The sequence below is a fragment of the Metopolophium dirhodum genome, chromosome 3 (assembly GCF_019925205.1).
Source record: "Metopolophium dirhodum isolate CAU chromosome 3, ASM1992520v1, whole genome shotgun sequence".
Taxonomy (NCBI): domain Eukaryota; kingdom Metazoa; phylum Arthropoda; class Insecta; order Hemiptera; family Aphididae; genus Metopolophium; species Metopolophium dirhodum.
In genome coordinates, this window is record NC_083562.1 from 27,026,553 (window position 1) to 27,295,931 (window position 269,379).

The window sequence follows — 269,379 nt, forward strand, 5'->3', positions numbered from 1 at the left end:
TAGTACTATGTACAAAATAATAATAATAATAATAATAATAATAATAATAATTTTAGAATTTCAAGTACTATATTTTAATTCACGTGTAATCTTTCTGACGAAAGCCAATCAAGTACACCGGCGCTCTGGGGGGTAAAAATAATAAAATAGGGATACAGTGGATATATATTATATTATACAAAATATTTTCAAAATCGTTTCGCATTATTAACACTATAAGTATATTATAACTTTCTAAAACTTATTAAATATTTTCCAAAACCAAAGTAATCAACGATACATTTATAATATTATGTATAACATGTATATTTTTTATAATATTATCGTGGACGTATAGATCATAATATTATATTATTAATATAGGTACTGGCCTTTTGATGAAGGTATTATATTTTATACATAGTATGCATCTGCATTATATAACACGTATATTCTTAGGAAATTCTAAAAAAAAAATATATATATATATATTATTATAAGCTACATTATACATTAAATGTTTACCTTTGAAAACCCCCCCTCCGCTTCCCCTGATTCACGTACATACCCATTCTGATACCGTACGTTGAATCCCCGGAGAAAAATGTGATTGATGTGTCCAACTCGACGTTCCTGAATTATTTACAATATATCCGGTTTAATACCATACTGGACCACGACATCACGTGTACACATTATCCTACCAACCTGTACCTTTATACTGGTATTGTATAAGAATATTTTCTCAAAACCACAATGCACCAAGGTATATATAACAAATTTGTATATGCAAACGGGAATACCGACGTACCACATAGGCTGGACGATTGCATACTCCGGGGAGGTGTTTTGTATTTCTGGAAAAGGGAACTGTGGCATTGCAACGGAGATGTGTGAGTTCGAGACACCGGAAGAGTGAATAAAATTCAGAAAATCCGTTTCAGCATTCAAGAAGGTTAACTCCGACCACTTTAGTGTGTATGTATTGTGTATCTGAGAAGGTCGAACAATATCTATTCTATACAAAGATAGAGATATCAATAATCCGTAGTTTTTGTGTTTTCAAAATAAATCATAACATACATTTGAAGTACTTAGAACATTACATTTTTAGTTGGAAGTTAAGTTTTTTGATTTACCTTACAAACACACAAAAGTAAGTTCAGACGTGTAGGGAGCAAAGATTCGGTGTAGGATTCTCCGTCACTTTATCGCACCCTTGTCTAAGCTTAGAACTTAAATAATGATTCGATCATTTTATATTTTGTATCAGAATATGAAATTAAAAAGGAGGATAAACACCACAATGATAAAAAAGTTATAGATTTTGCCAATTAATAATTAGAGTTGTTTTATTATTATTATATGAGTAGGTACTTCAAATGATATCAAAACAAAAAAAAAACACTATTATTATCTGAGAAAATAAGCCTTACGTAAAACCAACCCACCTGTATAATAATATAATATATATCTATAGGGGAGTTTGGTCATAATCGTTGACATATATAATACATAAACGATTACCGTCTCAAAATTCGACTCGCAACCAGATACACGTAGCTACACATGCCGTTATAAAAAAAGAAAACCTACATTTATTCCAAAAAATTGAGAGGCTGTTTATTTTTTGGTTCGATGAGAAATATAATTATACGTGAGTATATTATATATTATATATATTTAGACGGTGCGTATGGCCGGCGACCGTTTACAAACAATATTCTACGTAAATATTAAAATAATTTAATAATTATACATAATAATAAAACATTAATATCATACCGCAAATCATTATTGTAATAACAGAAAAAAAATTGTACGTCTATATTGTAAATATAATATTTTATATTATACTAATAGTAAGAAAGAAATAATACAATAATTACGAATAATGAGATACTGATAAAATTGCGTAAGGGTTAAAAGTTGTTGTATATGTGTGTTGTTATACGTATATATACATATATATATATATATATGTAAATTCATAATATATAATAAATAATTGTTGACGTTAGAATTTGTATTATCATTCATTTCTATCATCTGCACCTGTTCCACGAGAGTTCTGGCCAATCACCAATGTATAATAAATAATAATAATAATAATAATTTAAAAAAAAAAAAGTTGTATAATATAATATTATTTGGTGACTAGAGCTGAGTAATTAATAATATCTTTTTTCGTGGACATCAGCGGCTTACGCGTGTTACACGCATGAAGGGATTAATAATGATTGAGAAAAAGAGAGAATGAATAAAATAATAATAATAATAAAAAAAAATGTAATCGTTGTTATATAGCCCGTCGTCTTATCGGTCAGCGTGTGATCGTATCGCGTCCATTAGTGGTTGTTAGGTGACCACATATCAGTCGGATCGATGATCCGTAAAAGCGCCTCTTCTCGGGGTGCTGATACCCGCGTTTCATAAATAATATAATATACAAATATATATGTATATATATATATATATACACACACATACACACACGCACACACATATATATACGTATATCATGTATACAATTTTAACGTGTACATACATATAAATATGTTTTATAAATTAAAATATTATTTCATACATTTTTGGATTTTTTTTTTAATTATAGTTTTTTTTTTTTTTTTATTAATATATTATTTTTTTTATTCATATCTTTGTCGTCGTATTCGTCGTCTTCCTCGTGTCTTGGTCACCGTACATATTTCTAAACAAAAAAATCACCGAAACTTCAGTATAACTATAGTTCAATGTTTTCTATCTTAACAATTATTTATCTATGACCATCGTGGCCCATGCAATGGAGCAGAAGAGCACAGTGAAAGATACCATGAACAAGTGTATACCAGCCTAAGTGCAGATAAATGTTCGAAACAGGATCATAGTGAACGGACTTGTCGAATCCAACGCCCGGATCGTGATTTAAGTAACATTGTGTGTTGCTTGATGATGTATAATCAGCATGCTCGGTTTAATATAATAAATTAGCGATTTAAATTAACGTCATAGTAGGAGAGTAATAATTTAAATATATTTTTGACGAAATATTTATTAATAATTTCTATAGCCGACAAATTGCACGATTACACGTGACACGAGCGTTCAGTAACATTGATTCTCTTGCGAAGAGTTCGGTGGTCACTTATTTGTTCGTTATAGCATTCTAGTATAATACTATTGTCTTGAACAGTACTTGCACACAATATGGGGCGTATCACGAGGGGATTTTAATGTGATTTCGTAATGAAAATATTTTCTAACATCTATCCATCGTCAAAACGATTATAATATAAAAATATATTGTATACTCACGTCTAAAAGACCATTTCGGATAGTGTGATGCGGCAAGTAGAGAGTGCAACGCCACTGTCACTGGACCCAGATTGTACGCTGCCGGTGTCGCTCACCCATCCGGTCACGTCCACTTCGTCTGTTAAACAAAATATACATTAAAAAATCATAATATTATTATCCATTCCTATTTGTATATAATATTAAATATGGTAAGTGGTATTAAAACGTTTACGGAAGGTGAAGGTGGTGTATGGTGGATGTTAAACATTATTTTGTGTAAAGCCATAATATTACTCTATATATTGTTGCATTCTGGTTAGTTTTTACTGGCTGGTCAGCGATATGACCACAATAAGACCAAATTCATTGGTCAGAATGTAATAGTCAATGTAATAGTTAGGTATGTACCCGTATTAAAATATTATATAATCGAACAATAGTAGGTAGGTACATAGGCCCGAAATCCATTAAAATTTCAAGAAGGGCTAACATTACATTAACATCAGTGTGATGTTTCGATCCTATAAAACTAAAAAAGAAGGAGTCTTGACGGAATTTATTTATTTTTGGTGGGGGGGGGGGGGGGTAAGCCCCCTCAAGCATCTCCCCCCGATTTCCGCCAATGGGTAGGCAATAGTTTATGTTGTACGAAATAAAAAATGTGCCGATAACATATGAGTCGGCATTTGGTTTCGTAGGAATATAAATTACCTATATTGTATAATATTGGTAAATAACTCTCTTGGAATAAAAAAATATACATATTTACATCATAACCATAGCTAGGAACCAAAACATCAATTTTGGAACGTAATATTTTGTTTGTAATGTACTTGGTTCACTTTAACGCATATTATACTTTACAATACCTACACGATTTCCCTACCATACCATATAATACTCTTAAAATGTCAAACTGGTATCTTGTTATATAAGTATAGTAATTTAATTTATGCTAAATAAAATGTTCAATAACAGATTAATAACAAAAAAAATTGTTTTTTAAACTTTAAGGTATTAAACGAAAAATAGCTGGAAAACATAATATGGTTGGCATTTTAGAACAACAGATAGGGCTATTGTGTCAAATTCTACAATTAAAATATAATAAAATTTTAGTGTTGATATCATTTACATACTCTATACGACCAGAAAAAAAAATTGCTAACTGTGAATCAGATATAGGTTAGCTAGGTACTCATAGGAGGGACCTAAGACAGTCGGATAACCTTCATTGTTCTGAATAAGTTCAGACGATGACAGTTTCACTTGTTACCTAGACGTGAGGCCTCATTTGCGGGTGGTAATTTTAGTGGATATCCATTACTAAATAATACGACATAGGGTATTAGAAACAAACTGTTCGTGACAACGGTGTATGGCATCACTGCTGAAACATCGAAAGAGGAGTTCAGTTCTGGCCGATTTATTGGTTAAAAGGATCTACTACCGATCGAGAATACGGGTGTAAGGCAGGGTGGAGAGACGTTGATTTATTACTGATGCAATGGGTGTCGTCGTAGTCGTCTTCGAGAGAATAAATCTCTCTCGTTGGTATTAATTGAATTCGTTCGGGTCACCCGGTGGTCGCAGCCACCATCCGACGCTCAATCCTTTCTACTTGCCGCCACATTCACGTTCTCATTTGTACGCTTATCTGCAGTCTAGGGCAAGTCTTTTAGTCCGTCTCACTCCTCACACCTTCTCTATCAATTTTCCTCTGTATCTGTTTCGATACAGCCGTATTATCCAATGTTTATGCGCACGCGTGTGTGTGTGTATGTAATTATATACAGAGTACACTACAAATACTATGATGTTATGGAGGGGGGGAGTGGTTGGAGGTGATAGTGGTGGTGAATTATTAAGACGAGTGGAGGATCGGCAACGTTGCCGATCTGTCGTAAATCATATACCAACAGTGCTGGTTAGGGAGCGAGAAAAAATATAATAATAATAATAATAATGACGATGACGACTGCAGCAGTAGCAATGTATGTAATATACATCACACATGTATACGTATAATAAAAGCGGCAACGCCACACAACGCACACACACAGAAATGTTTATACAAAGTCGCGTGCTGGGAAATTCATTTCGGGGTGGGTTCCGTAAATAATGCGCATAGTTTTTAAACGCTATAAATTACACGGGAACCAAACCACTAACGCCGCTGCTACGTGTCGTCGTCGTCGTCGTCGTCGTCGTAGTCGTTGTTATAAGGCCCGTTTTGATTTCCGGCGTGCAAAAACCCCTCCCCCCGCCGTGGTCGCTTCACCAGCACCGGTTTTGATTTATCCCGGTGTTTATTTTTTCCCTTCTTCCACTACCGCTAACACCACCATCCGTCGGTGGATTCTCGGTGTTTGCCCACACACGCCACCGCTCTCCACGGCACAATAACCGACCCCGCACCGCGTTTCGTGGTTGTTTTCCGGTGGGAGGTGCGACGCGCCAAAACGTATTTCTTCGGATTTTACGATTTATGTCGAAACGCGTATAATACAATATTACAATACATAATATCCTATATATTATACACACGACGCTTTCTAAATATTAATGCCGTGCATGTATATACTGTTATTTTTGGCGTCGTAGTTTTTCCTAACGAACTGTGCCTTGCCGTGCAATAACGGGTAGAAACCACACGTCACCGTACATGATTTTGTCTCTCGATTATTATGAAAAATAATAACAGTAACGATATTATAATACATATGAATAAACATATTATTATATAATATATAAATATTAGTTTGTTCGTTGTTTTTCCTCGCCTGTGTTAAAAATAAATTAATACTATTCTAACAATTTTACAAAACATACATAATCGTGATTCTGGTATCGTGACGACGTGATCAATAAATATCCTGGTATATAACGCGTGCATCAGTCTCTAAACTTCCTGTCGACTATAAATAAATGGCACACGAAAGATTTAAGTTGAAAAACCTTGATAGGTAACACACTGTGCGCACTATAATTCGAACGTCAATTACTACATTATAGCAAAACACAATTGTATTTGCGGTGTGCTAGACTTAATCAGCACACAGTTTGTTCAGAATAAATTGCACTTTGTTACTATTTGTTTTGTATAAAAACCATAATTATTTTGTCATCCATGTTATACTTGGACAAATTTCACAAAAAAATAAATATATTTGTGATATTTAATTATACACAATATGTAGGATATATTAGATTGAGTTAATAAATTTAAAATTATAAAAAATAAATAAATATTATTGGAATGTCATTTCTATCTTTTAATCAAGGTCATGATTCTTTTTATCTTTAGACTTCACGACGGTCCACTATGTAATTTCAGGTAATGTTCAGCCGTTCAGGACAACAATAAGACATGTTATATAATAAAATATGTAGCAGGACGATCACCACCTGGTGCGACTATTAAACCATGTTCATTGTGCATATATGCACACAAACACGCCTATACATAATGTTCATTATATATATGTATTATATATGTATATTGTGTATGGACATAGGATTAGGGTCACCGGAGTACTAAAACTTTTCTTATTTCCTCATCAGGGTGGTGTTGGAAGCGAGGGTGTGAGTGGGGAGGGGTATTTTATGGTGTGGTGGTGTCGACGGTGCGTGGGGATATTTTACGAAGCGGTGGTGTGCGTGGTTATACCGTCCAAATTACTCGGGAACGATTCAAACCGACGACGTCAGACGTATTTCCGTCCGCAGACCCATTCGACCGGTTAATGGAACGGAAAATTGAGCACGCGGAAAAAAAACGTATATATATATTTATACCTATTGACGAAATTCGCGTCGAAAACGAGATGCCACCGCGGCCACCACCTATCCTTTACCTGCCGTGCGTTTTCTCGTCTTGTTTTTCTTTCGTCGAATTTTCTTTATCTGCGTCCAGAGGGCTCAAAACTAATAACGCGGTAAACCGCGAGGGTCTTCTCTCTATCACTCTCTCTCTCTCTCCCTCTCTCTCCTTCACTATTTTCAACCACCTCTCTAATACGTCATTATATCCGTCCGAACCACTCGCACCGCCATCACGGAAGTCGTAAAATACGTTGAAAACGTTTTCTAGAAAATATCTCACCTAAATATAATATATTATATAGGGTGATTTTTTTCACCGTGATTAATGTGATATCCTTATCCAGTCATTATGCGATTTTATGGCATTGCATTCTACATTTTTTTTATCATAGTTTATATATAAATACATTTTGTGATGAAATACAAAAATAATAAAATGAGACCTGACTTATGATAAAAATAATCACCCAGTTCGAACGGGATCATCGACGACAGTAGGTAGTTACAATATAACTTTGCACGGTAGTCTGTTTATTATACATTATGATAATAATATTAGTATATTTTATAATATTGTTTATAACCATGCAACCGACGGTAACGAGCGTGAACGCATGAGAGATTTTTTTTATACATTTCTCCGTATTTTGACTGAGTTGTTATTTCATATAGGATAATTTGTATTACACATATCATATATTATTATATTATTATGTTGGTGGAAAATGATCAAACAAAATATGTATTGTTACCACTAATATAATATAATCTATACTAAAATTATAAAAAAGAAAAATTTGTTTGTTTGTAGGTTTGTTTGTTCGGGCTAATCTCTAGAACTACTTAACCAATTTTAAAAATTGTTTACCATCAGAAAGCTACACTATCCCAATAATCTATACTTTATAGCAGAAAAAAAAATAAAAATGTGCCATGAAAATTAACAGGGCGATTATTATGGCATGATCGACTTTATTATAGATTCAAATCAAATAATATGTTATATTTTCGATACAATATTTTTTGTGTTATATTATAATATTGAAAATAATAATTTTAGAAATATTTAAAAATTAAATGTAATTTTATTTGCCGTTATAGTGTGCCATTAAATAACATCAAATGTGCCGTAGGTATGCTCTATAAGCTAAATTTTATTGAAAGTGGCCCTTAGTTTTTTTATTGAAATAATTGCAAAATGATTATAAAAATTATTAGAATTTTTTATAGAACACGAACAAATAATATATTTTTGTTTATTATAGAGTTGCTATTGGTTACAAAAAATAAAATAGTTGTTATGATTGAATATAATAATTTTAGGCCTGTATTTTATATACATATATAGTAAAAACCATCGAAATGACTGTGTAAACAATTTTAAACGGAGATTAAGGATTATCCTTTATGGAATAAATTAACGGAAAAAGGTTTATTTCAATATATTATAATGGTTGGATATAATTTAAAACAATGTACTACAAAAACATCAGTCATTAATAGATTTTTAAAAAAAATCATGGGCACGATATACCTAAGTTTTTGTATTAAAGCCATAATAACGTTATTGAAAATTTATTCTAAAAAAAAGAAAATTATTACACGATCTTTAAGTTTGCACAATAGGCGTAATATTTACAACCCAGTCCTAAGTAAAAAAATGTGCAACGTTATAGTTAAAGTTAAATATTTATTTTTCAGTTCTTAACATCACTACACCGAATATATTGAACAAAGTTTGGATCATATAGAGTTGGCATTTTTAACGGGCAACGAAGTGCACGGGGTCAGCTAAAATATATAATTATACATGCAATATAATATGTAGCTTGTATGCAAATGTAATGAGAATAACCTTGTAATACAGTGAAAATTCAGTTTTTTTTTGTAAGAAACGTCTTATTTTTAAAAGGGTTTTTTAATTTATAGCATAAGTAGGAAAACGTCAGAAAATTGAAATTCAAAAAGTATATGAAGCAGAACAGTTAATATGCATACAATTAGACGAATAAGGTCTGCTATACAGTATCGGATTATACCTACCACATATAATATTATTATTATTGTATTACCATAAAATATGATTTCCAACTGGTCCCTTACTTCAGCCGTTGTGAAATTGTGAAATTAATTTTCGTCTCTATAATATTATAATATGTTGTTCAAGTCTCTTATGAAGAATGGCTTATAATTACGCGAATTGTCTTTTTTTCTGTGAAAACCTTTAAGCTGAATTTAATGACGTACTCTTCCCGCCATCGTACACAATGGTGACGTGGATGACAAGCGGACGGTGGAAGGAGGGATGGATGGAGCTGCGGAAGAGAAAAAATTGGCGGTCTCATCAATCCTCCGGCCTTTTAATTTCGTTTCTGTCAGCCAGGGTCGGCAAAGGAAGAAAAACCGTCCGAGAACATTATTTGCCGAGTTTATTAATGAAATTAACGAGAGCAAAAGCGCAGAGACGTGACCCTGTGGCCTTTGAACGCCCCGGGTCTAAGATATTCACTCGAAAAACAATTTATTGCGGAGAAATTAGTTAATTTAAACGAGTTGAATATGCGTCTGCCACCGCCACCACCACCCGACTGATGCAGGCGTCACCCTGCAGAACAACAGAGTGGAAGGACGGATAAAAAGCCGGTCCTAACTAATGAGGAGTGCCGACTAACGAGCTACGAAGTGTCTTCTTCTTTTTCTACGTCTGTACGTTTTAACTCGAGTTCTTTTTTTTTTTGTTCATTTGTTCGCAATGAAAGTTCTTATTTGATATTCGTATTTTGACGAGCAAACATATAATAATGTTTTCACTCGTCCAAACGAGTTGTTCGATTTTTAAGAGTTAAGTTGTTGAACTGGTAATTACTGACAACATTTTCTGGAAAAGGTTTTGGAAAGAGATGATATATGACTATACGAGCGAGTCTTATGAAACAAAATTATCGAAATTGAATGAGCTGTAAGTCCTAATATCGGGTAACTCAGAATCTCCTTGAAAAAGTGACAAGATCTAGTACCATAACGTTATTATAAATAAAATATTACATCACAGATCGACTATAGTAACGGTTTAAAATATAATTTTACTTCACATGCACGAATCAATGATAAATTCTTCTCTTTTATAACAAGCACGTCATTGCACATCGTAATCGACGTAGCCTCTGAATGTCAAATAACATTTTTGGTAGATGCGTATTATTGCATTATACCTACATATATACCGAGATATAATTCGATTAAAACACGTTCCGTCGCCTAACAATTGCGCGTTGGAGGGTTTCATGCGATTAATTTTGGGAGCAAATGTTTAATACGGTTACAACAATCATATTATTGTTAGCATAGCGTTCGCCTAGGTTGGAGAAATCGTTGAAATCAGTCTTCACCGTGAAACTCGTATCGTATCAATACATAATATAATATGCAATGGATACGAACTCGTATATTGATGAGACGACTATCATAAATTAATTCAGTTTGCATAAAAATTCACTCGTATCACAATTGGGTTTATACGTCAAATAATTTAATATTTAATCTCATGCGATGCTATATTATGTATATTTTTTATACGCTGCCAGTGATTGATCATAATTTGAATTGATAAACACAATGATTGTTGTTCGATCAGCTTAAAAAAAACCGTTTAAAAACATGTCAACTCATACTCATTTTGGTCCACTGATCGAGAATATAAAACACTAAATGCGACTGACAGCTACTTATAATAATTTAATTATATACTCGGAAATTATTTCGGAGCCGTCATTTGAGGCCACCTATGGTTTATATGAGTATATTGTGTAGCACGGTATAGGTAAGCGAAGCACGTGGCGATTGACTTAGAGTATTTCGAATAATGGCTCTGACGCGACGGTGGTCTAGCATGCACGCAGTGCGTGGAAAGGAAAATTATATATATATATATGAGACCCTCACAGAACTATCATAGTGCTGACCCCTAATGTTTATTTTTAATTGAAAATCGTTATCTCAAACGTGTGAAATATATATTTAAGACGTGTATGTATTCCTGTGTGGTGTATAGCATTATGTGAAGTGCGTGACACACCGTGGTTGTATATACGCGGGATGATATCGATTTGATGTGCTACCACTAAACGATTTCGTGGTTTCTTCTGAGGAATTTTAATTACTATATTTAATAGGCATTTTCTATTTCCTATATCCTAAAGTAGAGTATTGTCTTCCTAAAAATCATACGGTTAAAATTGATTACGGACTATTAGGTTCATTATGTTCTATTATACCATACGTTGAATAATATATTACATTTATTTGTATAGTTCAACAATGCAAAATGTGTACAAAAATAAAAAATAAATATGCTATTTAGGATTTTGAAATAAAAGTATTACCAAAAAATATAAACGGTTTTATTTTTTTTTTACAAAAAACTGTGTTATCCTACTCTAATACCATTATTTATTATTTAAACTTTAGATAATGTAAGTAATATAATGTGTATTAAAAAATCCACAGCATTAAAATTGGCCGTGAAAATCACCTGATATATACTCGAGTATGTATACAGGATTGTTTTCAAGTATTGCAGGGTGCTATGTAAGGCGTCCATGAGGTCATTACGGACTGATTATGAATTCTGCGAGTATTAGAGAGATCGGTGGAAAAAACTTTTGAATAACGTTTATAAGAACGACACTTAAGGTTTGATATTAGTGCACAGGGTCGTCCATCGGGTGATGCGAAAAGGGTAATGCATAATTATGGGTTGAGTAGTATCGATATTATAAACACTTGGCACTAATTTGGGGACTAGTTTGCCTTTCTCTCAGTAGGTTTCCCCTCAAATACTCTTATCGGTTGTAAAACAAAGTTGAGTGTGAGGTGATGGTCATTAAAACGGAAATCAATCCGTACGGCCACTCCTATTATCTCCTCCCAAAATATGAATATCATTAACCACCATCATCGTTATTGTTTGTATTATTTTATATATTATATTAAAATATATAGAGACGTACCCGATTCAGATATAGATGGTGACGAAGACGTGCTGCATGCGGACGAGGTTGTCGATGCACCAGACGCGGTAGTGTAGCTACTGGACTCGGAAACAGAACGGCGTTTGTTCACATTTAATGTGGTGGTCAACTGGTCCAGTCTCCGCCGCAGGTATCTATGCTCTCGGCTCAGGGTGTCCTTGTGCATCATGTGTTTTTTCTCCTGCGATTCCAAATTCTGTAACACACGCAAGAAAACATGTCAATGAATACCCATATTATTATGGACGCAGAACTCGTACATCATAGGTATATCGAGTTTTAAATTAATTACTAAATAACGATGTTAAGTTTAGGCAACTAAATACTATTGGATTCGTCTAACGAGTTTGTTTTTCATATAGTATAGTGATGGTTGTAGTATTATATAACGTACAAGGACAGATTTTTACGGGTGAAGAAAAGTCGCTAAACACTGTTATAGAGAAATGTCTGGAAGGGGTGGGGGTCGTAAAGACAGGTTACGATTTCCGACGACAAACGTAGTAGTCGTTTTTTCCTCCTCACCCCCAGTTACGCGGCTACGATACTCGTTTATAATTCATCAGTGTCTCAGTGCAAAACAATCGTGGGTGGTGCATACAAAGTAGTCTTTTAAGACTCGGGTATAAGTCGTCTAATAGTCGTTGCTTATTTTTTTTTTACTCGCCTGTAGTTTTTATTATGCGCACGATGTTTTAGCATACACGTGCGTATTTATATATATATATATATATATTATTATAAACGTAAAATGTTTGTATTCTATTTGGTATCGCAGCCGTTCGTGCGCATATATTTATGCGCACGTGTGTGTGTGTACTGCTGCAGAGAGAAAGTTTGAAGCGAATTTCAATTGAAAGGCGAGCGTTTTTAGAGTGAGGAAAGAAGCTCTGTAGCTCAAGCTGAGAAAAGTTGTATACACACATTATCTTGTAGTTTATTACAGATCACATCCAAAACTGAATGAATTCCACGGTAGCCGTTTCGCCAAGTGAGAAATTAAACGATTAAAATAAATGACTACTGGAAATGCGTCCGTCGAATAGACGCGTCGTGATAGATACCAAGCAAACGAAATTAATAATCTGACAACTGCAGCCTGTATAGTAGGTAGTAGTATCGTAGTTACCATTCGTTGATTCAAGTTTAATTCCCCGCTATCGCCATCGCCTGGTCATGTCCGAAAACTATACACCGTAATAAATTATGGTTATAATAATAAGCATAGAAGAGTATTCCTTGGGAATTAGATTTTAAAAGTCTATATTGTAGTGTCATGCAGTCTGTTGAATGCAGCCTCAGGGCATCTACTTAGGATACCTCAGCCGATCTACTGTGTACGGCCAAAATAAACATTTAAACATTTTGGGATAAGGTGTCCTAACATGTGCATATAAATATTTCTTTCAAAAAATTAGTGGTACGTCGTTAAAACATTTAAACTAAAACATTTACTGTTTAATATAATTAACTATACAGCTAGTTTAGAATTGCTGAACTCACAAATACTTCGTATTTACACGAAATACACGTTTGTGCAATCAAAAAACATTCCTAGAAGCCGTTCAATTAGTAACGTGGTTGAAGTGTTTACCATTGATGCCATAATTGAACAATATACGATTCGCGCACGATCGCAATAATTATAATGTGCTCATTTCTCACAGGGACACAGAGACTGTCGATGAGTGAAGTGTAAACATATTAATCCAACATGTAAATACCAAATAGTAAATAACGTCAATCATGGACTAACGAATAAGAACGTTTTACGACGCCTTTTGGTTATAAAGGTTACAAGAGAGATATAATAATTGGTGATATCTATATGTATGTGGTGAGATAGTAGATAAGATGGAGTGAGAGAGGCAGATAGATAGAGAGTGACAGTGAACAAGGGATAGGGAATATAATGCTTTGTCGTTGCCGAGAGCGCTATCATTTACAACACGGCGCTTTGAATAGGCAATATAGCACCATATCTGCGTGCGAATCCTACTATAGTATATTATTATTATGCTGAAATTATATTATTATATTATTATAATAACATCATTGTACATTACGTAATAAACTAAAACTATAATATTATTATCGACGTAAAATAATATTTATTATTATTACGGCGACAACGTGACTGCGTTAATTTTATTTGTTTTAAAATGACATCTATAGACGTCGCATAATAATAACAATTGAGGGCATCTGACGTAGACACGCGTGCAAGTGACATTTTTAATTTTTAATTAATTCATCATCACGCGAGAACAATACTAATATCATACATAGCTTATGTATGGTTACAATTTAATGGATTGGTGCGCTGTTTCTGTATAATATGTATCTTATATAATATATATAAATATATAATTGGATATGTCCCTGACTGGCTGACTGATCAACGTAGAGCTTAAACATAATAGTTAGAGAATTCAACTTTTCATGTTAACTTTATACCACCGTGCAGGAGTGCAATAAGAAAGGATTTTTCGAAAATTTGCATTATAAAAAAGATTACACAAGGATTCACTATGGGAATTGAACATTTTTTATGTCGAGTATAAATTGTTGCTATTGGTTACAGATTATAATAGTGATACCATACAAATCAGTATAAATTTGTAGTTTTTCGTTAATACATTTTGGCCATTGGTTACTCAGACAGATGAGTTAAAGCATGTTAAAAAATATAACCATAAATCCAATCCCAAACTTGTTGTTGCCCACCTAGGCAAAATGATTTAACAAAGGAAGGGTACACCGAAGCCGATTTTCCCATTACTGAGGTACACTAAAACCTATAGATATACCTTAATAGTGCTGTATTTTAAATTTGTTCATTTTTTCCCGGGTAAAGTCGGGTTATACATCTATAGTAATATATAGACATATTATATAGTATTATTATTTGCGACGAATACATCACTAATACCCCGAGTAGCACGGACAAGAAGCGGCGTGAATTTCCGTTAAAAACGTCGGAGGAAAAAAGTTATTGCTTAATAAAATACGTGCAGCGGCGGTGAAAGTACTGGAGCGAGCGGACGAGCGTGTGTGCTAGATGAAAATAACGATCCTGTGGTTGTAGAAAATGTCGCTTTTGTCGACTTCAAAGGACTCTGTGTGCTTCTATATATTTATATAATACGTATAATCTATATAATGGTTTCCGGGCCATGGTCGGGATGAGGTGGGGCAGGCAGTATCGATTGTTAGAATAGAGGACGGAAGAAAACGTACAGAGAAGGAGAAAAAAATTATCCCCTTACGGTGGTTTAACCCCGCAAAGTGTTTCGACGTGTCCAGGGAAACACAGAGAAAGAGACTTTATATTATATATAGTGATAGAGCTAGTGAGTGAAAGAGCGCGCGGGACCATATTATACTTTACACCCTGAAGCCATATACCCAGGACGATAAACCGTGTACGGGACTGCTCTCGTCGGGACACTCCTAAAATTGATAGCTCTCACAATCACAGTGTGGATTTATATCTATACATAGAAATATAAATGTGTAGCTCTGGTGCGCGCGTGTGTGCGTGTTAATTCGCTCCGTTCATATTGTATACGTAAGCGGATCCGGATTTTCACCAGAGAATTCAATCGTGCGAGCAAAAACGTTTCTCTATCTCGTCACCGAGAATATCATCTTTCTATACCGATAGTTAAGGTGGGGGGAGGGTAGGGTTCTTCCGAATTCACTTTACCTACCGTAGTTATACGCGGGAAGCTATCCATGTAGTAACTCAGCGAGTATATAATATAACGCCTTTTCGGAATCGCCACCCGTCAACGAAATAATTGTAAGTATATTATATTTTAGCATTCCGTTAGTGGATGAATCGAGTGACTATAGTAATGCGTGTTTATGAGGCTTTTAACAAAATTTGTTATTGCAACCATGACCATAACAAACTTTTAAAAACATGCAATATGTTGACACATTTGATAAAAATATGAAAAAAAAATGAAGTAATAAATAAATGTCAAATCTTGACAAAGGTATTACTGCTTATACTATTACAAGCTCTAACTGCCATGGCTATACCCAAGAATACATATTTTTATTTATAACATCGTTATTCGTTTCAGCCTATTGCACGCTGTTGCTAGAGTACTACAAATTATAGTAACCGTTTAAGAACGTAAAACCAAGCTCAGCAAACAAAAATTTGACTGGATTGACTGGCATATATATGGCGCTATATTGACAATCCGTGGACTAATTTCTGTGACTCATCTGAGTTGAGATCACTAGCACTCATACAATTAATGTCCATTTAAACGGTACACAATAATAACCTGACGAACTACGGCTAAAAATTAAAATAATAATATTAAACAATCTTCTTCCTTTTGTGTCTCATCATTGTTGAAGAGCAATAGCCAACGACAATAACGAAACATGACGGTTCAAATTAATTATTAACCTTGACGTAGCAGTTTATAATATATATAATTATTGAGAAAACTGAATTCAAAAGTTTCTAATAATTAAAAAAAAAAAAAGATTGAGCGAGAAGAAAAAATGATTGCAAATTGACGCTAATATTCAACTGCCACCAGCCGGCGTCAGATTTTTCATTAAAAAACTCTTAAAAACTCGATAATGACCGTTTTTCATTTTCCAGCCGACTTCCATTCCCCGCCGATTTTCCCCTTTGATGATTTATTTTTCGAGCTTCAGTCGTTTGTTAGTCGCCACGCGCGCGTTTTTCGCCGCCGCCACTGGCAGTAATTAATCGGTCGAGGCAATTGCAACGATTTGTTGTTTATGGTATGAATACAAATGTCTCACGACCACCGAGTTTTGTTTTTTCCGCTCCGGAAAAAGGCTGAGACCCGGAACGTTACCGGCTCTGCGGGAAATGACAAAACTAAGTTTTGCTATTTTCACATTAAAAAACCATAATAATAATAATAAAACGATTACACGATTCGTATATATTTTGCTCCCCATTGGTAAATAAATTTAAACCTAGCTACGTGGTCGTAATTTACGTACGGTAATCGAGTTTGAAAATAAATCACATAAAATATTTTTCCGGCATGGTTAAACGCGATTCTGATGGTCTACCTAATTTTAATGACTTAAAAGTAAAATGAAATTCGTTTCATTTATATTTTGTAATATAAAATAATTCACAAAATCACTGGTTTTTGACGCTCGATATTTTTTTTAGCAAAATTTAGTCAAGAATATAATTCTCATTATACAATACACTCGCTAATAACGTTATCGTATTGTCCTCATAACTGCAGGAATAATCTTATATTAAAACAATTACGCCAAATCCGTACGAACAATGCGTATTTTAGCGAGAAGCGAGAAGTATCTCTTCACACCTCGTTAAAACTCAAATCAGACCCGTCAGATAACGCGAACGAGACGATAATAATAATAATAATAATATGGTAGCTATATACCCACCTATTATTATTATTATTGTGTATACGGCAAACAATAGATGCTCGTGCTTGTTACTGCTACATCTTTCTCTAAGTCCATCACTGAAACCCCACATAGAATTTTGATTAGAGAACAACATATATGCACCTATATATATATATATATATATATATATATATATATATATTGTTCCCAAACAAACATCTTTACACATAGACACAGCGAAAGGCGTGCGGCCACCGAAATCAACTGTGATGGTGAAGGTAAATAATGATAATATTATATCAAGCGGCTCCCGTGAAAACAAGAGTAAACATACCCAAAGTCCATTGTCGTATACTATTGTATTGAATATATTATACTATAGTAGGTATAAACACAAAACGGCGAGACTTGAAAGATTAATTGTAACCGAGACTTACATACTTATGTATATTATATTATTGTGATAAAAAACTCAATTTATTGTTATTCGTATTTTTAAAAAAAACTCGCAATCTACAGAGGGCTTATAAAAGATTGTTCTTTAGTTTCTAATAGAATACTTAGAACATACATGGTGTTTTCGATAAATATTCTAATTCTTAGTAAGAAATTGTATGCTCATATTGTATTCAGTTTATTATAGGCCTAATGATACTTTTTATATTTTGGTAGGTAATATTCTATTTCAAAAACACTTAAAAATACTATTTTTAAATGTAGGTATCCATTGCATAATTTATAGCGATATCACTACGTTTACATCTATGAAGGTTTTTAATTTTATAGGTACGATAAAGTAGAACATTTTCAGTAAAAAATATATATTTTCGCTCCAATAGTAAAGTTTTTATGTATGAACTATGAAGTCGTATTTCATTTGACCGCTAATGTAGATCAAATAAAAAATAAAATAGACTAGGTAAGAATAAAACGAATTGGTCTTTTGTAAAAAAAAAAAATAATAATATCTTACTGTATATTATAAAGCATAAAGCGGTATATGATGAGTGACCGGAATCACGGTTACACGCGGTATCCGCAGGTACTACGCACGTTTATTACCGGTATAAGGTATAATAAATATACATAAATAATAATAATTGTTTAGCCAATAGGGACTCGTCTTATGCAGGAAACTGGCCTTCGAGTAGTGTACGTGCTCCGGTTACGCAGACGTCCGACCTGGAGTGTGGCCGCGGGCAATGACGACGTTGTGGATTTCGGTTGGCCAGTGTGTCTAAGGGGCGGATGAAACACGCGGCGATATATACCCTCATAATTAACTCCCCGAGGTACGGCCGCCGCCGGGTTAATTGAACAAAAAGCCGGTCGTAGTCATCGCTGCCGCCGACACCGTCGTCGTCGTCACACCCGGTGGGCTCGAGTCGTAAAAAAGAAAGCTTTTTCGCTTTCCGACTTGGTCGGTTTTATTATTAAAAAAAAAAAGAAGAAAACTGTAAAACAAAGGCGTGAATTACGTGACCAAAGTGCCGTGCTACAGTATAGTGTTTTTTATTTTCTCTCATAAAATGTCGAACAATTATTATTCGTTCGTGTATAGGATAGCTTTAAACTCGTGAAAGGGATTTTTCGATTTACTAAGACGATAGTCAATAAACAATGGCAATAATGCAATAATAATATAATAGAAACTATAGTTATATGTCTATTAAGTTCTCAGTTGATAATTTCTAGTTATATTCCTTATATTTTTAAAAACTCGACTACAACAAACTTTGCTCTATTAATGAAAGATTAAAAAAAAATAATAATAAATAAATAAAACCGTTCACTTTCGCTCCAAAACTAACGACAAACTAACAAGGCAGAGATTTTCACGAGTTAAGCCGATTAATGTTGTTTCTAAGTAGGTTATTTCAGTCTGTTAAACACGATATTCTCCCAGGTGAACATTTTTCATGTGGTGGTCCAAAGCGATAGGGAAATAATGTCGAGAAAAGTTTACGTAATATATTTATAAATATATATATATATATATTATACATACATAATATTATATAATACCAATGCTTTAGTTTACACAAAATATTGTTTAGATTTACGGAAAAAAACTACTTAATAGATAAAGAAAACCATTTGAACTTGTATAGGTAATTATCATATATTAAAATCATTATTATAAAAATATATTTATGTATATTTATCATAATAAAAGTTTTTCAAATTTAATATTATATAATATATAAATTATATGTTTTATTTTTTTATTTTTTAAATGTGTATTTTATTATATTAAAGTAAAAATGACCGACTGACTGATCTATCAACGCACAGCCCAAACCACAGGAAAGATCTGACTGAAATTTGGCATGCAGATAGCTATTATAAGGTAGGCATACGCTAGGAAAGGATATTTGGAAATTCAACCACTTAAGGGGAAAATAAGGGGATGTAGGAATACAATAGTAGCGCCATCTATATCGCTAATTCAAATTTAAATTTAAATATACAACATTGGCACAAAAATACAAAACGTATGAACTTGACATTTGGAATATTACAGGTTTCTCTAATAATCTAGAAGTGCAATAAGAAAGGATTTTCCTATATTCGCATTTTTAAGAGGTGATCAATCATGAATCTTAGGATTCACGGTTGAAATTAAAACTTTTCTTTAATAGGTTTGCAGATTAAAATAGTAATAGTGGAAATTAGTATTATTACTATTTTTCTTTATATATAAATGGTTGCCAATTTCTATTGGTTAATCGTGCAGATCAGGTATAACTATGCGTCAAATTGTCACGCTTATGATGGCTTTGAATAAAGAAACTATATATTAAGACCAAATGTATGTGTATGCTTGTATACTCAAAAATTACTGAATTTAATTTGACAAAAATCTCAGAGATTGTTTTTAGAGATGTCAAAAAAGTTTAGAGACAAAACTAGGTATACTGACGCTAATTTGAAATGAGATAACCTAAAACTGTGATACACCTATTTTCCAATAGAAAAACTGCACACGAGTGAACCCGGATTATACTCAATATAAAATCGTGAAAATACATAATATATATAAAATTAACGCATGTATACTATTTAGTCATACACAAAAATTGTTATTATATAATAATACAACAGTAAACCTTAACACCATAAAAAAAATGTATTATAAGATAGGTATGTTACATTTAAAATATACACACACAAAATTACAAACTAATTTGTTATTATAATAAATGAATAACTAATATTTTCGCTTAGTCAAAAAACACTTACCCCTAAATAAAATATTGACTAAGACTAATCTGTATAAACTCAGAACATAGATATCTATATCTACGTACCTACGCAGCAATATTAATGACACTGCCACTTTCAATGATTTCATCATAATTTCTAACCCCCGTGGTCCATACAAAACCAGATTCTATAATTCGTATATAAAATGTCTAGTTGAGCAAGCTCTGCAGTGGCTGGATGTATATGTTAGGTTTTGGTGACGTGGAGATAAATATCTGTTAAGACGGCTGGCCAAGTATGAACGACTGGAACGCATTTGTATGGCGAAAACATTACACGGGACAGCCCAGCCTTGAGGGTCTAATCGTCAACACACACGCGTACACACACACACATACACACACCAGTGATATCTTTGGCCCACCAAAGAAAGAACAGCGATTTCCGTTATCTAACTATATATATATATAATATATAGGTTCTTTCTCGAGGGTCGACATTGATAAGTTATTCGGAAGCACAGCCCTACCAACACCCGTCTTCACGGAGAGAGAATAGGACATTTGTATAACAACCAGATTGAGAACGGTTCGGGTCGGTGGTGAGATTGATTGGGGGTGGGTGGGGGAGGGAAAAGCAGCCTTGTCCAGCAGCAGCACAGCTCAAACTAAAATGAACAAACAAGTTCCATTGAAGAATGAAAAGAGAAACGGAGAGAGACGGTGAGAGAGAGAGAGTAACATCGGGATAAATAAAAAGAGCCTCTGCTAGGTTATTTATTCGATATCTTTTTTCCTCTTACTGTACGTAGGTTTTACTTTTTTACCATAAGAAAAATAAAACTGGCGCACGCAAAATTACGTACAATAAGACGGAGTCCGCCATTTGTTATTATTCCACTCCCTCGGCGTGTCCCGACACGGTTTTCCCCCCACGACCCCTCCAACTATAACTCCCATGCACATTCACCCGCGCCACTTTTTCGCGCTTATTACGCGAGGCCGCGAGGCTTTAAGCGATACCATTTTTCTTTCTCTCTGTTTTGGCGTGTTCCTTCACACACACACACACACACACACACACACACACACACACACACATATTCATATATACATACACCACTGATACATACCTATATATACATAAACTGACTTTTTCCTTAAGGTCTTTTTTCCTTTTCACATTTATCGAGGGACATTTTTTATTCAATGCCTCTATTGCATATATGTGGTGGCGCTCGTGCGCAGTGTATATATACATGCTGCAGCCATATATCCTGTATATCGTGCACTGCGATTCGGTTGCAATTTAATAAATGGAATATTAATATAATATTGCGTACGGCGCACGCGGAGACGAATTTATTATACGTTTCCTCGTTTGATAACGGGGACAGTAAATAAATAAAAAAATAATAATAAATAGAAGAGGTAAACAATTTCCGCCTCCGTTTATACTACACGCATTCACCAGACTATACCACAGCAGACATCCACTCGGGTGTACGTACATGAGTTTCACTAGCGATGTTATGCACGTAGTATATATATTATATACTGCATTTGTGTCTCGATCCATAAAATATGTATCATATATATAAAAACAATTTCACAACAATTATTAAACCATTTTTTCTCCGTTTTCTTCACAGAATACCTTTGACTATAGTGCTTATACATTAAACTATAATGAATAATAAATATTAAGTACGTAAATACTCATCATCGTCGTTTCATAATAAATCATAACTAATATCAATATAGGTAATAAAATGTTCTGTTTTCTCGTATAAATTTTAACGTGTATTCTAACGAAGCCTCATATTTGTATAAAGTTGTAATAATGTTGTTAATTAAATTAATTTTGTTTTAAATATTTGTTGGTATCTTATATCGGTGCTGTACGCGGAGCTCAAAGATTTATAATAATACCATTCAATTTGTGAATTTTGTGCACCGGCGGCGGTGGTAGTGCGGTACATGTGCGTACGTAGACATTCACCAGTAGCACAGTTTCGGTATATTTACTCATATTATATTAATTATAAAATAAAATATAATTTGGTAAAACGTATTTACATAAAACAGTAATTCGTCTCGATTTGCGCGAGGGATTTTCTTTTCCTCAACGAATTTACGATGAGGAATAAAATCAAAGGACTGTCTTATTTAAAGTATCTATCAGTTGTATCTTTATTATATGGTCTTTTGAAAGATTTTTCAATTTATAGCGCTATTAACTGCATCTGCAAAAGCCATGGCCAATAATAAAAATTATATGATTCAAAAAAATATTTTCAAATACAGTCGACTACCATCTTAGTAGTTAGATAAATATCTGTATTGATGTCATGTTATGAACACTATAATATAATATAATTCTTTTTAGTTTTATCGGCCACGAAACCATGGAAATACAAGACGACTATGAATTTATACAAAATATATTTTATTACCTTGTACCTATATTATGTTATAGTACACGTACATTCAAAAATATTTGCGTACATCCTTATAAAGGATTAATTATTATATGACCTCTGTGGTGATCTTAAAATTAAATAAGTTAATGTTATGCGCGAGCACACCAAATTTTTCTGGCATACAAATTTGATACACACAAGTGAAAGTGTAATATAAATAAAGCTAAGCCTTTAAGAGGCTGTCTCTTTTATATAATATTGTCAACACTCGACATTAAATGTATAGATGGAACATTATGAGTTGTATATTTGTAAGTACTACAGCTATAGGGTTGTAAGGTTGTAGTAAATATAATGTATTCATTTATATTCTGAAAAATTATAAAATAATAGAATAGTGGAAAAAATACGTCTTAATAAACTGAATAATAATATACATATATATGTATATATAGTCTACGAGTAATATCATCGCTATATTTTAGCATTTTTTCGAGACTTATTATATATATATATATTATATTATCGACGTTTTAGGAAAAAATATTGTTAAACAAAATAAAATTTAGCTATATTTTTGCATTTTATTTTATCGTCAAGGAATAATGTCGCCTCACTATATAATAAAATACTGATGACGATAAATATAATAGTACCAGAGACATTGCAGCATTTTTATATAAATTACAGAAAAATAGGAGGGCAAAAAATATAAATGACAGAATTTTGTTAAATACATTTTTAGTTCGCACAAATGGAATGCATCCACCACCTAAAAATGCCTTTGGAACTTACCCAAAGGCTTAATATACTTCGATAAATTATACTTAAGTTGAGTCATAAGCGCATTTTGGTAGATTTATCGCCAAGTGCTCTTATACCTCTCATTTTACGTTTTATCATCATACACTGAGTGTTTTTCACACACTTGACGAATATACCTATATATATATATATATATAATAGTAATACAATTATTTCTATACACTGAATAGCTAAAAGTACCCGCAAAATATGTAAATTAATGTATCTAGCTATTGTTTATAAAAACAGTTTAAAGTAAATCAATGCCTATTAAATGCATGTATGCTGTTTACACAATATTAAAAATACGTATGCATAGTTGATTAAGTTATACATATAATATAATTATAATCATTTTGACGAATAGAAAATCTAAAAATATTTTTAACATGGTACTTTTAGATTAAGTTAGTTCTATATTATTCTAATTGTTCTATAAACATAGAACAATGTACATTTACAATAAATATTAAATCGAATTATAAACTACATTATGTACATAATATACAATGTAAAATCATGAATCAAATGAAAATAGTTTATAGAAGGGCATTGTTATTGTTTAATTGTATTGGTATACTTTATAGGTACTATCTATATCAATAACTTGGTGACATAGTTTTTTAGGAATTTGGAATACTTCTTAAAGTGCCGAACTCGAGCTAATGTAAATTACATTGTCGAATGTTTTATCAATTTTATTTATAACGATTTCGATTTACTATTTAGCATGAATTAAATTCGATTTTTTTTTATTTAGGTACTTAAGTAACCTTAAATTTATGGAATTAATTAATGCATACACAATACATACACACACACACACACACACACACACACACACTCATACACTCATACCTAAATTGCACAAAGAGGTTCGATATAGGCTGCTATTTTATCATTCGATTATATGTGAAGAAAGAGGGAGAATAAATGCTGCGACCAAAATTAAATTAAAAGACTAGAAAAAGAAGAAATAAGGACCACGAGCAGAAAAAAATAAAAGATCCAAATTTCAATATAAATGCAAATTACTTTAAATGTCGCCGTTTTAACCCACAACACTCACTGTCACGCCTGCCGACTTCAAACCACATGAGAGTTGCTTGGAAAAACTTATAGTGAGTTTCTGTGGAGTTTTTGGATTGATCAAACGAGGAATTAGCGATGATGACGGGCCTCATACGACACAATACATAATTTAATAACCATTGGACTACTTCTGTGAAGTTTTTGCCAAAAAGCAATTATAACTTTGCCCCGAAAAATAAATTGGCTCCCCTTCCACTCATTTCTCAACACTTTTTGTGCGACATGACGTTGTAGTTTTAGCACTAAACAGTTTATGTAGACAGAAAGTCTATAAAGCCAAAGGAAAATCATTGAGACCTTATGGGATTTCTCTCAATTACACCGTTCAATAAAACCAATTAAAATATTAAATGAAACAGTGAAAACTAAAAGTTGAGGGTTAGTTTTAAATTGTAATCATTTTTGTAAAGGTCTGTATTAAAACAACAGTTTAGTACGTTTAAGTATGTAGGTATAACGTTTCAAATTTTAAGTAATAGAATAATGGACAATAAAGTTTTTGAAAATAAAACAAATCTTAAAATTGTTAACCTCGCGTTTAAAATTAGTCTAATGTGATTCGTAAGATATTATCATCTTTTATTCAATCTTCTTTAAAATAAAAAATACATTTAATGTAATTTCTTATAAATAGTCGTCTTCAAATTTAAATACCAGTGAAAAATTAAATAACGTAATGACGTTTAAAAATAAATGACAAAAGTTTTAAAATGTTTATTCAAGAACGAGCAAAAAAAACTTTTAAACGCCAATTGTTCGTCTCTTCAGAATAATATTTGAACATAATTTTGTTTTACGCAGACGAGCACCAAACTATTAAGAACGATATAAGCTCAACATTTGAATTTAAACACGCAGAGCATTTGAAATATTCAATGTATAATATTATACATTGACTACATATACATAAGTATTGTTATAGACTATAGTATAGTGTATTCTTAGATAAGACACAATAGATGCAATGAAAAATAAAAAAACTTCAGTGAATTTCGTTTAAAAAATCGTCGCGTCGTGCTAACATAATTTTTTTTACTCAGTAGCTTCTCGGCTATATGGGGTAACGAAAAAAATAAAATATAATATAAGCGAGCGGCGTGGCAGTGGTAGTTTGGGTAAAAACCAATTTACCCTTTCTGTATATTATTAGAGTACGTATGTATATATACACGCTGAAACGATATAATAATAATGGTACACCTAATGCATTTCCAAGTGGCAAACGTCGAATTGTTTTCGGTTTTGCGTCCAAATATGTATATATCTATAGGTGGGTGGATCTTTTCTCGGTTCCAAATGATATTCGCATCACGCTCGGTGCAGTAAGCTGCAGTCGTAGGGAGATCGAAATGTCACAGAAGAGAACGGCACAAGGTAGGGTCGTCGGAGAAGCAGGTCACGACGAAAATTGCCAGGCGAAATTTTCAACCCCGTGGATGTATATAAACACCCAATCAATGGGACTGCGCAGAGGAGAAAGCGCGAATCGAATAAAAATGTCTATAGAAAGAAACGGTGGGATCGAAAAATTTGTTTGGTGAGGAAACCCGCGCGCCATCTTATATGTATATAACATTACTACAGCGATAGAATCGGTGCGAGGAGGTTGTGTTTTGAAAGCGGCGGCCCGTGATAATACGTGACACGAGCGACGGAGAAACCGTCCTTTTGATTGGTTTTGACGTCGTCAGCCTGGCGTACTTCTTGAAAAACAAGAAGCGCATCTATCTTTCTGCCATCGTCCCCGCGATTATATAATATCCATTTATACAGAGTATTTTTTTAAACGTTATAGTCACCTATTTTCTTGTTCAATTTTGGATTTTTAAAATTGAGCTCTTATTATACTTATATAACTTCCCGTTGTTGGAGAAAAATGTTATTACAAGCATTTAAAGTTTATATAAACATATCGGTATCACAGAGTCACCACAATACTAAAATACCCAATACCTCTAAAATTTAAGTGCTTTTAAATAAAAAAATTATATTTATAAATACAAAGTTTTAGAAAAATATTCTGAATTATTCATTTTGAAATATAAAACAGATATTATATGTATCTTATGTCATCGTCATATAAAAAGAGTAAAAAAATAAATTTTTCAATGATGTGTTGTTATTATAAGTATAATATAAAGGTAATTTATACAAAAGCAATTTATTTTATTTGAAAACAAAATAACTGACTGAATAAACGAGTGTATTACGTTTGATAAAAAAAATCAGCCTGTACCTACTACCTATACTACAGCTGTGAGTAAATTTATTTATTGTATATCTAAATGTTACTTTAGAAAGCTGAAGAGGCGAACACTGCATATATCTAGTTCAGAAAAACATATTAGCTGGGTAAACGTTATATTTAGAAGAAAAAACCTGCCGAGAGAGCCGTCGTTGATTTAATAAGAAAAAAAAATTTTGTGTGACCCATGCCACTACCCTAACATTCCGTATATTTTATTTGTTTAATTGTTTATTATTATTATTATTATTATTTTACTAAAGTTTTTGATAAACAAAACTGATTCTTCCCCACTTTATGAGTACTTACATGATAAATTATAAGAACAAGACAATATGTCCGGAAGGTTACTACTTGTTATGAATATTAAAAAAATAAATATGATTTTTACATTTTACACAATATTTGTGTTCCTTTTACGTTATATTATGAATTAATCAAATTATTTCGTACGATATGTTTCGAACGTTTGTTTGTGTTTTGTGTTATTTATTATGTGCGGATTTGGATAAAATAATTAAATTTATCATATTTTGTTCATGTTATTTTCTTCCGAGTCGGTATTCATTTGTATTGTGCTAATGTACTCATAACTCATATCTTTTTCTTGGGTGTTCATAAGAAATAATAAGGTCGGTTAAGGATCAGATAAAGATTATAACACGCAGAGTATACTATTTAAAATACAAATTAATAGCATTCATGGTTTGAAGTATTTTGTTTTAATTGAATTTAGGTGTATAGAGCAAAAAGTAATTGTGTTTATTTACAAATTAATAATCGACAAACATTCTTCATTAGTCGGAAGAATTAAAATCGATTTATATTACCTCAATCAGTATTTTGTCCATACTGTTTGTTGGTTTAAAGATTATAATATACTTATTGATGATTGTATATAGAATGAACAAAGATCGTATACATTAAAAACATTATGAACGAATTAATTGTGTCGATGATATAATACTAGTTGAATCGATGTTGGTGATGTAGGTATAATATTAGTAAAACTGTATTTTGGATTAATATCCTGCTGTCAAAGGCGCAAATAGGTGGGTGGCTATGGGGGCTTAGACCCCCCCCCCTAGAATCTCTATAGTCCCCCCGAAAATAATGATTTCACTACTATAATTTAAAAGCATCATAAGAGTATCAAGTATAGACCTGAGCCCCCCAAATTTCAAACACTATCTATGCCTATGCCTGCCGTACAGGGCCCGACCGTAAAAATATTTCGCAGCAAAAATTTGAAGATTTCGCAGATGGTGAAGTGCATTATCAACACAATTTGATTTTTATAGAAACATTAACTACATGCTGTGGAATTAACACAATGGAAATCGTGTCGTCGACAAAGTCCGTTTGGATGTACGTGTTCTATGGTGCACGGGCACACGACCAGTCGCGATTGGTGTAATAACTAATAATGAAATGATACATAAACATATTAAGTATAATGTATATAGTTGTATACGAAATAATAAACACAATTCACGGGAGGGTATATCGATCGAGTTTTATAGTTTTTCAAAACTAATCGTATAATAAAAATAAAAACTACTATTTAGCAGTTTATACGCACAAAAGGTTTTTATTATTATTTTTTTATTCATTTCGTGTCATTGCAGCTTTTCCCCTCGAAATAATTAATATTAGATTATTGCGTAAAGGTTCGTAATACCACGGACCTAATGTGTTCATAAATCTACTCTGTATATAATTAAAAAATAGCTATACCGTAATTCCTGCAGTATATATACACGTGGTGTGGGTACGCACATTAAATGTAAATAATGTAATTGAACACCGCCGTCTTCGATCGTTATTGTACAACTACTATATTATTGCCACATAGTACAATCCTGTATATTATTGCAACGGTTTGATATTTCACGATAAAATTACCAAAACAAACAAATAATTTACATCGATATGGTTAGACTTACAATAATGAACCAATTTTCAAGAACAAAAAAACAGACTATCTTAAAAGCAATTAACAGTATAACGTTAAATATATGTACATTTAATTTTAAATTATTATACTATGAACAGATTATTTATACACATCAATAATAATATATGTTTCAATTGTCTATTTTCCTATGACCTATGTCGACTTAGAATATCTGTTGAATAGCTATTTTTGTTCCTAAAAATTGACTTATTAATGTAACACACTGGCACTAACGCTTATGTACCATGTTCTGTTATGGCATTATTTTAAAATAATATTGTACACGCTATACGCAGTAGCTATAATAATAATTTTAACGAATGAAACACGTTTGAAACAATATATTTTTATTCGCAGCCGTAATTAAATACAATATGCATAACAGTGCGCGTGGTTTATTATATAATAACGCACACTCGAGTTGACGTTTCGCCGCGCGGAATGATGTGAAGTCACGGGACTATAATAATAATAATAATAATAATAATAATAATAATAATAATAATATAATATATAGAACAAAAACAAAGTATTCCCGAACCTCGGTTAGTAAAACCACATTTTTTTTTTTTAATGCTCGCTCGACTGTAATTGGGTTCGCTCGAGGCGGAAACCTCGCGGGAAATCGCGTTAAAAAAAAAAAAACCAAAACAAAACAAAGAGAGAGTAAGTCAGGAAGAGGGTGGAAGAAAAAAAAACACGAGGAATAACGACTCGACCGTTTGTTTCAGTCGCATTTGTCTTGTCATCCGCAAATTGCAAATGTGCGAAGAACTTCGGACGCACACCGTGCTTCGGGGACCGCCCGGAGGACCCAGCTATATACAGATAAATAGGACGGGGACAATGTTCGGTATACATGAGCTGTATATGTATACAAATATATGCACCAACGGATAAGACCTTTACTATCCAACTCCTATCGCGACGGGTATATACGTCGTTATAATAATTTGGTCGTTCCTTTTTCTCGCTTTATTTACTGCGTGTATATATACACAATATAATATATTATGCGCTGCTGCACGCCGTCTTAATGCGTGGCGGGTCGTACCGAATTCGATTTCTAGTATAAGTTGTGTGCTGTATATAATAATATGTACCATAATCGGTAATATTGTAATCGTATAGACATTGTGTGTGTGTGTGTGTGTGTGTGTGTGTCTGTCTACAAAACATAAATATAAAACTGTACATTAAACAGAGCGCACCGCGAAAAATTCTACATAAGACCAGCATATTCACGCATCGCTTATCATTGTTTAAAAAGTAAATGGCAACAAATTCAAAAGAGATGCGAAAAACACCGAAAAATAAAAGAAAAAAGCTATGCCAAGGGGAAAATTATAACTTTTTAAAAGTTCATTTGTCATTTTTAGCATTGAAGCAGAAAAGAAATATTGAATACCGGGTAGTATAGTAGATGGTCGCACCATCACTGGTGAAGGGCTAGGGGAATAGGGAGGAACCTTTTTCTCTTTACATTCTTCAAGAATTTATTTTGCATTAAAAAAACTCACCCACTTGGCACAGGCAAAAAAGGCTTTTCGGATTATATTCAGTTGTTATTGTTGTTTCGTGCTATATCTATGTTTATTAAAAAAATCTCTTTTCGATGTAGGTTCCGTGTTTTTTCTGCTCTCTTTTCGTTCAAACTTTATTAATGAACTTTATATACGTCAGAAGTGTAGGGGGTCGAACTTTATGAATTTTCCTTTGGAAGTAATATTAACGACCAAAGATGAAGGGAGATTGGGTGAGCGAAATAAAGAGAGAAGGAAAAAAATCTCTGCAAGCAACGGTTGGACGAACTTTCTGATTTGCAAAACAACAGCCGTCGGGTGCCATTTATTACTTGTCTATTCTCGAGACCAAAATCCCAGGGTTAAAAACCATAAATCACCCGGCAATATGGTCGGACGGACGGAGGCGAGCAGTCGATCGTTTTGTCAAGTTTTTCCTTACAAATGACTAAAAATGATTTAACCTCGCTGGAATGTAATACACACGCCCACGCCCACACACACACATCCAAGCACAGTGAGAGGAGACGTAACAAGGTCATTAAAAACACGACGAGGAGGGGAGGAGAGGGGAGAGAACTTTTCAAACGAGACTACTATAATGTATATTGAAAAACAAGTGGGGCAACGCGAATACACAACGTATTGATTTTATATAGATTAAAAAACAAAAAAAAAAACTAAATAAAAACTTTTATTACACCAACGTAGTTGCGTCGGTTATGAAACTCAGACAGAGTACGGACCATTTAAGCATATATGCGCGTATACTTAATCAGTTATTTGTCAGGACTGCGACGATCAAAAGTCACACACACACAAATATATTATATACTTTTAATCACTCAACATAAATACTATAATATTCATACGATGCGTAGGTGTATTCGTTGTTTGCTAAAAAGTTTTTTCCGTCTTCGTGTGATGCAGCGTGAGTAAACATATTTCCTACCATGCGTATCGTATAGCTTTGTAATATCTATACCCATTGGCCATTAACCGTCGAACCTCCATATCTCCGACAACCACCAACATCTCTGGGCCATAGTCCTCTATAACTGCTAGTCACGTAGAGGCAGCGAGAAAGTTTCGTATGCACTAACAATAACAATACGTGATACGACGAGAGTTTGGACTTTGGAAATGCAATAATACTTGAGAAGAAATAATGACGCTGCCTCCATAACTTAAAAATTATTATTTATACCTATATTATGTATGTGGTATACAAATATTCTAGTCCGGCAAACATTCAGCCTGTAATTTCATATTGGTAAATATGACTAAATATCTTGTTTTTGTAATAATTATATATTATAATTATTATGTGTACCTACTTAATGATTAAAATAAAACCTTAAAACTCGGGCTCTGTAAAAGTATTTAACATGGCATTAACATAACAATAATAAATAGTTCATATTGATATTGAACATTATGAAGAACATGTTTACAGTAAACTTGGTTTTAGTAGGTAACAAACATTTTTTAAAATATTCTAAAATTGTATGATGCGTATTTGAATACAAACAATTAATGCATTCAATGAACTCCAACTGTTTTCAGGCACATAAAAATAAAAATAAAAAAATATATTTTTATTATAGGTGCCTAAAGGCTAAAACATATAATACCTTTTCGTCTACAATATTTAAGTCCATATAAACCTTTAACTAATAGTATTGAATTTCAAAACTTCAAATATGATATTATGATGCATTGAAACACATTGTGTGATCGTCACTTATTTTAGGTCAACAAGTTTGAAATGAAGGTAAACAACAGCTGTTACTTTCAATTGTGCTATATACTATTATATACGTTCTATTTAGTCCGTGTAAAAAACGCGTCGGTAAATGCTGATAACTAGTGCCTTTAGATAATTGCGATGTCTTCACTAATAGCCTTCAAGAGTTAAATCGTAAATAATTAACTGTAAAATGTAAAACTGTTGTTATGTAGATTAATAATTTATTTTCCATTTTTTTTTCTTAATGATTTTGGCATACTATAATACAACTTTTAAAAATTCCAAAAATCAGAATTTTAATAAATCAATTATCAATTGAAAAAATGGGGGTGAGCAATAGGCAATGTGCATGCTTATAGTGAACCACCCCATACATATTAAAATAAAACGCTATATTCCATACAACATTATCAAACACCAATATAAATACTTCATCATAGCTATACACTGTGATCATAATATATTATATATAATATATAAGGCATCAGTTATAATACCATCTAGAATTTATATGCGCGAGTAAATCGTTGAAAATGGGAGTTTTCAGGGGTGGTTGTGCGTATATATATAATAAATATTAAAAAAACACGGGTGTGCGATTTTTTTTGTCCGATGTCTACTTTCTACGGCAACTTATATATATATATATATACAGTTTATACGCGCATCCGTGAATCCAGATATAATATGCATATTTATATTATGACGTCTCTCATCTTTGACGTACGAGAATTTGAGGTAAGGTTTCTTTTCGTTAACTTTTCGAGCGAAATATTCATTTTTTTTCGAAATGTATTATCCGTCAAATGGAGGGAAAAATCCTAACCAGAAATCTTTTGGTATTTATACGCCATTGCACACTCGAAACCACAATGCGTTTATCGTTGATCGGGGAGTGCACATACCTTATTTTATTATAAAAGAAGAAGACCATGGCTCGCAGATTATATGTGAATTAGTACGTTTGAAAAACGTAAGACTTGTTTTCATTCTGAAACTTTTAGGAGAAAAATAATATCTTAGTAGGTAGGTGGAATTTTATTTTGAATATTGATTTTAATAATGCAAAGAAAAGAAAGGCGGGCAAGTGGGCATAAGAAATCAATGATTTGAAATTGGTTAACTTATATGATGAATTTACATTATATTATATTATTGCTAAATATTTACGACTTGATGTAGTACGAGTTGTGGCATAAGACATGTTTGTCAGTTGTATAATATTTTTGAATACCAATACTAGATGTCAGAATGTCTTGTACTCTTATTACTATACAGATTGTCTGTTCTCTCCAATACATGACTTTATCATACTGCTTTATCAGGTTCAAGTCTAAATTTTTAAACATACATAACTTTTTGAATAATTAATGGAAATCAATAATACAAACTTAAAAATATGGGAAAGTGGATACCGCTCTGGTATATATGAGGTGTTGTGTGGGTTACTGTAATGGAAGAATTCAATTCGAATTCGATAATATAAAATCAAGTACTTATCTACAGTTATTTATTTTTTAGTTACTATTCTTATTATTCTTAAAAGTTACACAAAAAAAAAAACAAAATCGATTTTGCGTAAAAATTCTCTTTTATTATTAATATTTTTTTTTGGCGACCCCTACAAGTTGAAAAATATAAGGAATTTTTACTTTTGACCCCTTGAAATACCAACCAAAATTATTTTCCTACCAGAAAATATGAATTTTTACTGCTCCAAAAGGTGATAACAGAAAAAAACAATCGAAAGCTTATTGCTCCCAATCCAAAATACTGAATACAGGTACAATAATTTTGAACAATATGCTCAAACTCGTTTTACGCTGTGATTTGTTACGTAAAATATCGTCTAGGCTGATATTAATTTTCTCATTAAATTGTGAATTGGTGACATGTTTTTTTCTATGTATAATTTCCAGTATTTGTTCGTGCATAACTTTTGTAAAATAAAACGTAAATCATATTTTTATTATATGTAATTTTTATTATTTTATATTTTTAAGTTTTAAACTGAATAATTGTATTTACTAACTCCCCCAGAATATAAAATAAAAATCGGAATGGAACTAAAAGGATTAAACAAATAATTTTTTTGTCGCAAATATTGTGCGTGAAATTGTATAAGTACCTAAGTACTACAAACCAAAGACCGACAAAAACGTAAAAATTGACTGAGAAAAATAGTTTTTTAGGCATGAAAAAGTATTGTTTGTGTGTACTTTATTTGATGTGCCTACCTATACCGAATTATAAAATTATACACACACGGTATACGAATTATATGAAAATATGTTTTTTTCCGTATTCGTTACGACTATTAAACTTGAACCGCATCAAACCTATATAAAATGGTATACCTAATATATTATTCTTCTATAATATATTACAGCGGGTGAGCTCGTTCGCGTATATCATTAATTATATTATAATATGTATAAATACTGGCTAAGAACTCTCTACGGCAGTACGACGACACGGCTAAATTACGTGTGCTTCGCATATTATAATTGTTTCACAGAGACAAACGCGTCTATATTATCACAATCTACCGTCACCGCTTAGTCAGGATGATTGTGGGGTGGTTTTGTAGGGAGAAGGGGGGGGGGGGGGTGACCGCAAGAGAACTTTGTCGGAGCGTACGTATTTATACACACACATTACACATACTGTATACGAGCTCGCAAGTTCGGAGTTAAATCATATATATGCATGAGGCCACCTCTGGTAATGAGTGTATACGATATTTAATATTTATATGCGCACGGTAGGCAAATGTGAAAGGATAATTGATCACTTAGAAATATATATATATTATATTATGTGGGACGTATACTACAGAGCATGCTAATTTGACTCGCGGAGATAGGAAACATACACGCGGCTGTGCGTTATATACGTAATGTGTGCCTAAATATATGCATACGAGTAAACGGGCGCGCATGACGTCAACGAATATTATTGCAAACCGTCAAAGGGCCAAGTCAAAACCGTCAGTTGGGAATTAAAACTTTGAGTTTTATTCAAAAACGAAACACGTTTTAGTCGAAAAATTATATCGCATTAATTATTATACAGTCATAATATATAATTATAACATAATTAATGCACTTGGGACCATGCAGATTATATAATATACTCTTCTGTTTCAAGTTAAATTATAGTGAAACCATACATGTATTTAATATACAAAGTAGTAATTTAATTAATTATTAAAATTAATAACCAGACAAATGGTGATTGGTGATGACATTAAATTAAATGTATATTTTATATTTTTACTATAAATTATAGGTATTATTTTATAAATATTATGGACTATAGAGCATTAAAGTATTGAAATAATACGTTTAAATGGTGTACAGATGACAAAAATCTAAAAGTAAACTTTTTAATCATATTTATTTGTATGTTCACTGTTCAGTACACTCTTCGTATAATATTTGTACTAAATATACTCTTCTAATATAATGTCATTTGAAAACAAAAGCTCGTACGTATTAGGATAAACATATATAAAATTAATTCTGACAGGAGTTTTTCTGTATTCCCCCATCTCCAATCACTCCAGAATGGAATAAAAATAAAACTAAATAATAATAGTAATAATAAAATAAAGAAAAAGAAAACTCTTTCCAATATACAAACTATCAATTTGCTTATACGAACAAAAAACGAAGCAAGTCCGAAAAAATCCACTTTTCCCTTACACGCTCTGTTTGATATTTAAATAAGGCCTTCCTCTTCAACCCTCGGTTTCTGGTGATTTCACCACGTCTCATAAAGCCACAGTTTTATTACGTCTTTGGGTAGTCGTTACGTGTGTCTATAGTAACACAAAAGAAGCGGCTTCCATTCGCTGCTTTCCCCTCCCTAACACATCCTTCCAAAAAAAGGATGGTACAGTTTTTTTATTTTATTTAATATTATTGTTATATTCTTTAGCCGACCAATTTTCGACTTCAAACTACTACCGGAACGGCGGTATTAGGATCGGCAACGACAAAAGAAGAATCCCAAATTTATTATTATTATTATTATTTTACTTCTCTCTTTCGTTTCCTCCTATTTATTTTCCTTTCTCTCATTCTCTCTCTCTCTCTCTCTCTCTCTCTTTCTCTTTTATCCAGCCACCAGTCCAAATTAATAATAGAAAATCCCGGGTAGACTGCGGCGCCTGCAATCCCGAACAATCGGAGTATGATATAAATTTATAGCCGCAATCTACTCCACTCCGCCGCACGCTCAGTCCTGATCACTGTATAACTTCCTTCAGTTTGACTGACGCAATAACGAAAGCAATTCGAATGAGTAGACAGAAACGATGGGCTGTAGATCAGCTAATTTTGTAGGTACGTTAAAACTCAATAGACACGAATACATTTCCGGAAACTAGATTTGACCACCCTCCGATTAATTTACAATATAAAATACTCATATTATATCTAATTGCGATGTTCTAATTAAAACCAATAAAATATAATATGAAATATTAATCTGTTGAATTAAACATATGATATCCCTAAATGAGATGATCAAATTAATTTGCAATTAAATATCAGATAATTCTGATTTGTGTATCGTGTATGAAATGTGAATATAATTTTTGAATTGTCGACGTCAAGCGGATTTACATATTACTCATATAAAAACTACACACAAAAAAAATTTATTATTTTGATTAATGACCAAATTCTTTTTTTTTTTATCGGGTAACGGACCGTTCGCCACGCACGTCATATGACGTGACACTATCAAGTATATGCGCACACATCGACATCATAATAATACAATATTATAAACATTATGATAATTAGTATGCAAATGCTTATACGTGGGGTAAAAGCACGTTCGGTTTTCGCGAGTTTCTACCTCTCCGGTGCTCAATAAGGACATTATGACACAGGTATATTATACAGTGATTTTTTTTTTACCTTAGCCAACCACTATACCATCAAAGTTTAATTTTTTTAAACATGTAAGGACACAATTTAATAAATTTTTCACGATAAAAAATATGATCCATGTACGTAATATATGCACAATATATTCGAGCTGTGCACGTCGCGCTTCGACTGTTTGGTTTGCTATATAGTGCCTATACAACCCCACTATATAACCTCCACGACCCCGATGATTGATGCCGCGCGAATGTCTCTTGTTCAGACAAAACGTGTATATTATATAAATATAACGGCGGCGCCTAACCCTTAGATGCCACCACTCCCATCCCTATTGACACAACTCTGCCGAGTAGCAAACAATTATTAATCCTCTGGATGCATATGAAGTACACGCGCGTGCCAACAGTGTATATGTGTCTGTATATAGGTATAATTATAATACACCAGCTACTATATATGTATAGTGTATACGGTGTCTTATATATATCTTTTTTTCGTACTTTTTATAACCCGGAGCGAACGTCTCGATTTCCTGTCGGTGACGTAATTAAAAAAATTCGCGGTCTCTATATTATTATTGTATATTTGTAAATCACTATACCTATATATTATAACATGTGTATAGCTCCGACGACGACCTTTCGCACAAATATAAAACGACAAGCTATTTCGATTTAAAATGTTCGTGCGTGATTATTTGTGTGCGAGTTATGGCGTGAGCGCTTTCTCAAAATAACACCTAACCTGCATTAGGTACCTTTATACCTATACGGACTGCCATATACTCGCGTGTTGTATTCATAATAATACAAGCCACGCTCTAATTATACGTATATTATATCTGGTGATGAATAATTCACGAGCAATATTCGGGTTGATGACAAATTGTCGTTCAATTAATTTGGATGGAAAAACCCGAGTATACAGTCAGCACTGTAATAGGGAAAAAGCAAAAAAAAAAAAAACAACTCCCAAATAAAAAAATAAATAGATTAATATTTTGTGATAGTGTATAATATATAATATTAATGCAAGTGTTCAAATAAGTAAGTAGAATGGTAATTTATATAGATACTCACAGGTAGTAGTTAGGTATACATTAAATTATATCGTAATAAATGCGTTTGAAATGGGTTAGACACGTAAAAAAAATATTTAAAACAAACCTTAATCGACCAATTTCACAAACCACCCACGGTATAATAGAATTTACGTGTGCTGCACGAATTTATTTATATTTATTAGGGTTGTCAGTTTTCACGAGCCCGAGTCATTATCACGAATATAATGGTTTTTAAAATCACAAATAATATAATATCATACCTGTAATATAACATAATATTTATATTTTATGTAAATTAATGGAAATTTGTTAAAAGGGACTTAATAGTCACACATTTTAGCCAAACAGTTTTACTGTGAATTATTTATCCTAATATGTAAACATGCCGTTTAATGATGAAAAGGTCCCATTACCTTTGTTTGAAAAAAAATATTTTTAAATATTCATAATACATTAACAGGTACCCGGTCAATAGATAACTAATTTTTAACCTAGTACCTAAGCAAATTATGACGTTATATTATTATCAAATATTAACGATTTGCCAAGTGCCACTCTAGTGGGTGGCTTTTTATCAAGTACTCATGTATTATAGCCTTTATCAAATATGCTTATTGTGCATCAACTGAACAGATTGTAGATATTATTGTGTAAAAAAAAAAAAATATTATCGATATAATTTTGTACCTCTAAGTAAATCACAAAATATCCAATATTTTATTTTATGCACAAAGCTTGTTATTTTTATTGGATATAAGAAAAGAAAATATATAATTTATAAGTGTGTGTACTCTATATTATTTTTAAATATCAAAATTGGTAAAAATATAATAATATCAAAAGGGAATTGTCACTGATAATTTTTGGCAATTTATTGAATTTTTTATTCTTTAATCGGAATTCCTACGATTAGTCTAATTAATTGGAAAATACTTTTTTGTTTTTACTGAAAAGTTGTAAAAAAATCTACATAGATCAATTTCATATATATTATACCTAGTCTTATACTCGGAAAACAATATAGGCAAATCGATACTGATATTAAATTCAACGCGATTTCTGTGCACAGAATAATTTATTGACCTAAGGAGAATGTGTAGTGATAAAATTGAATATTCAAATGTATCGGACTAAAATAATATCCCGAAGCTACTTAATATGTTCATATAATTATATACACATAATATGTGTATATGTGAGCGATCCCATTATGTTTGGTATTTCGCAAAGAGAAAACAAAAGTATAATTTTTATTTTATTTTCAGAGGTAAAGTATAAGAAGACAATTCAAAAATGTTTCTATAACGTTTACTTCTATACGTCTATTATTATATAGACATTATTATATATTTATTAAATGGGTATCAACGATATTGTTTCCCAATGAGTTATGTCAGGTTTTTTTTAGCAATCATAATAATGGACAATACCCTCAAAAATGACAAAAAAAATACACAAAAAAGAATAAATGTAATAATAATAATAGTAAAATGTCAATTTATATTTTATATATTTATAAAACGTTTTCCAAGAATTTATTTTAGTGGAACTACTTTTGGGAGAAAAAGAATGAAAAAAATGACACTTTAGATTCGACATAACATCAAAACTGTCACCTTTAAAAGCACATCCGGATAGTCGGGTTAAAGGTGCTACATGCGAGACAGTAAAAGCTTTTCTCTTATCACCTAGAAATAGCATTCAATTTATGCCCTTAGACTTAGGGTCACAAAATAATTATTCGACACGTAGTTATTTGTTCAACGTTGCATACAATTAGACGGTTTGAATGAATAATAATAATAATAATAAAAAAACACACAGGGTTACCATGACGTCACGTCGATAACTTCGAGGGGAATAAGTGACATTTTATTCGTTGTAATAATTATTATTTAGGGACGTGGCCATGTGGGCTACATACAGTGTGCAGTACAAAAAAAAACACTATTATTAGTCTTAAATTATTCACGAAACCCTCTCCTGCAATGTTATATATAAAAAAGCTCGTATAATAATTACGTTGTGAAATCACTATAATAATAAGGAAATTGAAAATCTGGGATTAATATGTAACAATTTCGATTTATATTTTTCTGTTATTAAAAAAAAAATAAATCACCATGTAGTTGATTTTTTATTCAGGTTTAATTATTCTAAATTCACACGGGACGCATATTGTACTATAGTTTACTTATAGTCTTAGACGTGGAGCTAACATAGTGTTATCTTTCGACTTTCGAGTGATATGAGGTAGAACATACAGGTTTCGGGTTTGTAATTTTTTATCGACTAAATAAGTAACGATGCAGTATTAAAGGACCAACAATAAAATGTCAGCGATAATATCAAATATTTGTAAGTCTTGTCACGATTATATTTAGATAGAATTTATTTTGGTTTCAGCTTTCATTATAATTTACTACGGTTGTGGGCTGTGAAAACAATTTGAATACCTTCAATAAGTGTCATCAAGCTCATTGGTTCTTCGTCCTAGCTCCTAAACTATAAAGACCGCCAACTTTTTAGCCATACGAAATAATGAACTTTAAATTTGTGGTAGAGGGGGAGCCTAATGGGGTGAAACAAAATTGGATGTAATGATTTTGCAGAAGGTAATAAAAAAATATATATCGGTTTTTTTCGGAGTCCAATTAAGAGGCTTTGATTGGCCGGCTGAAGACCTAGGTCGTGATATGGTATGACCATATGTAGTAACTATATAATAGGTATATATTATATACCTTCAAGAATATAATATGAATCAAATAAGGGGAAAAAAGCACAAACATGAACGTCCCTATTTTTATTCAATTAGGTTTCGAATATTGTACAACAAAAAAATTAACTCCAACTTGATTTAATTTAAAGCATCTGGAGAACAACACTGTACTGGGATAAAAATATAAAATAATTTTGAATTGTTTTTTTTATCTGCTTCACAAGTGACAGCACAATTATTATACAGTAGTATAACAAAACATTTCTTGTAGGGTCCAATGTGCAGGGTGATTCACCAAGCATGTTCAGTGTTCACCTCCTTTTTTATTCAATAATGCAGTTATGCAAAGTATAATTTTCAGAGCTTTTAAATCTTTGAGTTTCTCTGTAATGCTTAAAGAGTGTGTGTATCTAATACTGGTGTATGATATTGATAATGGGTTCGGAAGACGTGGAAATGGTATTGATTTCAATTTTGAATATTGACCACGTGCTTGCATAATACATACATATGCATTTAACATAGATAGGTACTATTATATTTTTAATTATTTTATATTATCTATTAACAGTTCTCATTTTTAACTAACGGGAAAGCGTTTGGTGTGTGTGTGTACATATAATATTCACGTATTACCACAGAACAATATAGAAGCGACACTCGATCAGCTGGTCGGGTTTGTGTATCCCTAAGGTATGAAGTATCGGACTCAAAAAATTTTACTGTATCCGTAATCTGATAAGATGTTGGTATCCCTACCTTATTCGTTACGATATTATAAAAATGGAAACAATCCATTGACCACGGACGACGAACGTTTTAATTTATTCAATGTTTTTTATGCACGGTATTGTCAGTTTCAGTATAATGCTATACATTTTGCTATGAAATATGAATTGAATATTATAATATTGTTAATTGACATTTAATATTTTTTTTTTCAAATAATTTATAATGTTGATATGAAATATTTAATTGATAACGTATACCACGCCTCCCGGAGACCGTATTCAATGCCGCAGTCACCAGATTTAGCCATAACACATAGTGTCTAAGCTCTGGTATTACGTACGTAATATATAATATTATATAATATGTGTAAAAGTTGGTCACAAAATATAAACAAAAAACAGCACCCTGTTTCATTAAAACTGTCGCTCCTATAAACACACACACAAACACTGCTACCCTCAAAACGCTCCCTCAAAAAACCCAATAGCCTAGATTAAATCCATAGTTATTACGCTTAATCCCTTATATATAAGTACACACGCACACACACGCGCGCGCGTGGTATAGATATTCATCGTATCCCTTCATTCCACCGACTCTTGTTTGCCCCTAGCCATTTCATTACCCCCAACCCCTCGTCTATGGGCACTGCAATCTGCGCAGAGTACAGATTAACCCTTTATCATGACATCGAGAAATACGATAATTATTGGCCGCCGTTGATTATACGCGCGAGCCCATTTGATGTGGTCACCCGACAGTTTTCTCAAAGGCACTTAATAATCCTTTGAGCGATCCCTGCAGCTATATATAGTTCACGAGCATATTATATCTACGTGATACCTATTAATGGCAAAAGGGTTTATAATTTCTCACCGAAAACTACGTCCCTAGATGGTGACCCCGGGACTGGTAATTATATAAATGCATTACCTTTATGAATCGCTTGGCTTTAGTCAGCAAGCCCAGAGTAGTGTGCCGGGACGATTCGTGACCCAGCGGGACCATTTCTTTCAGTTTTTCTAAACAGTTTCTGAGATGAGCTCGCCTGAAACAGAAAATAAATGGTTAGTTAAATTATAACGTTATATCAAATGCTCAATAGTTATTAAATAGTCCATACTTCATTTTTTTTTTACCAAAAAAAGCATTAAATTTCACAACTAGTGTTTGTAAAAAGACGTTATTTTACCCTTGTATATCTCCTATGTCTTGTTAGTCATTACTATATTAAATTAATTCAGACTCGTCCAGTTTATAATTTATATTAAAGCACGAGGAAACATAGTTTCAAAAGAGTTCCCATAACGTCACAGCGTGTGTGAGTTTGACGTGGTGTCATAAAGCCATACAATTCGTATAGCATAAAAAAATTACCTATTAAGTAATTATAATCGTATTAATGCGCTCACCTACTTTACATATTAAATTTTTCACTTTATTAAAAATTACGATCAGTAATAATTCTAAATAATATCTATATATTAAGCCATCTCGACGTTTTATGTGCATAGTATATTATATATTATACACACATTATTACTGTGTCACAATAAGGTTAAGATATTTACATACAATAATAACTTTAAATAAAACGAAAAAAAAAAATTTCTATTTGTAATAATGTTTTACCTCAAATAGTATCGTAAAAAAATGTATTATGGCTTGGTGTTTTTTTCAACTTAACACAATTTGTTTTTCTAAAACATTTATTTTAATTATTTTGAGTACATGCATAGAATGCGAGAGGAAGTGTAAAATAAAAATGTACTGTACCAACTATAAAGTGAATAATCCAAATATAATTTATGTACCTATGTATTATATGATGTATTATGCATTGTATAAAATATACATATGTTACACTGACTGATCTTCCCAAGTAATAATGTTGGTGGAAAATAGACCCAGGGAAAAAAATTAAAAGCCCTTAATATTAAAATACAATCAATGGGGGAAAAAAGGCTTGTTGGACAATTTTGTTTTAATAACTTTTCTTTTGTCATTGTATTTGAATAATATTACCCAAGCTCCTGCATAATCAACAGACGAGCCATTGTTATTTTTTCGATTTTTTTTTTTGTTTTGTTTTTTTGTTCTTGGTTTAATGGAAATCGTTTGTGTTATAGGAATTGATCAACATAATTAGTTTTATATTTATATTAAATCAACCGAAATTATATTCAACGAAAAACACTGGTTGTATAATAATTTTTAATCCAAAGGATATATTTTTTCATTTATTGTTAGTATATTATGTACCTATGTACGAATATATATGTTATCAAAAAGTTAGTGCATACAATCCAATACGTATATAATATTATATATATATTTAATATATATTATATGTTGTCTTCAGACACGAATGGGCGCCAGAAAACTTACGATTGTTTTCGATCACAAGGTAATCTCGGCAGACAGTAATCTAGAAAAATGACTTTAGAATGGTATTTATAACGATAGACCTTTGGCCCCTGCCTTAAAATTTCGTTTTAAGTTTTTGCTACTAAACAAAATACTATAACTTCAGTAGTGTGTATATTTAAACTTTTATAAATAATTACCCGTCTAAGACGAAATATAGAGAATTTGGTTCGCGGAGTCCAATTTACTTAACTGGTTTTAACAATTATTTAACTTTTCATATAAAAATAAATATATTAGAAACATTATATATTTTCATTAGATATAAAATGCCTTACATAAAAGCATTCCTTAAGTTCTGGTTTTATTGCGTAACTATACAACAAATGTATTTCCAAAGTTAAGGTTTCTGTCCTCTTTTTATTTTTATTGGCTATCGTTATTAGCGTTTGGTAAATGTCGCCTTTTAGTTTTTACATCAGAGTATAATACAATATAATATTGTTATTTCAAATATTTAACAATTTGTATTATATGACATTACTAAATACTAAATAACAATTGCATAACTCGTGTAATAAAATCTGCGTATATTGAAAACTGCACTATACAAGGCAATATAATATATTATATGGTTTTATTGACTTGTTGTTTCTGACATCATTGGAGAAAGTTTAGGCACCTGCGAGATAATGAAATACGCTGTAAGTTTAAAATAAATGTTACAAGTAATGATACAAGTAAAATAATATAATATTCAGTTTAAAACTTCAGTTTTTTAACGTTATAATAAGTATACACTGCTGTAATTCTCATATGTTAGACGTTTCAAAAACGGCCAAAATGGCTCAAACCATACAACGTACTTACTATATTATATTACATATTATGTTCAAAGTTCAAGTTGAAATGTATATTTTTCGTATGGCGAAAGAAATGATTAAAATTATACTGACTATCTACGTGATTTTATGCTATGCACCTAAAATAATAGCTCCTGCCGCGTCGACACTATAAAATCGCTTTCATCGTCGACGTAGAAAATTATGCATCTATTGTCTCTTATATTGTTCGTATATAGGTGGGTTTTTATTTTATTTTTTAACTAGCTCGTCCCGGATTCCGCGGGTTATAAAGGTTATTTTTTACGTCCACGCAGCATCCGGTATTTAATTAAATATATAAAACCTGATTGGTTCTGCGGGGTTGCGCGATTTTACGAACGAAAAAATACGACCCTCGCCACCCACAGCAGACCGGAAATCGATATTTTCCGGAATTTCAACCTTGCGTATACACTGTATACGCGCTCAGGGTACATATTACAGAAAGTGGCAGAAGTGTCATCGGAAATCAAAGAATCTCTGAACGAAGAGTAGGTGCAATAATTATTAACTATCGCATAATACTCGCGCGGAACGGTGTGGCAGGAATGACAGGCACCACGGAGAGTATAATTATAAAAATTTATAATACGGCTAAACCATATGCAAGAACTTTTCGGTTTCAATGACGGCCGTCAATGATATAGACAACAATAATATTATTATAAGTAATGCGATAGAAAACGATTGTTCATATAATATATCTGTTTTATTACCTATATTATAGTATACGATATATTCACGCGGTATACCTGCAATGCACATAATATAATAATATAAGGCGCAGCCCGCGGTGGTCAAGGCAATATTCGTAAGATCAAAAATAATAACAGTATTCGAACCAGAGCGAATGAGTTCCAGCAATATGGTAATATTGCGACAGCGGTGTGTGTGTTGCATTATATACATAATATGGATTTGAAAGGTATAAGATAGTAAAAAGGTGCATAGATATTAGATATAGCAAATGGATAATTTGTTTTAAGTCGTTTAACTATCGGAAGTAGAAATAGTATGAATACGTGATATGGATTTGTGGCGGAACCGTCGTCTTTTATTTAAATCACATTACTTTAAGGTGTTTCGATATTTGCCGCCGACGAGTACAAACAACACAAAACCAATACGAGATGCCTAGATCGTCGATATTTCTACGATTTTCTGTGTGATAAATTATTCAACAATAATCACGAGCGGTAAATCGATTAGATCATTAAAATAATAAATTACAAATCGAAACGGCAAAAATGACCTACAGTTTCTGCATAGTACCTATATAATATATCTATTATATACGCATGTACATAAATAACTAATAAGGATAACATACTTACACGACGATTTTATCAAGTTACGTGAAATCCAAGGAAAACTACTGTAAACGCTATCTTATAAACGTAATATATGTATATTGTATATTATATTATACAGGATTTAGTAGAAAGGATTAACAAATACAATTAACAATAACTACTATAATGTAAGAACTTTTATTTTATTTAAAAAAAAAACATTCTCTTAATACAATATTATTAATTATTATCATAATTATTTAACAAATAAAAGTTAAAAAATATTGACTAAAACAAAATTTACTAGTTTTTTGACATAGTTACAATGTTTATAAATTATAAATAATTTCAGTTACATTCTGTATATACGAGAACTGCACGTGTATGGTGTATCCGATACTTCGTTATGAGTCTATAATACGACATACCTAATGATTTCATATTTATATTTAACTGAGGTGTAGTCAGTATGACAGTGGTTGGCCTTACTTTCGCTTTAAAATTAAAACAATCGCAACTTTCAGTGATCGCACACGCGCGGCCAATTCGCAAATTTATGTAGGTACAGAAAGGACGGACGCTCAAATGGTATACCATACCATATACATTATGCAAATTCTATATATATATATAGTAGGTACATAATATAAATGCGTTATTCACGTGACTCGGTGGTGTATAGGTATATTTGAATAAAAATTATAACAAAAAATGTAGCATAATTGCATAACATTTACGAATATTATGCATTTACTTATAATTATTGTTTAACGGACAAAGATCAGTTTATACAATTCGCCATACCTATTATATTATATTTTTTACGAGTCGATGTGAATACCTAAATTATGCGTACGCCGTACAGGCATCAAGTTTAAGACTTTCACATGTAAATAATAGCAAATTATCAAAATGTGTGATAAATATTTATTAGTACCAATAATCCAGCCTAGTTTATGTATGAAGAATATTCATGAACAATAATAAAACAATAAATAAAAATATTATATTTGTGTGTTTTTGTAACTTGAAACGTGTAATAATATCGATTAATACAATATTCACTTAAATTATTATGTTATAGAGATGAATATGCTGAGGATATGAGGTGCACGATAATAGTTGTTTACTTAATTGAAAATTAAAACGATTTACTATATTAGGTATGGTTGAAATAAGTTTCTATCATTTTTAATTTAAAAAAAATTTTATTTAATTTTCAGAATGATAGTTCTAAAAATACGTAAGCTATTTATATGTTTGACAGTGTGAATATCAATACTACGTTTTAGCTTTTGCATCTATAGCCTATGATAAATTCATAAATTTTAAGTTCATGTGGATGGTACGTGTTTAATATTATGTCATAAAATCGAATTATTCTCAAAAACGGCAAAACAAATCAAATATTTACCAACGCTACGTACCTATATCATAATCAATACAGGACCAATTAAGTGGAAAAAACACGATAAATGCATTATATTCGCATCACGGACGGTTATAATAATAATATGCGATATTTCGAATACAATACACATCTGGTGGGAACGTGTATAAGCTATTCTATACGCACCCGATAACTGTTTAGGTCTCCCGGTTCCGGGGCCAATTTCTCCACCCACTTTTTATGGGTCTCCGGGTCATCTCCTGGGTCTGTAAATGTATAAACCAACCTCGCGGACCGCGCTATATTATTATACTGAGTCGCTCATTATACGCGCAATACGTTTTAGGAATCAAATCGTCCCGACCTGCAGCCGATTTCGCATGCAAATGTATTCAGACAGCTGTTATGCCTCCCTTCTTTGTGCCCACCAAACCGTGTTACCTTTAAGCACAGACATAACCGATAGATTTACTAGATTATGTCCCGGGCGTAATCTTCTCCCTTCGCACGCATTTAAATTAGGTCTTAATAAAGCGTGTGCATTACCTGATTTCGGTGGCGAAATCCGCGACATAATACGACTCATCTATACCCATCTGCAGTGCCTTCTTTAATCAATAATAATATAATACATTTTTCCTGACCTTTGCTCCTCTTTCGACAAGTACTACCGGCACCGCATTGATAACGAATTGCTGATCTATACAATTTATAAAAACACCTATTTGTACTGTCGGCATACATACAAATGTATAACATGCTAGTCTATAAATTCAATTTTACGTAGATATATTTTGTTTATATACTTACATAACGTATGACTATTGACTATTTAATATATTGCTATATTTTACATTTTTATATAAATTATAGAGATGCAACTACAATGATTCCATGTTTAAATAATTTCTCTAGTGAAAAAATCATAATTTTTTAGGGAAAACATTACATTTTATTTGTTAAAATATATTGTTATTTTAGGAATTAATTATTTATTGATTAAGAAGAAAAGAATAATTTGTATTTTTTGAGTTAATAGTAAAGTGTAAATATATAAGTGATTGACAGATTGGTTTTACAAGATGTTGTTCTTTTGACAAGCTCTCACAGCTGAATAAGTAATTTTCGTACTAGAGTCGGTAGGTTGCAAGGAAATTAAAAATATGCTTAAACTTGAATTCGAATTTAGAAAACACTTAAAATAATCGAAAGGTAACAAGTTCGAGCGAGATATGCGCCAACGATTATTTGAGTGTAGATGTTTAATCTTGGACTCAAATGTATTATTATGCATTCAACAAATATTTCACATTCGCTATTTTACTAAAATTCACGACGCGTAAAATCAGCTTAACCAAGAACTAAATTTAGTCTCTTGGGTGTGCCGATCAATGTGTCAAAATGAAGTACACATTGCGTTAAATGTTGATGGCGATTTGTTTCCAAGAGTGTTTCTAATTATTAATATGATAGGACTAAGGTGCCGACAGGCCAAAACACAATTTGCTTAAAATATAATAAATTAATGACCGTAAACTAAGCGATTTATTCCAATTCACTAACAAGCCAGAATCTATATAATATATGGCTTTCGACGGATAGACAGTATATTATATACTATATACTATATTATATTAGGGTACAAATTTATTATATTATTTTTTAGATATTTACCAGGATAAATGTTCGACGTATCCAGAAATTCAAAATATGATTATCAAATAATATATAATAGTTTAGTATTTGTTTACAAAACAAAATTAAACAAATTAAGAACTTTACGAATATTTACGGAAATTATCAACTATCGCGTAAATCCATTATAATAATCGGATAAACTAAAAGCCTGTCCACCATGGCATACAAAAGGAACAGTAATAATAACGTAATAATATTATATTGCTAACTCAAAAGTACCGGTATATTACCGTTGGTACCAAGCATAATTTATACCATACTCCAAATTGAAAGCTCAACCGTCAATTATGAATGTCATTTTGTATGCCTTGAATAAATCAACAAAAATAAACTGAGGCCCAATAAGCAAATAGTATTCAGAAAGTGACACAAACAACGAAAACTGAATGCTACTGTAGCTAAATATAAAGTTACCAAGAATATCATAACATAGTATGCCTTTGAGTGAAATTTCTCCACAATAAAACGATAAAAATATCATACTCTAAAAATGTATTAACTGATGTAGTATATCTAATTCATACTAACACATGCCCGTTGAGCTACGGAATCAATCTTATATGTACTCCCCATACCCATTTTCACACGTTGCACTGAAGGGAATACAACAATGAACAAGATAGCTTCAACATTACTAACCACATAAACGGTGATACAATTAAACCAGATTACTTATCAATATGCCTGATGCACACCACATAAAAGTTATCAAAAAATCGAAAGTTACGGGATATGTGAAGGACCAAACTGAAACCTTCAAGTAAAAGTAATCAAGTATGAAACCTCTCATTATATATTGTAACGCCGTCATTATAACCGAATTTGTATGGGCCACATAGAGCTATCAAACAATCAAATGTTTTTAACAACGCTTTCAAAGCACAGCTAATGATTAACTTGGGACTTTAAAAGTCATTATGCTTAATATATTAATGCCTCATATATTATAAAATAATTAATCTCAATAAGAGGATCTCACAAGAAAATAAATAAACGAAAGTGTATACTAAGGAAAATTAATTAAAAACAACAATTAAACAAAAATGAATAAATTCTAGAAAAATATAGTATAAGTTGAACTCTAGGTATCTATCTATATATAATTGAACGTGTCCCGACGACTGGCTGATCAACGAAAAGCTTAAATTATGATATCTATATAGACTAGACATTTTAATTTTACTTTTGTACCTCCATGTAGGGGTGCACTGAGAAAGAATTTTCCAAAAATCACATTATAAAGAGGTGCTTACACAAGTATTATAAGATTCGTGATGGAAATCACATTTTTTTTTTGTCTTCAAATAGTTGCAATTGGTTACTTAGGCAGATGAGGTAAATAGCATGCATAGAATTGTCACGTTTATGGCCTCAAAAAAAGAAACTATATTTTAAAACAAATGTCAGGATTTATATTTTATTTATAAAATTATTCTTATATTTGTTTGTTGCCTATATAGACTCAATAACTACTCAACCGATTTTGATAAAACTTTCGGAGATTATTTTTAGAGATATCAGAAAAGTTAAGAGAGTAGTTTGAACCACGTTCGGAAACATACTAAGAACTGAGTTATACAAAAACTGAGATATACTGATATAACACTTAGTTTATATTTGATCAATTTTTCCCGGGTGAAGTCGGGTTATGCAGGCAGTTTATAGTACTATGCTGTATACAATATACATACAAACAATAATATTGGAACCTATATAATATTACATTTGTATATTAATATCGATAATGGAACACTTAATATATTTTACGAAAAAACGCGTGAATTGCTATTAAAATATATCGTGCACTATAGTCTATAATATACTCTAATTATTTTTACATTGGTGTTCGAACTTAAAAATAGATGAAAAAAGGCAAAATAATATTGCATAGAATTTCCGACACGTATAGCTTGTCACCACCACTGAAACATACCTCATAGGTGTATTTCTTTTATATATTATTTGACTAAAATAAGAATAATTGTTTCATTGAATTTATCATCGTCGGGTCCTTCTTCACCCAGTATTATAGATTTTATTCCACTCTGTACTCACTGACAGGAAACCCGTGCTTTGACAACGGTTGACAGTTCTTCTGACGACCGTGAAAACTCTGCCCCTCCCCGCTCCTTTATAACATTTATAGTATTATTATTATTATTTCACCCTCGTCGTTTTGGAATAATGAAATCCTGGAGGATAGATGATGGGCTGAGAGAGAAGAGAAAAGACAAAACAGAAAAATATACATGCACGACAAATTTAATTTGATTTTAGTTTTAAAGGACGTATATAGCTACAGAACGGTGGATGGGTAGATAGCATCGGCCAAAATGTTTGTTCTGTCAATCATCTGAAACAATAAATGACGCTGCCTATAGCGGACCATAATTTTTCTAGCCATCGCATATACCTGGTGAACAATTTATAAAAACATAGGTAATAATAGAAAATGTATTCACTATAATAGGTAGTTGCGAATACAATTAATAACAATCGGCGAATTAGATAAACCTTGATATAGTTCATTACCCACCTATTAATTCGTTATTGTACAGTTGTTAATTGGACACCAATTAAAGGTTTAGGTCAGCTCATTTCGTTTATTCTTCACATAGGTACAGACTATAGAGTAAGTACAAGTACTTTGAACAACGACACGCGTATGACTATACAAGTCCATGGCCAACTATACATATTTCCGAATACTAAATAGAAACATTGTTGGTATAGAAACAATATTAACGCGTAGGTATATTATAATATTATTATATAGGATGGTTAACCGTGTTTATCGTTTTCTTGTGATAGCAAAATAATGCTAGAATGGGAAAACATGGTACACCACCCTGTTTACATGTTCTTGTAAAATGCACCTTTATTGCATGGAATTGCAAGACGATATTGTTATGATATAATAATAGGGAAAATAATACAAATCGCATTGTATTTGCTTGTCATGTAGCTTAATTAAAATGTAATTGTTATCAACCCTAAAACCTTCATCATAACTTTCTATGCGATGGTGTATCATTATTAGACACTAGTTATTAGTTATTATAGTTATGACTACTAAATAGTTTGTCGTGTGAACCATGGAGTGTGATAAATTTCCGTTATGTAGGCGAAAATTATTGTGTTTTGTATTAATACTACGGTACACTTGTCTCATTTGATATCAACGTTTAAGTTCCGTCGATTATCATGGCGATAATGTTTCAGACTGGCGACATTAATAGTAACAATAACTACAGTAATAATATTGATCGTATAAAAGATGAATAATGAATATTATTGTTATGATATCTACGTGAAACAACTATGAAATATTTAAGTGTATACTGTATAGGTACCAACGAAAGTTGGCGATATTGTAACATATAGGAATTAATAATAAAACCTATTTATATCATAGGGTTGGACATAGGTAAATAGCCTAATCCACTATCTTAATAAGTTGGACTACTCTGACTCTGAAGTAAATTATCAAACTAATATCGGTTAATACAATATAACGGTCAAAATGGCATAATCCACTATCGCAGAGTTGGGCAACTCAGTACACTGGTCCTGAAATAAATTATTTAAATGAAAAGATGTAACTGATAATAAACTAGATTGCTAACTGCTATATGTTTACTATTGGAATTAATGAAGCCGTCATCGTAGTTTTCCATTTGAGCTATTTGTGGAAATTAAAGTTTTATTAATTACAAATCTTTATGTAAATAAATATACCTATGTACTATAAAATATAATTGTATATGAATATACTTAAGTAATATAATATTATATTTTAGATAATAGGAAATGACACAGAAAGTTCTACAATAAAATCCATAGTTTCTAAAAAAAATAGCTGATATAGTCTTCTCTTACTATCACATTATCTATAGTTTATCACCATCTATAGTTGTTTTTAAATTTAAGGGCCCAGAAAAAAAGTTCTGCCATTTAGAGGACAATTTTTTAAAGGTTTAGGCTAGTTTGACTTTTCTAAAATGTTTACAATTATTATAAAATGCAATTAAATTTGTTATGTGCCTAGCAGTTTTAGCGCTATGCGCACATCATATAAAGTTCACCTGCTCTCTCGTGACGAATCATTTATCGCGTGCACGAGTAGTTACCACTTATAAGCATCGCGCGACCTCGTGGTAAATATCGGTACATAGTGCGATGCTAGTGACCTGAACGAGACCACTCTACGATGAGTGCGAGTCCGCCGACCGACGATCCCTTCAAGCTATCATACGCTTGTTAAATATTATATTGTATAATACGTAAAGGTACGTGTCACGGTTGACTTAAAGTTACGGTACATAATATGCATAAATATCATACAGGTCAGGGTCAGTCCGCTTTTATGGTTTGCAGAAGCAAGTCCTGAAATTGAGATGGGACAATCATTTCAAACTTAACTTAATCGACCACAGACGAACAATTTCATACGACCTTTTCGATTTCTTATTCAATCAAAGTATAACTTGAATGACATATTATGCCTTACAGTAACTGTACACTTGAATGCATTCGATATGAATAATTAATTAAATTCATTTTTAAAAGTCGTTTATTACGTGCTATATCTGAATTGTGTATGGACTTTCGGCGATTTGAAAACTGGTTTACAATTAAAATGTGGATGGATAGAGCCGGTAAAAAAAATTGACGTCGGTTACATCTTGTTCTTATCAAAAACCGTTTGGCAGGGTGCCAACTGTTATAACATGGGATTTATCGGATCACGAAGGTTTGAATTCTTGGTGGGGTGCGCAGAGGTCTGGCTGATAAGCTGCGTCCTACGGGTCTACTCGTCCACCGTCTCTGTATAACGTATAGTGTACGAAAGTATAATATTATATTATTATCAAAGTGCAGTCGCTGCGATGCCAAGAAACAGTGCGACGAGTACGATCTTTCAAATTAAAAGGTCTCGAGACAACGGAGGGTGATCCAACCTCTAAATAGCGGCCGCTATCATATTATTATGGATTATAATAGGTACACCTGGTTTCCTCCATGTATGTAATTTTTTTCAGAACGATTAAAATATATTACGCGTTAATAAATGTTTCTCGAGACAAAAGTGACAATATTATATAATATTATCATGTATTATAACGTAAATAACAAACGGTATTAAAAATATAACAATCATGCACGGTTTAAGTATGGACATTTTTATTTTATGTATGTGAGATACAATTTTGTTTAATGTCCGTAAATATGTAAACGATTCAAAACAAAATAATATAGTTTAATAGTTTTTTTTAGCGTTTCCATAAAATCTACTTTTAGGAATAAATAGCATAGTACTATTGTTTATACTGCGCGAATAAAAACAAACATTTTTTTTTTAATAAAAATAAACTAAATAATTACGTAATGTTTACTCACTGTCTTGATAAAATCTTTGAAATAATTATGTATACATTAAAAACTGCAGTTAATATACTACAGTCAATCAGCAAAAGTGAAGTACGAATTGTAGTTTATTTAGATTTTATCGCAATGAATATTTTCAATGGCAATTCTTGACAAGTTAAATAATTATTATATCGTATTCATTTTCTCCGTAAGCTCTAATTGCTTCCACCAGGCCGGGGAAATGCGAAACAAAAATCAACATCAATTAACAAACCCCCTTAGCACGATCCATCGTAACACTGCGGAAACCCATCGAAGAAAATAAAAATTAATAACCTCTTGGGAGGGTCGCGTGTTATACGGTAATTAATGATATTTTATGCACACATAATGTATAAAGTCCTCTATAATTATCGAAACCGGAAAAATGAAATAACGGTAAACAAACGCGCGCGCCAATCAGTTCGACGCATACGATCCCTATATTGGCCTATTCTTTCGCTTGCTGTCGAGTGGGAAGTTTCACAGAAATGCAATGAACACCGAAGTCCATCCTCCACCCACCCTATCACACAACATATTGCAATGTAACCTAGATGCTTTGGGGCGATACGTTGTATTTTGAGTTGGCTATAAATTATCTCAGGGTGAAGTTGCAAGAGACCATGGTTCATATCGTGTTGCCTATTATATGTCGTAGTATGATATTAAAATTATCTCCATAGTCATCGTACCCAACCACGTAATCACCAAAAGCCTTATGACTGTGAAGATTATTTTACGATGCCCACAGTGTCTACAAAAATTAAATATACAAATTATATATTATTATATAATATGGTCGCAACTATGCAAATATTGAATTTCTTCAAAATACAAATCGACTGAAAAAAATAATATATTTTTAATTGTAACCCTTTGCAGAACACCTCTACTATACACACTACAAATTCATTGTTTTCTTTCCCTTAAGTCCTAGGGCTACCTTTTAATTAGGAATAAAGCCTTAGACGGCGACAAGAAAAAGAATCGAGATTTTTTTATTTAAAAACGGTACTGTACTGTTTAAATACAAAAATATAGTTGAATCATAATGAAATTAAATATGTTCGATCACAAAGATACAAAAATATAAAATACTAAGATCATCTGATTTCAGGTATGCGCTGCAACGCATACCTGAAATTAACAACGATATTAATTATAATTATTAAAAATCAGACACTGAACATTTGGTCAACTTCAAAATCACTTCTACAGTAACGAATTCATAAAATCGTGATACAAAATTCAAATACAAATTCTGGATGATTGCAAGTATCTGAAAATTTCTATAATTATTTTTAGAATCGGCCACGGCATCAAAAACAAAAAAAAAAATTGAAACAAAAGAAATATTTTTATGCAGGGAATTGAAAAATTAAATAAATGTACACAATTAATATAGTGGTTTTAATATACCTACCAAAATTCTAAAATTCCGTGAGTGGATCGGCACGGGAGCGTCCGCTCACTTACACGCTGGCTATAAATCACTCGATTTTTCCCTTTTCTTTTCCTCCTATTTAACTTCTTCTCACTCGGGTACCTACAGTGATTTACCGTCTCGACCTTAAGGCTTCGACCCCACGGTTTCAAACGACCCAAAATGCCTTATTTCACTAAATCGCGGGCGCGACACACGCGTATATTAAACGCCGTTCGAGGAGGCGAGACGAGGAGTCGCGGATTTATCGTTATTGCTGTAAGTTCCAAATTTTCCGGGTCCTGGTTGTTCCTAGACGAGTTTTTCTTTAAGCACGACAATACAATACACATTCATGTATACTTTTATTAGTTTTATTGTATTATAATCTCGATTAAAATGGCTGATTTATATATCGGACCGGACACACGGTGAATACGTTTCCGTTTAAGACCGGGTGAGGCGTTGCATTTAAACGGAACATACGATTAGGTATTTTCACAAGTCTCAGTGGAATGCTGAGTGGTATGAGGATCGACATGAATTTTTCGCCGGCCATATATTCTCAACTTTTAATATGGGTTTTTTTTTGGTACACATTGTGTAAACGATGGCGATCGTACAAAATTAAAAAGCATAATATGTTACACGTGCCTTATAACACAAACTAGGAGACGTGTATATTCATTATAATTTATATGTTATACCATACATAGGTATTTTAGTATTTATATATTTCTATCTACAGAAATCTATCAAAATGTGTGCATAAACATATGAAACATCTGCTGTTGCACTGCGTTGCAGACGCTGCAAACTTCATCAAAAATGGGAATGTGAATAACCGTTCAATTCAAATTATTTTCCGAACAGGTTCAAATAGAAAATAAGGCAAGTTATTTTGTTTAAACTAGATTGTGTACGTCAATAGTTTAACAGTTCGACGCAAAATACGAGTGTAATGTTGATTTCTAAATTATGTGCTGTAACGTGAATCGTTTCAATAAATGTTACGATTCGTATAATATAATATTTTAAATTTTACCGTTGATATCACGAAATAGCCTTTTAACTGGATTAAAATTAATGGAAAACATGAAACGCTCCGATTTCAATTTGATTTAATTTTAACCCTTTATGATGCGTGAGTTTCTGGATTGTTAAACCATCCGTGCAGTGAAATATTCGTGGTATCCTTCTAATCGACCTGGGCCATACATTATTAGTATGGTAGATTTATATTCCCAGTACAAAGGCGTACGACCCGTAGGCCTAACTGATTGTATAAAGGTATACATGTATAATACATTTATATTATAATATGATATACAAGTAAAACTATAGAACCAAAAGCTGCTTCTGAAAAATATAATTATCTTTAAAGTGTTGCAAAAAAATCGAAAAAAATCGTGTTCACCCGCACGCTTACAAACTGGGCAAACTTCATGTGTTTATATGCAAATAAACAAAATAATATTATTATTATACACATAGAACTTGATTAAAATCAAAATAACTAATTGCTGTTTTATATGTATACCGAATCAAATGCACCCGGTTAGTTAAAGACATTGTATAATTAAACTTCAAGATGTATAATATAATTGAATATTATATATTATGTACTTATAGGTACCTACCTATATCGAATGAGCATCATACGACGTAAGGGAATAGTCGTGAGCGAAGGTATTCGGAGACGGCAAAGGTATATATTATAAATGTAGTGGTAGTAATAAGGGGCGATGGGGGATTAGAAGGTAGGTAGTGTTGTTTAATGAAAGCGGTTATACAAACATGTAGAACCACGCATCATTGAAGTATAAATGGATTTTCCACGTAAGTTTAATACACGAATTTACATTGATGACAAAGTCCATAGGTGGGTTGTGGAGGTCGTGGATGTTTGTCCGAATCGAATGAAATACGTTCGGCTTCACTGTTACCGTGTAAAAATATACACAAATACTTTTTGTAATTAATCGTATCTGAAATTTAATTTGTAGCCATTTTGCCCATTTGGGATTCACTTTCACTTCATGTATATACTACCATATAGGTATATTCTAACTGCATTCGTATATTAGCGACTTCAACAACGTAGAAAACATTCATTACTTACTATGAGTGCAAAGTCACGAGTTTTGTTTGATAAAAAATCCCTAGAGTTAGTCGTGAAATAACATCACAGCTGTAATAATTTGTTTAGTCTAACATAAAGCATTTCAAATATTATCATTTTAGTTTATGATAGACCAGTTTGACGGAGCTATATTGTTGATATATAGAATTCAAAATGTGTTTTATGCACCACTTCTATATAGCGACGCTCTCGCATCATAGATTTAAAATTGAATACAAATTGTATTTTATATAATATAAGCATGCATTTATTGAATTCTAACAGCTTTTGGTAAAACGCTGAAAACCCAAAAATAAATCGAAATCGTACTTCATTTATAATATTATGTTTATTCGGAATTGACGCTTTTGAGAGGTGACGACGGGACTACGGGATTCATACAAAAAATAAAACTCGACAGTATTATTCTATGATAATAATATTATTATAGTTCTATACAAGTCTGCGTTTATACACATTTAATATATACAACACGATCGGGATCTGAGTCGTCTACTCGACGACGGCTTATCGATATATATATAATATATAAATACATATTATTTAGTATCTTTGGAATCCTTGGGGCGAGTGAGAGGGAGTGGGTGGCATTTGGTACAGGAAGGGCGTAAAAATTCACGAGTCGCGCGGAACTAAAAGGAAATAAAAGTACCACCCGTCATCGCCTTTGTGTCTCTGCGGCGAATTTCGCGCGGTGGAGAATATATATATATAACTCATAAATTTTTATAGCCACGATTTCCGGGCCAAAATATATCTGCCCGATCGAGTAACGATAACGCGCGCGCAGCAGCAGCCGACTCTTCTCCGTTTAATTTTACGACTCGCCCAATGCACACACACACACACAATCGCACACAAACATATATAATATACATATACTCTACCCCACTATACGTATATAAGCTGCAAGCGACTGGCGACACTGACGACGACGACGTATCCATTATTATCAACAGTCCCTTATATACCCTGGCCATATAGTATATAATATATATATATATATATATATATATAATATATCTTATCCTCGCCCCCGTGACACACAACTTTGTATATATTCACTAGAAACGAGGTTTTATCAGCCGGATAATGCGACGCCAGATGAGCTGTTCACCGTCTCCGACTGCCATCGCAGCCCATCACCGTACGCTGCAGACTGCTGCAAAAAAGCCTTTTATTTTTATTATTTTCTTTTCCCCGGCAGCGGGTGAACGATAATGACAACGAGCACGCGGCGCCGCGGTGTGGTGGTTTTCACGGCGACGACACCAGACCATTTATTCGCAATCAGAGAAATAAGGGAAAAAAATGAAATACCTACAATTTTCTTAACCCACCAACAACGGACGTTATAGTTTGGATATTTTATTTTCGGTGAGACCAACAGTTTATGTTGCATCGTTATCGTAAATTTGACGATTTTCTATCGAAATAAATCTTTGTAATATACTAAGCGCATTCATAACCAAGTAAGTTTCTATACATAGGCGTAATTGCAGATAAAACGTGAAAAAAAATTGCAAGAATTCATCTCAGTTTTCACACAAGAAATAGAACGGATTCGATGAGTGAAATCAGAAACTAAATACATTTTACTGATTCTATATAGACTAGCAAAGTGTGAGCACGACCATAATAATATGTGCACACCGCACAATGCACATCAATATTCTCGTCTCTATCGTGGTGAAGGACCTAAGTGCGTTTGAAATAAAATTGATACTACGTGAATTCGCAGACAGGTCAATTAAACTCAAGACCCAGCCGAGTCCGCTGTAGTATATAATACTATAGATATAGGTGCTGTTGTGTACGATCATAAGAGTAAATGTTCACGTACAATAGACCACAGAGATGACAAATCGACGTGCGTATGACGCGTTTTCCGAGTATTTTTTCTCCTATAAATAAATAATACCATTGAGTATATATTTGTACAATATATTCTCAGTGATAATAATATATATTTTACTCAAAACCGCATCGTTTGACACTGTGGTCGGATATCTGACGACAGACACACACAGTGATCGAAAAACATATATTCTTGCTAACAATGCCCGTATATATATATTACATACTATATACGCACATCGCATATAAGGGACAAAAAATAAATATAAAAATTGTTTCATATAATATACACATATATTTATACACTTTTGTGCGCCATTTATTTCGCTGTTGGTGACCATAAACCGTGAACGGTGCGTGTCGGTAGCGAATAGCAATAATTCATTTCGAGCTGGTTAAAAAGATATATTTATGATTTGTTATTTTGTTTTTTTTTTTTACCGCTAGCGTTGGATATACACAGGGGCGGCTTAGCTGAACAGCAAAAATGAATAAACGCGTTTTTCGACAGTATCGCTGCAGCAAGCAATGTAGAATTTATACACACACACACATAATATTATACTCTAATATATATAAAAAAATAACATTAAATATAAAATATAAAATATGAAAAATCGTAGAAAATCGTTGGGAATCGGATTTTGTGTTCGAATCTGGCGTTAGATATACGTCATCAATTTTTCGACACGTTTGTATCGTTATAAATGTTATTATATAACATAGAATATGTACCCTATTAAATATATATATATATATATGTCATACAGATAATAACAGGCGTAATATTGTTCTACATACAGCCAGAAACAATAATACATCATTATTTCAAGTCAATGGAAACACGCGCGTATGTGTATATCAATAATAATGTTTCCATTAGGAAAACACTCGTTGAATTCACATTGTGGTTTAAAATCGTTATTATTATTATATTTTAACAAAACATATTAATAATATTATACTTCTCGATTAATCAATCGCACGAGGTTCGCTGCAACATATATAATGCAAGCCTGTACACTGTACAGTAAACACACATCGACGATTTTCTACGGTAGGTACATAATAATAATGTATACAACTTCAGCAGTGTTATGTGGAAAATATGTAACAATTATGTAATAGTGATTAATAAATTTGCATCAACAATAGAAACACTGCGTGGGCGGTAACCGAAATGTTTGATATAGGTAGGTTTTTGTTTCTTGGAGACACGACGTGGTAACCGTGTGGGTACTTATTTACGTCTTGCATAAATAGGTTATTATAAAATATACGCTGACTTAACCGCTTCATCCGTACCGTATTTGGTATGTATTACTATTTACTGCATCGGCACATGGACTGTGATTTCAGCTATAGTACTACAAAGAAAAATTATAATCTCATCATGTCTTATTAATTAGAATGAAATAATATTACAATATCATCGAATGTTTCGTATTTTCAGGTGGGTCATATTATTATTATTATTATTGTGCTGCCGAATCAATATCCTAATTTTTAAGCTAATGACCTAATGCAGACGACACTACTATAGGCACGTGGAAATTCTGGCAATTCCCAAAAATTATCTGTTCACAGATTTCCCACCTCTCGGTATATCCGTACATCTCCTACGACTGCCGCTCGAACCGCATCGAACCGTGAAATCGGTAAATGACAACATAACTGTGTACTGCACAATTTATTTAGGAAACAAAATCATAAATCTCGACGACGACATACCACCGTGGATGGCGCGCTGGCTATTTATAGTCGGATGTAATAAATAATAATACAAATTTCATAAGCTTCATGTAATTATATATTTATATTGATATGTTTAAGCAATTCGATAGGTAGTGAGATTTTAGAAAAAAAAATAAATCGTATGCATACACACAAGTTTATTGGCATGCTACAATAATAAAAATAGGGAGAAACATGAAACTTTTCATTTGGGTTTATATAAAAACATATTATAATACATTATGACAGCAGGAAATAAGGAGATGAAAATATCACGACGAACTTGATGGAATTTAATACAATAAAATAATGATATATACTTAGGTGTATCTGTTACACGGAAAATTATAGAAACAGGCATAGAAGTGTGGAGTCGATGATACTGAGCGTTGACCTAATTATAGTATTGTATTATAAATTAATAATTATTCGACGACGAAGCGCGTTCATTTTAGAAACTCTCGGAGACCACTGTACGACAATAGGTACTCTATATTTTAATATATAATATTATTATTATTAGCTGTAGCTATAACTAATTCATAAAACACTTCAATAATTTACTCGTGTACCAAATTCCGGATTCACGTGATATCTCCACCGCCTATCATATACACGGTGGGACGTTTAAAAATATAACTTAGAGTTTGACCCTATTTGTACGATGACTATATTATTTTGAATTGACACTTTACAGAACGCGTGAAATATTTATTATTCGATGATATTTTTGTATCATAATGTTGTGTGTGGAATATACGTACAAATCCACAATACACGTGAAATATACGTACAAAAGTTCTTGCAGGACAATCGAGGACTCTTTTGGCAAGATGAATCCAAAGTGCTTTCAAGACATATTATGTGAGTGAACTACAACATGGGTGTAAGGGTGTACGCTGCAGTGTGCAATGCGCGTGAAAATCTCCTATATATAAGCTCACTCTAAGCCTTATTGCTATCAGGACTAAAATTAAAACTAACATGAAAATTAATATTATGATTTACTTATGATATTAATGAACAGTGGCGTATTTAGTATTTTTTGTAGGGGGTGGACGACAAGAATTTTAGCTTACAGATTACAATATAATAATTATAATGCGTAATAGGTACTCGTATATTATCTATCAATGTATCCGTTATTGCCATCATACTGTCTACTAGCATTGCAGCGCTGCAATGCTAGTTTACACATGAAATACAACCAATAAGTAATAACTATATTGATCTGTAACAAATCTGAATAAAGCATATAAAGGTTTTCGCCGATGTTAAACATTCACGGTGTGGGCACCCTCAAGAACAAATAATGCCAAAAAAAACTAAATACTTTTGATAGTAATTATAAACTAATATTTTGGTAGGAAAATGCCTAATTCAAATATTGTAAACATAAAATCATCTTAAAAAGTTAGTTAGTTAGTAATATAACAATCATAATAATAGTAGTAATAATACTGAATTAAACACTGAATAACTAACAGGATATTATATCAATATAGTCTATATTATGGGATATGGCCAACTCACGAAATCAGATATGTAAAGGGGCCTTATAACGGTTGACTGTAAATGTTAAAGGTGGTAAAGGTTGAGTACCTTTGGCGAGGAGATGATGGGTGGGCACTAACACTGGGCAGATATGAACAGTGAAATTGTAACAAAGCGGTGACCATACGCAATAGTACATAAAATGCATATAATTATGATGTGAAACATCATGTCTGTGTCTTATACATGATGCTAAATCAAAAAGACGGTGAACTGGTACATAAATTCAGTAAAAAATACAACGTTTGACTATCAAATGCGAGTTTAAAGAGAGAAAATTATATATATGTACATATATTATGTTGGTGCCACGATGATTGTGCATCGAGTGCAACATTTATGACGACAACTTCTGGATACGACTACATTCTCTATAGCAAGTTAATTACATGAACTATTACATATTTGGTAATAATAAAATGTGGATATATTCAAAGTTAGTGTATTGATTACGGAAAGTATGCGTATCAACTGTATTATACGTTATAACAATATATCATATGTATTTTATATTATTGCTGTATACGAGCTAAACTGTTTAACTTGTCATCGAAGAATAACATTTCTCACAAAAGGCTAATAATTTTTTGTTTTTACATTAATTATTTTTTCGCTTTACCGCCGCCGTATAAATATACATAGAGACATAAAAGTACTGAATTCCAATATATATATATATTAACACATTATACACCTTTACACGCGTGCGTGTGCATATTACCGGCCCCACCGTGATAATAATTATTAAATGCGCACACGGTGTAATTAGAGTGAAAATACGACGGACGAGGACTGCGCGGCATGGATGACGTGGTGAAGGGTGTTGGCGACGGTGGAAAAACACAAAATAATTTAATACGCGGCGGTGGCGGCGGCGGCTCTTTCGCTCGCGAGGCGTTCTCGTGAAAGGGCGGAATTTACGGCCGGAGGTCACGATATAGACGCTGCAGCGCGCTAGAGGGTTTTTCCATTTCCCAGAACCTCTGTGGCAGCGTCGGCCCTGTGGCCCGTAATCGTTTTAATTACATTTTTAATCAACTCTCGTTTCCTTCTAAAACTCCGGTGGTGGCGGAGGTGGTACGTGTATATATATATATATATATATATATATTATACATTATTATACCAAAGTGTACCACATTACAGGTATACCTATACGGTAGTGGTGTACTGCACACCTCGTCTTAAATATAACCTCCCCGGCTATAAAAGCGAAGTAATAATGACACGTCCACCCCCCTGTCCCGGTTCTCTTGTAAGTGTATTATATTTATATGTATTATAAAATATAATAATCGCCGACGGCGAAAAATAAAACGCACATTTCCACAAAACTTATAGACGGCCCCCGTTTTACTTTGATTAAGCACTATTACATTATACAAGTAAATTGTACTCGCCATATCGAATGGTACAGTTATAAATTATTATTACTATCACGTAGAATATTATACTATCGGCAGAGGTGTTAACGACAAATTTAGAAATTTGAATACACTCAAAAGGAATATAATATGTGCAAAGTATTTTCCATGCACCTTTTAGGTATCACAAGTGTATAATAATTTCACAGTTGAACAATTTTCAACACGACCAAAACGTTATAAAATCGATCGACCTTCTCTCTTTCAATACATATACATACATATATACACACATACATTCATACATACATACACACATACATTCATACATACATACATACATACATACATACATACATACATACATACATACATACATACATACATACATACATATATATATATACTATATAAATGTATCGGATTTGTTTTTCGTGTTTTCGTTTTCACCCAGCGCTTGAATAGGATAAAAAAAAATCGAATAAAAATACCCCTTATCGATTTGTAGGGAAATGTCGTGTGAAATAGGTCACATGTTTTAAAAAAAATTAATAAGAGTATTATAGGTATAGTAGATTATAATAATTAAATAATAGTCGGTTTTGGTTAATGTATCTTATAAAGCACTCATCATAATATTATAATGTACTAATCTATTACACATCTACAATTCGTTTATAATAATCATAATGTGTGGGCTAATTTTAGTTTGTTTAAAGCCATGTTTATTAGTTATTATTTGTTATATAACGTTATTTTTATTATTGCTGATGGAATTGCAATAAAATAAATAAATACATCGAACCACGATCATAATCATTTATTAATTTAATTAATTTATAATTTATAATAAATTATGTGTACCACCAGTATGTGGAACTGCATTCCGCAGGAGCATATTTTTTTTATGTCTATTTATTTTGTTATTTTTTTGTTAAACATTAAAATTGAAAAAAAAAATGTGACAGTGACAATAAAAGTGATATCTGTATAATGTATAGTATATAATAATATGTTCTATAATATATCTATAGATATGTGCTCATCGGTATGAGGGTTTGGAATCATTTATATTTAAATATTTTGTTTTCGTGAGACAATCGGAGAAAGAACGTACTTATAGAAGATTAAATAAAGCGAAGAACTTTTTATTTTACAAACGTCGACAGTGTAAAAAAGAAGATGAAAAAAAAAGTTATTATCAAATCTTTTACATCGGCAGGCAGACTACGCGCGGTGTCATTATGGACTCGACCGTGGTAGGAGGAGAGGGAGAGGGAGAGAGAGAGAGAGAAAAAAAGAGAGAGAGAAACGGACAATAGCTCTGCTAGAGAGCCTGCTGCTGAGACAATGGAAATACTGAAGAATTAAAATCCGTCCCCTACGCGTCTCATTTTCTCGTAACTACGTCATATCACAACCGGAGAGGTGGTTATTGTTATTATTTTTTTTCCACTCATCACTGACAATACTATATACCTAACGACGACGCCGACATTTGCGTATTTCTACAATGCCGCTTCCTCGTTATGTCGTAAGTAAATTGTATAAAGAAATAATGTTGCGGCTCTTTTTTGTTTGGCATGCGTACGGGCGCGGGTGCCACGTCACTATATTTTTGTGTCGACGTTACGAGGGAGAGGTTTTTGTGCGAGATTCCACCTCAGTTACATTTTATACACCAGGGGTGGCCAAAAATAATAACAGTTTTGCTAGCTGCGCCAAAGAAGTGCCCAAAAAATGTAAGTATGTCACATTACAATGATTTCGTTATTATATAGACATTATACAGCCGATTAATCGTATCGATAACAACTGGCAAGACATCTACAATCGATCTTTTTTTATTTTTATTAAAAATAAAGGCTTCAACATTTTAAGATTATTAGCCTACAATTGTAACAAATGTGAATAGAAATAAAGTAAAGTATTTACAGATATTTACAATTTGTGGTTTAAATGTATGTAATGAAAAAAATTAATCGATCTTCTACATTCACTTTTACATACATTTAAAAATACCTTTTGTTGAACCATTTTCACGCGTGATATGTAGAAATACGTAAAATATACTTATTAACATTTTATTGTATGATTCGAATATATATGTAGGCACACTGCTATATCATACGTTATGTAAGCTAATTAAAACTAAATTATCTCAATTTACTCACTGGTTTGAATTAGTATTAAGAAACTAAATTTTCACATACAAGATGGTAATTCAAAATATTTGAACACTTTTTATAATTCACGCGTATTACGTAAAAATGTAAAATATAATATTGTTGTGAGTGCGTTCGTGTATCTTCAATGAGTCACACGAGCCACACGTTGATCACCCCTATATTCGTGATACAGACGTAGACTAAAGTAAGGAAGGGCAAACCGAGACGATGATAAAATGTTGTATAATATATAATACGGAGACGAAAACAAAAGGACACATATCAGTTGACGGTGCCGAGGCGAGTGTTTTCGAGGGTGAAGGACGCCAGAGTATATTGTACGTCTGTGTATAATATTATATAACTATGTATTTATCGATTCGTATACAAAATATATAGATCAGGGTTGCCAAACGAAAGATCATAAGTTACAACGCAAATTAATATTATTATTGATTGGCTGGCATCTGGTTATTATAAAAAATATTATATGGACTGGTTCGGTAAAATCTTGTATATTGTGTATTTCCATTGTCTAAAATTACTCAAATTAACGGCATTACGTTATAATGGTCGTCTTGGAAATAATGGTCTTTGTCAAGGTTTGTTTCCATACCAACTTATACAATTATAAATTATAGTATTGCACTAACTTTTTATAAAATTATGAATACCTATATAATTGTATTCCTACTAAAATTTATCATTAAAATATTTTCTTTGCAGAAGCCAGAATATTTTGAAATGTTCATATAACATGTATTATAGTATTTTTTTTTCTTGGTTAATTCAACTTAATATGTAAATATATATGAAAAAAAATAAATAAAACCAGCGGGCAAGTGGGTAACGCTCTGTACATTATATGTGTCTATAGAAGTCACTGTAGATGTGTTAAATTTGAATTTAATAATATAAAATCATTGTACACAAAAAACGATTCTGAGCGAGTCTGTCAGCCTATAATATTATGATATTATTGTAATTAAAGTATTGTGGATTGTCTTCAGAAAGAGGAAGATAACATTTTCTTCTGCTTTTTTTTTGGTGCCATGGTTACTTAATTCGTAATGCTCTCTTATCTTAAAATGTTTTCAAAACCATTATGGACCTCTTTACTTGTATGTCTATTGTTGATACCCGCCAAAAATATTTGGAAGTATACCTAACTGTGGCGCACGATTTGTATCGTTGACTTCAGGCATTGCACGCGCACTACTTTTTTTCACAGCGTCACAAGTATAACAATTTTTAGTGATATAGATACCGAAAAATTTCTCTTATTTTTAATAACTAACAAAATAGTTATATTTTACTAAAATAAATAAGATTCATTCTAGATTTAAATATGATTAATCATCCAAACAAAATACTGAATATAACGACTTTAGTGCCATATTGTAATAACTAATGTATTTGAAAATGTTAATAACGTTTTTGTATCAACATTGGAAGATTAGAAAGTTTCGCTTGAGATTTTCCTTTCTGACCAAAGCCTAAAGATAATATTTTTAAACGAAAAATGCATGTTATACATACACGTAGCAGTAACGTCCTACATTGGTTACATTTGCATAAAAATAACCTTTTCGTAACCAACTTTTTTTTTATCGTCATGTATAGTGATAGCGACAGGGCACTACTTCAAAAATATATTAACTTCCGACCGCTGGTCGACACTTGTAATTTATTTAATTGTACTATATATATATACTATACCAAGTGCTATTCGTACTACTTGGATTCCGCGACCCCTATACTTTTGTCCGTTAATACTAATAAACAATATATAAGTAAGATAAATACTCTTATATTTCATAGATACATCTGACACGCGAACCGTCCATAGTCACGACTGCAGCAACACACCAATGTTAGTCATCCTCGATGGATATGTACTGAACATAAGCGTTGAAGGGACGGAAAACATTTTCGGACGAGTATATAACTACTAATAAATCTATGAATTATGGATAAAAGCGGTCGCAATTCTCTGCAGGAGCGGTTATATTATATATTTCATACTTATGTATGTGTGTTTTGAAAGTGCTACAGAAACCACAATTTTCGAGTTCTGCGTAAGCATCAGTCGTTAGACTATCAAAACTTTTGCATGTAGAACACAATACCTGCTGCCCAGGATACGGTAAATGGCTTTGTGAGAGAAATGATCGGGCCATTATGTGAGAATGTCCGAACTAACATAAGATCATAAAATATTACTTGTATATGAGATATACACCAGATACGGTGCATTTTTATACGCGTATACAGTGTAATACTCGTATTTTTTTGGTTAATATGATAATTATAGTTATTTTGAATGATATATTTATGATTTAAATTACATATTATATATGACTGTGCAAATGTGTAAACTAACACAAATTCGTAGTTAATTAATTTATGTTACCTATTTAATAATAATATTTTTGATCATATCCAAGCACCTGTTGAAAACCTAGTTTGGGAGAGATAAAAGTGTCACTTTGAGATTTTACAATTAAACTACTTAACGTCCTAATCAAACTCGTATTTTCTGCAGTTGTCAGCGAACCAGACACGTAACAATAATAATATTATGATACTATACTGTTTCATTAAGCACGGCAATCAATAAACTAATAAAATGATACGGAAAGCACTCTTTTGTTTTTATTGTTGTGCGTATATTGTGTTTTTAATTTTAACAAAAACAGACGATACTTACCTACGATGAGTAACGGGTAAAAGGCAAAATATGTTCTGTTTGTTTCTGCAAGTCAGAGGGATTTTTTGTATGAACTCTGTGCATACTATTCGAGAAATTATTTTTCAAACCATCCAATTTGTTAATTATTATTACGTGTTATTGTTGTTGTTGTTTTAATTATTATTTTATTTATTTAATACAATATATACGGCATGCTCTTATTGCTTGACTGTTATATTATGTATATATTCGTTGAAACAACAACAACGCCGTGCACAAAAGCATAACAAATTAATTAAAATATTCTGTAACTCGGGGTATATAGGCGTGTTAAAATAAAGTCATCAGTCACGTCCGTCCTTTAAGAGGGGTGTTCGATGTGGACCGTTTTGACAAATTTTTAAGAAAAATTAATAAATATTTTAATAATTCAAATATAATGTTTATAATTTAAACACGTTTTCAAAGTGATTTACAAGTGTCAAGGCAATTATAATAATATGATCATTACGTCATTGTGAAATAATAATATAGAAAAACAGCTCCAACTAGTTATACAGACCGTAAAGTTGTAATCAAGAACCAAATTCGTACACATTGCAATTTGGAAATATAATTGGTTTTCATTGTTTTATACCATCGTAAGCATTTTTTTTGGGGGGGGAGGGTGGGACTTATTCCGGGCTTTTTAGGTCCATCGCAACTTTCACTACACCTCTCCATACCTCCCTGTTATTAGCCAGTTGTTCTCCATCTCTTATTCCCAGGACCTTGGGATCTTCCCTAACTCGGTCAATCCACCGCTCTCTTGGTCGTCCTCTAGACCGTTTTTTGTCTTGTATCCATCTTGTGATTTCATGGACTGTCTGACGCTCTCCATACGTGCCCAGCCCACCTTATCCGTCTGTTTTTAAGAATTCCCACTATGTTTGATTATTTGCTCCATTAATATTGCTTTCAGCTCTGCATTTGTTCTTCGTTCATACGTATTCTCTTCCCCGTTTCTTTTGGATCCATAGATTCTACGTATAATGTATCTTTTCGAATACCAACAGTCTTTTTTCGCCTGATTTTGTTGATGCCCACGCTTCGCACAACCATACAGAACTATAGGTCTAATAAGCATTTTATAAAGTATTAGGGCCGTATTCATAGTCAATGCTTAAGAAGACGTATTGATTAAGCTAATTTTGATAGTTAAAATAAAAAAAATTGTGATAATAACTAAAAGCAATGCTTAGATAGGTGGTCTCGACCAACCTTAATTTAAGTAATACTTTTTCTTTTCTTAAGCCCAATTCTCCTTTATGAATCTTATTTGTCATAAGTATAGCTTAGGCAATACTTTTTCCTAAGCATCGACTATAATATGAATACGCGGTCCTTAGTTTCGTATTTTTGGACGGTAGCCTTGACTATAAATGTCAATATTTTTGTCCAAGCACAAAATAGCACTTGTTTCATGCCGTTATTCTCCTGTTAATTTCTTCGAGGCTATTTACTTGTTGGTTAATATCTACACCATCTTTGTTTGATCTTAAGCATTTAAACAAAATAATAATATTATAAAATATATTATATCTTAAATCTATTAAAAAATTACTTAAAAACTAAAATTGCATTTGTTTTTATTTTGTAACGTTTAAAGAATTTAAAAATTGTAAGGAATTTGCACACGCGCAGATATTACTAACTGGTGCTTCTTGTAAAAGTTTTTATTTTTTTAATAAGTCACTACACAAAAAAACCTAATTATATACATAAACAAAAAATATTTTTGAAGGCGATTTGATGAACTTTTGGAAATGTTGTTTTAGTGTACAAAAATACTGAAAGATTAATATTGATAATTGTGGGAATTTAAGATCATAAAACATATTTTGTTATGATAAGAGAAAAATAAAGAAGAATCTTGACTGAAAAACATAATAAATTGCTGTGGCAGTCGTACCTAATATTTAAAAACGAGAAATAAATTATGTAAATGGCTCCGATGAGTACAGATTGTTGAAAAAGATAAAAATGAAATAACATTTTAATACACTATTAATAAACAACAATTATTAAAAACAGTAAATTCTTAAAACATCACCATTAATGATGAAAAAATACAAAATAATACAAAATATGATGAATATTTTACCAAAAATATCTGAAAAACTAGAAAAAATGAAGTCCAATTAAAAAAGGTTACATTTTTTCTATCACAGAATACATTTTTAAGTTACCTCTCTGCGATGTTATTCGGTATTTTCCTCAAAGTGTGCAAATACTATAGTGAGTACCAATATATGATATTCATACATAGTAGAATTATAATTTTTTTTTTTTTGACAAATTCATGACAATTTTTTTGTTTGCATAACATATTGTACACGCGTTAACCCGCAATATATGACTCAAATTTTCTTGTAAAACATACAATACGTACCTAGGTACTAATTTTTTTTTTTTTTTTATTAAAAAAGAAGAATGTATACAATCTGTAATACATTTACACAACAAGTAATATGGAGGGTGGTACAAGTATACAGGACTGGACGGCGTGACAGAAGGGGGGTTTCATAATTCTAAGCGGTTTTTTTTTAAATGTCAAAGAGGTCCCTGGGCCAATTCCGTTTAAGACGGCGGGTATTCGATTGTTATGAAAAATATTTTGCTTAAGAAAATGAAATTAAAAATACTGTCGTTCATATTATAATATTAAAAACTTATAAAATGATAAAATCAAATATGTTGTTTCACAAATTGACATTAAGTTACAGGAAGTAAAAACAATATTATCAAAAAAGTCAGGACTTTTTGAAATAAGAAGGATATGAATCACGTTGTACCTATATTCTAGAAAATGGCGCTGACAAAATTATTCGTTACAAAGTTGTCATTATGGGTATATTTTAAATATTATTTTTCACCACCCTTCGTCGGCTTTTTGAATAAACTATGACCGATGAAGTATACCAGGAAAATATAACGAATTTTGGGTTGTCCGTCCAGCCTTACGACCAGCTTGGTAAAATATATATATGCATAATAATTACCTACTATAGTTGCGTACAATCAAATATACACGTTAACTGCATAATAGTATAATCATTATAACATAATATACGGATGCTAATGACGGTCTACAGATATCCATCTGCAGGTTTAACGCGTGTGCAACGGTATACAATTAAAACACGGTATCCTACCTAATTTGCCGTAAATCGCGTGTACAGTCGATTTGCATATAAAATAAATAATAATAATAAAATAGTGAAAAAACCCAACAACAACGATGGATTACACAATTATTCATTGTCACCGCGTATTAACGGCGGTCAATCTATTATTTGCGCGCGCACCGGAAGAACACCGAGGCCGGTTTCGAACGCTCCACGAAACTCGCCGTTCCGCAACGAATACGTCGCCGTCGATTTGGGTAGGTAATTTGAAAGACAACAACGGACATAATAAAATAAAATGAAAAAAAAAAAACAAATGCATTAATATTATTATTATATCTACCTATACGGTTCGACGAATAATAAAGCGAGAGACAAGAATAGATATAGGTAAACGGAATTTTTTCTAATTAATCTCATTCTTATATTATTATTAAGTCATCGTCGTTTGTTGGTATTCCGCGTTCGTTATCCCGTTTTTCCTGCCTCCACATAATTGCACGTCGGGATTTCGGGTCCGAGAATCGTAATTAACGGTCTTGTAAATATTTAACTCTTATTAAATATGTATAAAGGTTTTTATTCCTTTTTTTTCTATTCCACTGTCCTTCTTATTTTACTTTCCAACCCTATCCACCCGCCTTTCAGTGCGATGTTTATGTTATCCCCGAACGTTCATCGCCACCGCCGCCGACGTTTGCTTTGGGCGCACGAAGTCGGATGTGGTAAAACAAACTTCATTGTTTACACGGTATCCGTTTTACCGTATTGTTGGTTTAGGATGAATTATTTATATTTGAACTCCTCTAGTAAAGAAAAAAAGAAAAAAACCTGAAAGACGATGGACTCTCGGTATATAGTACACACAGTATTTTTACATTAAAGGGGGAAAATAACACCTTTCCGGTAAATATCTAGCTAGAACGTCCGCTTGTGTTTGTGCGATAAAAGATATTCTCGAGCAAAACGTAGGTATTCCTACCAAAAAATATACTTTATTTTTTTACATTTAAAAATGTTGTTTACTGCAACCTAATGTTCAGCTGGTCAGAGGATAAACATAATATTATACATGGATATTTTATAATGGATTCAAAAGTCTGAGAATATTTATAATCAAAATACGCTCATCGTCCACATTTCATGTCGTTCGGAGATGTTTAAAGACTATATTATTGGTAATATGTGGATGTACAAAAAAGTGCTTGATCTCTGATTTATTTATTGACGGTTCGTGATTGTACGAAAGTTCTTAATAAAACATAATCTAAAATTACATTCACCGCCGTCTTAACATTTTATCGTTTTTCCGCACAATAATATGTACGAGCCCTATATCTAATTTGTTACCAATGGTAATTTTTGAAAATATAATCGTAATATTTATCGGTTATCTAGAACACGCGTAATAGTGGTAATAAATTTATGTTTGAAAACTGCTGAAAAATAAAACACAAATGACAAATGAAGTTGAGGAATTCGGTTTATAACTATGCGTGTTAAGTACTTTATTTGTTCCACGTTAATGGAACACACGCACATCACACATATACATGTACCTACGCAATTCCAAGTGAATAATAATTTTACATAACTATACATGGAGGGCCTGTTTAAAAACAAACTATAGTGCTTAAATTTAGCCACGCTTAAAACCATATTACAACTATTTGCGTTAACCGCGTCTAACGAAACGTATAAATAATAATACATGCAAATTAAATATACCTACAAGAATAATATTAGAGTTCATCGGGCTCTAAACATTATAATTTGTAATTAGCAGAGCATGACTATATGGTAATTATTTACACCTATTCCGTTGTGCAGCATAATAAATATATTTTGATTGTGAAATGAAATTAAAAAATACCATCCAATAATAATTTTAATGAATTCATACTGAGCCTATTTTTTTTGTTTTTTATCGGAACAATGTTATAACGAACATTCACGGTCGGAACTGTTTCCACATTATACGAGATATATTGTGTAAAAGATTTTTGAGATTATCGTTTCATCCGGCATTTGTAAACGACTACCACCTACACTATATTATATACCCAGCACGTATCCGTTTCTTTATCGTCCGTAAGACAACGGGAAATCGTTCCGAAAACTAAAATACGTGTTGGATCGTACATAAAGCTAATAGTGTACGTATTGAATATTGATAACAATATACACAATATGTACAATATAATATGTATATGTTATTAAAATAAAATCGAAATCGTTATCTATGAACTTGGCACACGTATAATCTCACCCTTAAAACAATAATTTATATTGTCATTTGAAGTAGCGTATATGGTAATTATAACATTTAAGGTACAAAGAGAGAGAGTTAAAACTTTTGTCGTGGCGAATAAAGGGTTTATAAATGTTACAAAAACCCAAGATTAGTTATGATAACGTCATGAGTATAAATATTGAAATAGGGTAAAGAAATGCATGTTCCGGATACATACCTTTATAGATATGTAATTTTGAGATATTTCTTTCGAGCGTTTGTAACGATTAAACCTACCTATTTCCTAGTATTAGGTTCTTGTCAACCTCGGTAACATTTGACGCTATTTAGCAGCTCACAGGCAAATAGAAAACTACATAGTGTATGTTTGTTACAAACGCTGAAATAAATATAAAGAAATTTCATATTATATGAGGAACATACCTTTCTTTACCTTCCTTATAACTATTATTTGTTAATAATTAGTTTACCTCAAGCAAAACTTCCAATATATATTATATTATTATTTTTAAAAAAAAAATGGTTACCTTAGCTTTTTTTTTTTAACAATTTTCGTAAAAGCTGATTGGAAATTCGTAAAACAACAAAGCTTTTCTACGATGGCTTCAGTCAAGCGCTTTTCAACTTTTGAGCTTTTCGACTTCTAGAAAAATGTTAACGTAGCACGCACATCTTTATATAAAACCAATAGTTAAGTATATAAGTGGAAGTTAAGTTGTAAGGTGGAGGGGGTGATGTTCACCCTTAATAAATACGCCACTGGTCATTGGAAATCATTATTTCGCATTTTTCCAGTGCATATATAATAGTATGGTCACGGCATTACTGTGAACACTAAAATGGGTTTCTATAAAATATTCATGGGACTAGTAAAGCGGTTAATTTTTTATCCATCGCTACTATATACTATTACGTGCGCGCCGCTTTTTCCTGCTGTATTATTTCACCCTTCGGACTGGTGTTGAGTTGTAGGGTGGAAAGGGGAGGGGGCGTGTCCGAGAGCCTCTATATAGATCCTGGCGCGTCGGATCCACGGCAATCAATCATCGCTGGCGCAGCTTCTGCCGTACTACACAGGATGGAAGAGCTTCTAAGAATTAGAACACCAGTAAACTTCCGACGTGTGTAAACTTTGCCCTTGACTCCAAGACGGTAATTCAACGCACGCGCGCCCACGCATGTACATGTCCGCACGCGTTCAGACCGTTTGAAATACGATTAAGACAATAATCGATTGGACTACAACTATACGTCTACACTCTATACATACAAAGTATAAACGAATGCAAAAAAAACTGTTTATAAGTTTTTTGTAACCAAAAATATTATTTTCGCTTACAAGTAGTTGAAAATATATCGAGCATCACAACCTCAATATATATGACATTTACTATTAAAGTTACGATGGAATGCCAAAAACTATATGTATGTTATATAAGAATGATTTCTTTCATACGAATTTCCGATCAACCCGTAGCCGAATGTACCTTACCTATACTAAAAAATACGTATTGAAGGTGTAAATGTGTTATTATAACTTATTGTTGATGTAATAATGCTATTAACTTTATTACATATTAAAACCATCATCGGCATGAAATTTCTATATTATAATTATTGAAGAAGAATATATTTTAAGAAGAAAAATCTACATTTGAATTTCGTCAATTTCCAAAGGAGATGTTAATTTTAAACTATTTTATGAGGGAGTTAACGACCAAACCTCCACCGCGCATCACCACTATATATGTATTATAATGCGTACAGTCTCGTACGTAATATTGTAAAGGCTGCGTTGTTTCAAATACGATTTGACGATGACGACTAACGCATAGTATAACGTGCAAACCATGCAAATAGAATTATAGACCTATTCATTAAACACACAGCGCAAATTATTTCCTCTGGAAATAAAAAAATATTCAACTCGAGTAGTATGAATAAAAGAGCGCACTGGAAAAAAAATATAATGTTTTATTTTATATTTAAATTTGACTTTGAATGTATTTTAGTACCAAACGAATTATTTACACGAGCTACGCTATTTGATATCATTAGTAACAAGAAAGTAATTTTTCATCATAATGGTACCTGTATTATATCGAATCCCTTCCGTCAAAATGAATTCAGAAAAATGGTACCTAACGAATAAAAAACCGAACACCGTACCTCATTTTCCAAAATCTTCAATACATGACAGGACAGGATGCTTGCATTATTATAGTGATTACATAATTAGCTACGGTTATGACCCCCATCTAATATTTTTCTATTAGAAAAGTAAGGATTATATTCCCTCCCATATTATTTAAAATAATAGGTAACACAACAGTTATCATTTTAACTCTGGGACGAGTGCGCGTCAACATCGTTTAATGAATACGGAAGCGCATTATCATAATATAATGCATAGTATTGTGTGATCAATGATCTATATTTATTTATTTATAACTATTACATAGACACAACCCTACAATAATACAATTTAAGTCACAACAAATTGAGGAAAAAAGTTATGGAAACGAAACAGTTAACAGCCGATGTAAAATTGCATGCATATAATATTATATTGCAGTGCGGATATAATATTATTGCATAATTTACTAGTTTGGTGAAACGATTGGGAAAGGTCATGGGTGCCATAGGACGAGAAGTCGAGTCGGGATACACACAATCGACGATGATCGCTCTAAACGCTATGGTTATAACTTAATATAATATTATGAGCGGGCAGGCGACGGTGTCGATCGAGCGAAACAAAACTGCGCTGCACTAAGACTAACCTAACCGGCGGTATCGAAGAGAATTACGCTCGATCGGGCGGCGGTCGGGTCATGTATGAGTGGGGGTGTAGGAACCGAAGGACTAGGACCGGAACGATTTAATTCCGATTGTGCAGCGCGTCGTGAAAGAGATATGCGACCGGCGGCGGCCTGGTTCTTTTGTACAGCGGCCAATTTCGGGGGAATTAATCTCGGCGGTGGCCACAAGCCCCCTGGCTGTTCGTATCGTTGTCGTGGCCACCGCCGACGACGCTGTCCGCGCGCACGCAAGCACGTACGAGCGAATAAACCCTTTGCGCCCCGCGGGTACTGCGCGCGGCCGAACACACAATGAGATCTCGTCGTTACTTCCCTGCCGCCGCCGCGATGTATAGGGGCGGGTAAATAATGGCCGGTCTGCTAATAAATCGCAATTCTCATCCCCTCCTCTTCGACCACAAGCACGCGCGCGTCGTTGCACGGCCCGAATCGAATAGTACTCCGACTTGTAAACAATCTTCTTCCGGGGAAAGTATAGAGGCCTGTGTATGAGAGTCAGAGAGAGAGAAAGAGAGACTGACAGAAAGAGACGGACTCTGCACTGACAGAGATCCACAATACTACAATAGTCCATACAGCTAAACGTTGGTTTATACGCAGACCTTATACGCGTTTTGAAATCACACGGGGACCTGTTGTAGACGTCAAGTGATGTATAGTCGCTAAACCATGAATAAACGAAGTGCATCCAAACATCGAAATGCATACCAAACACAAAAAAAAAAAACTAAAATAAGTGTCTAAATTACATGTCACAGACATTGTGTACTTGATAGTGCTATTATATTATATCATAATTATATAAAACAAGTAGGTACTAAAAAAAAAAAACAAACTTACAAATTGACTTTTTCAAATTAAGAAATTTTTTTGTATTTAAATACACTTGATGATGATACTGAGTGTATAATGATCATTATTTTTCCCGAAAACCGACTACAAACATTTATCGATGACCGTGTGTAATAATGGATATTTAAGTATATAGGATATATGAATATAATAGTATATAAATTATAGATATGCTTAGTATTCACCACTTCCCCATAAACGCAATGACAAAGCCTGATAAGAAAGTACGGTATTGAATAAAATAAATACTTTGTGTTTTTGGTCACTGGTTGTGGAATAGTTTGAAAATGTTTCCAGAAGCTGAGATATAGAGTTGTAGAGAATAAAAACAAGCAGCCTAAGGGCTTTTATGTGCCTACCATCCGGGGTTGTAAAAAAAAACAACATATAACTATATAAATAAAATAAACGTTTTATTTGTTTAAAAGTTTTTTTTTTAATGTTTTAAACATGTTTAAAGCTTGATTTGAACAGTTTCAAAAACAAATTAAAATAATTGTTTTAATTGTTAACAATCCTTTATTTTAACTGTTATAAATGTAAGAAATTTAATGTAATAAAAATGTATAATGATATATTATAATGTATTTGTTTTTGCAATACCAGAACTATTTATATATAGTTCTAACTTGTAACAGCTAATACAATAAATTATTAAAATTAAAAAATTGCGAGTGATTCAATGTTTAACAATTTTATAGAGTATAATATGGATATATTTTGATTTTGGAAAAAAGTGTGGTTGATTCTACAATATTATTGGTATTGTTATTTATGTAAGACTTGATAAAGTATTAATGCAATGTAATATATATATAATTCTATACGCACCACATTTTTAGTATTGTATCTACAAATGTATATTTTAAGTCTAAATAAATTGTTTTAAACATCGATTAAAATTTCTAAGTTTTATATGTTTATCTGTTTATGTATAAAATGTTTTAAACAAAACCACTTGTACAAAACGTTTAAACACACGTTTGAAACAGTTTATTTAAAACACTTTCCAACCCTGTCACAATCACTTACTTCCTTCGAGCTAGGACATGGATCAGCATTATGTAAAACTCGCATTCAGTAGAACAATACAATTTACTTTAATGCGTCCGGTCTGAATACATAAAATATATCAATCATACGCACTCTATACTAGTGGCGATGCAACATTTTCGTAATGAAAACAGTTAAAATCAAGGTATCATTGATACGTTGTGTTTTGAATAACGTAGTCGAAAACAAAGGAGCGACATAATAATATTATGTCCATCGATCGTTCGAATACTCCATTAGGCCATAACACAGTATACCCCATTTATGAGTATTTCTAATTTTTCCATTTTGGACAGAGAATGATCGACCGGTTAGATTACATAATCAATAAGATTCCTGTCCTCATGCTAGTCGATAGTATGTTATTATTATAATTGTCAGTTTAGTTGTGATTACCAGGACTCAGACTCAGACCTATACTCTTAGAAATAAAATCACTGCCCGATTGTCCGTCGTTGCTATTCTCAAAACAATGTTTGTAACATTAACGGCATACTAGATTGTCGTATATACATAGACCTATTAACTAGATACTAGAATATAGATATAGACTACTATGCGTACATGTCTAATGTGACCATATCAGGCCATGTCATATCAATATAAATTAACCAATTCGTAACCATTCGTAACCACAAATTTGGAATTCGTAACCTAAACCCCGCACCAGAAAATCATTTTTCTCAAATGGATTCTGGTGTGCTGCAAACCGATTCTTGTAAAGTATTGTAACTCGTTACAGTGGTGTGTTTAGGTTTTATCATGAGGGGGGGCGATATGATTTTATCCAATAGCCCCGCTTTTAAATTTAGTGGCCTTAAGTTAGGACTCCAAAAATTTTTGCATATTCTATACATCCTATGGGGGGATAGATCCCCTTGACCCCCCCCCCCCCCGTAAATACGCCACTGATACAGTACTCTATTCTTATAAGTTATAGGCATGTATGTATGACAGCATTGAAATTGGACACCAGTATTGTAGTTATACTGTTGTAGTAATTGGTACCGGTATTAAACGGTATTCCAAAATACTATAAAATACCAAAATAGCAGTATTCTATACTAACGAAATGTAGGTATTCCAAAAAAAGGTGTGATTATCGGATAATATTACGTTTACCTGAAAACGGAACTCAATGATATAGTATGCCGTAATACGATAGTGGCACACCGATAATATTATAAGACTACGTAATACAGAATAGGTAATCAATATAGCCAAAGGTACATATTAAAAATTATTATTATATTTTCTTAATTTTATATTATTTTATATTCATCTTAATTAATGTTTTTCTATATTTTATCATCAAAATCAAAAACAATAAAAATACAATATGAATTATAAAAAAATATATTTTGGTATCAATATCTTATTAAAAATGTATGATATTATATTGTACTTCGGAATTTCGGTATAATACGGCATACCACCCAAGTGGTATTTGAGCAATCGCAGGTAGGTCTACTCTACCGGTACACCGTCAATGATATTTAAAAAAAAAAAAACCAGCAACGTAGGTGTATAATATGCTTTACGCAGTACGCGTTATAACAGTTTAACGACAAGTAGAAGATAATTAAATGTCGCTACCTATTATTATTTTATTTCGTACAAGCGTGAAGTTGGCCTTGACGGAAGTGCACAATATGGGGACTAGGCAATCGATAAGACCATGTACCTACCACCTATACCTACGTGTACACGCGTATAATATTTCCCGTGCGACTACGTTTCTTATGCAGCAACTATAAGGCAACTATGGGGTGCATAATGCGCAGTGCACGCAACGCGGTAAATCGGTAATTTAATTATATGACTGCGTCGTCGTGTGCATAATATATTATCATCAGGCGTGTATATAATATACATTGTAGGTTAAAGATTAAGTTACAATGTGTACGGTTACCGTGGAGATAATAATATATATTATAATGCACAAAACACTCGCGTTGTAGTTTCTTTAATAATTGAAAGAACGACTTATAGAGAATTAGACGGACGGGATTAGACATTATAGGATTATGACGGGTCTAAAGGCTGTATATCATATTATAATGTTTGTGTCACCTATATAATAATATTATGTTTACTATATATTGTATCTTATGTAACTGTGACATGTTATTATTGAGTATAGCTGGTGGGTACTGGCGAACTGCACCGGACGCTATACGCAATATGAGTAGGTACTACCTATTACTAACCTACTCGTATTATAGAATATGCATGCATGCGAATTCGCGTTCTTCAAATCATCCCGGTCGGAATCTTATCTCCGGGTCACATTCATTTTATTAACTCTCATACCTAGATGTCCTCTACAAAGCTAATATATTATGTAGGTAATAATATAGGTAAAATATATGTATATATATAATGTTCATAGATATTTCCACGCAGAATGTTTCCTACGTTTAAATGTTTGATCGACCACTGAGGGTCATACACGTGTTGGACTCTCTTTATACACGTTTCGATGCGCCTGTAGAGTAAACGTACGTAAAGTGCACTACGTCTTAAACTTTTTATAAACAGTAAAAGTAATGTTTGAACTCGATTCTTTTTAAACATAATATTATATTAGTTTTCAAAGTTTTCAAACTTCATAAACTATAGGCTAATTATTACGATGCACAGCTTGTGCCTTTACTGACTCCATTATAAATATATTATTCATTGTGTAGGAAAATAATTCACGACTATGTGGTTTTTAATTCATTTTATATAATAAAAGCAAAAACTTGAATTTTGAATAAATCTAAGTACTCGATTAACTTTTAAGAAATTTATTTTTATGTAAATAAAATATATATACTGATTTATTATTATTTGTATAAGTTGTTTTTACCTTACAACTCGTATTATATACTTAATGTACACAAAGCTATAACATTTTTTTATATTAAATTAAATTGTTTGATAACATGCACTTTTTTCACTATAAACATACGCTAACAGAACAAAAATGAATTTGAAATTGTGTTATGGTAATATGGTCATTAAATGTATACAAATGAAAATATTTAGACTAGGTTAATACTTTTTTTGAAGGTAGGATATTGTTGGTAATACTATAGCTATTATCAAGTGAATATCCCGTCAGCATAAATTAAGGACTTTAACTACCTATGTCAAATATGCCATGATTAGTCTGTTCATAATACCTTCTAATAGAGTTATCAAGATAGAGATCGCTGCTCGCATAGGTACCTGTCTGATAACTTTTATTATAATATATCATTAGGTAATCATTTCTACTTTTACAAGTTCTGAATACAGCCATATACCTATAATGTTATATTATTATCACACTAATATACCTAAAATATTATAAGGGTTTCTTTTACTCGACAAATATGATATTATTATTTTACTAGACTTGGAGAACAAATGATGATGAATTAGATAAACACGATTTAAAACGACAAATCGCGTATCCAAAATGTTACTACGTGTATAATATATATATATATATACTATAGCTATACCCAATAAAAAAAAATAACTATTAAGCGCAATAAACGATTTTCGTGTAAAGACAAGGATATAGAATACCGGAAGGTCGAAGCTAAGCTCAACTGATCGTTCGTGACATATTATTTACCGATAAGTTTACTGATGTAGAGACAGAAAGAATAAAATGTATGTGTGATATTAGTAGATGTATAATATGTACACGGGAGACATGTTTTTAAGTCAATACGACGATGATTCGCGTAAACCTACGTCGGTTATTATTAGTGTTCGTGTGACGTGTACGGAAAACGTTGAAAGTTAGCAGCCGCCGCATATAGCACCATGGGGGATCTGGCATTGGGTCAACACGTATCAAGTATATGAAACGGTCATGGAGTCGAAAAACATAATATTATATATATACCACTAAAACAGATGGCTGTGAAATTGTCATTTTAGATAAAATGAACAATACAGGATGATGGCGAGAGTTATTTGGATGGCCATAAATAAAAGAAAACTAAACATAATCTAAGGCAATCATAACCTAACCTAACCTATCAAAATTGACTTTCAAAAGTATATTGATATTATGTGATATTATTTTATTGCATATAGTTATAGTCTATAGGTACCTATAGCATCTATTACAATTTAGTATAATAATTAATTATGTTGGTATTTTGGTATAATATTTTGCGATTGTTTTGTATAATTTGATCAACGGATAAACATTTTAATAGAATTTTAGATAATAAAGTGTAGGAAAACAATTTATAATAATATGTATTCTAACACTTCTATAGTGTTTAAAACACTTATTTTGTTTAGATTAAGTTTGATTATAACTACTAACTAGTAAAGAAAATAAAAATTAAAAATTGTAATAAAGCATAGTACCTATAGGTAATTCAAAATGTAATAATAGGTATACGATGGAAAAATGTAACAAAAATACATTAACTGCAAACGCATAATAAATTAATGAGATTCTAATATAATATAATCAATTTTTGAAACAAAATAAATTTAATAATGTGAAATACATGATGCAACTTTTTTGGTATATTTTTTTTTTTTTGAAGGGGGCCACAAAGATTGTTATGGTCTCATAAAAATATAAATTAGAAGTAAAAATGTACATTTTTGATGAGATACGTATATGCTGTGATGTACTATATAATATACATTAGTAGAGTAATCAGTAATTACTAATTTATAATTAATGTGAAACTAATTATAACTATAAGACGATTTGATTAAATGGTGTCTGTGGTGTATTATTGTAGTACATTACATAGATGAGCACACGAAGTCATTCTAAATTGATTAAATAAGTTACGATCTGGGCTTATTTGATTGGCCGGCATTATGTGTAGGGATTTTATGGGGCAACAGTCACAAACAATGCTGACCATTCAATCGGATATCGGAACTTACTATAATATAACATACACTGCAGTAATAACCAAATGGTAGATTGAATTAAACCTAATGTAATGTAATGTACTTTAGTGATTTAAGAACGGTCAACGCTGCAATTTATTTATTTCCTCCTCCTCCCCGGTTTCCAATGCAATATTATATATTGTATACGTCACGTCATCCTCGGCTAATCAAAACCTACAATTATTGCGACTGCAGTGTTTTATTTCCGGAATAGTTAGTTATAATAAATACGCAATACCACCGAAACAGCGGCGACTGGTTGGCGAGACTTATGTGAGACAGCGGTCATTCCGTCACAATATATATATATATATATGTATAATACTGCAGCTCTAACAGAAATTTAATCAGACATTAGATATAATAAGACGCCGGGCATTAAATCGTACGGAACAGTTAATACTCGGACGGAGGCCATTATGTCGTTTAATTTATTAACCTATATAATTTCAGGATTGGACCGGAGAGGAGAGGACTGCAGCGTTTATTGCTCCGGGGCGCGTTCATATATTATACGTGCGACGGCAAACACTGTTGTATGGCTGCAGGGTGCATGCCCATGGTAGCTTAGGGTTTTCGGGAGTCTTCTTATATAGACCAGCAATCGAGCCCGTTTCTTATCGGACGCGTTTGTTATCTCCACGTATAAGTCACTGCTCGAATGTTTCGGCAACAGTGGCACCGCACGCACGGTGGGGAGGGTAGGGGGTTGTTTCGACTTTCGGATGAGACGAGCGCAAACGATTCTGTGGGAGAAAATGCCGCCACCGCGGACGACAGTATTATTTCCGACATCCGCCAAACTAACGGGCGCGCCGTGATTTGTTGTTATCCAATTATGATTATATACACGACGAAACAACGTACAGAGAAAATTCTGGCCAGAAACAAGGGGAAGGGAGAAATACGTGTATATATCAGCTAGAGAGCTTTTCGGACGCCTTTTATTGTTCTATATAAAATAACAGACGTAATACTTGTACGTTGTCATAGGAAAGAACATGTGCGGAACGTTTGTCCTGTTAAATTTAATTAACCTTTTCGTCGTACAGCAAATAAACGTTTTGGATTACCGATAAACCATCGCGATAGTACGAGTGTCACTGTTATACAAACATGCAGAGCCGCCCCACAAAACCTTTTAAAACGAAACCATTGCGACTACAGGACTGTGTAATACACGTATACATAACATAGGCTATAATAACGAATAAACGATTTATATTTTATTTATTTTCATTCGGTTTCGTTTACAAATATTTTTCTCCACCTTTTATATTTACATTATTGAAAAATGAATAGGTATATCATATTTTAAAATATAATATACAATACGACGTATGACGAAAAATGTATTCCGAATTCTGATAAAAGGTATAATATTACTATACTCGGAAATATCAATTTTTTTTCAACCAAGCCTGACTTAAAGAAAATTTTACAAACCATTATTGTACGCACTAATATTCTGTTAATTTTAATTTAGAGTAGGTATTTATATTGTAGGTGAATCAAACGCATTTAGGAGTGTTGAACGAAATGGAGTTAATATTTTAATTGTTACGTAAGAATCAAAGTATATAGTTGTAGACTGTAGTAGGTTTAGTTTCTTTATATTAAACCGGATGGCTGCCAAATGTATGGTCAGACTAATGTAGCTATGGACTTTATTAACTTTATGTGCTAAAGTACATGGAAACAGATTTTACAATAAATCTTATCTTACATATTGAGTGATACAAGGAATCTTTTATTACCCATACTATAACTTATAAAATAAGTAGTGTAATGTGTAAATCATTTAGTTATAAACAATTTAATTTTTTTTAAGCTATAAAATATAATTTGAAGTTTAATTAAAATAATTTTAAATCGAATTTGTATTATTTTCATTTTTATTATTTATTTAATGGGTTACATTATGAACTAATAATATGATGGAGATAGAATTTTTTTCTTACAAGATATTTAAAATGTATTCAAAGAACAATAAGCAAATTTGATAAAATATAATATAACATGAGTAGTATGACGGAAGAAGCCACCCAATAATGGCACTACCTAGCGATGGACTTAAAAAAAAATGTTAACACATATTTTATTATATTGCCATATTATGTCCAATCTCGACACGATAAAATCCCGATTAGATGTTTGTGAACTATCCAAACAAACGATTCCCGATTAAACGCTATTGTGGACTATACAAACAAAAAAATACATATTTTATGATTATTTTAATACTCGTCAAGTATAGTTCTTTGACGGTATAATATTATACAAAATGCAAGACTTCAATAGCACTTAAGAATCGAGAATAATCTCTTTGGAAAATGACCCTTTAGGTACCGTTTACCCAGTGCACACAAAACTGGATCGAGTTCGTTCTCTAAAGCAGCATACAATATACATGTAAAACCTCATGAAAGAGAATTCTAAGCACTTATTTTTGATATGACCCACTCTCCACTAAAACGTTAATATTTCTAAAATTATTACAATTCTTACATTATTAGAGTGAGTGTATGTGTGTGTGCTTAATATAAACAATACATCAATAGTCTTTAGTCACACAAGCTATTTTAATTCAAGTTTTTAGTTACCAAGTAAGTTTAGGTAAGTTTAGGTAAGTTAATATAGTAATATAATACATTCCAAAATTGGAGAACCCATCGATTCATATTTCCGTTGTAAATAACGATGGAATTCCTGTGGGTAATAAGAAATTTCACCATTTTACCGTATTTTTGTATTCATGAAAGTTTCTTAATTGTTTTGTTTAATGATCCAATTTATTGATAACATCACGATATGAACATAATAATTTGTTATGTATTATTTGATTAATAATCAATATGTCTATTGTCTATAATAAATGTGCAATACCGGTATCAGTGATTTAAAATAAAAAAATAGGTACCTACAGTCTTAAGCATATTTTTGAGCATTTTTAAATAATAGTAGTATTGTAATGATAACGTTTAAATATTGAATAAAAACTTTTTTTAAATATTATAATACATTGCATTATATACAACTCGTGAAATGTAACAAACGCAGTGTTGTTTCATATAGGAAAAAACCAACAATTCAACAAAGTAAAATAAAAATATTATATTTTTGAAATTCATTTTTCCAGTTCAACGAGTTTTGCCTTTATCGATTTATATAGTATGTAATACTGAAAAGGTTACAAATCGTGTTCTTATCCGAAATACCTCTATAGTTCAAAAATCTAAATCTGTTTGGTTTATATATATATATACATATATATATAAAATATGTACCTACCAATAGGTAAAGAAAACAAAGCGCAGTTGTAAGGATTTCGGGTAAAATAAAAGATAGGTTATAATAATCAGTCTGCTTACAATATCCATTGTTTTTTTAATGCGCAATTTTATAACGGCTACAACTATATAATATACCCAACTTCATAAAATAAAAAAAATAAATGTTAAAAAATTGTTTTAATCCCATGAATCATGAATAAATATGATATAAATGCTCACCATTACTTTACAAAGGCCATACTTATTACTTGACGTCATGCAATATTGGAAACCAATTTATTTTAATATACCTACATGTTATTATATGAAAATGTGTTAACAAAGATTTAAACGTTCTTCAAAAAAAGTAATGCATTTTGCTTTAATATTAAATAGAAAAATACTTATCAAACAATAATTAAATAACACTATTAAAATAATTTAAATGTCAGGCAGTCATATTAAAGCTTTAATAAATATAATTATTGTTTACTCAACTTGTAGGTCAGCACGATTGTAGAAACACAACATGAAATATTTTTCAAAATTATACAGTTGAAGTCACTGCATAACTCTCCATCACTAAAAAAACGTTTCATTTCAATCTCAATCTCAATAAAATATAACTTACATCACTTCAAATCACCAGCCAATAGCAAAGAAAGAGACATTGACGGAATACTCTCCGGAATTATGCAGATATAATAAACAAAAACCACAAAGATAACATATATTATGGTCAATTAGGAAACTAATAAAACAAGAATTAATTACTAGAACAAATAAAGAAATGGAAACTTTAATTTAATCAAAATGTTGAAAAAATAACAATAATGCATTTTCTACTAAATTACAATTGTATATTAAGTTAATAAGTTTAGTACTATGTTTAGCTAACCAGGCATAGCTTACAATTGTTTCAGATTAACTAGATGAAGTTAGATTTTGATTAAAACAGTATATTTTTTTAATTAAAAATATTTGTACTATAGGTAATTGTTTTTGTTAGTTTCTACGATGTTATATATTTGTGTCTATAATAGTTCATATTGTTATTATAAGTCATTTTATAAATGTTGTGTAAACAAATCAGATCATACATATTAGATTATCCTGATCATCCAAAGCTATACTATATACAGTTGGAATTCAACCAGACGTAATATGGAGAAAAAATAGTAAGAATTGAAACGGATTTTTTTTTAATCCAGCAGTTACGACTGTTATTATTGTTTGTATTTCTCGGGCACATTTCCAGTTGTTCTTTTCCCGATTTCCCATGTCGGTAGTTTTGTTGTTTTTATAGTTTTATTCATTGGGGTAAAAAAAAAACCTTAACTCGTCGACACATTTCAAGAGCAGCAAACGAAGACCAATATATATGTGCTCATATTATATATATATATATATATATATATATATGTCTGTTTATATATTATCAGTTATCACTTTCAATTATACCACAATTTACTATTCTATTACTTCTATCCAATAATATCGAATCCATCATCCACGTGATGTGTGACCCCGAAGACGAACGACCTACAATCGCAAGGGGATGTAATATTATAATAAATAATCCCCCAGCGCTTAATCTCCGAAACTCACGTATAAATCACTGCACGATATGGCACGTCGTTACGTTTCCCGTGACTTATATTGCATTCCTTCCGTTATTCTTCCATACTAGACCACCGAGAAATCTATTATCTCCGTTTTTATTTGATATAACTGCGTCATTGCATTATTTTATTATATATTTGTACAATAATTATTGATTTAGAGATTGAAATCCAACGATACAAATATCTATTGTTATATGAAGAAATAAAGGTCTTGTTACATATAGTTAATTTACGTAACGAGTTACTTTTAGTTTACAATTTTTAAACTGTGTTCTATTTATATTACATATTCTTATTCAAAATGTATTCTATGATATACAGCTACTAACCAGTTAATTAATTTTATAGTCACGATAATCATAACAATTTTTTTCCTAATATAAACCCCATAGATTTAAAACTATATTTTGTTTTGTAAAAATATTAGTCTGAAAAAAAAATAGTCATAGCTATTATTTATAACATTATATATGTACATATTGTATAATACACTAATTTTTAAACAGACGAAAATATATTGAAAGCACTTTTTCTAGATTTCAGTAGTAATAAAAATAACGCGTATATAAATATAATTTTAAATACATTTCCATAAATACCCATAATTTCACTAAAACATATTTATTTAAAATCTCTCAACAGACAACAACTAACAATAGTATCACTTTGCTACACATGATATCTTAAAAAACGCATTTACCAAAAATGAACCTAAATAATTAATAACTTCCGATAGTGTCGATCATTGAAGTACGGTCTGTTGTATGTTATTTTTTCTGTTAACTACTCTTTTATTTATTATTTTAAGTACATAATTTTGTTATTGTATACTTAAATCAAATTGAATTATTTGGTAAGTAGGTATAGTTATAAATATAAATTTAAAAAAAAAATGTAACTGAATATTTAGCTATATGTCTATGTTAAGTTATTTTATTTTATATTTAACTTGTAACTTTTGCATATTAAAAAGAAACATAAGTAACTTTTAACTTTAAACTTAATTTACATTTGTTTGTATTAACTTGACTTAACGGGTTATAAAAAAAATGAACTAACTAGCTCAGTCTTGCAAAAATAACATAAAAAAGGCGCTCAAAATATTGGTCCAAGATGCAGTTTTCTTCACCGATTATTTTTACGCATTCGGTAAAATAATATTCACTTTATATATAACGATAAAATAAAGCTGGAAAAAAAGTTATGGCTTCGGTACACTTGACTACATATTTTTAAATTGCAAAAACTGAAATTTCTTAGAAAATTAAACTGTATACAGTTATATTCCGGACATCTTGTATTCGTCGTATGTGTTGTATACAGACGTACAAAGACATGCTGCTGTGACTCGCAATGAGATCGGCTTTTCATCCACACATACACACTCGGCCTTTGCAATTGATTCATGGGCTCCGTCGACCGCTTGTTGTAAACCAGCTAAAAGCCTATTTTATGTCCCCAGTGACTTGATGGCGGCAGGGGGTAGCTCGCTACTTATCAATGCGGATCCGGAGACCGGCCCTGTAGGCAATTTCACATACGGGTTTTCTTTTTCTTTATTTTCCAGAGGATAATTTTCGTTCTCATTGGCTGCTGTCCTTTCCCCTTCACTTTAATATATATAGTATATACGTCCCTTATGCGTATATGCGTGTTTTATCTTTATTATTTTTTTTTATATTTTTTTCACCACGTTTCCGACGGTCATAAAAATTGAAAAGACCCACTGCGCCGTATTTGCGTTTAATCCGGACAAAGAAATGCGTGGTGGGTGGATGCTTTTGTTTTACCAGACTACCCCTATGAGGGTAAATGGGTCGATGATCTGAGCTAGCGGTACATATACTGAATTCATTCAAATGAGCAACGGACCGTGTGTGCAATCACACGCTTTATTTATCGAATCAATATATTATGTGCGCGTATTTTAAGGAGGACGGAGATTTCAAAGGTATCGTTGGTATCTGCAAGAATTAATCTCGCTAAAAAATATATGAAATTTAAAAGCGCGGTTTATGATACAGAGACCCAATATTACGTAACTAATTTTCAAAAAAAACAAAATACATATAATGATATCACACATGATATTGCAGCACTAAGGGACTATCACTAAATTCAATTCGATTCATATTAACAGTAACTTGTCACATAAACACCGCGTGCATATTATATAAGCCCACAGCTAAAACCCTTATTTCCAATAATTATTGTATTGTAACTAAATGAAAACGGACGGCTGTGCTGAAAATTCATGCAAGACGACGGGGAAGTATTAGCACGCAGTCCACGTGCAGGCGGTAATAATGCATTATGTACGACCAGACCCCACAAATCAAATTTTGGGCCCCTGTACTAAATGTTTTTACGGGCAATACAAAACTTCCGAAAAACACAACCCTTTAAAAGCGATATGGGTGTCCCATACACGATTTCTAGGTAATAAATGGTTAACACACAGCTTAAAATAACAAAATTACTATAAAATAAGTATTCCTATCAAAATGTTTAAAGGTACAAATACTTTTTAACGGGCCCTTAAAATAGCTAGACACCTGTAATCCTGGTCCAACAGCCCTGTGTACGACTTAACTCTGTTCCGAAGAAAATGTTCTCTATCGTAATAACAAGCATTTAGATCTATCGTTACATGGCAAAATTATTTTAATCATTCACGATTACTACGATTGCAGGGAGGCTGAATTCAAATGTAATAGTATTTTTCCTGGCTTGTAGATACTATAAATGCGACCGTTGTTAAACGGCTAAGTAGTCTGGTGCGTGCGTACCTGCGTCCGGATGTCTTACAATCTAGACATTACACAAAATATATGGTATTTTCTAGGATAGGTATTGCAGTTTTAGTAATTATTATTTAATAATATATTATATAACAAGCATGCGATGCGTGCAGGCGTATGTGTGTTTTTTTATTTTCTGTACATATTTATATTATATTGTCCATGATGAGAATATAAGTGAATTTGCAAAAGCGAGAAATGAATATCAACAAATTCGTTCATTATTTATTATCAAAATAAGACTAAATAGCGCGTGTATATGTACTATATTATTTTCTATACAAGCACGTACAACACTATTATAACCTTCTGAAACGCATTATAAGCGTTGGTTATAATATCGGCAGCGCTATAATTAAACATAATAATATAATGTTGATATACTATTGTGACAACAATCATGTCCGATAAGTAGTAAATAGGTTAGTGACGAGTGATGTGGTAGCTAAAGCATGAACAATGATGATATTAAAAAATTGGTTACGACTAAATATTTAAATATAGGTTACAATGACTAAAAAACGGTTTGAAACAATATTTGTTTACATTATGGGTTAAATCAATAATTATTATCATTTATCAGTGTTCGCTAAGATAAAATATATTATAATGACTTTTAATTTATATTAATTTCATATTAATATGCCTACTCAACATATCATTTATATGAGTAATGTATTGTACTTAATTGTATATTAAAATTAAATTAATTAAACATGTTTTCACGTTTACGAATAAATGCTTATAAAAGATATATTATAATCTAGTGACTGTTATTGCATATCACATAACTACAAAATAATAGATTGTTCAGAAGAAACGATAAAACTAATTAATTTGATATTTCTATTTAGTCAATTTTTAATTTAAATTAATAAAAAGAGTTTATAGTATATTTAAAACTGGGTTATTTATAGTTCATATTAAAATTGAATAGTATTAGGAGGTAACTATTACATAAAAATAATGAAGATACGAGGTATTGAAGTATTGTGATAGGTTTATTTTATTTATATTAATAATATTGTGCCTACTATATAAAGTTATAGTTTAAAGCAACTACAATAATATATAATATAATATACACTAAAAAATTGTACAACACTATATCATTATAATAATTTGTATTGGTAATTTATGTAACAGTTAGTTATTATTTAATCTGGAAATAAATAACCTTTGTTTTATTTCGTCAATCGGCATGAAATAATATAATGTGTAACTTAAAATGTAAAACTTTCAAATAAAATAAAATATTAACGCTTAAACTATAAATTGTATTAAAAAAATCGGGATCTTTTTGTTATAACTTAAATCTAACGCATAATAGTCTGACGCCATCTTTCAAAAGATAGTACCTAACCCTAAAGATAGGTTTACTAAAAAAACGGATGATCATTTTTTGGGTTAAACTCTCTACTCATACATTTCAAGATCAGTTTTAAGCCACTAACAACACAATTCGGTGACTGGAATTGCAAAAATTCTCAATAAGCCTTTTATTTATTGCTCTATTTTGGTCGGTCGGTTTTTATTATTATTCACCCAGGGTTGTGTTTTTGTTATTTTCCATTGCCGTTATATTAATACGCTAAAGAGAAAGAAGAAGAAGAAGGGTGGAGCAAGTATGGATGAGGTAGGTGGTAGTTATTTAAGTAAGCGATTTGTATCAATTATGGTAATGGCGGTCAGGGCTCTTGGAAAACGGCACGCGGCTTTCAATACATTAAACTCGTGTTTTAATCCCCCTTTGCAGGGATTTGGAGGAGAGTAATAAAAATACAGTTCCAAATAATAAGAGAAGTTAAGCAAATCTCCTGCAGATTGGGCCGTTCATGCATGATTTAGTGATATTTACGAAGATGAACAACTCATATAATGACGTGTTCGCCAAGTTAATTTACACTCAGTACATAAATACAATTTAAAACTCTGGAATGATTAAGACTTTTGATTTTTTAAATTAGTGTAAAGGAATAATAAATTAAAAGTGTGTGTATTTACAAATGACTAAATATTATAAAAATAGATTTTGTGCCTTAATTTTGATAACAATAGAGATTTTATCAATTTAAGTTTAATTCAGCCACATAAACTGTTACAAACAATCTTTTAATACTTTATGACTTCCTACCTATATATTTTATATTTTTTTCCCACATATTATTAACAATTCAATTTTTATAAATACATAAAGCTGTGACTATATTTAATAATATTTTTTCAATAGAATTTTCCTAGATTTTGGTTAACGAGAAGACCACAGAAACAATAGAATAGGAAAATCATGGATCATTGTCTGCCTTTTCATTTAGAAGCTCAAGTGAATAGAATACAATCCCTTTAATACTTCCAAGATAAATTACTATTAAACATTATTTAGGTCCTAATCATAAACGCAGACTATACCTTTACAACGATGTTTCAAAAGCTTGTTATTACAATAAACATTCGGTTTCTATACACAATAAACCAAGAACCGTTAACTTAGTAATGGTATTTTTGGTTATTATGAACGTATATTCACACAATTCTACCTACCATTATTATTGACTTATAAATTAACAATAATACTATTGATGTATACGTAATATTGTAATAATTATGTATTTAATAATATACGTGCTTTCGGAAAAAAATAGTTTTTATATTACAAAAAAAATACAAATAGTTTAAAAAATAAATTATAAAATATCCTTAGGAATAGAGTTTGTCACACTATATCCTCTCAGAATAATTATTTTTAGCATGTAACGATTATTCATTGAATTCAAATTTAACACATCCATTGCAGTGACCTACTCTATGACGAGGAACACTTGAAACCCCTTGAAATCTACAATCCAACAGAATCCCTGGGTTTGACATCTGATTTTCAAATATATGTGTATAATGTGTATAGGTATGAGTACATATTCAACTTATTATTCTATTTTTGTAATGTTTTATTAAAAAAAAAATTAGGGTAGTTAAATACTATACATTTAAGATGAAATAATAAATAATACTATACTGCAATTCAGCCGATTGAGGAATAATAAATATAGTTTTTTAGCTATATGTCATAAATAGTCTTCTGTCATTCTCTTTTTTCAAAGTCCAAGCCGACGGGAATTAATTTTCAATTCAATTAAAATTAACTAGTAAAGCTTCCTATTTATTGTCATTTATTGAGTTAATTAAATTTTCAAACAAACGATTAATATCTGGAAATTATAATAAACAATTATAATGATTAGATGTGAAATGAAATCTGAATTTTAAATGAACCTATATATTTGTCATAATATAGTTATGAGTAAATTGTTTTTAAAGGAAATAAAATCATAGATACATTACATTTTCGGTGGAAAATATATATAATGGGAAAACTGTAAAAGCAATTTAATGTAAAATGTAACTGGCTTTTACAAGGTTTTCACGGACGCGAAACTACTTGTGTAAAACTCGTATTTGCTTCGTTTAACTGACGTTAAATTAAATTAACGAAGGCCGCCTGCCATCTCAACACGTCCAAAGTTTATCTTATAACAATGAATCCTCATCTACCTCAACTTTATGTGTGTAAAAATGAACCTGTCAGGTATAATCTAACAGCCTCCGGGAGTAACGTTAATTATGAATTTGCAATTCCTTCGTCATACAGAGTATTATAGAGTGCATTTGAAACCTACATTTTTCAATGAATATGTGTATACATATTACTACAAAGATAAAAAAAAACACATTGCAAATTAAGTTATGTGTTGATGTAAACCAAATGCAGATGCAAGTGAAATAATTTAAAAAAATATATACATATATATACTGCTTATATTGTAATCACGCACGCGCCTATTCATTAACATTATATGTAAACAGAAAATAATAATATATAAAGTACTGAAGATTAAAATATAATATAATTATGTGAATATTTATAAACAATTCGACATCTGTAGTTTCACAACTAGATTTCAAACGGAACACTCCAAATTATTAGAAAACTGGGAATGTACCAGATTATCCACATTAAGTACCTATATGGTTATATTAAGTCCTACCATACTGCACATATTGTTCTAAATTTATTTATTCTTCAAAACATTTTAGGTATTTCACATAATTATTTATTTCCAACGACAACTTTGGTAAGATAAATTTTATTTTATAATATAATGTGCACTAGTAACATTTGTAGAAAACGACAAATACCTATATATTTAATGTTATACTTAGAAAAGTAGTGAATTTTATATGTGTGTATATTGGCATATTGCTGATAGCGTGTAAGATGTTGGGCGAGAATAAAATGAGAACAAAGGCATGTCAATAAAAATAATCAAGCTATGCGTATAATGTAAATAAATAATTTGATTTTCACAATCACACTTATAGGAAGTAATATTAATACTGTTTTTTACATCATTCTCTGTTATTTATCCTTAGAATTTTATTTTAATATCAACGATATTATTGATTGATTGACTATATCAAATTACAAGGGAGGCACCATAGAAAATATTATAACACATACAATAATATAATGGTTTACAAAAATTTGTATTTTAATTTAAATTGATTTTTATTTTTAAATATTTATTACCTAAAAATCATTGAAGTTTATTTCTTGAATTATTTAAAATAATCTTTCTTTTTGAAAAATTTTAATTAACTAACAAGTAATGCAATAGTATTATAATATACATACAATACATATAGAAGTAACTTATTTAAAACAAAGTATATAAGTGATTAATGACAAAAGTAAAACACAAGAAACGAAGTCAAATAGTTGAGACACAAATTTAAAACTATTAACCTATATTTAACTACATTTGTTACAAAAATTAAAACGTGTATCTTTTTGTTGTTGGAATAAACAAAAATTAAATGAAGATTTTAGATTAAAAAACAGACATTTAGGCTTTAACGGTTCTTCAAAGTTTAATGGTTGTCATAATGACAGGGTGAGTTTTAAAAAAGTCGATTCGTGTCACGAGCTACTCCTTTGTGAAGTTGTATGGGTAATGTACCAATAGAAAAATAGGAAAATACAATCAAAATTAAATGACGAATGATAATATTGTAATGTAATATCAAATATTTGAATTATAGAACAGAGGTTCTTAAACTTTACTGTTGTACGTGTACCAAAATACCATACGGGAAATAAATTTAATTTGTATTTATAATTATTATTATTATTTATGTTTAAACATAATATGCGGGTGCTAGGAAGTAATACTTCCACCATACATAGAAAATATACAACGACGAAAATACATTTTTTGATAAATAAATAACATAAACATGAAAAATGGTTGTAATATTTTACTAATATATTTTATCGTTTTTAATAGTTTGGGTCTAAGTTATGGTTAAAATATTTAGAAACGCTGCTGGTTAGTAATATTGGTTTCTGGGCATGGGTACGCAAAAAAGTTTGAGAACCTCTGTTACAGAAAACACTACACTACCACAGTGTATAAACTTTGAAAACTTTATTTAATACTAAAAATAAATAATCTTGTTCTTTAATCGGTTAATTCCTATACAATGTATAAATAATATTAAATGTAATGGTTTTCTTACCATCATAACTTTTAAAAAATTCACAATTACATAATAGTATAATATAATATGACATACCTATAAATATTATGTAGCTATATGATCAAATATAAATTACTAAAACTACGCATACATTTCGAGTACTGTAGACTTAATAGTTTAAAAAAAAAAACATTAACATTTTATGAATAACAATTATTTATGCTATAGAATAAAATTAATGGAATTCAGATAAACTGGGATAATCCCAAATACGTTGAACAATTAATTCCAAATTGCCAAACTCAATATTATATAGTCTTATAATTCCGTGGCCAACCAAAGACATTTATCAATACGTAATGTATTCACTGCATCAAGCTGTTATTTATATCTGCCCCGAATCTCGATGACAAAATCCAAGTAAAAAATAAAACAGTACAGCAAGACGGAATCGATTTTTTTTTGGTGAAGGGGAAAATACGATTGCAGACATTACCGTTGGACGAGAAAATAATGTACTCACGTATTAAGGAGCGTCCCCACATTACCCAAGCACTTTAACCGATTGGAAGAGAGCGTTTACCTGAAACAAAAAGAAACATTAACATTAAAATCGTGATTTCATATTATAAATTATATATTATACAAAGGACGAAAGACTGCAGTTAAAATCTATAATATTCAAGTGTGAAGTACAATTGTATTTTAAATAATATGATTTGTGTGCACAACTGATTGTGATAACAAAAAAAAAAAATCTACATTTACAATACAATAAAATAATTCAATACTCTGCAGACGGTTAAATTTGGATATACCTACTCAGTCTATATATACATGCTACTCGAATTTTGTGCATGGATATTTAATATAAAATACTTTGTTTTTTTTTTATTTATTTTAAGTAATCTACAATCTATACATGTTCTTAGTATAATATGTAGATTTGATAAGTGACAAGTAAAAATTATATGAATAATAAGATTAGGAAAGGTACACAGTGGTAACACCCTATAAATATAAAATACTTATATTGTTTGACTAATATAATATTTTGTTATGCAAATAACTACAATTAATATACTACAAAGTATATACCTATTGGCTATTATATTAATTAAAATCATATTATATACAATATGCAAAATAAAACATTGAACCATGATTTGTATTATAGAATATATTATATTTTGATCCAATATTATTTAAATTCGATAAAAACATTAAATAAATAAAATATTGTATTATTTGGATTTTATTTTTAATTATACGCGATGGCAGCCGGTCATTAGCTATTCATATGCTATTTTACATAATAATTATACAAACAATTCGATAATAATATAAAAGAAACTTATAATTATTTGTTTGTAAATAAATACATTTTTATTTCTACAGTTCCTACTAAATAACTGATATAACTAAATAATGGTATTATTTTTTTTATCTTTGTTATCAATGTTTACTCAAACTTCGTACAATCTTACGTTATCATAATAAAAGATTGATTGTTGTTTAGCCAAACAATATATTTACTCTTGTTCAAAACTATTGTACGTATTACCGTTCAAACTATTGTTTGAACAGTGTAAATTAACACTGATATAGAAATTGTGCTTAATTTTATTTTCGTTAAACGAACTGCGATAAAAATGAATGATTTATTCATTATTTTTACAATTTCAGTTTATTAAATGTAATCAATATTATATATTAATTTCCTGATTAATTGTATTTTTGTTTTACCTTGTACAACTATAGTAAATCGCCAAACTCCAAATTTAAATGATTTTGCTATCTTACAAAACTTTCATCTATCAGCACATATTTTAAATCAAACAATAAAAAAGTGGTAATTTAGGCAAAACTAAAACCGGTTAATTATTATTAATTAAAACAATTTAATTTCATGGATTATTATTTATATAACTTGATTGGATCTACTACATACCTACACTTTCTTATAAAATATAAGAAGACGTACCTACAACAGATTTTTGATTTTATCGACATTTTTTTTTTTTTTAGACAAGTTAGTAGGGGTTGAGAAATAAAGCCAACACTATTACAATATATTGTGCACGCAACTGTGTAAACAAAAAAAGTAAAAAGAATAAATAAAAGCAAGCACAAATACAAGTTTTTCTTTCACTCATACTATCTATTTTTTTTCTCGCAATTCAATCTAAATTCGGGTTCGACTACAAACTTTTCGTTCTCTTGACGTGTCTGAAGAGTGGAAAGGGGGGTCAGCCGATTATATTTTTGTCTTGTTTCGCCGTCACTGCATTTATACTCCGTGTCATTTCCCTTTTCCGTTCATTTTTAACGTAAAAGCAAACAAAAAATTGAAAATAACGTTTCCTGCACACGGGAAAATAATATATCCCCTGCCCATGACAGGTCCTCAGAGAACGTTACTTTCCAGACTTGACCTCTCTAGTCGTAGGGAAAAATGTTCTGTCGAGTGACCGATGAGTTTTGTTTTCAAAGTATAAAATAAATAAACGAATAAAGTATTTTTTGATTTGAAAAAAATGAAGTACGGGTAGATGTGCACGGACATGAGTCTTAGAGTAAAAAAAAAATATGATATGGGTAGGTACCTGTATTCTAAAACTATGACATTCTTTATACTATAGCTATCTATTATATAATACGATGCGGGAAATTGTACGACAATATAAATAACAATATTGTATGTCAAAATTCATACAATTAAATACTTATATCATGTTCAAAAATCAGTTTTCAAACACATTTAAAATTTTTTTAATTATGTGTATACCTTGAAAAATATGTATTACTCAAACGGTACTGTAATTTCAAAAATTTAGCAGAAAACTAGTATAATAATATAATTGTACAATACATAATACAGTTTTAACGGCATCCAGATAAGAAGTAACAAATAATTTATAATCCACACTAACTTTATTCGTTAATTTTACAAACTAGTAAAATAGCACATAATTTTAATTTCCAATGGACTAAAAATTACAAAAATAAAAATAAAAATAAAAATTACGAGCCTTTGCGCTTGAATGATAAATCATCAATGCGCACGAATTGAGAAAAAAATTATTACCGAATAAAATGTGTAGTCATTAGATGTATAGTAAGTTGTCATGGAAACACTGCAACAAAGGACTTTAAAATGAAATGTTAAAAATAAACTTTCCAGTCAGTTTCTTTTTAGTGGAGGAAATCATTTTTCTTGAATTCGTGTTAATTAAGTCTTATATTACTGAGGCCCGTTAGTCAGTGAAGAAGCTACTTATGAACCATTGAGAACATCTGCTTTGCAGAAACTCCCCTTTTTTTTACACTTTTTCCCAAGTCTGTGTCGCAGTCGATTTTTTTCGGTTAATTCATTTGCGATTTTAATTGCTACCCCTACTACTACTACTGGTGAGTACCTAGAGGGATTTTAATTGCACTGGATTCACTATACCGTTTTCATATACAGTCAATAGGCCACGGGGAATAATCGTAAAAAAGTAACTGCTGTGCCAAATTTTTTTAAAAGCTTCAAGAGCCAAGTGTAACTGTTTTACTCCAATTAGTAAGATTTGGGTCATAACAGTGTTGTGAAAAAAATTGCACTCACCCTACTTTTTACACGATAAAACACAGCCCCTGTCTGTTGAGTTAAATAATACAAACATTTAAAATCTTACTATTTCCTCATAGCTTAATTAAGACGCTTTATAATTACTATCATAAGAACGTTTTGGAATTACTCCGTTATCTCTTAAAGCCATTTACTCCAGAATTTACCTCCTAAACTTTTATTATATTTGTTCAAAATTATAATCAAAATGCATACTATTAGATCTCAATTTTTAATCTTAATTCTCAGAACATGAAAGTGATTTATACGTTATTCTATTTTACAAATTACCAAAATATTATAGTGATATTCTTACTTACACATATTAAGAGTTAATAGAGATTTAGGACCCTTATTATAGTTGTTATTTTATTATCATTAAATGCAAAACAATAAACCGCGCCCTGAAAACAGGTCGTCCTTTTTCCTGGCACCCTTGTTCATGAAACTGCACAGAATATAATACGCAACGGCAAAAAAAGAGGGTCAATACACAGGTAAAAAAAAAAGGGTAATCAAATGTTTCAGGATATTCCTTAATTGCTTTTTGTAAACTACTAAAATGTACGTAACACAACTAGCTAATTTTGAATTATTCTTCGGTCAGAAACATGACTGGGACGTCCTGCCACACCCAAAGGGTGCAGTCTAAATTGCATATGAATGTAAGTTATGGAATGTACTTTAATTATTATGCTCTAAACACCATATCATGATAAAAAAAATATATATCAAATGAGTTACATATATGGATGACATACAGTAACATTAATTCAGTAAACATCATCAAATAAAGCTTTATTTTGATTTAATTTTTTTAATTATTATATGGTTGATGACATATTAAATCCTATATAATCCTAATACTATTATACCTACTATCTTTTAGAATATTAATTACGCATTTACCTTAATTATTTCAAAAGCAAGTATTAAAAAATTACATAATACCGGATTCATAAGATCATGGTAATTAAATTAAAATAAAATACATATTTTTTATGTCATTCCTGCAGTATTAGTACACATTCCTAAAGAATAAATTCGTGGCATTTGATTAAATTAGAATCAAAAATCCTATTTGTAAACATTATAATAAAATACATGTACATGATTGAATGAATATAAAGAAACCATACAAATCGTATGAAACAAAAACAGAAAAAGTCAAAGTATTCAGTAAAGACAGAAAATTGTCGTAATGATATATTACAATATTACATAGAAATTAATAATCAGAATCATAGTTTTTTGACTAAAAATTAGATATTTCCAAAAATTAGCAAGTAAGATAAAATCTTAAAAAATATTATTTTATACAGGAATTTCATTAGTACCGAACCGTAAAAATAAAATAATAAGTAATTTAAAATTAATGAATGGCCTGAAGTAATGTTTTCTACAGTCAAGTCTACAATTAGTATATACCATAGTTAAGTTATTAAATGTACTTATATTATACAATAATTAACCGTGGCCAGTAAGTACAATATAATACTCTTAAGTAAAAAATAGGTAAGCGCAATAACAACAAAAATCTACCCGTACAATTCAGTTTATACATTTAAACAAAAGCATAGGTAATCAGGTAATCATGTGTCCAAGACTCTACTCAATAATATGAAATTAAATTATTAATACACATGATTATAATGATTATATTACTATATTATATCGAAGACTGAAAAAAATTTTATGGAAAACTGTATTCGGATCTTTGGATGGCGGATATCACCAAACACTAAATCATTTTCACCCGCGTCTTTTTTAGTTACCTACCTATCATAAATCACGATTTGCACTCCCTGAATCCGAGATGGTACCCGATTAGTTACAATCCACTCCAACCGGTGCGAGTGGCGTGATGTGGTGAAGCGGTCGGTATAGGATGCAAGCGATAAAATTATAATTTAATCAACGAGGAACGTTGTCGATGCGTCAGCCACCTCAGCTAGTCAGCTATATCAGCTCTGTCCAACCACATTTTTAAGCTGTTTAATAATTAAATGCTGCAGGCTGTTTGTATAAATCCGACGTGTGTAATACACCAATGCATTATTATTTATTACATTTGTAGTATACTGATGTAGTGATGTATTAGTAATTAACAATATAATTTAATGATGGGTAGGTAGATCACGGATTAATAAACTCGCGCAGAATGACAAATAACAATCTGTAACTACGATAGTTCAGATAATTAAATTTCAAAGGGAATAACACAGAAATATTATTTCATATTATGATATACCTATTAAAGATAATAAACAAACAAAATACAAAACTAATTAACTTATTGGATTATTAAATATAAGTACAAATTTCAATTATGAACATAGTATGTTGTTATCATAAGTATAATAATATTACACTAAACAGATACTATAATTTATAGAATAACATATTATTTTATCAGTTGGGGGCATTTATAACAGTAGCGTTACCTACATGGTTTATACATGCAGGGAAGTGGATATTAATTTTATTGTAAAATTTATTTACACAACTAACCGTATATTATATTACCGTACATATATATATATAAATAACTAATTCTTCGAAAATGTGTGTATTGACATATACACAAGAATAAAATGATTAAAAAATATATAAACGAGATATTTATAAGTAAAAATTCGTAATAATATCAGTATTATGTTTCTTTGTTGTTCACTTGCCATCTCTATTTTCTTCAATTTTGTTTGATAAGGCCAAAGCTTCCCTCCCACTAGACAACCTTTTGCAAGTTTCATCCGTTCTTATAGAATTTTTTTCACTTTTATATATCAGGAACTATTTTTATTCCCCGGGGTGGACCGGAAGCCGTTTGTAACTGTAATATATTATTATTTTGCGAGCCGATCGTGACCGGATTTCTGGACCCATATATACCTTTTACTTAAACCTACTCCCCCTCTCCGCAACGTCGGTTTTCCCTTGTACGTATATTTCTTGTCTTATTTTATCCAGAAAAAAAATAGGAAAGAAAAATATTAACGACATAACATATATACGGGTAGGAAAAGACGATATTATATGTACAGTGGAGAGGACGCACGCACCGTGTTGTCTTTATTGTGGGTTAAATGGTTTTTTTCTTCCTACCGGACCTTGGGCATCAAGGCTTGATGTAGGGACAGTTAAGATTTAGCGAGACGTGCGGGTATGCATTTACACATAGAATAAAATAACTGCGAATCGAAAATACATAGGTACCAGGAATAAATAACAATGCATTACATCATAATATTGAGCATAAAAAATATAAATCTGTCAACAATACTCGGTAGAAAGTCAAATCAAAAATTGATACAAGATATGAAAAACAATATCAATACCTACTTTAAATTTATTCACCACATGTAATCAAACTTAAAGTAAACAATCTACACATTTTATGTTCTTTAAAAATAAAAAACTTGAATACAAATGACTAAAATCGATTTAGTAAACGTAGGTATTTCTATCCAAGATGTTCAGTAATGATAATATTAAATGATGTGAATAAAATGCTTAAAACATCTGTAAAATGTAGTGAAGTGAAGCGACTGTTGATTGTTAAAACAGACATGTTATTAGCATTTTTATGTCAAGACTTATCGTCGTATAAACAATTTATATAAAAAAAATCAACAATGGCATTTGAATTTTAGTTTATTTATAATTTAAGAGACAAAAATACACCTGAATTTTGTTTTAGACGATATTAATATAGCCTGATAATTTGAGTTGTATAACGTATTAAATGTGTTAGCAACTTAATAGAGTAGAAATTGTTATTAATCATTGCCGGAAGACCGAGAAAGCTTATTAGAGAAATAAATTACTATAGTATTAAAGTATGATTTTGTGTTATGAGCTAGTAATACTAGTAATACTATAGGCTGTGTCTAAATTAATTTAAAATGTGTACAAACCGGTCGAATACTTTATAAAATTAGTATTTCCGTTAAAAAACAACAACATTATATCACACGATAGATATGAACATGGTACGATGGTTTTCTCATTTTCCAGTCGTTTAAACATTAAATCGGAGTGTGGGGCTGGCGGTAGATGAAGGGTTTTTATATTTTTGGCAATGGAGAGCGCGAAAGCGGAAGCTTTAGATTGTCTTTAAAGGGCTAAATAAAATACTACTGTGTCTTCCACCCCTCATATACGTAGTTCTTAATTGAATTTAAGTGTGTGGCCAATGTTTATAAAAGGAAAAGATGGTAAGGGAGTATTCTAAATATCATTATTATTGGTTCCAAATTAAACAAACATTTAAAATATATTTTCGATAGTTAAAAATATATATCAATGAACAAACTATATATAAGTGTGTTATGTAATTATATGAAGTTAATTAGTATATAATGATATATGTATTATATATACCTCTGTAATAAGTTATTATAATAATATATTTTTCAAGTTTTATGAATTTCAAAATTTTTAGAAAATAAAATAGATGTATGATAATGCAGGGTATAATGTATATTATAATGATAATTTTTTTTTATTCATTTAAAATTTGTATTAACAGTTAGTTTTGACACTTAGTTAAAGATAATTAAACAAAATAATAATTAAACCATGATCTTCATAAACATTTTTTTAAAGCATATTTCAATGATATTTACTTGTATAATTTTTTTAAATGTTAATAATACATTTTGAAAAAAAGACGTTACTAGTTTCAAAATTATTAAATACAATCAGTCAGATTTCTAGATAACTCTAGGCTCTAGGTTAAAATAATTAAATACGCGTACACTGTAATGTTTATATTTTTTTTTTTTTTTTTAATAAATATACAATCTATACTACTTAGCATAATAGGTATATGTGAAAAGAGACTAAAAACATGGTATGGGTGATTAAAAGTCACCCACTAGTGACTCATGGTTGAGGGGTGATTGTGGAAAGATAAGGTAATAAGATATAAGAGAGAGAGGAGACAAGAAGAAAGACGAGTTTGAGTGAGTTTAATGCAATAAATCTCTGCACTATCTCCTTTTCAGTCGACGGCGAGGATATTGGGGAGCGTTAAGGTATTTAAGTTACTGATTAGTGGGTTATTATGGTTTGCCATAATGAGAAGAATCGCTTGTAAGATATTACAGATTCTTCTTTGATTGTTTTAACATGTAAATCAGTAATTGTGGAGCGTTAGATTTGAAATGTATGGCAAAGCATTAGTAAGTTGACATAGATTGATAAGTTTGAATTTCGTTTAGATTCGATTTTTTTGCCGCACCCCACACTGCAATATAAATATAGATTTGAATTTTATTTCTAATATATTATAAATAAAGCAATTATATATTGAATACATTTATAATGTATAGACTATCAGTCATATAATATTTATAAATATGACCGATATATACTACTACTTGTATAGGTTATTTACCTACAGTACAAAACATAATGTGTATTTTAATAGTTGTGTATAAACTATAATTTTGTGGTTAAAACAAACACAACAATAATTATACAATCTCATAATAAATATACCAGAAATTATTTGAGTTCACAATGTAAAACAATTTCATCTAAACTCGCATAAAAACACAAATGCATTAAATTGTTTTATAGTTCTAAATTAACTGCGCTTATAAAGCAGAGTTATAAAAATTACAAGAATTGAAACCAAAACATATTACAATAGAACAATTTAAAACTCAGACAATCGTGGTCGTTTTGCAGCATAATTTATTGTTGAAGGATACGAAGTATTTAGTTTAATGTCACGTTATCGTTACAGTAAGTAGTTTTATTTTTGTTAGTGTCAGTGATTACTAATCGTCAATCTTAATGAATAGGTAACATCAAAATATTTATACTAGCTTTGTTCATTTCATGTTTACTATATGTATAATATATTTTTAAATTACATTAAAAATATTTTATCATATTTGAAGAAAATGAAAATAATATTGGTGGGAGCATTAGATTTATTTAAAGTACAGATAAGAGAAAATATGGCCAATGAGCAGTACGTTTTAAGAGCTTTAGTAATATTCGACATAGAACATCGCTGACAATGCCAACACAACACATAACCCTCTTCAGAGTGCCGATTTATGTTTTACGACGTTAGCAGACAACGCGCTTGGTGCCGAGAAATAAGGAAAATTCTACGGGTGAGAGTTTGCTGGTCATTACATATCCGGGTACATCGAGTTTTATTGTCTCTCTGGACCTCTTTCCTTAAGAAAATGACAGCTGCGGACGTCTTAAAATTCTGCCCCAGACGACTCTCGAGGGGATAATCTAATAAAATGCTTGGTAGAAATCGTAAATTAAAAGACCAAACAACCTATCTCATACACAACTTTACAAAATCTCTTAGTGCCTTTCTAAAATTAAGTTTGAGAACTAAAAAATCGGGTATAGCTTATTACATTTAATAAGCAGTTTAAACTTTAGATTGAATATTTTTCATTAAATTATGTACAATGCTAAACGTGCTCATAATATTTCTAGTATTCCAATATTAAATACATAGTTAAAATTAAACCATAATGATAAGATAATCACAAAATGAATATTAAAAATTGTGATACTTATAGTTAATACTAAATTTAAAAGGGAATACATGTATCAAATGTATCCAATTTCCGCTAATCAAATTATTTTATAATATCAGTTACAATTCAACTATACCTATCACATCATTTTAAATCTGGCAAGGATGATCGAAATCTAATTTACAAAAGAGAATGACAGTTAAGAGTGTAAACTCTATAAGCAACAATATAACAATACCCGGCCCCATTAACGTCACCTCTCTCCCTCTCAGCAGTGTCAGTTTGGGCTATTCTCTCTTGGTGCTAAACTTTAATCAACTTGTACCCAAAGGGATGCATATTACACAAAAGCATAGAATACTATCCTGAGAGAAAGAGGGAGAGAGAGAAGAAGAATATAATGCCTCAGTTTCTCCTCTACTACTGATGGTCTATATACAACAGTTTGTATAACCAAATTATAATGTGAACAGTATTCCCGATCCTTCCTATGTGTATTTTGAGAGTTTCAAAGCGTACGCCGTTAAGTTGGAAACAGATAACAAATTATACACCGTTTTGGTTTCATACAAAACGAGTGGGGTGGAGAGGTCAAACAGTTGGTTGAACTTCATCGCCGAGACTATCCACGACTGCAGCCGAATAGGAAAATTAGTACGGATTAACCAGATCATTACAACGAAACGTTTAAAACCAAACAGAAACAAGCGAATCGTATACGAAATTAATACATCACAAGTTCGTTGGCCATAGAAGATCAGTCCTAGTGTAATTACTCTAAGAAGGAAATTAAGAGTATGGAGGTGTACAGGTAATTTCAAATGATGTTTGTCTTTCTCCTTTTAGTGAAGACAAGGGGGGTGGGGGCGGATACACCAAGCGTCTACCGGAAATGGCGTCTTGGCACACGACTAGCAAATATACCCTAGTAACCTTTAATACCGTTATCGCTGCTTACTAGGGGTGGTCTTGGAACAGTTCCAAAGCGAACCCAATAACTTCAACGTCGGTCGATTATGGCCGTGATGCCCGATAATAAAGCGACGAAAATCTAGAATCATTTGTACCCACATTGATGTTTTATTTATACTTTATTCTTTTTTTATCCACGTATGTTATATAGGTACATCTTTTATGCTAACCTTGTGATTAAAGTCATAAACATATTATTATACTGTACGGTGGGTTGATATATTTTAACTGAGTGGTATAAAATGTCTAAATCAAATAAAAATTAAATAATTATGTGTAAAAATAATATTTTATAATTTATCAAATGTTATTAATTAAATGAATCAGAACACTCACTTTAAATTGTATTATTATTATAATGAATTAAAAATTAACTACTTTTTATATTATGTACGTACATTTTACATTAAATCGTTGTTTTTCCTTGTTTTGTTAGTGGATTTATAATTTTAATTTTAATTAAAAATCTCATTAAATACCAATCATCGGTCAATATTATAATACCATAAGAACAAAATCATAAACCGAATCTGGATTAACAAAAAAAAATAAATATTCTATAGTATGTATACACACAATGGTAATTTATCGTATCATAAAAGGGTAATCTCGAGTGTTATATACCTACACAACAGCTCTCGCCCGAATACAAATTGAGATCGTAAATTCTGACAAAAACTTTATACGTACAATCTATACCAACGCCACAAAAACTACTAAAATATTAATTATTATTAAATTAAGTATACCTAATAATATATGCTAAAATTAAAACTAAACGCTAATAATTAAAAAAAAAAACACCGACGAAAATACCACGTGGTGGCTAAAAAACGTCCGTACGAGATATTTCTTTTTCGTGTGCGAAAGGCCGACCGGTGGTGCGGTGCGCGCGGGGTTTGCATATATCACATCGGTCCTTTCAAAAGGAAACACCGTATATTCTATACCACCCGAAGGCTATTATTCTTTATTCCAGTCGACAGCCGAAGAGCTGTTCTTTGTGTACGTTCGTGCGCGTGTGCGGGCCAATGTTTATTGCTTTTCTCGCCCTATTCTTCCGCGCACGCCGCTACTGCCGCAGCAGAACATGCCCGAGACGAGCTTCCGGTGATAGTTCCTCCTGCACGTCTAACGATACTAATTTTATTTTTCCAGCGTTCAACTCCGATAGCGCCGCAGTAGTCTCGAGACTGTCGTGAATTCTCGGTTTGCACAGAGGCGACGTAGTCGGGGAAATATTATATGATTATTTATGAACGGCGGCGGAGCGACACCCTGGGGAATTCATATCACCACCGCACGAGGCGGTAAAAACAAAAATAATAATGTTGACGAGTTTCAGGCGAAAAGTTTGTTTCTATTTATTCTTTAATGTGAATGCTCCTCTGCGCGGGGGCAGGTGTCCCAATATTCAGTGGGTTACTCAACACTTATACTATTCGATACGCACATTTCAAATACTTAGTAACGAACCAAAAGTAAAACACACACCGAAGTTGAACAGTAACTTTGACACAGTATATGCAGGAAATAATTTCGAATCAAGTCAAAAACTTTTTATGGTATTTTTCAGAATACAAAATTAAACGGGATTATATTTCCGACGACCGCACATTTCATACCTGTCCTTATAAGTAACAAAATATAACCTTTTATAATGATGTCCCACCGGAATATTAAAGCGGTACTCTCGTGTAGTCTTAATGTTTAGATTCTAGGTGAAGATTTCATACAAATTAAAATAACACTATTCTTGTTATAGATACTATGTGGAAAATCTGTTTCGCTGCTTACTCAAAATGTAAATGGATTATATTATACAAAAGTTATGTACTTATACAATAAAATAACAACGAGTTAAAAACAATTTTTTTTCTTTGTTTCCATATTATTTTATGTATACACGAGCTGTATAATAACACAATCTACTGTGAAACATATTATATAAAAACAATTTTCAAAATTAACGTTAAGACCAAGACAATAAGTCGTAATTTCTAATCATACATTATTGTATTATGATTTATTATAGATATACAATAATACTTTACCTACAATAGCAGGATATATTGTAGTGTTATCAGTATAAACATTGTACAAGTAAAAAGCTATAATATTAAATCATTTATATCATATATTATATAAAACCATTTTTCGACAGACGCTTTTAATTAATTTTCTCAATGCCCGTATTAATTTATCAAAGGTCTACCTGCGGACGGATGGTCAGATTAATGGATGTCGATCAGGAGAGCACGTGTTATCACATCTACTACAACGGAGGGAAACACTTGACGTGAAACACCTTACGATTTTTCTTCGCTTTCGCTAAGGGTTGCCGTTTTGCGTGTTACCGTGTGTGTGTGTGTGTGTGTGTGTGGATACGTTTGTACCGCAATAATCATGAAACGCATTCCTAGATACGATTTGTCTTTGTCCCCCGCCGACGCCACCGTGTAATAATTGCGTTATTTTACCTGTTATTGTTTTCGAACGTCCAGCTACAACAACAACCCCTCCCCACACCATCACACCCCTTCTAGCAATCATCGGCGCGCGACACCAAGCACGAAACCCCTACAGCATAACCTGCTCCGTACTCTCACGGTGCTGACTTGCGGTTCGGATGATATATCATTTGTAACACTATATATATATTATATAATATATATATATATATGCTATTAGGTACAACATTCACCGGAAGAAATGAGTGAGTGTGTGTGCGTGTGTGTGTGTGTGTGTGTGTGTGTGTGTGTGTGTGTGTGTGTGTGTGTGTGTGTGTGTGTGTGTGTGTGTGTGAACCGCATGTTGTGTATTCGAGTTTAATCTGCCAAAAAGGCTTTTTTTTTTTTATGTCGTATCGTGTCAATTTATAACGTAGATTAATGAACACAAACAATATTAAAATTCTTTGTAAAACTGACGTATTATTATTTATCATGTTTAAAATAAATACTTGTATGATTAATTTCCAACGTTCTATCATTGCAAACTATCTAACAAATATAGCACAGGTATAAACAATTCGTAAAAAGGTCGAGTTAATAAAATTAAAATTTTTAAAATAACGAAGACGTATTTTGTTTAAGTTTAATACGCAATGCCGTAGATTTTAATCCATAATAATAATATCCTTATTTAAAATTGGTGACTGCTAAAATATAAAAGTAACCAATATAAAAACCGAAAAAAATTAGGGATATTATAGAACTTACGAAGCAATACTTCTGAAAAATATTAAATTTAGATAAAAGTTTATACCTATAGATGTATAAGCAGAGAATGACGCACATTATTTTAATGTATTATTAATAACTTGTTGCTTAAATTTCAAAAGATCAAAGTTTTATAAATACCTTCCTAATAAACTACCTATCATCGAAATATATGTTTCAAAATGGCAAACAAGATATTAATTAGTTTTTGCTATTTAAAATACAAATATGTTGAGTGGGGCCCATAATCTTTTTGAAAAAAAAATAAATAAATAACATTTTTTTACAAATTTAATTTGTACGAAAATAGTGGGTAATAGGTATAAGGTATATCAAACATATCTACATAAAAATAGTTTATCTAATCATAACGAACTATGATAGTACGCAAAGCTGCTCATATATTTTATTTTATTTCCACACTTTTTTTTTGTTGTAAATATGTATTACTAACCTTTTTTAATTTATTTAAATATTTATTAAATACTATTTATACAAAATACTTTTTTAATAAAGAACCAGCTATTATCAAATAAGACAGTTTAATATCATTTGATTACAAATGATGCAAGTATATAGGAACGCATGTAGATTATAAAAGTATTAATATATCTATAGAAATGTATGAAAAAGGGTGGGCAATTTGACGTATTTTTAATTATTGACTAATCAGTCATGTAATAATAAAAAAAATGAATACTTCATATGTTTGGTAATTATTGCTCAACGTCCAACAAAATATTATTAATTCCGTTTAATGTTTCCGTTAGTTATTCATTAAAAGATTTGTGCACGTATTATTTTAGCAAAAACAATGGTATTGCAAACAAAATAAGAATGTCTATTTGAATTGACTGGTGAAATAGATCTTGTAAAAGATAAAATAAAAAAAATATAATAACCGTCATTAAAAGCGCATAACACAAAATCGCTCACTAACAGTGGATGGCGAGGGCTATAGTACAAAACACGCTTCCTTCTTTTGTCAAATATAATTATACGTCTTCGTATTTGTGTACCTATACTCGGTTCCAGAATTACATTTTAATTATTATACTGCTTTCCCCGAATCGTTGCCGGGTAATAGATAAAAGAAGATTGTTTCTTTTGTTTAGTACACGTACCTATAGGTACATGTTAATCATTTAGATTCAAAAATATTTTTTATTGTACAAATACTGACAAAAGTGATAATTTCTGAGCTCATTAAATTAAAACTATTATAAAGACATAATGTTTGTTTCATTCCTACGTATATTTAATAGTTTTAAGCCAGAACAAATTAGTTTATCTATGAACATTTCACAGAATGTTTTTTGTATTTGAGTAGGAGTTTTTCATTTTTTAGTAATTAATTTTTGATACGTTGAAAAAAATGTTATTAATTAGAAATTAAAATAAATATTTTAATTACTAGAACCATGAATTAGTTACTTTAATATTAAAAAATATTATCTGTAGGAAAAAAATTAAAAGATAAAACAATATAACATAGGTAGGAAGTTGAATAAGTTAAAAGTATTTACTTAAACCAATATAATTACATACAAGTATACATCCACGTAATCATAATCGCACTATTACGAGGTAATCTTTTGGTGTTTTATTTTCAAGTAAATAAACTTGTAAGAGATCCACCAGAGTACTTTGAAGACATCATACTATAGTATAACGATTAGTCTAAAAAATTTTATTTATTTTTATCGTTGGCGCAAGAGTTAGTCGAAATTATCTTAACTGGCAAGTTCTTGGCGTCAAACGAAAATGACAAATGGCCTCTTGTCATTGGCCAGTATAGTGGCTGCTAATATTTGGAATGAAAAAGTTGGTGTGATACATGTAATTCCGGGTGTATTTTCTCTGGCAAACGCGACTGGGGTTGCGGGACGGCAACATGGTAGTGGTGTCGGTGGCGGGAAGGAATGGGCCTTAAGAAGTTGGATATCTTTCAAAGTAAACAAAAGGAAGGATCCAACGATGTTAAAAGCGACCAAACAGAGCCGGAGGGTAGGCGGTTGAATCTTCTCCGGGCAACGAACACGCACATATATATACACAAAGAAACAGTGTTGAACTTTTAACAACTTCTCCGGTGGACGAGTGGAATGGTGTCTAATGCTTAGATTTATCCGGGACGCACAAAGTTTCGTTATAAAATTGGTGAATTGTTTCTGACAGTTGAATAGAAACGCACACACAAAACATGAGCGCATGCGCACGCACACACAAACATACAAACAAGACTTATTCGAACACACACACATATATATATGAGCGTGTAAGGAGGTAGATAATATGTCCGTCAGTGTTCGTGAGATGAAGAGACACATAGCAGTTCGTAGCTCATTGTTTTTCTGTATATTATAGGTGGTTTAACAATGGATATGTGTTTGATATGGAATGTTTTAATACAAAACAAAGATATTATTTCAATATTATATTTAGGATAATTATTTTGAAATCAGAGCAGAAAAAAAAATGAAAACATAACCACAGCTAATTAAATATTATAATAATAGAGTAAAACCAAAATTGGCAGTATCGAACTATTTATAAATACTTTAAAATCAATCAGTTTAATGGGTGTTATTAGGATATTAAAACTTGATTTAAAATTAATTTGAATATAAATTTAAAAAAAATTGTAATTAAAAGCAATATAATTACTGCAAGTATTGGGTAGAAAACTTCTCACTGAGTAGGGAAAATAGGGGAATCTGAACGTCACGATAAATCATTGTATTCGAACTACAATAATTCTTAGCGAGATCAATTTATCAAATTTTGTTAATAACGGGTGACTGTAGCTCACATATTATTTCTTTATCGTTCTCTGGAAAATGTAGGTTAGGGTATAAGGTACAATAATATTCGAAAAATTACAGCGTAAAATCAATAGGGACTGAACGCATTTTTCTTAACGTTTCAAAACGCGCTTATCGAACATAAAATAAAAAAAAAGGTGGATAAGTGGATGTCGCTCTGCTGTACGGTAGGTTACAAGTGGGTCACTGTAATGGATGGTGTTAAATTTGAATTCAATGATATAATATCATTGTATAAGAAAAACGATTCTGAGCGAAAACGGTCAGTCACCCTATGATATTACCAAGTATATTTGATGATATTATTGTGAATAAAGTAATTTATATATAACCTATTAACGTGGAGCCTTGTTTTAAATTTTCAATCCTTAGCCATAAAAGTTAAACATTTTATAAATTTTTAACCACAAAATAATTAATAAATTATAAATTTGATAAATGTTGTCAAAATTTGAACTTTAAATGCTTATAAAAAAAAAATTGTGCAAATGTATTTTTAATATTTTTCAACTGCTATTAAAACGATATATCAGGAGTCTAATATTAAATTTTCACGCTTTTTTACCCAACAAATAAAAATTTATTGATATTTATAGAAAAAAAAAACTAAAAAAATTGAAAACTGACAATGTCCGTAAACAGCTCAAATAGAGTCAAAATATTTTCAAAATTGTATGGTGTATAGAAAATGCTAATATAAACATTCAGTGAAATTTTCAAGTATCTACAGTCATTCGTTTTTTAATTACAATAAAATAAAAAAATCGTTACATGAGAAATCGAGTAAATATCAAATGTTGTAAAAATATAAATTTCAGACGCTCATAAAAATTTAATTTAAGTTTCTTCTAGACATTTTTTTTTTGATAAAGGTAGACAAACTTATGAGTAATCTTATATTACATTTTCAAATCTTAGATTTAAAAAGAAAAATTTTTATGAATTCTCATCAAAATAATTTGCTATTTTTCGTGATTTTTCCGTATTTTGTCAAAATTTGAACTTTAAATGCTTATAATTAAAAACTGTGACTAAGGATTTTTAATTTTTTTCATCTGCCTTTGAAACAATAAACTAGGAGCCTTCTATTAAATTTTCAAGCTTTTTTACTCAATAGATAAAATTTTATTGATATTTATAGAAAAAAAAAACTAAAAAAATTGAAAACTGACAATGGCTGTAAACAGCTCAAAAAGAGTCAAAATATTTGGAAAATTTTATGGTGTATAGAAAATGCTAATATAAACAACCAGTGAAAATTTCATGCATCTACGGTCATTTGTTTTAGAGTTACACCAATAACCAAAATCGATTTTGTTAAAAATCGATTTTGCGTAAAAATTCCCGTTTTTTCCTTAATTTTTCTTTTGTTTTTCACATCGCTTTTGAAAACTACTGGGAAATTAAAATTTTGACCTCCCCAATGCACCAACGATATTCACTTTCCCATCGAACAAGATACTGAAGTCGAAAATCGAAGCATTATTTCGACTACTTATCGTGTACACAGACACAAAAATAAAAAAATAAAAAAAAAAATAAAAAAAAAAAAAAAATAAAAAAAAAAACACACATCATTGTAAAATCAATACATTCATCGTTTCACTCAGAATCTAAAAAACCGTAAAATTGAAAATAAAAAAAAATGTGTGGCTCTCTCGCTACGCGTAGATCGAAAAATGTTGAGGAATAAACCTATCATAATACTCTTCGCCGTAGCCATTACGTAATATGCAAACTTCAGCAGCGAAAAAATGTCCATTACATAATATACGTATATAAGTATTACAATATTACAATACTATATACAATCACCATTGTAGAAACACGTATTTATAACGATGGTATTTTATTTTACGAGTAAGTGTCGTGCATTTAGAACGAACGAACGAACGAATGATTTTTTTTTCGTTCGAAGAAATATAATATATTATATATAGGTACCTACTATTATCATCGTCGACCGATGTCCCATGCATACACATATATTTTTGGGCGTTCCGGACGCTCAGACTACTTAATAACCATCCGAAGGCAGTATTATGTTATAATGATATATGTATATTATGTATATGTATATGCAGAAGCCGTTATTATATATTATATTGTTGTTGCCGCAGTCACCGCACACAACAAAGATAACCGTAATATAATATTAAACGCATTTAAATATAAACACCTGACAACGTACCGGAAGCAAGGCCCGTTAACAGAAAAAAAAATATATTACATTGGGTTTATATTATATATACAAACATATATGCGGAAATACAGCAGAGATCCTGTGAGCATTTAAATTAAATTATGATAGTATAGATATGGAAAGATAAGGAATGGCATAGTCATATATACAGGGTATAGGTAATTGAAATAACTCACAAATGTAATTAAGATGACGTGATACCCTGTCTCAATCTACCTATTGGGCATTATATAAAATGTCACTGTACAAAATAATAACTATTGCATCTAGGTTAATATTATATGAGTTTAAACAGTCATTACCAAATTCAAAAAAAGAGAATATTAACAACAAAAATTATTGTTCATCCAAAAAATTAAAGCGTTTCATGTTGTACCTAGCCATTACACTATATTATTAAATAATATTGTATTTAAAAAATATATGACTATACCTATAGGCTATATTGCAACATTAATAGAAATAATAACCTATATAGGTACGCCATAATTTTGTTATTTTTGTAGTGTAATTTTTATCACAGGATACACAGTACGAATGTGATACATGGATATGTCCTTAACTATAACCAATAACCATGTATGTAATAATTAATAAGTAATAACTTTTGTTTTTGGGGTTTATTTTATTAATATATCATAGATAAATAAAACAAAATTTAAAAAATTGATTAGAACAAAAGTTATTTTCTAATTGTTTCATAGTTAATTATATTAATGAGTTCTTTCTGATACATAATGTTTAATAATATATATATATATGTGTGAGAGAGATTGTGTGTGTGTGTGTGTGTGAATATATGCACTTCCTTGATGGGACTTTGATGTTGTGCTTGTGTCACGTGGAATTCTCACCCTTTTCCTGTATATATTCTGCAGTTACCCATCCGTCGCGTGATGGAATATCTCGTCACCGCCATAAAGCTCGCATATGCGATATGATGCCATTAGCTAAGGCACACGCGCGTCAAGCGTAATGGCTGTCGTCGCCCCGCCGCGCTACCGTAACACATAATATATATACACGCGGGTATACGACAGCGATTGTGGTAGTCCGGTGTAAAACTCCTCCACTCGCACATACATATGAAAGCTAATTGTCGTTTCCCATTATATGCATATCTCAGCCAAGTATAATTTACAATATTAGATTTTGATACGTCCCCCCCCCCCCCCGACCATTCTAAATATATAAATACGTAGAAATTCAGGTCACTCAAGTCTTTAATAGTCATCAAAACATAAAACATTTATTATAAATTAAAATTATTTCAAATATTTTATATAGGTATAAAGTGTATAACACTCAAAATTATTACCTACTCGTGAACCCATCAACCAAAAAAAAAGGGCGATGTGTAATATACGTGCAAAAATATTTTCACCATCATACTTTGGTATTTTCAAAATGTGACTATATGATCAGATCTATTATTGAATATTAATATTATATAATTGCATAACTTTTTTTCCGTAATTTGTAATATTTTATAATTTGGTTTTTTTTCTCACAACATTTATATTCCATTGGTTTTTAATTTTAATATTTTGAATATCAATGAAATGTTGAAATCCACTATATATATATATACAGGTTACATTTTGATGCTAAATGATTTTCTTAAAAATGTTGAAGTATTGAACAAATATTGAATTTAAAATAGTAAAATAGGCACCTCTGTAAAATAGATTAGCTAAAAAATTTGTGAATACGATTAGTACTTATAATAGCAAAGTTTGATTTTTATTTGAATGTAAGTAAATTTATAACAGGAAAACATGTACCTACCTAAATAAGTATGTTCTTATATCAGTTATACCTATACATACCAACATAATTTGTATATTCAATAAATGATAAAATTAATCTGAAAAGAACTTTCACTAGGACTACAGAATACAGTGCAAAGAACATCAAAAATAAATAAAAATTAAAATTGTGTGTCTTAAATGTAATAATAAAAAAGATATATAACAGAAAATCACAGTTTACTTTATTAGGTGATAATTTTGTTTTATTATAGTACAGTATATTAATACATTTTGTTCGCAAATAGTAGATAGTTAAATGATATTTTACAACAGATAGTATAAAATATGTAAATTTTAAATTAAAACAACATTTAATTTAGTCTCACACTAAATTATATACGTAACCATAAATATTAAAGATCATTTTCGTTATAAAAATAACGCTCTGAATTAAAAGATAATATGGTAAATAGTTTTTGATGGTTTGCTTACACAGTTCAAATATTTGAACTTTTAAAGATTTTGTATCCGGCACGTTAACTTGTATTGAACTTCTATACAATTTATTTCGCTTTAAATAACGATGAATATAGACATCGAATGAACTTTTAAATTATGTCATAACCAACACAAATATTTAAAATAACGTCCTAAAAAATAGGTATATGTCAAACTTCCAGATAACTAATACCATAAACTGTACAATAAGTAACTACTTGGTATGGTACTGCCTACGTCTGGTTGCACAATACACTTAGATCAACTATTAAGTTATAATAGATATATTTAAATAAAACACACATCAATTTGTAACAATTACATGTTTTTTTTTTCATAAAATCTCATAGAAGTACCTACTAATTATATTATGTATATCTGTATCAGATCCGAGGATATAGGTCTACCACTATTGTCATAAACTGGGTCCACTACTTTAACATAAACTTAAAGATATTTATATTTAAAAAAAAAAACTCATAACAACCTATTATATATTGTGTATCTCGATCAGCTTATGTGTCACGTCACACCTAAGTGTATACAATCATACAAAACGCTATAATAATAGTTATATATGCATATGTATATCAGGATGTCTGATTTTTATTTTTAACAGCACAGAACTGCGTGGTTTTAGACATCTATAGTTTAAAATATTCAAAAGTGTATGAACATTATATATTACCAATATACCGATTATAGATACCGATTGTATGTTAAGATAATTAAATTAATATGTGAACAATAATAATATATACTATATAGGTATTAATATCTAATACATCAAAGGCCATGATGTCGAGACTAAAATATGTTTAAACATTGTATATATAATATATTATTTTATGTAAGTATACAAGTTAACACCAATTCAATAGTTATTTTTAGTTTTCAACTCAACGCAGCTTTAGTCATGGCTATTATCTACACATAGTTTATGAACTGTAAAAAGTGATATAAATGTAATTTCCTATATTATAGTTTGTCAACTTATTGTCTACGTCGTAGACTCTACGATCATCTAATATTTGGGGGTGGCGTACCTACGTGCGATAGGTAATATATTATATTACCCAGAACAACTGGTAAAACCGATTCTTCTGATGCGAAACGGACCATTTCGACCCCTCCCTCCGGTCTATCCAAAACACACAATTATTAATTTAATACATTTTCATGAGCAAACACCTCGCAATCGTTTTGCTTTTCACACACACACACACACACACACACACACACACACACACACACACACACACTGTTCCCACGCGTATGTCTTTAACTGATATTCCCACCCTACCATAACGTCATTATGTATTTTTTACACGCACGATCAAAAAGCAAAATCGTGTTTATTTCGTTTTTTTCCTGCACGTCGAACTTTCCTGTTTGTTTGTTTGTTTTTTTTTTAGGTAAATGAGATCTAGTGTATTGTTTCTTGTGACTATAGACGAACATCCAAATATATAACTTTCAAACGATAGAAAACAAATTTTAACAATATAAAGATTAAAGATAGGTATTAGAAAATGTTGATAATTTGTTGATCGACTCACAGCAATAAAAGGCCATACCCACATCCATGACATTTTAATTATATTAATTGTAAAATATTGTGTGTCGAATTTATTGAGTTATATAATATTATAATGAAACGCATAACATAAAAATATATCAAACAATAAAATGAGAAAATTGTGTTGTAACTTGATTTTTAATATCTGTATAAATCGTGATAATATCTCAACATATAGACTTTATCGTATAAGTAACTAATAAAAAAGTAAAAATATGTACATTTGTTTTGGTGGCATCCTATAATTTCTTTGTTTAATACTTATTATGAGAAACTCGGTAAAAACTAAATTTAATAATCATAATATGGTAATTTATATCATAAAAAAACAATTAAAATACAAGCAAAGCAAATAGATATTTGGTTTAGTTTTAATATTGAAAATATTCAGTAAACTCAATGAAATAAACAATAAACATATATTATTATGAAAATACTATAGAACAAGTTAAACACTATATTGATTGTAATACTGTTTGCATTGCTGTTGTAAGTTATTTCTTACAAAACTACCTATCTGAAGAAATATATTTATTTTTAAATCATAATATTATAACTTTTTTACTAAAAGTTCGCTAAGGTTTTTATTTGTACATTATAAATGTATATATATAATATATAATATGGCAATATGTAAATAATATGGACTAAGGTACCTATACTATACGAATATACCTAAATATATAATTAAAAATAAACATTAATGATTTATTCAATAAAGTTATGCTATTAAAACTATCTTTTGTTATATAAGAAGACAAACATTGTAGCCGTCAAACATTTAATGTATTTTTTTTTTTATATCAGTGGATTTGTAACTGTAGAAGAATTCATATAAGGCTGTATAGAATAGTTAAATCAAGTACTGATGATTTTACTATCAGGCTAACCTAACTGTGTAACTAATATCTTTAAAGACAACATGACAATCATCTTACCCCAAGAAGAGTTAATGTATCGCCTTTATCTGAATAATCTATACTGTATTTGATATTATTATCGTGGCGTATGACCTTTACACGTACCTAGGTACTCGCTTAGTCGTGTATACATATACGGAACTGTTTCCGGGCGCCAAACTCAATTCAATCAACGAGTCATTTCAAAACGAAGAGGAAAAAAATGAAGACAGTAAATTCATCCGGCAAGGGATTTCACAGAAGAGGGTACGACTGAAGATTTCTAATCAAGACCCTTAAGGGACAATTCCAAGCAACTAGTCTCCGGTCACGTGGTTCGAGTCATTTTTTCTCCTTTATATTTTCACTCTCCTCCCGTGGATGTCGAAATTGGATTGCCTGAGTGACGCTATAGTAAATCTGGTGCGGTTAAAAAATTCTCTAAGTGTATATATGTAGGTACTATGTATATTGTGTATTGTACATATATGTTCGTGAGAGTACAATAAACTGAAAAGAAATGGCTTTTTAACACGGACTCAGTGAATAGGATTAATTCAGTTTTCTATACATATATAAAATAAGCAGCGAGGATTCTCCTGAGGGACGACGGAAAACGTATTATATTTTAACAAAACAGAATGGATAATGGTAGAAAAAAAAAGTCATGTTGGAAAATATTTAGTACAACATTAAATTCACTAACAATATAATTCATAAACTACATAGAAATACTATTAGGCTGTAAACGTGTATTTTATGTATGTTTTTAAGTATTATGTAAACAAAACATAATGGTATAAATAATTACGTATATGAATAAAAGTTAAACAAAAAGTATACTGTTATTTTGAGTTTCATAGTATTATACGATATTAACTAGGTAACGAGAAATGAAAAATATATGAAATAAAAATATAAGTGACAACAAATTGTTCTGTCCTGTAAGTTTCATAAACATTTAATAATTGAAAAACTTACTATAATAACGATATTAGATATTTTATACACATTCGTAATATATGCCTATCGGTACAGTATATGCCAGTACAGTTATAATTATTGTTATAATATCTGATCAACGACTTTCAAATAATATTTCAAAATACCATTTTTTAATTACATAGATTTATAAATTAAAAGCATATAGTCATCTAGTTTAATGATTATTAATGCTGTTGTAAAAAAAAAAACTCATTGTTGCATTTCTGATTATATGAATATCATAATATTATATTGGTTAGACTAATAAACTATTATTTTGAAATAAATCTCGAGCGCATTCAGTTAATTATGGTAGTATGTGTAGGTATTTATTTTATCTGAAAATGCAAATGTTTCATCGTATTTGTTGAACTGACCCAATTTTCAAACTTTAGCGCTATGGAGGGACATTTTTTTCTTCTTTTGTATATAAACACTCGACCGTGTAGTCTGGAGTAGGACTCAAAGGCACGGGAAGTGAAAATTTCGGTACCATGAAATCTAGTACGATTATTACTTCCATCACCCTTCCCGTACTGTTATACGTATTTTTAATGACGAATACAAGGTCGGTGGAAGAGATGGCCCATTGAAAATCGAGCGTGTGCTGAATCGCTAAAAACAAGGTAGTTCCTAGAAGTAAGAGGGGGAATGTGGTGTCGCTCGTTAAAAAATGTCAACGAGTCTGCACACAGGCGCCATTTTTTTTTCGTATTATTTTTTCAGACATAATAACGACATTTGGTCGTGACGTTGTTTTTTGTTTTATATAACACCCCGGCACGTGGCTTCCCAAGTTCTACATTCGAAAAAATGACAAATTATATAATGGTAGGTATAAATTTGGTTTTTTTTTCTATTAAATAAATTAAATATGAATTTTATCAATAAATATTAAATAATGTTATGATATAACCAGCATTTCTTATTTCACATAAAAAGTATATAGGTATCTAGTAGCCAGTAGGTATCTAATATACCTACACAATACTCAGATATTAAAATTATAAAAATCAATAATGTCAATTAAACTATATAGTCCATATTATTACACTATTAATAAACAAAAAATATTAGTAAAATACATTTATTTAAAATATATTATTTAGAGCTTACTTTTAATGGAAATCTATTAAAACGAGAAGGGTCGTAAAAATGCCACTACACTATTGTGGTATAGAAAATTGTATATGCCATTGTTTTAAAAATATCATTCAACATATAATTATTGTAAAACATTCTGCGTGTAATCGCAAAAATATAATAAAATAATGACAAACAAGCAAGAAAAAACACACCAACGAACTTACAGAAAATGTCCTGTGTGAGTGTTGGCGTGACTTTTTGCTAGCGTGCCAAATACCCACAGGAATGCAATAAAATACACAGGCGATAGGAGTGAGAGAGAAAGACCGGAAGGGGCTGGAGGGTCAACCCCGAATTTAATGACACCTCCTGTTTCCGCTCTCTACCTACTAGTTTTCGCACTGTGTATGGATATAATATATGTGTGTGTGTGTGTGTGTGTGTGTGTGTGTGTGTGTGCGCGCGCGCGCGCACGCGCGTGCTAGCGACGGGTCAATACGAATATTGTCCTTTAACCGACACCCGTCACGTAAAACAATAAACGGGGGCAGAGAAAATCGGGGTTGTGTCACACTCACCAAAGGCCAAAAACTAATTTCCCTCGTCGAGTCCTTGAGGGGCATAGGTTGATTAAATAATATTTTTGTCAACATTTGTTGATAAACTCTTTAAAATTTAAACATTTTAAGTTCAAATTAAAAGACTAATTATTAATTATGTTAATTCATACGATCCATGTACGATATACGATTTATAATTATTGATAACAGTTTTCACAGTGAAAACAAAACTCATCGGGATATGCTTTAAAATTATTTATTAAAATAAATAGTACAACCATTTACATAAAATTTAAAAAAAATTGCATTACAAGATATATTTTTGTATAGGTAGACATTTATCTATACAAATGTGTGCCTATGTATTTTTAAAATGCTTTATACAATACCAACTTATTATGAAAAACCTTGTATTCAATTAGTCTGGCCTTATCTTTTTTAATTAATATGTTATTCTATACATAGACCACTAAATAAATTGAAAATTTTCTCATTTTGTCGAATTTTGCTATCAAAAAAACGTACGATAAAGCTTGCATTAAATTGTTCATTAGGTAAATAAAGCTTATTTACCTAATGAACATTTTTTATAGACTTAAATTAAAAAAAAATTTAGAAAAATCTCGTTGCTAATTTATAGTATATATATAACTCAAAAGAGTTAAAATATTTTAACAACTTTAAACATGTAACTATAAAAAATTGCAATACAAATATTGTGTGCGAATTTCAAATGTATATACGGTTTTTATCAGAACAGAATATCAAAAATTGATTAATGGCATCAATTTTTGTCAATTACCGCTGAATATCATATATATCGTGAACATTATTAATTCAAACTCTCATAAAGAATTAATGTTATTTTTTTTGTTAAGGGTATGAAAACTTGTTTGGAATCTCTCATTAACATCTCTGATGCTAGCTATAAAAAGCAATTTTTTATGAATTTCTAACTGAAAAATAATTTTCAAATGTTCGTTTATTTTATGAATGACCCAAGATGTAGATGAATGACCCATAAATATTATATTGCCTAATTTTTCATGCGACCTTTTTGAAAATAATGTTCAATTTATTATTTAGTGTTTAAAAGTAGGTGTCATCAGTATAAAATTGGTTTTTATTATTGTCATGGTTTTCGACTCAATGTACTGGTTCCAAAAGTTTGCTACCATTACCAATATCCTACTTGGTTATGGTTGAATACATACAAAACTAACGGTACTCGCGGTACGGTATCGAGGGAACTTTGATACCACTCTGGCGTATAAACTTTGGGACGGTTAACGACGAAAGTTCACTTAGTCCTTGCTAGGGCTTTTATCATTCAGCATTAGTAGAATTTAAATAAACCACACACATCTATTTTTAGTGGTTGTCTATTTAATTCTAGTTCAGTATTTCAATCATAAACTCACTGCGACATATAGTGGTGACGTGTGATATAGACATAGAAGATAATTCTATAAATCTAATTTTCTATTTGTTAAGAATATTGTTAATTGTAACTAATTATAGGTAGCTGATAATATAATATAAACTATAACTATATAAAATCAAATTTGTATACCTATAGTTTTGATTTGTAATAATTCTATAATATGTAAAATATATCATAATTTGTTAATATTATATAGATAAAAAATCATCTACTATTTTAGGAAAGCAAAGAATGTATTTATCATACAATATTGAGTTTTGTTACCTACTGTTTGTTTTTGTTTTTTGTGTCGGTCTATCTTTTTGGTATGAACAATTTGATTCAATGTTGAACTTTAAGGGTAGTTTCTGATACAAAATTTGGAACTATGGTTAGTCAAAAATATTCTTTTTATTAATTGGGAGAAATACAAATATAAAACAGCGGGAAATTGGATGCAAATACGTACTCAACACCTATTTGATGTAATTTAGAAAAAATAATTGATAATCCTTGACATTTCTAAAAAATATTTTAATTAGAATCCTCTACAAATTTTTTAATTTTTAAAATATTTTAATTGTTTTAGCTTTTTTTAGACTTTTAAATGTTTTTTTTTTATATATAATTTGTTTCTGATTTATGTTGATAACAATTGTTTGGTCAATAATCTTAAAAATGTAATACAAAGATCCTCATAAGTTTTTTTTTTCTTAAGCAATTTAATAATATCAAAAGAACATTACTTTTATAAGAATTTGAATCTTAATTTTATTAGGTACATTTACAATTTTAATATCTAAAAATGTAAAACTTAATAAATCATTCCTTGTATATTTTTCATATATCAGAACAAATATAATGTAAAAATAATTAATATACTTTTAAAGTTAAAACCTCGGTTAAAACGTTGACTTAATTTTATATTCAAACAAAAAATAAGGAATTTTTATTCCAACATAAATAATTTTCATATCTGATAACACACATTTTATCTAATGTAAAATATCATTAGAAATAAAAACTGATCTACCTGTCTGCCTCAGAATAATTTGTTTTATTATTAAATTGAAATTTAACACATCTATTACAGTGATTTTCTCAATGATAACTTGAAACCTACTAAATAGCGAAAGCGAGTTTCACGTTTTTTTTTCGTATTATTATATCTAATTGGTTCGAAACTAATTAATAAACGAGCACATATTTTTTTATTGTTATTGGCCAATAGATTCTTATACGTTTATTCTAACTGAATACACTAGGCATATTTCCCGAGAATTTACAAGATTACAATATTTACAAACTTAAAATTTTTATTTAATTTTTTAGTTGCGTTATTAGTAATCCTAATTTAGATTTATATTTTATTTTAAGATGTATATTTTATCATTGAGAGGGGTTTAATCTTTAAGTAAAAAAATGTAATATGTAATTTTTGTTTTAAGATTTCCATCACCAACAGTCAAAAAATGTAATCATGTAACATATGATACATAGAACTACCTACTTTACTTTTAGAAGGTAGTATGTTGTTAAAAAAGTTTCTGTTATATTTAAAAGGTATAAAGCATAAAAGAAATATTTTAAAACCTTCATGGTTTTTGTTTTTTCTCTTCCGTAACACGTTGAATGGATTTCCCTCCATTTTTTTTTTTAAACAAAAACAAATACTATTCATTCTCGGGAAGCGAAATGCTTTTTACTTAATTATTCCCCGCACGACATCTATGAGTCTGCCGTCCTTTCTGTCTCGACTGTTAAAACACGGATTTTGCGGGCACTAAAATTAAATGTCTCATACCGTTTTCTTAAACAAACTTCAGAGAATTTGGATGTAATTAAAATGTAAGTAAATCTGTTAATTATATGTACAGATATAGACTATTCCAAAGTCAGTGACGGAGTATAATATTCAAAAAAATATTTTTAACACAAAGAATCATGTGATATGAGATGTTAGGGACATAAAAATTAACGAGTTTTGTTATTCTTTATATATATATATATTATATAAATATTTGTTTTTATTTTTCTAAAAAGAATAACCCTCGAAAGACACAATATCTATTTTATAAACTTTTTCAACAGTCTTTTTTGTTCAATTAAAACAGTGTTTTTGTTCTGAAAAAAGTACAGAATAGCCGGGACACGGGTATTATTTTCAGTCGGTTGCGCATATATATAAGAAACCAAACACACGGATGGTTTAACGCAATATCAAAGCTTGCTATCTTTTGTTTCAAATATACTTATTATTTATAAATACATAAAATAATACTAAAATCAATAAAAATAATAAGATCTATAAGTAGAAGAATATGAACACAAATTATATGCCTTATATTTTAATAATATGATAAATATAATTAGATCCCTAAGACACTGTGCTATTTTAATAGAATTAAAAACTAAAAAACTATTAAATATTAAATATTGACAGAAAAAGTATAAAATTTGGTTTAGTGTTTTACAGTGCGATACCTCTTTCAATAGATTGGAAACAAATTTTACTTCGTTAAAATATAATTCCCTGAATTTATCAAAATGTGAAAACAATTTAAAATTGTCACAGATTCTTTTATTAAAATCTTGACCATGTACGGAATATGTGTCTTTCTACTTTTGAGGTAAAAAAAATAATACTAATTCAGTGATTACAAAAGAAGAACTTTGGCAAAGTATTAATATATTAAAAATAATGTACTTGACTAACAACTACCTAATAGATTTCTGTTTGAAATCTTTTGCATTTTGAATAGGTATTTACAATAGTCAGTAGCGGTAATTTTAAAATTATATATTATTACATTCAATTATGATCGAAATCAGACATTTGACAAGAGATTTTACTCTCAAGAAAAACGACCAATCGCGGTGAAAAAGATGAGCACACTTAAAAAATACCAATTTTGTATTACCCTGGATAAGGGGGTAAATATCATATTCTCGTCTCTTTTCTCCTCCTTAAGGGATGCAGATGAGCGTGACCAAAAGTGCTTTTGTGGATTTAATATGTATATTATACAATATATATGTGTGTATAAAACATATAAATATATATATATAATGCATATTATACACACTGGCGTAGTTGCGTGCGTGTGGGCTTGTGCGTGCATGCGCATACGTATGTATACGCGTCGAGAGCTCAGCAAACACACGACATGACCATGATGAAGGGCGATTATAATGGGAAAACTGATCGATATATTATGCAATGAGTGGTATAAGGAAAGGGTACAATACAACATAAGTACAATACACATACATACTGTATACATTTTTGATAATTTTCCGTGCACTGTAAATATGATTCTTATGACACTGACCTGGTATTTTTGTTTGATATGTGTAAAATATTATATTATATTATATGAAAACTTACAATTAAATTGATGTTTAATATGACATGGATACTAAAATTGAAATTCACTATATTCACATACCTGAAACAAAACAAAAACAAAAAACTTAATATTTTAAAAAAAAACCTAATGCATTATATTTTATACGCCTATAAAAATAAAATACTGAACAAATTAATAAGTTAAGTGATATAGGGAAAATGTATAAGTACATCTTTAATATTTTATTTTAAACGTATATTCAATAACATATAGGTTGGTATCAGAGGTGAACTGGCTAGGGTATAAAGGATGGGTAATATCCGTTTGAGCCTGTTGAAAAGTTGGGTTAAAAGTTTTGGCTGTTTCACGATATTCACACAGACTCACCACATAAGGTGCGCATGAATTGTACGTATATGAGTATGTTAATATATAATATTGTTACTATCATACATTTATACATAATATAATTATAAATACCAAATGTCTGGCAGCATATACTAGTAGGGAGATCTCTGTGGAAAATTTACGAATGCAATTACTAAAAACAAGAATGGTATCCTCAATTTATGATGAATACAGAATAGGTATAGTTTAAGTTTTGATGAGATAATTAAGGTTCTTTTAAAATGAACGAATCTCATCGGCATTCAAAAATAGTAAGCGACTAAGATGGATACAGGTATATGATATTTAAATATGGGGCAGAATTACTACTATAACTTTATAATATATGTACCTACTATATAGTACCACCTAACTGTTTTAACTCGCAATATATATTATACTAACTCAAACACATCACATACCTAGGTTATAAACATATATTATACAGTATACATATACACATAAACATGTCCATATATTTTATTATATGGTAAAAATATATTATACGATCAAATGAAAGACAAATGTAGAGTAATCATTGAGGAAATACTAAGAGAAAATATGCTCTAATATTCGCTCTCTGCAGATTTATATAGATGGTCTTAGAACAGTGGTTTTACGTCATTTTTCTTCTGAAATACGAGTAAATAGCGAAAGGTACTGAAAATGTATCCAAAACTGAAAGGAAAAAAACACTCCTTCTCCTTCTTATTTTTTAAAAATATTCTGGAATCACTCATATTTTTTTTATGTTAAACATAAAATATACTCCAACTTTCATTGTTAACAAGTCCCATTATATGCATAATTTCGTTCTACGAATACCTACTATATAAATTTTAACTTTCACAAATACTCCTTGTACACTCGAAATTTAAGTACTATAATAATGTCTATATGCAATACTACTGTAAAACTAACTTTTAACTCGTCAATCTTGTTAAATAATAGCTCTATGGTAGATTTTTTAATTTTAAATTTTTGTTTTGTAGATATGTGAAAAAATTAGGGTCTATTGTTTTTCTACGATTGTATAGTAAGTCCCACTCAGACAACAATGAACCTTTATATATTTTTTGGATACCACGCCCATTTTTTGGTAACATAACCTAGAACAATAATTACACACGTAATATTGTTTAAATGACGATACCACTAATTACTGTCTGTTTAATTGAAAACAAAACAAAATCCGTGTAAAATATACACCTATCACGTATGTGTGAGTATTTTTTTTTTTTTATATAAATTACACTTATAATATCATGGTCATATTAACAAATTTAACTTAAATTTAAGTAGATATTTTACTGTACAACAGCAAATCAAATTTTATATGGTTATATATTATATTTCATTAAGTAATTAGGTACACGTTTTGTAATAATTACAATTAACACCAAACTCTGTAAGTTGTAAATACTAAATTGTACATAGTACACGCATGGTTATTGTAAACTACTATTAAACACTTATATTTTAATATTTTAGAAATCGGTATTTAATTTCTTATTCTTAATTCTCACATCTTTATACAGTGTCACATATTGCAACTTTAATGAAATGGGTTCAGTTTTATTGAAAAAAAAAACATTATATTGCTATGATTTGACCTAAAAAAACATAGTCAAGAAAGTATAGTATCGATATAAGTATATAACTATACCATTTATCGACCTCGTAGCTATTCGCTTATCTGGAATAATATACCTTACACAAAAAAATAAAATAAAATAGAGAGAGAAAAAGGACCTTTGTCACAAACTCGGAAACTGTTCGAAGTGAGAGACACCGGCCGTTCCGAAATTTATCGCAAACCATTAGACCTAGGGAGATAAGAGAACGGTCACAACAAAGGCAGAAATGGTAGCGACTTTTTATTCTTTCCATCCCTGTTGAACAGGCGTAACGTTCCCGTGAGCACAATGGCCGCTATGGCTATTTGTAACCAGCACATTTAACTCGGGGCCCGTTGAATGACGCAATTAAATATCCCCAGTGGCCCGGTATCACTTAAATTCTAAAATGCACTTAACTAAAACTCTTAAAATTATGTATTCAATTTTATTACATGTAAAATGTAATACACTTGGTACAATACCCAGAACAAAAAATAATATAATCTTTATTTCGTTGATTTGATCAACTAAGTTATAGAATATAAAATGGGTAAACTGTGCTGTTCCAGATGTATGTAATAGATAGTAGAATTTATTGGGCTATCAGCTAAGGCTAATAGATATTATACTTTATTATTATTATTATTATTATAATTAATTAACAAAAAAAAAAATACAGAAATATTTTATTAACTTTATTATGGTACCTATAACATTAATAAATAAATATGATTCTCATTTTAATAAAATTAATTATATAATAAATTATCAATGAAATGAAATATACCCACTATAAAGTATCAGAAATTTCGTTATTTGTTTATGTCTTATATATTATAAAGTATAAACGCATTTTTAAGGATTCGATATGTGTAAGAACATGCAAAATAATATCCTATTGCATAACAAACTTGTACTAACAGCATCAACACGATAGGTACACTGATATACAAATATGTATACAGGTACCAGTATCAAATATACAATATGTACAAAACAATAATTTGTATGCAATAATAAATAAAAAAGTATCTTCAAAAAAATAATACATCAATATTTGATAAGAAAGTAAAAATTTCAAGTTTTTTTTACTGTGCCTTTGTTTTTGACTGACAACAAAAGTAGGTATATAAAATATTCATTTAAAAAAATATATAAAATTTTGAAATGCTGAAAGGTGTAAATCTTTAATATTCATTAAACATGAGTTGAAAATGTTCATAAATAATTAGTACGTAAGAGTAATACCAATCATTGTATAGTAGACATACATTTTGTAAAAACTGATTACTATTCTTACTGTAAATCAAAAAACTTAATACAAATAAATTACCACATTTCAAACAATCCGAACCATTATTAAACATATTTCAGTGAGTATGAAAAGCGTTCAAACGCCAACCAGATATTATATTATTATCTGCTACAACGTTCGAAATAGTAATTGAGCACTTTATTATTAAATCGCAGAGAAAATAAACATCAGCATTCATAACATGTTATTAACCTCACCCATATGTTAAAATTTCAAAAATACAAAAATAACAGATTCAATAAATGCATTGGTTTATTAAAATTGCATTTATAGGTATTGCCTGCTTACAGATTTACAATAATTATAATAGGTATTAGTGTATCACTACATAACTTTTTAAGATTGTAAATTTAAACTCGGAGATATATCTTTTCATGATATTTAATCTTTTATGTAGGTAAGAAAAAAAAAATAATGATTGTACTGAATAATCTTTAAACCGATCAAGTTCAAAGGTTAAACAATTTGATCTTATTTTTTAGAGTCAAGTCTTTGTCGACAGAATGTGCATAGGAGGGGTGGTGGAGGATGAACAATAGAAAAACAGGTGTTGCCCAAGTCATTATTCATGTCTGCTTAGGTATGTATATAAGACATAAGTATAATATTTCCTAACCAATTCCCGTCCCACGCGCGCATTTTAACGGAGCTATACATGTATGTATATTGTGTACTTATCAGACACATCATTATATACGTAGAGAAGCATACATAAGTAATAATAAAGGTTCAGTAATGAATATAAAAACTAGTTTGATTATTCTTCTTAGAAAAGCAAACCAGTCAAGATACAAGTGAAGATCAAAATTACTTTTTTTTAAGATAAAACACCTGTATAGATTGTTAGTTAACTACCCATCTATAATTCGAAAATGTCATGCATTTCACTAGTACAACCATGTCATATAATACATTTGAATTCTAATATATCGATATAGTTTTTCAGAAATCCAAAATAAATTAAATTAAAACTAATACTTCAAAGATGACATGGTATTATAATATTGTCTACTAATCTACAATCTACTAATGTCTAATATAATTACGTAAAACATATTAGGGAAGTTAGTTTTTTTTCTAACAGGGTATAAAAACCAGTTATTTATCAACAAATCAAACATAATATGAGTCACTGTATAAATAATGTGTTATAAATAAGTATAGAAAAATTATGTAAACAATTAAATCATATTACCTACCTGACCTAGTTGACCTATATTTAAAATAAATATTATTGTGTATAATTTATTAAACTAGAAGACGGGATAAAAAAAAAAATATAAACGGAAAGTAGAAAATTGTGTAATGAACCAAAAATAATGACGAAGAGAAAATAATAAACAAATTTGTATTTACGTATGATGGATAATAGAAAATAACATGAAAATTATTTACATAATTTAACTCAATGTATTAGGTATGTATAATATGTAAATTATTTAGAAAATTCGATTCATTTGAAATATTTTGCAACTGTAGGTATCGTATAAGTAATATAATTAAATTATAAAACAAAATATTAATATAAACGGATAAACTATTAAAATCGAAACATAAAATAAAAAAATACAAACACTGCGGATGAATAGAGAGAAAAAATAAATAATTTACAGAGTTATCGTTAAGACAAACGCGTAACACGGTAGCCGAGTCTTGGAGATTTCCTGTTCGGAATAATATAATAATTTATGTGGTTGCACGGTACACACACACGCGAGCACACTACACGCGTATATTCATACATAATATTATGTTTGTTAAAAACACGACACTGGTTCTCTTCACGATAGTTAAACATTATCGCGACCAGTTCTATTGTTGACAAACATAATATGCTTAATACTCATGCCATATATAAGTACCTCATATTTTATCATAGGAATATCTTTCAATTTATTTAAAATCTATATAAAAAAAAGTTTTAACAAGTGTGTGAAAATAATATTATTATTACATTGACATCTAAATAAGTAATAACTAAAAAGGGTTCTGGAGATGAAATTTCACTAAATATACATAATATACGTACTATTATTATACTATGATAATTTTACGTAAATACAACGTACAGTAAAATGTCATTAATATACCTCAGTTATTTTACTTCATTTCCACATCAAAATGTAAAAGAAATTTATTCTAATCTTAATATATTATAGTCTGCCATAATAGTGTCATGGTGAAACATTTCGAAAAAAATCCATAGGTATAAAATAAAAACAGTAATAAATAAAAAAGTACCAATCTACACCATACTTTGCTATTAAATCGCCACATTAATATGCAGCATAGTTATAGGTACTCTAAGAGTCTAAATGATTAAGTTGTGTCTGAAATGTATATATATATTGTATAATATGTAGAATGCACAGCTATAATATCTAGACATATAAACCGGTTGATTATTCAAGACTTTTGAACATAATTTATGTAGAAGAACTCTTGATCAGTGAAATGAACCCACGCACAGTACAAAAAAATAAAAATAAAAACTTGAAAATAAATATTATTAAATACCAAACATAAATTATTTAGTTTTTATAAATGTACTAAAAAACAATAGTTTATAAAACGAATCATTCCATCAGTACCTATTTCCTGACGTATTTACACAGTTAACTGATATCTTGGTTTTTTTTTTTTCTATGATATGTTAATTTTCCCACCGGACGACATAATATTATATTCGTGTTTAAATGACGTACCTACCCATAACAAGTAATACCATCCACTCTTTGACCGTTTTAAAAAAAGTTTTATACTTGTGATAATAATATCTATTTACAAAATTCGAATTATTAAAATTATAAAATAATGAGTAGCATTATCCATTTAGAAATGCCTATAGGTATACTTTAGATTGAAATTACCTAATTGCGATTAATTTTTAAATTTTTAAATTGTTTAACTATGTAATGTATTATAATATTATATTATAAATAATAGTCAATAGGTACTTGCAATATTCATTTTAAGGTGTGGATATTTTATGTAATAATTAGTTTAATTAATGATTAACGGTTTCCATAAAATATTTAATATATTATAATAAACTTGTGTACAATTTGTCAATATGTATTCATATCGTTTTTTATACTTAAAGAATATTTGGGGGAAACTAAAGATGCCTATAGTACTATACGTGAGTTGAGTTGTCTTCTAAAAATACAAAATGAATAAACATTATTTATAGGCAATACAATCTACTGATGTGTAGTGTAAATAACCATACTATAGCTGCCTGTCAGGTTAAATTAACTAATAGAACACGCGGACGTGGGATGCGAGTGTGTTCCCAAACAACAAATAATATTTTTATTTTGATTGGAATCTGATAGGCACGTGCTTTAAATTACATCACAACCATATTATATTCTCCAAAAATAACATATTTTTATGTTTTGAAAATATATATATATAAATAAAAATTTTTTTTACACGAGAAATGTGCAAATAATAATATTTAGAAAAAAAATTATACATCTTGAAAAACGTGAAGGCGATTTATGACATGACTCAGGCGAGGTTTAGGCTCATGTACGTTGAACCGGTTTGAAACGAGGCCAAAACAACGGTGTGCATGCATGATGTTTGCACACTACAGTTTCATTTTAAATGTTTTACTCCTCTACATGCAGAATTGATTTTTTATTGCAATTATACAAGATACATGCATTTAATATATGTTAGAAAAAGCTCCGTATTAAAATTGAATAAAAAAAAACTTTTGAAGAAGGTCGACTACTCGCCAGTAAGAAACAACTGGTGCAGCTCAAGGAAAACTCAACAAGTATTCCGTGTCATAGATACTTAAATTTTAGTAAACAAATAATAATAATCATAGGAATATTAATAATAATTAGTATTTTTACGAAAATAAGCATGCATAGATAATTGTTTGCTAATATAATATTATGTTCACAGAAATTGAGTTTCGAGGGTTACATAATAATATTAGGTATAACCACCTACATTGCTTTTTAGTTTGTTTCTGTAATAATTATCAGCAAACTACATTTGCTATAATACAATTAATATAGACTACTTTCAGAAATTCTAATTACATTTTTATTATTGACTATGAAACATTACAAAATAAATAAGTTTGGTAAAAATATGAAATTCTCTATATCGCATAAATATATTTTATAATTAACATAATATTATCCTTAAAAGATTCATTCCGTTGTTATGCATATTATATTATTATAAAAACCCTGCCCGTAATAACAACGAATTTTAAATTAACTCTGTCCACTAACGATCACCTTAAAAATACATTTTTAGAATATTTGTAATATGGATTTATTGCGATCACTATCGTGTAAGATTTCTATATCCTAGGACATGGGTATAACTATAAATTAAAAGCGATCTTATAAAAACTATTGTTATTGTTGTTATTGTTATCATTTATACATTTTTATAGGTATAACCTTCAAACTTAGATAAGTTTTTTTACTTACAAATAGCAAATGTAATGTCTATACTGTATTTGCTAAACATGGTAGTGTGTAAGCAGATGAATTATTGCAGACTGTGAAGAGGGGAGCTCCATAAAACGCGCTTAACCCTCGTAAATTCGGTCACAATCCCGGCTTAGTGTCAAGAGATCTGTTCAAAAACCATGGGAGTCCAATGTATCATGATATACGGTCACATAACTTAATATTCAGTCATGTTTATCTAGGTAACTCATGAACATGTAAATTTTATATAACCTACCTAATATAATATACATTTTTAAATTTAAATTGATGGACACTTTCATTTTACTGATAAAAAAAAATTACGTAATTTTAGCACTTAATTTTTAATAATTACTATTTTTTAGCTATAAAACAAACCGTTATGATTGAATAATGTAAATTACAATAATAATGCAAGTCGTAACACAATATAATATCATATATTAGGAATACATTATTTATATGTGAGTAAAAATGTCAGATTATAACCGTGCAGAAATGTATTGCATAATTTATGAATCCAGAAACTTAAGGTGCTGTACTGTTATTACTAAATGTTAAGCATTTGATCATTATGGTATGAAATATAGTCGATAATAAAATATAGGTAATATTATTTTCTATGGCTTAATAATTGTTGATTGTTAAGAAATAATGCATTTGCATAAACATATATAATAATTCATTACGCTAATATTATTAAAAAAATAAAACAAAAGTACCTAATACAAATATTTTGAAAAATGTATCGTGATGTATAGAAAATGCTATTACCTACCTATAAACATTTGGGGAAAATGTCGAATATCTACGATAATTCGTTTTTGAGTTGAGCACAAAAAAAATAATTCTTCTTTGATTCCCCTAAAGTACCAACTAGATCCAAATAATAAATTATCTACCAGAAACCATCCCATAGTTGACAATCCTATTATTTCCTATTTTTATTTACCTAAAAAGATATGAAAGGCACAACAATTTAAAAATTTAAAACACTCATCATTGTTAAAAAAATATATTCATCGCTCCGCTCAGAATCTAAAAAACAGGTAAGGTGGATTAGATCTTTTACTGAATGAATATGGAGAAAAGCCGAAAATAAAAAGTATTATTGCTGTTCTAGCACAAGCACGGGTTAACTATATAGGTTCATACGTATATTATATTTGGGTACTTTCTGCAATGCATATTATGACGTGTACGGCGCCCTTACCGGTCTCGCGAAGAGTGTTCACTATAGCTGTAGGTAATGCACATTCTTAACAATAAGCCCGGATACGACTTTCAGTGTAATATTTTTTTTTAAGTCGTTAAAACACACCCGTTGTGTGTGCTTCCGATATGACCCCGATAAGACACGTACATACCCTTCCAACTCTTCTGATCACAGAGTGGAGAGTGGCCAAAGACCAAAGTATAGTAATAATATATAATACGTACAGTATTATTTTCGAACTTATATTATTATAAACCTGAGAGATGATGATTATGAATATTATGATAATAATAATAATAATAATATGTACCTATATGTGTAAGAGGTGATTTATGTGATCGGCACAATGTGACGTCGAAAAAAATTCAACATATTATAAATCAATATATATATTATCACATGCGGGCATGAGCCTACTATATTACCATTATATTATGTTGAACCACCTATAATAGAACGTGTTAATTCAGCTATTATAGGACTATTTGAGTATAAAATTGATTTTTTTATCGTTGTAAAAACTTAAAACTGCTAGGTAAAACAATTTATTCAAGATTCAATAACACGCGAATTAACTATAACTTCAACAAATAAGAATTAATGATAAAATCTCATTATAACTCAATATGGTAGTCAAATTCAATATTCTAACAATACCTACTTGAATTACATATTTAACTTTAAAGTTGTTAATACAGTATTACAATATAATAATTGTTTTACATAAATGCTTGTCAAAAATTTAGTAGATAATAATCCAACACTTTGAAATAGTTTAAAGAAGTATAAGTGTTAGGATTATAATGTTATTTTTTACCAAATAGGCCACATACGATAAATTTATAAGAGTTTACAAAACTATACTATTTAGTATTTAGTGGAATTTCAGAGTATAATAATATAGAAACGTATAAATGAAAACCCGTATTTTTTTCAACACAAATGGTTAAAATGCTTTTAAGTTCGTCTAATAGTTTTGAAAATGAAAGGGACACAAGGGGTGCGTGTTACTGTGTGAGTGTGTCCATTACGTATATTCTCCCGACCCGGTAGCCGTGGACGACAGCAACCTCTCAGTGCTTCTATCCGATTTGACTTGTCGCCCGACGACAACGTGATGAATGAGCGCTCAACTCGCTTGTGAAAGGGGTGCGGAGTCAAAATTATCTCGTCCGTAACATGTTGGAAGCACAAATTTCGGTATTGTCGAAAATATATATAAGGTACACAAACAGAGCGTGGGCGTGTTAAAAACTGTATGTATAGGTTCTTTCAATAAGTTTTATTTATTATCCTTACTTTCGCGGGCAAAGTTCACCTATTTTTCCAAAACTACGCACCTCGCGAACCCCCGTAAATTATTTTAAGTATTAACATCGTTGTTCTTTTGTGTGGTTCGTTTTAAAAGCTCCAATAAATTACCGGAGCGTGGCTCAGAGAAGAACAAGGAGAAATAAATAAAAAGAAAAAAGGAGAAAGACGACTTTTAACGATGAACAGCAGGCGAACGCCTCTTAATGGTGTTTTGTGCGACGACGAGTCATGTTTTTGTATATACTGGCTAGGACCGTGCGAAATCGGTCGTATTAATAATTATCTAACTTTATGTGCATGTATCTTACTCCACCCTACTCCTTAGAAATATAATAATTTACAAAGGCCTGACCGAATTTTTAAACACCAAAACTTCAAGCCGTAAATTATAATTTAAAGAGCTGGCTGTATTGTTATATGATAAAGGTGGTCAAGTAAAGATTGTGGCTGTATAGAAAAAAAAACAAAATCTTTTAAAAGGTTATACTACCACCGGATTTTAATCAAAGTCCATAAAAATAAATATAATATATGCATTATGCCTATTGACCAAATAGTGATAACATAACACACTTCCTTATTATTTCATACAACTGTATTAGTTAGTATACATACTACTAATAAACAGGCGAAGAAATTTAAAGAATAAATGTTCAGTTTAATTCAGCTGTATTAATTTCACAATAAAATTGAACCAAGTACAAATAGTTTTAATTTTTGTAGTAACTATTACCTTAGACCTAATATAATTCAGAAACTAAAATACCTACTGCGCGATAAATTATTTTTTTCGTTAAAAACAAACACCTAATACCGATAGGTATGTTATATGTATTTCTATAGACATCTGTTCAAAGTATATCGTATATGCAATATGCCATCTTTACAGTGTTGAAATCGAGAGTAAAAAACCAAAGTGAGAATAAACCTGCAATGGCGATAGTTTTGAAAACCGGTTCGACTTTATACAGTAAATCTCTCAAACACACGAAAGACCGTCTCTGAACGATGAGTTCTTTGGGACAAGAAGAAATGATGCGAATGCACACTGTTTGACGGCATGGAACGGACAGTGTGCAGTGTATTACACATTTACATTTTTCATATTTTAGTTTCATGAGCCGTGAAACGTTGAAACGGGCCAGTGGTGTATGTTATTATTAATACTGTCTGTGTTCGCTATAATATACAGTTATAGGTATAAAGTCAACATTAGCTAGATAACTCAAATTAATCGAAATTTAACCTTAAATGTCTATGAAATAAATAATGTGATTTATTTCATTTATAATTTAAAAGCAATTTTTTACAATTATTACAAAAACGAAGAAATAAAATACTACTAGCCTATTTTATATTTAACTAATAAGTTAATGAATATAGACATTAGTCAACATTATTGTGACTTAATAATGTATTACTTATATTCTATATACAATACGGAGTGTGTATAGAAACTATAGGTACAAAATGAGCAACATATTACTGATTTAATAATACACCAAATAAAGTACAGTTAACATTTTGTTGTCTATAAAGTAACAGTAACAGTTGAAGGTAACAACGTGCAGATTTCGCCTTCACGATGATAAGACGTGTTATATTTTGTATTGACGATATGTCGCAAATTGGTACGGTAAGCGGTTCGATTATATCAACCACGTATCTGATCGTTTTTACTATGGTTGGTTTTCAAAAAAAAAAAACGGATGAACCGAAATCCAGTACTTTGATCACTATAATATAATATAATGACATACTCATATGAATACCCATATAATAGTTACTGCAGTGGACATAATGTGCGAATAATTTGCAACGAACGATTCGGTCGCACTAAACATAATAATCAACACTCCATATAAACACACACAATGATGTCGGTGATGATAATAATTGTACACGTAACGTATGAACGTTGAACTCCATAAATTTTATGATTTTTGTACCGAGTTTGCGTTTCACTAACCAACACATATTATATGATATATTATGAAACGGTTGTACAATAGAACTCAACAGGGTAAGTTTAAAACTAGTTAAATATATACGTACCTAACATATTATTATATTATACGATAAATAGGCATACAATTTTTATCGTCAAAATATCAAATTGAAGGTATCATAAAACATAATAAACAAATTGTACATTCAACAAATATGCGTGAACGATATCCACATTATCTAATCCCAATTCAGTAATAGTTGTAAGTAGAATAATATACTAAATACATAATATAAGACATAATACATAATACATAGTATAATATAGTATATAATAAAAATGTATACAAATTGAAAACCGGTTATACGCCTAATTGTTTTTCAATCAGTTCAGAATTATTTTTTTCTTTTCTTTTTCACATTTTTGTTTCTACCTAATAAACTATAATAGACATATTATATGTACAGTGATATTTTTTTGGCAAATTTAATCTCTAACGTGGGAGGGGGGATTACGTTGGCATTACTTCATCAAACACACATTGTTTCACACCAATACACTAGTTTGTCAACATTTTAATTGTTTGGAAAAAAAAATTAAGTATTTTATATTTTTTACTGTCTCTTACTATATTGTCTACTATAAAAAAAACTTATATGAATAATTTTGAGTTAGCTGATGTTAAAATTAATTGAACTGACTTACCAATGACAAAGTCTTTATAACACTTGGATATATTATGTGGATACTAACCTGAAACAAAAAAATATACATAATATTAGCAAACAATAAATGTGTTGACAGATTTGCACAAGAGTAAGACCAACAAATAATATTATTTAATATAAATACTTAACAGTGGACGTACAAACTATGTTAAATATGTTTTTAGCAATTGGATTTAATAAATATCTCTACAAGAATGTATATTAATTCCATACTTATACTTGGGATGTATAGTTTCATAAAATAAATGTTATACTATACTTCAGTACCATGATAAATAAATCTAATCTGCCAATGCATTATAGATATATATAATACAGACACTCGTCATATTATTACGCCTGTTAAAATTGAGTACTAATCGATACTTCAGTGTAGTGAAGCGATAAAACTGAGTAGGGAGGACCACGGCCACAACTGTCTGTTTCGTGCGTAAAAATTGACCCTGGTAGAGCAACGTCGTTTTTCTCCGAGGAGGTATTTTATTCAAAATATATATATATATAAAAAATAGAAACAACATCAAAACGTCGAAAAAATACTCAATATAATATGTATCTATTATTATAAATATAATATGCGAAAACGATGAATTATGATAATATCAAATATGTATCACTATACAATATAAATATTGAAAATATAGTTTGAAGAAACCTGCTGCAATAGCGCACAAACGTTTTATATCCGTGTCTTGTGCATATAGGTACCTGCATGATAATTGATGAAAAATTGTCGAAATTAAACGTTTAAAGACAAATTCATATTTACGGTTCAACAAGCAAAGAGTTAAAGGTTAGGTTATTAAAGATAAGTGCTATAGGTTATACGGAGACACTATGACAATCTAGAAACTATACTATATTATCGACCAATTCCATTCGTGTTTTCATCTTTGGCTGTAATTTATTATTTATGAAAAAAAAAAATGGTGTTTTAGTGTATTGTTACTCAAAGAAAAGAAAAAATCCGTGACTGGTCATCCGCTGGAGCGGTCGTGACGACCGCAATATATACCAGGCGTATACCTGCACATTGGTAGTTGTGTGTGAGGCATAACTCCCGGGAGAAACAACACGAATAATGAAAAATGTTTTGGAAGGGCACTGTGGGCACACAAATAGGAAGGTACTGTACAGTACAGCAGTTAGGTCTCTATCTATTCATCTCGAGTTTGCGGTTACTGAATCCGCGCACGATTGAACTTAGGCCTCCTCATTGTTTCGAGAATAATGCCTACCAACAGCTTGGACAAAGTAACACGTGTGCGCACGCGTGGCGTTGTAGAATAGCTATAGGTATATAGTATTGTGTAGGTACTGCATGTAATGAAATAGACAAATAGTCGAAGATTTCGGTTGGTATAACTGAATGGAAAATTAAAATTTTAGGCGTGTACATTTTTTCTAACGTTTGCTTAAGTTATTGAACGCACATTAACAACAAAATTAATACCTACTTAATAATAATATTAATTTGGTAATACTTTATAGATGCCTGGATAAAATTCAACAATAAAATCACCTATGTTCAATGGGACAATAAACATTGTATCTAAATTATTATTGTCTATGTTCTGAAAAAATGTATTCTAAACGTCAACAATTTAACAGCGATTATAAACCATTTTACACAGTGTCTCTCTACGATGATTATTACGGTATTATATTAATTTTTTTTTGATAAATCAATTTAAATTTGGTTATTTGATTTCACTAAGCTATGTTCATTATATTTATAATAATATAGATTTCAATATAATCTCAGGTACTTCATAAATTAGCCAAAACACTGTTAAATGTTAACCATTCGCATGTACAATATAATAATTAATGTTTTCTGTAGAATATGAATAGTATAATTATATAAGTATATATATATATATATATATTATAAATTATATTTTCTATATTTAAAATAATATAAACTATATAGGTATGGTAGACTACAAGTACCTGTGTTACCATCATTAGAGGTATGTACTTTTTTTATCCATAACCAACCCTTTTTATTTGAAAACAATGACGTGCACATCATAAGTGCCTGCTCAATATATACATTACATGCATAGGTACCTACTAGAGAAAACGTAAAAAAGAGGGAAATTTAAGGTATTTTATTTTAATGACAGCTAATCTAATCATTACATATTCATATTGTTTGAATCATTTTTCGGTTTTTACGAAAAAAAGAAAACAATAACGTCCGAGATAAGTACTCAACTTTGACAGAGGTATTTTCTATGTGCAATACAACGAAGTCAATTCTACGATTGTTTTCAAAAAGTGTGCCTATCTTAAATTGTTTTATTATTATAACTGTCATCACACGAGTAAACGATACATACATGTGATAATAACATTTAACGATTTATTTCACATGCACAAACACGCAATGAGCGTACAGAGTGCTACAAACGCCTAACACGAGATGAGCACATAGAAACGGCCACGTACATACTATGTGAAAACAATTGTAGATATTGATTAAAATATAATAATTTACTAAGGATACAAGTCAGGATTATGTCCACTAGAGTCCCAAGGTTTGATATGTAGTTATGAGCCCCGACGATCAGGGCTTAGAGTTATTTCTCTGAAATCTATTAAAAATCGTGCCCATTTACTCTGAAAGTTGTAAAGGATACAAAAATCTGACTACAAATAGTTGTTATTAATTAAAACAATTTAAGTTATTTTCAAACATTTATTTTATCTGAAATGTTTATTTTAGAACAGAATAGGGTTGGTGATTAGTTTTAAGGTATTTCGGGTTAGGTTACAAACATTTAAAATATATTCAAATTTGTATTTTAATTTTATATTTACAATATTAACTATTTTTATTACATTTTAATATATTATTGGCAAAATTAATGCAATTTATATATACATTTAATTATTGAAATTGTACCCTTATTATTGTAATATCAACCTACGGGCTACGAATAATACGAAGAATATCAGGCAAATAAAAGGTTAGCTGCGAGGTTAGTTGTAAATGCAGTTCTTACTTTTTCCCCATAAAATGTATACTAAACACAACTTATAATCTGCAGACATAAAAAATTTGTCTAATAACTCGAAAATATCAGAAAAAAAAAATAAAAAATAGTAAAATATAATTAATTAATTATTAACTATATCTTACGTAAAATAAACATAATAATTGTATAATGTTATATTATAGCTTTGGTACGATATTAAAATAAATCATTTTATTGTGAACTACTTAGTTTGAAAAAAAAATTTGGTTACTGTGCTGTATAATAGGTATCTTGTGTACCTATCATTGAGTAGGTCACTGTAATGGCCAATGGTGTGTTAAATTTGAATTTGAAAATAAATAATTGCATAAACAAAAAACAATTCTATTCTAAGTGAAAACAAACTATTAGCCATGTTTATGGATACTTTTCTATACCTTAAGGGTAATATTTATTTTTCTATTAGTAATAATTAGAAAGAATGAACTAATTTGTTTCCAAAACAAATTCGTATGTATAATAAAATATTATTTCCAATAGGTAATATTACAAGCTGTTATTAACTGTTAGTATTAAACATTTTATATTTTTTAACTATTAAATAATTTGTTAATTTTCGTAATTTTGACGAATTTTGTCAACATTTGAACTTAAAACGTTAATAAAACAATTGAGGTTATGTACTTTTGATATTTTGAAATTGCTGTATAAGTGCAACTTATGAGTAATCTTGTTTTATATATGTTCAAATTTTATTTACCAAGCTTCATGAACCAACATTTATGGAATACAATTCTAAAATTGAAAATGCTAATAAATACTTGAAAATTAGTCCAAATACTTTTAAAATGTCGTTACTCATTGTAAATATAAAATAATAATTTGAGTAGGTAAAAAAACACATCATTGTAAAACGAATACATTCATCTAGCACCGCTTCGAATCTAAAATTATTGATGTTTTTTTTCTTTTTTCGTCGGGAACAGAAGTAGTTTTACCTACCCAAAAGTAAAACTCTCCGAGCCGCAGAATAAATCACCCACGCCCATCTTACGCATATAATATATACGGCAGTCTTAACATTTCGCGGAGAGCTCCCGTGACCCGTATCGTTTCCTTTATGCCCACATGAATAAAGCGCGTAATATGTACGTACACTCGCATCGTGCCTTCATGGTGGAATAGGGGCATCGAAAAATGTATAATATAGTGGGCGGGTTTCAAACTTAATCACAGGTAGGTACCCGTTTCCTGGACACAGCGAATTGTTTCGTATTGTTTAGGTTCGCATTTGGAGGTGCGAATTTAATACGCAGACAATACCGCTATAGTAAAACACCTTTTCGATGTTTCCGAGCGGGGAAAAAACAAAACAAACCGAACGTATTACGTTTAACTGGTAGTCGTTCGAACGATATACAGCAATCAAAAGAAGAGGTGCAGTTATGGCAAATAATAAAATTAAAATAGCTGAACGGATTGTAGATATATTTGTCTATAGAGATACGCCAGTCAACAAGCATAATATTATATCATAATAATTATAAAAAGCATAAACATATACTAATAACTAAATAACTATTAAAATGTTATCATAACTATCGTAATCTGGTGTTAAATAAATAGTTTAATAACATATTATTTCTAAAAACATTAAAAGTGTGCAAAAATATATAATCAGGGGAATTAAAATAGCAAATGCGATTTTTCTATGTACGCGATAAGGCCGACACACTAAATTGTGTTGGCAACACATCAAAAAATGGTTTAAGGATTATCATGTTATAATTATCAGTTAGGCAAGTTACCAAGTTTTGTAGAACTATTCAAGTTATTTATTAACAGAACAAAGTACTAAATGTAAACTTAATAGTTATATGAATTACATTAATATTATGCAATGCAAATCAACACATATTATACTGAACAGTTAACAACTAATTTTTGATAAATAATCTAAAAACTAAACTTAACTTTCGGTTGACTTAGACATTATAAAACATTTTATAATCCTAAATATACGAGTATGATATCCAAAATATAACTTCGCAAGCAGTTCCACTTACACAAAACCCCAAACCCCCAATATTATCAATTCATAATATTAATATTATAAATAAGATTCAGGTATGTTACAGAATAAATTAAACAAATTAAAAATACAATAAGTCAAAAAAAGACGTAAATTAGGTAACCGATCTGCTGTACAATTGTACCACCTCAATGATAGTAGGTCATTAAAATGTATGTGTTAAATTTTAATTCAACGATAAATCATTCTGATAAAAAACGATTAAGAATGGAGATGATCTACCTTTTTGACCGAACATTTATTTTAAAAATATTATTAAAACGTTAACAAATGTTCGTATTTATTCTTGTTTAACCCGATTATTTTTAAAAGTACTGATACATTATTACTTTTACTAGTTAAGTACAAACTAGATCCAATTTTCTACTAGAAACCTCCCATGAAGTTGATGATCAGAGAGCAAAACAAAAATATAAAAAACTGCACATTTCATTGTAAAATCAATACATTCATCGCTCCGCTTAGAAACTAAAATGTATTGAAATAATTTTAATAATAATATTATCTCATAATATAATAACATCGGTATTAATTAGGTATTGACCATTTTGTTTTGAAAATATCGTGAAAAATAGTTCTTAGGAATAAAAATTCTTATAGACGGTTTGATTATACAACGCTGCTATAGAGAATAAAATTAAATAGTTCTTTTTAAATATGCTACAGGTTAAAAGAATCCGCTCTTTAGTATACAATAATACTATATATAATATACTTATCTATATTAATTTTTTTATGTTTATGTTAATAATGTATAGCCGTATAGGTAACTATATGTATTTTTTTTAGAAAGCAAGACTACAGTTTAAAAAATATAGAGTAAAAATAAAAATACGCAATACTACATGCACTTTTTTCACCATTCTAACTTCTAAGTATATATATTATATCGAACAATTGCAAGAGACACTATACTTTAATTAACTCAACAGTTTGCATACCACAAAACTACTATAGTTTAACAATTATTTTCTGTTCATCGAATAATACATTTTACATATTTTTGAAAATGTTGTGAGCATATATGACATAGGACTGCAACTTCTGTATACTATAAATATTCAGTATATGACTCAAATACAACTAACAGTTCCTTATTCAAGTCAGTTTTCAAAAGTAAACTTTCGTAGACATGTTGGAAAAGTGCCAAATCATTGGAGACAGGTGTACGTAATTGCCGTTTTATTGAAAATCGCTCGGTCTAGAAATTCAAAACTTGGCAATTCATAAGTAATTCAACCAAATACATTCTGTCATGTATAAAAATGTAGGTAAATTCAAAATAACGACAAGACTTACAGCAAAACTATACTACAACAACAAAAAAATTGCAATAATAATACAAAAAAAAGGGAGGCGGGTGAGGGGGGGGGGGGTGGGGTGAGAGAAAGGCTAATTACTTTTTTTCTCTATCTCGTGTCACTGTAAATAAAGATAAAAACCTTGGTTGGAAAAACCTAAAAATACAAACAAAATAAAAGCGAGGCAGGCACGACAGATAAGGCCGAAAATTTATTACGGTTCGCAAACAAAATGACAACGAACGAAGGGGTGGTAAAAATACGTAATTCTTTCAGGCGAAGACAACCGTTGGAAATAATTAATATCTCATTAAAATAAACATATATCCACCACACACATAAATAAAGAAAAAGCTTCACAGCGGTAAACGGTATGAGTTTTTGAACTTTTTTTGTTTTATTTTAAAGAGTTTATACTAAATTAGCAATATATTTATTTTATTCTTTAAATGTATCCTACGATTCATGATGTGTCATCATACATTTATTTAGCAAGCATGTAATAATTATAATGACCAAAGAATAGCTGGTTATAGTTTTAAAAAAGACAAAAAGGTTAAAATGAATAGAGCTTTAAAATCAAATTACAAGTTCCAAAATACTTACTTAAAATTTAATATCATCAAACGCTTTTTAACGCATTTATCACATCGTTTAAACATAACAATTACTTACATTTTGTATGTAAAAACAAGTCATAAATTATTATAACGATTTCTATAGATATTCGATACACTGCTGCAGGTTAACTATGTATATCTTAGTTGTATATTTCTTTCCCCATGGTGTTCCTTTCTTCCGGTTACAAACTTCCGATTTCGACGCCATTTTCTAATACAGACATAAAATCGTGATCGGTGCCTGGTAACAATTTGAGGAAATATAAAAATAACCCTAGGAGCAAACCTTATCACGTTCATCGAATTGCCCCAACATATTATCTGTCAATCCGTTACATTTCCGACCCTCACAGCGGGTTTCGACGTCAAGATCAGAAAACAGGAAATAATAGCCTATGACGAAACATATTGGCTGTTTGTTGTTGGTATACATCTTTTCACATTATATTTTTTTTAAATTAAAAAATGATAAAAAAAAATTAAATGAAAAAAATATATTTTATAACTCATAATATATAGTTACCTACATCATATTATTTATCTTTAAATATACATGTGGGTATACTTATAGAGTAAAAAATAATTTAGGCGCATTATTGATATTTTTACTATAAGAATGTTTTTCCATATATGAAAATTGCTCTTACAAATAATGTAAGTACATTAATTTTGACCATGACCAAATTAAAAAACAAAATTCTCCATATATTACATGGGTAAAATATATATTATATATACTATTATACTACCTACCTACCTACGATATTCGTCGTTTTGGCTGGTCGATTTATCATTATGACCAGATGGCGCGCACAATCTACAGGTATATAGGAAGGTAGGTTCCTATACGTTATAAAATGACTAACGTATAGGTAATAATTATAATTATATACGCATGTGAAGGTGAACCATTGCACACTTTTCTTTCTTACCACAATTTTTATTGGTTTTAAATAATTTATATATACATACATATAAGGTAGTACCCGTGCATAATTGTAGCAGTTGGAACCAATTATTGTTTAATATTACACATATATTATTCGCAATACAATCTCAGTTGAAAAATTTCTACGCTTTTCCGAAAAATAAGGAACAATAATAATATTATGTTTGTAATGAATATACTATACTATATAATATACTATTGATAATTTTTTTAGAACAGAATATTATAATATGTAAATTTTAAGTACAATTAAAGTAAAAAAAAAAATTGTTTAAACCTTTGTGAATTACAATTGAAGGCCGAGTCAATGCGTTAATTGCAGTTTGCACAACAATACTAGTCTGATTTAGTACCATTTCCTCACCCATCAACCGTACAGCAAGTCTCTCAATAACGAGAGCAAATTGCACTTCCTCGCTCAACCGCTATATACGTCAAGATGAGAGGAACTCATTGTACATTTCTATTGTTCCTTTTTTTATATTTCCTTTTTTAGGATTTACCTAGAATGATATAATAACAAAAAAATAATAACCCCTAGGGGACTCTAGTTGTATATATATTTTTAAATATAATTTTACATTCAAATATAATACAATTGATATGCTTGCGGATATACAGAGTGCTCACTATGTTTTTACACATACCCAACTGTCAAGTGCCAACTACATAAACATCTCCACCCACACCTCATCAAGCCTTTATACGCTCTGTAATATTATAAGATTTACATAACTATTTGAATACATTATTACTAACTCAAGTTTTGAAATACACGTATTTACATAAAGTAACACCGTTAAAATTGGCTATCTCAGATATTTTAGTGAAACGAACATAATCACTTTTATTTAAAAGATGAATTGCATTTAAAACAAAATAAGTTAAGTTAATGTTGGTAAAATAAAATGAGTCTAAACTCTAAGTTATATATTCTTAAATGAAAGTAACTTTAAATAATAAAAATTATACCAATAAAAAAACCGGTAGGTACGATCTGAATGTCTTCAATTAACGTGAAAATTAATAGGTACCTATTTATAACATTGGGATTATTCATTGCCGAAGTTGTAAGTATATCGACTATATCAGCATATTTATATACAATATTGTATATTATTACGATTAAAGAATAAAATTAATTATTTTAAGAATAATTATTAAATAGGTAGATAGATAATGTCTTATATACGAATATGCGTTTATCACAAACATTTGGGTTCGATAAAATTAAATTAAATCTCGCATACATGTATAACATTAATTAAAACATTATATTATTATATAAACGGAACGCAACTTCGTGTAACTTGCAATACATTTTATATAACACTGCTTTAGATCAACGTTTTTACAGTGAAGTCGTGCAAGATCATACTAAATTGTAATAATATATGAATCACGATTCGGATTAATTTTATTTCATGAAAACGTTAGTTCAGGAAAACCGTACGAAATCGCGTCGCGAATCGTTTATGAGGACCCGGGCGCCCGTTGCACCAAGAGGCTTTTGTACTACACACATCTGCGGAACAATGAGCTAAACGTACGCGTGGGGCGCTCGCGGATTGGTCGGAGGGCCGTAAATGTCGTCATAATTTGCGAACGCATATACAAGCACAATCGGGAGTTCTCTCACCGTCACCCTCTCCTCTCTTTAGCGCGCGCGCACGCGAGTACATATATACGACAGGATAGGCAGTATACGATCAGGGAATAGGCCTTTGTGACAGGCGGTGGTGGTGGCGGTGACGGTGGCGGCAGCGAGAGACCAATACGCGGAGGGGTTGCTCACGCACACACACGTATACGAGTTCTTTGTCTCTCTAAACACAGGGTGTTCATCGAATCACGGGAATGCCTAGTATTTTTCCCTACGGGGGAAACGCAATATTTTTTACCATATTATACAACAACCGTTTAGCGTGATGTTTTGTATGCCACAGTGGGTCTCTTTGTTCGTACAATAAACAAAAAAAAATTTTAAATACCCAATCCCGATATACTGTATTATACCATAGGACGATTAGGTTTGTATACTCACTTTATAGTTATTAATATTTTTATAAAATAATTAAAAATATTTCAATCATAGAATCTATATAATCATCTACCAGGCCTTAATAACAACATACAAATTGTAAGGTTTTTTTTAGGGGAGTTTTTATACGTATTTTTTTGTGAGTTTGTCACAGACATTCGCTCCAGCAAGGCAGCGGCATATAATTATCTTCCATTCATTTATTAAGAATCTCTCTATAATTTCTCCGCTCTGTCATTTAATTAACCTCTCTCCCTGTAATCGGATGAGTTACAAATATCTTGGTAGATTAATATCCTATACGCTCATTATCAGACCCTTTCCCCGTTCCACTAATTGGCAACAACACATTTAGGAATTTCATTCCAAAACGCAATACGTAGTTTGGGCACTTTTTTTTCTGATGTAACAAGTTTGGTCAAGAACTCAAGACAACTGAAGTTAATAATAAATATGTATATAGGTTTTTACCTGTGTACGTAAAGAATATACCTCTTTTATGTAAGTTATATATAAGTTTATAAGTTAGAAATCCTATATTATAAACACGAATGAAAACAAAAAAGCTGTGATAGCGCGTCATGCTGACGATGCATATACGAACTTTAACAATTTTAATCGTAATCACATGGCTATGAAACAGAACTTACTACGATAATTATAGCGGACTGCCTATATCACAGTGAATATCGAAAATCCATTTGTAATTTCCAATCATTTTTTAATTATTGTAATATCTGTATTATATTTATTGGTTATTAGGTATACAAATTTGAAATAACACATTTTTCACGTATTTTAATTTATTATTATAAATATTATTAGTAACTACATATTATATAGTACAATATAATTTATGTATGGTTTATATACTAATTTCTTTTAAATGCCCAAACGTTATATTTTTTAGGAATATTGAGAACTTCAAACAGGTAAAAATGCTTAATCGTGCTGCACAACCACTAATATTATATTATAAATTATGAGATCATATGATACTAAATCGTAGGTACCTTTTAGTCTTTTAGCAACATTTAGTGCTCCGGTGGCTCCAGAAAAGTGGAATATTATAATAATATAGTAATTATGTGGTTAACAAACATTTAATTGACAATGCAGACTGCGCAATAGCATAATTTTGGGGTTGAAATCATTAATCATCGATCTACAAACGTATAGTATTTAATAGGTACACTTAAATTTTCAAAATTTTAAATAACCAGCTAACTTGGTAACAGTCTTATAAGAACTATTGTTCCTCACCTTCATTTCTATATCTTGTTTTTTACCGACTAAAGTAATTTTTCATAAAATCTAATAAATTCTGTAACACTTTTATAACTTTTCTTCTATAGTTATGCCTAATGTACTCGGTATCTATTATTATTAAATTAAAACCATATGATTAGCATTCCAAATATTATAAAATATTTTATTATTGTTTGGATATTTTATCCGGACAATACCTAAAATAAAATGCATTAACTATATTACTATATAGAGATATATTAATTTTTGCATATTTTAAAAATATTTATAGGTACTATTTTTAAAATTTTATATAAATTCATTTTATTTAAATTACTGACAATAGATTAATCCAAAGTTGATACAGTAAATATATTGATGTAATGAATAAACCTAAACCTACTTTTCAGGGAAATGGATGAATAAATTAAATTACACTATATAAAAACAATAACTATAACTAATATGTATAATAAATTAGTTATCGTTGTTGTAGTTTATCATATCAATTTAACGCAGTGTAGTACACTGAGAAGTCTTAAACTTTTGTTCGGTTTTAGAAATTAGAACAATATTATATTAAACAATGATCACACTATAATACATATAATATTTAGAAAACAATAATTAAATTACTATGATTATAATTGTTACCTACTTTATGATAATTAAATACTACTTTGATTAAGAAACTGAGTTTAATTCACAGACGAAGAATGTATTCAAATTATATTTTATTATTGTTGCAATGCAATCGGTGCACTGCCAAAACGACCTTCGCTATGCAAATAATGGTTTTATATCTCATAAAAATTGTATGAAACAATCATAAGGCGATTTAAACATTTCAAGGTTATCAGTTATTTTTCCAATGTTTTTTTTCAACACTGTTAAAACATTTATTATTACATTAAATTGTATTAAACATTTTTTGATAGCTAATAAACAAATAATTGTGTTCGTGTTATTATTATGATTTAAAAATAACGGCTCAAATAATATTCTATTTGTATTATAGTTTCATACATTCATAGCTATTAAGTGTTGAAAATATAAAACAAATGTATTAAGTGTCTAAATATGTTAAATGTATTAATGTATACATGCTGTCAATAATATACGCGTATACAATAAGATAAATTGTTAAAAATAATATTAACTTAATATTTACATCAAATTATTTTTGAATTGATAGAAAAAACCATTCCATTCGTTGTAGGTACGCGTATAATGCATGTAGGAATATAGCTTTTTATTATTCATGTTTATCTAAATCAATATAATAATTGTGCCACCTTCAAACGATGATAAACTTGCTTCAATCTAATCAAACTGAATTTATATCCTCGACAGTTCATATTATGACTTAACATTATATATGAATATAATTAAATTAAAAGTATATAATGTGTATGCAGTTATAATATACCTAATACATACACGTCTACATACACGTTATGACGTCATTAATCTATAATAGTAATAAGGTGAAAGTTGGCTGACATCATATTATTATCAATCGTGCCGCTATAGTCACAAACTCGCAACGACGAGTGTCTTCGAAAAGCAAGTAGTCTTAAAGCAAAGAAGTAATGTAAACATATAAAACATATCCAAATTCGCTGTTATCAACAAAAGATATGTAGGTAAATGAAAAATTACGACATATAGGTTTTATTTTATCTATTACAGATAGAAATCTTTGAATATGTTTCCAGATTCCCGAAATATAATCTGTCAATAACTACTTGGGTTTGTTCGTGAAAAAATAAAACACACTGAACAAAAACAAATTAAACTTGAAACATTAAATGTTAATAATAAAAAGTAAAAACACATTTTGAAACAATTTTTTTTTTTTGTATCTATTCTAAATTTTTACGTAACTAATAAAATGTTATTTTTTTTATAATTAACGTCGTATGAAAAAAATTGTATAATTTGTATGCATGGTGAACATTTCAATTTGAATATTAAATTTCTTATAAAGCCATAAGTTCAGGTTAAATAATTTTATAATTATGACCAATTCAGATACAATTATACTCTAACTGTACTTCTTGCGTTTCAATGAAATTTTGAATGCCAATCAAAATTATAAAACAATGATCAATTACGATAAAACGTTCAATTATTTCAATTCACACAATATACAATACAACATAATGTCTAAGCATAGTAGATACAGAAATATTATAATTTTTACATATAATATAAACTTAAAAATACAATAAATAGTGACACTTCCATTTTATTATTATATTGTTTTAACTTGTAACCAATACAATATTATAGGTATAGGTTATTTAACAAAACTATAAATCAACTCTTTTCCTAAATCCTTCTTAATAATTTATCGCAATACATCATATTATTTAAAATTTTAAAAATACACATGCCCATATGTATTTATAAAAATTTAAAAAATCCAATATTTTCTATAATATATAGTGCAAATAAAACTAACCTATTTAAAGAGAATAAAAAAATATAAAATATGAAATACGTTTACTTGTTAATCTATTATAAAAGTCTTCCACTGTAAATTTGTATTTTTAAATTGCATGTTTTATAAATTTAATATAATATTCATAATATAGATTAAATAATATTAAATATAATAAATATTATAAATTATATAATATTAGATTAATCACAAAATAACAATTTATACTGAATTTATTAAAATAATACATCTTCGATCAAATAACGAATACTTAGAAAAACTAATCATAGGAAAAACTAATTTATGTAAAAGATCTAAAATGCATGTGTCAGGACCGATTAATTAAAAAAATAAATAATTATAAGAAGAACATCTACTATTGTATTATTAAATTAAAATGTGTCGAAAAAATCATAAAATATCATAGACTATAAGAGTGGAAGTGAAATGTGTTAACAAATATAAACAGTATTTTCGTATTAGTGCAGTACCGCATTAAAATAGTAAGTAGGTACTATAGCCGAACCCCAAGAGCAGCTGCTGGATGGTTTCAACCGTACACGAATGTTATTGGTAGATACCGATGGAACACACACACAAGTTTCGTTTGGTATATTATAGTATGGGTATACCTACCTACCTACGGCGTGGAAGAATTTTAAGATTTTTTGAATTGAACTGCATCACCAGCGATCATCATCACTATAAACTATATGGTTAGTTACGCGTAAGTATCATCGTCATCGTCATAGTCATCATCGACATCGCAATCACGGTTGCCCGGCCCTACGTTGCCGGCAAGGTGTCTCGACCCCGTTTGAGCGAGGCAACGATCGTGTTGCAGAGACTGTCGGTGAGCAAGACCCGGCAACGTCGCACGGCGAGCTGCTAGGCGCTCACGGTCGTGATTTCCCCCGCAAGCACTGCTGCCTGCCAGCTCGGCTAAAGAGGAGGAACACGCGTATCGCCTGGGTCCAGTGGCGGCGCGGTTACGGCGGACGAATGATTCGACAACGTCGTATCATCACTCTATACTTCGACCATAATAATATTATGTTTTGCTTGATCGCGCGGATGCTCTCGGACTACGTAGGTTTATTTGGAACTCCTCGAAGGATTAATTTAAACATTAGGTGTAGGGTACACTATATAAATAGGAATTCCAAAGATGTTGCGTGTCTCACATTAAATTTGTAAATCTAAGGATGATATACTGAAGAGAGAAAGCAGATTTTTAAGTGTTGATATACGACTAAAATTAAATGCAGAATTCACGACACACTGAAAATTACGTTATAAATCATAAAAATACAAAAACTATTACAACTAGTATTGGACATTCTGATTTAATCAAGACAATTCATTACAATAACATAGAATACAATAATAATTATTATGATAAATAAAAAAAACCACCTATAGTTAAGCAAATATGTTTAAGAATAAGAACAAATTAGAAAAAAAAACTACAGTTTCATTTTGTGCTTACCATGTGGTTATTTTCAACAACAACTTTAACGATTGGAAAATAAATGAATATCAATATGATAGTATGAACTGTGTTATGGCAATAATATATAGTAACTACAGGCATTAATCAAATATATTATATTATGTTTATTTAACCAATCTCACTAAAAATAAATAATACTAAATTGTAGATTGAATAATATTGTGTTAGATGTTTTAGATATAATATATATCCACATTTGCACAGCCAAGACATTAGGAATATTACATGGCCAATATTTTCTATGCAAAATACGACTATTAATACATTTTATTTTTGTCAACAAAAAATTAACAAAATTCAGTGGTAAAAAGGTACGTAGATACATAAATTTAAAATAGAATTATGCAAGGTACATATTAAGACATTATGTTATGCCCATTGCCCATACTATAAAAAAACACGCAAACTTCAGATTTCATAACATTATTTAATCTGCTTTATTCCTATAAAGTACTACTAAACTAACTTAATTCAACCCATTTCTATAGACATGATTTGGAAAGGAAATATTTATTTTGGTTTTATACTTAGATTTAGCTCCTATAACGAATAAAATGATATGTGTGACTACTATGCTTTACTTAATTTACTACTCGAAAGCTAGCTAGGGAGTAGTTGTACAAAAATTATATTAATATTGACATTTTTCTTATACTACCTAGTGACAACTGACGTTTGATTAATTGATTATATTATTGCGAGTGGGGCATATAAGATAACCGTCGATTCGATAAAGATATAATTATCTATTTTACTCACGAAATTGGCTTTAATCCATAAAATTGTACTATCTTACTAAAGTCAAATCGTTATGATTATTCCATAGGATGACATTTATAAAGAATTTTTTTCAACTTTGAATAAATCGGGATAAATGTAGAAAAAGCTTACAATTTATCAGATTCTCTAGATAAGTGATAATTTCCAAGAGCTATTACTTATATATTTTTATTCTTTTTCCCCATTCTGGTTTATTCGTGTGCGTATTGTGTAGTAACAGATAGATGTCCTTGTATACCTAGTGAATACGGTGTACATAACTTTGACCCTCTCGAACCTTGTTTTGGTCAGACAACAAAATACATTTCTATAGATAATATCATTGGGTAGTTTAAATTATAAAATCAAAAGTTTGAAAATCAGAACGAATTCAAATGCTATTTTGAATAATTGTTAATGCATGTATATGCTTAAAAGACAAACTGTCCAGTTAGATATTTGAATTACAAAGAGGGTTGAAAAGTGGTCCATACAATTATGTGTATACGTGACAAAGTTTTAGGAGAAATAATCTTCTTCTGTGAAATAGTGCACTCGTTATAATGGACTTACCTAGAACACATAATAACGTGCATGGGAGAGCGAGTGGGAAACGCATTAATTATCATTACGAAAGAACGTCTGAAAATGAATAGCATGTGTTTGCCACCTAACGTAAGTCTCGAAAAACTTTGTATCGTTTTAAAAGCTAACAAGTCCCATAATGGCCACACGTTGTACATCTAGGTTTAATTTTGAACAAATTTATAATCTTTTTTTAAAAATATATACGCATTTTAAGACGTCTAATAACTGTTTGGCAAGATATTTTGTAAAACAAATTATATAATAATAATGAACATTTAAAAATTATCTCACATAGATTACTACAGAAAGATATAAAACAAATTACCCTGACTTGTATACTTATACAAAAAATTAAACAATTAATGATAACAATACGTCGAGATCAGCGTGCATAATATGAAATGAATCAATCATGAACTTATTATAGTTAAAAATAATTTTCTATGTTAAAATCATTATTTTTATACTTAAAAACAAATAAACAATTTTTTTATTATCTAACTGTTTATTTTATAATAGAGTGATTTTCTACGCTTTAAATACAATCAATTAAGTGATAAAAAATGACGCATGTACATTTAATGGTTTAATTTAGCAGAAGATAGACAACTTTATAATCATGGAAATTGAAGTATTAACTATGTATGACCAGTTGAAATTAAATTAAAAACCAACATTCTCTATCAAATCTCCGAAGAAACAATATAATAATTATTATAATGTTTATAGCGTTAATATATTTTATAGTACCTAAAGCTTTAAACAAGAGGTTTGGTTATTTGACTTATTATTCTTATTTTTAGTGGTTATAACTTATATTATTTCAACGTGAGCATAATATAATGTCTGGTTTGAAATCTAGAAAATGCGAAAGCAAATTATAACACATTACGGTAGGTAGTAGTTCAACAAATTAACTAATGGTTCAACTTCAATGGCTTCGAGAAAACTTATTAATTCTCATTTAAAATTGTATTTAAGTCACACATTAAAAACCAAAACTGGGACTTAAGTTTTAACTTATAATTTCACATATTTTTACTTTTATAAATTACTTTGTCAAATTAAAAATTAACCACAGGTTAATTTAACTTAAAATTAGAATTTAGTCAAAATATAAATACATATAAATAGGTAAGTACCTTTTTAGTACTCATTGTTTAAACAAAAAATAAATATAGATATTACACCTTTAAACATATTTTAATTAAGTACATATTATATGAATTAATAGTGTGTCAATCGTGTACAATTATTTAAATTACATCCATATTATATTATTTACAATTCTTTTTATTGTTCATATTAGTGGAAATAAATTTAAACCTATTTATTTGTGAAACAGTTAATATAATGCAAATATATATTAACTTCCGGACCCTGGTCATTACCTATACTTTAAAATGCATAGCCTATAATTAGTACACTATTTAGGCATGCAGTGTCAGATAGTGTTAAATATAAGCCCAACAAAGCAACTTTTTTTAAATGACAAAATAGTAATAAAATGTTGTACATGTCAATAAATATGTGTATTATAAAATAAGCACTCTATTCGGTTGTATTGTTGTTTTTGAGCAATACATTTTTTTTAATACTGTACAGTTGTAAAATATTTATTGTCTTTATCGACTAGAAAATTATTTTTTAGTAACTATAACAATTCATTTGGCTTTTTTTATTATTATTATTAACCCAACCACTGTTTAGTAATAAATTACTACACAACGCACGGTATAGAGAGAAAACTATATTGTATAAAATATATTATAGTGCATTGACACGGGTATACATTATTTTAACCAAATTTTGACGGAAATGAGTAATTTTATAACACACAAAACGATATCATCTAGTAAACAACTATTATTATCCAATTTTAAAAGTATACACTAGTACGTCCAATATACGGCACACGTTACGGACACATAAGCATTCAAGGTGATTTAAGATTATAAGCTACCCATATAAGGATGAAAATAGATTGGAACAAATGTAGATATCAAAATACTAACAATTTAAAAGTTGAAAATGTATTGATTTCCTACTTTTTTTTTATTTTTATTATAATTATTTTCTGTTTTTCTTTTACAACCCTTTCACTTAACCGCCATCATTACATAGGTACCTCGCGTCCTCACCCCTCATCCCGACGCGAGTTTTCTGGTCTTTGAATATTTATGTACGCTATATGGACGGTATGCAAATGTTTGTGAATGTAGGGACGCGCATTGTGCAAATATATACGCCGCAACGGCCCGTTGGCAACAGCAACGTTGGCGGACATACAAAACGTCGTCGCGGGGACGAGGCGGGAAAAGAAGAAGACACGCGGGACGAACATTCAAGTGGCCTCTCAGGCGACAGGCGCTTTCTTCTTTATATTTCCATATTTATTATTAAATAATTTATACAAAAAGTACAAAAAGTACAAAAATATACATGTGTGTGTGTGTGTGTGTGTGAAACGAGAAAGGAGGTGTTTTATTCATCTACTCTACGACAGACGAGATTAAGCGAAGGGCGCGTACCTACCTATATTTACGAAATTAGTGCTCGAAAACGTCGCGTTCAATTTGGTTGTCGATTCAGTCTGCCACAGGTAATATAATAAGATGCGGCAATGGCTTCAATGAAAACCTAGAGAAACGACGAAAGGACCAAGTGGTGGCCTGATGATGACGGGGGATGACCTAGTGTCGAAAGATATGCCAATGACCATAGTAGGTTCGTTATTATAATGCAATTATTAAATTGCAATCGCGTTGATAATCCGGCATAAAAATGCAATTGAATTTTACAAGGTTACACCGAATGAAACTGGTGCAGTTTTTATTATGTTTAATATTATAATATGTTCTCCGACCAATTTGTTAGTGTTATAAACGATGAAAATCATTGCAAAATCATAATACATTTCAAAAATTATCTTAATATATTTTAGAATGCATTGTTCAAAATTGTACACATTTAAAGAAATAAATACTATATATCATAAAACATTTTTTTAGTTAACAATCCATATTTCAAAAAGCTTATATATAATGGATATTTTTATAATATAATAGTGTAAACACAACATTGACGCAAAATAAATCTATTTGCTGGTGGTAAAAGTTCGTTAATATGGTCATTTATGCACTCACACCGTGAACGAAAGACTCACTATCTCATTATTAATTCATCGAGCTTTCACGAAACCATTCTCTACTGTACGAGAAAAAAACCATCTTCGGTCTCCTTGGTCGGTTGCATACAAAAAGGGATGCAAAGAGGATTATTAACGAACCGTATGGGACTATGGGTGGAAAGGATTTGCATTTACACAACAAATAGGAACTCTCTCTATACATCAAGGTTATTTCGGATAATTCTAGCGTTAAAAATTTGCATCAGTTAAAAAGGGGTCAATCGTGATGTCAAATGTGTTTATGTGTTTCCCAAGGGAAAACTATAAGTGAAAATGGAATTGATTATTTATTAAATAATAAAAATTGTTATAATATTTAATATTTTGAATAACTATTAAAAATCTTCAAGGAAAATTATTATTTATTTTTTATTTTAACTACAATGTATATACCAATCGGTTTATTTGTGTTAAAAAATAAAAAGGTAGGTCAGTTGTTGTTCACTACATTTGCGTAACTGTGTAAAGCTTAATGTTAGCCAATTGTTCAGTTTCAAGGTGACAAATTCATTTATAAAACGCACCATGGTTCAAAACTTGTATTCATTTAGTAACAGATATTTATTTTCATTTTCTCATAAGTAGTTTATAATTTAATATTCTAGATCTTACAATTTTTTAAATAAAATATATATCCAAACTAAATTATGATAAAAAATGAATAAACCGATGCTTTGTTATAATAGAAAATCTATAGAACATCAATCATATTTATTTAATGTTTATATCACTTTCCATTGGAAAGAGAAAGAAGGAAGAAGGTAATACATCAACGAAGAAATAACCATAACATTTCATTATTCAAATTCAAAGCTTTTACAATAATGCTAGAAAAATATTTTTACAAACAAAAAGCTTTATACAGACAAGTATTTCCGAACAATTTTCTTTAGTTTCATAAAACAACGTCCAAGATATATTGTAAAATATGTTTCATAGTTATTGGCTGACAAGCGCATTAGTGTATCTTAGAACTTTAATTGTTGTACTCCCAGATGCTAATTTACATTGTTAACCTTTACGTTAACCAATCTTTATAATATTCTATGTATAACTTTATTTAGTTCATTTGGTTATATATCTTATATTTAAAACGGATTTAGTGCATATGTATTCAATGACACTATCATTATTATTTAACGAAAAATATATTATTTAATGTACAATGTCTAAAAATTGGGTAAATAAAACTAAAAACTCAATATACAATGACTAATTAAATTATGTTAAATTGTATTATATTGCCATTCATATTTAAAATATAGGTAAAAGATTTTACATAAGTAAATCAATAAACACGTATGGGCGATTAATAATACTATAGTATGAAGGCTATAAAAACTATTTTTTTATATAATATATAATATATACTTATATATTTTTATTTTTATCAAACTGCAACTAAATGGCTTATCGGTAAAAATCCAACATTGTAATTTGACCTCGTCTACACTTGATAATGTACTTAAAATTACCTAAACTTGTTTTGATAAACATAAGATGCATTAAATGTCTCAATGTTAATTTCCGGAATGTGTTAATGTCTGCTCGGATTTTCGATTAAGATTTTAGTATTATAGGTATCACTAACATGCATAAAATCATAATATAGCCATTGAATCGCAAGAAACTTTTTTTAGGTACTTATAAGTAATATTTTATATTGTAATAACTTTTATTATATTTTGGTTTTTGTCAACATTTTAGATTCTGATTGGAACCACGAAATAAACTAATTTCAATGAAGTGTATGGTTTTATTTGTTGGTGCAATAAAAATGCTTCGTTACACTTTCAATTACTGTACCTAGCTATTTAAAAATCTAATAATTTTGGGAGTTACAGATATAATCTTTATCATTGATTTTTAATACGAGTGGGTTACCCATATCGTTATAAATTATAATCAATATGAAGAATGAAACAATATTTTGAATTCCGGGCTTAATGAACAATTATATTATGATTTACACAATTTCTTGCACAAATCAATGTGTATTTTATTTCAAACAACTAATAACAAGGATAAGATTTCCTCTACCCAAAACCCAGTTTGTACAAATAATTAATACTTTCAGCAGCTAATGTATTTATTTTTAAATTTTTTTTTCATTAGATCAGTACTTACTTACGTTATTTTACGTATGGTATATACTTTCCTTTTACATAATAAAACGATTCCGTACGACTGGAAACAAAACAGATCCCAGTAACTGTAGCCACCGTCCAAACAGTTTAAACACGATCGTCGGGACACTGACACGGCTACCCCACCCACCCTATAATGAGCCTCAACCACTACCACTCTCGTTGGCTATTATAATCGACGCCCACGTGATGTACATACGAAACAAGAGATCGTATAACTACTATAATATTGTAGGTACTGGCATAGCGTTGGCCTATGCGTTTATACATGGACTAGCAAAACGAATATATTTATAAGTTTATAAGGGGTATAAAGGTCAATAATGGCTCTAGTACTTGTAGAGTTGAGTATATAGATTTTAGATATAATATATAATAGTCGTGTAGACTTGAATATTGCTAAAATAACTAAGACTGTTAATAATTAAATGGTATTTAGACGGCATGCACCACTTAATGTATACATATTGGGAAACATAAGTGAACATTAATCTCATAATAAAAAAAAATCAATAAATACACCATAACTACATGATTAGTTAATTTAATTGAGATTTAAGTGCAATTTAATGTTTAAATATTTGTTCCTTAACAAATAACAACTAACATTTTACATTAACCGCGGCAAACCGATTTGTATTAAGTTCAAAATAATTAAGAAAATGAAAAATATTATTATTCTACTGCACGCTTTCATACATAATAGGTATAAGGAATATAAACATATATCACTTAGGTTAACAAATTATAAACAATCAATATTTTTTTCTCAATATTTTCTTGATGAATACGTTATACAAATTAATTATGTAGTGCAAAAGTGTATTTGTTGATTTTACTTGTGATTGTAATAATTAAACATTTAAAATAACAAGGAATGTAATTTTTGAAAAAATCTAATTTAAATAGTGATATACAATCAACATCTAAAAAATATTTGTAGTTCTTTAACATATTATGTAAAAGGCAATTTTAATATGTAAATACTGCCCGGAGTGATTTCAAACAGGCAAATTATAAAAACTAATAATTAAGGATACACCATGTACCTATTCAAGTAAAAATGGTGAAATTAAGCTTTTAAATATTCTTACAGCCTAAGTTATTATACAATGTCTAGAATAACTGTTAACACTTATCTTTTTTATATATATCTATATAACTAGGTAGATAAAACATATTTATTATGTAGTATTTTCAATAATTGCTCGACACTTTGAAATGTAACAATTATTCATAATCAACAAAAAAATATTTAAAAAGACGAAATATATAAACAGTAACCTACACGTTTAGTTTGGAAAAAAATTATAATTTTAGTTTTATTTTTCTATACAACTCAAATCTTATTAGTTTTATTTTAATTACTTCAGTAAATATTGCTATTATAGTCCTACATATCTCGAAAATTACAAAATTTAAAATATTACCTATAAGGCTATAACATTTGGTTTTTAGCGGGTTTTTTACTGACAAAAAGTTAAACACACAAATTAACTTAATTGGTATTGCCTACAATACACTTTACATTATTTATTATTTAAGATAGCTAAATCACTTAGTTTGGAAGTTGTAAGATATATTATTAGTTTAAAACTGTTTAACAGAAATAGCTAAGAAATAAAATGATTAATCAAAAAAAAAAAAATTTGTTACACGATGATTGATTGTGTTGACTTTACTTATAATAGGTTGTTACCTAATTTTTTATAAAAGATTAAAAACATTCAATAATTATTTCCAAATATGTTCTACATAAAAGTATGCGTTATAAATATTATACGGATGCCAAATTTAATCGTGCCTATAGTATAAGTTAAAATATAATACAATTATTATTCTATTAAGCATATCATGTTCAATATAGATGGACAAAAACCGAATACCTCGTTTAAAACATATAAGTAGCCGTAAAGAAAAAAGAAAAATCACACAGAAAATAAGAATCATAATTCACGATCTAGGTGGATGAGTGCCAAATGCGCGTTGCCGACGATTTATGACACGACCGGCCGCCAGGGCCAAGGCACGCGCCAACACAGTAGCAGCCTGCTGCCCAGTCGACCGCTTGTTTTTTATTATTATTCGCCGCGGAGCACTGCTGACCCGTTTGCTGCGAATGCGCGCGCATTATGCGTTTGAATACAATTGGATGACCACAAGGCCAATACTGCATATTGTACAAACGATAATAAAGAAAGGAATATAATGTACAGCGCAATGCATCTAGGTACATGATATCATATGTAGGTCGTGTTATCTATGAAATGATAATTTTTTTTTTATCAATGTGCACGAAACTGATTAAAAAACGCATCATACGAATGCACGATCAATAGAATACACCACGTACGTTCGCTTGAGGAAGGTCAAGGTTTGAATATAGGAAGGGGAACGCTAAATCCCAACGTTATAGCTATTATTATAACTGTAACATGTGAAGTGTTCAGCGTCGTATTAAATTGTATGCATATATTAAAATATGTGCATAAAACGTCGTGTGTTTTCGTATGTAATTAATTTTAGTGGCAAAGCTATATTATTACGGAACGGCGTCCAGTGTAAGTATGTTTTGTTTAGTAAACGCGTCTATTGTATTTTATTATTTTAACATCATCAGGACCATGTTCACTGTATGGTTGATGTAAGTACGAATTCAATAATTTATATAAGACTCATTATCACTTCAACGCCAGCCGTACCGTGAATACATGTCATCCGAAGATAACCTATGAGCCATTAAGGTGGTAGGTAGGTACCTACACATAATTAGACTAAATTAAGAAATATACTTTGTATTTTCATACCTGAATCTTCTAAGTCCTAAACAGTTAAGCGATTTAACTATGTTTATTCAGGTTCAATATATTAAGTATAGGTACGCAGTCATACACGCATGTATTTAAAAATTGTAGGTGTTTTTAATTTTTAGTATATGAAATTAGTTGTATAACAAACATAATTATCTGAAATAATAAGTTAGGCCTTGGGAGCGATTAAAAAGTATGCAATTGGTAAGAATAAACTATTCTAGTTAAAATTAATTGAATACCTATACAATAATACAATAATTTTAAAATACGAAAACAATGCATAGATTACGAGTACCACCGGAGTACCTACGAATAAAAAAATTAATACAATATATATTATATATTATATTTTATAACATATTATACTATAGATATGATGAATGTGATAATGAATGATGACGAATGTGTGATAAACATTTTGTAGGTATACATTAAGCTATCTAGTCTATAGAGACGTGGAACATATAATTATTATACTTAAGTCTAAAAGTATGTATTTTTAAGCTATAAATTAAGGGATAGATACAGAAAAAAAATACAATATTATGATCCTATGAGACAAAATATTATTCAATAAGTATAGTCAAAAATTCAACTGAGTTTTAGTAATGATAAAAATTTCTTTTGGTATACATTACTATTCTGTCGTATATTACAGGGTATATTACCCTGTATATTATAGGTAAGCATCAATTGTTGATATTATATTATACAACTATATACAACTATGGAGTAATTAGGTAATGGTAATTAGTGGTCTATGTATATAATCCTCAGTTTATATTGATTTGAAATATTACGACTTGATATGGTATAGCTACTATACATATAGATACCATTGCAGTGCTATATAATTATAATCTTTTTCGAATTTGACATTTTTCCAAAAGCATAGAAAAATACCTTGAATTTATTTTATTTTATTTAAATTAGAAAAAAATTTTTAAAAAAAAACAATTTTTCATGTCTTACCGTTATAATAAGCATTAGGGTTAACGTTAAAATCAGATTACATGATAATGCATTTTACAACACGCAAATAGTAATTACTAATTAGTATGCATATAGTATATAAGTATACTGAAAAATTAAAAAAGTAATCAAATTTAATCATGTTTAGACGACTATAAAATTAATCAAAATGTATTCATATTTTTTTCTTGTTATCAATACAATATTATATAGTTCCTATGCTATCCTACAGACGAAACCTAAGTCAAACAATCCGGCTTATCTTTAAAATAAACTCGAATGTTGTTATGTACTGTGCAATGCCCTAACTATATTATGATATTAGTAATTTTATAAATTGATACGATCATGATTCATGACGAAAAAATTACGTAAATCATGACGATCTCAGTAAAAATCAATTTCAGAAAATGAAATTTAAAAATCAATTATTGCTGTCAACCAAATTGTATAACACGAGTATCTATCAACTACACGCATGCATCTAAAACGCTACACAAAACCATCAACAAGACCACTCCCTATAGGTCGATTTTTTTTTTTTTCGAAGGGTGTTAGTTTGACCAAACTTTTTGCACGATAAACTTGCGGTGTTATGTGGAAAAAAAGGGAAAAAATCGATTCCTCTGACAATAAAAACGTTATCTGGACAATCCTCTTTCCCCGCGTAAGCCGCTCCACCATCATAATTACTGTGCACAAGCATTCGATCGGGGTTATAAAAATATATAATACCTGGTCATTTTATGGACGCTATAAAATTAAAACTGTCAACAAGAATAGATGGGATGTTTTCGAATGAATTTTCAGAATTTACTACCGCCAAAAAGCGAATCTCTATAAAGTATAAATGCTTCGTTTAATGTTTCCGAACCCGTCAAAAAAGCTCAACGACCACGCCCGGGTACCGTATATTTCTTCTAATATTTTCGTAATTGGAACTTTATTCAACAAAAATAATTAGCTTGAATTCTATTACATATAAAATAGCTAACAGATTAAACAAATTATAGAAACTGTATCAGCTTAAACTAATTAATTTTTAACTATTTGTCTATGTAACGACGCGTTAAAGTACAAATATTTCTTTTTAGTGACTAAAATCCATAAACTGTCTAAATATTTTAACAATGCATTACAAAAATATTAAAAATATATTTCCGTAAAAAATACATGTTTATTTTTAAAATGCAATAAGATTTAAGTACCTGAACCAACTTCAAAAACAGTTAAGTTAACAAATAAGCGGTAATACCACTTTAAGTTTAGTTTTAAACATATATAAACATATATAAGTAAATATTGTAGTTATATAATAATTAAATATTCTATTGGTACTTTAGGATCTCATTTACTTGATAACTAGAAATTAAGAAGTAGGAATAATGATAACATCAATCATAATTTTGAATATAAGTAATTATGGATATTATTTATTATATTATTTAAATGACATATATTTCAATATTTTATTGCCAATGTGGAAAAAAATATATTATATTATATATTATACTTAAGGTATATCAATCTTAATTTATTTATAATCACTTTTAATTTGCCAAAATAAATATAAATAACAATACCGTTACAGTGGCTAACAAACAACGTGATTTGTATTTCTGGTGCTCTTCCAAATAATTAAAAATTTTAATTTTAAACTAATAATAAAATTAAAATAAATTAAAGGCTCAGGAAGTTCTATAACACAAGTGCATACTGATATTTACCAACAAATGCAATATTCAATACCTACACAATATTTTTATTGAGAATACAATGTCAAAATATATTTCGTATTTCAATACCAATAGATATGTAACTAATTGTTATAAACTGTCATACATTTGTATATTTAAACTAATATCCAACACATCAATTCGCGTTAAAACTCATTTTACACTTATTTTATAACATAGGTAACATGTACATTGTACAATGATATAAATTATTGTGCATTAATCATCTGTAAAATGATTGTTTTTATCATGGTATATTTATCATTTATTTTATAATTCATTTGAAAAACATAGGAATATTTGTTTGTTAATAAGTCATCACTCATCGATTAAAAAAAAATCGCACCAAACTTATAGTAGGTGCCTGTAATAAAAGTAGTACAACAAATACTGATTATTTGTTATTTATGAAAGGCTGATTGAACAATACAAAAATCTCAATACTTGTATAATCACCACGGGGTTTATCATATTTGAAGACCGATGACCCCATTTGATTTTACCTCTACTCTTTTTCATGACAGTACCCATAATAGTTATCGTTTTAGCGAAAGTAGTTTCCTTCAGTTTTTTTACGCGTAGGTATTATAAACGTACATTATTTGTCAGCTTCCTATCGGAGATTAGAAGATTTTTAATATGCCTTATATTTATTTCTAATTTAATGTTTGTTTTTAAAAATTACCTATTTCTTGTTATTTTTTATATATTAAATAATTTATGTAAACAACCGTAATGGCGACACATATTATTTGAAATACAAATAAAAGTTAGAATTTATCATAAACTTTATTTAAATAATATAATTTATGTATTGTACACTACCTTATACACTTGATATATTATCATTTTAAAATATCCCTGCATATTTTTTTCCGATAAATAAATAAATAATAATAATAACAATATTTATATTTTATTATTATCATAAATATTCATAAATTAAAACAAGGTCAGTAATGATGTACTGTAGTTATTATATTCCAATATAAATATCAAGGTAAAAATTCCAGATAATTTCCAATATAATTTACAGGAAATGTACGTAGTATAATATGTCTAAACTAACTCAATTTGATCCCTGCTTCTTCGAATCGTTTTTTGATAATGTGTAGTATAATTATAAACGCGAGGTAGTTAAAGCCAAAAATAACAATGATCATATAGAAAAACAGAAAGAGATAGGCGGACAGAAAAAGAAGATAGTATGTTCATAACAACCAAGCGAGTATTTGGCCCTTTGCCTCTTGAAATGAGCAATAAATAGTATATGGCTTATGACCGACTTCAGATATAGTTTAAATGCATCGTATCGTGTGCTTATTATTTATCGAGAATATTGAAAAATACAAATGTCTTACCTGTTTTTCTCCAGTTCATTATGAGTTGTTCTGTAACAAAAACAAACGATAAATCAATTAATAAATATAATACAAGCACATCAAAATTTACGTTATGTTTTCCCCTTAATTTTTGTAAAAACATCATTGTTTGGCTTTAAGCCAAAACCTCAAAATGACATGCTCAATAACTGGGCCACACATACATATAGTTATTTAAAAATTGAATACATGAAAAATAATATGTGTTACATAGGTAACGTATACAGAGTTAATCAAATTTAAATATACAACATTATTAAGATTACAGAAGATGTGATTGAATTCTTTTTAATAAATAACCCTTTACCTATGTGTATAATAATATAATCTACAGATTACAAGATGATCAATGAGCAATGAAACAATAATCATTATTGCGATAATAAATCATAGTATTTGTAAAAATATAAACAGTAGTCGATGAACCTTATATCTAGTTAACTATATAGCTTTTTAGTAATTTATGAAATTTAAAGAACTCAATGTGTTCAATGTTAATACTAGTAACTAAAACAGGAAAATTATTGCAAATTATATCGCTTTTAGAAAATGCTAAAATAAATAATCAATCAAAACGCCTAATATTTAAGATTATTATATTTTCTAATTAAAAAAATTACAAAGAGATGTAAAAATAGGACTAATCAAAACTGGTTTTGATTTAGTTAGAAATTTCATTGTTTTTTTTATATACAGTTTTTCGATGGCTAAATCCGAGGCTAAATCTATTGATTAAATCAATCTTAATTGTTTGTTATGAGACCGTTATTGGACCAACAATTACGTTTCAAGCCAATAACTTTTTTATGATAGCACATATTAATAAGTAATTATTTTTATAAATCATTTTTTCAAATCCTTGTAAGTTTATGAAAAAATTGTGATAAACCTAAACTATCATAGAACTATTTCTAAATGGTATAAAATCTTAGTTAAATTTTTTCCAAATAAAATCATCTAGTAAATCATAAAGGTTGTATATTGTTGATAAATAGGTATTATATTTGAAATTAGTGGTAAAATGTATGTTAGGTACAAAGATATTTAATATGTGTATTATGATTTGTAAACATTTGAATCTAATTATTATTGTAATAACATACAATTTTTACTATAAATTTCCCTCGAAATTTCTACAATGTTTTTACATTTTCTCATAATACTAAAACACTAAAAATCGTTAAACATGAACTTTATTTTTAAAAAAATTGTAGTAAATGCAGGTACCTACCTAGTTACATAGATATATATTCTTAGTTAAGTACTCGGATAAGTATGTGAATCAAAATAACTAATTTTTACGAAACGTTGTAAAGTATAACTACTGCTTTACAAAAATAAGTTTTTTTACCTATTATTAATGCTATTTATGCTGCATACTGAATTATTTTACCTTTAAGGGTTTTAAGTGATAGAATGGTATAGAGTTTTCGCGCTGACAAAACTTCGAATATAACGTAATCGGCAGCTAACATTTAGTAACGACAAAGAGGTCAAGGACAAAAAGGTATTTTATCATATATTTTATAGATTTATAGAATACATAACGTCTTCAAGTCAATAATATTTCGTTCCGTTATTTATTACATGAAATACATAAAATAGGTACCTACCTACTGTTATTTCTTTTTAAGAAAACCTTAGAATGATACAAAAGATTAAACTGTTTTATGCAACCCTGTGCCTATAGTGTAAAAATTAAAATAAAAGTTTCTTATAAAAACTTCAATTATTTCAATAGAAACTTTTTGGTACAGTTGTAATTAAAAATGTAAATACCTACTACCTAGCCAATACAAAACTATAGTATAATTGAAAAAAAAAAACTTTCATAAATACATTTTCTGATTTCAATCAATATACCTACATATTATGTATAGAAAAAACCTGATAAAATATTATATCCTACGCCACAAGGAGTTGAAAAACCAGCGAACACACCCTCAACCGTATCAGCAACGTGTAAACACCATAGAGAAGTGTATATACATGTGATAGCAATTTCCTTTCCGGAAGCCTTTGTCTCGTGTAAGTTAGCAACTGTAAGAGATGCTTTGGGGTAGGGATGGAGAAGATAAAAGTAGTCTATCTTCATAATTACGAAGAAAAGTTTAGCAAAATGAGATGGTGGAGTAAGAAAGAAAAACACAAACATCAGTTTTAAAAGAAAATGTGAAAGTGTCATATTAGACTTGATATTTTTTTTCCAAAAATATCCTCTTCTCTTTAAAATAAGAAAGAAAACTAAAATTAGTTTCAACCATTAAAATAATTAAACAGAGAAATTAAATAAATGGACTAAAAACTTAGAGTAAAAAGTTTACACTTGGTGATAATTCTTTTTCTCATTAGATGATAATAAATCTGTAAAAATTAAGTAAGCACAATCACAATAACAAAAAATATAAATTTTTAATTCATAATCTTAGATAAAAAAATATTATTATTTTTTTTTTTTTTTTGACAAACACATATATAAATGTCATATGAACTAATAGTTTATTATTTAATAAATTTAAAGTTTATAAAAGAATAATAATTATACATATAACCTGGCGCTATCAGATATCATCATAATATTATTTTTTATAATCAGATTCAACAAAAACAACGTAGGTACCGATAATGAGAACGATATAAAATAAAAAATATAAATATTATTTGTCAAAATGATTTACACACACATACACACATAAATATTAAATACACTATTAAAGGTACTCGTAAGTGATTGAATTGAAACATCAAAATTAATATAGGTTCAGGAATTGGGTAGAATGAGTGATGGCTGGAGTAAATAATAAAAGAAAATGGTATAATCAAAAGCATTAATAATTTGATTTCGTGTATGGAACTTGCGTATATTTCTTAATAGGTTTATTTGTTTATCACTTTTTCTATAACTATATAGGTAGGTACCGAAGCATTCGAAAAATGACGTATCCTTTTACTATTAGTACTCTTTATCCAACTCAAAATATAATGTCAGGTCGAATAGTGGATGAACATAGTGTTTACCTACTGCACAAATTTATGTATCAAGACTTTTTACTGCCCCAGTCTTCTATTTGCTATAAAATCGAAGAAAACATACAAAATCTACAACATTTTGAATTTGTTTACTCTGCTTGGAATGGATAGGTACCTACCTAGGTTGTAACAATGAACATATGTCCTCTACCTATATGCAGATATTATACGTCATAATATTATATCGATATATTATGTATAATATCACATATGGTGCACGTCGAGGTGCACGTCGTGTGCGACTCGTGGGTTTGCATCAACGGTGACAATAACTACATAGCTGCAAAAGACCATGAGTTTCGAAAAAAATAGTTACGTATTCCACAAAAGTCGTCCGGTGGTTGTGCAGGTTGGGGGGGGGGGGAGGGAAGGAATCGGTAGCGTTGTCACCCAAGCGAGCGTGCTGGCTCTATTAACCTTGACATTTAAAAGGTCACGTCGCGACTTTTTCTACCCGTTTTGCCAACGCGCACGGCGACATCCTATACCTAACCTCCGCGTGTTATGCTGGCTGGCATATATTTCTTTTATATTTTCTTAAATACCGTTTTCGTTCACATTTTTCTTTTAGCATTTAAACAATACACCTTACGGGAGTTCACCATGTTCGAAACGCTGGGGATTTCGAACCCGCGCGTTTTGAAAGGCGCGATAAGTAAACACAAAAGGCGACCACTCACCGGCTTCCCTGCGACTTCTTCGTCTTTGGCCTCTTCGAAGACCCTTTGAGATCGATTGTGATCGGCATCGGCGAAGCATATCCGTGTTCCGCTTCTGCAAAAAATACGACCGTGTTTACGCGGTCGGCGGCGGCGGCTCCGTCGTTCGCGGCTGCGGTGTCGGCGAACGGTGGCGGGGGGGTACGGTGGCGACGCGGTAAACTTACCTCTTTCGCGCCTTTCCAGGTACTCGGCGGCTTGTAACAAAGCGGCGATGCTCATATTCGACGGCGAGATGATCAACACACGGCCGCGGTAAGTTTTCAATCAACACACGCGTACCTACGCCCACGTACACTGCACAATCGGTCTAATGTGATCGTATAATATTATTATTATACGCCTCTCTCTAGAATACGCGTCTCCTCCTATATATCTATGTTGAACGCAAATTTATCGTGACGATAGATTTTATCGAGAGCTTTATTCGTCCCGGATTCGCGTAGGTATATCGCGGCGGTGGCGGCGGTCACACTGGTCGAATGTTTATAAGCCTTTGGTATATTGTATTATTAATCAATTTAATATTTGGGTATAATTTATTGTCGAATTACGATAGGTATGCCTATATAGCGTGTGCTGAAATTAGTATACCTAGGTAATAATATGGTTATTTATGATGTGAATCAATATTTCGCGGACCAAATCGAAACCGGACGGGAACTTGTGTTGTTATATTCTTCCAGTGTCCCCCGGGGACGAAATGACAAGCACTAGATCGCGGACGCACGCGACAACATGTACACACACTCACACACACAAACACACACACACGAACACTCAAGCGAACTCCACGGAGACGCGGGCCACTAAACGGTCGTGCGAGGGTAGAATGCGGCGGATGTAGTACGCACAACACTGGGATGGCCGGAGAAGAAGAAAACAAACTTTTAATTCGGAAAACGACAAAAAAACGCACGGCACTCGAATGACAACAGCGTCGGTGGCGGCGACCGCGACGGTAACAACAACGACGATGACGGTAATGACAACAACAATAACAATAATATGTAAACTCGACGGCTGCGGCGGCGGCAGGCAGCGACGGTACGTCGATACCAAGACTGTGTTCGCGACTGTGGCCAACGGGTTATTGACGTGTACCGCGGCCGTTGTGTGCCAGCGAGCTACCGACGGCGGTCGAACAAAACCGATTGCACTGCGGTGGCGGCGTGCCGGGGGGATCACGTGAAACGCACGCCGCGTACGCGCCAACAGCTGACCGCCGCCGCCGCTTTTTGTGCGACGTGTACCGCCGCACGACGCGTCGCCATCGCCATCTATCCGCCACTCCCGTTCGACGCGTCGTCGAAGTTTATCGTAACGACCGGTCGTCCAAAATATTTATTTTAGAGGAACCAAATAATATCTAATTCAACTTTGTACACACATTCATACAAACGCAATAGGTTAGTTGACAATCGTTTTTACCAACTAAATTTTCAAATCACACGACATGACTGCCATAAAAAAATATATATTATATGGGGCTAAGTAGTAAGTATAATATGTCTCCAATCGTTTTTACCTACTAAATTTTCGAATCACACGACACGACTGCCATAAAAAAATATATATTATATGGGGCTAAGTATAATATGTCTCCAATCTCCATAATACCTCGTACAGTCGTGCAGTTATTTTGCCGCCATAAAACAGTTAAACAGTACTTATATAACTAGGCTCAAACAAAAGTGCAGTTAATAAACGTCACACTTGATACTCTGAATAGTAAATTTATTTGTTAGATTCCGAGCGTCTTTAGGTATAAATAATATGTGTTTCAAGACGTTTAGGGCTAAACCACAACTAGTAAATTATATACCTATAGCCATTAGGATTTAGGGCCTTAACAATTTAAAGGTGGTTCATGGTGTATTGTAGTTATAACGACTTAAACTAACTGACTTTAATAGTTTATATAGCCATATAGGACCTTCCGTTTCAAAGCAATATTTCTGGGCAGCGTCTAATGAACACTGCCTAAAAAAACATTAAACGTGGTATATAAAATGTGAGAGGTACTTCCCGAATTTGACATAGAACTACTGTGTATTTCAGATTTTTCTCAAATAGTATAGCATTTTATTATTAGTTTTATCTTAAAAACCCTAAATCTGGCAATTTTAAATATCTATGAACAACGTAATATCGTGCGAGGCATGCAGTCACCACATATTACAAAATATTATAATATGCAATCAACCTATAACTCTGAGATAGCTAATAATGCATCACACACATTCTAATATTCTATTATAGGTCTCATGAACGCATCGATCGTGACTAGTGGTAAATACGAGTATGGGGGGGGGGGGCGATATGGTGATACCCACACCCCCCTCTTTGGACCGTGTTTTTTTGCGTAATTCTAATATTCTATAATAATTGTTTATTATAATTGCAATATTGTTATAACCCATATGGCATACACTATATACATATATGTTTTCCGGCTATAGAATTTCACATAATACAAATCCCTCAATAATATAATGGTATATGCTATAATTATTGATGATATATAAGTTTATATGAAATGATTATATCACCTATAAGTGCTATAACTCATGCGTTGCCCGGGGTGTAACCGAAATGGTATCGAATTGGTCGATCCACCTGCGGTAGATTATTATAGTATAAATGAATTTTTTGTTTTATAACGTGAACCAATTGCAAGCAAAAATAAACGATAATGCGTGGTTATGATTTTAATATTTTTAATAGTGGGTAAGCCACCCTATAATATTTGGTTTCAAACCAGTGGAGGTCAAATGATTTTGTTATTGGTGGGGGGGGGATATGGTTGATTTTTAACATACACTATTTAATTATTAAAAATATAATTTTTGGTTATCAGATATTATTTAATATTAAACATTTAAATAAAGGTCATGGGAGGGATATATCCCCTTCACCCCCGCTTTGGGTGGTTTCGATTATCATTTACGACGAAAACACTATATAATATGACGTATAATATTATGTATTAACAAGACGAGTTCAGACCACTCAATAAACTTACATACACAGCGTGATACGGATCGGTCACGGTTCGAAGGAAAAACTTACACAGATCGGTCGAATAACTTACACTTGACGCACTTGGTTCACAAGAACAAAAAAAAATTGTGAATGTGACACGGACGACACAACACGACGCCATGGACGGAAAAGCTCTACGCAACTGTTTGTCACGGTCGTTTATAACGGTTTATGTTATAGTCTTGAGACAAGAAAAAATAAAATTGTTCGCTGTTCGCGAGTTTTCCATAATAATATGGACGACTAATTCTCGTAATTTGTTTTTTTTTCCATTCGATATATTTGAACCGTAGTTATACGTCATATTTAGCCGAGTCCTATCTGCTTTTGTACTATCACCATAACAATTATAAATACTATAATACCATATCATTAATATGTGCATATTGTATTTAATATCAGACTACTATTTGCCTATAATAAAAATGCCAGAAATTCAAAAGTTCGTTGTTCGACAATTATAATGACGTTTATCTCGTTAATTTTAGTCTCCACGCACTTACTTACCTTTATCTATTACTTATTAGCTAAGCAATACCAACATATTTATTTTCTTTTAGTGACATTTAAAATGTTATTGTTATAATTTTTTTTTCTGTACTTATTTTATATTAATAACACTTTTATTAACTAAATTGATTCTAATAATCTATAATATTCCAAAATATTGTAATTCTAGACTTTTAAAATTGTTTCAAATTATGTATCTATTTTAATACTATATATACCTACTACCTAGACTTAAAAAATGTTTAACGATAATTAACCGCTTTTATATTAAAAATAGCATTTTGAAATTAAATTTTGTGTGAACCAAAAATCTCGTGCTGACATAAGTATTATGTAAACAAAAGTATGCTGTAAGGATTCAGGACCGTTATCAATCTTTATATGGACTAAATAGACTAAAGAAAGTTTTGACTCTCATTTTCAGCTGTGATTTTTTCTTCAGAATAATATAATTGAAAAAAGAAAATTGTAATTTACTTTTCCCTTTAAAAAGATTAAATTATTTTTTCTCATTTTAGATTCTGAGTAAACGTTAACAGATTGTATAAAATTTGAAACTATGGAGTGACTAAATCATATCGGTAAAATATGTAGAACACATTGTTTATGTTTTTAATGTTATATAGTTATATTACAATTTTAATTTCTTAAATGTATTGTATAACACGTAAGTACTTTAACGTTTAACATGTTATATAAAAATTCAAACAATTTTAAAAATCATGAACAATTTGAAATTGATTTGTAGTTCAAACTTTTAGTATTATTTTTTTTTTTATTGAGCTTGAGCCCGGTAACTTAGGCCATTAGCTGTTGGTTTTTTTGTTTGTTTGTAGATTGTTAGTAGGTTAGAAAACACGTTTTGTATGTGTGGCAAGGATTCCGGATGGTCACCCATCCGGGAACTAGCAACGCCGGCCGTTACGTACACTCAGTGCGATTCCGCAGTTGAGTGTACGCACTGCGCCATACCAAGCCAACTATTAGTTTTAATACCTTTAAGGATTGAACATTTAATTCAAGGTACCCCATAAAATATTTTTACATCAATTAAAAAATATCAAAAATGCATACGTAAAAAGGCACAATTTTTTTTTTTTTTGAGCATATGAAGTCAATATTTTTTAAATTGAATATTGAAACAACAAATAATGATTTCATATCTAGTCTTTTTAGTTCTTTGGTTGTAATTCAAAAAATATTAGTCTTTGAAACTTGAAACTTTTCACCATTACGGCATTACGTATACTATTACTTTTTATTTACGATGGAACTTTTGAAGTAATTAGACTAATTTGTTTTACGTTATCTATGTATCATGTACCTTTTTACACCAGTCTACGGTACGTGAGTATATTGACTTATTAAAATATTGTTAACAATAATTTATGAATTTATGATATAGTATTTCGATAATTAATAGTATAATATAAAATGTAATATATGTAACGTATTTGGGCAAAAATTAGTCCAATGATAGTATTAATAATTATATAGAAAAACAAATTATTAATAATAGCATATATGTATAAGTATATTATTATATATATATGTATAACAAAATATCCTTGGAAATAGATGCCGATACACCGTATCCGATTAGAAGTTTTACCGTATAGGTAGGTACAATAAATTATATAGGTATCATTGAATTCAAATTTAACGGTGTTATATTCATAACTCATTGATGAGGTATACTCGAAATACACAGCCGAGTGAGTTCTCTGATTTTTTAAAATTAAATTTAGTAACTCTGAGTATGAATAAACAGGTAATACACAATGTATATTTTGTTACAAATATTTTTTTTCTATAAGTTTTATTGTACTGTGTTGTTAAACTTAATATTGTATAGCTTATATAATAATTGAGTAGGTCATGGTAACCTCTTAAACTAGTTTCATTTATAAAGACAACTTGAAATGTACGTAGTAGCTAGTTTAACCCATGTGCTTTATTTGTATTATATAGCAAATGTAGTATGTACATACTTTCAAAAACTATTCGAACTGAGAAGTTAAATTATTAAATTATCCCAAAACAAACAGGAATAACAGGGTAACTTTATTTCTATTGGTTTATTGTAATTTTAATATGATTTAAATGTTTGTTATTTTAAATGTTAGTATAATACAATTGCAATTGAAGTAAATTACACAAAATGTCAACAACAAAAATTGAACACCTAATTTTAACTGTTTTTTAATTTTAATTTTTTATTACGTATTATTAACGATATTAATAACGATTTAATATTAACATTTATCTAGTATATAAGTACCTGATCCACAGTATCAAAAATTGTACTTATTATTATGATGCAATATGGCATAGGTATTAAGGGTAAAGGGATTAAGTATAGAAAAAAATCTACTGACAAATTAAAAACAATTTCGTAAATACGTAATAAGTTATTTCATAATCATTCTTATGTTTGTATACATGAAACTCATCAAAAATTAAAATATAAAGTATTGTGTATGATTAACTTTCGGTAAATTAAACCATTTTCTGGCTGAGTCTAGAATTTAAAATTGTTTCTGTTTTTTGCAGTTTTGGAATACTGCAGTGCATAATAGATTCACATTGAACCATTTAAACAGAAAACCGCATTTTGCACATAGCCATTAGAAAAATTTCCGTTTAGCATGAAATTGGTACTGCAGTGGTGATAGAGATTGAGTGGGTTTGACCCGTTACAAATATGCGTCTTGTTAACGATTTAGAGAAAATAGTGCGATGTACCCATAGAAATGTACCCTGACTTTTATTAGTTTCAATGTCGGGATATATTCTGGTGTAACCTTAGTGGTAAAAATCGTAATTTATTGATGTGAATGAAAAATTGTTGGAATATTAGTCTAGATAGATAGTATTAAAAAAGTTCACTATTAGGAATATTTTCACATTTTTATAATATAACGTATGCTAGGAAATAGAAAGTTGAAATTGAACGGTTTAGTGACAAAGGTTGCTAACTTTTGGAAGATATACGCTAACAAAGATTTCACTGCATATTTATATTTAGTTTACAATAACCACGATACATTGTATGAACCGAGACACGCCAAGTGGAACCAGACCTGCGACGCATGATAGTTCCTAATATACATATTATATTGACGCCACTAATACCTTATTTTAAATTATAATAATAAACTTAAAATTTTCCGGCAAAGCCTTAATAAGATTCACGTATTTATAATTTATATATACATATTACATATACGGAAGCTTTATAGTTTATGGGACTAATTCCCCCCCCCCCCCCCACCAAAAGTAATGTCTAAACCGAACGTTACATGGAGACGATACAGTATACGTATACAAAACTACCGCCCGAGACGCTTTATTATATTATATACACTCCGACAAATTGCTTCGCGTGTGCCGCCGACACCACCAGTTAAGTTTTCGTTTTCGTAAAACGTCCATATTGTTCTTAGAAAACCCGTTTTGAATTTTAAACACTGTTCCTTGTTTTTTTCCCTTCATCTTTACGACTTTACCACAGGGAATTTCTAGACATTTACGTTTTGATCGCTACACGGTTAAACGACAACGACGTTCCACAAGACTCGCATTAACCTTTTCCTATATAGGTATACTAGCTGGTAAAGATATATATTATATATATTATATTATATACATAGGTAGGTACACTAATATCTGACACAATCAACTTAATGGTTTCAGAGATTACAATATATAACGTCAAAATATATATTAGTACTCCTCTTTTCGTTATCGTCGTCGAATAAATCATTTTTAATTCATAAACTGCTCGTATTATTTGTTTATCATTTCAAACCATTATATTATTACACGACTCTTTATAGAATAGGTATATTAATATATGTATATATTATATCATGTGACATAAATCCGATAAGCATTTTAAATTTAAACTATAGCGGTCGTTATTGATTGCGTATTATTCTTATTAATCAACCGGCTATTTTTTAATAGTGCAAATTGAGTCAAATTGTTGGTTTCTCATTCCATCTAGATTGTCACAGATAAAACAATTTGCTACTGTTAAATGGTACACTTGAAACCTTATACCACTTTTCATTTCACTTTTTTCTCTGTCAATAATTACTCTCATTGACACATAGTACATATTCGTGTATACAGTTAACTATCCAATAAAAACAAATATTGATTTAATAATGAATTTTTGATTGTTTTCTTTTTTTAGTGTACTTACTTCAGATGTCTTTTATATCTGCGACTTAAAAGGCCATTTAATAATTCATGTAAGTAACAATTTCTACATTCAGTTATAGGTATACTGTTAATTTATGAAACAAAAGGCAATGTATTTTATTAATAAATAAAAATAAAGCTATTAAACAATTTTAATTTATTAATTTTATTTTTATAAAAGGTGACGAGCGTGAAGTTGGCACCCCGCTAACTACATTTAATATATTATATAAGCATTTTGTTTATTATAGAATAATATAGGAATGTTAATTATTCTACCAACTGTAAAACAAAAAAATAAAACAAAATTAGTTGATTATTAATCAACAATCACTTAAGTAGTAAAAATTTATAATAACAAATAATTTTTTATAGGAATTTTATATCGTAATAAATAAAAAGAAATGAAGGAAATGTAAAAAAAATACAGGTAAAGTGATCATGATTTTATTGATATTTTGAATATCTAACCCTTTAGCATAATATGGAGCGACACTTGTTCAAATTATTGTGGTTGCAATTAAATAAACTGTCCTTGTGCTATGCTTTACTCATCAGTTATAAATTATAATAGAGTATTATTACGTGTTTTTTTTTTCATTTCAATAAGAATATAGTCGTTATTGCGCTTAAAAGTAAGTCCCTAAATAAATTAAAGCTGTGACATTTGATTAAAAAAGTACCCCTCTTTCGCCCTCTTTAATAATATTATTAGCTTGCCACTTTTGACAGCATTAATATATTATGAATAACGAAACAGATTGAATGTGAAATATTCTTTTAAATAATTTCATTGGCTTTTTCTTTGTTTTAAAATATTTTTTCTTATAATACGAAGAAATCAAAAAACAATTTTCTCTGACTCGTATTATATAAGTAGGTACCTATATCGATTTACAATTCTTATGCATAGGTATTTGATATTTTTATATAATAATCGGTTTAGTTTTTATTATTATTTTTATTAAAATTATCTACAATCCATACAAAATACTCACAGTTCATATAATAAGTAAATTTAAAAATAAAATAAAGAATATAATTAAAGAATTGAACATTCGAGCCCACTAACAATGCCTCAACCAGATTTTTAATTTATTAACTATTTTTTTTTTGTGTGTTAAATGGGTTTCTGTAACTAACCCGATATTAACTTTTATCGTATAATAAATATAGAAGTTTATTTTTGATTTAAGCAATCCACTGCCATCCAATAATTATTGATAAGGAATGGACGGTATTTCTGTTGAATTTATATTCCCGAAAAAATTATTGGTATAGTTGGCAGATACGATATGATCGGGAAATTAATTTAAGTTATATTGAACTGGTAATTTATAGGATAATTAATGTACCTAATATCTTATTTTTCACCTATAAAATAAATGATTACAACTATAATGTAAATATAATTAATTCCTAAAATACTACTACCTATAAATGGAGTAAGCACTCTAAACAAAAATTATTTATATTAGATTTGACATACTTAAACTTTAGAAAAATTTACTGTTATGATATATTAAATATATTTGTTCTAGAATGCTTAAAATAACACGTTAATCATCGGTGATCGGTATCATTAATATATTAGTCATTATAGACAGTCAGCTTAAATTGGTCATGTGTTTTTAAATGCTCTTCGATCGGTTTTCTTAAACCCTTAGAGAAAAAGAGAGTTGCACTTAAACTTCTGTAGACTAGCTACTGTACAAAAGTGGCATTTTTATCGAATAGTGGACGCTAAACATTGTAGACCGCATTTACAGTTTTAACCCAAAACTATACTACCTACTCGGAAATACCAGCATTCTTTGTAATAACACTAGACAGACGTAGTAGAGCGAAGCTCTTAAACCGAAATAACGAGCCATTTAAAAAAAAGCTTGCAATCACCCGATAGAAGCTCCTTCGAGTGTATTAGGCCATCATTCGAAATCCCCTAACTGCACAAATTGGATCAGAAAAAGAGATAGAAAAATGCATTGTTAAAGGCGAACTACCTCCAATTTGATTGTGATAGAACTCAAATACATGCGTATCCCATACGTAGTTTTTTAGCTGACTGTGGAAATGCGTCTATTATTCCAGAAATAACAGGATTCGCCCTCGGCATACCGGGAAAACCAATCATTATCTCATAATATGAAAATTCCAATTAATACTAAACGTGAAGGTGGTAAAAAAAGTTCAATTTTAAAATAACATGCCCTCTTTTCGTAAATTCATATTTATGGTAGGTACCTACTTTAAAAATAATGCTTATACATTTTAAACCTGTTGAAGAGATTGGCTTATAATAATTATTGTCATTTCATTTGATCCCACATATTGTGTAAATTAAACGTGAGCACCTACGTATAGCTAAAGACTATTATCGTTCTTTACTTCATAATATTGATTTGTGTGTATTTATACATAATATGTGTATTTGAACTACTTACTTAACATTAATCGTAAGTCTTTACTACCTATACCTAAGGTCTTAACAACTTATAGATATAAAAACTATAATTATAGCTAATTGTTTTCTATAAGTATATATAATAATTTTAAATACTAAAAATAAAAATTTTTAAATCTTATTTAAATATTTTTGGAAAATTTCAAAACGCCCAATTCGTAAATCTAGTTCTTAGAAAAACTTTTAATTGTAAAAACATTTATCGAAGTCAATTAGTGGTTTATTTTTTATGATTTTTAATAGACTCATAAATTTGAAAAGTATTAATTTTTAAAAAAATATTTAAATTATTAGTATCTATTAAAAAACTCATAAAATATTTAAAATATGTTTATACTTTTTGAATTTAAAATGTTTTTTAAGACTGGATCTACTTTACTTATAAAATTAACGAGATTTCAAAAAATTATAAGAAATAAACTATATACTTAAATACACGTTTTTAGATTTACAGATCATCTAATTAAAATTTTTCAAATAAAAATATGTTAGATTTAAAATATTTTACTTTCAGTTTAAGAAATAAAAAAAAGTTACACTGTACGTGTAACGCAAACTTTGCTGAAAGTTATTTTTATATTTAGTAAAATCATAAATATTCCAAAGAATAATAATAACCGTTTGCAGGGAAGTGTAAACTGAAAAGACAAGTTTAAATACTTAAATCCTAAGCTTAAGGATCCATTTCCATAGCTAGTCTTAAATATTTAAAGAGGTATCTATTCTATCATAATTAAAGCATTGAAATATAATTACTAATTTTCATTTAATAATTAAAAAAAATTTTCACATTATTCTATATTTCTACATTGTAAAATATTCTTATAGAGATATAACTTATATTATATAATTAATCATTTTTTTATTACGTAACTTCTGTTTCATTTTAAGTTATGTTTGAACAATCAATGTAAATTTTGAAAATATCTAAGTACTGAATTCATGTTTATTTTTAATCCAAACTTCTTCGATGAGAACTTATGAAACAAAAAAAATAAAATAGAGCTTCATAAAAAAAATTGATTAAATGACTCTAAGTCAAATTGTTCATTAATAACTTTAATGTTACAAAAACTATGATTTTCACATCAAACAAAATATAATCAATCTATAAAAAAAGAAAAATAATGATTGTGTATACACATTATAATGAGTTTTAATATAGGTATTAAACTTATTGCGTTAATGACATACAATTAATTGAGATGTAAAAATAATTTTTTTTAATTAAATAATTTCAATATCTTTGTTTTATTTGATTTGCATATAAACAAAAACAAAATAAATTATAATTCTTACGCATACATGTTATAAATACTGTACACAAAAAAATGCATAATGCATCAGAGCAAATATTAATAAATAGGACAATTGTGTTTGTGTATATTCTTTTATTATTATTATTATAAATGTATAAAACATAAATAATATAACTTTTTATGGAATAAATTTATAATATATTCAATAAGTATTAAGAGCAAAATGTAATACTTAAATAATACCCAGTTATATTTTATTGATAATTTTAAACCTAATAAGGAAAACCTAAAATAAAATTCAATGTATTTAAAATGTATAACAGGTATCTTTAATATGTGATCTTTAATATTAAATATTAAAGATCAGTATTTTATAATCGAATGTATAACAAATATATTAGATGTACTAGTGGGGGACTTACAAATATCGATAAAATATAATATAATATCTATGGATGTTTGAATTTTTTCAACTAGGTAGGTTAGAGCATATTAGTACCAGAAGTCCAATATATGGTCTGATTGGGGATGCTCAACTCTTCAAATCACGGGAGTATAACTATATTGTAAATAATACATTTCTCTCTAAATAAAATGATAACTATCTAATTCCAAAGCTATTAAAAATTGGTCATAGTACTTGCGTGGATCAACCCTGTATAAAGTATTTTTGGGAACTAAGATAAAGCCATTTAATGATATTTATATTTCTTAGTGTACCGATTTGGAAGTGAATAATATAATATGTTCAACAATATTTAATATGGATTTATAGTATAAATAGATACGAGTAAATAAGTACCAACAATTATATTGGTTAAAAATATAAATATGCTTTTTAATCAAAAATTAATAATTCACTGTATTCTGTTTTATAATCAGACGTTTTAAAATAAGTGTAAATTAATAGATACTATAGGTACCTAGGTACCGGACGATTATAATATATCAGTCGAGAAACGAAGGTCGGTAACATAAAATGATTGAAATCGTTCAATTTATATATACGGTAAAGCGTTTGATCTCGAATACGATCCATTGTAAATTATGAAATATATTATTACGGCAATACCACAGCTATGTTGTTTCACTAAATTATAAACTATTAGACAGGTACAATTATTAACTAAGGCTCGAAAATTATTGAAATTATTGTCAAGGTACATAATTAAACCCGAAAATAAAAAACGATGAATATAATAAGAATATATCTGTCTTTAAATAAAATGTAGTTTTAACCGTTTATATTAATATAGTGTCGTATAAGGAAATATCCATTTAGGAACTAGACAAAATATTACGTATATTATATATTTTATGTAAAGTTATATTATTATAGATTATTGTAACTCCTCATTTGAAGTATTCCATTGTTAAAGGACATGGGCGTAGTATAAATGGGGGCTACAAGGGGGCCACAGAAACTTTTGTAGTCCCCTTTAATTTTTTACATTTTATCCAAAATTATAGTTTTAAATGTTTTTTATAATTGTCTAGTCCTATATAGCCTCCATAGATAATTATACCAAACTACGCCCTTGTTAAAGGATAGAAATGCGGTGAACATGGTTTGAAAATCAATTTGTATGTATACAAATAAAGTACCTAAAAATATATCATCAAATCGTAACATTAAATGGGGAAAAGAATAACGTTATTAATTATCAGTTATAATATAACATAACATTTAAACGCTATAGCTAAATAACGTTATATACAAAATGTAAATACCGTTTAAATTTTTAACAACGTTAATCGATTTTTATTCAAATCCAAGCCCTGGGTATAATATTATTTTGATGGCATAGTGTATTCCGAAAACTGATTTTTTTTCGATAGGACCGTTGACCCCTTGTATATAGATTATTTTACACACGAGTATAATTATCATCGTGATAACGTGCCGTACTTTTTTATTTGTGAAGTACAATTTTGGCTGACCAAACGAAAAACCATTGTCCGTCCCGAAGCCATGGTGAACGTTTTCCACGAAAAAGTATTTTTGTGCTGAGCCAGCATAACTCATAAATCATAACTAATCAACATCATATTAAATTATAATTTACATTAACATTGGTATTTTTATTCTTTTATTTTGTTCTATAATTGATTAAACCGATTTCTGATTGTTAAAAACTTTTTTACGATTCAATACAACGAACGTTTTATCAAAATGTATCTACTTCTATTTTTAGCAGAATACATAAATCTAAATAGTTATAGATAAAGGCAGGTGATCAGTCATTAATACGCACCGTCGCACCTATTATATGCATAATGCACCCATGATAATATGCAGTAGTACATCCAGGATTTATTTTCGGGGGTTATGAATTAAAAAAAAAATTCAAGAGGACAGTACACAGATATTTGTTGTTACCGTCTTACAAGTGCATAGCATAGCAAATTTACACACAGCAGTTCACAACAATTTTAGGATTGCACGTATACGTGTTGTGTCCAGTAGATTTGAAGGCATATTTTATTTTTTTGTAATCCTTATGTATGAAATTAAGTTTTTCAAATTTCTTTATAAATGTTATGTATTAGGTATGGTCAAATTTTAAAATTAATTAAAATTCATAGAAAAACATACGCGGGTGTCGCTCTGCTGTACAGTAGGTAAATAAATACCAAAATGTGGAAATTAGGAAAAGCGTAGTGTCTGCAGAATATAAAATTCAAAACATGCACATTTTTTTGATAGGAACATTAATTTCGGTATACCATAATTTCTCAAACCACGGGAATTCTAAAATCCATTGATGATTGATTTAATATTTTAATGTCTGACAATCCCGATTTTAAATATCGGTTTTAAATTTAAAATTTAAAATTTTTGACATTTATGATAATTTATTCATTTTTACAGTATATATCTTAATATAATATGACCTGTTTTTTTCCATCGGGATACAACTCATACACCAGTAATTCTGTCGGATAATAATATCTATCGAAACTTACCAACAGTGCAGTTTATCACATGTTTTAAAAATAACTCAATGGTCCATTGACGTAATACATTTTAATGTTTCATTATTTTTGTACACGTATAAATTTTATGTTGTATATTATATACGCACCTATGTACTTAGTAAATATTTAAAAAATTTTAAAAATACATTGGTAGTACAATTTAATTTAAAACATTTTTACTATTACAATGAAGATTGAACAACACATAAAATACTTAAGAATGTATAAATCTAATACACCTTATTAATCAACATACATATTCGATATAATTATAATTTAAAATACAATAAATAATAATATACTATTACTACGTATTTAAAGTATTTAGTATTTATGTTTAATGGCTATTGAGTTCAACAGTTGCGATTTTTAAGGGGATCGAAATAGGCAATAAATATTTGACATTATTAATTTTCCAGTTTCAACGACCTCGACGGTATAAAATAGGTATCTATACACATTAGGTATATTATATTTTTACTGACAATATTATGTATTGAATTATTGTAGCGTGTTCAAATATCTAGGACATATTATATAGGTAATAGATATCAATAATTCGAACGTACACAAGATTAGCTGATATTTGATTTTAGTTTTAGTTTTTAAGTAATGTATTATATTGTACGTGTATAGTTTTATATTTGGTGTACTAAGTGAATAGTTAAATATTCCGAAAACCATCAAACTCGCAAAGCTATAAATTTCTAATGGCAAAAGTCTGAAAGAATTTTAGTATACCTACATGTGGTATAAAATATTTACATAAAAACGGTGTGCAAAAAATATAAAACAATATCATCCAACAAAATTATGCCCTCTAGAGCCTAAAACAAGTTATATTCAGTCAATATGACACAAGAAAGAATGTAGGATATTTGTGGACCATAAGACATCGTTTTCCAAATAAGTTGGCATTTAGTAATGTTTACGACTTGCATTATTTAAACGAACAAATAATATATGAATAACTCGTATTTCAAAGTTTGAAACTGGGAGCCGCTGCCACACGAACCTCAATAAACCGAGACGCGTCTGATGCCACTATGATAGATATTATACAAACAGAAATAATAATATATATTTTCTACAAATATTTCACATTGATAATATAATAATTCCTATGCATTTATATAATGCCTGTACGTAATTTTGAGCAACATATTGTTATTAATTTAGAACAATATTGTGACGAAAACGTGAGATTTTCTCCAGCAACATTGGCATTACCTACTAGACTTTTGGTAACTACTAAGCATGCTTGAACACCACATGTTATTTTGTATAATATTGATGTGTGAGAGCTATCATGCCCCACACATTATTATTCCCCGTTTCAATTGGTATTAAATTATAATAATTCTATATGAATTAACCCTTTTAAAAACATAAATTTAATTTCAAATTTTTTTTAAACGTATAGAAAATTAGAAACACAGACATCTTAACATACAGAGTATAGCAAACTAATAGCTAGGTATGAAAATGGTCATTTAAACTACTAATAAACTATAAAAACTACTGTTATTAAGTCTTGATAAAAAATTATAATGTTAATTAGAAATTAATAATTACGAACTGCGATTCTTCTTTGCATAGAATTTGTAGTATTACAACCGAATCATGATTATGAATAATATCACCCAAATATGTAGAATTGAGAGTGAAACAATATTGTGTAATCTGGGTCCTAGTTCATGGTTAATTCATATCATTATCATCGGGCTGTCAACAATGACCCGTGAGACTTACCCTACAAGATTGTTGGAAAATTGGACAGTGACAAAAATTGTGGTTCGAGGGAAAGGGAAATGCAAGACGTCATCCTTTGCCTATGAATCAGCATACAGAACGGTATTAGACGTAGATCTGTCATCAGTGGTTCTGGCTAGCATGCCACTTGTAGATCTGTTAACCCTGAACCGCACCAAGGTACGACAAAGGCGTTCAGAAGACATAATAATCGCTTAAATTAAAGCCATTAACGAGAATGAGAGAGAAATTATTAGTAATTACCATACGTGAATGGCAACAAAGATGATAAAGTATAGTAAGCAGAGCAAGATTGATCAGAAAACTCACAGCTGACCTGATGCAGAAAAAAATGGAAATAAGTAATAACTTACCACCTAACTAAGGTACTAACTAAACATGGGAACTTTTGGAACTATTTGGGGGATAAGCTCTTGGGCGTAACTTGGCAATTTGTACTTGGCAAAGTTTATTTTATGTCGTATACTTAAAGAATAGATATAATTAATCTGTGGAAAGTATGACATAATATTTTAACTTCTAAGCTAACTAAATCTTTACTGTAGAATGTAAAATAAAAATACGTGATGGAAAAAGCTTGATGAAATTATGGTATACTCAATAAATACATTCTGCTTATTTCTTTATATTTACATAATATGGAATTTATTCCCGAAGTCAATAACATTATAAATATATCTTGCTATATAATATATTCTTTGTATCCGTGTGTAACTATTCAAACTCCTCCTGGCTTCTACACGGCTGCGCCGATTTTGATGACATTTTTCATGTGTGCTTGAGTGAGTCCTTGAATGGTTTGGAATGTTTGGATTCACAATTAGACCCTGTATGCTCAACTCAAGGCAGTGCTCAAACAGGGATTTTGAGATTTACTATGCACATTTTTGTTTATAAATGGTTGCTATTGGTTATAGGAGAAATAATTAGTAGAAATTAGTATTTATTTATTATTTCCTATTGGTTGCCATTGGTTATTCGGGCAGATCAGGTACAAGCATGCATCAAATAGAATTTTCACACATTTCCTACCAAGGTGGCTGAGTTGCACTTACTGCAGCGAGTTGCACCTAAAATGAGTCGAACAATAACAACGTTTTTAAGAGTTGTTTACGGTCAACGAAGAGCGCGGGATCAGCTAGTGCCTAGTAGGAATATAATATAATACTAAACAATTAAATATGATTAATGATTATATTAATAACTGTATTAAAATGTTATACCTAATATACTAATTTTTAGCCACGCATTAATACCTTGCAATATTATAATATTAAAATTAAAATTAAAATGTCTATGTAAATTAAAGTCTTTTTCCTCTTTCTAATGAATCTGCGCTAAGCTGATCAATAATTGTATCGAAATTATTTTTTAATTTTTTTATATGTAAAAAATAAATGTTACTAAGTCTTTATTAGGTATGGTGTTTCCCATCAATGGTTTTAGGCGATGAATAGATGAAAACGAAAGTTCACTAGAAGCAGAACTTATTGGAATAGAAAAAAAATTATAAATAGAGTATAATATATATTATCAAATGAGCGAATTAAGTTTTTTTCTAAATACAAATTTAAATAGACATTTTTAGCAATAATTTAAATAGAGATATTTTTAAGCTTCAAGATAGAACTATTGTTAAAAGCTCTCGACAATTGGCAAACCGATATCACAACACCTTGAATTTTAGCAATAAATATAATTTGTATGTGTATAAATTATTTTTATACTATATACCTTCTATAAATATATAATGTTAACAGTTAAACAGTTACTAGTTTCTTTTATAAATATATCATTGTATAATAATGGACAATAGATACAAGTGGAATAATTATTTATATAATACAATTATCATGTTGGGCTTAATAACCGAGGAAAAAAGTCTTGAAATATCTCATTGTTATATAATAACTAATAAGTAATAACATATTACCATAATGTATTAAATTTTAATTATTAGGTTATAACTTTTTATTTTAGACAAAAAACTAAAATAACTTGATAAACCAAATTTGATTTGAAAATTCTAACTAGGTACTTATGATAATAAGTTTTTGTTTCATTTAATTTTACAAACACACGATTATATTTATATAAATAAACTGTAGTTTTTTTTATTATTATTTAATAGGTACATAATTTAATAACGTCAAACTCCGCATATGATTATCCAAGTAAAATCAAACTATTGACTTCTGACCGAGTTCAAAAATATAATATGAATTTTCTATACTTATAGTTTCGATTTACCAGGTAAATGGTATCATCGTGAAAATAAAATTATACATAAAAAAAAAATAAATACCATTCACGCTTTCGAACGAAAAAATCGTTGGTTTACCTAGGCGTTTGAAATAATAAATTGTAAGCCGATACGAACGCTATATAAAATCCGGTTATACACTATTACACTAGGTAATACTCATATCGAATAATATTTCATATTTTATAAGTTTATTAAATTTAAATGTTTCTTTTATTTAATATTTCATACGTGTGGTCATTCAAAATCGTCAAGGACCATGTCAGTTAGTAGGGGATGAGGTATTGTGATACTTCCTCTCTTACCATGAAAAATATTTTTTTAAATTTACATTTACTTCAACTCAAACCCCTTAATAATAATAATTATAAGTATTGGAATGGGTGTACATAACAAGAAATTCTAGAACGTGAGCCCTATATAGACACAATAAACACAGCGGCCTTGTACCTACCCAACATGCGACCTCCTACTTATACAGCTATTATACACGCTATATATATATTTTTTTTTACTATTATCTGTTATTATTAGGTATATTATCATTGATCAGCTGATACCTATACATTGTATATGTATTACAGACACAGACATAGCATAGCCAAAAGCGTCTCTAGGCGCATTTGTAAGGGGAGGGGCAACATTTTTTGGTATAAACTCAGTCTTTACACATTTTTCGGAGAACGCCGTATTCGTATTAGAATAATCCATTTTTCTGTTATTTTTAATATTATATGAATTTACATATTACCTAATTTTAAGGTATGAATAATATTTATTGTCCCCCATAGGCTTTTTTATATTTTAATTTAAAATTAAATTTTTTTAAATATAAAAACGTACAATTTAAAAATTTTCATAACTTGATTTAAAATTAAAATATCAAAAATCCTACATGGTGCCCTAAATAATATTCCTACTTTAAAATTAACTAATATCCATAAAAAAAAACTAGTAAGTAAAATGGATTATTCTTAAAGTAAAATTGTCTTTTATACCTTAGTTAGACAGAAACAATATAATGCAGGTACGAGAGACTATATACCTGCCATTAGGAAAAAAATTCCATCCACTGGGTACTGGGATTCACCCAATAAATTGACCGCGCTAGACGCGTTGCTATGGTATTGTTTGAAAAAGTTATTTAACAACGAGATTAAGAACAAATCACAATCCGATTGCGTGTAGCATGACAATCAAGGAAACAATACATATTGAACAATATATTGAGAGGTTGCTGATGATCGTATTGATTAAACGGCCCAAACGCTTCGGATATGACGACGCTTGGTGTACATTAATGGCTAGAAAACAGTAGCCCCCCCTCCCCATAAACTTCCAACGGAAAAAAAATTATCGTTTGTAAGTGATAGTTGTTAATTTGATCGTTTTCAAAAATCTGCTGATTTTCGAAATATTCATATGTTTCATGTCTGTGTTTAGAAAAATGATAGGTGCCTACACGAATTATTTCATTTATAACACTTTATTATTTTCTCTGCTACGATATTTGCACAATTGCATCATAAAAACCGAAGTGTGAAAATCGATTTTTATGATGTTTGATAATTCGGGAGTGCAATCGCACGTAATGAAAAATTATTACGCAGTCAAAACGTTATGATAATATAATAAATCGTATGGAACATAGACACAGTTGAACTGCCCCACATCCTGCAATATATGATCAATTTAAATTGTTCAAAAGATATCAATTTTCTATAATCTTGGATTAATTGAATAATAATAATATTATTTTTGTTGTAGACAGAGAAAATAAAGGAGTACCTAATAGTTTTTTTTATCAACTCAAAACTTGATATTAAAACGGAGTTACGAATTATTTCGTTGTGGCATACTGGCATTCAAGTTATAATATATACAACGTAAGCACCTAACCTAACCTTAATTTTGAAACAAACTATGGGTATTTTAAAATATATTATTTTTTTTTTTATTATATTTTTTACTCATAACTTGTTTTGAAATTAAAAAAATTCTTACATGGAACCCTAAATAGTATTCCTGCCTTCAAATTTAAAAATAAATAAATTGACTAATATTAAAAACTAGTGAGAGAAATGATTTATTCTTAGTGAAATTAGCTATTGTGGTTTAGTTGCGACAGAACCAACACACAATGCGGGCACGACACACAATTTCCTCGTAGGAGGCTATGGATAGACAAATATTAATAAATTTAAACGAGAAATTAAGACAACCAAATATAATTTAAATGTATTAAAATATAACCATTTAACTTATTATTAGTACCTAGTATGCATATAATATGCATTAATAATTCATATACAATCTAATTAATATTAATATAGGTAATCAGTAATAACTTTTTTTTGTCCTCATATGGAGTGGTTGTTCTCATCGCCGATTGCCGGTGGTCGCATATGCGTTCGTTGCTTAATAATATGTTCGTTGGCCGATACAAGTCTGCTCGACGGGCCCGCATGCAGGAGTTTTAACAACCGATTCGGTATGGCGTTCTTCGATGCATTATAAATTGATCGCAGGTGTGATTGCCATCATATTTCTTGTCGTTACGATGGAGTTGATCGTCGCCTCGGCATTGAGTTGGGCGCACTGTCCGCCATCGTGCCCGCATACGTCAGCGAAATCTCGGACCCGAAGATGATCTGAGGTATTCTATAATACTATACACACATTCGTTTTTCCTTAAAACTTAAAAAAGAAAAAAGTTTTATAAGACCTATACCAAAATACACGATATATAGGTATACCGTATACCTAAATAGGCTAAATACTAATATTAGGTATATAGTAACATAAACTAGGTATACCACATATTATGATGGCTACCCGGTGCAAAAAAAATCCTACAAAATTTCAATAAAAATAAACTAGATGTAGTTTTTTTTATCGTCGTGCATCCCATTTTTATCATGATTGATCACCAAGATCCAATTATTTTTTACCATAATCTGAAATATGAATTATGGTAAAATTATTTATTTATGCATAATATTAATAATAATAATATATAGAAAGACAGAAAGCACTTATATTCTAACCAATTATAATATATTATGTTTAACGAATGCATATGATTATTTTTAAGGTAAAACCATAAGGAATAAGCTTAATAACAACTATGAACTGACTAATGGTCTTACCAGGTGTTTACTTTCCATACGAAATGTACAAGTTTTTTGATACTGAATACGTCTTCATGGTTTACTTTGTATTGAAAATTGTACCAGAAACAAAAAAAATAAGTTTATCACTGGTCCAGTGAGAAATAGATGCTAGTTTTGAAATTTTATCTTACATACCAGTATAATATAATATAGTGTCATGCTACCGCATGTAATGGGTAACCCCTTGTACGAAATATTCATTAAAAAGTGCAGTTGAAGTTTAATAACACCATAATAACACTGCTTAATGTTTACTTATTTAGTAAAACTAATAATTTCTCATCTATAATACCTACCAAGAAAAACTAATCATTTTTCATTTTAAAATATTAGTTGTATTACTTGTATAGGTACCATATTATATTTTTGTAAGTTAATTTATTATAATTCGATAAGTGACAACGATATAAACTATATTTTATATTGAACCTATGTCTAATAAAATAATATATTATTACAAAATAATATGTAATACCTACCTACAACGGTAGCATCTAAATAGTCATTATATTATTAATCTATAGTTATTAGTTACTTTAAATCACTGAAACTATTAGTTTGACATAGCTAAATCAGAAACTAGCTCCATTGGATAACGTTATATTATGTTGTACCTATATATACGTCCACTTTCATCTCGGTTTCTATGTATATGTACCCACTACCTAGCTATCCCAGCTACCTACTTACTAGTCGCTATACCATCTACTAACTACCAGCTATAGTAAAACGAGTTAAGAGTAAAATGAGTTATCTTCAACGTGCTATGTGTGCATAAAGGACTGAACTGAATTCGGTTCTATGTATACATAATTTGCCAATTAAGAAAATTCAGTACCCGGCAATTGGATTATGAATTCCTGTTTAGTACAGACTTAAACATTCGACAAATTATTCATACAAGTATTTATAAGACGTTTCATCGTTTTATTTATTTTTAATAAACAACATAAAACAACTATACTCTTGCTATAACCATGATCAAACAGAATTGAACGTCGTGGTTAAATAACTTCATTTGCATAAACTTGTAAAGAAACGTTCTGGGAAGTTTATCGAACAGTCAATTTTACAAAATGAAAAATAAACTATGGCAGTGACTTTCAAATGAAAAAAAAATAATTTATAACCAATGATAAATACTAAAATAATATACACGACACAACCACATTTATTAAAGTTTTATTGCACTGTTAAATTTAATGAAAAAGTATTGATTAAATAATTTCCACTAACCAAACTACTTTTCGCCCTCTGAAATGCGAGATCTGATGTATTTTATCACACAGTTTTGGAAATATATTTTTTTTATATAATTCAATTGTATTATTACCCTGGTGTTTAGGCCCATCATTTAAACTACCTATATTTTGATACAACCATCAAAAAACTTAAAATAATAATTTTTATTACCTATATTTATAAGAAATGATGGATTTATACATAATAGTAACAAAAGGTATAAGTACATAATAAAAAATGTAACAATTATTTATACTCAAACTTGAAAATATCATTTCTAAACTTCTAAACTCACAAAATTCTCCCGGTATGATAACAAAATACTAATTTTAAATAATTTGGGAAACACACATTTAATTAGGTGATTAATTTTACGCATTACCTTTATTAAATTACATGTAAGTTATCAGTTATCACAGAACAATATTATAAGACAATTTAATATTTTAGTAAAGAATTGTGTAATGAGTTGCAGTTATTTCGCCCATGTAGATTATAGTTGAAGATTCGTATAACAATTATTTATACAAGAGTTATGATAAGCGTAAACGCGTAGTTGAAATTTTTCTATGGCTATCAGTTTTTCAGTTGAGAACAGTGTTTCAAAATGACAAATTGTATACACAGATCTGATTATTCATAAATCTAAAATTAGGCCCTAAAATTTTGGGTACTTTCTTTACAAAGGTCGGTTTTTAATTTTTGCCAGTAGTTTAAAAAAACACATCAAAATACTTCGAAAAAGAACTATTCAAATTATGGGACGAATCTGTATAAGCTTATTATTTTTATCATAGACTTATGTAGACTTCAATACTTTATCATATTTTATAACGCCGAATAGAATTCGATTATAATACGTTATTAAGAACCCAATTGACGATTATATTTTTTAGTACAGTTAAATGTGTATAAAAATAACACTGGTAATTAGATGAATTGCGAATTCAGCGAAACTTATTCAATAAGTAATCACTTTCCACATAACATTATATTGTACTTTTAAAACTGTAAATAAATATCGTATCCTTTTCCGTGAACCAGATAATTCGTGGACTCTATTTATTCATCTTTATTCCGTTTACGACACATCCATTGGTACGTCGTCGCGAGTCACACCTAAACCTCTTGGTGGCATGACGATGTACTCGGGGCTTAACATTAGTCGTAATCTTGGCCTAGACGGGATATTATCGAGAAACACTTAGCTGAAAATCCCAAAGACGGTTTTCAAAGATTTTGTTTTTGGAATGACGGTGGCTGCTGCCGTGGGAGATTGGGGTACTTTAATCCCCGAACAATCAGACGGAAGGCGCCCGGCAGAAAGGCTTCTAAAACTAGCGGAAAAGAAAGTAGAAACACATCGCGCAGACATTTGTAACGTTAATACGACTTTTATTGATTATTTTTCCAACCCATATACGTTATAGTCATCGTGCCGTGCAAAACCAGAGTAATGTAAACGGTCGGAGGAGAAAAAAAGAGAAAAAGCTGCAAGTACTCGTTTTAAACCTCGAATTTGTTTTTCCGACAAAACGCATTAGTGGTCATTATACACTCATTTTTGGTTGTAAATATACAAACAGACTATGTAGACCGTTTCGCCACTTTTCAATAACATTTCATAGCGTAAAATATTACTATGGTAATTATTTTTAACCCCAACAATTTCCTTAATTTGAATTATTTAAAACTAACTATCAGACACTAATATAGCGCGGCCAACGTTCTACAGTGTACCTGTACACTGCATTTAATGAATTTTGAATATTTAACGTTTAAAGTAATAAATTAATTTCAAAATATATTCAACAGTGTCCTTTCGTATTTTTTGAACAGATGCATAGGAGCAGCAGATGGTGCGCATTTACTGCTGCTGCACCTGAATCGTACCCATGGGCCAGATTGTAATTAGAGAGGCCACGACGAGTTATTCGCTACTCGACCGAAACTTTTTTGTTACACGAGGTATAGAGTACATTTATTTATGAGTAATAATAATTATTAGGTAAGTTAAAAATACAGAATTTTTAAGTCATAGCACGAGTGAAAAAAGTTTTATCGCCCTACGTAGGTAATTTAGTTATTGGTTAAATTTGTCGTTCGTGTTTCATTATCGGGCTTAATTATCTTTTAGCCTACATTATATTCCACTTTCAGCTAAATCTATAAACGCACTGGATTCATAACGATATCATTGTTATAAAAATCGTCACAAAGTACAACATGGTACTGCAACAGTAGATGAAAAGTCAATAAATAAAAATACATATGCATATGTAGGTACATAATATAATACAAAGTACTTATTGGGTATTATTTTAAACTGTTTAACTTTATACAACACCAACCTTCAAATATTCAATTCTTCGTTAGTCAAATTTATTTTAAATTTGTATAGTGTTGGCACCATGGTAGGTTAGACCTATACGGTGCAGTCAGAAATGTGCAAAAACAAATTGAGTTTGAATAACTGCCAAAAAACATGCCAAATTTTCAGATATGCATTTTGTAATTAAGTACAGTGGACAGAATAAAAGTTTTTACGTAATATAAGATTAAGAATTTAAGAAAAAAACATCGGATTTGTTTCATAGTCTTTATATCAGATAATATATTATACGGAAATATTGTTTAACATCACTGTTGTTGTTCAAAAAAAGCATTTATTTTTACCAAAAGTTGTCTATAAATATTAAGTATAAGTAGGTAAGTAAAAAATAAAAAAAAAATTTAATAAATAAATTATGGTAAATTCAAAATTATAATATAGTTAACGACGTGTGCCATATTTCGAGTTTTTGACTTTGTTACAAATTGAAATATCACAGTTTTAGTAGAAACTCAAATATTATTTTGCGAGGAGGGTCGATTACTGCTGCAGTCACCAATAGCTTAAGAAAAAATAAATGCACACAATATTATGAAGTATATTGTACAATGACATTACGCAGTGTTCTGACTTTAGTTGATTACTGCGTTTTATTATTTTATACACATTTTACGTATCATTTCAATACTCAACAAAATATATGACAGTCAATAATATATGATGTATCAATGTAAATTATTCCATTGTTCGGTTTTGGTCGATAAGCTGCTGTAACTTTGATTGATAAGAACGTTAACTTTGGAATGCTGATTTTGTGCCATTATAATAATATTATACTGCTACAATACGCTACTACTACACTAGTATGACACTTAATCATCCATCTCAAGTAACACGATATTATATGGTATAATAATTGTGTCGCCGGAACTTTGCATTAACTCGACGAATTGGTTATTCTTATTGACAGAAGACTTCCGGACAAGACGCGTAGTCATATACTATATTATAGTATATAAGATAAACCGTTAAACACTGTGAGTATCTATGTCAATATTGATATTTCAGTATTGAAAGGTTTGAATTAAATTGATTGAAGAACCGAAAGAAACAGAAGAACACGAATAAACCCAAACAGACGGTGCTTACTCGTTTATATTCCACTTTAATTGATAGTAATTTCCACGAAGCGGTCGATTCACCTTAAAACGGCGTAATCCATAATTTATGTCTCGTAAAAATAACATGTACCTATACTACACTGCTGCACCTGTTTATAGTTATCTTGCCCAAGTTTATAGTCAGCTGTTATCATCGCTTTACTACAGATTTTTATATTCTTTAGTGTATTAAACATTACAATATACGTCCGCGTAAAGTGAAATAGATTAAACCGTAATCCCCAACTAGGCATTTCATACCTATAAAAATGATTTTAATATCAAATGTTTGTAAATCTACTCTGTAAATGAATGCTTTTAACGTGTATTAAATTTGAGTGTATACAATCGTTAAATACATTAATGGTAGAAAATTGGATATCGCATAGCCCATAAATAATACGACTGGTTAAAAGTTGTTAATATTGCATATTATCTATTTTATATTAAAATACTATCTAAATGTAATAACGTTTTTACATAAAGTTACAATCATTCATCTGTTGTATATTATTTTAATTTAAAAGTGTTACCACAACGGCATTGTATTATAATACGGTTTTTAAATTACAAAACAACTTTCATTAATGCTATAAAATGTTGTTCGCAAATGAAAACCTATTCATTTCGGACAACGGATTATTTTGCAGTCCATTTTCGTTTGTGTTTTGATGTATCAAAATCCAATTTAAACCACCGTTTCCCGGTTTCCAAACATCGGATCATGCGTGTATATGGCGGCGTTATGGATAAGCGGAGCAAGCCAATCTTTGCAAAGTACATGCACTTTTCTCCTGCTTATTCCTATATAATAAAATTAAAACTGCCTATACGAACCGCTTGGTAAAATTGGATTGCGTGAAATATACCAAACTTTAAACAAAAATGAGTTAGGTTTATTAATCACACGGTTAGAAAAGGGGTCCCTGTTTGAAAATCAAAAGTTTTTATTTGAGTTGAAAAAAAAAATAATGAAAGAGAAGAGTACAATTTTGAATTATGCATTTGAATCTAATTGCTCAGAGTTTTTACGCACTGGAGTAAAAGTTTTCAATAGTTCTTTGTACATTTAATCCAATCGTTAAACTTAGTTTCGTTTTGTTTTTAATTTAAAAATTCAATATAATTAATAATATCATTCATCATTATAACATTATGTGGATTAGTACGTAAAATTCAACTATGGTTTGAATTAATAACCTTAAAAAATACTTTTAGCAATTAAAAAATAAATAATCTTTATTATTTTAATTACAATTTATAACCAATGTTGATTGTAAGGGTTTTGGATTTCAGTAAATATATTATTATCTACTACCCCTCCCTGTGTATACTGAAAATAATATGTAATGGTACTTCTACGTAATATATGTATTTCAATTCTCTGCTCAGTCTTCTCTCATATTTCAATGACAATATTATTTTTATGATTTTACTTATGATAGAATTTCCAATAAACAAATAAAAAATCTAAGCTGTATGTTGAATAAAATAAAATTTCAATAAGATTCAATTATGTTCAAAAACAATAAATTTTTGCATAGGTAGTTGTTTTCTGCAAGATATGATAAATATGGACAGCATCATGTTTAATGTCTGTAGGTATTCCAAAAATAAAAAATTATAAAGTTATATGTTTTAATTACTAACTACATATTTACATTTAAAATGTTTTTTTTTAAATATTATTGAACACCAAAATACATGCCAAAGTACCGAACTATAAAAAATATAAATTCACCAATACGGATTGTAGATTTATACTAGAACTAGAGATAGTGTATAATATATTTTCACTTACAGCTCCGTCTTTAACTTTAAAAAATAAATGAACCACGGGTCGTTTAATATTAGGCTGAAAATCGTAATTCGTTCAAATCGTTTATGGTTTCAGCGGACTTTTATTGTAAATGGGCTTGAGGTGATTATGACCACCCAAAAATTATTCATGCTATAAAAATAAAAAACAGTCAATCTCGTTGAATGGCTGAAAACACGGATCCTTTAATAGTTTAATTTGGAGATGCATTAAAATGCTGTAATGAACGGTGAAGAATAAAATTTATGGCGGTGAAAGGTTATAGGCTGCTAATTATGATTACTCTTCGATAGTACCTTCTATTGTTATTGGTGTGCAGTAAAAATACAATGAGAGATTCTGACGTCAGTCGTGGCAGTTTACGTTATTATTTTGCAAAATCACATTTAATTAGTGCACTCCATAACTTTTTAATTGAATAGCATATTGGTATACGATAAACATAAATAACGCCATAGGTCATCAATAAAATTATAGTAATTATGATAAATATAACTGCGATGATGATACTACTCGTCCAGTCGTCAATTATCGATTACAGTGGGATAAACTCATCTTGTAACTGTGGTCCATAGGTACTCTTTACAAAAGCGTTAAGGCTGTTGAAGCACAGCATTTAAGATATCGGCAATTAATTGTAACCATATAGAATTGATATACTGTATACATTATTACATTAATGAATGTTAAGTGTGAGAGAGCAATTGGGCTGGTACTTGGGAGAGGGGGCTTAGCCCTTGAAAATTAAAGGCGTATACTCCCCCTCCCACCAATTATACATATTATATAAGCTATTAATAAGTGCTCAGAAAAATTGTTCTTGGAAATAAATTATTAATTTAATAAGATAAGAGAATACCTAGGATCATAAGCGGAAATACATTAAAATTTCAGAGGTGGCCAACATTATTAACATCAATGTGAGCGGGGGGCTTTGATCGTAAACAATTAAAAAAGGAGGGGGCTTGACAGACTTTTTGGGGGGCTAAGCCCCCTCAAGCTCCCTCTCCCGATTTCCGTCAATGCCTTTAAAATACTTTAATTACATAATACTGATCTACTAATAACTATTCACATTATTTATTTATTTACTAAAATTTTACGGGCTGAGCCATTTAACAATAGTGCATAGCACATATATTATAATATATATAATATACAATAATAATACTAAATTTAATATACTTAAGTTTATTTTTTTGACAAAGACATAGGTACTAAAAAGATATTATTATGTCAACCATGAATAAACAAATTATGCATTCTCAAAATAATTTTTTTTGTTTGTTTACATAATATTATGCATGTTGTAGGTACATGTTGTAGGTACATCAATTGATCGATAAAATACTCAATCTTATATTAATTCAAAGTAAAATATAACTATACATTAATTATATTCATATTGTCATTGAAAACAGCATAATATTACTTTTTAATTAATTTTTTTATTTTCCAAACATAATTTCAGTTTTTTAATACGTTATTTTATAGTAGGTATGTAATATTAATTTTACTAACCACATAAAATGAGATTGAAAATTAACAATTTTTAATGGTAAAATACATCATGTATACATATGTTATAATATTGTCATAGGTACCAACGTAATGCTGGATAAGTACTGTTTTATTATCAAACTATATGTCTTATACAAGAACCTCAAATCTGTTATATATAATATTATCGTTGTTTATGTTAAAAGTATCAATTTGATTATAAAAAAATGTATATAACAATATGTATGAAAGGTTAGGTTAGGTTATTATACTAAGCGGTGTGCTGAACATCCGAGCACGTTTGAAACACTGATGGATCGGTGCCCAACGGTTATTGCAACAACTCTTGTAAAATATAATATAATATTATTATAATACATTTGTTGTCGCTGCACTCAGTTTTCCTATAAAAACTCATTGGTTCCATAGCGAGAGGGGGGTGTGAGGGTACTTTTGCGAAGGTCGAGTCATCCTGCCTAGCCGTGCCAATAATAAGCGAACAATTTTTTTTACGCTGTGGGAGAATGAAAATTTCATTAAGTCCGTTTTATTTTTGCGAAATACAAATCTGAAATTAAAAAAAATTTCTAAATGAACTATTCTCGTAGTTAATTCTTGGGAATAAGCCATGAAACATTTCAGAAAATTGTACGATTCACAAGAAAACACTGCTAGGAATTTCTAACCTTTGGGAAAATTATAGGACATAAGCTTTGACATATATCCAAAAATTTTATATTTAAAAACATGTGACAATTTTTTTTTGTAGACAAACCTTTCAGAAAGCAATAAATTGACTTTGGGAACGCGACATGGTAAAATATCATATATAAATACCTATAACAGCAGTAGACCCGTTTGCAATCGATCACCGGGCATTGGACAGCTATAGTAACGACACGACGAGGCGTTTTCAAAACGTGGCAATAAAAAATTCAATAAAATTAATAAATTATCAGTTTCACTGAAAGTTGCGTTCATAAATATTGCCGTGGCTACGCCGAAGTTCGTTTGTACCTAAATTGTAACGAATTTGATCAAAAACACATCACATGTATATGAAACGATAAGTAAGAACAAAAAACCAGGTAAGTCGCTCTGCTGTATATATCAGGTGTCAAGTGTAACTCGTAAATTAGTAGGTGAGTATTATATAATGAGGATGTGTTAAATTTGAATTCATTAATAAATCATTATATACGAAAACTGATTCTGACACAAACCGTCATATTATGTTTAGCCATTATTTCTGAAGATATTTTATTATACCTACCCCTATATATTTAAACTGCAACCAGTAATTTATTTTTCTATTAGTAATACGTTACGTTGAACAAATGTTTTCTTAAAATAAAATATAACAATATTGTTATAATATTATGTCATAGAATATTACTACCTGTTATTGACTTGTAAGTCAATACCTACGTACCATATAGAATAGAATATAAATTCACGATATAATAAATGTTATAAATGGCTTAGAACTATCTAAATATATTGAAAATGTCAATATGTTTATTATGTAATATTACATAGTAGCAAAAAGTTTCAAGTCCCTGCAAATAATAATTTCAGATTCTCAGCGAAATGAGGGATCTAGTGGTCTTACAATGGTGTTTATTTTTTTTTTATTCTGTATACAAAATTTCTACCAGAAGGAGTGCTTCAATTTCAACATTTAATCGTATCTTATCTTTTAGCAAATTGGATCAAGATGGTACTGTAAAGAGGTCATTTTTTGATTTTCTCTACAGTTATTTAATTTCACGGGAAAAACCACCAACAAATTACGAAAAACCGCTTAAATGGGATTTTCATTTCTAACGCTTTGTTTATCACCGTAGCAACGAATAAAAATTATAACATTATAATATTAGTTTAACTTAAAGGCTATAATAAATAATAACAATATAAAATATCCAGAATGATAAACCGTCTCCGCTCAGAATCGTTTTTCGTATACAATGATATGATATCATTGAATTCAAATTTAATACAATCCATTATACAGTGACCTACTTGTAATATACTGTACAGCAGAGCGACATCCACTTACCCGCTTTTTTTATATGGCATATATTAAGGACGGAATATATATCTGCCGAAATAGCTCAGTTGGGAGAGCGTTAGACTGAAGATCTAAAGGTCCCTGGTTCGATCCCTGGTTTCGGCAAAAACTTTTTTGTCCATTTAAATGTTTATATAAAAACAATATTTAAGGCTTATTTTATACAAAATTTTAATTTCAGACGCTCATAAAAATATTAGATATGGATTTACGCTTAACTTTTTTTTTTTAATTACAATTTTAATCAAAATAACTAAAATTTTTAATTTTTCTTAAATACCTTAGAAATTGAAAATTATATTATACATTTAAACTAAATAATAATTTTTAATGGTTGATGATTTTTAGATTCTGAGCGGAGCGTGGAAGCTAGTGGTTTTACAATGCTTTTCATTATTATTATTATTATTATTATTTTATTGTGTATACAAATTTCTACCAGAAGGAGTGCTTCGATTTCAACATATAGTATCTTATCTTTTAGCAAATTGGATCAATATGGTACTTTAAAGATGTAATTTTTCGATTTTCTCAATAGCTATTTAATGCCGTGGGAATAAAAAAAAAGCGAGTAAGTGGTTGTCGCTCTGCTGTACACTAGGTTACAAGTGAGTCAGTGTATAATAGATTGTATTAAACTTGAATTCAATGATATAACATCATTGTATAAGAAAAACGATTCTGAGCGGAGACGGTTTATCAGTCTGGATTTTTTAAATTTTTATTATTTATATTATAGCGTTTAAGTTAAATTAATATTTTTATAATATTATAATTTTTATTCGTTGCTAAGGTGATAAACAAAGCGTTAGACATTAAAATCCCATTTTAAGCGGTTTTTCGTAATTTGTCAGTAGTTTTCCCGTGGCATTAAATAACTATTGAGAAAATCGAAAAATGCCCTTTCTAAAGTACCATCTTGATCCAATTTTCTAAAAGATAAGGTACTATATTATGTTTAAATCGAAGCACTCCTTCTGGTGGAAATTTTGTATACAGGATATAAAAAAAAAAAAATAAAAATAAACACCATTGTAAAACCACTAGCTTCCTCGCTCCGCTCAGAATCTAATAATAATAATATTATAATATAAATTCAACTTGCCTACAGGCTATAATAAATAATAACAATAAAAAATATCCAGACCGACAAACCGTCTCCGCTCAGAATCGTTTTTCTTATACATAATTTTTCAAATATCTAAAAAATACCATAAAAAGAGCAAAAACATTTTAAAGATTGTAAATATCAATATAATATCATGTCCACCTAATGCCTATAATATATTCCACATTCCCTAATGAATATTCTGGATCCACGAATGATGGTAAATACGATATGATTCGTCCGAAATCGAACTCCACGCGGCGTGCATGGTTACAATAATAATTTATTCGAGCAATATTTCTAGCTCCGTGAAATAGCATATACGCGTCATCGGTCTCTCACTGCCGTCGCGAATAATAATTGAAATTTGTCCGCTCGCCGATAAATAAATTATGAGGCACGAGCCGATGACAAAATCTGTTGTATAATAGCAGTATAATAGTTATGCCGTGCGAATTCAAACAATGGCTGTGACTCGAGATCATTTTTTCCGTCGTCATAATACTTGCAGCGACGGTATCACAAAGATATCACATTCTCAATAATAATAGTAATATTATTGTGTTGTCACCGAGCGTGTGGATAGGTATTAGATTGTATTATAGTTTCGTCGGATATATGTTTCGGTATTCTGCACATAATATATCCGTGAAAATAGTTGTGTTTATTTTTTATTTTATTTTTTACCCACACACCATATTATTATAATACGGGTGGAAAGAGTGTACGTTATATTATACAGCGTGTATCTGGAAGATTTGACGGTTTCACACTGCAATTGCGTTTGAATATGTCACAATGCTATAAACATATAGACACACCCTGTAGACATTATTATATTATTATGTATAACGACTGGGGAGAGAGTTGAAATAATACAATGTATTACTACTAGACCACGTGTGTGTGTAACACGATAGGATATAATATTATAATATATAGGTACCTACCTATATCTATAATATAGAAGTGTTAGTAGCTACAGCGTGGTGTGTTTCGTATATAAAATATAAATGGGCGAAACGAAAATGCACACCGTCACTGCACCCGTGGGACTGCGGAGCGTAAATGTTTCAATTTCAAAAAAAAAAACTTACAAAAACGAGTATAAATCCAATGATCCCGTAGTCACGATGCGTTACATGGGTGTAATTATTGTTGTTTGATTTTCTGGACCAACGGGTCAACGATGTAAACGGGTTACTAATGAGTATAATACGCTGTCGAACGATTAAAGTTAGCATTATTTTTCAATGTGTACATACAGACAGACAGACAGGGACTGAAATTATGTACTGTAAAACTATACAACTGTATACAAGCGTGCAATACACATTATGCGGGGTACGAAATGTTGTGTGTTCCGTTCGAAATTAAAAAGTGTGTATAAGAAAGTAGAAACAAGATGTATTGTGACATTTTATAAAGGTACACAATTAATTTGTAATACTTATTTGGTTAGTTTTGATTTTGTCAACAGGATGTATACCAACATTTGCTGATATCCCAACTGTCAATTTCATAATTTAGAAGCAATACATATTTTTACAAATCTACCACCACCGATACCACCACCACCCCCCCCCCCACGGCTCAAAAAAAAACTGCCTCGCCACGCCACTGGTTTTTTATACTTTTAATGACAATCGTTATCCGTGACCTAATGACTGATGAGAATAGGTATTTATCCATACCTATCGGTGCGTTTGAAACTGACATACAATACGTGGAATAAAAACAACCTGTGTGTGTCAGTACGCACGCCAGAAGTGAATACGGGAATAGTAGTGGTGGAAATGGTTTAATTTATCGATAATATTATACTTAAACTTAACATATTATATTAATATATTGATGTGTAGTAGCAATATATTAATATAATATGTTGTTACCGTATACCTTTAATTATATTATGTAACCACTGTGGTTACTAGTATACTCTAATTCGATCACACTTAAAATATGTTATGTCCCATCCATGTTTATATTATTATCTAAGAGCATGGCAGTCGACTGACTACATTATATAACAAAAATATGGCTAAACATTTACGTTGGCAACGGTTGTTAACGCGCGTCAATAACGCAAGTAGCGTAAGAAGGTCCGCAGCTGTCCCCTATGAAGTATTCACTTGAAAAAATTATTATCATAGATCATAATATGGTATTTTCGCATTAGTGATGATAATAAAAATCTAAATGCACACGTCGGTTTGAGGTTTATTTACAATATTTAAAGGGGTGTTGTGGGGAACGAGCTCCTCATGGCATTATATTTTGTTAGGTTAGACCTGAAAGAGTAATGAATATAACATGAAGAGTATACCTACAGTACGTAAATTTAGATATTTTAGCATCTGAAAACAGGTTGTAGACGTACTGCGCTGGTCTGACGATTTATAAATGAAAATAGAGAACACACATTTATCTACGTTATTAATTAACCTACGTTTCTCTTGCTAACAACGGCAATATAAATAAATACGTTTTTAAATTGATTTTGACGTTTTATAAATTGATCACAGACAAAAAAAGTTCGTTGATATTGGTATCAAAAAATTTAATTAGAGGTGCAGAAGTAATCTTGTTTTTTTTGAGGGATATTATAATGTAACATAATATAGAAAACAGAAATGGTGACGTTTGATGGTGTAATTATTTTATTTAGAATGTCAAGTCTTTGATCTGCAATGTCGACTTAAGAAGATCTAAATTTCATAATCTCATTTGAATTTTTTAGTTTCCCTCGTTGAGTTGAGACTTATATTCATACGCGTAAGGAAATATTATCAAAATATAAGCTATGAACTTATCAGTATGAGAAAATAAAAATAATTTTTTTCTATAGAACGGTAACACTCGACTCTCGATAATTCGAAAGTTAGTGGAATATTGAAAAATGTCGAATTACCGAGAGTTCAAAATATGAAGAGAGCAAAAAAATTACGCGGTTACGGTCATAATTCGATAGTTATCAGAAATAATAGCTGTATACACAATTTTACGGAAAACTATTAACGATAAGATTATAAGAAATAAATACACAATAATACATTTTGGTGAATATAATACTTAGAATTGTCGTGTGTTTTCCCTAAAATTGTACTATGAATTACCGAGTGTACTTATGCATTGCTTTTATTCGAATTACTGCGAGATTTTTAAGGGAACGAGTAATTACTACGAATTACTGAAAGTTTCGAATTATTGAAGGTTTGAATTATCGATAGTCAACTGTAATTCCATTTTAAAGTAGAATGATAATTGTAGGTATAACGTACTGAAAATGTTTTGCATTACCTTTAGCGTTTGTTTAAAATGCATTTAATTCAACATACAATAGTATTATTGGGGGACGGAGTGGCAGAGCGGACTAAGGCGTCGGCTGCGACGCAGCCGACCCGAGTTCGATACCTCGGCCGCGGGTGGCATTTTTCTTCGGGCAAGTCATGGGGTCCGGAGAACAAGTGCCGCCATCCCCCCACCCGGGGCACGGCAGAAACCTACGGGTGTCCCATTAGAAATTCTGCCAAAACACAACACACACGTGTACAAACCTACCCAATTTAAAAACCTACAGTGCCCTCCCCCACACCCAATGGCCTATGTTGCCACGGGTTACCCAATAAAAAAAAAAAATAATAATATTATCACGGGCGTAACTTATGAACACACTTACTATTTGAAATTTTAATACTTACACGATAAGACGATGAGTATAATATTATTTAGAATATTTTTTTTGTATTTAACAACATATACAATTATACATTTTGCTATTTCGGTCGATCCCAGGGACATGGACTTGATAGGTTTCGGAATCATATAACTACGTGGTCAAATGTCACTATTCACATGGTTTAAATAAAGCATTAATTAAATTATTCTTTTATCTTCGAATTTAATTATAATTTACCATAGTTTACGAACGTAAACAGTATCAAATAGATTCAAATATTCGTTATAGGTATGCGAGTGAATGGGTCATCATACTGTTATAAATGACTACAAAAACCGTATAATTATAATAGTTTACCTTAAATCGATTAGACTGTAATTTATAATATAGTTGTATTTATTTAAGTAAACAACGTGGAACGGTACCTAAACCATTTAGGTAGTACCTATACCACATATACTAATATATACGTTATACATGAAAATAAATATAATATAGCAAAAAATCCCTAGTGGAATTTCCAACTCTACCGCCAAATCATAAATTATTAACAGGAGAAAACATAATATATTTAAAGGAAAGGTGCGCGATAAAATAAGCTACGATCCCTTACATTATGGGAATTAACTTTGAGATTTATTTAACCCAATAAAAAAAACATTGTTAGTTTTACTTAACTATAAATTATTACAAATTCGTTTTTTTAAATAAAAATTCAATACTTACCTGAAAACTGCAGTACTGGGAATTTTTGGCATTGCCATTTTAACATAAAAATTACTTTATCTTTATACTAAATAAAATTATTAAAATATTTAAAATTTTCTATTAAAAAATTAGATCCTAGGCATAACGCTCACAGTGTTTATATCATATTTTCGCCCCTTAAAAATGATGTCCTCTTTAAATTTTGTTTATGATAAATACTATGTCAACATTATTCAAATATCAATGGATGGTTTGTCACTAATTTAAAAACCCACATTTTTAAATCCATATGTTTTATAGATATTTAAAAATTGGTATTTTATCAAAGCCGAAACCTACTTTTGTATGTAAATATTTAATATACATATATATATAAATAATTAGCGATTATCACCACTCAAAAAAATTTTAAACTTCCTCCAACTTATACTATCTGCAAAAATGTCCAATACTACCTAAATTAAAAATTAATACAGTTTACCATAAGGCACTTTTTAATTTGAATTTTGTCTATTATATTATATGGTTGACATCAAATCAAGACATGGATAAATTATTTACGCCTAATGCCAGTATGTATAAACGTCATAAAATATTTTGGACATACTTATGTGAACCTAATAACTGGGACATTATTGCTTGGTCATAATATTTTGCACTCAAAATTATGTAAATATAACGTCTAGGAACCAATTTATATATTATGTGAATTTTTAATAATTAATTTTTCAATTATGTCTCATAGCACAAGCAGTCACTCAAACAGGTTAAACTCCACGTCTAAAATATATTATAAAGCATATTATTTCGCAAAGCATATTATCATATTATTTATGCTGCACAAGGCTATCAATGTCAAATTGCACGATAAGTGATGCTCTTTATATTTTTTTCCTGGTAGTACCGTTACACGGAGACTACTGATTTAACAAAGCTTGCCCCCCCCCCCCCAGCATAATTTATTGAAACATTAATAATATACACTAAAATGGAGGTAGACGGGACAACCCTGCCATGCCCTGAAATATCCGTCCTAGCTACTTTTAATAATAGGAGGAAGACATGATCCATGATCCATACCTTATCAACCCTCACAACAACAGATATTGATAATAATTGGCACCGTTTCAAGGTCTTCTCGGGCTGACCGTAGTTAGCTGCCCAGGCTGCCCTATATTTCATGTACTTGAACTCTTCGTGAACCGTCCTAGTCCCGATAACGCTCTGGATTCTTGTACTACATTTTTGCCTTACTCTCTCTTCCTCTTCCTCGAGAGTCAAGAGTCTAACCTAACCTAACCTTCACACAGAATAGCCACCCTCTGGCCTCTAGGCGTGATTGGCCTTCGAAGACCAGTCCACAGATAATGTCCGGAATGTCAGTCGTTGGTAGGGGACGACCTAGGTGGGTACCAAAGTCAGCTCTGAGCCCTACCGATTCGAGGAGGTGAACAGATTCTGCTCCAAAATATCCGACGCACAAAGGAAGTGCATTCAGCGTAAACTTCCCTCTCTACCAATGTGATGTTGATGTAGCTCATTATCAGAGATCAAAAAATAGTAAGGTGCGAATGAAAGCTTATCCTATAAGAGGATACCATAGCACCTATTTTCAAAATATAATATGCACCATATTATACTTTGAAAACAATATATAATATATTAATCTAGAACTACACGATATGGTTTTGACTTGTTCCTCGATACTGTACCTACCTATTCAATTATACATAAACACATAGGTACCTATATAATATAGTAAGTGGTGATACCATACCAACTATCAGGTCGTTTAGAGTCTGTGAAACGAATAATTATATAGATATCCCAATTTTCCGGTAGTAAATATATTGTCAATATTATATATATACCTATGTAATATTAATCTACCATCGTATGCACTTTATTATTTTATTGTTTTGCTCAATTAAAACTCATTAATAATGATTGTGTATAGTATAACGTCGAGGGCTGCTGTATGCCTATTGCATATATATAGTATATAATATTATATACTATATACGTATATATTATGATTATTATTTGGAAATTAAGTCTCTATAGACTATAAGTGTTATAACTTATAAGGCTCTTATATAACTATATAACCCTTTCTAAAGTTAAAATTAAAATTTTAAAAGCATGAATTAATATCGAACTCTTCAAGTTTTGAACGTTTCGAATAGTTTTGGCCAGTTCTAACGTATTAGTAATTTATTTTATTGTGTTGCGCAATCAAAACTGAAACTATTACTACCCATAAATTCTTTAGTAAGTATGTCGGTAAGAAACACATTTAAATATTTAAGTATTTAATGTATTATCACTATATTTATCGGAACTTTGAACAATTAATTTTTTCTTAAACTTTTTTTGTTTTAAAATTAACATTTTGTTAAAGCTGATACTCATACAATTTGTACATTATACAACAGATACAACAGTATCGTGAAATATTAATGAATGATGATTTACTAAGTCACGTGACGGACTATATTAACAAACACATAACCATTCTTTTAAATCGATGGTATAAGGTATAACAATGGTGAGCAAAAATGTTGATAGTTCAAGTCTAGTTGGACATCCAATAACCCAAACAATAAAAATATTGCAGTGGTCTGATTACTTATATTACTACCTAGCTATTGTCTTGGTTTTGAAAATATGTAGTTGTTCGTGTAACATAACAACATTTATTGAAACATTTATTATGCTTAACCATGTAATATACTTTGAACGATTGGCATACAAAACAGACAATTAATATGGACGGTTTTTATGAGAAGTAGATCAAGTCACTTTTTGGTCATTTTGACATTGTAGTTTTCTGCACGAAAATTGTTAGACATTTTACGTATCATATTATCTAATTGTAACGCTGCCAGTAGTAATATGTGGCTGCTGCAATGTTGACCTTAACCGAATATCACAACAAAAACACATCGTCGAACTCCGTACATGTAAAAAAAACAGATCTTTAAGGACTATTATAAAGATGTGATATCATAAATAAATACTAAATAAATTGAATTAAAGTAAATTTATTTTGTTTCAATAATTGGCGAGAAATTATTTTGCGTAGAAAAGTCCATTTATAATATTTTACATTATAATGAATTTCTAATGCCTTTTGTTTATTTTGTTCACCAGTGCCGTAACTAGGGGGGGGAGAGAGAGGGCTTAAGTGCTTAAGCCTGCTATATGATTAAAATATTGTTAAACAACTAAAAATCTAAGAAAATTAATTTTTTTTTTTAATTGTATTTAACTCAGGTTGTATAAAGTCTTCACAGTTTTCATATATATAATTTATTATATAACTTAAATTGTGTGATATGACTTAATAGTTATTATTATTATAGAAACTATATTAAATAAACAGAAAAAATATTATTACCAATAGGCTATATTAGCTATGTATGTTACATTTTTATTTGAGTTCTTGGTTCTTATTGTATTTTTTTAATATTAAACATTGTTATACAAACCATGTAAAATTATTTCAAGTTAAAACTTTATGGTTTAAAATTAAAATATACCTTAAAAATTAGCTATTTAAAAAAAAAATAAAATTCAGCATATTATTTAGTAAGTTTATTAAAATGCAAAATGTCTACCAAAAATATGGGTTATAAGTAAAATAATTTCACCAAAGCAGGTATATTTAAGAATCGGTACCTTATTTAAAATTTGAAGAAAAGGGCAATGGCGGTAACAGTAATTTAAAATGTTGATGGAAATGGTACATGGCTGTACCTATTGGATGTTTTGAAAGCAACTAGCAAGTGGTGATAGTTTTACTGTTATTAAAATGAGTACAACAAAATTTCAAAAACCTTATATTATGTATTAAAATTGAATTATTCTCAAATTTTCGTAAATTTAATTTTTAACAAATTTTGCCAATATTTAAGCTTCAAACGCTCATAAAAGAGAGAACTATGATCATATATTTTAGATATTTTTAAATTAAAACCACTTTTCTACCTTGGGTACCCTATATTAAACTATTTATATTTATTTAAACCATTATATTAAACTATCAAGATTTTTTACCAAGGAAAAAAACACATCATGGATAAAACTAATTTTAAGTTGTTCGTGAAACTAATATAATATTATCTATAATGCCAATCGTATTGATTTTAATTATTAAAACCTATTATTTTAAGCATAATGTGTAGCTATATATAGGTATGCGTAAGTTGATGTACCTACTGGCTTCTGTAATGTAGGATATAAATTATAAATCATTATTATGCCACCAATCACCACTAATTGCAGCCCAGACAGCAATTTTTTGTTTAAAAATATTATTATAACATTATAATAACGAACAATATTAGTTTAATGTTATTATAATAATATTATAATATTCTCATTACAAAATGCTGTCTGGGAGCCTATTACAATTACGACAGGTACTTGCATATTATGCTTGGACATTAAAAAATACATCATTGAAATGTATAAACATCGAAAATAAATTAATAATACCAAGTAGGTACTAATTTTTCATCATTAGCTATGAATATAATATATTTTTATTTATATCGTGAAGAAAACCCTGTATGACTAACATAGGTATTCGCTGATCTAAACAACGTCTTATTCTCTACAGTCTACGCTATAATATCTACTTTAAAATGGCAATAATTGGCGTTGATTCGTGATTAAATTATGATCAGTATGTATATAATATATTATATAACTTTACCTATGTGTATATATATATAAATATATATATTATAGTTATAACATTTATACTATATTACAGAGCTATTGACTATTCGGCAGCGTTCTTAACACTTAAGCTTAACTATACATCGTTGTTTACCAATCACAATCGAATCGTTTGTAAACTAAAACTTTTTTTTTACCGTTCGTTATTGGATTTGCTCATGTAACATCGAAGTTTCTATCGTGTTGTTTGTTATCCGTCAAAGGCCGGTAAACATCAAAACATGTCGAAAACAATATTAGTAACAAATATTTGTTATCGACATGATTTTGTTTAACACATTACAACGAGTCTGGACACCGCTTAACAATTTCAAAACGTCACAATATATATTCAAGTAAGCGTTTTTCTTTTCACGAAACGTACAACATTGAATACGTATTCAGAAATTAAAGATTCGTGTGTAATTCGATTTTATATTTTCGATTTTGATTGCCGGAGTTCAGTACATCAGTACATCAAATCTAGGGCGTGTGGCACATAAATCGATTTCATTCTTTGAACTTAACCACTGCTAATAAAAAAAAACGGAATTTAAAATCCATTAAATATAATAATATAGTCTGATATAAAAATCACATATTGTTACATTATTATTTTGTACAAATTACACCGTAGAATATTGTTTTTACACAAAACTATATTATCATTACATAATATATTGGATTCTCCCCAACAATTTGTTTAATAAATTAATGTTAAAAAACCAACTTTTGGCATGATTTGATTTTGATATAGTTCAAATTTCTTGATATGAGGAAAAAATTAATTCCACACTCAGTTTTAATACAAATTATTATACCAAATCATATACAAAAATATTTTTTGGGTCTTTTGAACTAAGAGTTACTTGTTAGAATCGACTGTTACAATATTGATGACACCTTTTAAAGTTAAAATTTATATTGAAATTGAAGTTGATTTTTAAGTCGAAAATCTCTTGATTATTATTTTCGTAAGTTTATACTAACCTGCAAAATACGTACCTGCATTTCGGATGATTATATAATATTTATATGTACCTAACACACGTTTTAAGTTTGTTTCTCTAGTTTTGTATTGACTGTTACAATATTACATCGTAAACCGTAGTAAAAAATTTTAAATACCCAAGTTCATTTTTTTGCAAAAATTTACTCTGAATTCTTTATTGAGTACCTATACCTATCTAACTACTTTTACCATAACAATATTAAAATAACGACATTTTCCTTTTTTCACAATATGACTTGTACCTAAATACTTCCTGATCAGAGAATTCAACACTTCGGATACCTGAAATACTTTCAGTGTTGAATTCCGACCACATAACCTTTTTCTTATCTCCACGCAGCCACACTGGTGCTGAACAGTTACGTGGCGCGGTGTGGTAAGGGTAGGTACTCCACAAAATGTGAATGACGTACACTACTTAGCTCTACTTAATTCGAATTGCTTATAAATTATTAACATATTATGGTACAAGATTTTACTGTTAGATGAATGTTTAATTCATCAACATTTTTAGGAAAATATAATATTCTGTTACGATATGTATAAAAGAAAATATAGTATGGATCATTAGTTAAAAAAGTGTGCGATAGTAAAAATGTCGATACAGTGTAGTATATGATATGCAAATTAACAGAAAATAATAAGTATTTTACATTAAAAATATTGTATAATATGTATAATATAATTATAGGTAATTATATTATAATATTACATTACATATATAATATACAGTGTTTTTGTATTTAATATATTATAATTTATAACAAATACGCCTAGTGTGTATGTTATATTTTTAATTGTGTGTGTATTTACATGCAATTTGTGCTATGTACGGATTGTTGAACTTGAGATCCATTGCATTTTTGAAGGGAGAAAAAACATTCATACATAAAATCATAATTATATTTAAATTGCATTTGGGTTCATACATATACCAAATGACGACGAAAGTGAAAAAAAAAACTTGTTTTCAAAATACCAATTCGACAAATGTAATTTCAAATGGACATGTGGTTGTACCTACATACCTACTACTTATACATACTTACTGTATAGGTACAGGTATATATTATTATACAATATTACACGATGCAGCTAACGCTGACCGCCTGCAGCTGCAGTTTATTATAATATTACATGCGCGTATGTATACCTACCTACACAGTTTAACCAGTATTAAAATTGAATATATATTATTTGCAGCAATCAAGACCTTAGAATTCGTTCTATACATTGCGAAATGAAAAAAAAAATAAAATAAATATTACACCAATTGACATTGAAAATATGCAATCATGCAGTGACTTTTAATACCCGCTGCCACAGTCAAATAATAATATACTTATATATTCTATATTATTTCCTGAATTAATTTAATGGGCGTACGGTTCGGGTATGTGCCTGTACCATAACTTATTCTGAAAAATAAAATTGTTCACTTCAAATACATAATATACAATACACATATTATTACTACATATTAAACTGTGTATTGGTCTTATGAGTTTTTTTAATCAAGTCAAACTTTCCTACAGTCTACGTATTTTTTTTCAAAATCATGCATTTTTGGAATTTTGTTGAACTCTAGTTAAATTATTTTATTATGTTGATGCTTATAAATAGATTCCGCATAGACAGTTTTTACTGAAAACACTGCACACACGCTCGTAATTATACAATTATGCGTGGCGACGGAATATATTAATTTATTTCAATTAGGTTTATGAACTATGTCTAAGGCGTTCAAGCATTCAAATTAGTTATTTAATGAGTTTAGTTGGCAAATAAACGATTGTTTTAAATAAGATCGCTTAGTTAATCATAGCATATTAAAAGATTATTAGGTAGGTATCTACATTAAATAATAATCTTTTAACAATACAAAACTATTAGTCCGCTTGACGTGTGTATACAATAATTATTAATTCACAGGTTTTTTTTTCAATGTCTCCTTAGGGCCGGGTTATACACTATAATTGTCAAAAAATGTACAGCACTTACATGTCTTAATTTTATATTTATTTTAGATAGTGGCGTAAAATTAATTATTTTCACTCGGGGAAAAATTACATTTTTTAAGGTGGCATGGACTGAAGATTATAACATAGGAGTAGTATCCATTAGTAATGAAAAAATAGTTTACGTAAAATGGATAACAATGTAAATTATTGTAAACTGTTTCTATTTTATCTATTATTCCTAATATGATAATATTGTACTCGAATACTAAAAAAAAAAATGTTTTATTTCATATTCCTTTCAACTATATACCAACGAGTACCTATAATATATTTTGTTCAAAATGAAAAAAAATCTATATATTTCTCGCATTTGTATGTAAAATAAAAACCACAAGAATATTACAGTATGTTCAGGCTAGCAATTTACAACGCATAAAATATAATGGTATTTGGTTCGCAAGTCATTTTTGAATTTCATCTATTATTATTATATTTATTTATACCTGCATATACCTACGTACTTCGTTTAATATACAGCTGATGTCTGTGGTTCGGTATTATCAGAAAAGAAACCCACGATGGGTGTGGCCAACGCGAATATATTATGATTATTGTTATTATTATTGTGTGAAAAAAAGTGTTAAGAAAACGTTGTCGTTTATTATTGTGTTATTATATAATATGCATAAAATATCGAATATGTGACGCGTGTTATTTTTTTATTGCATTTCCTCCAGCGTAGATTAGTGCAGTGTCGTAGTGACGATAACGACATACAATACATTTAATAATAATATTATTATTATTGTTATTTTTATATTAAGGACGACTTTTTTTCGTCGATGAAACTACATGACGCGCATCCATATGTAATTTGGCCTAAAATTTCGAACGACGTCGTTCGCGATATTCGTAAGACACATTTGCGTATATTTCCTCAGATATACATAGCAGCAGTAATGTAAGAAAACGTCATCATCGTGCGCAATATTGCAACAACAATAATAACAATTATTATAGTACGTGAATGTGTACGCGAATACATTATTATAATATTATGCGCGCGACTGGTTTGACGTAAATGTTTTTTTTTTTGTGGTAGGGCGAGGGACTATATATACGTGACGTTTAAGATATTTTGGTAGGCCACTCGGCTCCTCCCCTCTCTCGTCATAATGATAAAAATCCTAGTCACGCTTCGGACGAACTTCAACGGTTTTTTTTTGTTTCCATCCGACCAAAACAAATACAAATACAAAAAGAGGGAAAACAAAATTTGGAATCGAAGGCGGATTATATTATCCCCTTTTGACAATAATAATATTTGATAATTTACATCATCCCTTGCTGCAATGCCTGCCTTATTCCGACCCGTCTAGTATATGTGTAACAACTCAGAACAAACAAAGTTCAATAATTTGTATATTCAGATGAATATTGTTTTATGATGTATTTGCACGTTTTTCGTTCTCTCTCCAGATCACATATACATGTATAATAATTATTAAATCAGCAAAAAAAAACGTTTCAGATAAAAAATATTCAACCTGTATTATATTCACGTGTTATTCAATTAGAATATTATTTTTACCTAGGTATAAAAAGCGGGCTTTATTTTAAATTGGACTTAAAATATAGTCCCTTACAATTTTTTTTTAATAATTATAATTGTAATTTGAAATAAAATATTTAAAATACAATAAAGCTCATTCACAGTGAGTTTTTTAAAAGTCTAACTAATATAGATTTGACCAAGCTTAACATAAATTTCGTTAATTTTAATATTTTAAATATATTTAAACTCAGTATCATAAAACAAATCTTAAGAGGGCTAAAGAGCCTGCAGTCGTTGAAAAAAAAGTGCTTTTTAGACCAAAAATCCTGACAAAACTGAAGGAATTTGATTTGACGGTTTTCAATTTTAAAAACTGATTTTCATTGATTACCAATAGTTTACTAGGTTTCTATCCAGGCGATTTTGATATCTATTTTTGCGGCTGTGATATCCATGAATAAAAATATCATATTTTTGTATTTAACACATTAGTACGAACTATGACACTAACGATAATATGAACATTAAAAATCGCCTATAGATGGAAACCTAGTAAACTATTGTTAATTAATCATTATCCGTTTACAAAATTAAAATTCCATCAAACCAAATTCCTCTAGTTTTGTCTGGCTTTTTTCAATAAATGACTTTCGTATCATCGACTGAAGCCTCCTTAGTACGTTATTTAATATAATTGTTCTATAATAAATCGAATTTTTGAATTTTTTATTTTAATGGATTTTTTTGTATTAATGTTTTGTTTAAAATTGTAGGTCGAAAAAAAACATTTACATATCCAAATTTATTCTCACAATTTATTCAAACATTTTGTTCTAATAATGGTGTTTATTTTGAAGAATATACATCCAGACATCCTTATAGTTATTATGATGACAGACATCGGAAAACCTTTCATTAATCTGCTGGTCGTAGGCATCTTTTGCAATTAATTACAGATAAGTATAAGAATGTGGACATGTGGTGTGACAAGTAAGTTTTCGATCACATTTTATTCATTTTATCAGAAATTAACCGATTTATCTTATTATTAATTATGACTCTGATCGAGTAACAAAAACATAATAATATTTGAAAAAAAGTATTCCCAAGAGGAAAGTGAGTACATTATCATAACCACTTTGGATTGGATTTGGATTGGATATCCAGTTTACATTATTATATAAATACAATTATAATTATAATTGGATAAGTTTTAGGTAACCTATATAACTCGATTTTTTGTAGAAAAATATTACAGATATCATATGGCATTATGGCTATTGAATTCGGTACATATATGCATTATCTTTTATTTTATATAGTTTAATGCATATGTATATTTCACTCACACGGCACGATAATAATAATTATAATACCATCTGTTGGATGATTATTGCAGCATATCATCCCGGTACCAACAGGTATACGAATTATTAATAACAAAATATCATATTGTCCGATTTCGATCACAGTCGGAAGTAATTCTATAAGCTCGCATATATGACTACCTGCAATAATATTATTATACAGAACATGGTGGACTCCACTCAATTTTTTATTTGCTCCAAATGTATAAGATAACAAAAATAAATCACGTCATCTTGCGTACGTACCATATGAGCTAAGAATAATATAATATCGCAAAATTGAACACTGCAGTGCGTTATACGATACTGTATTATATTAGCATGCAATGGTAGGTGAATATTACATTCTCCTAGATCGTCTTTATATTTCTTTTATGTATGTTCACCTAAATAATAATATGTATTATGATATACATATAAGTGTTATATTATATTATAGCGTTGTATTCATTTCATTCCACCACCAAACGTCTGTCCGTCGACCGTCACCCATCGACCGGAGACCATATTATTTAATATACTATAATATTATATTATAATATCATCGTCGTTTAGAGGTGCCACTTAAATATTATACATCTAGATAAATAAGGAATCGGATATTATTTAATTATTCTGATTTCTAATAGTCATCCAAAATAAAATCTACTATTGCAGGACTGGCTAGACGCAATGAGGTTCACACATTGTTACACAAAAAACGAAATCACTGAATTTATCAATAAAAATGCATGCTCCCCTGTCAGAAATATGCCTCGTGAACTCCACATTACCCCCCTTGGGAAAACAAGTATGAAATTAACACCGAACTAAACACACTATCAAAACAGAACCGAGATATTTAAAAGACATGCCCACAACATCCTGGATGACTTCAAGGATCACCAAAAAATATTCACGGATGCCTCAAAATCAAATGAAGGAGTTTGCATTGAAATAATATTCGAAAATTCAAATTCAAATATAACATATTATAGACTCCCAAATGAGTGCTCAATCTTCTCTGCTGAAGCAATCCTAAAAGCCATCGAAAAAATAAACTCATTGGAACACACTAATTTCCTAATCCTTAGCGACTCTCTAAGTGCCATAATTCATAAATAGTATTAAAAACAAAACAAATCCAAGCGACATATCAATCCTCGCCCAAAACAAACTAGATGAAGCCAAAACCAACAAAAAACAAATCACACTCATTTATACAGGACACACCGGCATTAAAGACAATAAAACCGCGGATAAATACGCCAAAATTGTGGCTTCTGACACAGACACAAACGCACTAGCCCTCTTCCCATACGATGACTTCAAAAACTTCATGAAAACCAATATTAAAAAAAAATGGCAAATACTATGAAAAAGCTAAACCACTAAATTAAACCAGATCAAGAGCACAATTTTCAGATGGGAAAACCAACCTAACCTAACCTAAATCGAAAAGACAAAACCACTATAAATTGCCTAAAAATTGGACACACCAGGATAACTCACGGGTTCCTTATGTCAAACGATGAACCCATCTGCGAAGCTTGCAATACATAGATCACAGTCAACACATCATCACAGAATGTCATGTGTACCAACAGAAGCGTACAAATCTCAACTTGACGGAAACGCTCGATGAAATTCTCGGACCAAATCATGATAAAAACACGAAAACTATAACCTTCTTAAAATTAACTAACCTTATAGATAAAATATGATTGTAACTGTTAAGATAATGTAACATAATGTAAACTTCATAAAAATTGTAATTAGTATTTAAGAGATTAACTAATGGCCCTTGCTGCCGAATTATATTTAAAGATCAATAAAAAAAATATACTAGGTATACTACCTGCATGTACCAACTATAGATAAATAAACTTAAATATTGTTTTCAAAGCTCTAATCATCTGCGATCTGCTAATTTTGATAAATATGTTATTGTATTTCATTTTGTAAATTGAATTTCGTATATTTGTAAATATATTGATATTAATTATTACTTATTACAACCTTTCTGAAAATAAATGTAAATATATTTTACATATTTGTGATATACCTAGTTGATAACTGCAATCAATATAATACAATATAGATTGTTTATAAATATTGTTATTCATTTTTTTTTCTAGTATACCTATTGTAGTATTGTGTTTGAATATTACACATTTATAAATTATTCTATTCCAGGAATTTAAATAAAATACTCGGGACAAAAAAATAGTTTTCATATATTTTATACAAGGAAGTAATAATATAATTTGGTACATAAACATCGTTATATTAGGTGGTTTATTTGTTTAAAACATAATAATATCTAGATAAAAATGTTAATTTCAATATTTATCTGTACCTAGATATTGATTTTGTTATCTGCATGGCTCAATAATACCTTTAATTCCTTTGGGTATTTGGGGAACTTGTGTTGGGCCGATATAATAATAATCAGAACCCATCATCCATATTTTTGCTTTCAAACGTCATTGTTGTCACCGGTCGTCATTTCACAAAATAAATTTCCTTCGGATATTGATTATAATACATATACACAATAATAGGTATATAAATCCTTTTAACAGCGGCCACACGAGTATATGAAAAAAATAAAAATAATAATTGTGCGCATACTTATACGCAATAATATTCACCGTCGTCCAAGAGTGGATGCTACAATTAGGTATATAATAAAGACGCGTCGCGATTTCCTACTTAAGTATTATGTAAAATAATAACAAATAGATGTCCGTATACAAAATATATAATTACCTACGATGGATATAATCAGTATTCAAATTTATCTTTATGCATTATACGAAAATTTGCTGTTATCTGGACACAATCTGGAATCAATCCCCCAATGGTCTTTTTTTTTGCTATTATTTTAGAAAATAAGTGTATATATCAAGACACTAAATCGTGTTTAGTATTTACTATAGGTAACAATGTATTTTTCAGTTTTGTAAATAAAGTAAAAAAAAAAAATAAGTTAAAAGTTAAATAATAGCGATTTCGTGCGGTTTCTATCCGATTCATATTCTATCATGTTGTTTCTGTAGTTGTTCTGTATGCGAGCCGCACTCGATGCACCAGCATTACACAGGTGTATTACTCATTACTGAACAGTTGTAAATTTGTGATATAAAATATTTTTAGACTAAAATACCAAAATCAATATATTATATTATTGAATGGTCTTGTTCAGCGTTTGTGAAACTGTGTTCCACGAAACTCTGAGTTTCCACGAAGATCACTTTAGGGTTCCTCGAAACTCTCATTAAAATTAAAATTCAGAAGTCGTGTTTGTCTGTTATCCTTTCTTAAAATTACGCTAAAAATGACTATTGAAACAAAGTAGGGGTTTTAATTGTCGAGCTGTAATTTAGAAAGCTAACTAAAAAAATCAAAAAGCTAAAAAAAAGTAGGGGTTACACGATAAAAGTGGATATAAAAAGTTTAAGACACTGGTCTAGTACGTTCCACGTAATCAGGCTATCAGCGTTCTTATTTGTTTGGAAAAACAACATTCATAATTTTTTTTTATTATAAGTGCAAAATATGAAAGTATGAGTATATACAAGTCTGAAAATAGTATTTTTAATTTGTCAAATGAACAATAATAATTTATAAATATTTGCACTAAATGTATTATTGTATTATTGGACATTGTTGGTGTTAGTAGGATGATAATTATTAAATAGTCTAAACTCAAAAAAATTTTTTTGAATTTAAATTAAAATTTTTTATTTATTTTAGATCTAATTAATAATAATCAATGTGTTATTTTTATTCACTAAAAATAAACTAATTGGTATTCAATGTACAATTTATGGTGTTTAAAATGTAAACTGTAAGCATTTAGTGAGGAAATTTCGGAAACCTTAAAGGGGGGGTGTGGGGGCAAAGCCCCCTACTTTTACGTATGCAATTCAATGGCTCATCCCCTCTCTATAACAATTCTTAAATACGCCGCTGACACAACAGTATATCTCTGTGTAATAAAATATTGTGTGCGTGTATGGTGTATAGTATTTAGTTTTACAAATAACGCTATGTGGATATGTGGACTGGTATAAGGTACCAATCTTTTGAAAGCTCATATCTGTTTCACACATTAATTTAAATGGATTTATTTTAATCACTATTATTCTTTTGTCTGAATATACTAATTCATGGAAAATTTTGAAACTTTTTTTTTCAAATGAAAATCTATTTTATATTTTTTAATTCATATCGTCAAAATTGTTATGATTTAATTTCAAATATTGAATAAATAGGTTGAAACTTGAGATTGGATCGAATGGCTACTCAGCGTTCATCTTATCATGACTTCAAATTATAAGTTTGTAAAAAATATACCATTGGTTCAATGTTATATATACTTGAAATACTGTACAAATATTGTTCGTTTATTTCGCTTCATTTAATAGTGATAATTGTTTAAAAATCACTTTAAAATCACTACTAAAAAAAAATGTGATTAATTATTTACGATTTACATACACTCGGTTAATTATTTGAAACAAATAATAAAAAGCATAGACGTATAGCTATAGATGGGGACAATTACTATCCCAGGTTAAAAAATACAATCATACACCTTTTTCCCCAACGTTAAACCTACATAATATTATTATTATTTAATTGTAAAATATTAAACAATGATGTCATATTCATATTAAATTGAATTTATTCGATTGTGGTTTTGTACAATATATTTAAGTAACTATATTTAATATGGGTGCAATATTGTTTTATATCCATACGTGGCCCAGTAGATTGAACTGTAGTAGGTATACTATATTGCAATCCATATACATCGGAGTCCGGTGCAATGAAATCGAAAGCCCGAAACAGACAAGGTACGCATTGAGTGTCTGTCGTTTTATCCAATCTTTTGACCGATGACCAAAGCTCCGATGAGAATTCCTGTCGTTGTTCTTGGCCTTTTTGTTTAGAGAGTCCCTTTCAGACCAGCGAGGAGTCCATGGACTGCAGTGTGCGCTGTCGAGTGCTCTCATCTTGCAGATACACATTTTATGAAACAATCTATATAGTATATTTTAAATTTTTAAAACAAAACCTAACCTATTCTTTCTACCTCAACTGCATTATAAATTTTAAATCTATTATTAAAGGGATATACCTACATTAATATTTGACACATTTATACGTAAGTCATATATTTGATTGGCATGCTTATATTAGATTGAAAAAAAATGTTTGTAGACAATTGTTTTTTAATAATTCTTATATCGTAGATAGTTATTATCAAAACAATTTGTCTAGAAATTTGAGTTCATATGTTTCTGTGTATCATTTTATTATCTATCGGTTTTCCTACATATTCTAAAATCCATATTGTACCTGATATTGAATATGTGAGAAAGTAGACAATATTATATTTATAAATTATTTATCTGTAATATTATTTACCTGTATAATATATTTGTATGTAAATGTTCAACTTATCATTGTATCTTGCAGGTCATTAAATTAACTTTGGACAATCTAAACTATAATTTAATAGTTGTTTGTAATAAGTATAACACTATATTATTATTATTTGTTATTAACTATAGGTTAGACGTAAACGCGTTTATATAATATAATATATTATAGTATGTTGAATATACCTATTTAATGTAATATTATACGGTTCGAGGATTTTAATGCATTTGCAAAAGTTGAACGTGCCGAAGCGTCAGGCGTTTGCCTTTTGTTGTTCTCACTTGATGGCGCAGTTGGTGCCAATGTATTATATAATATTTTGGAGATGCGATATACCTACAAGTACAAATTAATACAGAAATAATTAAAACCCGTTTCGCTATAATGAATATTTTGATACGAAAACGTGAAACTAAATTCCTAACCATATTATTATTCACGTTTTATAATGATTTTCTCGTATTTTAAAGGGACGTATCTCAAATCTAACAGTTTCATAAACTAATAACTGCAGACGTTTCCTAGAACATTTAGCTAGAAGGAGTATCACCTTTTAAAGCTATTTCAATATAATTGATAATTATTAACACCTATAGGTACTGTGAAATAATCTTATAATAATTATTAATGCAACTGAAGTCCATACAATACTTATTATATATAATTTGTTTAACGAATCTTACTATCTAACTACAATAATATTATAGAATATAGATATCAAAAGAACGAATATAGATATTAATTATTAAATGAATAAAAAATAAATAATATATACAATAGGTGATTCGCAAAGCAAGCTCACTCCCTTTTTTCATTTAATAATACATTTATTCAAATTCCAATTTTAAGAATTTTTAAACATACTTAAAGACAAATTTTTCAAGTTCTTGAGATTTTTTGTACTAATTAAGTAGTGTCCGTAGTGTTTCAAACTTCTGTTTTTCAAATAAGAAAACCTTTTAGTTCTAAATCATTTTATGAATAATGTTTTTAAAATAGTTTATGTACTTAATTCAAAATTCGAACGAGTAGTTTTTCAGTTATAAAAATGAGTACCTATACTAAATATAATAGTCCTTAAAAAATGTATTAAAAAAATATAAAATAAATGTAATTGGACCTACCTAATAGGTATTATAGTATTTATTATACTTTGACCATTTTTACAAATTGTAAATGTTGATAAATTAATATTAATTACTCAATTTACCACAGCCCCCATATTTTTCAAAGTTCCTAACCCATTATCATCACGGATCTATTATCCTTAGTACAACACAAAGTTAAATAACTCAAAAACTACTCGGTAAAATACAATATTGATACGCTGACATTTATGAAAAATTATCCACCAAATAATTTGAAGTAGAAAAGTGGGTTCTCATTTGTAAAATAGAAGTTTGTACTCCCACAAGACACTCTTTTAGTCCAAAGCACAAGAAATCTCAAGAATTTGAGTCCAAATTTAAATTAATTGATTAAGAAATGGTAAAATTGGATTAAGCATGCTCAGTGAATTCTTGTATAATATATTTATTTCAATATTCAATGTAGGTATGTAATATAAATTATAATATAATGAGGGAAATAGAAAGTATTATAAGATCGTGGACATATTATTTTGAAATTTCGAAATTAGGTTGTAATAGTAATACGCACCTAATATGGCTATATATTCTTACTCTATGCTGTATCTGTATATAATATAATACAACGTATAAGGTTTAGATATAGTAATAGTATTATTTTGATTCTCATTCGTCAAAATTCTAGGCTGAAATATTTCAGTCATTCGCTGTAGTATAAATATTAAATGCTCTTTATATATTAATATCATATAATTATTTCATTTATACAATGTGTTCTGGGGTGAAGTTACCAGTCGACGTACCATGAGAAAGTATACCAACAATTATGAAGAAATACCCTTTAAATATTGGGTGTAACTGTTTTATTTTTTAAGTTATGGGCAATCAAGATTTTTTTATCAAAACCACACAATATAATAATATCATCTATTTGTTTATGCATCTTTTTAAAGGAATTCGTGTATTATTTCAAATAATTTATTACTTAGTAAGGGTTTTTTGTTTTTATGTTATTCTACTGAATTATACTGAATAATACCTAGAATACCTTGAAAGAGTTTGGGTTTCATAATATCTTCCTGTTAACCGTCACAATCTTAGTTTTCTTAGAATTGAGTATCGGACGTCAATTGGTCGTCGATCGTTTAATTTTATACTATTCGGTAAATTTTAGTTATCTATTTAATTGTTAAATTAATTCGTATTGTATTTTATTTTATTAATAACATTACTTTCTGGACGTTTACATTGCTCGTGTGACCACGTTTTTAGTAAACACTGCGCTTCCAACATTAAATATTCTTTCTACAAAAGCGCTACTCAGAAGGAAAGAATATTTAAGATATTTTATGAACACGTTTTTAATTATTGAAATTTGAAGATGTTTCATTTTAATAAAAAAGTAATTTAGAAGGACTTTTTAATAATAGTATGCGAATATTTTATTTTCAATATTAGCATTTTCATATTTTAAGATATCATTCTTTCTCACCTCACAGTTTTCCGCACATTCGCTAAGTATGATATTTTGAACACCAGATAAAGTTGATTATGATTTTTAATGACAACATTTGATCCGTCACAAATTTAAAACTATTAATCTAGCTTAGAATGTAAATATTCAGAATATTTCCGTAGTCGAATACTTTCATCAAAAAGTATTTAAAATATAATTCGAAAAAAAAAATATTCGATTACTTTTATTTAAATTTACATTTATTTGAATACTTTACAATAGATTGTGTATATATTTCTACAGTACATATACCCACTCAATAATATGATGCAGGTAGACGTAGGTATATTAATGCTCATTATATTAATAAAAATAAAACAAAAACGATCGCTGATAAGGTCTAACCGTACATTAGGTGAGCACTCGAGTGTAATAATATTATGTAAACCCATTTCGAAAGATACAAAGTATACAACTACGGTTTGTCGTCAAGTGTGTATATAACCTAACCGGTTGCCTTTATACAATAAAATTTAATATAACAGTTGCATATAAAATCTGCGACCTCCTGAGGGTCGAGTGTATTATTATACATGCATTTATATAGCCGAATTATGTGCATTAGCATTATGTTTAAATACAAAATCAGCTTCACAGATACAACAACTGTACAATATATACGGAACAATCCATTTAAATGGCAACAAAAACATTCCAAATCAACTTTTTGTTTCGAAAAAAAAGGTTTTCATATAGTTTTAAATATGTATAATATATGATGTCAGTAGCTAACAAAATTTAACATTTTCGTTAATACTTTGTAAGCTATTTGTAAGTATTTGTAAGCATAAATTTAAAAATATTAAGCCATCCCCCCCCCCCTTATCTTAGTTATCCCTAAAAATTAACCTTAAGGGCTTTTAGCACTTTGACCACGCCAAAATATTATGCGCAATTTGTAAGTATTAGTAACTTAAATTTTTAAATGCTCTTCATCTCAAGACAGAATAGTATAACTTTATTAACCATTTGTATTATACATAATGATTTATGTGAGTTGTTTATAGAGAAAACCTTAAAACCACTATGGTAAAAATGCAATTGAAACCTATAAGGATATAAATACTATTAGAAAAGTATAAAAACTTTTTTTTTCAAAAATATACAAAAATTGACTTGGAAAATTGGTGTAGACATCTAATAATGGATTACTCTGTTTATGCTATATTATAATTTATGTATGCCTATCTACGACGTATATGTGCACATGTAGATATCCACCACCCACCTACCGGCATCATTATCTTACGGAGTACATATATACATTATCATTATAATCCCCGGCAAGCGCTTCGGTGTAAAAAACAAACCCGTCTAAGGGTTCATATAATATTGTCCATATTATTATCATTGTATGACGTGTGTGGGGACGTATACATGTTATATGGTAGACAATTGCAGGTTTTTATTTTATTTTTTTGTGTGTGCGTTCAATATATTGTGCGCAAAAGTGACGTTTTTTTTTTTCGTGTCCTGTAATGTAGAAATATAAAATATTATCATCTGAAAATGTACGCGGTAATCTGAACGACAGTAATAATGTTATGTTAAAATGTAATGTTATGTATACGCTCCATGGTTATTTATTTTAATTTTTTTTTAGCTTTTATAGTTTTATCTCTGATGACATTTCGTTAACCTATTTTATGTATTGTTAAATGTTTTAAAACATTTCGTTTTTGTTGCGCTTCGGCATTCCTCGCTCGCATATCGTTGTAAAAAAATTATCGACAAACCATGAACAATTTTATTTTTGATAAGAAATTCGAATAAATCCAATAACATAATTATAAACGGTGACTTTATTACACTTAAAAAATATCTAAAAATGTGTACGAGTATATCATCTACATGTCTGTAGTGGGTACCTACCTAAACGGAAAGTTCTAGAATGAAAACAATTACGATTAAACTATCTGCATGGGCTATGGACTACATTATTATTATGTATAATTATTGCCCAGAATAGAATATAGCCTTTATTACAAACATACTATAGCGAACGGTTTTAGAATCTACGGCTAATTCCGGTCGGATTAAATTTAAACTGACGTTTATTATCGGATTTGAAGTCATGCAATGTCAAACACGAATTGTGTTCAATAATGCCTTGCGCATACAATCAATAACAAACAAAATATATTTGAAAGTACGTAATAATACAGTAGCAGTCGTATACAACTCGTATTAAATCGTCGAGTATAATATAATATGAACCGATGCGCGCCTGAACGGCACTCAACGTAAAATTTAATTGTATCTTGTCGGTTTAAATTTTTGTCGGGCGGACGGAACGGAAATACGATTAAACGTAATATGTTTAACAAATAGCACGGAACAAAAATAAAACAAACTGTTTGAACAACCGACGTTAAATTGGAACCACGGATTTACGAATAAGTATGCGAAAATAATTCACCGCGGCGGGTAGTGGTTACGTTCTACTACGAAAAGCAAACATTATTCCTGGCAAATACAAAATATTTGAATATAATGTAATATTCAATGTTAAAAACGTAACGGTTACGGAACGACGAAAAATGTATGTCATTAATATACAATAATATATACATTCGCGTGTCGTATGAGAAAAACATTTTTTTTTTTTTTAATATCGCACGAATGTGTGAAAACAGAAAACAGAAATTCAATATAATACCAGCCCGCCGTACATGTTATAATATGCAGTCTGGCACAGTCATTTTATTATTATCGCGCATAGAGATTCGGCACAAACGTATTTTTATTTTTTTAGTTGTTACCAAGTTTAAGGTACCTATTCCATTTCATTTTTGTCGACGAATCCGCTTTAAACGAAAACGTCAAAAACACCTCGGCCGTAGGAAAAAGCGTAAACGATACGTGTATATAATATACTGCTGCGGCTGCGATAGGATAAACACATTTCAATAACTAACCGCAGTTAATTTAATCAAATAAAACAGTTTTAAAACTGTCACCTCTGCAAATATTACGACCGAGCACAGCGGTTACGTAGGTAATGGTGAAGTTATCGGTGGCAGTTCGTTGTCCTTTATTATATAATATATTATTATAGGTATTCGGTACACTAAACTACAAAGTATACGAAGAGGTCCCAAATCGGTTATCACCTAATATCGTTTATAGTCTAGTATTTTAGATAAAATTAAAAAAAACCTTCTGACAATTTTTAAAACTATTTTCATTTTGTTACAGGTACTATCCAAACATTATTTTTGACATTATTCAGATGTATGGAGGCATCTTATATTAAATTTTGAAACCACCTTATAGGTATTATAATAAAAGTCTTATGCATTTCTAACTATAAAATGATTTGAAATGTAAGTAATCTTGGTGGATTTTATGAAAAATTGAATTTTTAACATTTACTTTCGTATAATATAGTACTTTAACATAGCAAGTAGGTAGTATGATAGCATAATATAGTATAAATCAAAAATAAAATAAAGTATATATGTATATAAAATATCTATAAATAGCACAAAAAGATTAAAAAAAAAAATATTTTTAAAATTATTGTATCATACCTATTAAATGGTTATTGCTTGCTAATAAGGATATTTATTGAACATTGCAAGTTTCTACATTTAGTAATTTTTGAATTACAATAGCAAAAACAATGAATTTGATTTTCTCAAAAATTGATGGTGTTGAATAAATATTCCCGTTATTTTATGTTTATTGTTAGATAGGTATTGCCAATTACATTAAGGAAACTATTGGGAATTTTACTTTACAAATCACCAAGTAGATCAAATGTTGCACCAGATACAACATTCGATGTTGAAGACTATCTCCTTTAAAACATAATGACAGAGACATAAAAATAAATAAAAAAACACTATTGTAAAACCAATACTTTCCTTGCTCGGTTCAAAATCTAAAATTACTATCGTTTGCAAACTACTTTCATTTTCGTCGAAACGGAAAATACAACCGTTTTCAATCGATACTTGTGAGATAAAAAAAGAGAGAGAGTGAGAGAAGAGAGAGAGAGAGAGAGAGAGAGAGAGAGAGAGAGAGACTACTATTCAAACGCATTGTATATTATATAATATATCTAGACGAAAAATGTTCAAACATCTCCCTCGAAAAAATACTGCAATCACAACATAATAAATGTAACAGCATAAAAAGGATTATAATAATAACTCGAGCTTTACAACTCACAAATCTGATCATTGTTAGACAAATTTAGAAAATGGTTTATCACACCCCTTATATAATGGAACGGAATACAATAAATCGAGTGCTTTGGATATGTCATATGTGTATTTTTATTACTATCATAATTTATCATTAATTCCAATCAATCTTTTAATGGATACAATTCGTGGTTGATACTTAAGACCTATATCAATATAATTTCTAAATTTTAATATGTAATAACTAAACAATTAAAGATGTATAATTCTATAATCTGTTAAAATATTATGGTTTTCCAGATGCTTCTATAGAATGTATAGATGCTAATTGTTTAAACTTTAAAAACATTCAATTTTCTTTTACCATTTATATAATATTAATGTATATAATTTTATTAGTCTGATATACCTACATAATATTATCATTTAAAACCAAAAAATAAAGCTTTACAATTAAAGTGTTTAGATGATTGTAGAAATGTTTCTGTGTAAAATATTTCTATTTTCTTGGTTACAGTTTTATTTTTACTTCTATGTACAATAAAATTATTAAATTGGTACATAAACGATAGCAAAAACGATTTAGTGAAATTGAAAATTATATGGTGCCTATTGCTGGTGAGCAGTCAGAAGTAAGGTCAGAATTAGTCTAATTAATTTTAATATCGTATCTATTCCTACCTATATGCAATCTGAGCTTGAATTGGAGCCGTACTGATTTTTTTTTCCGTTTCTTTAGTTTTGATAAAAGCCATAGTGTATACTCCTCAAATAACACACATGCTATTAATAAAGAATATTTATTTTGTCATACGACACTACTTTTATATGCTCGTACACCGGGCCCTCAATATTATTAGGTCACGGTAAAAGCTATATGATAAATATAAATCATAATAATAAAAAGTAAAAACAATAATGACAAAAACGCGAGAACTGGAAACATTCAAATGTATATTATAATATTATATTTTGGTACATCTTAAGTATTTACTATTTCTATTGACATGACATTATATACATATTTTCATTGTTATTTTTTTATCGGAAGCCACAGCGAGAATAGCCATTAGCTATTAGTTTTTACTTAAATTCTGCAAGTTGGACATGCATCTATGCAAGTAGATATGGATTCTACTTAAGCCATAAAATAGTCGAAGGATAAAATACAACGCGGATAGTGTACTATACTGTCTATACTGTATGTAAGTATTACACTATAGGGCCTCCGATGATTGGGTTTAAATTCCCTAGCTATACCAAATATTTTTGTTAATTTACTTTTTTGGTTATCTGGTAAAAAAATATTTTTCTTAAATATAAGTACCGGTAATTGAACCACATTTTATTTTAATATATATATATATATAATAGTGCTTTGATATGCATTCATATCGAATTATATCTTACATAGGTAATATAGGTACTGTAGATTTAAATTTACATATTATATAAATTATACATTGAGTATCAAAACATTTATTTTTTTGCACATCGTGATAGTCAACCAGATTTGCTTTCATGACACAATATAATATTTATAATTATTAAAAAATAGCTATTGTTATGCTATTACAAAAATTATAACCTCCATTGTCCTCACACATGTATGATGACCAACTTTTATCTTTAAAGTTTAAAATCTTAAAATATATGACGACCCAAGTCCCAATTAAAAGGTTAACCTTTGGACATTTTAAATTAATAAGACATTTTTTAGATGAAAAGATTTAAGAGTAGCATTGTGTATTACGCTACATAACAATAAACGAATTTATGTTACATAAAATCTTTTTAAAAATAATTTTCTATATAAGTCCAATAAAACCAAAACATTTTACCAAGTTTCAACATAGTATAGGTATTACCGCCAATTAGTAATTTTGGCAACATCACAAAGTCATAATTATTCATGGTCTTAGTGAATTTTGAAGGTATTTCAAAAGGTTTATTACCGCGGAATTCAAAGATTTACGTTATGCTTTAAAATTGTGCAATTGAATTAACACAGACAAAATATGTTTGCCCTTTAAACTAAGCGAAAGCCAAGCATAACAAAATATTACTAATACAATTTAAAACATAATAATTAATATTAGGTAGGTATGTCGTATAACGAAGCATAGGAATTTAAATATTTATAGGTTTAGGTAGTTTAAATAGGTAATATGCCTACTGACGTATTGTCTTATGTTTTGATCGTTTGTATTAGTCCATAGAATTCATCAAATTTATATTTGGAAATTATTATTTTATAAATCAAATATTACTTGAATTTACTAACATTTCTATTCTAATTTTACCTATCAATAACTAATATCCATCGATCTTACCTACTCCAAAAGCACGAAAATGAGAAAACGACAAACTATCCCATGCCATAAATGATAACCATTAACCATAGGAATAATATTGTAAAATAATAAACTTTTTAAATATTTTCCATTCATTTTCCGCAAATTTCTTACATCCATACAGTATATAATATAATATATCTAATTTTAATTCTATAATACTTTAAAAATTCAAAATTTTATAAAACTCAAACAATTTTCCCAAACACAAAAAGTGCCATCATAACACATAATAAAATAACTATTTATTTATAGTATTTTTAAATACCTAAACAATAATCATGTGAAGATATAATACACTTCTTATAAATTCTTCTCGTATTATAGTCGTAGTTTATTTGCTGGTGTTTTAATAAATGTATCGTTATTGCTATACTATACAACGACAATCAAATAAAAATTCAATCTTATTTTTAAAGGCGAAAAGTTTAATCGCATTTACTATTCACTTTAGCTATATATTACATATTTTTGCTTCGCAACTAACATATTTTAAGATAAAATTTAAAGATGCGTCTTAAAACATATATAATTAAGAATTTAAATACATTTTTTAACGATTAGGTAGGTGGTAGTACAAATCGTTTTTTCTAGTCATCTTTTCTATTCATGAACGGTATACGCAAACACTAATATTTTATACATATAGAATTATATTTTAGTTTATATAAAAATACATAATAAATAATGAAGAAAAATGGAAAGATGTTTTAATTTTTAAGTTATAACTCGGAATTGGATTTAAGATTGATAAAGAAATTCAGCCAATGTATACAAATTGTGTGGGAATATTTTTTCTAATAAAATTATGATTTACTACTTACTGAAAAATGCAAACTATTAACAAATGTAAGACTTAATATAGAAATAATAATATATAATTTATATAAGTACTTCAAAACTAAATACAAATAACATTTAGTTCTCCCAATAAATTCGTACATTTGTTACCATGTTCATTAATTTACAAAATTCTAATATTTTTTCATCATTTTATAGCTGACAATTATAATTAAAATGATTCTACATGGTTGTCGGTTTTCGGTTTTCGCAACCAATACTGTATGATAGTTTACTCCTTTTATCGTATCTATAAGTACAAAATTACATCCTGAAAGATCGCATATAATTTGAAAGCAAAAGCCGATGTTTAGACATAAAATACATTTTTTATCGTATTTGTTTCTTTATGTATATGCGACGTGGAATGCGTGTCGCGTAGTTAAGTCACATCAGTGCACCATGCGTGTATATATATATATTTCACGTAAGTAATCAAAAGCCACACGTCTAAAGTACGAACTTTGTACAATTAAACGAATCGTAGTTTTCTTCATAGTTTTGAAATAATATAAAAAATATTGTACCTATTCGTCATCGTCATAAACTCGTAGCCCTGACAAAAGTAATCATCTTTTTACGGCGTTCGTTATTATAACATTATTATATACTATGTACACATTATAACATTATATGTATAATGCATCGCAATATTGAAAACACGTACCTATATAAATTATTAGAATGTAACCTAGGTATATATATTATACACATCTCCCTTTACGTTTAAAATTCTGTTAGAACGTTGCATCGTTGAATAATACATAGTGAGGCACACGACAATCACTGATAGCTTTATATATATATAAATACTTAGCATGCATATAAATGTAATATTATCATTAGGTATAAAGTCAATGACTTAACGCTCGGCGGCGATAAGATGCTATATAATATTATATAACATGCAATTAATAATATGTAATTTAGTACTGAAAACTGAAGTAGGTATAAACCGTGACCTAAGTATACGTATAATTCGAATGTTAATGGGAAATTCGACGTAGGTACACTATAATAATAATATAATTTAGTAAATACTTTGGTACCCATCATATACCGGTTAACATTTTATCGACTTCTGCATGATGGGTTATCTTATAATAATTGTGGGTATTTAAATTCTGATTTTACACATCAAAATGTACTCGTCATGATTAATATTGTACTTTCGAATAAATAAATAATGTGAAACAATAATTTAAAAATCGCGGTTAAAATATATACTGTAAGAAAGTGCGGCGGTTCTAAGACGTAAGACTTTATACTGGAGCGGTCGACGGTCGTTGTATACACATTTATTTTAAAAAAACCGTGATAAATCATTGTATTTAATCGAAAAACGATTCTGAGTGGAACTCGATTTACCCTGCTGCAGCAACAATAACGATCAAGATTTGGTTAAAAACTAGTGATTGCTTCTGTTTTCTTATTTTTTTTTTGCACTCGGTGGTTTTCGTGGAAACTAACTTTACTTTGAAACCCCTCTCTTTACATAATATATTATGTTTACTGACGCATCTTATATATTATATAATAATACGGCAGAAACATCAAACATGTATAATGTATATAGACATATTATATAGTGTATATAGTGTATACCTACTATACCTATATATATTCTTAGTCCTTAACAGGCGTCACGTCTACAAAAGCATAATATTATACTTGCGTATATGTCTCGTATAGTCGTATATTTGAACGCTTATAGATACCGGACATTAGATACTACGTATATCTTCGCCTCTTTTTATATAATATCTCTGATTATTTTAAAGTTATATATATATTACATAATATATATATGTATACGTGATATTATACGGTTTTTTCTAAAACATTAAATACAATTTATTATTTTTATAATCGTTTGTAGTGTTCAGGGTAGCTGAGTGCCTGAGTGGGTTGGCCGGCTGTGAGCTAATATAATATGTATATACTACATACTCGTATGTATGTATGTATGTATGTATGTATGTATGTATATATGTATGCATGTAGGTACTACGTATATATATTATATGAGAGACTGAGACATTTTTGGCCCTGGCGCCGCCACTGATAACATCCACCGACAGGAGTGCCTCACCCCTCTGCTCCAAAACTATTATACGAACGAACCTCTGATTGCGTTTATATATAGTGGTAAAGAGTGGACCATCGTGTTCTTCCATAAGCCCGACACGTGAAACACCATTCCCTATAATATTATATTATGTAGGTATGATTTTATGTTGCACTGTTAAATTTTATACTTTGAAGCAATATCATCTAAACATTCAATCGTTGGTTATAAAATGTATAATTTAATACCATTTCGTACTATTGTCAAAAGCAAAAATATTAATTTACGATGCGCTATAACTATACCCTATAGGTACCGTATTTATTACGAATTTTTCGGACAACCCTGATTTTTAAATAGGTAGGTACATAATATTATAAAATTAATTACAATTAATTTTTTTCACTATCGCAGTTTCAATTATTTCAATAATATTATATACCTACATAATATAGGTAACTACTGATCGATGGCTTGATATTTATATATATATATATAGAATACCTAGGATTATTGTTAGTAGTATAGTAGTACGCTTTATTTTGTTTTCCTGCAGGTCCATGGACATTTGAATTTAATTTTGTATTTTACTTCAATATTAAATTACCCATTAATAGGAATGGAATTTGAAACCAGCATGCATTTCATTCTAGAAAAAAATGGTGGACAGTGGTAGCTTTACGATGCTCGTTTTTGTACAAATTAATTTCATGTCTATTTAAAGGATGTAGGATGACCTAATTTTATTTAGCACATTTGATATTTTTGGTATTTACAAAAAAGTTTTAATTTTTAGGAATTTTTGGATATTTAAATATTTTATACGAAAATTTAAATTTCATAATTCTATATAACTCAACTCGTATATTATATATTATACTATCAATGCAAACAACTAAAATGTATTGAATAATTGAAAAGCTACGTTGGTAGGTACAGCTACCAAAGTCGATACGAGAAAACCTATTTGGGAACTTAATATACTGTTATAAGATCACTGAACCCAAATAAACCAAATTCTGGATCATCGAACCATAATATTAATATATCATAATATTATCGTAATAAATAATTAAAATGATATGTTCCTATGTACCTAATGTAAAACGGATGTTCAGTTTTAATGTTTTTGTATAGGCGCCTACCCAATACTTTTGTCGCAAATTATCGTTTTTAGTGAATTTTATTAGACGTGCATCGTTTTAAATCGTTACGTTATTTTTTTAGTTTTTTAACGGTAACGAATTCCCAGCCCCGATAGTTTACAACAATCTGTTTTTTTTTTTTTTAAATAATGACCATATTATAGTATAGTTCATTAAATTATTATAATTGTCACGGCGTACACACATATAATTATACCGGTTGGCCAATATTTATTATAGACGTGTATATAATGTATTGATTACGATGATGCTCATTGACATAATCACGCTGTATGCACAGCGAGGGGAGCGCACTGACGATAACGGTGTTGGGGCGATGGGGTGCACGCGTAAATATAATAATAATAATAATAATACACATATAGATGCACTATAGGTCGGTTGTGTGTGTTTTGCAGCTCTCTCGCTCTGCGCAGTATTAAACGAACTTAATTCGCGACGAAATAATACGCACCGGTGCGCGTGTGGGTTTATTTACCATGGCCGAAATGTACACGCACGTTAATTATATACATACATATAAGTATACGTAAATATGCGATATTTTTCAACGGTGTCGGTGTTCTCTGCAACAGTATATTCGGTCGATTTTTTAGTCTTTGGGAAAAAATAACAAAAAAAAAAAATGCTTACACGAATATAGTTTCCAATGCCTAAATATGTAATTAAATTATATGGCACGCATGGCAAATAAAATCAATCGAAAATATTTATTTGACCCACAAAAAGGTTTGCCATCTCTGGCTTACGGTGTTTTTGATAGATAAATACCTACTGTTAATGTTATGTGCCTACAACTTTTTATAATTTTAAAAATGCCCTCCGTTTCTTGTTACACATTTCTCATATTTCATCAGAATTGAAATGGTGGTCGACCTCAACACTCCTTGTGTGATGAAAATATGCCATTCCAAGCTGCTGTTATGCGATCTTTCAAATCTGTCAAAGAAGTTTTTCTAACTTTTTCCAACGTATTTCAAAAAGTAAAATTGAACACAATTACAGCCATAAAATATATACTCATTCAATATTGGTTATAGAATTTGATAAACTTACGAAGAACTTTGTATTACATTTTCAAATCTTAGATTTAAAAAGAACGTTTTTTATGAAATTCTAACTAAAAATAATTTACACATTTTTGTGAATATTACGTATTTTGTCAATATTTGAACTTTAAATGCTTAAAAAAAAAAATTGTAACTGAATTTCTAATATTTTTTATCTGTCTTTTGAAACAATATATTATGAGTTCTATTCAATTTTCAAGCTTTTTTACCTAATAAATAAAATTTTATTGATATTTATAGAATAAAAAACTAAAAAAATTGGAAACTGAAAATGTCCGTTAACAGCTCAAAATACGTCAAAATATATTGAAAGTGTTATGGTGTATAGAAAATCCTAATATAAACATTTAGTCAACATTTCATGTATCTACGGTCATTTGCTGTAGTTTGTTACAACAAAAACCAAAATCGATTTAGTCAAAAATCAATTTTGCGTAAAAATTCCCGTTTTTCCTTAATTTTTCTTTGGTTTTTTACGGCGTTTTTGAAAACTACTGGAAAATTTTTACTTTTGACCCCCTAAAGTACCAACTATCACTTTCCTATCAGAAAAGATACTGTTGAAGAAAATTTAAACACTTTTACTGTCCTAAAAGGTGATGACGGACACAAAATTAAAAATAATATTAAAAAAACACATCATTGTAAAATCAATACATCCATCGCTCCGCTCAGAATCTAAAAATGCAAAGGATGTAATCGCAACTGTTCAATTTATTGAAAGTAACCAGCAGGTACATTAATTCAATTAATATCAAATTGTTGTTCATTATTACCTATACGGCTTACTGCTTAGGTAGTTAAGTTATTCTTGCTGTTAAAAATGATGTACTTAATTATAACATTTTTAACGATATTTTAAATTGTGTAAACCACTGCAGTTTCTTAGAAAACCACAAATTAAATTTGGTAACTTTAATTTGAAAGCAATATTTAAAAATCCAATTAGGTACATCATGTGGCTAAGTTAAAAACTAATTCAGATGTCAGTAAACGTTGCTTATTATTGCCTAAATTAATAATATTTGACAATCAATTATGTAAATATTTTGTATTCGTTTAATGTATGTGTACAGTCTACAGGGTTGTATTGGCTTGTATGTTATATAAGTATTATAATTATATTATAAGAAATTTTATGGCTGTGTGAAAAAAATTGTGTTTTTAAAAAATAAAAATTGACGGTTTTATTTGTTTTATGCTGAATTAATTTCTTCAACATAAGATACCTAATGCTTTAACGGCAAGCAATAATTATTGATCATGTAAACGTTTTTATCGGAAAATATATCTGGTGAACATTGTTTTTTTAAACGGATAACTCGTGCATACCTAATCTAAACACATTACACAATCACATATAATGCTTCAGTAAAATCCATAATAGATATAATACCTATACTAAAAATAACATAGGTACATACACAAATACATTGTCACATTGGAATCAGATCTTAAAATACATGCATTGTATTAATAATTATGTCATGCACTAATAGAAGTGCGAAATATGAATTATATACCTACTGTTTTCCATATAGTAAATTCAAATTTTTTTTCCAGCCAAAAATATAGCCGAGTGGCTGACATGACGTGATCGGCGCTTGAAATTGCAATTTCTAATTAGAAACGCTACGAGTGCCTTATTATAATATAAAATGTATGTATAAACATCCGTGTTATTTAGTTATTATGTATACAATCTCATTGTATCCTTTATCTATCAAATGTAAATAGATATTGCGGTTGACAGTAGAAAAAGTTATGGGTTATGAACTTATGACTGATGAACGGTAGTGCAGGACTGTGTTGAACAGGTGATAGTGACGTAACGTTTATTACAGCTAGATACCAGGATTTAGCTCCACGATACTATAAATACTGTGAGGAAGTGAGAACTGTAGCTAACAGCGTCTTCTATATGCTTACATTTTTAAATTACTTTATTTTGAGAACAGCTTATTTAAAATGAAAAATAATAATGCTAAATGCATTTAAATAATAAAATAATAATAATAAAAATAATCTTATACATTTCTGGTATTGAACATAGGAATTATTAAATATATGGTTGTGGCCTGTGGGTATCAAGTTTATACACCTATAGCTAGCAGCTAGGTACTTATTTTACAAAAAATAAAGAGGGAATCTAGCTGGTAACCGATCTGCTCTACCTACAGTAGGTGTCGACCGTAATGTGATCATTGTAATGTACCTATATATGTTCAATTTAAATTCAATGATTAATCATTATATTATTATACGAAAATTAATTATGATCAAAGACATAGTCACGCATTTAAGACATCCGTCTAAAATATTACCAAATAGATATATTAATTAATGATATATTTATAATGCTATTAAAGAAATTTATTTTACTATTAGTAACCTAACCTAATACAATAGATTGAATTAATTTTTGTCAAAAATATTGCACTTGAAAATGTGATTGTGTGAATTTTATAATATACCTACAGTAGATAGGTATGTTAATTAATTAGAAAGTCTGTAGCTCTAATTAAAAATAAAATTTAAATATTCTAGTGCAGTTTTGTTTATGTATCTAATATATAATATGTCTATCAGCCTTATAAATTATCCTGCAGGTCCATAAAATAAACTTTTTTTAAAATTCGAAAATAGCGATTTTGTAGTTGTTTATTTTTAATACGGATAAAAAAAAATGTGGAAATTGGCAATTGGTTGAATGAAAGCAGTTATATTTTAAAAAATACAGAATAATATTGTAAAATTGTAGGTAGGCATCTATATAGTTTTCACACTTTGATAACTGATCCTAATCCAAAAAGTATCAAATAAAAAATACACTATATACTCGTAATTGATATTTTATGTAATATATTTTGTTTTATAATATTGTTCAATTTATCCAGGCGCGGACTGGTAAGATAGGGCACGGGACGCTACACAATTTAAAGGGCAAAAAAACAAAAAAATGTTGGGGCGAATTTAATACATGTAGATTATTTATAAAATATTAATATATTCTATTTTGTTTTGAAAAAATATTGAATATACGTTAAAAACGTAAATAAGTACCAAGTTACAACCAACTTTCAATCAAAGTTGTACAATATTATAGATTATAGATTACTAGATTACTATAGATATTATAGATTACTAGTAATCGTAAGTTGGTAAAAATCTGCTGTTCATTAGGTGTCTATAGAGTCTTTAAATATATAATAAATAATATTAGGCAAATATATTTTAGGGAAGGGGTGCTGTAGCATCCCAGCCAGTCCGCGCCTAAATATATCCACCACAAACTTCTATGCGCAAGTTAGTTTTATATTATAGCGAGCGAGCGGTTCTTCTTTTACCCATTCGGGCTTTCAAAACCCACGCCCCCCTGTATTAGTTAAAAACTGAAATGACGCAACTGGTCCCGGTATACTTTGCAAGCGATACAAATAACTAAAGGTATAGGTACCGTCAAAAGTGGTCAGTAGGCTTGGGAATTGTTTGTCGGACGCCAATCCTCCATCAACCCACTCACAATTCTCAGTTTCGTGTATACGCCTGCATGTACCAGGCACACGTTTACCTAATACATACTGTAGAAGTGTAGATGAGTGTAGACGATTGACCAATGCAGTGACGGCGAATGGCTATACGGGTACGTGTTATATAATAAATAATAATACATATGTTTATATTACAATATATGATATCGGGTTCCGCGAGCATTGCGACGCGCGATTGGCGTGCAAGTACTTATAATATATCATAATAATACTTAATAATATTTTCGAGTGCAGAAAAATATTATAACATATCCGCGTCCGTCGACTTCGGCTGATATGTTCGCAATAGTCGAAAATGCGTGCGCACGAGGTCACGCGATCGCAGTCTATTCGCTTACGTGGTGAGTAGAGGACGCGTGTTTGACTAAAATAATATTATACCATATTATATGTGTTTGGGTGTGAGTAGTTATTATGCAGTACGAAGTTTTTTCGTACCGTTTACATTTATGTTATTTTTATTTTTTGAAAAAAAAATTATTAATCTATATACCTAGGTACAAAAATTATGTAAGTACAATAATCGCATGAGATGGTAAAAAATGGCTATTTCGACGTTGAAGGAACTCCATTTAACGATATACACAAGGCTATTTACCAGACATACTCAATACCATGTTTCCTTTAACAATTCATTCAAATTTTGGCTTTTGGAATTTCTATGTTTTATTTTAGTATCGAAAACAATAAAATACTTATGGCGTGTATTTTTAAAGTGTTAGTTTTGTACTTCTGTCATATTATTTTACTGAAGAAGACGTAACACTGCAAGCATTTGTTGTCTCCGTATTACAATAGTGCGTAACATACCAAATTTACGCTCAGCAAATTACGTTTAGCTTCGTCAGTTTAAAAATTAGAGAGATTTGACCTATTATAAGAACATTATCTGTGTTAGTGTGTGGATTTTTACGATGATTCAGTTTTTAAGTGAGTTATGAGCATTTTTAATTTACGCTATATTATATACACAAAACTTGCTAAAAAAATTGAACTATCGTAAAAAACGCACAAACAAAAACAGATGATGTTCTTACCATCAAGTTTCATAATTTGGTCGATTCACTCTAATTTTTAAACTAAAGAAGCTAAACGTGATCGGCTGAGCGTAAATTTGCTATGTTTTGCACTTGTAAAACGAAGACAACAAATGTCAGTGTTACTTTCTCTCAAGGCCTATGCAAACCCTATACATTTTCCATCCAAACGACCTTAACAACTGACAAAAATTAAGATACCTATACTTCTATAATATAGTGGTTCGATTTAAAAAATGTAAAGATATTTAATTTGGCAAAGAAGTTCCCTAAACACAACTCCTCTAAAATGTCACGTTTGCAGGGGCATACATAACATATTATGCAGGCATTAAAGTAGGAGAACATGGGGTATATAAGTCTATAACGGAGTCATTCTACTATTAGAACTAGGTACTGCATTAGAGCTGTGCAAGGGCGATCACATTAAGGGGGGGGGGGTAAGCCCTTTGGCTAATTTTTGTCATATGAGATATATGATAAAGCAATACAAGTATCCATATAACGTGATCTGAGAATAGTCTGCAAGAATTCATATCCCCCTCCTTTAAAAAAACCTGAGCATGCCACTCGTACCGTGGCGGTTTATACCAACGTTTCAAAATAATATATAATATTATGTACTTAGTTAGCTGTGAATATTACATAATTTTAATATTATAATATTTTCTGATGGACAATAACGTCGGACAATAACGATGGAAAACGTTACACATTGATGAAAATAAATCATGGAAATCTGTTTCAAAAAATATAACAAAAACATTGATTATATCACTTGTAAATATACAATGACTTAAAACATAATGTACCATATTTAAATATTTCTGTATACAACTGTATTTGTAATGATATTATTTTAAAAATTATAAAATGTAATAGTTTTTATTTTTTTTTTTTCAGAAACGCCAATAACCCTGGTAGTTGAGGCGTATTTATAAATAATAAAAAAAAAATCATAGAAAAGTATACGAACGTGATTAATATTAACTATATAAAAAATTAAAACTGGGGAAGTCGCTGTTCTGTAGGTTTTAAGTGTACCTCGTCATTGAAACTATAGCCACCATAATGGATATTGTGTTTAATTTGAATTCAACGATAAATCATTGCGATTCTGAGCGGGAAATGAGAATACACTGTCACGACCACACAGCCTCAACTTTTAAGGATGTTTTACGATTATGATTAATTCATTTTTATAGTATCTAAGTAATACAGTAGATTATAATGTTTTTCAAAAATATAGTAAATATTATAATTTAATAATTAATAAATATTATATAATTGTTATTACTTATTAATAAGGGGATTCGATACCGTAATTTTCTGTTCTAAATCTAACACACGCGTGATATAGTATTTTAGACGTGTTTTTTGCCAAACATTGCAATTGATCTATCGAAGCGATACAAATTCTGAAAACCGATTTGAATATGTCGTCAAGTCTACTTGAAATCGACTTTCCCACATGTTTGATATTATCCCCCAAATTTCTAAAAATTTCATATTAAAAAAGAGTATTTAAAAATTGTCGTATTTTAATTTTTGGAGAATTTAAAATCAAAAAAATCAAAATTATGGGAAAGTCTGTTTCAAGTAGACTTGAAGACAAATTCAAATTTGTTTTTAGAATTCGTACAGTTTTATTAGATCAATCGGTATGTTTGGCAAAGAACCAATCTAAATTCTAAAGTCCTATGCCGCGTGTGCGTGTTGGACAAAAACAGAAAATAACGGTATCGAATCCCCTTAATAATTAATTTATAAATTAATCAAGGATTATAGTGTTATAATTTACAAATAAAGCTTAAAATTAGGTAGGTAGTCTAAATAGGTATTTTGAAAATTCTATTTATTTTATAATAAACAATAATATACATAAATGATAAATACAATAGCAAAAACTTTCAATTTAGTAGGTAGGTACCTACTTCAAAATAACTTAAATATTGATAGAGAAAACCCGTTATTATTCGGTTTTTGTTTGAATATCAAAATATGCCAACAACATTTTAACTTAAACAAATGTCTATAAATAAAATTGTGTACCATAGGTATATAATATATATCCAATATCCATGCGAATTTTCAATATTTTATATGGATGTTTCGACAACTTATGAGGAACATTGTATTACATTTACATTACAGGCCTTAGGTAAACAAATTAAGCACTTTATGAAATGTTACACTAAAACAATGTTCAAGATTTTTACGAATTTTATCAGCAATTTAACTTAAAACGTTTAAAAAAAAAAATTGGGCCATAATATACTTATTTTCAATATAATTTAATCACTATAAGAACAAATTATCAGGAACATAATGTATATTTTCTAGTTTATTGACCAAGAACAAAAATGTTATCAACATAAATAGAAAAAAATTAAAACTCGTACATTTGTAATGTCAGCTATAAATAACTCAAAAAGAGCCAAAATATTAAAAAATTATATTTTGTCAAGAGTAAGCTACTATTAATATTTAGTAAAAATTGCAATAGTCTAAGGCATATATAACCATAGATAATTTTTGATTTAGGTACAAAAAACATCTATTAAATCTACTTTGTTTTACTTTTGAAAGTCATCTAACTAGATATAATGTTCTAATTTTCTTCTAGAGACCACATTTTCACAACTCCAAAATGTTAAGAAATAGGTACAGATGTACACAAAAAAACTATACACATCATTGTAAAACTAATTCTAGTACAAACTTAAAAAAAAAAATCTCCACTCAGAATCTATAAGACTAAATTGTATTTTATTACTTACCTATTTCAAATATTGTGCCTACAATACAATGGTTTTTAACTAAAAGATATATTTTACACGACGTCGATTTCAAAGCTAGAATCCGCGTTTATACTAGTTCAGTCATACGAATCTAGGAAAAAAAAGCCCCGTACCAATTAAATACATTATTCTTTTTTATTATGATTTACATAATTAAATATAATCATTACATTTATCAATGTACCTAACACTTCTAAATACTAGTTTAGTAACAAATGTTTTTCATTCATTATTATATTATTAGTTATGTATCTAATTTAATATTTATTATGCTAGACAATACATTTATTTTATTAAAAGGTAACTATAAAAAAATGATCACAACAACAACTATATATAAACGAAAATACCACATTTGTAATAATACAATGTTGTAGATACTACGTCCTACTCAGATACCAAGACTAGTTTCCAGATAGAGTCATCTACAATAAAATATAACACCTTCGTCCTTCATAATTTTTAAGATAGTCAAATGTCAATTACTTTTATTACCCTACTATACTTTAATCTTTTATATTTCAAATATATATTTATATCTATAGTTAAATAAATATTTGGTGTATTATTTTATTAAATATTATTATGATGTAAAATTATATACTATACTATACTATATTATATATGGTTATAGAATATGCTTATGTCCAAAAAAAGGTTAGGTTACCTATATACAAATATTAAATTATAAAATGTACACTAGAATGAAAATGCGTTATGTATTTAGTTAGTATGGGGCGCCTTTTTCCTATAGGTGAGGCTTTTTTTACCGTATTTTGATATCAGTGCTTTTTTTTCCGGGGCTTTTTTTTTCCGAATACCAGTCATACCTATATAGGTACTTTGATAAACATCGGTAGGTATCGGTTTATCAGCCAAACACAATATATCGATTTCATAAATTAAAATTATTTTAGCTTATACACGAGAGACATGTCACATGTTTACAATGTATCGTGCATAACGATAATACTATATAAATAAATAATAAATATTATATCGTTCATATTTCTGTAGAATTCCGATTTCCGATTATCTTCAAATACTTGTCGTTCGTAGGTATATAGAGTAGGTCGTTAAACGCGTACTAACTTTAAACTTGGTTTATTGTTTTATCTAACCGGCGAGCACGTTTATCGAAAACAAGTTTACAGTAGCAGTGGATGTAATATATAGTTGTATAAAACAACTTTTGAAAGTCAAAAGGTTTCGGAAATGTGAAAGACCAATAAAAGTAAAAGAGAAAAAGGTCCTGTACAGACTTACAGCAGACGATGCTGTTATCTCAACGGCTCGAACATGTGTTTTTAAGAAATGTAGTCGGCGGAGTTCCGTAAGTCACGACTAGAGAAAAAGTTTGTCAGTTTATTACTGTCCCGGTATCTCATATATTATATATTTTTTTATCAACTACACGCGTGTAGAATTTTTAGAAAAAGACGTACCGTGTGGTGCTGTCTATTTTCATTTACTTTCCCAGAGTATTGATAAATTCAAAAAGATAAATAATTAAAAACAAAGTAAACACATTTTGAAACAATTTCATATTGTATTATAGGTATATCGTATATGTAACATAATAAAATTGACTAAACAAGTCATAAATTTATAACGATATGGTTAAGTTTGGCAATATAGTATTATTTCATGACAATTGGTCAGCATTAGCTTCAATAGCGATTTTGTCAAAGTACCATTCACATTTCGCGTACAGCTTCGATACCTAATAATTGGAAAACATTTTCATACACCTGTATTGTCGATTTGACCAAATATAATCGAGCATACATCAGCGGTAATAAACTTGAAATCGGGTCCTGAGAATATAATATATTCATTATATTAATATAATAATATTTAATAAAAAATCTAACTAATTATATTTAGTTGTATTATATTTAATTAATATGTGTGTGTATAGACTACCATACATGCTAAGAAATTGTTTAAAAACATAATATAATTAAATATAGGTATGTAAAATATTTATCATTGATTATGTACCATGAATACATTTATAAATTTAAACTTGTAAGATATAATAACTTAAAATATTCTAAAAAAAGAATCTGAAAAAATTCCGTTTTTAAATTCAATTTTAAGTGAATTCTATAGTATTGCAATATTGCCATAATTTCATTAATAAAATATTATGAATAATAATAATAATTAACAATAATAAGATATTATACATATAATAGTAAACTATAAAACTTAACAGATTATTGGTTAATGGTTACACATACTTTGTAAATCATAATTACAGTGTTTACCTGCAATTTTTAATACCTTGATTATTATGCAATTAATTTATTATAAGTGTATAAAAAAAATTACAAATAATATTTGGTTTTTTAATTTAAGGTACCTGCCAACAAAATTAAGTACATACTTTATAATTATTAGTTGATTACTTTTTTTATGATTCAAAAAGTATATTTTGTTTAATCATGCAAATACTTTTATGTCATTACATTTATTTTATATTATGTTTTCAATAAACTCAAGTAATAATTTTTTATAATATGTACTTAACTATAAAATAGTTATTCAGACATTTAAATGTGGTAATAAAACACAAATAAAAAATTATAAAAAGATAAATACAAATAATGAGTTTTCTCATTACTGATAATACATCATTAGACTGTGATTATCAAAAATGTATATTGTAAAGTCTTAATTCATCCAATGATTTGGATTAATGTATTTTATTTATCTGTGTGAACAATACTAACACCGTTCATTTGTATAGTAATTATTAATATGGTACTATTTTATTTACCAGTTATTTATTTACACACAGTACATTTACAAAATTGAGATTACAGACAATATTATTATTGTTCTTAGTCTGTTTCATATTATAATATTTTCATTGTTTCAATCATATTTGATAAGGTAATTATATAATATAATAATAATATTATATTTCATATTTTTAATTTTTAATTTTATTAAAATATTTGTAGGTAGTTAGATATTGAAATTTAGTGTTTAACTTTAATCAAATGTCAAATCTTTTAAATAATATTATGAGAAAAAATATTACTGATTTAAATGCATATTAAGTTGCATACAAATTTACATTGTTAATAAGCTAGTAATAAGTAATTAATAGTTTTTTTCTTTTTACTCAAATATTGACGCCAAAAAAAGGATCAATACTAATAATTTTGGAAAAAAAAAATGTTAATTATAAAATAATAATGACAGTAACAATAAAAAATAATACCAACACAATCAACATTTATTTAAAATTAAGCATGAAAAAAGGTTAATGAAAATGTTGGTAGGATAAACAAAAATTTCATAACATCATAAATTTGTATTACTAAGTGCTCAAAATTATAATGTTTATTTTATCTTTAAAAATGTTCATTAAGAGGATGGGGTACCGGGTACCCGTATGTGTTGTCTCTGTCTTACACACGCAACACGTGGAACATAGTAAATGTACATACTAGATTCTAAATACAGTTTATTTATAGTTAATATTAAAGCAACTTTACATACTATCAAATTTGTAGAGAAGAATATAAACTGTGATCGGGAAGAGTTTTTTTCATGTTTTTATTGTAAACATTTTTTAATAAGTTATAAGTACTTAAATTATTTCAAATAATATAATATAATATATAACTTATTTTTAAATATAGAAATGAACTCTATGCTTGAGCACAGTTTATATTCTCCTATACACATTTAAAAATTTGTAATTTGCTCAAATATTAGCTATAAATAAACTGTAGTGAGAATCCGGTACATAGATTTTCTATGATACACGTTTTTAGAACAGATAGAGTAAATGCGAGTACAACATTATCTTAATGCTTTATATCAGGGGTCGGCAACTTGCGGGTCACGATTAAATACTAAAATAGTATGGACTGGAATCTGCGAATTAAAACGTTGTTGTTAATAGATACCTTGTCAAATTAATAAACCTAATAGTTATGAACTTAAATAAACAAAATTTGATTTGATTATCCATTTTTGTTTAAAATAAAATAAGATAATATATTCAAATTGTGACCCGTGAAAAATGTATATTCATTTGTTTGCTCTTGATATCAAAAAGGTTGGCAACCCCTGATTTATATCATACGTTGTGAGGTTCTCATACCACAAGTAGTGATTAAAAATGTATGAATTCAATTTTCTATTGGGTTTTTATATAATATGAGTAAGTGGCTAAAAAAAGTCTTTTACTTAAAGTTCTAAAATTGAAAAACAAAAGGAAATGTTACAAATAAAATGCACAATAAATCAGCTGTATGCAGTAAAAAAAATTATCCACAGCCTTCACATTAAAACTAGTGATGGTGAATCATTTATAATATCATATATGTATTAATGCAACTAATAAATCATGCATTTTCAATGTTATCATATTTTATAATTATTAAATATGTCTGGTATTTATATTAAAATAAAATATTGATTGTATAATTTTTTATAACCACCACATTAATGAGCAGTGAAATAACAGGATTCACAAAGACTTAGGTGAGTTAAGAAAATTTAAAATCTTTTAAAAATTATTAGGTACTGCACCTGTCAAAAGAAAGGGAACTTGACATTATAGCTTTACACAAGAAAAGTATACTTTCATAGGTAATGGAGAAATAATTTAAATTTTTATGGTTTCGAACCATTTACTTACAAATAATATTAAAGAAAAATAGAAAATAAATGGCATAATATTGTGCAAATTAAATGAAACATTTTTATAAATCAATATGTTGTAAACAATTTTTATGAACTATGTGCTTAACACCTACACATATTTAAATTAATTACGGTTTTCAGTAATTTCTGTGCCAGTAAAAATACTGTTAGATGTAACTCAGTTTATTATTTTATTATTAATATTATTTCTTTTATGGTTTATGGCATTGTTTAACATTATAATATTGTTGTATGCTACACAAAAACTATATTTATATGTTTAAAAAGTTAACACTAAAAATAATATTTTAAAAAACCACTTGCAATTTTAAATAGTGCACTCACTGATAAAATATGATGCCTATGATAAAATAGGCTAACCGCAGATGACATTTCCATCAAAAACTTGCACAATCTATGGACATCCACATTTGCTGACAACAAGTGTTCAACAGATTGTTGAATAACCGAAGGACACACTGATAAATGGTTAAAGATTAAAATCCATTCTTCCTAAATTATAAACATAATATTATTCATTGAAATTTAATGTCCTAAGACATCTAAACCAGTGTCAGACACTAGCAAAAATGTAATGGTATACTAAATAACAATAGGAGGCCTTCATACAGATTTTCTACTATCCATACAAATATGAATAGCAAAATTATAGATATTAAGAAATTAATTGCATGTTTTATAATTTTGATTATATAATTATATGCATTTTTTTAGTTTTATAAGAGCATGCATGACAAAATAAATATCATAACTTAAATAATATTTTTATAACCACAAAAATACAATCCAGATGAGCCAACTATGTGGTCAAAACATTCTAGGATCCGACTCTGGTGCCATCATATAACATAGCTCACTTTACTAGTCAACAATCCAAAGTTAACGGAACCAATGTCTGGTAAAGGTTCATAGTAATTTTCAATAACACCTTTTTCATACGCTTTCCATACTTGACACAGCCTTGAATAATTGTACATTATGAAAATACCACCTAAAAAAAAAGGAACCAAATAAATTTTAATTGTACATTTTAATCACAAAAATATTTATTTAAACAAACTGTCTTTATTTGATGTATCACATTCTGTATTAATAACTTTACAATGACGGACACTTAATAATTCATAGACAATTGAAACATGGCATAGTTTTGAAATGATATCAATTGGATATTCGTCGGATTCAATACGATTAGCAGACATTTTAGTAATAGCTTCTTGTTTTCGCCTGAAAACCAAAATAATAGATTATGTAATATTCCGAATAGGTATATTAAATTAATTAATTATATGCTTACTGTTTATACTGTTTGGCTGTCACATTACAAACAACATTACCACACAATACAAGATTACTGTTGTATGGATTGTTTTTTTTCGACACCAATAAATGCAGTCCATTACTTCCTATCGTATAGCCATTTATTTTGGCTAAATTTTGAACTGCTTCTTTCAATAGTGCAATGCGTAAGCATGTAACTGAATCGTTACACTCATCAGAACTGACTGAGACTACCTATGTTCACAAAAAACTAATCTTAGAAACTAACTGATGTTTTTGAGACAATGAGATCATATACTTTACAGTGCTTTGGTGATCATCATTGCTACCATATTTACAGCCAGTTATTATTATCTCTTTCATCACTGTGGATGTCCATAATTCTTTTTTTAACCATATTGATGTATAATCTGAAGACCACGAGCATCGTTCGACAATTGTCAAGTCCTCCATTAACTTTTCAACAATGTTTTGTAAGTCCTAGGAAATAACAAATGCATATATTTTGAATATAGATTGAAGTTTCAAACTTTTAGTGATTTAATATGTTTAGCGACACTCACTTTAGTTGAATAGAAACGGATGTGACCGTTAATGTGGTGTTTCATCATTGGCAATTTAATGTCAATGTCAAGATCCACATGGGTTCGGACAAACAATCGCAATGCTTTGTAGAAATTTTCCAAAATGTACATGATTATAATGCAATACTAAAGTCAGTTGCTGAACTAGATTCAAATGATTCAACTACTCGTATAATAAAACTAATTTAATATTATCACCTTAGAAGCTACGCCCAGCAAGTTTAATAAAGACTATAACTAACTACTTTATTACTTTTTAAATAGTTTATATTGTCATGCTCTTTTTTTAGCAAAAACTACGCCTACAATTTATTGAAATAGTTGCTGAATGCTGGATCTTTTGCATTCAAAATTCTGTATTCATTATCATTTTTCCAAAACGACAATTTAAGATCACAGATTATAATATAAGATGTAACATTATAATATTATTATAACTTATAGTACGTACAGTAGAAACCAGAAGACAACAGTAGAAGATAATTATTAGTGACAAGTGACGACTGAAATACTGAATACAAATGGTTATTTGTAACGAAATTTTACTTATCAATTTATTGACCTATCCATTGATAAGAATGTGTACAATGAGTTGCCTATACAAGTCCCAAACATAGTTCAAAATTCTTATAAGAACTTCTACCAATTACACACCACCTATAGATGAATTTGAATTCAGCATACTACAACACGAATTTTGAAAACAAAAAAATTGAACATTCAAAATATATAATAATATATTAAAATATATTATTATAATATATCAGCCATATAACTTATATTATATTCGTATTGTAATTTAATTACCAAACAAATATAACTCCCGTAATTCACATGTGACACTGTGTCTAGGGGCACACGGGGGAGAATGCATTTTAAGAATGTCTATAAACTCGTGGACCAGTTTGTATGGTTAAATTTGGCATGCGACGAACAACTGAAATAGAAAACCAAATTCCGTTGCAACTTGCAGATCACAATGATTTTTGTAAAAGAATAGAAGAACAATACATAGGGTTGGTTCTGTTGACTGTTGATCGTACATTTAGTAGGTATGTCACGGGTGTGTCAAAGAGGGAAAACAAATGGTGTGCTGACCTCTCAACCGGCAACCGACCTTCCTATTCTATCCCATAAGTAAAGGTTGTAAACCTATCAACTTGGAAGTTTCGGCCAAACAGTCGAGTTGTCTTTGCAATTCAAGATCCTTTCCCACGTTTTATCCATTTCTTCTTTTCCATTCTCTCACAACTGAAAAGGTCCGTGCATGAACCCGACAGCTCCATTTTTCGTCAAAATCTGGTTTTAAACTTATATACAAAATAATAATAAAAATGGTTATATAACAACAACTGACTAGATAATATATGAGCTTAAACTTTAAGATAGTACTATTCTGATGCTTGAATTAGTTTGTCCAATCTTGTCTCCTGGAGGAAGACGAATATGCCTGGTGATAGAAAAACTTGTCCAAGTGACCAAGTATATCGTATAAGTCATCGGATAATTGATTGCGGTTTCATGCTTCGAGGTATGCGTCACATTCGGTAAGAATGTGTCTTACTGTGAGTTTGACCCCACAAGACATACATGAGGGGGGCTCTTCTCGGGACATTAGGTAACCACTAACCATGTATTCTGCGGTGATATTGAATTGAGTCCATGCTACTTTTATGTGTTTGAATTGAGTCCAGGGTATTATCTTAATATCTTTGAATTCTGGTGTGACCTATTCTTAGCCTGTTGATGATAGTTTCCTTGGTTTTCCTATCAGTATGAATGTATGATACTATGATTGGGCCAGTGAAGAGTATAGTAACAACTGTTTTGTATTGCCCATGTATTTTTCCAAGCTTGTAATGATGTAAGTTCTATTGTTCTTATTAAATTGGTCTTGGTCTTGTAGCTTCGGTATTGGTTTGGTCTTGTTCTTGCAAGCCTAATCTTGGTCTTGGTCTTGCTAGACCAGTACCATCTTGGTCTTGGAGGCTGGAGCTAGAGTCTTGCGAGACCGCAAGACCAAGACCAATTTTGATCATCGCTAATTGGAATGACGGGCGGAGATTATTTTATTGTTTCCCCTCTATATTTGTAAACCCAAATAATAAATACCTAATTGTTCTGTATACAGTGTATACAGAGCATCAACTGCCGGATCCAGTGCCGAGTGTCGGCGCAATGTCGATTTATTATTAAATGCACTATGCATTCATTTCGTATTTTCGTTATCTGCCGTTGTTTGTAGCTATCGTGTATGTAGTTTGTGTGTATTGTGTATTTTAGTCGTTTGTAGCTAGCGAGTGATTGAATCATTGCACAAGCACAATAAAAAATCGAAATTTTGGTTTAGGTGTAATGATCTTATTTCTAATAAAGAAAGATGGCCTTGTGGTGGCAAATACGTGTATATAATAATTCTAGAAAAACAAAACTAAAACAATTATAGATACATTATTTAGACAAAATTCTAGTTAAAAATATAGATATATAAATACATTATTATTATTTGCATTGATGATAAAAATTAGTGATATCACAACAAAAACCCTTCATAAACTACGTGTAAAAATGGCTGAGTAAAAAAAATATATGGTCTTTAAGCACAATAAAGATGTGAAATCATGAATAAATGCTAAGTATATTGAATTTGAGTTAACTTATTTTGTTTCAATAATTTATTTACTTGGCGAGGAATTATTGAGAATAGTATATAAATATTAATAATAATATTTTTTAAATAGTAATAAGTTATATTTTAATAGTCCTTCGCCATTTAATTATTATGTTCATCACACTTTGTTTCCTTTAAGAAATTATTCCTCGTCAAGTAAATAAATTAATTATTGAAACAAAATAAGTTTACTTAAATTCAAAATACTGAGCATTTATTCATGATATCACATCTTTGTTGTGCTTAAAGATCTTATATTTTTTTACTTAGCCACTTTTACACGTAATTTACGAAGGGTTTTTGTTGTGATAATAATACTATCTTATAGTTAGTCGACAGCCGTGGTTCATGTTTTACGGTCGACTTTTTTCTACTGTGACGGCCGTTCTACAGTGTATTTCTAAAAGTAAAATCAATTACTATTTTTTATATAGGAGGTACTGTACAGCAAAGCAGTTACCTACTTTCCCCTTATGTTTTATACTTTTATTCGTTGATTTTTTTCATTGCACAAATAAAAAGGAGAAAGTACCTGTACCTAGGTAACCGATCTATATATTCCACAGTAGGCAAGGAAGTACAGTAAGTCACTGTAACACATTACGTGTTAAATTTGAATGAATGCCAATTGCCAATCATTGCACTCATTGACTCATTGCAGATATTCAATATTGTCAGCATAATATTATATACTTATTATACAGTTAAACATTACACATTTACATATCGGTGGCTAATCATTATTTCTGTTGTCCTGTGTGTTAATATATTTTTAATTTCCGATCTCAATCGAGCCATTATTATTATAATAGTATATGTATATCTGCGAACCATAGGCCATGAACTGTAAGGTAATAATAATTATAATCTTATAATATAATATCATATTATATTATGTCTATAATTAGTCTAAAGATCGAGCCGAATGACTGGGCCTGGGCGGCGGTCGGACAGTTCCCCCTCACCGCATTAAATCAGTCATGTCTATAATAGCGATCTGTTCGACCGGCGACCACTGACTGCAGCAGGCTACTGTAACTATTTGCTATTAGCTAATAGAATACAGAAAAAATGTATAGTTCAGTCATTCAGTGAGTAGAGTGGGACACGCGGAGGTTCCACGGCGACGGCACTATAACTATGTGGATCCACGTGGTTTATCACTGCCCGCCGCGTATCAACGGCGGCTGATAACGAGGCGGCGGCAGGGGCTGATAAGTGATAACGGGCACCCGACGGGCCTACGTCACAGTGCAGCAATGGGCTATAAGTGAATAGTGAGTGTACTGAGCGTCCGAACTGTGAGTGGCGAGTAGAGTGACACTATAATAGTAGAGTGACTACTACGGCTACGTGATTATAGCAGTTGCTGTTGGCCGGTCCACAGTCGTTCCGCGATAAAGGCGTTGGTCCGTCCGTCGTCCGATCGCCGGTCTTCCGCACGGCGTCTGTTTCTGTCGCCTACCGCCTCCGTGGCCACGATGTACGCCTAAACAGGGACACGGTCGTGCCTCCTCTAGCGATTGATACACGCGATCCACCGTCGGAGACGCACAACGGACCCACATCCGAGCAAGGTACATCCACCCGAACGCCGTTTCCGGGAGGCACTGCCACCGATTGCCGAACACACGGTAGCCCCCCTCCCCCCAGTCAAGGCTTCCGATCCGGTCGCGAGCCTCCTACTTTTCCACCGTTTCAAACACATACGTGTATAGATATTGCTATAATTTCTTATATTTTGCATTTCATTTTCATATAGTCATAGTAATAATAATAATAATACATGTGTGGTGTGCACACAGGTCAAAAACGACTAAATAGAGTACATGTCTAGTTTTTTTTAAATTTTATTTTCGTTGTGTGTTCTATGTTTTGACAATGTTCTTCACAAAAGATGCCTATCAAGGACCGGACTGTAACGACAATGGTGTCCCGCAACCGTCCACCGACTGATTCTAGGCCCAGATCAAGACCGAAGAAAATCGACAAAGTAAGCCGCCCCGATAACAACAATATTGTTGTGTATCTTCTTACTTACACAACGTTTTTATTACCGTTTAACAATGGCTATTATTGTTTTATTACCAAACATATTACATAACAATTAACATATGTCGGTCTCCTCAACTGCTATCTCGGTCAAATATTTGCGCCAACACAATTTTTGCTTTAGTTTTGAGCTACAAATAAATATTGTAAATCTATGTTATTTTTGATAAAATTACTGCATCCATTTAATCTTTTTTTCTATGACTACATCCCTAATGTTATCTCTATAACTAAAAACCCTATCTTCAGTTTGTTTCTTGTTTTTTGTAGGACATAATCATGCTTTATAACTAGTTAGTAATTCTTTTTACCTTGAGCGATTATGACACAAATGGTAGGTATGTATTCCAATTATGTGACAATAGACATTTTTCTTTGTATTTTATTATTGCTCAATTAATTTCTATTATTATGTTTATCCAATAATATTTCTATGTAGTCTGTATTTTACTAAGTGCCTAGATATTTATTTGTTTAGACAGTTCCACTATTCAGTGTTATAGAATTTATTACTAGTTAATTTCAATGTTTTATATTGATTATAATATTACCTGATAGTTAACTTTAAAATTTGTTTGCACAATTCTAATCACGTTGTTCAGAAATCCCAAATAACAGTTTATAAAGTAAGACAAATCTATCTCAATTATATAGTTTTAAATATTTTAAAATGTAAAAACCTTGATTTAAGTAGGCACCAAAACAATAAAAATTAAAAATAATATCTACCTAGATAGGTACCTAAAAAAAAAAAAAAAATTTTAAAAGTTTCAAATGTTTTATTTATTTAGAATTATTTAAAAAGACATTAATATAGTCTTGACTAATGTATTATAAATCTAACTCTTAAATTATTATATTTAACTATTTACTTGTTAGTTATTGAAATTGTTTTTTTCTAACTAATAACTTTTTGAATTATTACAGATACATTGATGCTTAACTACTATCGGATTATAATTTTAAAATATTTTTTCCAATGCATTTAACAGTTATGTGTTGTTGATATGTTATTGACGTTGACCAGTTTTAATATACTGCTTACACCTAACATTTTTTTTAGGTATTACAAAACGGCCAGAGTAATTCTAAATTCAAACAACTTAAAAAATCAACAAAAATGGATGTCCACTCACTTGTGGTATGGAAACATCCCATCTTAACTTTAGATTATTTCTGTAAAGAAGTAGTTTGTTTATCCAAATCATTTGTTAAAAAGTAAGTTACATTAAAAACTTGCATAGTTATTACTTGTAAAATTTTTTTAAAAGATTTGATTCAATTTCAACAAGTTATCCATTGCGCACACCAAAAAGTAATTCAATTGCTATAAAACTGTTTTTTAAAGTGTCTCAAACAGTGCTATTAATTATATTATATTTTATTTACATTAAGATATACCTATTTTTCTTTGGTTTTAGCAATTTTTTATAAATATCTAAATACAATTTAGTATTTACATAAACCTGCATAATATAAGATCCTAAATATTTTTCCAAATTTGGTTAATTAATATTCCTGTTTTCCACAAAAGTAGTTTTTATTTTTAAATTGTATTCTTTGAACAGTTGTTAAAATAATTTAATGGACCTTGGTATCATACTCAAACATATTTATCAATATGTTCAAATTAAATATTATGTTGATCAAGAAAATAAATAGCATTAAACTGTTAGTGACAATACAATTTGTATGGTCTTTTTTAAAAATTATTACATATTATTACATTTTATAACATTGAAATGTTGTATAGTTTGTGAAATTAATTGTTTATTTTGTTATCAACAATAATTTATCTTAGCAATGATGATTAACTATATTTTTATTGCTTTTCAAATTATATGCAGTTAGTTGTATGGTTATTTAGTTTTATTTTAATTTTTAATCAAATAACATTTCAGATAATTCTTAAACACATTTTGTCATGTTATTTTATAACAACTTATATGATTTTTAAATAGCATTAAATTATTTCAGTAACATATTTACTAAAGGTCAATAGTTTGAATAATATTTAATAGTAAAACTGATTGTATTAATTTTTATTTTTCAGATTAATTTGTTATAAGTTATATGTGCTTCTGGCACTTTTAGTAATTTCTACTCCAATTATTTTATTATACATTGAAGGTCCTCATTTACCAGTAAGTCATTCTGTTTTAATTAAAATAAGTTAATGTAAATTAATGTAAATTAATTTTGTTATTGATGTTTTAGATATTAATATGGGCAAAATCAAAAGTTGTATGGTGTCTCTATTGGTTAGGTCTAGGAGTCTTATCATCTGTTGGTTTTGGTACAGGCCTTCATACATTCCTTCTCTATTTGGGCCCGCACATAACCTCTGTCACTTTGGCCGCATATGAATGTGGAGGACTTAACTTCCCTGAGCCTCCATATCCAGAACAGTAAGTTCTACTTATTTTAATTTATTTTATATAGTCATACATGATTATTTTTAATATATTAATACATTTTCAGAATTATTTGTCCTGATGAAGTTGACAGCGCCTGGATAGCCAGTTTATGGAACATCATGTTAAAAGTACGAGTTGAAGCCATGATGTGGGGAGCAGGAACTGCTCTTGGTGAATTGCCTCCATACTTCATGGCTCGTGCTGCTAGACTATCCGGAAGACCACCAGATGAAGACAAGGAAGATTTAATAGAATTTGAAGAATTACTGAAAAAAGAAAAGCATCCTGAAACAATGGTTATATTTCTTAGTTCATTATGTTTATTGTGTGGTAATTCATATTTCTACTTTAGACTCTGGTAGACAAGTCAAAATTGTTTGTCGAGCGACTCGTAAAAAAAGTTGGTTTCTTTGGAATATTAGCCTGTGCATCTGTAAGTTAATATTTTGTTGTTTACGATAAATCATTGTTCATACTGGAGTTTGAATAATATAAATATTTTAGATTCCAAATCCATTATTCGATCTTGCTGGGATTACATGTGGACACTTTTTAATACCGTTCTGGACGTTTTTCGGAGCTACTCTTTTGGGTAAAGCTGCCATTAAAATGAGCATACAAGTGTTGTTTGTTGTAGTGGCTTTTAATGAAACACTGATTGCAAGTGTACTCGATATTGTTGGCAAAATCCCAGGAGTTGGAAAAAAATTGCAGGCACCTATTACAACATTTTTAGAAAACCAAAAACAAAGGTTACATGCCAAAAAAGACTCAAAGGTAATTTGATTAATATTGATCTTTAAAAATTATACTGATCATTACTAACATTTATGTACTTATGTAGGGCACAAATATTGCTGTGAAATTGTTTGACCTATTTGTGTTATCAATGGTTCTTTATTTCATTGTGTCATTAATCAACTCTATGGCGCAAAATTACTATAAGCGAAACCATAAGACTTCAAAAAAGCGATTAAGCGACTGACATACGGTTGTCAACCGTTTGAAAAAATCTTATCGTAAGTCCAAACGGCATTGAATAAACTACTCATTCATTCATCCAATTATTTTCGTATAAATTATTATTTCTTGGTACACAATAATAAGTCTTACTACATTATATATTTATTATAAATTAATAAATATTACAGGGTTTTGATTTATAACTATTATAAAAGTAAATAAAAATAAAATATTTATAAACTTAATATTACTGTATTATTATGCTGCTCAATCAACTAAATGAAAATTGTTACTATTGTAAAACATGCTATATTAAGATTTAAAAATGTATTGTCTTGAACGACAATTTGAGCAGCTATTTTATTTGTATTTTTATTATGTTAAAAATAATAATTTGTGTTCCGTATGGTATATTTTATATGAAATATATTTTGCACTGCAAAATAAAATTAATTGTAAAAATATTTTTAATGTATATGTGTAATTCACAAGTGTTACCAATATTTAATTTTAGGTGTAATTATAAACCATACGGGAAAGATTTTATTATACAGATTTAAAACTTTTTCGTTAATTTTTTAATATTGTTTTTTCTCCAATTTGAATGTATGTTATAGCAAAAATAAGCATTAGCCCAATAACAATATTATGTATGTCTGTTAAAATAATCAGGCTAATTATAAAAATACTATGTCGTTTAGAATAATACACATCCAATCAAAAATCCATTTTTAGTTTGATTTTGTAAAATATGTTTTTTGTAATTTTAATTATAAACAGTTATTATTGAAAAATGAAAATAAGGTTATTTGATAGTCGCCATACAACAGTGGTCGCTTGTGTATATCCTTATAAAAGGTTTTGTGATTTTAATAAGTATGATAGTGTAATGTGTGTTAAATTTAGTGGTAGAAGACTGTTCCTCTTCTGAAAATTTGTTCATTCCTGTTTTGAAAAAAATAATAATTATAATTACATGAAAAAACATTTCAAGTATTATTTTTATGATTTTTTTTTGTCAATCGCTTTGTAGAAAGACAAATAATATACTAAACGTTAATTTGTATATTGTGTATGCGTGCCAGTAATATGCATCTTTGACAATAAATTATTTAATGTTCCATTTCGTGTGTTTTAGTAATTTGATGTAGTTAAAGACTATATTATATTTTGTTCTCATAATATACTTGTGTTTTTCTGATATGATGTAATATTCTAGTACTTATTAGACTTTTCAAAGAATAATAGTGTAGTGTGTAGAATAAGTCGTATGTTTACTGAATTTTAATATTAAATAGTTCAATGAACTTGCAGTAATACAATTGTCCTCAAAATACATTATAGGATTGTGTTTATGTAATATGTATATCATGTAGAATTCTTAATTTTTTTTTTTCAATATGTAATGCAATACATCTACTTGTTTGTGTGATATGTGACATTGGTCAACGACCAAATTAATTTTTACCACCATGATTGTATGCATAGATTTATATTGTGTACAACACCTGTATTGAGCTCCGCGGATGTGTTTAGGTTTTTAACATGATTATTTACACGTAAACTTACACGCGTATATTGTATTTTCAAACAATTATTTATTTATGTGTTTATTTGAAATGAAATCCAATAAAATGCTTTGTTGTTTTATCACTATCGTTTCAGATATTATTCATAACAATAATATTATAATAGAATAAAATGTTCATGCAAAGCACACCAAGTCCAAAAATGTATTTTTCTGGTTTGTTATATATAAAATTCAGTTGAAAAATATCTACAACATGCTATATTCAACTAATCAACTAGGTCCGTTCTAAAGTTTCCTAAATACTCAGAACACACAAAGTCCACGTGGGGACTTAATGCGTTATGCATGAGTAATTGGTAATTCATAGAATATAGTTAAACTAATATGCAAAATTGATAATTCCATTTTTAATCTATAAAAAAATATTATATTTAATTTAAAAAATAAAAAATAATAATACTAATTATATGGACATTAATTAATTTTGATAAATTTAGGTTGTGCCAGGTTCATAAATACATTCATGCAAAACACACTAAGTCCATGTAAACTATGCAAAAGTCTAGACATAGTAATTTGTATTTTAACTATAATAAGAGTTATAAATTTCACTGTGTCATAAATTAACAACCATTCATAAATAACTATTTGCTTAAAACAAAATCAATTAAAACAAGCAAAAAAAAAGGTGCTTACATTTGGCATACATTTAAAGATTGAAATAAATGCTAAAGCTGATTCTCAAAAATTATGTTTTTGGACTTAGTGTGCTTTGCATAAACGGTAATAAAATGTGTCCATGTATTACAAAATATTATGATTACAAATTATTGCTGTAATTTTTGTTATTGCAGGTGGCAATTTTTTTTCCTTTCAAATAGGAAAATAAGCTGTTGTTTAAAGATAATAATACTTATTACATTTTATATTGTAATTTACTGTTTATATGCTACAAAAAAGTGGCAAGTTGAACATTAAATTAACATATTATTGTAAAACATTTTTCATCATGTTCATATAACTAAATGACTGGTTAATTAATTATTGGAAATGTATTTTGTTCCTTTTAAAATCAATAAAATTATACAATTGGCTAATTGCACAAATATGAAATAGGTAATCCTAGCATAACATATTAATTAGTATATGTCTTCTATATTCACATTTTGACCAGTGTACTTACCTATTTAACTCACACACTGATTTTAACGTTTGTTGCAAATACATCACAACTTTAAATTATGTAACCACTGCCTAAGAATTAACTGCATCTCTTTTCCGCACTTTTAGAATAGACTAACATATATTTATGCCATTAACAGTTTTTTGCATGACTTGTAGTGTTGTTTTTATATGCATACAATTGTACAAAATACCATATAATGGACTACTGTTGTATTTGATGATTGTTCAATCAACATTAAATTTACATATTGGTATATGTTTTTAAATTTTTTTTTATATTATTGATGATAAAAGTATATGGGGTTTATTCTTTTAGTAAATATTTTTCATTAGACTATTAGTTTATACTTCATAGAATACACACTTGTCAAAAAGAAACTTGTACTACTATCTTATAATACAACATTGGCGAGTATTTTATTTTTACGCACACATTCATATTGTAATACTACTAATACTTAAGTTGAACTAAACTAAATACAGATTAAATATGTAAGTTTTTTTCATTTGTTTACATTCTAGTCATTTAAATTAAAAAATGATCAATTGTTGTGTGATCAATTTAACATATTGTAGATTATTTTTTTACCAAATCTTTATTAATAATTTGGTGGTTAGTTGAAATATGTTGAAAAAATAATTTTAGGTTTAAACTATCCAATTATTGTTTGATATTTATAAACATATTATTATAATAATCTATAGGAAAGAATAGCCCAAATTCACTATTTCGCTTTTTAAAATGGATGTTTAAATAAAAGCCTAACCTGAGTGATAAGTGCATTGCAATAAAAGTATGTGGCCATAAATACAGTTACCTTTCATAAAAATGAATATCTTCAATAATAATAATAACCATTATATTTTATCTTCTATAACTATTGTTTGTTTCCTAATGAAATAACAAATAGTAGTTTTACTGGAGTATGGTTGAATAAAAATAAAATAATATATTATGGAATGTAATTTTATTGTACACACATTTCTATAACAAATAATAAATATAAATTAACATTGGAAGTTTATAATTTTATCATAAATATACCAAAATATTTAACAAAAGGTAAATAATATCATTTCAATTATTTAAAACCAATATTATCACTGTAAATTTTTTCACTTAAGTCTGAACATTAAAAGTATTATACTAAAAGTAAGGATACATGATGATTTATTTTAACAGTTGTCAATCACAGCTTGTGTAACAACTAACTCCACTATCAAATTGTTGATTTTAAATGAGAGGTACCTACTGATTGTTAAACATGTATTAAACATTTTTCATTCTAAAAACAATCTTTTTTTTATTTGTATTTATCTGATTATAGTGAACCAATTACTTTGATTGCAATTATTTTATCATAATATTATCAAATTATTCTATAGAGATCACCTAAAAGAATACTGTTATGAAAACTTTAAAAAATTGTACGCAAATATTGTACCTTGAAATAATGACAAGGGCAAGTACATTTATGTATGATATAGATTGAACATTATTTATGACAACTAAGCAATACAAATTGACTATTCTTGTAGTTTTTGGAAATTGATCATAAGATAATATAGAAAGTTTATAAGAATGATAAAAAGCCTATGGCTATACACAATTGAGAATTATAAGTATTTTTTCTTAATATTAATAACGCAGCCCTTGTCTTTGTCAATCGTAGTAATGAATCATTCTTCTTCGGTCTCATTATTTTGGAAAGATGCCAGCAACTGTTCGATTCGCGAATAAATGTCCCCATTTTTGCGCTCCAAATGGTCAAGCACCAAATTCAGGT

The 269,379-nt window shown here is 29.7% G+C and overlaps 3 protein-coding genes and 1 non-coding gene across 5 annotated transcripts; 2 read left to right on the top strand and 2 right to left on the bottom strand.

Annotated features, from left to right (window-relative positions):
• Positions 1-1,313: 1,313 nt before the first annotated feature.
• Positions 1,314-176,326, bottom strand: LOC132942131 (max dimerization protein 1-like). Its single transcript, XM_061010440.1, has 6 exons — positions 175,189-176,326; positions 171,458-171,487; positions 42,880-42,994; positions 12,111-12,327; positions 3,295-3,412; positions 1,314-2,689 (listed from the first exon to the last, which is right to left on the bottom strand). The coding sequence occupies exons 1-5, from the start codon at positions 175,254-175,256 to the stop codon at positions 3,297-3,299; spliced, it is 546 nt and encodes a 181-aa protein (XP_060866423.1). The 5' UTR covers positions 175,257-176,326; the 3' UTR covers positions 1,314-2,689; positions 3,295-3,296.
• Positions 176,327-207,058: 30,732 nt separating this feature from the next.
• On the top strand, positions 207,059-207,131 carry Trnaf-gaa (transfer RNA phenylalanine (anticodon GAA)). The gene has a single exon. It is a non-coding gene; the product is annotated as a tRNA-Phe (tRNA).
• Positions 207,132-251,751: 44,620 nt separating this feature from the next.
• LOC132941852 (DALR anticodon-binding domain-containing protein 3) lies at positions 251,752-257,313 on the bottom strand. The gene is made up of 7 exons (XM_061010065.1): positions 256,753-257,313; positions 256,493-256,669; positions 256,206-256,423; positions 255,969-256,135; positions 255,766-255,899; positions 255,233-255,400; positions 251,752-252,033 (listed from the first exon to the last, which is right to left on the bottom strand). The coding sequence occupies exons 1-7, from the start codon at positions 256,882-256,884 to the stop codon at positions 251,914-251,916; spliced, it is 1,116 nt and encodes a 371-aa protein (XP_060866048.1). The 5' UTR covers positions 256,885-257,313; the 3' UTR covers positions 251,752-251,913.
• A 3,358-nt stretch (positions 257,314-260,671) lies between these two features.
• Positions 260,672-266,526, top strand: LOC132941851 (vacuole membrane protein 1). 2 transcript variants are annotated; one of them, XM_061010063.1, is made up of 9 exons: positions 260,672-261,021; positions 261,342-261,437; positions 262,560-262,714; positions 263,550-263,640; positions 263,714-263,904; positions 263,978-264,209; positions 264,266-264,346; positions 264,418-264,690; positions 264,758-266,526. In XM_061010063.1, the coding sequence occupies exons 2-9, from the start codon at positions 261,342-261,344 to the stop codon at positions 264,896-264,898; spliced, it is 1,260 nt and encodes a 419-aa protein (XP_060866046.1). In that variant the 5' UTR covers positions 260,672-261,021; the 3' UTR covers positions 264,899-266,526. The 2 variants fall into 2 exon arrangements, with proteins under 2 accessions (XP_060866046.1, XP_060866047.1); XM_061010064.1 differs by lacking the exon at positions 260,672-261,021 and adding an exon at positions 262,424-262,487 and having other exon boundaries at positions 261,336-261,437.
• The last annotated feature ends 2,853 nt before the right edge of the window (positions 266,527-269,379 follow it).

Excerpts from the sequence above, each read along its gene's own strand:
- LOC132941852 (XM_061010065.1), bottom strand. The coding sequence starts at position 256,884 with ATGTACATTTTGGAAAATTTCTACAAAGCATTGCGATTGTTTGTCCGA. Across the intron at positions 256,136-256,205 it reads ACAGCCAAACAGTATAAACA|GCGAAAACAAGAAGCTATTA; the intron begins GTAAGCATATAA and ends TTTGGTTTTCAG. Across the intron at positions 255,401-255,765 it reads TTGGATTGTTGACTAGTAAA|GAAGAATGGATTTTAATCTT; the intron begins GTGAGCTATGTT and ends TTTATAATTTAG.
- LOC132941851 (XM_061010063.1), top strand. The coding sequence starts at position 261,342 with ATGCCTATCAAGGACCGGACTGTAACGACAATGGTGTCCCGCAACCGT. Across the intron at positions 263,905-263,977 it reads GAGCCTCCATATCCAGAACA|AATTATTTGTCCTGATGAAG; the intron begins GTAAGTTCTACT and ends ATACATTTTCAG. Across the intron at positions 264,691-264,757 it reads ATGCCAAAAAAGACTCAAAG|GGCACAAATATTGCTGTGAA; the intron begins GTAATTTGATTA and ends GTACTTATGTAG.
- LOC132942131 (XM_061010440.1), bottom strand. The coding sequence starts at position 175,256 with ATGCCGATCACAATCGATCTCAAAGGGTCTTCGAAGAGGCCAAAGACG. Across the intron at positions 12,328-42,879 it reads AAGCCAAGCGATTCATAAAG|AATTTGGAATCGCAGGAGAA; the intron begins GTAATGCATTTA and ends CGTGTGTTACAG. Across the intron at positions 3,413-12,110 it reads ACCATCTATATCTGAATCGG|ACGAAGTGGACGTGACCGGA; the intron begins GTACGTCTCTAT and ends TTTGTTTAACAG.